Source organism: Pan paniscus, chromosome X, assembly GCF_029289425.2.
Source record: "Pan paniscus chromosome X, NHGRI_mPanPan1-v2.0_pri, whole genome shotgun sequence".
NCBI lineage: Eukaryota > Metazoa > Chordata > Mammalia > Primates > Hominidae > Pan > Pan paniscus.
The window spans coordinates 11,815,921-12,104,278 of record NC_073272.2 but is presented as its reverse complement, the minus strand read 5'-3'; the positions used below and the strand labels follow the sequence as shown (position 1 = coordinate 12,104,278).

General features: G+C 45.0%; 2 protein-coding genes across 3 annotated transcripts; both read right to left on the bottom strand.

Annotated features, from left to right (window-relative positions):
* Positions 1 to 64,466: 64,466 nt before the first annotated feature.
* On the bottom strand, positions 64,467 to 146,027 carry CLCN4 (chloride voltage-gated channel 4). Its single transcript, XM_003811944.5, has 13 exons — positions 144,954 to 146,027; positions 143,503 to 143,765; positions 116,816 to 116,970; positions 114,377 to 114,476; positions 106,906 to 107,093; positions 103,929 to 104,051; positions 95,477 to 95,683; positions 95,265 to 95,345; positions 93,460 to 94,005; positions 89,418 to 89,604; positions 88,004 to 88,402; positions 81,210 to 81,426; positions 64,467 to 68,624 (listed from the first exon to the last, which is right to left on the bottom strand). The coding sequence occupies exons 3-13, from the start codon at positions 116,957 to 116,959 to the stop codon at positions 68,534 to 68,536; spliced, it is 2,283 nt and encodes a 760-aa protein (XP_003811992.1). The 5' UTR covers positions 116,960 to 116,970; positions 143,503 to 143,765; positions 144,954 to 146,027; the 3' UTR covers positions 64,467 to 68,533.
* Positions 146,028 to 157,533: 11,506 nt separating this feature from the next.
* Positions 157,534 to 287,266, bottom strand: WWC3 (WWC family member 3). 2 transcript variants are annotated; one of them, XM_034950643.4, is made up of 23 exons: positions 286,560 to 287,266; positions 238,611 to 238,720; positions 234,675 to 234,878; positions 223,271 to 223,347; positions 222,342 to 222,421; positions 211,113 to 211,242; positions 207,740 to 207,889; positions 203,445 to 203,518; positions 191,961 to 192,203; positions 185,536 to 185,625; positions 184,286 to 184,851; positions 179,196 to 179,316; positions 177,585 to 177,659; positions 176,814 to 176,900; positions 175,618 to 175,810; positions 173,771 to 173,944; positions 173,224 to 173,375; positions 171,808 to 171,973; positions 167,394 to 167,558; positions 165,267 to 165,359; positions 163,076 to 163,303; positions 162,481 to 162,608; positions 157,534 to 160,586 (listed from the first exon to the last, which is right to left on the bottom strand). In XM_034950643.4, exons 1-23 carry the CDS (start codon positions 286,838 to 286,840, stop codon positions 160,520 to 160,522), a joined length of 3,654 nt encoding a protein of 1,217 aa, XP_034806534.1. In that variant the 5' UTR covers positions 286,841 to 287,266; the 3' UTR covers positions 157,534 to 160,519. The 2 variants fall into 2 exon arrangements, with proteins under 2 accessions (XP_034806534.1, XP_063457944.1); XM_063601874.1 differs by lacking the exon at positions 157,534 to 160,586 and having other exon boundaries at positions 161,910 to 162,608; positions 286,560 to 286,857.
* Positions 287,267 to 288,358: the final 1,092 nt, after the last annotated feature.

The following is a 288,358-nucleotide window of genomic DNA, read 5'->3' as shown; positions in this document are numbered from 1 at the left end:
AATGGATACAGTATACATTATTTGGATGATGGTTACACTAAAAGCCCAGACTTCACCACCACAAGATATATTCAAGTAACAAAGTTGTACTTGTACCCCTTAAATGTATACAAATACTAATTAAAAAGCTTTAAAACTCTCTTAATGTCAATTACAAATGCATAAGGAAATGAAAAATACTAAAGCTAATATTTAGTACACTGTAATTTAAAACATAGAAAATTAAAGTGTTTTATTTATTTGTAAAACACCATTATGTAACCTACAATATAAAGTACCTTGCCTGGGAAAATTGTCATATCCTTTTCTAACTTTGAATCCACTTTTAACATTTTATCCTTTGTATCTTCAACATAATGAATTGTCTCTGTGAATTCCTTCAGGGTGAAGTTTTTTTGTTTTGTTGGCATTTCTTCCTCTGCGGCATCTTCATTCTTCTTGTCTCAACCACATTCCTCATTTACATCCATAAGTTTCCCTTCACTAAATTCCTCTAGTTGCAGGTCTACAGGCTCTCTAATGGTAGAAGCATTGGTGTTCCCACAGTCAGCTATTTCTGTTGTTAACTCCTTTTATGTTTGATTCCAATTTCATTTCCAATGTCATCATGTTTCATTTCTTTGCCACACTTTCATTTTCATTGGCCAATTCTCTCTTCCAATTATCTATTCTGTATAATATCCTGTCAATTTACTACTGGGAGACAAGGAGGCAACACAACTACATGTTTTACTGTCTATACATAAATTGAAGAACAGATGCATAGTGACCACGCATGAATAGAATTTGAAAGAAGTCATGTCCAATTAGCCAAATACACCATACACCAGATGACCAGTTTGTTTAAAGCCAATTAACTGAAGGATCAATTTGCAAAATTTTTAATTTGCCAAATGACCAACTGATTGAATTTGCCAAAATTACTCATTGGCTGAAATCTCCCTTTAAGGAATAGTTTTCTTTAATATGGTCAATGAAAATAAATGCTGTATTCTTGGAATTATAGTCTTCTTAACCATAGTAAGTAAAAATATTGAATAATTATGCGTTAGAATATATTCAAGAATATAATAGATTCAAAATATAAAATCCTTATAATTATTAATATATTTAATAAATAACTTCATTAACATGGTTTTCACAAATAGCAACATTAATGAAAAATATCTTCATGAAGTTGAAACTGCCCAAAAACTCAGAACTTTTAGCAAGTTATTGTGTCTATGGAAAATACATCAGTTGACTAAGATTCAAGGAGAATTTTCTAGGAGACAAGAAAATGCCACCCCAAAATATACAAGATTGTTGAGTGAAGGCAAGCAAGAAGAAGCAGATGCAGGAAAGTTATTTTATTTGCCTAAAAGAAAGACACAGATTTATAAAGACAAAGGTATCTTGTCCCCTTTCTACCAGGAAGAACAAGTGTTAACCACTAAAGACAACTCTAGACCCTTATCAGCCTGAAGATGGTACCAGAGGAATCTACACCAACAAACTTTCCTAAGTAGACTTTATCTGCCAGTTATTTGCCTAGCCACAAGTTGCTGTCCCTAGAGACTCAAAGTTCTTTTCCTTTGTCTTGTCACTTCTCTGAAAATTTTTGTTCTTTGTTGAAGATGCAACATAAGCTGAAACTCAAAGCCTCTTTGAGAACTACACATTCTCTGAATGTCTTCCATGTATATACGAAATATGAATGTTAAACTTCTGTTTTTCTCTTGTTATTCTGTCTTATGTTACAAGGGTCCATTCCCACTAAGAATTTATGAGGGTTGAAAACAGAAAGTTATTTTTCTTTCCCTAAAATATTCTTAAGTTAAGTGTTTAGTAAACTTATAAACTTTGATAAATTGGCCACTAGGCAATTTGGCCATCGGCAAGAGCTCTAAGCAAGGTAGCTCTTGACCAACTGTTTTTCAGCAAACTATATCAGACCCCACCTTTCTGCCCCTCCTCCTCCCACCATCTCTCCTCTAGGCTGGTTTTGATGTCCTTGCTGTGTGCCCCCCAATATCATGTACTCCTCTATCACGGTAATTATTGCACTTTTAGCCTTACTTGAATGTCTGCCTTCCCCCATCCACTGCAAGCTCCACCAGGTCAGAGACCAAGTCTGCTGTGTTTATTTTTGTGTTCTAGCACCTAACACAAAATAAATACCATATCGATAAGTAACACTATTGAGTACTTCCTCCAAGCCAGGGGCCATAGCTGGTCCTCTGCATGCATCATTTTCTTTACCTTTTCATACAATCCTATAAGGTGGGTGAAATTATTGTTCCTCATTTTACAAATGAGGAAGCCAAAATCGAAGTCAAAGAGTGCATAATGATAAAATGGATTCCAGAACCAGCTAAGCAGCCTCTCAGCATTAGGAGTCCCATAAACATATGTTGAATTAGTTAAGCATTTACTAACATTTGTATGTAGAGCAACTGCCTAGGAAACTACTGTGTGCTGGTAACTTCTGCTTACATTGTGTCCATGGAGCACAAGCAGGGTCCTTGTACCTAAAGAGCAGGCTTTGGGGCCAGGCACGGTGGCTCATGCCTGTAATCCTAGCACTTTGGGAGGCCGAGGTGGGTGGATCATTTGAGGCCAGGAGTTGGAAACCAACCTGGCTAACATGGCGAAACCTCATCTCTACTAAAAATATAAAAAATTAGCCGGGCATGGTGGTAGGTGCCTGTAATCCCAGCTACTCAGGAGGCTGAGGCAGGAGAATTGCTTGAACCTGGGAGACAGAGGTTGCAGTGAACCGAGATCATGCCACTGCACTCCAACCTGGGCAACAGAAGGAGACTCTGTCTCAAAAAAAAAAAAAAAAAAAAAAAAAAAGCAGGAGCCATCTCTGGGATGCACTGCAGAGCTAGTCCAGTGGCACACTGCCTCTTCTTTCTTAATCAGGAAGATGGAGATCAAGAAGTCACCTCTGGAACTGTTGGCCCCAGGGGCTGCAGCATTCATGCTACGTCTGAACCAAAATGAAAAGAAAACAAAACAAAAGGAATGTCTTGTGCCCTGCCTGTCAACCTGCATGCTGGGATCTTCAGTAATTCAGAAACAGAAAACATCAACGTGTCCACAACTAGTTTTGCCAACTATGGCAAAGAGCAGAAGCCAGCATTACCTCATTCCTGCCTTCTAAATTTCTCATGAGTGCATCTGATTAGTGGAACATAAGGCAGACCTGGACTGTAGCTGCAAGAGAGTCTGGAATTGTAGCTCTTGGCAGTACCACATAGAAGGAGGATGCGATAGAGTATACATGCCTTTACCACCTTTACCATCCACAGTGAACTAATCCTGTGTTGTCACAATGCTGCACCCTCTGCATGGGAATATGGTGCTAGCATGTCTGGTTTATTTGTGCAGCAGATGGAAAGATTGTCCCTGATTCATCCACACTCTCCCACCTAACCTATTGTTATCTAAAAAACAAACAAAACAAAACAAAAAACACATAATTGGCATTGGGAAGGCCAAAGTTTGGAAAAGAACAAGTAGAACAGAGTAGAACAATCTGGCTGATGCGGGTTCTAAACCTACAATCTTACTTTTATTAGCACACTGTCCTGATGAGCCCGCCTTCCTAGACTAGACAGTAACAGTCATTATAATCATCTTGCCAGTCAGCCCCGTCTCCTTGTCATCATATAACCATGTGTTTGCGCCAACAGAATGAGCATTCCCAGTCAAATCCTCGGAAAGACATTCAAAAGATGACATACGGAGTAAAGGGCGACCCTAACAGAGATAAAGGAGCCCATTTACACTGAGACAAGCTGCCCAAGGAGCCACAAATACATAAATATCTGCAGCCAAAAGGACTGAAAGTAATTTAAGATGAAGAATCAATTCAAGATGGAATAATTCAATTGTTTGATGATAAGGAGGAGGACCACAAAAAGCAGTATTTCCTGGCACATTATTCAGGGACTCATGGGGAAGGTAGGGAGTGATCCTTAGATTTGCACCACGCATGGCAAGAGTGAAGCATGAGGAGAGGACCCTGGTTGATTTGACACCAGAACAATACCTCCCACTACAACTACCAGGACGAGTCCAACCTGAGCTGATCCCCTTGAGCCAAAGAAACTCATCAAGCTTTCTGGCTGTAAAATGGAGGATCTAATATTTGCACCCAAACTTACCTCTTATGTGGCCCATCCCATGAGCTTTTTAAGTTTAGATGTTTTTAAGGTCTAAAATTTTGTGTTGCACATCATGTTTATATTGATATTCTCCCTTAAAATTTCATTTTTTGGGGGGAACAAGTAAATACATTTTTACTGTACCTTACACAGGGATATATTTCTTTAATATCTTTATTTTACAGGCCAAATGTCCCTAATTCTCTTCCTTCCAACATTTTTATAAAATTTAAAAGCAGAGGAAATACAACAGTGAAAAGCTATTATCTTAACATAATGATTTAAAACATTTACTGCCTGCCTTCTCCTTTGCAGGCATTGAATTCTATGTTTTGCATAAATTCACTCATTTAATACTCTCACCAGCACTATAAAAAAAGGTCTACTACCATCTTCATTTTAGAGTTATAGAAACCAAGACAAGGACAAGTTAAGTAACACACCCGAGGTCACACAGATAGGAGTGCTGGAACCAGGCAGTTTCCCTGAGTCTGATCTCCAAACTTAATCACTATCCTTTCTTTCATCATTCAGTCTTTGTTCAAAAAACATCTAAGGAATACCTTCTAAAGTGATACCCTCCTCTGAGAGCAAAGGGGGGCAAAGAGAAGAACCAGACACTAGACACTAGTTTTACAATGTGTACCCTCCAGTTGGGGGATTGTAACATATAAACAGGTCATCTGGTCCCAGGTCCCCATTCTTGACTACTATGTATCCTGCCATTAAAGATAATTCATTTGTTTTTACTTCTTTGGTTACTACAAAGCTGCACTTTTCCATAGCAATGAGTAATATTTCCAGTTTACTTCTGAAACTTTTTAGTTTTTCTTCCCCTGCTGGGAAATGGTTCCCCAGGAAGATTCCAAGTGTTTCAAAGGCCTAATTTATACACAGACCTTAAGAGTGCACATCAGCTAGTGGCTTGTGGTTCTTTCTGTTTTGCTTTGCTTTTCAAAAGATGGAAGGAGGCCAAGTAGGCATTTCAAAATAGCTGAAGTCCAAGGAAATAGAAATCAATTCAAATTAACACAAGCATTTACTGGGGTGATTTTTAAATCTTACAAATGTTGAAATGTCTAAGGAAGGAAAATGAATTATTGTGACAGTATATTTGTTAATAGCTTTTGGTTGCATGCAGCAAGGTCCCATGCAGCAAAAATCAACTGAGCTGGTTTAGGCAGAAGGGGTATTTGCAGGGTGTCTCATAGAACCAAGGGGAGAAATTAAGTTGGACCTCAGGGAGGGAATGGGAAAAAGAACCAGAAAGGAGGTAAAACAAAATTTTAAAAGGCTGTGTGCGTGTGTATGCATGTGTGCAAGCATGCACATTTGCATGTGTGCATACAGTGCATACCCACTGATGGCTTTTTCTGCTTCTTCATGTGGCATCTAACCTTAAAGATCATCCACTTAAATGTTATCATTTCAAGAACACTCAGACTCCAACTAACTGTCTTTCAGTGCCAATTTAAGTTCTCAGAAGAGAATCTCATTGGCTCAGTTTGGGTCATGTGTACAATCCTGATCTAATCCATTTTAGCCACAGTGGGCATGGTAACATGTCATAATCAAGGCTTTCTAGAGGATCATCCACAGATCCAATCTTTCAACAAATACACATTAAGTGTCTACTGGACTGGATGCTGGGGACACAGCAGTGATGGATGTTTGCATTCTCCTGGACAGTTCTTAAAGGGAGAGTATAGTTTATGACCTACACAAACTCCCAAAAGATTTCTACTACACAGTCTCTAAGTTTTTAAAAATTATTTTACATCATGAAAACTCATTACCTCATACAGTTTCTCTAAAATCCTAATCCCTAATCTCAGTCTTTAGCCTGTATGCATTCACTCCTGTCCATTCTCACACTGCTATAAAGACATACCTGAGACTGGGTAATTTATAAAGAAAAGAGGTTTGATAGACTCATGGTTCTTCAGGCTGCACAGGCATCTGCTTCTGGGGAGGCCTCAGGAAATTTACAATTTACAATCATGGCAGAAGGCAAAGGGGAAACAAGCATGTCTTACATAGTGAGAGAACGAGGAAGAAAGAGATCGAAGGGGGAAGTGCTACCCACTTTCAAACAACCAGATCTCATGAGAACTCACTCACTATCATGAGAAAAGAAAAGGGAAAATCCATCCCCATGATCCAATCACCTCCCACCAGGTCTCTCCCCCAACATTGGGGATTACAATTCAACATGAGATTTGGGTGGGGACACAGAGCCAAACCTAATCAACTCTTTTCTTTCAACAACATTTATTGAAGCCTTTTAGTGTGTTAGATGCAAACCTGGATGCTGACAGACTAGAATTTCCTAGTCTTGAAGGGTTTAAGTCTCTCAAGAGTGATTCAGATTTATGAACAAAATTTGGCCATTTACTAAGGTGCAAAGACAAACATATATGTGAAACACTGGGAGACTACAGGACAAGGAGATACATTGAACCCTGGGGCCAGGAAGGGCTGATAAGGTGATTTCATGTTAGTTTAACTTTATATAGAAGGTACTAGAGAGAATATAATGAAAGCCTAAGTACATAGTGTACCTTAGCCGTGTTGGAAACCCTGGTGTCTTGAGTTTCATGTTAACAATATACCATGTTCTAACGTTACTCAGAAATGCCCTCTAATCGTTATCATCCTTCTGGTGGGTCAAGGCTGAGAGTGTGGTTGGTGCTCCTTAATTCTTCGTAATTATTCTTAAGACCTCAACCATTCAGTACTTTGGACTAGGATCTGGGACTGGCCCCACCAAAAAACTAAACCATTTGCAACTCTCCTTTAGAAGGGGGGCATACATCACAACTGCACCCAAGTAATAGTACCTGAAAATCACCCTTCAACTGCCTTAGCAAGGCCTAAAATCTTTTTAGATTAACCACCATAATATTTAATTATTCCTACACTTAAACACTACTTTCCTCTTCAGTAAAAACATCTAAGTTTTGTTCTGGATCTTCTTTGCACTCTGGATTAAAGATTCTTCTGAATCACTCTAGGATCAGAATTGTAAGATTTTTCCTACAACATGGTATCATTTTATCATGTTCGGTTCTGACATACCATTTCAAAGATTAATGGTTTTTCAGTTATTTTGGGTTTTCTCTGTCTACCAACTCTCATTCTGCAAGCTTGGTGCAGATGTCTTTTTAATCTCACCATAAGGCATCAGAAGAAAAAACTTAGATCGCTATAGATTTCCTACTCTTTTCTTAGATAACTGATTATCAAACTTCAGCATGCACCAGAAACACTTGGCAGACTTGTTAAAACACAGATTTCTGGGCCCCATCCCCAGAGTTTCTGATTTAGAAGGTCTGGGATGGACCTCAAGAATTTGTGTTTCTAGGTCAGGCACGGTGGCTCATGCCTGTAATCCCAGCACTTTGGGAGGCCAAGGCGGGCAGATCACTTGAGGTCAGGAGTTTGAGATCAGCCTGACCAACATTGTGAAACCTCGTCTCTACTAAAAATACAAAAATTAGCCAGCCATCGTGGCGCATGCCTGTAATCCCAGCTACTCGGGAGGCTGACAAGAATTGCTTGAACCCAGGAGGTGGAGGTTGCAGTGGGCCAAGATCGTGCCATTGCACTCCAGCCTGGGTGACAGAGTAAGACTCTGTCTCGAACAAACAAACACAAAACAACGCTGTTTCTAGCAAGTTCCCAAGTGATGCTGATGCTGATGCTGTGGTCTAGGGCTACACTTGAGAACCACTTTCCTTAGGTCTTCTCTAAATGGTTTGTTGAAACATCAAGGGCTAAATAAAGGTGACCAGCTGTGCCATCAAGAATAATGACTGTGTCATAGCACATTCTGCTAAATTTATTTTCAGCTGATCAGATAAATTAATTTTCTGTGGAACCCACTAAAAATTTTTTGGCTAGTTGTACCAACTAGAGATCTCCAGTATGAATATCCAATAAAAATTTTACCAATCTTCCATCAATGTAAAAATCCTGCATTCACTTTTCACACAAGTATAATTATATGATTGCAAAGGAAAGTACATGCATTCTTATGTAACTTGTGTTTTAAAATGATATAGGTGGCAGAAATATAATAAATAGCATCCGAGCAATGCACTTCATTCCCAAACTGGTGCTTTTGAACTTAACATTTTTAATAGCTTTAGGATTGGCAGCATAACTTTAAAAATTATTTTCAATTGTGGTAAAATACACATAACATAGAATTTCTCATCTTAATCATTTTTAAGTGTAGAGTTCAGTAGCACTTAGTACATTTACATTGTTGTGCAACTATCACCATCATCCATCTCCAGAACTCCTTTCATTTTATAAAACTGAAACTCTATAACCATTAAACAACGAATCCCCATTCTGCCTGTCCCAAAGCCAGGCAACCACCATTCTCCTTTCTGTCTCTCTGAATTTGCTACAATTTCTTAAAGTGCTTAAGTGGATAAATGCAAACCAATTGACACTTTAAACTAGCCTAGCATAAAAATATACCTATAAACCATTTGCAGGAGAATAGAAAAGATGGGCAATCCAGTATGAGATTTATCAAAGCTAGTAGCACATGGTGGTGAAAGTTTCCTACTATATTATATTGTTGCTAAGTAATCTGCCGTAACACCCTCTCACCCTCTTCCCACACTGCATGTCTCATTTCTCACCAGGTGCTAAATGGTTTTTGTAGCATTCATCTCCTTGGACTTAAGAACTCTAATGATCCAGTAACAGCAGCAGAATACCAAAACACCATGAAGGCCACCGTTTTTTTCTTTTCCCCTCATCTTTGAGACCCTGACATTACTGAAGAGTCTGAGCAGAATCATGTCATCATCATCAGGTGTAGAAAAAAACCTGCAACAGGCCAGAGCTGGCTGATAACACAGGCCAGGTTTGTGGGGTCGCAGCACAGAAGTGAGGCAGCATTCCTCTGGATGCCTGGATGCAGAGTTCAAAGGAAACATCCAGCACATTCTAACTTTAGTAAATCCCCAGGCCAAAGGTAGACTTTTCAGTAAATTAATAATCCCTGAGTGACATCTGATGAGTTCTTTCAAAGACATTTTCCTTCACCCTGCGCCGACCCCTGACCTACTTTTCATTCCTTGCCAAATGAACGGAGCCCATGGTAGTGACTTTTCCATTAAGATTTGGCCTCTCTCACTAAGCAGAGACCTTGAGAACACCAGATAATCAATTTACATTTAGGCTTTTCTGCAAAAGTGGAATGTTTTGATGCCTTGAATTTTATATTATTGACTTTAGCAAAGTTTGCCTTAACAAAAATGCTAAAAATAAAGATTCAGCTGAAAGCAAAAGTGTTTCATAAACACATTGTGTGTTTATTCAAATAAGGAGCTCCCAAATTATATCCTTAATGCCATACTTTTCTTTCCCTAATAATATAGAAGACAAATATTATTAAGTCAAAAGTAAAAATTTATTGGTAACTATAAATGTACAGTTGGAAGTCTAGTTGTGGGGTTAAGCTGTATGTTGCATTGTAATAAAAGAGGAAATACTAAGTTGGATGAAGGAAAAGAACTGATATTTACTGAGCCTTTATCATGTTCTGGGAATTCTACTAGATCTTGTGCTTAATTTCACCTAGTACAACTACAACTACTATCCCCCAATTTTGCAGATGAGTAACTTGTTCAAGGTCACATAGTTGATAAATGACCAAATCCGAATTCAAATCATGCTTTTGTATTCATTTGTTCATTCAAAATTAGTTATTGGGCACCTATGAAGGGCCAAGTGCAGAGGGTCCCATCATTACTCTTCATGAAAGTCCTAATATGAGGAAAGCACTCCTTTATGTGAACTATAAAGAGTATTCATGCCAACCTAAATGCTCAAGTGACATTACTGTCTTTATATTGACTATAGAAGTTAAAGAAGATGAATAAGGGGTCCAAAGTCACAGGCTAGGAAGTGAACAAGCTAAGTTTTGAATCTAGGTCTGTTTGTTTCAAAAAGCAATGCTTTTAATTATTGTGTTTTAATCAATATCTGTTATGGATTGAATGTTTTTGTCCCCCCACCCCCCACTGCAAAATTCATATGTTGAAGCCCAAGCCCCCACTGTAATGGTATTAGGAGGTAGGGCCTTTGGGAGGTGATTATGACTAGATGAGGTCATGAGGGTGGAGCCCCCATGAATGGGATTAGTGCCCTGTTAGAGTCCCCAGAGAGCTTGCTTCCACTCAGTGCTCTCTGCCATGTGAGGACACAACCAGAAGGCAATCATCTACAATCCAGGAAGTGAGCCCTCACCAGGCACCAGATCTGTCGGCACTTTGATCTTGAACTTTTCAGCCTCCAGAACTTTGAGAAATACATTCCTATTGTTTAATCCACCCAGTCTATGGTATTCTGTTGCAGCAGCCTGAACTGACTGAGACACTCTCTGAGCCTCAGCCTCTTTGCCTACAAAATAGGGCTCATAGCAGCTCTATTCACAATAGCCAAAAGGTGGAAACAACTCCAATGTCCATCAAGGGATGAATGCGTAAACAAAATGTGGTCTATCCATATGTTAGAATATTATTTAGACATTAAAAGAAATAAAGTACCCAACACAGGCTACAACATACATGAACCACAAAAACATTATGCTAAGTGAAAGAAGCCAGACACAAAAGACTATATATCATGTAATTCCATTTATACATATGTCTAGAATTATAGAGACAAAAAGTAGATCCGTGGCTGCCAGGGGCTGGGGGAGTGACTGCTAATGGATATGGAGGTTTTTGGATGGAGGGTGATAAAAGTATTCTAGAATTAGGTAGTGGTGATGGTTGGACAATCTTGTGAATATACTAAAAAACACTGAATTGTACAGTTTAAAATGGTGATTTTTTTATAGAATGTGAATTATATCTCAAAAATAAATAAATTAGCAAATATAGGACTAATATGAGTACCTAACTCCTAGGATTGTTGTGAAAATTAAATGGAGCAGTTCCAGGGAAGTACTTGGCACAGAATCCAGGCTCATTAAGGCCCTCACCAAATGTTGACCTTTAAAAAGTAGGGAAAGAGCTGGGTGGTGTGGTTGGTCACAGCGCTGTGGCAAATAGATCACTCCCTGCCCGTTGATCCTTCCTCCATTCTTCTGTCCATGGAGCCTCAGAGCCCCTGCCTCATTGCTGGTTCCCCAACCTGGTCACTATCCCCTGCTACCTGCTGTTCTGCTGACACTCCCCTTCCCCTGCCTCCCCAACCCCACCTCACCACCCACCTTCCTCCCAGTGAGAGCAAAGGAGGATCAGTCTCTGTGTGTTCTTCATGTGGGGATATGATTCCCTTGTTGCAACTTCACCTGGTGCTGCCAACTGGACATTAGAACTCACAACCTGGAACAAGGGGATAAAAAATGCCAGGACATGCAAGGTTCTTAACAAATGACTAGAGGAGAAAAGAAAGGAAGGAACTTCTCTCTTGAGGAAATGTGAAAATAAATGTGAATATGTAAGCTATATTTGAGGAATTGCAAAGAAGTCAAATAGCTCACCAGATCCCTATGGAGAGAATAAAGGAAAGACAAGTGTGCAGGAGATGATGAGGGGTCTCCTTGGCCCTGCTGTGATGTTTGAACATCATGGGACTCTCCTGAGGAATTTAACTAAGGCAACACACCATGATCAGAATTCTACTTTTGAAAAAATATTCTTGTAGCATGAAACAAATAACAAGGCCATCAGCAAAGAAAGACGTTCAAGGGGAAAGAGTGGGCAATGCTGAGTCCAGTTTGGGTCATTTTGAGTTGGATGTGTATATGGGACTGGAGATGGAGCTTTCTGGAAGAGACTGGGTGGCTCAGTTTGGAGTATCAGAGGGAGTCCTAGGAGAGAGAATGCAAACAACCCAGGTGGTAGAGGAAGCAGGAGTATGGTTGAGATCTCCAAGACGGGGAGCAGAGCAAGACACAAAATGGGCTGTGGAAGGAATTCCAGCAACCTCTGACATTGAAGGGTGGTGAGAAGAGAGCAGGGTCTCTGCACAGAGCACGTTAACAGCCCTTGTTGCCAGAGTCTGGTGTTCAAATCCTAGCTCTTCTAATTCCCAGCAATAGAATTTTTTTTTTTGAAGAGTTTTATGCTTTTTTTTTCACATCTGTATTTCACCCCCGGAGTACTGAGACCATCATCAATTTTCAAGAGTTTTCGAATTTTCAATTTTCAAAATTCTTCACTGCATGCATTTCAATATGAACACATGTTGGGATGGGCAGGTATACCTATGGCTGGCATGCAGATATCACCTGACTATAGCACCATCAGTTTAGTCCACCAATGTGTTCATAGATTGTGTTTATTTTTGTTTTTCATTTTGAAATTTTCATCTGGTTTTACACTGTTGCAGAGCAAATTAGACAAGAAACGTATGTTGTGCAATTTGTGTGGCTACTGCACATAATTGTGATTGTCCCATCTCAATCTTAAGGACAAAATGTTTTCACCCCTGTGAAGCTGAAGGCACAACATAAGCAACTTGTGCAAGAACCCATCAATTGCATTCAGAAAACTAGTCACCTCTCTCCCTGCTTCCTTCTTGCTGACTTAGCCCACTCTTTTTTTATTCAGCAAATAATTGTCTAGCAGCCTAAACAATAAGGAAGCAAGAGCCGAAGAGTGGCCATATTTTGAACTGTCTTTCCAAGAAATTATTTGCTTTTTCTGAAACGTGTATTTTTTAAAAAAATAACTAGTTTAAAATATTGCTTGTCTCCACGTATTCAACTTGAGCAGATGTAAAGGAATACATTAAATCAGTTTTTTAAAGATATGCCCATTAAAGACACATTCAGACGTGATTGAGCACTTAAACTCTTTATCGTAAATGGGAGCCTTCCTTAAATACCTCTGATTATCACTTCGGGTAGCCTGTCAGTTTCATCAGAACCAAATATAGCCCCAGATTCCCTCTTCCCTTCTGCCTGAGAATCCTGAACTAAGAAACACACAGCCATCTGGTTTGCCTTTGGAATTGCTGTGTATTATAATATACAATCACATATGATAAAAGAAAATGTAGGAAACATATGGTGCAAGAGTCCGAAGGTATTTGAATGATTACAGCAAGAGCCACTTTTAGCTCATTTTATACATGGACAGAATTTAAAAAATTCTGCAAAGTCATTTGCAACAGTATATTTGTTTGTCCAGCATGATTGCATTCATAATACATTCTTTTGATGTTAAATCAGAAAGTAACAGTGGAGCGGGCTGACCATAAATCAACAGGTTACAACTGGGTCTCTCTGGCACTCTCCACCACTCAGAATGTCATGTCAACCGGCACATATTGAGGCAATTCTATAAATTGGGTTATCTTGGGAAGGGGAGAAAGGAGCAAGAAGAAAAAGGATGGAAAAAGAGCATAGCAAGCTCAAAGAAGCTCTGCATTCCTGATAAGGATCAAGACTCCTCAGTCTCTGTGATTTACTAGGTCCATAGTTTCGTCTACCCTGGTAGACACCTTGGCTCCAGATTTTTCAGGATGCATGTTTTTAGTTCAGTGACACTCAATAACAGCATGGTAGGACTGATTTACCTTGACTGCAGAAGAAAATCATGTATTTTCCCCTATAAACTTTTATTTGCTTTCCAAAGCAGAATCTTCATATGTTCTCTCAACCCAAGACTTCTAAACATTACCTTATTTTTTATTTAACAAATTACTAATATAGTGTTTACCACATGCCAGGCATTGTTCCAGGGGCTTGCACATATATTAATCCTTGTAATAGAAGTCATTTAATACTCAAAACAACCATATGACATAGGTAAAATTATTCTCATTTGCAGATAGGAAAATTGAACCACAGAAGTAACCTACCACAAATCAGGAGATGGCAGATGTGGTACTGCGAAATTCATTTGTTGAATCATTTTGTCTGAAATAAAGAAAAGAAACATACTTGGTTATCTCAAGTAAAAAGGGGTATAATACACATGGGCTGATTGGAATTAACCCTGGAATCTGAAAGCCTCCAGTCAGTTTTAGGGACTAGAACTCTCTCTCTGCCTCTCTCACATGCATCATGATCTATCTCCCAGAATCTCCCCCTTTCCCTGCATGTCTGTGGCCCCATGCCTCCATCTTGCTTGTGGCTTCTCTTGGCTCCTACTCTCCCTCACAAATCCTCTCTTTTTCAGCTTTGTTCTATTTCTTTCTCCCTTTCTCTCTCTCTCTGGTTTTGACTCAAAATTCTCCAGAAAATGGCAGGTAGCTCTGTGAAGCCAGGCCACACTGCAGTTCCCTGGACAGTCTGGTGTTACCCTCTGTTGAGTCAAGCCCACACCTGCTAACTGGACTAATTAGATGCATGGGCTAACTAGTCTCCAGAGAGGGCTCCCAATGGTTCTTCCCACCCCAGATGTGCCTGCCACACCTCCCAGTGAGAGATGAGTCTATTTCCCCTTCCCTCGAATCTGGGCTGGATTTGTGCTTTGTTTTGGCATGTGGTGGAAGACACGTTGTGGGACTTCTGAGCCCAGGACTTAATACCGACAGTTTTCATTTCCACCTTTCTCCTGAAAATAAGCCACCATGTTAGAAGTCTCACTGCCCAGATTAGAAAGAGCCAAACCCCTTACACCATGTTTCAAGGAAAACCAAACTACCTATATGGAGACAAAGAAATTAAAGGAGAAAGAGAGAGAGATGGAGAGAGAGAGAGAGACTAATTGACCTAGTGGAGGAAGACTGTGGCCCCCAAAATATAAGCAAACCTTTCTTGGATGTTCTGGCCCAGGCCACCGCCAGGTGATACAACCAAATAAATGACCCTAGCTGATACACATGGAACAGAAGAGCCATCCATCTGAGCCCTGCCCAAATTCCTGACCCATGAAATGGTGAGAAATAATAAATTGTTACTGTTTCAAGGTTCTAAGCTTTGGGCTAGTGTGTTACACAGCAAGAGATTACTGAAACAGTGGGCTAGTCCATTTTTAATAACATTTTTATAAAAAGAAACAAACATGGAAAGCATAATAGCCAGATGGCCAGGTGGATGTCTAGAAGATGCCTATCAACAGGGCCACAAATGAAGCCTAGGAGAAGCAAGGACCCCTGGCTACAACAGGACCTGCCTTTCTCTCCTTAGTCATTCCTGCCTCACACCAACTCCGTGAGCTAGTTAGGTTTTCCCAGTGTAAGACTGCTAATGCAACTTCCATAAAGTCACTTATCTAAGATCAAAATTGGCTTCCATACCCCTGCTCTTTTCTATATATCATTCTGCCTCCCTTTCACTGACAAGACATTTGTCCCCAAAGCCACATGTCCCAGCTTCCCAGCCACCAGAGGCAAGCCAGGCTGGACACATGGGCATGACTGATTGTAATCTCCTACATCTCACATTGCCAGGCAGCAGCCCTGCCTAAAACTGCTCCACCAGAACGAAATTAGGACCCACTCTTATATCCCTGAAGGGCTAAGCGGGAAACCTCCTGTACAGTTGAACTGCTGCCACCATCTCCAACATCGGCTGCAAACATTTATTGACCCTAACTATATATCGAGTTCTGTGCTAGTAGACCAGGATACAAAGAGATTAAAACTCCAAGGCTGACATCACGGAGGTTAATGGAGGAGGCAGATAAACACATAAACCATAAGAAGTAACACAAGGTAGCATATGCAAAAAGCTGAAAGAATTTTGTAGTAAAATAAGAGTTTGGGAACTTGGGTAAGACATTGGGATCAGTACAGGGATCCCTCTTAGAATGCAGAAGAATGAGCTAGAGTCTAAGGAGTAGAACTTGGAGTTCTCCAGTGAGAAAGGAGTGATTCAGAACTCTAAGGACTGAACTTGTTTTAAAAATATATAATTATTTAAATTATTTGAAGTTACTCAGGGTTAAAAACAGATCTGGATTAATTTAATTACATAGATAAAATTCATTCAAATAAGTATAAGCCTTCAAAGTAAGTTGCATGGTTTCCGTAGTGTAGTGGTTATCACGTTCACCTGACAATGTAAGTTGTATGAACAACTCTAGAAAGCAGGAGAGTCAGTTAACTGTGTAAGCAAAAAGAGAACCTCTTGAGAGATCCTGGGCTGGCTGTCCAAGAATGTGGAAATCAGGACCAGTTACCTTCACACAAAGCAAAGGAGTTGACTTGTCAGATAGTGAGAGCTCTTGCCATCCAAGGACATTGGATACATTTCCTCAGCCCTGATCTGACTTTTGTGACTTGGTGGTGGCCAGCTCCCAGGCATACTGCTGGGCTCTCATCTCAGCCTCACACTAGGTCTCTCCATTTGGTTTGCTCCAAGTTTTCTCTGCAAAACCAGGAGGTCACTGTGCGGGCACTGCCTAGAAGTGCCAAAGGTCAATGTGCTTGGGACAACCTTTAACTAAGAAGGGATGGGAGTTAGTAAGTACATGCCTCCCCCTCCCATGCTCCAGAGCAGCAATTCTGAAACATGTTCTATACGGTTCCTTCTGAGTCCCTGGTGGAACCAAGCCCCAGTTTTGCACAGCTGTAACCCCCTAATTAATGTACTCTCTATTAGTTTATCCACCCTCATTTCCTCCCTCTCCCTCCTCTCTCACTCCTGCTTCCTGCAGTCACCTCTCAAAAAACCTGCACCTAAGTCCTTATCACGGATTCTAATCTCAGGGGCTAAGAGATAGCAAGATAGCAGGAAACCAAGGGTAAGAAAAGGTGAAGTGCTGAAGGGAGACTATACACTTTGGGTGAAAAGTGAAAGGTTGACCAAAACCAGAAAGTTTTTACAAAGACAAGCCTCCTAGATTCCATGTTGCCCCATAGCTGACCTTGCATAAACAGGACTCTACCCATTCATTACATGTTGAAGAAATGAGCAACAATTGGCTGAAATCAGAACACTGCAGTTAGGGCACTCTTCAAGAAAGTCTCTTTTAATAAAGGATGAAAAATGTAACAAACTATTGATGCACACAACTTGGATAGATCTCAAGGGTATGCTGAGTGTAAAAGCTAATCACAAAAGGTCACATACATGATTCCACTTATATAACCACCTTGAAGTTGTTATATATAAAATTATAGTGAGGGAGAACAGATCGGCAGTGGCAAAAAGTTAGAGTTGCAAGGAGAGTGTGACTATTAAAGGGTAACATGAAGGAATTTCCTTGTGGTGATGGAACAATTCTGTTCCAACAATTCTGTTGTGTATTCTGATTGTGATGGTCACTCGAATCTACACGGGATGAAATTTCATAGAAATACACACACACACACACACACACACACGAATGCATTATTAGTACCAGTGTTAATTTCCTGGTCTTGTCAATGCACTATCTTTATGTAAGATATTATAATTGTGGAAAGTTGAGTGAAGGGTACACAGGAACTCTCTGCACTATTTTTGCAACTTCGTGTAAGTTTTAAACTATTCCAAAATGAAAAGCTATAAAACTGAAAATTATTTTAAAAAATGGAATGCCAAAAGCCAAGAAAAGAGAGAGTAGGAGGAGGAATACAGCCAGTTTTTCCTTTTTTTCTCCCTCACAGGGCTATGTCAAGGGAGGGCTTGCCCCAGGATGTCCAGAATAAACATTATCAGTTATTATGATGTTTGTGATTATTATTGAGAAACACAATGCAAATTGTTACTCCAGGCACTTAATAAGCTAAGAATTTAGTGAAGGCATTTATTCTACTGCTTAAGGTATAGGAGTTGAAGAATTACCTGAGCATTTTCTTTATTCTGATTACCCTTGGCCCCAACTGCTAAAGAGAATTCTAACTTGGCTGAACGTGATTTCATTAAAATGGAGAGGCTGATATCAGTGACCAGGAAACCAGGGCATCATCCAGTGAACTTTATGCAACAATGGCATTGAACCTGATCCTGATGAAAAGGATATCTGCCTGCCATATGCATGGCTTCTGAACAGAAGGCTATGAGTCTGAAATGTAGGTGCACACGCGTATGTCTGAGAGTGCCAGGACATAAGCAAGTATTTGACTAGAAGCCATATGAAGAGACGGACAGTTGGAGCCAGGTGGTGAAGAAAAGGCTAGCAGACCCGTGATGAGAGACTAAGTCACTGGGAGCAGATGTTAGAAACGAAAAGTAAGTTATTGGAAGGAAGGCAGAATTTGCAAAGAGCCTGTTAAGTTTAAATCTTTTTACACAAGTAATTAGGCACATCATAAATGGGAAACGTTTAACAATGTATTAAAATTTTTAATGTTCTAAATGTTAGTGAAACCACAAACATTCAAGTCATTAGATTTTAACTTAAAAATTCTCAAAGGTGTACATTCCATGGCCACATGTCTTTTTGCTAAACACTGTATATTTATTACTGCATGAACATTCTCATAATCTTATGCATATATAACCATTTCATTAATTCATTCAACAAAATATTTACTGAATGCCTTCTCTATCTGGTGCTGGGTTTCAGCAGAGACTAAGTTAGACCAATTAGCTGTCCTCATGAGCCAGTAGACTCAGTTTTAAAGAAAACGAGTGTGAGATGCATTCTGCATTGCAGAATGTTTAGAGAAGTGTTCAGTGCTCCAGAGACAACCTGAAGCAGTAAATGAAGAGCCACTCCTATAGAGGAATTATCACAGATACAGGAGAATCAGGAGAAACGAAAGGAGAAATTTTAGGAAGGAGAAGATAGTTGACATTGTGGGACACTTTGGAAATCTGAGGAAATATCCTAAAGTTGGGTGACAAGGAGGTTGGTGAGAATTCTGCTCAGTGCACAATGAATAAGAGTATTATCTAGCAGTGTGGCTGGTAAGGAAGGAAAAACAGTCAAACATTAGCTCTTTCAAGATTTTGGAAATTAAAGGAAGGAGGAGGACAAGAAAGCAAATCAGGGAACATCCTGCAGAGGCAACTGGTATTTGGGGATATCTCTACCATAGTAAAGTCAAAAGAACACAAGAAACTGAAGCAGAAGAAAGAAGAGAATTACCCTGGCATTTCTCCCACCCTCCAGTGTCTAACCTGGTTTCCCATTGGTTGAAACTAACTGGAAGCCAGTGGGCAGGGGAGCCTGGGAAATGTAGTCTGTAGGGGTCAGAGCAGAGCAAGGAAGGTTGGGGAATGGGTCTGATATGGTTTGGATGTTTGTCCCATCCAAATCTCATGTTGAAATTTGATCCTCAACGTTAGAGGTGGGGCCTGGTGGAAGTTATTGGGGGTCATGGGAGCGGATCCCTCATGAATGGCTTGGTGCTGTCCTCATGGTGATGAGTGAGTTCTTGCTCTATTAGTTCCTCCAAGATCTGGTTGCTAAAAGGAGCCTGGCACCTACCTCCCCCCTCACTCTTTCCTCCTGTCTCACCATGTGATGCCTGCTCCCCTTCCTCTTCTGCCATGAATGGAAGCTTCCTGAGGTCCTTACCAGAAGCTGATGCTGTCGCCACTTCTTGCAGAACTGCCTGCAGATCTGTGAGCCAAATAAACCTCTTTATAAATTACCCAGCCTCGGGTATTCCTTTATAGCCATGCAAAACAGACTAAGACAAGGTCTGAGCTTTAGTAGAAAGTCATTCCTTCTTTAGGACTGGAGGATCAAAGGAGGTGGTACAGCCAGAGCCCAGGAACTGGGGCAGCCTGGAGGGAGCTGGAACCATGACAAGGACTTGCCCAGAAGAAGTACATCCATGGAGGGAGGTGCTTTCTGCTGGGATAGAATCTAGGAGGCAATGCAGCCACATGTAGGCCTTTTGGAAGATGATTTCTGAGAATTAGGAAAATTCATGGCTTTATGTTTGGCAAATTCACATTAAAAAAAACATTACGGCAGGACTCGGCCAGTATTTTACCTTGGAAATAATATATGCATTTCTTAATGATTTCTCTAGTCCCTGAGAAACTATAAGGGCTCAGCTGGCCCCTTAATCTATATGACATTTTTATGACAATGAAACTATCACCCCAAGGAGAGTCTTTTGTTCAATTGTCAGATTTTATTGGGCTAGCATAAGCTAACAAAGCAAAATAAAATTATACAGCTAGTATTATATTTAAAACATCAATTTATTACATTTAAAGCTATACCCAAATAAATAAATACACTGGCCTTTGGTGTCAACCAAACAAAATCAATCACACAGATGTTTAATATCTGATTATAATTTTTCCCTACAAGTAAGCTTCTTTGTCTGGACCACAGATAAGAAGATTCATCCTCTCAAACATAATAAGAATTTTAATGGCAACTCAAACTAATTTTATGTCCTTTTGTCAGTCCCTTGCAGAAGTTTTGTGTAAATAAATCTAACTCCTTCCAAAGCAAAATTGTATATCTTTTGGGAGGGGAGCAACTTCTTTCTTTTTCCCTTGGACTTTGAACTGTGGAGTTATACACACTTGGGGTCAAACCATCATTCCAACACTTGTCACTGTGACTTTGGCAAGTTGTAGAAGCTTTGTAAGTATCGGTTTCCTTATTTGCTAGAAATAAGTAAACAAACAAGTAAATAAATGCTGAGGATTAATCTCTGTAAAGCACTTAGAACAGTAACTGACCCATAATAAGTATTCAAGAATTGCTAGCTACTTTCTTTTCTCTGGAATCACTAACTTTTCTCCAAAAACTCACTGCCTTCTTGATCCAGTTTAACTGCCAATCAATGATATTTGGCCAAAAATATTTAGCTTTGTCCCAGGGGATCACATGTCCTTGTGTAGTCTAGTATGTATTAAATCTAGCTAAACTACAGAACCACCAGGGAGCTTTAAAAATACAATTTCCCAAGCCCAATCCCAGGCCCACTGAGTTGTAACCCTCAAGGACAGAGACCTAGATCTACATTTTTAACAAGCCCCACCCCCCACTTAGAAAGCTATTAAACAGGTGACTCGGATGATATATACAGCTTGCCTTTTTGCCACTCATGAGGCAGGGTTATTAATCAACTTGACTATTTCCTTCACCTGAAATCCATAAGTGCTTAGCACACCTCTATACAATATCTAAACTTCATCTTTTCAGAAGACAATCTCAAGAAAACACAAGAAATGCATCCCCTCCCCCATTTTTTTTAATGAACTGCTTTCAATTTTATAACCTTCAGGTTAATGTCACATTTTCTTGCCATTGGCATTTTCAGATGTAGGGTGGACTTTAAAAGTCAATATAAGCTGGAAGAAAAAAGATCAAACAGCAGAGCCTCCTCAAATGTCACTGCTATTGAGAATGGCGGCCACTGATATTACAGGGTCCAACGGTCCTATTCATATTATTTCTCTTTAATACCAAACCTTTTTCTAGCTAATCTGTCAGAAAAAACGCCATTTCTGGGTGGTGATTTTTCAAGCAATGGGAGTTTTCATTTTGCTTTTCATAAAGTCACATAGTACCAAGCAGACAGACTGGCGACAGAAATCATATTCCAAACACAGATCGAACAGGGTGTGTCACTAAAAGCCTGTGTGCACATTCAAAGCAGATGCCAAGCAGCCATCTGTGTGGGGCCAGTTGGAGCTCACAAACACCAGGCCTGAAATTGCTAGAAAGGGCCTGGCAGTGCTAGTACCTCTTCATGCCAGGCCATCTTGGTACTTCCAGGGGGTCAAGTATAATGACAAAATAAAGCCACACTTACCCCCTTATAGTCACTTTTACTCTTTACTCTGTCTTCTCAATGTTTAAGGGGAGGTCTTGGTTAGATTTTGCCTGAGGCAAAAAACAACAGCATCTTTTACTAAGAATTTTACATTGTTCCCTAACAACCACCCTAAAAAATAATATTACTATCCCATTCTAACCAGTACAGAAAGAGGTGAGTAAAGATTCAAAGACAAAGAGCTGTGGGTGGAGGGATAAGTACTCTTTCAGGATGTCAGATTCTTAGCCCAGCTCATCCCCTGCCACTTGGTCATGTTACAAAAGGGTAAAGTTGACAACACTGACTTTGCCTGACTTTTCATTGCCCCAGCTTGAAGAGTTAACTATTCTAAAATATTTGCACTGATTTGGGATGGCTGGACTGAAGACTTTTAAGGGCACTCACTGAATGTTTATGAAAAGGAAGGAGGGAAGGAGGGAGGGAGGGAGAAAAGACAAGAGAAGGAAGGAAAGAAGGGAAGAAAAAAGATGAGGAAAAGAGAGAAAGGAGGAGGAGGAGAAAAGGAAGGAGGGAAGTGAGGGGAATAAAGGAAGGAAAAGAAGGAAGGAATACCCTGTTGAGGGCCCAAATTGAACAAAAAGGTGGAGAAAGGGCAAATTCTTTCACTCTCATCTTGAACTGGGTACTATGTGATGGATGAGAGTTCATGATGGAACTCTGGTCCATTTTCTCCTGCCCTTGGACATTAGAGCTCCTGGTTCTCAGACCTTTGGACTTGGGCCGAGTTACACCACCAGCTTTCCTGGTTCTCCAACTTGCAGATAGCACATCATGGGACTTCTCAATCTCCATAATTTCATGAGCCAATATAATACATATACATATATAATATATAAATCTTCATATACACACACACACACACACACACACTCTCTCTCTCTCTCTCTCTCTACTAATTCTGTTTCCCTAGAAACCCCTGACTAATACAGATGGCAAATGGGATTACAGATGTGACTTACTTAAGGATCTTGAGATGTGGAAATTATCCTTATTATCTGGGTGACCCAATATAATCACAAGGGTCCTTATACCAGGAAAGCAGAGCAGGAGAGTAAGAAGAGATGTGATGATGGAGAGTTTGGAGCAATGCCTTTTCTGGCTAGAAGAGGGCCATGAGCCAAGGAAGCTGGAAAAGACAATAAAGAGATTGTCCTCTACAGCCTCCAGAAGGAACCAGGTCTGCCGACGCCTTGCTTTTAGTCCTGTTTAGTCCCATTTTCAGACTTCTGACCTCCAAAACTATAAGATAATGGATTTGTGTTGTTTCATGCCACTAAGTTTGTGGTGATCTGTTACAGCAGTGGTAGGAAACCAATACACCAGAAATAATAGCAGCCTTCTTATCTCAGTCAAGAGTCCCCAGACCACAGGGGCCAAAACCAGCCCCTGATAGAGTCCCGTGTTAGAAACTTGTATCTCATTGAGATGTGCTACATGCTGCAGGTTACATGCAGACCACAGTCCACTGGGCCTGAAGATGTTCTCCCTCAGAGAACACCCACCAAAGGGAAGGGTACCTTTCTCCCCCGCCACCCACAACTATTTCTTTTATTTCTATAACAACACTGCCACATTCAAAAGTGGCCATGCTTACCAATTTGTCTGAATATTTAAGATATTTTAAGGAAAACGGAATATTATTTTGCCACAGAACCTTTTTGTGATAGATTTACAGGATGTACCCCACCAGGGAATTAATCAATTTTAATCCGTTGTTGCAACAATTGGTTCATCTGTGAAATCAGAAGAACTAATGTTTCTGTCTATGTATGTACAATTATGCATCGAATTCAATGACATAATGATACTCTATCAATATCCTACAAGCTTCCCCTTTTCTCTCTTTTGAGACAGGGTCTCACTCTGTCACCCAGGCCTGAGTACAGTGGCACAGTCATGGCTCAGTGCAACTTCGACCTCCCAGACTCAAGCGATCCTCCCACTTCAGTCTCATGAGTAGCTGAGGCTGAGGACTACAGTAGCTCCCAAGTAGCTGAAGTGGGACTACAGGCACGTGCCACCACGCCAAGCTAATTTTTTTTTTTGAGCCGGGGTTTTGCCATGCTGCCCAGGCTGTTCTTGAACTCCTGAGCTCAAGCGATTCACCCAACTCTGCCTCCCAAAGTGCTAAGATTACAGGCATGAGCCACTGCACCCAGTCAGTATCCTACAGTTTTCTAAGTGTTCCATCCAGTTTGACGATCTTTGTTAAAGGCTTGCTATACCTTTGGTGTATGAGTAACCACAGTTAGGCTTTCACCAAAAGAAAAAGATTTCATTTTGAACGTCCCAATGGTCCTGTCAACCACTATGTCATTTTTACAACAATCAATTCTCCAGCACTAACTGGGTTTCCCACCATTTAATTCAATGGAGACACTAACTATCCGGAGTTAGCATAGACCCCACAGATAAAGAGCTCAGTCCCACATGACTGCTCTCACTTCAGATGCTAGCCACAAATGGGGTCACCAGGCTCCCTGCACTTCTGCCCAGCCAATTACAAATTCAGGAGTTCCCATGACTCGCTCCCCATGTGGGTTTGACAATTCGCTAAGATGACTCACACAACTCAGGAAAGTGCTATAGTTACAACAGTTTATTATAAAAGGTACAAACAGCCAGGTAAAGAGGTATATAGAGCGAGGTCTGGAAGGACCCTGAGCACAGAAGCCTCTGTTCCCAGAAAGATGAGGCATGCCACCCTCCCAGTACATTGATATATTCACCGACCAGGAAGTTCCCCCAAACCTCATTGTCCAGTTTTTACTGAGGTTTCATGTAAGCACTATTGACACACTCATTGGCTATTGGTGATTGAATTGAATCTCCAGATCCTCTTCCCCAACCAGGGGTTGGGGATGCAGCAGAGAGTTCTAACTCTCTAGTCATGTGGTTAGCTTTTCTGTCAACTAGCCTCATCCCAAAGCTGTTTAGCCCTCCTGCCCTATACGTCATCTCATTAGTATAAACTCAGGTATGATTGAAAGAAGCTTGTTATGGATAACAAAAGACAAGGTATGGAAGGCAATGGTTATACAGGAGTTAGCTAGTCTTGCTAAGCTGTGTTGTTATCATACATGTATTTTTGTCTTCACATAATTTTAGCTCTTTTGGGAGTTAGTCAAGTCTTTCTGAATTGCAATTCTGGTTTTTCTCTTATTTCTTTATTACAATTAAATATATTCAAAGTAAAGCCTTTCTCATCTCTGTCAATCAGAACCAAGGAAGGGACGGATGTCCACAGTGAGCTAGCATTTTTTTTTCCACGGAAAGCAGGATGGTAGTGGGTATAGAAATCAGGTAAGAAAAACCCAGAGGGAAGAAGCAACTCGGTCAGGGTGAACAGATTCAGGGTGTGTCATCCACCAGCCTATTCCTCTAGAGATCTTTTTGCTGGGGCTAAAATCACAGAAGCTCAGGGCTTTGTGGAAGAAGAAAGACTGGTTCCTTCCCATGTGTAAATGGCATTACCACTAAGAGTCATGGACCAGAGAGAAACTTTTTGGAGGCAGCATCTAGCACGGCCAACAGGGTCAATGCAGAGGTCCGTTTTCAATTATAACCCTTAGAGAATAGGGTCTGTGCCTTTTGACATTGCTTTGTATGACATTTAGTACTAAGCTCCCACAGGTGGGGGCTTTATAAATGCCACCAAAAGACAATGGAAACAGTCATTGTATTCTTTTTACGTTTCACCCAGGAGATGGGTTGTCAGCAAAAGTTCATTTTAGAGAACTCTGAGTAGATAGACATCATCCCAGGGGTGGTTTGGGTTCCTGCTACAACAATGTAAAATACTATTCATATCACCCAACTTTGTAAAGGTGGAAGCATTGGATTTTTTAAGGATTTTAAAAATTTCAATAGGTTTTTGGGGGAACAGGTGGTGTTTGGTTACATGAATAAGTTCTTTACTCGTGATTTCTGAGATTTTGGTGCACCCATCACCCAAGCAGTGTTTACTGTGTCCAATGTGTAGTCTTTTATCCCTCACCCTTTCCCACCCTTTCCTCTGAGTCTCCAAAGTCCATTGTATCATTCTTATGCCTTTGCGTCCTCATAGCTTAGCTCCCACTGATAAGTGAGAATATATGATGTTTAGTTTTCCATTCCTGAGTTACTTCACTTAGAATAATGGTCAAAGGTAGTGGCATTGGATTTGAATCATCAGATGAAACCTCAACTCTCTATGCAGCTTCGATCGTAGGTATGTGTGGGGCTTCTGTAAAAGTCTGATCCAGGGTTACACAATATATTCAAAAAGTACATGGGTATTCTCATGAAGAGCTCTCGGAGTAGGGGGTAAGACCTAAATACCTGACAAGGAAAATAATCATTGAAGAGATAAATGAGAATGTAATATTAAGGAAAGCAGCAGATGTTTGGGATATTTTTCCTTCAGTGGCCAGCATTTGAACCCCTTCTGGATGCTGAGCCAAAAATGACTTCTAGGTAACCAGAGTGTTTCTGTTGCCCATTAGTCAGAGGTGGGGCTTAATGGGGATAAGAAGTTAAACAGAATTTGATCCGTGCCAACATAATGGCAAGCTCAGTGGAACCCCAAGCCCACCCTGAGCTTAATTATCCCAAATCCTGAGTGTATGCTCGGCAACAGGCAAAATGCCAACTTTGCTCCCAACCTATGGTAGGAAGGGAAGTGGAAGATTCCAGAGTCCTCCCTCCATAGCAAGAAAGGCAATTATGACCAACACCACAAGCCCAGGGCAATCGTACTGATTGGAAGCACCATTGGAGACTTAAAGATGCAGGATGGGAATTCCTATCCATCTCCACTAAACTCTGCATTGTGATGGGTAAAAGACAGACATGGAAAATTGGATGGCGACTCTAGTTTAGGTTGCATTTAGGTTGCTGTTCTAGATATGGTCTCTGGGAAAAATCAACATTGTAGAAAAGCACCTCAATATAGCTGCTGACTGCCTTACACAACATCATAGTGTCCCAGACATTGCTCCCTGTGCCACATTCTAGCCCTATATCTGTCTAAAAGAAATAGCTGCAACATCAGCTAACACACTGGGAACTGATCTTCATTCTTTCTTAAAGATCCAAGTTGTAATCTAGTGTCATTTCCCTTCAGTGTAAAGAACTCCTATTATCATTTCTTGTAGTTTAGGCCAGCTATCAATGAATTCTCACAGTTCATCTGAAAATATTTCTATTTCTCCTTAATTTTTGAAGGACAGTGTTGCTGAAATGGTTTCTGGATTTGCATTAACAAGTGATCACCCAGACTAGAGGGTCTACTTGTCTGAGCCTTTGCAGCAATAATTCTGGGTTACTGCCCCTGGGTAATTGTTAGGTTTTTTTTTCCCCACTATAGTTATTTCTGCTACCATAAATACTAACCCATGTATCCCTTTATTGTAATGAAATGATTCAATATTAAGCTTTAAAAAATGAGTCAATTAGAAGAAAAGTATTTAGAAAATAAAAATAGAGATGGGATAGAGATTTGGCACAAATCTGAAGTTCATTAGGAATGACTAATTTTGTGAAATAAATATGAGGCAGCAACAAGCCTGATGCGGTGGCTCACATTTGTAATCTCAACACCTTGGGAGGCCAAGGCAGGAGGATTCCTTAAGCCCAAAACTTTGAGGCCAGCCTGGGGAACATGGCAAAACCCCGTTTCTATTTTTTAAAAATACAAAAAATTAGCTGGGCATAGTGGTGTATGCCTATAGTCCCAGCTACTTGAGAGGATGAGGTGGGAAGATCACCCGAGCCCAGGAAGTTGAGGATGCAGTGAGCCATGATCACACCACTGCACTCCAGCCTGGGCAACAGAGTGAGACCCTGTCTCAAAAGACAAAACAAAACAAACAAACAAAAACAGAGGCGGTAACCATGAGTCACAACTGCAAAGTTCCAGAGAATTAGACCCTCTAGTTTAGGTGACTATAGATAAGTGCAGGTCTAGAGACCAGAATCATAGAACTGATGGGCTCACTGGGAACACTGAGCCAATCCTTTTCTTTTATGGAGGAAGAAGTAGAGGCTAGATAGTTTTAAGTCAATTGTCCAAGGTCACAAATTTAGCAATTACTAGAGTAAGAATTAGAACTCTGGTCTCCTGCCAGTTCGCTCCTATCCATCACCTCTCTAGATTTCACACTTAAAGTCCTGTCCAGCCTTCTAGATAAAGACTTTCCAGGTCTATGTTTGTCTAAAAGACATAGCTAGCATACCAATTCCCACACCAGGTTAGTATAATGAAACCAATTTTTTTTCTCATCAATGTTATAACTAAACAACATTGAAGAAAACGACGTTAGTCAAGGACCTGCTGTTGTATGTCATTTCAGGTAAAGTTGCACTTTCCAAGAACCTATCGACAATGTTAAGTGAGGATTTACTGTAATGGAAGTTCCAGGCTGGAGATGAAACTTGGAGCTAGCATGTCCAATATCTGTATGGGGATGTCAATATACAGGAAACAGGAAGTAGGGGAAATGCACATGGTTCATGAGCTGAAAACATTAATCAACACAGAGTGACTGAAAGAATGAGCTTGTAGGTTATATAGGCACAAAGAAAGTTACTTATAACAAGTATTAGCTAAGAATCTATGTACATAGGTTTCTTTTTTTAAGGCGCATGAATTTTATGATATCACATTTGTCTGTTTGATCATTCATTTCCTATGGAAAATATAGGCAAAGAAAGTTCGTATGACAAACTTTCATGTATTCTAAGGGCCGAAATAAACTCCTTGGATGAGTTTATGGACCCAACACCACTAAGTATTTTCATCTCTGAAGCTGAGGCCTCAAACAGTGACCTGGGACATGGTTCATATCCTACAGAGAGAATGGAGAGAGAAAAAGACCTACCTTTCTAATTGTGAAAGGCTGTGCCTAGCTCAGCTTTGGGATACCCAGGCTGTGATGACCTTTTCTATTTTGAGAAGGTCAGGCAGTCTGTTATCAGGCTACTGGCGGCTTATCATGAACAAATTTTGCCAAAAAAGAGAATGTATTTAGAGCCCATTCCTCCCTTGAAAAAGAAGACATCAACCTCCACAGCTGTTGGTATAAGGTGTTACTATTCCTTCCATTTGGAGGCAGCATCAAAATAAGCAGAACTCATTCATTAGACGTGGTCAAAGACCAGCAGATGCCAACATCTAAGGTGGCAGCTGCACATACTAGGAACTGGGTAGTGCTATTTCCCATAAGCAAAAGAATGGGTCATTCGTCCCTGACAAGTGAAAACCTATTACTTGGAATTTATGAATTGATAATTCTATTTATCACAAGTATATGACTCATTATTTTCCCACCCAGAAAGCAAGCAGGTTTTTTCTTTCTTGTGGTTTCCACTGAACACGTTTTTGATTGCCTGGTCAGCAAAGAGAGTCTGTTTCCCTTTTTATTGTCTACAGGTGTGTCTCACTTTATGCAATAAGTAGAGTCCAGAAAAATTAGAAGTGAATTAATTTTTTGAATATGGAGGCACATTTTAAATGCACAATGAGAACATACAACTGGAATAAAGCTTGTGGTGGATGATTCTCTATTGCTAAGTCCTTGTTCTTTCACACTGGTCATCATAATGTCTCAGAGATAGTTCCGATTTCTTGCAGGCTGCCTCAACACTTTTGTGAGGTAGAAGAATGAAAAATTGAATATGTGCATTTATTAATTTTCGATCTTATATGGAAATTAAGACTTTAGCACAAGTCATAATCTATTTTTTAATTTTGCAAGCTTTTAAAATTTTATTTCCTACAGTAAATGCTCTGTTATTTTGGCAAGTAAAAGGACAAAGGTTGATAAAGCCTTCCGGTCGAATGTGCATTAAAATTCCTTGTTTGTGTTCATGAAGAACTAGTACTATCTCCAGAGGGATTAGGGGCCTGGGGCAAGTCACATGGGATAACGAAGTCCTCCATTGCTGAAATATATTTCCTCAGGCGAAATCTGGTTAAAATGAACTTCAAAGCCCCCTCAGATCAAGAGACACCAGAGCTTAAATGTCAGGATCAGACAGAGGTAAAATTGTGATTAAAATAAAATAAGATAGGAAAAGTCACAAAGGGCAATATTCAACTACTTGTTTGCAAAGGATTATTGTGCCTCTCCTAACACTCAACACTGTGTCAGAGAATGGGGATTCAACTATGAAATAGACACTGCCATATATTTCAAGAAACTCACAGAATAGCAATGGAAATGTACATGCAAATGTGGAAACTGTACTACGTGAACAAGTCTAATTAAGTGCCAAGGGTCATGGAGAGCTTCATAGGGGTGATGACAGTTGACCTGGTCTATAAGAACTCCATCTGGTTTTCCTAAGCAAAGAAAACAGAAAAATCATTCTGCACCAAGGTAACAGACCCATGAGACTGAAGCTCCCAGGTTTGGTGGTGAGGACTGTGGGATTTTTAAAACGAAAATGATACAGACAAGCTCTGTGGTAACTTGACCTTTTTCATCAATGTAATAATTTTAAACGATGAAAAGTCAAATAGTGAGAAGGACTTATGAAATGAAAAGCAGTGTCTTTAGCCCTGCTGCTACCTGCCCCCGCCTCAGTCTTGCCCCTGGAAGCAATCTCTTGTTTTTAGTTGTTCTGTGATTTCTCACCAAAACTCTAAATAATAGCTCATTGAAAAATGTCAGAAAGGTGACATTCCAAATGAGAACAGCACTAAGCTCCTGGGCTAGGGTTCCGGTGGGGGTTTAAGGGCTGGAGGGAAATGAGGACAAGCTCATCCTCTGTTGTCTTATCAACTAGACGGGATAGATATTGACACCCTACTCTGGAAGATGAACATTTTGCCCAATTACACTCTCCGCTGCCTGCTGGACCCCACTTGTGATGCCCCTTGTAATGATCATGGCATGAACACCCGCTGGATGAGCCATAGATACTGTGAGATGGTGAGCTCACTTTCTTTAGAGAATTTTCATTGTTGCACCCGGATGTAAGTACTAACCAGGCTGCTTCGGCCAAGTGAAGGTGAGAGGTTCTGCTTCAGTGAGTCCCCTTTATTTGAACCTCACTTCTTGCTCCCACTCTTTTACCTGCATGTTTGAGCCCAAAAGTCGCTTCAGATTTGTGAGACACAATTTGACTCCCACCTCCATTGCAACTTTCACAGGAGAGTCTGGGATGTAGCACCTCTGTTCTCTTTCGTCTGCCAACTGGCTTTGCATGTTCTGCTTTAGAGCTCCCAGATATTTGTTGAAATAGTTCCTCCTTTGATAAGCACCCCCCAACCTCCCAATCCTTCTCTGTTTATCCCCTTTTGTTGAGATGAGTAGGTGTATTAGCTTTCTATTGCTGCTGTAACAAATAGCCACAAATTTAGTGGCTTATAATTCCAAGTATTTATTAGCTTATAGTTCTGCATGTCAGAAGCTTTGGCACAATGTAGCCCAACAGGTCTTCAGCTTAGGGTCTCACAAGACCAAAGCCAAGGTGTGGCAGGGCTGCATTCCTTTCTGAAGGCTCTGAGGATGAATCTGCTTCTGAGCTTATTCAGGTTGTTGGCCAAGTTAAGGTCCTTATGGGTGTAGGACAAAGGTCCTCATTTCCTTGTGGGCTGTTGGCTCGGGGTCCTGTTTTAACTGTTGCCCACATTCCTTCTAGTGCTTTCCTTCTCCTACAACCCTGAGTTAAGTCCCTCTTAAGCTTTGAATCTCTCCAATTTCTTCTTCTGCCACATCTCCCCACCTCTATCTAGCCTAGGAAAGTTGTCTGCTTTTAAGGACTCATGATTAGATTGGACCCACCTGGATAATACAGAATACTCTCCCTAGTTTAAGGTCCATAACATTAATTATGTCTGCAAAGTTCCTTTTGGCATGTAATGTAACATACTCACAGGTTTCAGGGATTAAGGCATAGGTATGGGGGAAGGGAGACATTCTGCCTAACACAGTGGGCACAAATACTTTTGCTCAGGCCACAATCTTCAGCTCTGATGTTTTAGAAAGATTCTTAGAAGGATTAGCTCCAATGCAGAGTGTGGCCTGAAGAAAGAAGCAGGAAGCAGAGTGCCCAGTTAGGAAACTATTTGGAAAGGAAGGGCAAACAGTAGTGAAGTTCATCAGAAAGAGTGGAAACTAGAAATAAGGAGGAAGATTTGAGATGCATTTCAGGTGTAAATCAAATCTTTTTGACACAATAGAATATGAAGTTATATGGAAGTATTAATAGTTCAGGATGGTTCCAAGGACAGAGACGTGGTCAGGAGATGGGTAGTACTGGCACTAAATGAAATGGGAGGCTGCCTCCCCAAATCCATCCCCAATTATTTTTCCACCCTGCGACAACCTTAGCTTGAGTCTTTATCATTATTGCCTTGGTTTCCACTATGAGATTCCACACATAATCCAGTTTCCTCTCAATCTTTTCATTTCTAAGATATCAGATATCCTGGCCTTTCTTAAAGGCCATGAAGCCTCCTAAATGTTGGCCATGAAATGGCTAAAGGAAAGCAACCTGTCACCTATCTTGCTCAGGAAAGGATACTGAAGGATGCCAGAGGATATGTCATGACACCCAATAGTTAAAATCCATTTCTAACACAGAATTCAGCCCACTCTCTCCAATGAAAGGAACTTTACATACATCTCCTATCCCTACTGCACATTAAATACCAATTGCAGCAAAGAAGCCAGCAGACAGAGGCTAGCAGAGCACTCAAATTAAGACAAAGAGTAATAGGATCATAAAAACCATCCCTGATGTGCCCAATATATTGAATGAGCTGCATTTGGTAGGGTCCAAGCTGAGAAACAACTTTATGTGTTTCCACCAGTGAATCTGCAGATCCAGGAGCCCAGTATAGCCTAAAAGCAAAACTATCCTCCTCTAATTCCACTTTATTCTTCTACTCCTAGTCCCCTACTCATTATGCTGCCTCTGGCTACTCCAAAGTGGCTAGGAGCAGAGCTGAAGGGGGAAAAGGCCTTACTTGACTCTGTGCTTGTAATCTGGTGGTGTCACAGATGCATAAAAGCTGACTCTCTCTTGCAGAATGCTTTGTTGTGTTTTTCAGTGACCCATTGTCTTAGTTCATTCAGGCTGCTATAACAAAATACCTGAGACTGGATCATTGGTAAAGAACAGAAATGTATTTCTTACAGTTCTGGAGACTGAAAAGTCCAAAATCAAGGTGCCAGCAGGTTTGGTGTTCGGTGAGGGTCTGGTCTCTGCTTGCCAGATGGCACCTTAAACGTTGCTTCCTACAGACGGGATGAATCTTGTCGTCATGTGGCCAAAGGGACAGAAGGAACAGACTGATCCCCTCAAACTCTTTTATAAGGTGCTAATCTCATCTGTGAGGTCTTCACCCTCATAACTTAATCACCTCCTAAAGTTCCCACCTCTTAATACTATTGCATTGGTGACTAAGTTTCAACATATAAATTGTGGGGGACACATTCAGACCATAACACCCACCCTCCTTTGGGAACTTCCCACTTCTCTCTCCTCTGCTTCAAGAATGCAGTCTCCAGAGGCCACTTGTCACCTGTACTCCTGGTTATTGCCCCTTGCAGGTTCCTTCTACCTGGACCATCTCTCCCAGGCAAGCAGTAAGCAGTATTTTTTTTTTTTTAAGATGGAGTCTCACTCGGTTGCCCAGGCTGGAGTGCAGTGGTGCAGTCTCGGCTCACTGCAACCTCTGCCTCCTGGGTTCAAGTGATTCTCCTGCCTCAGCCTCCTGAGTAGTAGCTGGGACTACAGAGGCGTGCCCCACCATGCCCAGCTAATTTTTGTATTTTTAGTGGAGACGGGGTTTCACCATATTGGCCAGGCTGGTCTCAAACTCCTGACCTCCAGTGATCCGCCCGCCTCGGCCTCCCAAAGTGCTAGGGTTACAGGCATGAGCCACCGCACCGGGCCGCAAGCAGTATTCTTGAGAGGGGTCCCTCCTTGAGTACCCAGTATACCCCTTGGAAGTCGGCCTCTTTGCCAGGATGAACGTTCAAACCTCAAGCCGCCCCTATGGCAACCCTCTCTCTCTCCTCTTTGTCCTCACAGAAGTTGCCAACCTCCAGACTTTAGGCATGTCCAGGCAGGTGTCAGACAGTAGTCTCTGTGTCCTCCAAACTCTGAGGGTCATTTGGCCAGATTTTCTATGGACTTTCACTCTAAGCTCTCCTCTGGTCCCATGGCTATAACTGGATAATGTGTTTCTACCGACACTTCCCATACAGCCTCGAGTTTCTTCAATCAACCCTCAGCTGACCTCACACACCTTTGAGGTGAGTGATAGGCTAAAGGCCCCTGGACAAATATAATCTCTTACCTTATCCTACATACATGATCTACCCCTGATATGTTTTAGATGCTTGTTTCCTCCGAATCTCTAATGTTCGAGGTGGGGCTTGGTGGGAGGTGTTTGGGTCATGGGGTTGGGTCCCTCATGAATAGCTTAGTGCCATCCCCTTGGTTATGAGTGAGTTCTCGCTGAGTTAGTTCACATGAGAGTTGGTTGTTTAAGGGAGGCTGGCTCCTCCTCCTCTCTTTCTTGTTTCCTCAAATGCCACGTAACTCATGATGAGTAAAAGTACCCTGAGGCCTCATCAGAAGCCCAGCAGATGCCGGTGTCATGCTTTCTGTACAGCCTACAGAACCATGAGCCAATTAAATCTCTTTTCTTTATAAATTACCCAGTCTCAGGTATTTCTTTACAACAGCACAGATGGCCTAACCCCAACCCCTCTCCCTAGAACGTGGAGACTTGCGACGTATTCTCAAGTGTTGAGGCCTCAGTTGAAATGGGAAACAAGAAATGTCTCGTTTAACATCAGGTTACATCAAATTAAGGAGCGAAACAAGCTTCCAGTATTTGAGCATATCAGAGGTATCAAACACCCTTAACAACACAGTGTTAAAGGTTTTATGTTTCAAGCAAACTTTGGTCAATTGTAAAAGCAAAACAAACAAACAAAAAACCAATAGGATTCTACAAATGATAGACTGGGTCTTCAAACAAGAAAGTTTCCATGCTTGGTATGAAATGGAATGGGTCAAAAACAGTTTGGAGTTCAGTCAGAAGAGTAGCAAAGTGATGTTACAGTGGGCTCCCACATGAAAACCATTTGTCACACTCTGTATTACCAGCTTGTTAATATCACCAATGGCACAGCACACACAGCACCAGGAAAATAGCAAATGTTCATATAAATGGACAAATGGATAAACAGATAGACAGGAGATGAGTGAATGGCTGGATGGATGATAAGCAAATCCTGAATTCAACACCCTGGGTCCCTTGGTCAAACAAACTAAAAATTCTTATCAGCTACTTAAAAAGGAGTAACTGGAAGTTATAACAGAACCCTGCAGTATATTCTTTAAAGTTTGTGGTAAAGATTTATTCAACTTAATATTTAAATGGATATAGTTCTCTTTCCAAAGCATGATTCATCTCTTGTCAGCTGATCCTTTTATTTTCACAAAGTTCCAAGTTAAAGAACTCCTCTGGCTATGTCATAAATTGATACATGAATTACCTCTACCTGGCTAATGAAATCAAAATAGCTATACCCAGAATGTGGGCCAAAACAGATAAGTAACAGCCCTTGCATATTTTGTCTCCACTGGGTTTATTTCTGTCCAGGTACGCTCCATTTCACATTTGCTTTTCCTAGTACAGAGCCATCTCTGCTATTTGTTCTCAGGGGTTATCATGTTGTCAATACTGAGTGCTAAATCATTCCTCAAGAAAAGAACACTTTCTAAGAGCAACACAAAGAGTGTTTCAAATGCAATTTGATTGATCTTTATCCTCAGATAATGGTTTCTGGTCTAATGATAAGGAATTTCTTTCTCTTTCTATTGAGTGGCAACTGAATTCCCTTTTGCATTGCATAGTGGTATATTTATTGATTTACTGCAACTCTTGAGGTGCACCAAAGCTTTCTTCATCTAGCCACTTCCTTTAGGTGAGACATTTAGGTGACCTTTAGGTGAGACATTTGGGGTAAGCTGAGGGCTCCTCATGACTTACTCATTCCCTCAAAGGATGAGGTCTCCCCCACCATACCCAGCATTAACTTAGTCAATAAACCTTTAAAGCCTGCTCCCTTATTGAGGCACTGTTCTGTGCCCAGGCAACATACGATCATTCCCCTACTAAGATAGAAAATGAGAGGTAAATGAATAATCACTTTCACTCAAAAAACTTTTGTTGGATCAGCCTGGCCAACATGGCGAAATGCCATCTCTACTAAAAATACAAAAATTAGCTGGGCGTGGTGGCATGTGCCTGTAGTCCCAGCTACTCAGGAGGCTGAGGCAGGAGAATTGCTTGAACCTGGGAGACAGAGGTTGCAGTGAGCTGAGATTGTGCCATTGCACTCTAGCCTGGGCAACAGAGCAAGACACCATCTAAAAATAATAATAATAATAATAAAACTTTTGTTGAACAAATATTCACCCAGGCCAAGCATAAGCATGGGAAGGTGGCCACTGCAGTCATCCAAGCACAATGGCCTTTCTCAGACCTCTTTGAAAGCCACGTTTCTGCCTTCATGACTTAAAAGACAACAATGAATAATCCCAAGGGAAACTAAAATTATTTTCCTAATCAATCAAAACCTCACACCTAGAATCCCTCCTGTTTCAGTTATCTGTTGCTGTATAACCACTCCAAAATGTAGTGGCTTAAACTAGCAACAATTTATTTTTCTCATGATTCTGTAAGTTGACTCAGCTGGATGGTTCTTTTGATCTATTTTGCCTTGACTAGAGCCACCCACTCAGCTGTATTCAGCTGGTGTCTGGGCTGGGTGAGAAGGTTCAAAAAAGCTTCACTCATGGCTGCTCGTTTCATTCAGGTGGCTCATGCCTGTAATCCCAGCACTTTGGGAGGCCAAAGTGGGTGGATCATTTGAGGTCAGGAGTTTGGAGACCAGCCTGGCCAACATGGTGAAACCCTGTCTCTACTAAAAATACAAAAATTAGCTGGGCATGGTAGCACACGCCTGTAATCCCAGCTACTCAGGAGGCTGAGGCCAGAGAATTGCTTAAACGCGGGAGATGGAGGTTACAGTGAGCCAAGATTACACCACTGCACTCCAGCCTGGGCAATGGAGCGAGACTCTGTCTCAAAAAAAAAAAAAAGGGAAGACTGTACTCACATCTGGTGTCTAAGTGCTTCCCCACGTGGGCACTCCACATGGTTGGTTGGTTTGGGCTTTCTCACAATGTGGTAGTCTCAGGATAGTCAGAATTCTTAAATGTCAGCTGTCTTGTAGAGGGATGCTGTCAAAGCAGCCACTCCACTTAAGGCTTGTGCTCAGAAGTCCCAGAATGTCATATTCTCCATATTCTGTTGGTCAAAGCAAGTCATTAGGCCAGTCTAGATTCCAGGGGAGAGGAAATAGACTCTGTTCCTTGGTTGGTGGAGCCACATGCACATACATGGAAGACAGGAATTGGTGGCGGCCACCTTTGGAGACCACTTCCTAGTATGAAATAAATCCCCCTTTTTGCATAATGGTGTTGTCAAGTTACACCATTAACAATAATTTAAATATTGTGTGACAGGTTACATAAGAGAGGTAAAAATTTGTTACCATGTTGTCAGGAAAGAGGAATAATCAATACCACTTTTGGAAGGACGCATCTGAAAATACTCCACAGATAACCCTCTGTAGTAACCCTCAAACCCTGGAGCTTTAGCAGAGGTGTTTAGGGCACCTAAAAAACTGCTTCATACAGTGCACATTTCTTAGGAAAGAATAAACTATGATTAGCTAAGAGGTCTGTATTAGTCAGGGTAGCTTAACCACTGCAGCAAACAACTCCCAACTCTCAGTAGCTTTTTTCTCATACATATCAGTTTAATGCAGGCTATCAGGTAGACTCTGGTCCACACAATCATTCAAAGACCCAGGCTCCCTCCCATCTACATGGCTCTAAATCCCTGGGGCCTCCTCCACTAGATGCTCTGCATTAGGTCATCCCTCAAGGAAAGAGAAAGATATAGAGAATCACATGGAGACTATTGATGGACCAGGCCTGGAGATGGTGTACAACGCAGTCTCTACTTAACTGTAAGGAATTCTGGGAAATGTAGTCAAGTTGTATGTCCCAGAAAAAAAGAAAATCAGTTTGGTAATCAACTAGTTAGACTCTGCCGCAAACTCTTACCAACCCATCCCTACCTTTCTAAAATGTAAACACCCTCTGTTATTTCTAAACAATGCTTAATTTGTATTTAATGCTTATTATCAGCCATTTGAGAAGAATTGGATAGAAGATACAACTCTGAAGAAATATCTGAGCAGGCTCCTATGAAGAGCTTTAGAGCCCTTAAGCTCTGAAAGATATTACAGAAATTTCATCCACATCTAACCCCCTTTCTTAATGTCAGCCTAAATAAAACTAATACTGAGCCCTATCCCCAAAATATAAGGAAGTCCAACAAAGTCCTGATTTTTCTCATGACTGTTTGTTTTTTCAAAATATTTAATTTCCCCCAGAATGATTTGTGTGTGTGTGTGTGTGTGTGTGTGTGTGTGTGTGTGTGTGCATAGTCTGCCTATCAGATAATCAAGTCTAGCCCATTACCTATAGAACGAATGCCAGAAGGTAAAGGACAGGAATATAGAAAACTGTGGAGAATGCACAATTTTCCATACAGCCCTCCATCCCTACCCCACCAAGGACACTCTTTAACACCTTCAGGCCAACTCTGACCCATCTTGTAAATAAACTTAACATTCCTGAAGAGATAGTGCAATAGTGTTCTTCAGTTCTGCATTGACAAACCACATAATTTCTAGGATCCTGAGTAGTTTGGAAGAGGAGATTATTTGAGCAGAAAACTTGGGTTTGTATTTGCTTTTGTTTTTGCTTACTTGTTTAGTTTGAGTCCTAAAGGAAGCTGGCCAGAATGTTTCTCCACCTAGCCTATTCTGATACTTTAGATATTTGAGTCTGAGATCTCCAAATCTTTTATATCTGTAATCAGTTCATAGAGAAGACTGTATTTTTATAGGAATGTGGAAATAAGGTTCAGTTAGCATAAGATTGTCTATGCTGCAGTAACAAAAATCTCAAAGGCTTAGCACAACAGAAGTTTATTTCTTACTTACATGAACTCCAATGCAAGTTGGCCAGAGCTTGCCTCCATCTGGTGACTCAGGGATCCAAACCTCCTCCATCTGGTGAAACTGCCATCTCAATATGTGAATTCCCAGGTTGCCATGGTTGAAAAAGAAAGATGGAAGAGGCACACTAGTTCTACACTTCTTTGGCCCATACATAACATATGCCATTTCTTCACAGAATTCATTCAGTAGAAATTGTCAGATGACCTCCTCTTAACTTCAAAGGAAGCTGGGAAATTTAGGGGAACATATTGTAAACTTGACGAATATTAACCACTTTTGCCTTATAAAGGAAATAAGACTACTTTCAGAAAATTAAACAGGCAGCATTCACATATCATGAATGAAACTAGGAAGTCAGGAGTGTGTGTGTGTGTGTGTGTGTGTGTAAATGGGTGACAAAAGAGTCTGGGAGATATCCAGAACTCCATGAACAATGTATTGCTCTGGAAAATCATTGGCTAATCTAGAGATTAACAGGCATGGGGCTCTAGGTCAGGTCACTGACAGTATGTCCATTTTTCCTTGTTCTGGGAAAGAAAGGATTCCTAAACTGACACTTTTGTCATTATCACAAGGTGCTACAAGACTCTTGTTTCAACCCAAAATATAATTAAGACATGCTGCAGAAAGGAAAAAAACTGGAAATAGAAGTATAAAATTACTGAGATAAAACTTCCCCTGTTCCAAAATTATAATTTGCTATGTTAATGATGTTATTAGAGAAAAGAGAGAGAAAGCCTGTCCTTCAGTGCTTCCCATGATGAGAGTTATGTACAACAGATATCACCAATTGCCATCATTTCTGCCCCAGGTGAAACAAAGCCCTGTGCCAGCCAAGCTTGGCTACTGGCACACCTCCATTTGCCTGCACCCCCATCTTGGAATGGCACCCACAGCTCCAACATTTGAAAGATAAAGAAAAATCTCACCAATAGAGGACTTAAAACCCAATTTCATTCATATGTGATTATTACTTGATACTATCTCATAGGAAAAATGGAATAAATTATTAAAAAACTCCTCTTGTGTTTGCCTATCTCTTGGTATTTTGAAATGCCCATCCCAAAACTTTCAAAAACCAATGAGATAGTCAGGACTATCAAGGAGAGGAAGTTATCCCTGATCTTGGTAAAATCCAGAATTACACCAGCATTATCCTAGAGAGGTAGGTCTGGAAAGTAATTATAAACTATTCCATGGTGTTACTTATTTCTTTTTTAAAAAGGCTATTTTTAATATGTGGGATATACTAATCTATCTGAAGATCGGGAAAATGTCTATCCAGGAAAGAGGCAGGTGCTGAATCTGACTAATATGAAAACTCTTATTCCTTAGAGATAAATACTATTGAGAGAGTTGTATGATTTACCAGAGTCACCATGACCTGAACCGAGAAATCCTTGGGACCATCCACCAGCCTCAATTCTAATTTCTTGCTACCCACCCAGTCTTCTCATTTCTAAGCCCATTCCCTGGATGCCTGGACACCAGGACAGAAAGCTTCAGAGTGGTTGGCACAAATACCCCAGCCACATACAGGTAGTGCTTGCATTTGTGTCCCGTGTTATCCCTTAGTCTTTTAGGTGTTTGACTAGCTTGAGTCGATTCCCAACAGCCCAATATGTCTGATGAGATCATTCAACTTGGATTTCTGTTCTTGAATACCCAAAATCTAGCAACACCTCCTCCACTGCCTGAACAGTCAGTTCACTGCCTCATCTCAACTCCCATCTCTCTGACTGCACCAGTAAAGACTTCTTCCCTGAATGCACCTGCACTCTCTCACAGCCAAGGGGAAATTCTACTTCTAAAGAAATAAATACATTTATGATTTGGTTCTCTGCTTGCCTGTTGTTGGTGTATAGAAATGCTTGTGACTTCTGCACATTGATTTTGTATCCTGAGACTTTGCTGAAGTTGCTTATGAGTTTAACAAGCTTTTGGGCTGATACAATGGGGGTTTCTAGATATAGCATCATGTCGTCTGCAAAGAGAGAAAATTTGACTTCCTCTCTTTCTATTTGAATACATTTCTTTCTCTTGCCTGATTGCCCTGGGCAGAAATTCCAATACTGTGTTGAATAGGAGTGGTGAGAGAGGGCATCCTTGTCTTGTGCCGGTTTTCAAGGGGAATGCTTCCAGCTTTTGTCCATTCAGCATGTTATTGGCTGTGGGTTTGTCATTAATGGCTCTTATTATTTTGAGGTATTTTCCTTCAATACCTAGTCTATTGAGAGTTTTTAACATGAAGGGATGTTGACTTATAAGTGGGGGCTGAACAATGAGAACACATGGACACAGGGAGGGGAACAACACACACTGGGGCCGGTTGCAGGGTGGGGTAGTGAGGAGGGAGAGCATTAGGAAAAATAGCTAATACATGGTGGGCTTAATACCTAGGTGATGGGTTGATAGGTGCAGCAAACCACCATGGCACACATTTACCTATGTAACAAACCTGTACATCCCACACATGTACCCCAGAATGAAAAATAAATTTTTTAAAAAATCACCTTGCTTAAGAATGTAACATAATTGAACAGTTGATAATCACTTTCCAGACCTGCCTCTCTAAGATGATGCTGGTATAATGCTGGATCTTACCAAGATCAATACAACTTACATAAACTAAAGTCATTCACCTTTGTTGTCATTTGTGATTTAACAGGAATGGGCACAGAAAGAACCCAATTCCTTCAACTACAAAGTAGCAATTGCATAACCCTTTGCTTGTTAAATCTGTCCAGCTACAAAAATGATCCTAATAGCATTTGCCTTAAAATTCTCCCTTAGGACCACAAGAAAAATTTTATGACACAGCCAGTGATGCATACTCTGAAGGTACCACAGAAAACCATTATTTGTATTCACATCAAATCTCAGAGATTAGAAGTCAGATTGGTGAACTAGAACTTCTGTTTTGCTCCCTTGCATGTAGGGAACAAGAAGCCACCATGGGAATGCATTCTGATTCCTGTACACTCAGAATAATAAGAATTTTGTGCATTTTTGTTTTCCTGCCAGTGAAAATAACAGAATTTCAGCTCAGTTTCTTCATACCATATGACTTGGAATTTAAGCCTTTTACTTGGATGACTTACTATGGCCATTTATAGACCTATAATTTTATGTGCCACCTTCCTATAAAACTCACTCCAATTTGTAAACCCAAGGCCAATGATGCACAAACCAGGTGTTTGGAGACACATTAGACAGAGTAGTCTCAGAGAAATGAGAACATTTGAGTCTAGGTTAACATGTTTCTTGACTCTTCCTCAGACCTTGAATTTCAGCAACTTAGCAGGGCCAACCTACACACAAAGGAGCTCCATTCTCTTCCCTCATGTGCCTGTTGGCAGAAGGCAACTCGTATGGAAAGTGGTTTTTGGAATCTATGTGATTCTACATGAGGTTCTATGCAGAGTCAATGCCTCTGCAAGGAGAAGCAGGCTTGCCCACACATGGTTTGCCCTGAGAGCATGTACTGTCTGTATTTATCTCCCTGTCTATATGCAGCCCACTGTCTTACAACAGTGCAGTGCAAGCCCTGCAGCTGGTATGATATCAAAACCTGAAGGCCTAGATTTCAAGTGCCAGGTCTGCCTTTTACTTCCAGGGCCATTTTCAGTGCTGTACATAGGCCATTTTTGGAAGTGGTTCTGAGGAGAAGTGCCAAAGAAGAGGGTATTGGAAGCCTTTTGCTGTACCCACTCAAAACTTGGGATTTTCTCATTCCTCCTCCCTTCATCTTCCAAGTTATCTTATCCCTTGAGAGGACATTGGTTATTTCTTCATCTGCCCGTGTGTCAGCTGGGTTCTCCAAGAAGCACGCACAGAGATGGAGTTAGAAATGCAACATGTATGTTGGAGAGTAACACCTGAGGAAGAATTGGGCAGAGGAAGCTTCCAGACTGTGATGTTGACCTGGCAACTTCTCCATCAACCCAACAGGGAGCTGTAGAGTAAAGATTACCCTTAGAGGAGTCTCACATTGGGCAGAAATGGCTAGAGCCTTTATTGTCTTGTTCAGTCCTTGGCCAGCGACTGCTCTAAGAAGTGCATGTCCTTGGCTCTAAAGCTAATAGAGTGAATGAAATACACTCCTCAAAGCTTAGCAGCAAGATTTTTTCTTGAAGCTTGAGAAAGGACCTAAGCATCATATCTTCACATCTGCCGTGACCAGCCACCCTTCCATTGGGAAGTAGCTCCACTCTCAAATTCATGTAATTCTAACAGGGCAAGGAGTTAAGACCCCCTTGCTTTCCCACAGACTGAGCACATACCCCAGGATAGGTCAATCCAAATCAATTTTGAACATTAGGCATGGGATGGCCAAGGTCTCTTTCTCTGCAGTAACTCTAAGGACCATATAACTTGGAGCTTCTTGGGGATGTCTTGTCACCATGTGGATATACCTTTCTAAGAATCAGGCTGAGGCAAGCAGAATCAAGAGATGGAACAAGAGACAAGAAAATAGAGACCTGCTGGTTACGGATAAGACACCTATGGGCCACTTCAAATCCTCTTGGCCTCTGCCCTGACTCCACCAACTGCTACTGACACCAGTTCCATGTAGGCTTTGACCAGCCTCATGCAGGTGCAACCTGACAGTGTTTTCCACCCTGAGACTCCTCTGAGACTGCAATGAGTTCATTTTCTACTCTGTAGCTTCTCTCTCATAAGACACCTGTGGAACTGGCTCAGCACTCACCTGTGCAACCCATCCATATGAGGGGTATCAATACCCAGGGGGCCACACTTGATGAATGAGGGACAGAGCTGATGAATAAATGCTTCCCCCTTTGTCTCCAAGAAGGGCAGTCCTGAGATGGGTTCTATAAGGCTCTCCTGAAGATCCCATATGGCGTTGAGCTCCAGTTTCCCATGGTGCCAGCCAACTCATTTTTGCATCCTTCTCTTAGGTCTCTTGCATTCCCTTTCCCATGCTGCTCCCAAATAAACCACCCTCACACGAGCCTTTGTCTCAGCCTCCTTGATGGGGGAACCCAGTCTATGACAGCACTGTTTGAATACCTGGATCCAGCTGTTCTTCAAACTACTTCTTTGAACTTCCCAGTTCCTTGAGCCAACAAAGTTATAAAGTTTTTTTTTTCCTTTGGTGTGTGTGTGGGGGGAGAGGTGGTTTGGAGTGTGTGTGTGTGTGTTTAAGCTAATTTAAGTCTTTGTGATTTGCAACCAAAAAAGAACTTATCAACACAACTCCATTTTCCTCTTCTAAGTCACCATCATACCTCCATGACGGTCCACCACCACTTCTACCTTTCCAACATCCCTCTACCCTCCCAGTTAGCTCTAGTAAGATGAAGTATCATAATTGACTCCTCCTCATCCATCTCATCCCACAGGTATGGGGATGCCAAATCTCCTTGGAGATGCCAAATCGCCTCCAGATATGAAATCTTTCAACCTTTCAGTGGCTTTGAATCTAAAATGTGTCTCTTGTAAATGGCACACTGAGTTTGAAGTGCCTGAGGGATCTTCAGCTGCATCCAAACAGGAAGTTAAAGAAGCCAATCTGGAGTTCTGGAGATAGACCAAGGTCAGAGACTGGGGAGGGATGGTCAAAACCAAGACCCTGGCTAAGGTAGCAGACAGAGCTTGTACAGATGAGAAGGCCAAGGCTGGAGCCCTGAAAGCCCATATTTATGGGTAGGAGAAGGGCAATGCTCATTGTCACTTACCTCAAAATTACGGGCATGTCATATAGGCCCAGAAGAAACCTCAGCAGCAAAATAGCAGGTGCCACAGAAGGTGGAAAAGGATTCAGGAGGTAGCAGGACCCACACTGAGTGCTCCTTTCCTCACACAGGGACCCCCATCTATCTGGGCATTGGCAAGAATCTGGATCTGGAGGTACAAGTGAGCCATTTCAGCATCTTCAGCCACAAGATAGGCATGAATCTTCCCTCTGAGATAGCTCTTTTGTCAGTGCCAATCAGATCACTAAAGGCTATTTTTGACTGAGGCAGGAACATGGTTTCGGAGCCTAAAACTCATTTTCTGCCCTCTCCTAGACTCAAATCTCTCATTTGTTATCCTAGATTTTCCATTTCTTCATTAAAAATATCCGTTTTTGGTGGCTACTGATTACTTCCATGGCAGAGCGACAGACCTGAAATCTATTTCATTTGGAATTTGCACACAATGAAGGACTCTGGAAATGTCTTCAGCTCAAATTGCATCAGGAGGGATTTCCAAAGGGAGAGGGCAAGAGCTGACGTCCCACAAACCTGGTCTAACTTGGCTTCAAGAGGATTAGTAAGTGTGCATCCCAAGGAGGATACAGTGTGAGGTTAGCTGAATAGAAAGGGAGGTGACAGCTGATTTTTGAGAAGGCATTTTGATGAAGTTTCTAAGCAAGGAAAAAATACTTGCTGACAGAGAGCAGTCAATACTGTGATAGCAGACAATTTTCTGGGGCTTTGACTAGGAAAGCATTTTGTCTTAAGCAAAGCATCCATATTGCAAATGCCAGACAGTTAGCATAGGCAGCACACAGTCACGACATTTGAAACTTTGGATGTTGGAGTTCACTGCTCTTCTAATTCTTTCTAAACATACTGCTTCTAATATTTGTCTTTGAAGATTATATCATAAAAGACAAGACAAATTCATTGGTCACTGTTCCCAAAACATTAGTTTGCCAAAACTGAACTATGTATCACAAGAATAAATAGAATCGGATCCCTGGTGCTTGCATTTTGCAGGATTGTGTACTCCAGTAAGATGGTTGGGGGTGTGGAGGAGTAGAGGAGCTAAACTTCAAGATGCAAAGGGCAAAAACATTCGTTTCAGCTCCCTGATCCTGGATATCTCTTTGGCCTGCATGTTAATTTGCAAAGAGAAGCTTGGCAGTGCCCATTTTTCTAAGCCTTGACGTATTAATCAGTAAATTAAAAAAAAAAAAAACCTATGGACTAGCTTAGCACAGAGGTGTCAAATGGTTCTTACTGCTTTCAACATCATTTCAACTCATTTGCAACATTTGCAAATGAGTTATACACAGTTTCTCAAGCTGAAAAGGACTAATTGAGTATCTGCCATACAATCAAACCAGAGGCTGGCAAATTATGGCCCGTGGGCCAAATCCATCCCACCACCTGGGTTTGTGTGGCCCACAGACCTTGCTGGAGCAAGCTGCCACTGTAAGTGGGGAGACCAGCCAGAGCATCACCCTCTGCCCCCTATTTCCCCCTCTGTTCCCACAACCTGCCTCCCAGGCCAGTGGCATTGATCAGGGCCCACACTGGACACCACCTACACAGTGAGGTCTCTGCTGTGGGCAACTGCTGGGCTTCAAGCAGTCCAGGACCCTTCAGTCAGCTGCCCAAGTTCAGATGGCCCAGTTCTCCAAAAGGAGAGAAGGGTGCACCAGAATGTCACCAGGGCAGAGAGCGAAACAGATCATGGTAGCGATCCTTCCCCAGCTCCAGGCCCTCCCCCTTCCTCCCAGAGCCTTTGGTTCAGATTCAAAGGGCGGTCACTTTTCCCCTAGAGAAAGTCTGCAGTAGATGGCACCTGGGCAGAAAGCTGCCTGCCATCCAGGACCAGCCACCCTAATCAAATGGGGCAGGGAGCCACAGGACTTCTCTGTCTTGTTATCTCAGAATTCACATGGTATTCTCAGTTTTGCCTTTTGGCCTGCAAAACCCGAAATATTTACTATCTGGCTCTTTGCAGGAAAAGTTCAGGACCCCTGGTATAAATTCCCATAAAACACTGGATCCAAATAGAGTAATCATTAAGGTGAGGAGGAGGCTGGAGAAGGAGAAAGCCCTGAGGGCCTATGTTGGGAAATCAGAGGTTCGTAACATGCATTTAAGAGAAAGATGCAAACTATAGATTTACATAACTGAATCCACAAACTTCTGCAAGTTGCATTCATTTCTTACCTGTTGTGTCATCTGCACACCAGGCTTGGTTATGTGGGGTATTTGAATGCCACCTACTGGGCACAAATGGCCTCCACTCATTGGAAATGATTGTTCACACTTGAAAAAAAAGGAGGTAATAGCTGGCATCTGACTGCATTGCCTGCACTGGGTCACACTGCACACCACAGCTGGCTGAAGGGCTTGAAGTACAGGGAAAGGTATTCTCTGTGGCAATCAAATTTCTCACTCGAGCAGAGTTTCTCAGCCTCTTTGTGAGAGGGCTGTCCTGTGCTGTCAGATGTATCTCAGCCTCCCTGGCCTCTACTCATGTAGCAGACTGAATAGCGTCCTCTGAAAAGATACGTCCAAGACCTAAACCCCAGTACCTGTGAATGTAACCTTATTTGGAAATAGCATGTCTTTGCAGACGTCATCAAGTTAAGGACCTCAGGATGAGATTATGCTGGATTTAGGGTGGGTCCTAAATCCAATGACAGGTGTCCATGTGAGAGAAATGAGAGGATGATTTGAGATGCAAAGACACAGAGGGGAAGGCCGTGTGGAGACAGAGACTGGAGTGCTGCTGCTATAAACCATGGAATGTCAATGACCGCGAGTGACCAGCCAGACCTAGGAGAGAGGCACAGAAAGGATTCTGCCTCAGAGTCTCCAGAAGGGACCAACCCTGCTGATATCTTCTTTTCAGATTTCTGGCCTCCAGAATTGTGAGATAATAAATTTCTGTTATTTTAAGCCACCAAGTTTGTGGTAGTTTGATACATACAACAACATCAGGAAACGAATACAACCTACTAGATACCAGTCGTGTCCTACCCCAGTTGTGACAATCAAAAATGTCTCCAGATATTGCCAAATGTCCCCCGAGGAACAAAATCACTCCTGATTGAGAACCACTGTGTGAGCACTATGCCCTCCAATCTGAAAGGAAGGAATTCTGGAGCTCTGTGAAGGCTGCCCAGCCATCCTACAAATTGAACAGTAGGTGAATACCATTGACGTGTGAGGCAAATGGGAAATGCAACCAAACTGAGGGAGCTGAAATGCAGAAACGACTAGGAACTTTCTTTTTTGTTGATTCAGACATTTTGTTGACACAGACATTCTCTGTAAACCACCACTAGACACAGCAGGAACCCTTTTTAATCCATTTTGATCACAAAACATTAAGAGAATGATTGTCTTCACTTTTTTGTGAGGTAGGAGGTGAGACCAATGTCCTAGAAATAGAAACTAGTGACCATCACACGCACTGGGAGTCCCTCCTGTCACACAAGCATGTGTCACGGAGAAAGTGCAACAAAGGCATTGCTTCTGCCTCCTGACTCTTGGCCTCTTCCACTACCAGTTAAAGCAAGATGTTAACTTTACCTCTGTTTCTGGAAGTGAACTTGGGCCACTGCCAAAAAGAGTGTAGCAGTGCTGTTGCTGGGTAGAAGTGTGAGCTTGAGAATCAGGCTGCCTGGCTTCAGAGCAGAGCTCTGCCTTGCACTAGCTGTGTGAGCATGCTCAAGCCACAAAACCTTTCCAGCCCTCATGTTCTCATCTGTAAAATGGGGGTAGCCATGGTGTGCTCAGCTTAGAGTGAGTATTCAAAATGTAATGAACATCAAACAGGCTCAGCCTAGAGTTTGACTGGCATAGTAAAGTGTTCAGGAAATATTTGCTCTTATTATCCAGAATGAAGAACATTCATGAATTAGCCAACCAATCTAGTGAGAACATTAAAGATTTATGCTTTGAAAGCACTACCAGAGGAGCAGAGCTACAAAACCTTTGGATTCCAAGTGCCCCAAAATGGAGCATGTTTGGGCATTGAATTTTTGATTATTTGGATAAAGGATTATCCACACAAAAAAACAGTGTGGGTAATCAAAAGCAGAAGTTAATCCAGAAATAAATGAACTACAGTCAGCAAATGCCATCAACACAGATCTCACTCCCAGCAATAGATAACCTACCTACATGCGAGGTCAGGGTCTCTGCCCTGAGAGGCCGCCAGCAGATTCATGACAGAAAGCCTCAGAGAGTAGCCAACTCTGACCTTGATTTGGTTACAGTAGTCCACAAAGCTGATTTCTGAAAGCAAAAAGGACAGCTAAACATCACAATGACATTGGATCTCCAAAACACAAGTCAAAAATATGTAATTTTTAAAAATGTGAATAGTGGTTGTATTAGTTTCGTATCACTGCTGTAACAAATTACCACAAATTTAGCGGCTTAAAACATCAAAGATTTATTATCTCATAGTTCCAGAAGGCAGAAGTCTGAATGGATCTTATGAGTTAAAAACCAAGGTGTTTTTGAAAAGATCTACAAAACTGATAGACCACTAGCAAGACTAATAAAGAAGAAAAGAGAGAAGAATCAAATAGACACAATTAAAAATGATAAAGGGGATATCACCACTGATCCCACAGAAATACAAACTACCATCAGAGAATACTATAAACACCTCTATGCAAATAAACTAGAAAACCTAGAAGAAATGGATAAATTCCTTGACACATACATCCTCCCAAGACTAAACCAGGAAGAAGTTGAATCTCTGAATAGACCAATAACAGGCTCTGAAATTGAGGCAATAATTAATAGCTTACCAACCAAAAGAAGTCCAGGACCAGATGGATTCACAGCCGAATTCTACCAGAGATACAAAGAGGAGCTGGTACCATTCCCTCTGAAACTATTCCAATCAATAGAAAAAGAGGGAATCCTCCCTAACTCATTTTATGAGGCCAGCATCATCCTGATACCAAAGCCTGGCAGAGACACAACAAAAAAAAGAGAATTTTAGACCAATATCCTTGATGAACATCGATGCAAAAATCCTCAATAAAATACTGGCAAACCGAATCCAGCAGCACATCAAAAAGCTTATCCACTATGATCAAGTGGGCTTCATCCCTGGGATGCAAGGCTGGTTCAACAAACGCAAATCAATAAATGTAATCCAGCATATAAACAGAACCAATGACAAAAACGACATGATTATCTCAATAGATGCAGAAAAGGCCTTTGACAAAACTCAACAACCCTTCATGCTAAAAACTCTCAATAAATTAGGTATTGATGGGACGTATCTCAAAGTAATAAGAGCTATCTATGACAAACCCACAGCCAATATCATACTGAATGGGCAAAAACTGGAAGCATTCCCTTTGAAAACTGGCACAAGACAGGGATGCCCTCTCTCACCACTCCTATTCAACATAGTGTTGGAAGTTCTGGCCAGGGCAGTCAGGCAGGAGAAGGAAATAGAGGGTATTCAATTAGGAAAAGAGAAGTCAAATTGTCCCTGTTTGCAGATGACATGATTGTATATCTAGAAAACCCCATTGTCTCAGCCCAAAATCTCCTCAAGCTGATAAGCAACTTCAGCAAAGTCTCAGGATACAAAATCAACATACAAAAATCACAAGCATTCTTATACACCAATAACAGACAAACAGAGAGCCAAATCATGAGTGAACTCCCATTCACAATTGCTTCAAAGAAAATAAAATACCTAGGAATCCAACTTACAAGGGACGTGAAGGACCTCTTCAAGGAGAACTACAAACCACTGCTCAATGAAATAAGAGAGGATACAAACAAATGGAAGAACATTCCATGCTCGTGGATAGGAAGAATCAATATCATGAAAATGGCCATACTGCCCAAGGTAATTTGTAGATTCAATGCCATCCCCATCAAGCTACCAATGACTTTCTTCACAGAATTGGAAACAACTACTTTAAAGTTCATATGGAACCAAAAAAGAGCCCGCATGGCCAAGTCAATCCTAAGCCAAAAGAACAAAGCTGGAGGCATCACACTACCTGACTTCAAACTATACTACAAGGCTACAGTAACCAAAACAGCATGATACTGGTACCAAAACAGAGATATAGACCAATGGAACAGAACAGAGCCCTCAGAAATAATGCCACATATCTACAACTATCTGATCTTTGACAAACCTGACAAAAACAAGCAATGGGGAAAGGATTCCCTATTTAATAAATAGTGCTGGGAAAACTGGCTAGCCATATGGAGAAAGCTGAAACTGGATCCCTTCCTTACACCTTATGCAAAAATTAATTCAAGATGGATTAAAGACTTAAATGTTAGACCTAAAACCATAAAAACCCTAGAAGAAAACCTAGGCAATACTATTCAGGACATAGGCATGGGCAACGACTTCATGTCTAAAACACCAAAAGCAATGGCAACAAAAGCCAAAATTGACAAATGGAATCTAATTAAACTAAAGAGCTTCTGCACAGCAAAAGAAACTACCATCAGAGTGAACAGGCAACCTACAAAATGGGAGAAAATTTTCACAACCTACTCATCTGACAAAGGGCTAATATCCAGAATCTACAATGAACTCAAACAAATTTACAAGAAAAAAACAAACAACCCCATCAAAAAGTGGGAGAAGGACATGAACAGACACTTCTCAAAAGAAGACATTTATGCAGCCAAAACACACATGAAAAAATGCTCATCATCACTAGCCATCAGAGAAATGCAAATCAAAACCACTATGAGATACCATCTCACACCAGTTAGAATGGCAATCATTCAAAAGTCAGGAAACAACAGGTGCTGGAGAGGATGTGGAGAAATAGGAACACTTTTACACTGTTGGTGGGACTGTAAACTAGTTCAACCATTGTGGAAGTCAGTGTGGCGATTCCTCAGGGATCTAGAACTAGAAATACCATTTGACCCAGCCATCCCATTACTGGGTATATACCCAAATGACTATAAATCATGCTGCTGTAAAGACACATGCACACATATGTTTATTGCGGCATTATTCACAATAGCAAAGACTTGGAACCAACTAAAATGTCCAACAATGATAGACTGGATTAAGAAAATGTGGCACATATACACCATGGAATACTATGCAGCCATAAAAAATGATGAGTTCCTGTCCTTTGTAGGGACATGGATGAAATTGGAAATCATTATTCTCAGTAAACTATCACAAGAACAAAAAACCAAACACCGCATATTCTCACTCATAGGTGGGAATTGAACAATGAGATCACATGGACACAGGAAGGGGAATATCACACTCTGGGGACTGTGGTGGGGTGGGGGGAGGGGGGAGTGATAGCATTGGGAGATATACCAAATGCTAGATGACGAGTTAGTGGGTGCAGCACACCAGCATGGCACATGTATACATATGTAACTAACCTGCACAATGTGCACATGTACCCTAAAACTTAAAGTATAATAAAAAAAAAGAATAAAAAAAAAGAAAATGTGGCACATATACACCATGGAATACTATGCAGCCATAAAAAATGATGAGTTCATGTCCTTTGTAGGGACATGGATGAAACTGGAAACCATCATTCTCAGCAAACTATCGCAAGGACAAAAAACCAAACACTGCATGTTCTCACTCATAGGTGGGAATTGAACAATGAGAACACATGGACACAGGAAGGGGAACATCACACACCGGGGACTGTTGTGGGGTGGGGGGAGGGGGAGGGATAGCATTAGGAGATATACCTAATGCTAAATGACGAGTTAATGGGTGCAGCACACCAACATGGCACACGTATACATATGTAACAAACCTGCACGTTGTGCACATGTACCCTAAAAGTATAATAATAATAAAATTTTTTAAAAAATTTTTCAAAAAAAAAAAACCAAGGTGTTGGTACAACTGCATTCTCTCTTGGGACTTTAGAGGAGAAATCTGTTCCTCGCTCTTTCTAGCTTTTAGAAGCTTCCCACATTTCTTGGCTCATGGCTCCACATCACTCTAGTCTATTTCCATTGTTACATCTCCTCCTCTGAATTGGACCCTCCTGCCTCTTTCTTCTAAGGATCCTCATGATCACATTGGCCCATTTGTTCCACCCAGGATCACCTCCCAGTCTCAAGCTCCTTAACTTCATCACATCTGCAAAGTCCTTTTGCCATGTAGGGTAACATATTCACAGGTTCCAGGGATTAGGATGTAAACATCCTTGGGGGTGATTTTTGTGTCTACCACAGTGCAGAAATCCTGGTGAAATGTATATCTAATCCAGGATGGTCAGAATCATGTTGGATCATAAGAGAAGAACCCTCCAGTTATGTCATTTTTGAGATTGTGATTCAAAGCATTCTTCTTATCCATGAATGCACTGAAGAGCACTGAAGGCACACAGAGGTCAGGGTGAATATATTATGAGAGTCAGGGCCAAGGGCAGCTAACAGAATACACGTGACATCCATACTGAGAGGTCTGAATAAAGGAGTCAGCTCACCTCTGGTGAAGCAAGGAAGTCTTGGTGGAGTAAGGAGATTCTCAGGGGCTAGGTAATGAAAGAACAGAGACAGTCTGGTTGTCTGGACAGGTTATGAGCATCTTAGGCAGATGGCGCCACATTGACTCAAGAGAGCTAATAAATACCTTAGTACCCTTCTTCCTTTCTGCAGTGATAACTCTGAGACACATGTTCTAAACTATCTCCAGCAGCCAACAGCAGCAGCAATTTGCTGAAGAAACACGCTTTGTTGGTTGCCTTTCCTTCTCTGTTTCACCTCTTCCCCACTCTGCCATGCTGTTTCCTGGCATCACCTTCCAAATAAATGACTTGCACTTGAATACCCCGAGACAGGGGATTCTGCTGTTAGGGGAACCCAGACTGAGACAGCCCCCTCTGTACTGGCTGCAGCCTCCCTTAGAGGAACATGAAGGGGATAAAACACTTTCTCCAGTGCCTGTCATTATGGAGTGCTTGGGAGTGAGGGGAGAATCACTGTACTTTGGAAGACATCCACTTGCTGATGGAGCAGTGACAACCAGTCCAGACAGGGGAGATGAAAGAGGTTAAAGGCCTGAATCACAAAGAGACCCAACACACTAAAATGTATCCTTAGCCCCAGATATTCCTATTTCAGAAAGGCGAAGATTAGACTGTTCTTCCCGCTTCACCATATGCCCTGTCTAACCCTAAGTATTAGCTTTCGTCCTTTCACAATGTCTCCTCTTTCAATTTATTCAAGCCTGGTCTTGAGTCGTAGCCACACTTTGTGAGTTATTCAAATATGTAATGCACTAGGTTATGACGCTTTGGGATAAGGCAAAGAGGAAAAAGATATATTCTTAGTCAGTAGTGTGCTAGTAAATGCTCCAGTGAGGGAGAGGAGGAAAGACTGGTTTACAGTATTTGCCAATTTCTGTGGTGTAAACATTTCCACCATGGCTGATTTCAAGGTAGGAATGTGACATCAACTGGCCCATAAAACGCCTGCAAATGTAACCATCAGCTCTTGAGAGCTGGTACAAGCTAGCTTCATCACGCCACTACCCAGCATTCTAGGAATTTATAGTGGTAATAACTGCATAGTCTGGGTACACTATCTGCTTTATCAGACTGACCCCAAAGTGGAAAATGGCTCAATACCACAGAGCTTTGTTTCTTATTCACATGACAGTACTGGGCAGGTAAAGAAGTCACTGGGAAGTCCTCTTCCACAGTTATTAAGAGGCCCAGGATGACAGCAGAGCTGCCATCTTCAACACATGGCTTCCAAGGTCATGCTGGATCATCTCCATTCCAGACCAGCAGAGAGGAAGACTGCAGGGGATTGCTCATGGGCTCTCCCGGCTTCACTCTTGCTTACATTCCATTGGCTAGAACCAGTATTGACCACACCTAACTGCACGGGGAGCTGGGAAATACAGTCCAGCTATGGACCCACGAAGAAAAGGAGAACACAGATTTGGTGAGCATCAGCTATCTCTGCTACAATCACATTTTTGGGCATTCATGCTCTGCCATCTGCTGTGCCCAACAAGTTTGTATGGGTAGACGAATTACCATATTTTATAGATGAGAAAATCAAAGCTTAGAGAGGTTAAACGATTTGCCCAGGGTTACACAGCTAGGAAGTAACAGAGCCTGGATTCAAAACCATGTCCATCTTATGCCAAAGTTAAAGCCCTTCAATAGATCATTTTCACCTGGCTTCACCTCTATAAAAAATGGTGGCCAGAGGTGTTATGATCCTAAATCAGATACCAGCTAAAGAAATGTTCCTTTGGCAAGACACAGTTTTCGACCTGCCCCTCCCAGCTCTCTTGCCCCAAATGAGTGATGCTGAAGTTTTAATGAATGGCCCCATCAACACAACTCATAAGAAGTGATGGGTTTTAGCAAACAGGGACTGATTTAACTTGTAGTTGCTTCCCTCTGAAGAATGTGAGAATCCAAGGTGACTGGGGACACTTTGGCTGGCACAGACTGGAGGGAAATGGCATTTTCTATCTCAAGCATAGAAGGAGTGGTGGAATGGAGCCAGGCCCTCAGAAGGGAGGAGAGAGAAAATAAGAGAGCTTGAGCCTCTGGCCCAGAGCAGCTAGGGTCCCTGCTGGGCCTGATGATTAAATTGCAATAAGACAGCTCAACAGGAGAAAAGCATACAGATTCATTTAATGCCAAGTTTTACATAGCACAGGAGCCCTCATAAGCTTATGAAGGCCCAAAGAAGCAGTTACGAGTCAGTCACTTACATACTGAATCAGACAGGGAATAGTTAAGTTGTGAAAAAAGCAACTACATTATGTGGGGAGGCTAAAAAGATAAGAGTTATTGTAACAAGGTCTGCATGGAATTCTGTTTCAACTTCCCATCCTTGATAAGATTGTTATTTCTTTTTGTGTAAGAAGGATGTCTTTCACATGAGAATTTAATCTGCTTTTAAGAAACAAAATGATCAGAGTGAACTTCTTGCACCTGTTTTTTCTGTTGTTAAGTTCCTTTAATTAAAAATAGTCAATATGCCAGAGCAGCGTATTTTGGGGTGGCATATTCTTAGCTCCCTCAGAGTCAAGTTGCAGATAGTGTCCTGGGATGTGCCTACAAAGCCAGGGTCTACCCGTCACAGTGTCTGGACATCATCTTGGATGTCACAGCTCAAAAAATTTTTTGAACTACTTCTCTAAAGATTACGATACTCTCTCTTATCTATAGTTTTATATTTTCATTCCCCTTAGACCTCGTTATTAGATGTGCCCTTTGGATATTTTTCTACTAAGTCAACAGAATCACTTAAAGTTCTTATATTTGGAAGAGAGAGAGAATCTATTAACCAAATCCAGAAATACTGAAATTTTATCTCATTTCTATTCTCTCTCAACATTGAATACCAAAAGAACTTTCCAGTCAGTGGGGCACTTTTCCCCTTTGATGTGACATGTTCAGTAAAGTCACCGGCATGGGTTTCCTGAGCGGTTAGTCACCACAGCTTTTAGAGCCTGCCACACTTCTTCGCAGGTTCAGTTTGATCAAAGATACACCAGGGCACACAGTGTCTTCAGATTACACTTTTATATTCATTCTTTGGAAGCTCAGGGCTTCTGAACTAAGCAGCTTCTCTCAGGCCATGAAACACCAAGCCGATTACTGTTTTGACACCTAGTATTTTATGTGACATTTCACACAATGGCAGATAGGTCTCTTTTGGGGAAATGCTCCATGTCTCCAGAAAACTCTGCCAGGGTTATTTTCCTGATTTATTCTAAAAGGTCACAGCTAAAGAACAGGCTTTCAGCATTTATCCATTGTTCAAAAGCATACATTATATTGTTTATCATCAATATACGACATATGAGAACTGACACCGAAGAAAGATAATGGAGACACAGCTCTCCGGCCTTGAAAAACTCATAGGTTTGACCCCAAAAAAAAGTCAACCCTAGTTTTTCCCTTTTCAGAATTCCCACATTAGAAATCAATATTCTATATTGGCTCCAGGATAAAGAAATAAAATAGAATCACAAGTTACCCCATCTGCTTCCAGGGACTGAGCTTTGGAACTTCAAATGAAGCTACTATGTAAAGCAGGGCCTGCTCTTGTTAACTCCTGGAGTGAAACTTGAATGTCAAAGTGCAGATTTGAAGCCGTCATGAGCTCACACGGTCCCACCCATTTTGGAAACAGCATGTGCTTTGCAGTTACATTCTCTGAGTCCAGTAATTATAAAAGCAAAACCCAAATCAGATGCTGTGATTTCCCCCAATAGCAGCTCCTTTTCGGAGCCTGTAATCATCGTTTGTACTTTCCCATGTCTGTCTGCGGGAGCCCCCTCTGCCCGTCTTCCCCCATTGGCAGCTGGTGCTGTGAACGTTTGCTTGAAACAAACATTCTTTCCCGGGCATACATGTCTGTCCCCTCACTCTGGGCGATCAGTGCACAGCCTTGAATTATGTATATGTTGGTGTGGTTTTCAGATTGGGAATGGCAATGCTGTGGAGGGGGAGGCTCTGAGAGGGACTGAGGGTGAGGCTGAATTCCGTCACCCGCATGCCACACAGAGGTATCCCTTCCCCTTGATGAGTTTTGACTGATGATGCCTCTCTGTGTTCATCTCAGAGACGATTTAGAGCTCACATTACAATGTGACTTCTGGGGACTTTGAAGTCCCAGCTGCAGTGGTAACAGCACTGTAGTGATTAGGGGGCCAGCCCTCTCCGGGAAGGGGGTGGCTGCACAGTGGAATACAAAATGCAATTAAAAAGGAGCACCTGGGATAAAACCGAAGCAAGGAATGTGGCTTTGGCTCCAAGCAGAAGGGGGCTCATTTAATCACACAAGAATGTTCATCTCAACCAAGTGCTTGATTCAGAAAAACCCAAAACTTTGAAAACAAAAAATGAAATGAAACAGTAACAAAAAAACCCTCTGACCTGCCAGCACAGCAAAGGGATGCAGAAACTCTTAACACCTTCATGGCTGCCTAAGAGGAAGATGAAGTCCGCAGAGGCTCAACTCGGGGCTGGTGAGATCCTTTTGCTTTTTCTGCCATCCGGGTAACTTCATATTTCCCCAGATGTGCACAGATTTTCACTTTTCTTATAACTTCTTGTGTTCATTCTGCCCCTCCCCAGCCAGAGCCAATTTCCCAGAGGCAAGGCCTGGTTTTCTGTGTTTTTTTTTCCAGTTTTAGCCCCTTACTTCCATTAAAATTTATCTATCCTCTTTCCCAGCACATTAAACCAGTGGTTCTCAAACCGGAGCTGCCTCTAAACCGGCTAGAGGGTTTGGTAAAACACAGAGGAGTAGGCCCCATCCCCAGACTTTCAGATTTACCAGGTCCAGAGTAGGACAGATAACTTGCATTTCTAATAGATTGCTGGGTGATCCTCATGCTTCTGGTACAAGGACCATACTTTGAGAACCACTGGGTTAGACCCTGAGCCAAGATGGGTTGTTATATTGCAGGAAAATGTTCCTAGACTTGAAGTCACGAAGATCAAGTTTGAGCTTCCTCCAACAAGACCACCTCCTAGGTATATTAACTTGAGCAAATCCCTGGAGCCCAGAGGTTCTCAATCTCACATTAGAATCACCCGGTGACCTTTTATAACGTTGATGGAAGACCCCACCCAAGATGGACTTAATCAGAATCTCAGGGCATGGCTCCGGTGCATCAGTATGTTGCAAAATCTCCACAGGTGATTCTTCTGAACCTCAGGTTTGTCTTCTAAATAATAGGTATAATTTTTCCCACACAGGACCATTGAGACAAACACAAATAAATATTAAAATCCCTTCATAAATGACACAGTGCTATTCAAATGTTAAGTGTCATTTTCTGTTACAGAAAACATATTTAAATTCTGACAGAGGCCATAAACATCTCAGTTAATATCTAAGTCAGGACAGATATTTCTGGCACAAGTTAAGCTGTTGGAGAAACTTGAAGGATGGAAAATCATTTAAACAAATCCATCTTATTCCACTGACACACGCATCTCTCCTTGATTCTGTAAAGCATTTTTTTATATTTTACATATAGTCTAAGAAAGTTAAATTACTCTTGGTGACTATCCAATGGTTTGGTGACCCCAATTTACTCTAAGCCAGGAGCCAGCAAACTTTTTCTGTCAAGGACCTGATAGTAAATATTTTGGGCTTTGTAGGCCAGATGGTCTCTGTTGCAATTATTTAACTCCACCATTGTATCACAAAAACAGTTATAGACTAAAACAAACAAACATAAAAAGCAGCCGTAGACAATATGTAAACGGCTGCACATGGCTGTGTGCCAATCAACTTTAGCTGCAAAAACAGGTGGCAGGCTGCATTTGGCCACGTGCTATAGTTGGCCAACCACTCCTCTAAGTTTCAAAGAAAGACACAAAAATGTTCAAGTTGACTCAAAAAAGCAACTAGGAATCTTTCTAATGAGATGTACCCAGCAAAGAGCGATTTCATCGACATGCTTGCGTGCATGGTCTGAGTGTGGGAGGCAACTGAGAAGGACGACAGGGTGGTCACACAGACAGTTGAAAGTAAGCCAATCGCTTTGAAATTACCAATTGGTGTGAGACTTATGTCCAGGTAAGATAACTGCATTCTTCCTGGGCTCACCATTAGGTTCTCAGAAAGAAGGAAATGCACCCTCTCCCCCTAAATTGCTGTTTTCTGCTTAAAGGCTGAGGGAACTCTTCCCCAGCCATGGGGACTCGTCAAAGCAGGATGGGAGTCCCCATCAGTCTTTGCCTTACACTAGCAATTTTCATCCAGCGTTAGGAAAAAACCAGCAAAATGACACCAAAGGGTGATCCCTTTTCCCATGCTTTGTAAATCACAGTGCTCCCTTCTATACAATTTGGGGGGGGATGGGGGAGATTTGCATACCTCCCCCCACCCAGGACACTTGGCAATGTCTGGAGACATTTTTGGAGTCATAACTAGGTGAGGGGTGCTATGGCATCTAGTGGGGAGAGGCCAGGAATGCTGCTCGCCATTGTATAGTGCACAGGACAGCCCCAAATGTCACTAGTGCTGAGGCTGAGAATCTCTGAGATGGGGCATCACGTAGGAGGATAGCTGTAACTGGGAAAGTCTGGGGACTGAGAAATAGGGCTTAGAGCTCTTATGCCAAGCTTCTCCCTACCTTGTTTCTCTGGACAGGCTCCTTCAGTGGCCCAATCACTGCAGTCATCACTCGTTTTTCCTTTGGAAGTAAGATAATCTTAGAGAAAGTTGGGTCTTAGCGCTAGAAGTAAACTCAGATCACCTGGTCACGTAAGGCAGCACGTCTCAAATTGTACTCTGCACACAAATCACCTGGGGTTAATTCTGCCTGACTCAGCAGACCTGGATGGGGCTTGCAATTCTGCATTGCTAAGTGGCACTTACTCCAGTAATACAGGCACAGGTAGTCCCTAGATCACACTCTGATTAGCAAGTCACTGCTTTCAGATGATGTGGCTGCAGTGCGTTAAAGTTAAGTCGGTTCTTCCAGTCACTCAACTAGAAATTCTCAAAAGAAACTTAAAAAAGACTTCATGGACTCTTACGCTCTAGCCACCAACTTAGTTAACCACAGATCCACCCTTCCTCTGGCACCTGGCAGCATCCTGCAAACACTGTACCCTGGAGGCACTTTGGGAAATCATGTCCACTGAATGCAGTCCTGCTCTTTCTCCCCAGCATTTTTTTTTTTTCTGAGACAGAGTCTCGCTCTGTCGCCCAGGCTGGAGTGCAGTGGTGCAATCATAGCTCGCTGCAGCCTCAAACTCCTGGGCTCAAGCGATCCTTTCACCTCAGCCTCTCAAGTAGCTAGGACTACCAGTGCTCACCACCACACCTGGCTAATTTTTTAAAATTTTTTTGTAGAGTTGGGGGTCTGTGTTGCCCAGGCTGGTCTTGAACTCCTAGCCTCAAGCAATCCTCAACCACCACAGCCTACCAAAGCACTGAGATTACAGGCATGAGCCACCACACCTGGCCTCTCCCTAGCTCTTTAATAACCAGTGGAGACTCCTGCCCCATGGAGCAACTTGGCTTGGCCACTCCCTGGAGAAAGTTCCTTGCTGATCATATAAACCACTTAGCAGCCATTCCTAGAAAAGTCTTTCCGGGGAGAGGCTGAAGTTTGAGAAATGTCAGAAAAGGAAACCTGTTCATCAGAAGGGAGCTAGCCCGCCCCAATTTCCGCTTGGGTTCGTATCAGCTGGAAACAGGTGGAAGCCCTGAGAGAGTGAGTGTGTGTGAAATGAACATGGAGTCCTGCAGAAGGAAGGAATGTTCTACCAGCGAGCATCCCCTGGATCCAACCTGTTAGGAGCCTGTGGGACGAGAATTTATAGATGTGTTTTCAATTTCTCTGAGAGAGTCTGTTTGGATTGAGGAAGGCTGTTTCATCTTTGAAATATGTGTTCCATAACAAGCGCTGGAATCACACATCAATTGCTCCCTTCGTTCTGTGAGCCAAGCCCTGACTAAAGGGGTTTGGAAATCCCCACAAGGTGCTCTCTGCTTATTGCTCATTCAGAAAGAAAAAACATGTCTTTAATGAAATGCAATGTTGAGGAACAGCCAGAAATAGATGCTCCCTATCTGCCTTCACATATGGTAGCTTCTTTCTGGCCAATTGACCACCAACGAACTGGGGAAGAGCTTTAACAATGGGCAGTCCAGGCACCCCGTGCTCAGCTGAAGCACACTGGTCCTGATGGAAATTGATGGAGATGGACGTTTCTAGTCCTTTCTCAACCCACGAAAGCCCAGGAAACCCATGCATGACCTAGACTTTTATTTGCAAGGCCATCCTGGTTAGCTCTAGCTAAGCCTCCAGAATTAAAACTGATGGGCTGTCACTTTTCAGACAAATTCTATTTGTTCATTCTCCCCCTCTGGCTTTTAACAACATCATGGTGACCAGAAATGTCCAAGGCCCACAAAACGCTGTTCTTTCATGAGTTTTACTAACAGACTCATTTCTACATTAACACCATGCTGGAGAGATTTTTCTTTGTCTGGAAGTGCAGAGGGTATTGAGTTTTAGGTTGCCTGAAAATAAGCAAGCTATACACTTTCTTGTGTTCCATGAATTCTTGCTCCAAATTTCAAAGTAATCAATACATAGTTCAGTATCCATGCATACTGATGCTTTTCTGCTCTTCAAGCCAATATAAAGGTACAGAGAAATGGAATTTTCTACCAAGTAGCTTCCTTTCTATAATTTCCCATTAATTTGGAGACAGATTTTTTTTTCTAAATATATCCCTTGAGAGATCTGAGTTGTTGCTTTGTTTTGTTTTGTTTTGTTTTTTGGAAAAATGACTGCAGGGACTGGGAAAAAAGCATTTGGCTAGTCTGATCTGTGTTTACTTTCTGTGGCCTTATAATTAAACTAAAGTGTTATATGTCCTTTAACAACACATAATTAATTGAAGTATTTCCAACTAAAGCTACTGAGCTTTAGATGATAATGTCTACCATTTGCCTGGTCATATTCCATGCCAAGTACTCTACAGCAATTACCTCATTTAATTCTCACAGCCATGCTGCTGTGGCAAGAGCAGTAGCTCACTCTACAGAGATGAGGAAACCCAGGCTCAGAGAAGTTCAGTCCCTTTGACAATGGCACACGGAGCCAGGACTCAATGGAGCCGGAACTCAAGTGCAGTCCTGTCGGCCTGTGACATTGGTGTGACTCCCCGAAAACTCAATATTGAAATTCTGTTGGAAGAATATTCTGGCTGGGTGTGGTGACTCATGCCTGTAATCCCAGCCCTTTGGGAGGCCGAGGCGGGTGAATCACTTGAGGTCAGAAATTCGAGACCAGCCTGGCCAACATGGTGAAACCCTGTCTCTACCAAAAATATGGAAAATTAGCCGGGCGTGATGGTGTGCAGCTGTAATCCTAGTTACTAAAGAGGATGAGACAGGAGAATCGCTTGAACCCAGGAGGCGGAGACTACAGTGAGCCAAGATCATGCCACCACACTCCAGCCTGGGCGACAGGGTGAGACTCCGTCTCAAAAAAAAAAAAAAAAAAAAAGGATTATCCTGTTTGCTTTTAGGATATCATGAGACCACAAAAGTTTCCAGGCATGGCTTTAAATGCCACCGATATGCCAATGGCTTGATTTATATCTCAAACCTTAATGATTCCACTGAGCTCCAAACTTGAATGTCTAAGAGACATCTCTCATGTAGCATTTCCGAAAGGGAGCTCCTCACCTAGTCTAGCCCATCTCAGTAAATGGCAACTTGGTTGTACCATTTTATATCCAGTCCATCAGCAAATCTGTTGGCTCTACCTTGGAAATACAGTTTGCCCTCTGTATCCATGGATTCTGCATCTGTGGATTCAACTGTGGATTGAAAATATTCAGGAAAAAATAATGGATGGTTGCATCTGTACTGAACATGTACAGACTTTTTTCTTGTCACTATTCCATAGACAATGCAGTGTAACAACTATTTACATAGCATTACATTGAACTAGGTATTCTAAGTAATCTAGAGAACGTTTAAAGCAGACAGGAGGATGTGCGTGGGCCATATGCAAATAATACAACATTTTATATAAGGGGCTTAAGCGTCATGGATTTTGGAATCTATGGGGGGTCCTGAAAGCAATCCCCCACAGATACTGAGGGGCAACTGTATAACTGGAATTCAAGAATTTTTCTGGGGCAAGCCCCCATCATCACTCACCTATTTGCAATGGACCCTTTTTTTTTTTTTGAAATGGAGTCTCGCTCTGTTGCCCAGGCTGGAGTGCAGTGGCACGCTCAGCTCACTGTAACCTCTGCCTCCCAGGTTCAAGCGATTCTTCTGCCTCAGCCTCCCGAGTAGCTGGGATTACAGGCGCCTGCCACCACGCCTGGCTTGTTTTTGTATTTTTTTAGTAGAGACAGGGTTTCGCCATGTTGGCCAGGCTCGTCGTCTCAAACTCCTGACCTCAAGTGATCTGCCTGCCTTGGCCTCCGAAAGTGCTGGGATTACAGGCATGAGCCACTGCACCTGGCGTATCTGCAATAGACTCCTAACCGGAGCCCTGGCTTCCAGTCTTGCTGTCCAACAGCCAGAATGGTTTGTGGACAACACAAGTCAAATCATGTCACTCCTCTGAATTCCAGGACTTTACCTGGTGCTTCAAGACCCTGAAGCATCTGCTGTGTCTACCCTCCTCCCAAAGGGAAAACAAACCCAACTTCAAATACCCCCACTCCCATCCCAAGGCTGCAGCCATCCACCCCTGGTGGGCCCCCAGCAGGCTAGGCCCATTTCCACCTCAGGACATTTGCACTTGCTGTCCCCTCTGCTGAGGATACCCTTTCCCCAGCTGTACCCCCAGCTGGTCCCCTCCCCTAACCAGCGGGGACTCCTCTAACCACCCATATTAAATAGCACCTCTTCTAGGTCAAGGATCTGTGGGCATCCTTTGTTCCTTTTTCTTTCTTTTAAATTTTCTGTAAAGTAGAAAGTTTTCACACACACACACACAAAATACTTGTGGGAAAAGATATAATTCAACCCTTGTGGTTCCCAAAGTAATAAAGAGAAAATTTGCTCCTGAAAGAAAGGATGAAAGAATGAATGAATGTTAGACCATTACCCAAGCCGTACTCCCCAGCCTTCACACAGGGCAAACACAGATAGCCTGAGGACAGTGTTCCTACCCAATCCTTGGAAACTGATAGCCTCAGTCTGAATTTTCATTTGGTCACCGCCCACCCAGCCAAGAACAAGGAATTTTAAAGCTGACTAAATGGACTTCACAATCTGTGTGCCCGTCTTAAGATGGGTCTTTAACTTTACTGGATAGTTCTACCAAGTCATGGGGACCAGGTTTCCAGAGGTTCTACTGCGTAGAAACACACTGTGAAATCATTATCTCTTCCATTTACATGTTTGTTGCAGACTCTGTGCTTGTTTTATTTTTAAAAATAGAGTTCAAACATTTAATATTTAATAAGGTGTCAACGTTTACACAGAGTGTTACAATAAAAAAAAAAACCAACACGTTGCTATGTGGTCGTTCCAACACCAAATGTGAATATATCTCATCAAAGTCGCATGTAGGCTCATTCCCAGCACCTCTAGGATAGCAAATAAATAGTTATTATGGCGCCGGTGAAAATAGGGTCTGCTTAATGTTTCCCAAGTCAGATATACAGGCTCTCTCCTCATGTAAATCATTTCAAAGGCTAGAAGCTTAGTCTGATAGAACACTGCCCATACAAAATTAAAGCATAATATTACAATTATGTGGTGATTCAATAGTTCTCCTTGGGTTTCTCATCTTTTCCAGCTCAGCATCTAATAATGAATACCAAGTAGAATTTGCACACGTTGGTAATTTAAAGTAATCAGTTCTCACCTAAGTGAAACAAACTGCTCTAAAATTTTCCATTTCTGTGACCTATTAGGCTCAAAATCTATCAATTTACACATCTCCTTTGTAAGGTCTTTGGGAAGGACTGAATAAAGAACTGAGATTACCTGGTTCAAAGTAACAGTAAGCACTGAATATTGAATGACTTCGACTTCTAGCACATTCTGCCTTTCCCTAAAAGCCACATGAGCATCTGCAATCCCAGGGGATGCACTAAAAACCACTTAGAAGAAACACACATGTCACTTCCAGGGTGCCCTTATTTGGTGCTTTTGTACAACACATTTCCTCAGTGAGAGCAAGAAACATGTGATGTATATCATGAAAGAGCCTCTTTCCCATGATGTGTTGATGGTTTTTTATGTTAAAACCTGATTCAGAAGGAATCCAGAAAGTTCTACAAATGTCTAAAGCCTTTGGTTCTGGAAGAGGAAAAAAAAAACCCCTTATTCTGAAAGATGCTTATTTCACCTCCACGTCCCCATGCTGTTCATCAGATCACCAGATAAAGTGGATGGAAGTTCTGCATTTGGAGAGAGCAAATACCCTTGGGATCCCTACCCAACTACGTTTACAAGAAAGACAGAGCATGGCAGCATGTTCCCCATGGGGTTTGTCTGAGCCCCCAGGCCCCTGGGTGAGTGGACCACATGGCTGAGTTAGGACTCCATGGAAGGAAGGCAGTTTGCTGTGGTAGTCCCCACTGCAGACTACTCATCCTTGACCTTAGTCCACCTGTCCAACTCTGGCCTTCTATTGAGGAGAGCCTGAACCCCACAATAAATCAGAGGTTCAACTTATGAAAGAAAGTAAGATTGGGTTGTTTCAGTCAAGTAACTCTTCCAACTGTTTGCCATGAATTTGCAGGTATCTCTACTCTAAGCACTGGGGAGGACACAAATCCCAAGGTCCCCCTCGGTGACCTTGGCCCGGAAGCATATTTTCCCCTCATTCCCCCCCATGGCCTCAGCCAGATTAGAAAGAAATGCTGTGGTTTCACTGACCTTTGGCTATCTTTTCACTGTTTCATGTTCCCTTTTGAAGCCACTTGTTTCAGCTAAAAGGACCTCCTGGATTCTATAAAGTCAGGCTATGACTAATACTCTTTCCCAGCACACGCTGGCTCTGAGGAGACCACAAGGGAATAAGAGGGGAACTACATGAAGTGGTCATTAAGACTTTTTGGATTTAAAGCCCAGGAGAATCCAACTTCACTTATAAACGTTCCGCAGAAACCACAACACCAACACTAACATTAAGACCTGTTACTCAAGGTTTACGTGCTATAAATACGACAATGAATTTTATTCTTTTATAGGACCAAGGATTAAATTCTCTACTATTGACTGGATATTGTCACACTGAGGTGGCTACTTGATGTTATTTTGGAAGGAAGAGGTCAATGAATTACACAAACAAATTTTCTTATTGTGTCAGCATGATCTGACTTAAAATTTCTTAACCCGGAGAAAATATATATTTTGCACATTAATTAGAAGTTTCATAGAAACCCATTTGTAGCTAGGTTTTTGTCCAACATGAAAATTCTTATTAGAGCTAAGAAATTATGGATTTGGGCTGGGAATTCTAGGTCAAATCTGAGAAAAGGGGTGGGGAACAGGAAGGTTAGAAGAACATTCACAGGGGTTTAGCAAGAATGAAAACCGGAAGGGCAATGACAAGGACACGATGATGGCATCCAATACAACAAACTTCCCCTCCTGAAGACCAACCCTCTTCCTTAATAAGATAATATGAATTTCGTTCAGAGAGTAATGTGCCTAGCTCAATATTTTCCTTCCCGCACTAGTGTGTGGCTAGGGGGAGCCACGTGACAGACTTCCAGTCAATGGATACAAGCTGAGCATCTCTGGGGAAGCTTTGCTTTCCTGATAGGCATTGTACCTAGTTGCTTGCCTCTGCCTTCCTCTTCCCACTTAGAAAGCAGACATGATACCTGACAGTTCAGGAACCATCTTGCAACTCTGAGGCAATAAGCCAGAGGACAAAAGGTAAAAATGGTGAAAAAGAAATAGCAACGGGATGGGGATCCCAATGATGTTATGGAGACAGTCCTGGAGTACCCCCTCTCAGGGTTCTTATCCAGCCCTTCAGTGTTTGCTGGGTTTTCTGTTATTTGCAGCCAAATGCACACCTAAGTGATGCAGCACTATCCAGTGACAATGAAATTGAAAAGGATGAGGGGCACTTAGTGAAAAGGAAGGGACAAAGACTAAAGAGAAAGGGCAAGTGGGATAATCTTACTTACACAGATCATATGGTGGACCTAATACATAGCTTAATTCCTTCCCGCAGAAAAGACCGAAATCCTGACTAAAAGAGTAAATGTGTCGTTAAGTTCAAATACAAAGATGCCCAGTGCCCAAATTGGCTATATAAAATTTAATGCTGTCCTCCTGTGCTGTGATTGCTAGTATGAAGTGCATGCTTATACATTAAAACTGGATGTTTTGCATCCTACAGAGAAGATAATGGAACAGATTTAGAATCAATTTAGTATTTCTCTTGCAATCCATTTGGAGGGATTCCAACTGACAACGCATATGCCTCATCCTCTCCACAGCCGTATCTGATAAGACCTGAGAGGAAAAATAAGTAGTAACATTGGGTAGCCTGTTTGGACTCTTGCATATGCTACTTGAAAATGAAAGCACGCTTATGGCAGGCTGGGGGCATACCGGCTATGGCCCATGGAAGTGCTGAGCTGATCAATATTGAATGCATGGGCAAAAGCAATAAATAAATGAAGCAAATGCCATGGGGATGCAAATCAATGGTCGGGTGAGTATACCCTCAAAATAAGGATGTGTCCCTTTGTATGGGAGGAGACACACCGCAGTACTATATGCTCCAATAGTTCATCGTGCAGTCCCAGGATGCCAGTCTTGCATAGAGAAATGATTTCTTCACACTCATCATGGCAGGTGCCCCGATGTTGGTTCAGAAACTGATGGATAAGCCAGATAACAGGCTGAGAACAGGAGCAAGAAACAGGACGGTCATGAGCGGACCCACTGGCATACTTGCAGCTTTCACTGTGTTCAAATTTAATTTCTTTTTCTTTTTCAACAAAGTAAGTGCAAATGTCTTTAGTATGATTCAGTAACATAGCAGCAAAACTTCAAGAACCAATAAATAAGGACGCTGACATGCCGATACCCCTTTGTCTTTTGGACTCAACACTTCACGTGTGTTCATAAGTTACAAACATCAGCCTTGAGCAGAAGGAGTAAAAGTTTCTTGAGTCAGCATTCATGCTCCACATACTTGTACAGATCACATCATTTACATCATTTACCCACCCACATGCCCCCACAGCAGTAGCAAACTCATTAGGAAACACAGCTTGAAACTCATACGGGGTTAAAGCTATAAAATGCCTACTCATTGATGTTTTTGTTTTTGTTTTCAAAGGTTTCATCCTTCTTCCCCGCCTTTCCAACAAAGCTTTTGTTTCTGCTGTCCCCAGTGCATGATCTTTCATTGGGATAATAACATATCATTTATTTCTTTTTAAATGACACAGTCAGTGTTTTTCTGAAAATAATTGCCACCTTGTTGCTAATTAAACATGATGGATTCGGGGTCCTGGTTTGCCATCTGGGCCATATGTCTCAGAACATCCTTTTTTGTGATGATGCCAAGAAGTCTCCTGGAGAAGAAACAAAATAGAGAAAAGAGGTCAGCCTTGAAACAACGACTCATCCCTCTCCCTAAACCCCAGTGCCTTTTCCATGTGGACACAGAGACAGACAACATTTCCCAGCCTCCCTTGTGGTTAGGCAGAGCCAATGGAGGGAGCACTGGCCAATGCCTGTGGGTGGAAGTGACAGATGCTGCTCCCAGGTCTCCTGTGCATTTCCCCCCACTCTCTCTTCTCATCTGGCAGCCAGAGGCACAGGAGCCAGTGAAGGGCTCTGAGGATTGACTTAGGAGCCACCAGATTCAAACACCTAGGTCCAGAGCCCACCTGCAAGCCACACTGGATGTAACATGTGAGAAAAATAAACCTTTATTGCATTAGGCCACAGAGATTGCAAGCTTGTTTATTACGGCAGTAAACCTATGATGACTACTATATCCTCTTAAATTTCAAGACTATAATCAATTTTAAAAGGGTTTATGAAAGGCATTGTGAAAACTTGACCACACCACAGGAATGCCAAGTGTAAGGTATTTTAAGTATAAGAAATTTTAAGTACAAGATAAAAAGTGATTCTATTTGTAATTCTTACTGGGAGGATAAAGTTGACATTTATCTCTGACTATATATGTAAATTGCCTTCTCTTCCAAAATTCCATTGCTTTCAACTTACAAAAAGAATGCCACTTCCCAGAGTCCATTGTATGGGACCACCAAGACTGTATATCACACAGTGCCAAGGAGCACTGCTCACAAACACTGCAGTAGAAATTGTGCCCTCTGGATTATACAGTGCACATTTGCACAACCATTCATAGCAAGCCTTGTTTCATTATTTTACTAAATGACCACCTGCAGGAACACATCATGTCCCTTGGGTAAAATGAAAGGTCTGAGAGAAGGAGAAGTGAACAACTTCTTTGGAAAAAAAGAAGCTCCATTCCCACATAAGTTTGCAAAACACTACTCACTGTATCTCCACTGTACCCCCCAAAGAAGGGGTATGCAGAAGCAAACTCTGGTAGTCTTGCATTAAAATACTTTATAGCTATTAAAATAATGGGTTTCTACTCTGTGTAATATGATAATATACAAAAGAAATCAGAAAACCTAATTGTAATATACTGTCATTTATTAAGGCAAAATTAGTCAAATTTATCTCTTAGTGAATATGAAGAGGGGATGTAAGTATTCTAAGCAGTATTCAAATCAGTTACACCTGGTGGAATAGACACTGATTATTCAAACTGTCAGGCCAGAATTCTGACTTTTTTGGCTCTGACAACACTGGACCTTAAACAGTCTTGGAAAAGGTATCCGTTTCTTGTGTTGGTTTCCCTATCTATCACACTGACAGAGACAGCAAATAAGACCCCTTCCCCTCCATCTCATGGCAACATCTTTAGGAGAGAGGAAAATAGTGAAAGAGCATGCTAAGCAAACAGAATAATGACAATATGAATTACAAAAACATTAAAAGAATATATCATGACCCTACAGTGATTGTTTTTCTTAAATGGGGAGGAATACTTGATAAACGTAGGAAGCAGGACAGAATTTGATAATTAATACTTTGCAACCCCCAATGTAATAATTAGCTTAGGCAATAATTGTCAATGGATACCAAAATCATTGGGCGAATGGTTGCTGGAAAACAGAAAATTCACATGGTCTCAAAGTACTTTCCTACAGATTATGAACAAAGAGAAAAATGTCACTTTACAATGGAGGGTTCTGGCCATCACCACCTCATCCGAGCAATGGAGCTTATCATCAACAAAGTCAGAAAAGCAGACTCTATAGCGTTACCTATGTTGGAATGCTGCCAAAAACGACTTATGCCAAACTGAATCATGAGGAAGTAATCAGACCCAGAATGTGAGACTACTGGTCTGGACTCTTCAAAGGAAATCTTTGCAAGTAACAAACCTGCACATGTATCTCTTGTATCTAAAATAAAATTTGGAATTATGTTTAAAAATCTCTGTCATTAAAAAAACAACAACAAGGCAGGAAACTGTTCTAGACAAGAGACTAAAAAGGCAAAAGAATGCAATGCACAAACCTTGATGGAATTCTGAGTTGATATTTGAATGAATATCAACTGGATATTGAATGATATATTGAGTTACTATTAATTTTACATCATCATGGTTTGGTAGTTATGTAAAGAAAATGTCTTAGAAGACGTCTGCTTCATTCATAATTGCCAAAACCTAGAAGCAACCAACATTTTCTTTAGTAGGTGACTGGATAAACTGAACCATGGCATATCCAGACAATGGATATTCTTCAGCAATAAAAACAAAAGTGCTATCAAGTCATGAAAAGACGTGGAGAAAAATCAAAATGTGTATTGCTGAGTGAAAGAAGCCAGTCTGAAAAGGCTACATACTGAATGATTCCAACTACATAATATGCAACATTCTGGAAAAGGCTAAACTATGGAGACAGTAAAAAGATCAGTGGTTGTCAGGGTTTGGTGGGTGGAAGAGAGGGATAAATAGGCAGAGCACAGGGGATTTTTAGGGCAGTGAAACTACTCTGTATCATCCTGTAATGGTGGATACATGATATTATATATTTGTCAAAATCCACAGAAATATATGACACAGAGTACACTCTAAAGTAAACTATGGATGTTAGTTAATAATAATGTATTGATATTGGTTCATCAATTACAACAAATACAACAGTAATGCAAGATATTGACAATAGGGGAAACTGAGGGGGGTGAAGGGGATATATGAGAACTCTGCATATTTTGCTCAATTGTTCTGTAAACCTAAATATTGTTATAATCCTGAAACAAGACCTACCTAAAGGAAACAAATGTTAGCACTCTTCTTTGCGGTGAGATGCTGAGTTCTCCTGGGAAAACCCATCTGTGAGTATGAACACAGTTGACAGATTCAAGGCCCAACAAGGGCTCGGGTCTCCTCACACAGGAAGGTTGCTGGGTCCAGCTGGCAGAGCCTGAAACCATTTCTTTCCATCCTGATTTGTTTTAGTTGCTTCGGGCTCAACTGTCATAATGAGGGCCCATTGCAATCAATCAACCAGAGATACACATTTTCTCAAGGGCACTGTTACCCAATACTTCGCCAAATCACCCTGCTTCAACGGTTGCAAAAGCTTTAGTGGGCCCCGGTCTCATTAGAGTTTCCCTTTTGCTTTGGCAGCCATGTATTGCTGCTGAGAAGAGCAGTCCAGGCCTCCAGACTTGAGGCATGTCAGAGCCAGAGGCCCACATAAGAAATAAAGATTTCCCAATCAACAAAGTGAAGAGACAACCCACAGAATGGGAGAAAACACTAGCAAACTACCCATCTGACAAGGGATTAATAAGCAGAATATATAAGGAGCTCAAACAACTCTACAGGGAAAAATCTAATAATCTGATCCAAAAAACGGGCAAAATATTTGGATAGACATTTCTCAAAAGAAGACATACAAATAGCAAACAGGTGTATGAAAAGAGTACAGCTGGATAGTTTGTAACACAAAGGGTAAATGCTTGAGGGGATGGATGCCCCATTCTCTATGATGTGATTATTATGCATTGCATGCCAGTATCAAAACATCTCATGTGTTCCATACCCAAAGGAATATAAATCATGCTGCTATAAAGACACATGCACATGTATGTTTATTGCGGCACTATTCACAATAGCAAAGACTTGGAACCAACCCATATGTCCAACAATGATAGACTGGATTAAGAAAATGTGGCACATATACACCATGGAATACTATGCAGCCATAAAAAAGGATGAGTTCATGTCCTTTGTAGGGACATGGATGAAGCTGGAAACCATCATTCTCAGCAAACTGTCACAAGGACAAAAAACCAAACACCGCATGTTCTCACTCATAGGTGGGAATTGAACAATGAGAACGCATGGACACAGGAAGGGGAACATCACACACCGGGGCCTGTAGTGGGGTGGGGGTATGGGGGAGGGATAGCATTAGGAGATATACCTAATGTAAATGATGAGTTAATGGGTGCAGCACACCAATATGGCACATGTATACATATGTCACAAACCTGCACGTTGTGCACATGTACCCTAGAACTTAAAGTATAATAAAAATATATATATTTTTTAAAAATCTCATGTGTTCCATAAATATATACATCTACTATGTACCCACAAAAATTTAAATAAATGTTTTTAAACAAGGTTTCCTCCCAGAGTCAGGAAATTTTGTTCTAGCTCTGATAATTCTAATTAATTTCAAGAAAGCAGTGACAGCTAGGAAAGGCAGCTTTGTTACTGGGAAGGGCCTCTATTTACAGGCAGATAGGAATTCCCGGTGAGGCCCCCTCCCATGCGGTAGCAGCAAAATGCAAGCTGGGCCAATAGGACTCCTTCCACCCATCCAGCCCTCCACCTGGGAAGGCTTTACGCAGGGCTTCTCCACCTTGGCACTAGTGACATTTAGGTTGGCTAATTATTTGTTGCAGATAGGCCATTCTGTGCACTGTAGAACATACAGCAGCATCCTGGGCCTCTACCCACTAGATGCAGAAGCATCCCCATCCCCCATTATGGCAACCAAAATGTCTCCAGACAATGCCAAATCCTGTGGAGGGGGGACAAGATAGCCCCTGGTTGAGAACCACCATCCAGATTAAAAAGTACTAAAATAGTTCTACACCAGTTGGTTTATAGCCACCGAGCTAGACACCCTGGGATGTCCCCTGCCAACCTCATACCTTGTAGAACTGCAGTGAACTCCCCACAATTCATAACAAATCAGTTCATTATCTGGCACCAGCTCTTAAACACTTTCACTATTACTCCCAGCCAGAAGCTTTCAGACACAAATAGACCTCTGTGGGTGAATCTATAATACACCGTCAGCATGGGACACAGGAATCCCGTTACCTGGCCCCAAATCCTCTGTATTTTACTGAACAGGTATCCCAAAATGCAGCCATTCCAGGAATCTGGATACTTAAGGATGCTGCCACATATCTTCCCATCACGCCCAGGTCTACTCCCCACTGTCGTTGGTCCCAGAGGGTGCTGTACGGAGGGGATTGATGTCCTCAAGGGTCAGGGTCGGCTGGCAGGGTTCTCCATCAAAGGTCCTCCCGGTACCTGGCAGCTGATTGTGCCTCAAGAGATAGGAGACCTGGAAGAATCCAGATGGGACTGGCTCTGCAACCAATTCCCTTTAACCTTGAGCAGTGTTTTGCTTCTTAGAGTCTCACCTCCTCATTTGAAAACTAAGGGGAATGGGGGAGGGGGGAGGAGGGGATGGAGGATGGTTAATGGGTACAAAAAATAGTTTAAAAGAATGAATACGATCTAGTATTTGATAGTGCAACAGGGTGACTACAATCAATAATTTAACTGTACATTTAAAAATAACTAAAAGAATTGGAATGTTTGTAACCCAAAGGATAAATGCTTGAGGTGCTGGGAGACCCCATTTACCCTGATATGATTATTATGCATTACATGCCTGTATCAAAATATACCATATACCCATAAATATATACTCCTATGTACCCACAAAAATTAAAAATAATTTAAAAAAAAGAAAAAAAGGGAAACCAAATGTCCATCAACTAATGAATTGATCAGCAAAATGTGGTCTATCCACACGATGCAAGATGATTCAGCCCTAACAAGGAAAGAAGTACGGACACATCTTCAGTGTGGACGAACCTTGAAAACATGATGCTCAGTGAAAGAAGCCAAATACAAAAGGCCACATAGTGCATGACTGTATTGACATGAAATGTCCAGAATAGGCAAGTCCACAGAGACAGAAAATAGAGTAGTGGTTGCCAAGGACTGTGGTATAGGAGGTAACAGATAAGGGGTGTGGGGTTTCTTTTTGGGGTGATGAAAATGATCTAAAATTGTGGTGATTAATGCACAACCCATTTTCTACTAAAAACCACTGAATCATGCATTTTAAATGGGTGAATTGTACAATATGTTAAATAGGAATGGTGAGAGAGAGCATCTTTGTTTTGTGCTGGTTTTCAAGGGGAATGCTTCCAGGTTTTGCCCACTCAGTATGATATTGGCTGTGGGTTTGTCATAAATGGCTCTTATTATTTTGAGGTATGTTCCATCAATACCTAGTTTATTGAGAGTTTTTAACATGAAGGGATGTTATTTTTATCGAAGGCCTTTTCTGCATCTATTGAGATAATCATGTGGTTTTTGTCTTTCATTCTGCTTGTGTGATGAATTACGTTTATTGATTTGTGTATGTTGAATCAGCCTTGCACCCCAGGGATGAAGCTGACTTGATCGTGGTGAATAAGCCTTTTGATATGCTGCTGGGTTCAGTTTGCCATTATTTTTTTTATTGAGGATTTTTGCATCAATGTTCATTAGGGATATTGGCCTGAAGTTTTCTTTTTTTGTTGTATCTCTGCCAGGTTTTGGTATGATGATGATGCTGGCCTCATAAAATGAGTTAGGGAGGAGTCCCTCCTTTTCAATTGTTTGGAATAGTTTCTGAAGAAATGGTACCAGTTCCTCTTTGTACCTCTGGCACAAAGAATTCAGCTGTAAATCTGTCTGGTCCTGGGATTTTTTTGGTTGGTAGGCTATTTATTACTGCCTCAATTTCAGAACTTGGTCTATTCAGGGGTTCAACTTCTTCCTGGTTCAGTCTTGGGAGGGTGTATGCATCCAGGAATTTATCTATTTCTTCTAGATTTTCTAGTTTATTTACATAGAGGTGATACAGTATTCTCTGACGGTTGTTTGTATTCCTGTGGGGTCAGTGATGATATCCCCTGTATCATTTTTTGTTGTGTCTATTCGATTCTTCTCTCTTTTCTTCTTTATTACTCTAGCTAGCCGTCTATTTTATTAATTTTTTCAAAAAAACAACTCCTGGATTTGTTGGGTTTGTTGATTTTTCGAAGAGTTTTTTGTATCTCTATCTCCTTCAGTTCTGCTCTGATCTTGCTTATTTCTTGTCTTCTGCTAGCTTTGGGGTTGTCTGCTCTTGGTTCTCTAGTTCTTTTAGTTATGATGTTAGGGTGTTGACTTGAGATCTTTCTAGCTTTTTGATATGGGCATTTAGTGCTATAAATTTCCCTCTTAACACTGTTGTAGCTGTGTCCAAGAGATTCTGGTATGTTGTCTCTTTGTTCTCATTGGTTTCAAAGAATTTCTTGAGTTCTGCCTTAATTTTATTATTTACCCAGGAGTCATTCAGGAGCAGGTTGTTCAATTTCCATGTAGTTGTGTGGTTTTGAGTGAGTTTCTTAATCTTGAGTTCTAATCTGATTGCACTGTGGTCTGAGAGACCGCTTGTTATGATTTCAGTTGTTTTGCATTTGCTGAGGAGTGTTTCACTTCCAATTATGTGATTGATTTTAGAGTAAGTGTCATGTGGCGCCAAGAAGAATGTATATTCTGTTGTTTTGAGGTGGAGAGTCCATATAGCCTAGAAAATCCTAAGCAAAAAGAACAAAGCTGGAGGCATCATGCTACCCAACTTCAAACTATACTACATGGCCACAGTATCCAAAACAGTACAGTACTGGTACATAGACCAATGGAACAGAATAGAGATCTCAAAAATAAGACCACATATCTACAACCACCTGATCTTTGACAAAGCTAACAATCAATGGGGAAAGGACTCCCTATTTAATAAATGATGCTGGGAGAATTGGTTAGCTATATGCAGAAAATTGAAACTGAACCCCTTCCTTATACCTTACACAAAAATTAACTCAAGATAGATTAAAGATTTAAATGTAAAGCCCAAAACGATAAAAAGCCTAGAAAAAAAAATCTAGGCAATACCATTCAGGACATAGTCATGGGCAAAGATTTCATAACGAAAACCTCAAAAGCAATTGCAACAAAAGCAAAAGTTGACAAATGGGATCTAATTAAACTAAAGAGCTTCTGCACAGCAAAAGAAACTATCATCAGAGTGAACGGACAACCTACAGAATGGGAGAAATTTTGCAATCTATCCATCTGACAGAGGTCTAATATGCAGAATCTACAAGGAACTTAAACAAATTTACAAGAAAAAAACAACCCCATCAAAAAGTGGGCAAAGGACATGAACAGACACTTCTCAAAAGAAGACATTTATATAGCCAACAAACATATGAGAAAAAGCTCCACATCACTGATCATTAGGGAAATGCAAATCAAACCCACAATGAGATGCCATCTCACATCAGTCAGAATGGCAATTATTAAAGTCAACAAACAACAGATGCTGGTGTGGAGCAAGAGTGTGGAGAAACAGGAACGCTTTTACACTGTTGGTGGGAATGTAAATTAGTTCAACCATTATGGAGGACAGTGTGGCAATTCCCCAAAGACCTAGAACCAGAAATACCATTTGACCCAGCAATCCCATTACTGAGTATATACCCAAAGGAATATAAATCATTCTATTATAAAGATACATGCACACATATGTTCGCTGCAGCACCATTCACAATAGCAAAGACATGGAACCAACCCAAATGCTCATCAGTGATAGACTGGATAAAGAAAATGTGGCACATATATACCATGGAATACGATGCAGCCATAAAAAGGAATGAGATCATGTCCCTTGCAGGGACATGGATGGAGCTGGAAGCCATTATCCTCAGCAAAATAACACAGGAACAGAAAACCAAACACTGTATGTTCTCACTTATAAGTGGGAGCTGAACAATGAGAACACATGGACACAGGGAGAGGAACAGCACATACTGGGGCCTGTCGTGGATGTGGGGAGGGAGAGCATCAGGATAAATAGCTAATGCATATGGGGCTACCTACCTAGGTGATGGGTTGGTAGGTGCAGGAAACCACCATGGCACACGTTTACCTATGCAGCGAGACTGCACTTCCTGCACATGTATCCCGGAACTTTAAATTAAATTAAATTAAAAAAAAAACAGAACAGTCCCCCCGGAACGCCTGCCTTGGGTAGCACCACTTAAACTGGATTATGTCCATGTTCTTTAGTAGATAACAAGCTCCTTGGCTTTTTTTTTTTTAAACACTTTTTGTGCCCCCTACAGTTCCCAGCTAAAATAGATGCTCAATATAATGTTGATTAAACCAATGTTGCTTTGAAAAAAATAAGACTTGTTAGTGTTTGCAAAGTGATGATAACTATAACACACACACACTCACACACACACACACACACACACACACACACACACGGAACCCTCCCATATCTACAAATCCTGGTTTTTGTTTCCTTGTCTTCACCCTGGAGACAGTATCAAAAGATCAAGCATTTGCAGTTCTGAAAACCTCCTTTTAAAGCTCTGTGACTGTAATGTCTAAAAGTTAAGTTGATTATAACAGCACTAGGGAAATATGAATTCAGGAGCTGCCTTGGGTTTGTGCATAAATTGTGCCCTGGCCCGCGATGGTAATTATCACAAAAGAAGAAAGCTGAACATCAACCCAGAAGGAGGTAACATCAAATCCAGCAGGCTTCGTTAGTGGCATGAAATGTCCTATTTGATTTAAATCAAGTGTTTGAACTTCCAGCCCCTTTGAGTAGCAGTTGAAGCGAATTCAGCGAATTATAAATGGCCAGATCTATGACCAAGGACATAATTCAAATTCGAGCAGCTGGGCTCTTCTGCGAAAGCTATCCTGTCCAGGCCCCTGTGGACCACCTAGCAGGGCTTGGGGAAAATCTGACACCATCTCCCTTACTCACTTTTCCTTTCTAGAACTTTCATAGGGAAAATCTCACCCAAATTCACTCTTAGCAACTGGAGGCTTCCTAGATTGCGGCATTCTGATTCCTGGTCCAGTTTTATGATGCCCCTTGAACCCCAGGCCTGAGAAATGCTGCAGGTGATCCAGGCCAGCGGTGGAGCTCAGGCTCGTGGCCATCCCGAGCAGGGAAGGTACAGGGTGGACGAGCACATCAAACATGAGAGCTGGCCAGAGACGTGCCTGCCCTGGCAAGAAGCCCAAGGAGATGAAAGGCCCCGCAGACAAGCATCCCTTGCCAGCACTAACGCAGCAGCATCTGTGTTTGTGTAAAAGATGTAGAGCGAGAGAGAGTGCGATTTTGCTTTCTTGAAGCACATTCAGAGCCAATTTCAGCACCCAGATCTTCACAGGAAGACCTCATGGGGCTCTATGAGGTGTGAGCGGGCATTAAGGGCAGAGTTTCCTGCCTGAGCTGAAATTCCAACGATAATTGACATCGGATTATTGTTTTAAAGGAAAGGAGAAACTGCTACACACTTGAGACAGCATGGGCAATCACAGTGGTGTTTATACCAAGAGTACTGGAAACTCAAGTGCATAAATCGACTTCAGTGGTTCTCAAGGTGGGGTCCCCAGACCGGCAGTTGCAGCATCACCTGGGAGCTTGTTAGGAAAGAATATTCTTGGGCCTCACCCTAGACTTCCAGGGATCAGTACCTCTGTGGCAGGGCCCAGAAATCTGGATTTAACCTGGAGGTTTAATCCTCCAGGGTATTTTGATTCACACTCAAGTTTGAAAAACCACTTGAGCTCCTTTAAAATTCATCAGCAGAAATGATCCCTAGCCTTGTCAAACACAAGGACTCATTTATTTTTCCCTATTGATTGCACCTCCCACATGCAAGACACTGCTCTGTCTGTAGTCAGAGCTAAGGAGGATGCTCACTCTGCTGGCCAGGAGTTCTCTGGGTAAATTTGCAAATTGCAAAGCCTGTCCCCCTGTGTGCTTGCTACCAGGACAGCAGGAAGAAAGTGGAATGAATAGGATTGCTCATTTGGCTATACAGGGACATCCAGTCCAAGGTCACTCAACTGCACGACTAGTGACATTTTGGGCCAGATGTTTTGTTGTGGAGCTGTCCTGTTCACTGTAGGATGTTTAGCAGCGCCCCTGACCTCTACTCACTAGATGCCAATAGCATCCCTCCCTCCAGTCATGACACCCCAAATTGTCTCCAGACATTGCCCAATGTCTCTGGGAGGTAAAATCATCCCAGTTGAGAACTGCTGTGTTAAACTAGAGTGTGCTGTCTCTGGAAATATAAGCTATATTAGATAGTTGAGCCTCTGGAGTCTATAAAGGCCTAAACTTTATTAGGTACCAATGTCTCCAGAACCCATTCCCCGCCTCCTACTCCCAGCCCATAGAGGAATAAAATGGGCAGATAACCCTAGGTTCCAGGCTACCCTGACCAAGCCGACCCCTTCCCTTACACAAGCTTCTGACACCATGGAACTTGTGACACTCAGAGGCCAAGGAATGACCTTTAAGGAACTGCTTCTCTGGTGCTACTACAGTGGACCCTCGATCTTTGCATTGTTGGTTTCCTGATTTGTGACAACACAAAACAAAAGTGGCAGCAGGGACAATGCCATGGGGCCATCAAATCTCTCCATTCTCCAATCATGTTTGTTTCGAAAACAAAGTTGTTTCAAACAAATTGATATATCAGGAACAATCTGAGCATAATATGAATTTTACCTTTGCTTATGTGTGATTTCATCCATGAGAAGCTCTAGGCAAATGCAGGAAACTGTACCCAGCTGAACCCAGTGGGATCGGCATACACAAAATGCACATGCCCGGCCCCCAAACATCCACAAGTGACCTCAGTTCATGCATGCGTGAAGAGCCATGCCCATCCACACCTGCTGTGACCACTTCCCCTTGAGTTCAGGTTCCCCTCCTTCCACCCCTTCCCGGTAATTCATAAGTGGCAGAGCTTGTGAAACCCACCCCACAGCCAACTTCAGGCCTTTTTAAGATGAAGTGACATATTTCTGTTGTATCCCTGTATTTCTTAACCATTTAACTAATGTGTAACATGGTACTACCACTATTCTTTTTACAAGACAGGGTCTCATTCTGCTGCCAAGGCTGGAGTGCAGTGGTGCAATCCTGGGCCACTGCAGCCTTGGAAGCCTGGGCTCAAGTGATGCTCCTGTCTCAGCCTCCCAAGTAGCTGGGACTATGGGCACACTTGGCTGATTTTATAAAAATTCATCTGTAGAGATAGGGTCTTGCGACCCAGGCTGGTCTCGAACTCCTGGGCTCAAGTGATCCTACACCTCAGCCTCCCAAAGTGCTGAGATTACAGGCACGAGCCACTCACTGCACCTGGCTCGGTACTACCATTCTTATTAGGCTTCCACCTCTTTTATGTCATATATCACTGATGAAGTTTTTGACTGTTGTGTACCTAACCCCATTTTTCCCACAAGTCCTGTGGTTTGCATGGATCACTTTTTGCGTAGTGCTGTGATTTTGAGGACTGCATACATCACGTTATAGCAGAACCTCCTCCCTAAGCCAAGTGTCACATGGGGTGGTAGAAAAGCAACACCAAGCCCTTCTCCTGTGGCTCCACCCCTTTTTACTCAACCTCCCTCAGCCCAGGCAGCAGTCCAGCCTGGACCACCCCCTTCTCTGGCTGCACGGCTGCCCAGCCCTCAGTCCCAAGCTCCCTGTACATTTCCTCCTCAACACATTCACCACAGCTTACTGCCATTCTCTGTCAAGGACTATTCCACCCCATGGCCCTCCACATTCTTCAGGGCTGAGACCATGTCTCACTCATCTTTTTCTCCCTAGGTCATTCTGGCCACATGTCCGGCTACTCACCCGCTCCGCGTCACCAGGCACTGCCGAAGCCCCAGTTTCCGGAAGATATCCACCACCGTTTCCATCGGAGTGTGGTCTGTCACTGTAAACGGGCTGAGGTTCAGGATGCGCCGCAGCTTCAGGGGATGTGGGCTGTTGGCCGGCAGCTCGGGGGGTTCCTCCGTGAAGTACATGATGGAATTGCTCACAATGCCCTCCTGCCTCTGTCTGGCGTTCTCTAGAATGGGGTGAGCAGGAACAATGAGCCACACAAAAACCCCTTGCTGAGCAATTCCCCACCCCACACTCACACACACCATCTAGAATCCCACAGAAAAGGGGTTTGGAGGATGAACCACACATTCTTAATAAGGGGCTTTAGCCAAACATCTGTGGAATTGGCATCTCTCTGCAGCTAATGCTGTGTGAGGGTCCCCTGCTGTGACCGGATCATTTGTTGCCAAAGTCTGGCAAGATGGGCCTGACCCAGATGGCCCCTTTGGGGACATTCACTGCTTCACCCCAGACTCCGGGCACCCCAAACAGCCCAGGGCCCTCCACTCTGGCTTTCCTTACGCTCCTTCACCTCATCATGGGCTGGAGTTTGAGGTGACAAGAAACTTACTTAGCTGCCCGATGACCTTAATACATTGTTTTTCTTTTTACGAACTAACTTATAACTGGCCCAAATGGCATTATGAATCCTGGGAGGAACAAGAAACCAATACGGCCAGCCCAGGCTCACAGCCCAGAAATGCAGCTCAATCCCAAATGCGACCCTTGGGTCCAAAGAAACAACCCCAGAAAAGCTGCATCCCCCCTCAACCCTTCGGATCTCCTGTCTTAAAAATGGGCCATTTTGTGGATCTCTCAAAGAAAGATAGTAAAACTGTTATGGTAGCAATTAGCCTATTTCTGTCTATAGAAAAAGCCATGTGAAAGAAAGCTGAAGAAAAGTAGGGTAACAGGAACTCATTAGAAATACAGCTTAACGCGGTGCTAGAAACCCAGGCTATTTTAAGTCACACATGAAATAAATCCATCGGTCTCAAGATATTTCTCCAAGGCGATTTTCCTTCTGTTGGAATTTTAATCTTTCTTTTGGTTCATGGGAAAAGGTTAGGGAAAATGTACAGCAAGGCTTGCTTTAAAATGGATCCTGGTTCCCATAATACACTTCTTACCTTCTCAAAGACTACTATTCACCTATATTGTTCTTCCAAAAATAAAATTCTAACTGCCTCCTCTAAGGCCATTTAGTGCAATAGAGTACTCTAATGGAAAACTGGCAGCATTTGGGGTCAGGCTGAGTCTGAAAAAGGGTCTCTGTTTAAAAGAGGAACAGAGGGCCTGCTGGGCAAATGCCTTCACATTACATGGGTCAGGTTAAATCAAGTTACATCAAATGGGGTATGATTCTGCCACAAATACCAGACGACTCTGAGGCACAACGTGTTTTCAAATGTAGACTGTTCGATATATACTACGTACTTCTCTCCTAAACCAAGATGATTCTGTCCTTACCCACCAAGGCAGGGAGGCAACTGGCAACACACACTTATTTGCTCATTTCCATAGACCAGCCGATTCTCTTAAAGTCCCACTAACAGGATTTCCATCAATTTCAACCACTGAGTGAATGTCAGGATTGGATCAAGTTGCAAACCCCAATCAAGAGTTGATGACATGGATTTGCTGAACCCCTTCTAAAACCAAATACAATTTAATAAATGGTCGATCCACTTGCTACAATAAAATAAATAACATGCTTATATCTCCTTTGAACCTACTGATTGGATTAGAAGCCCTGATTCTAACAGCCACTAGCTCAATGAACTCTTGCTCACCAGTGCACCCCCAGTGCCCGGACAATGCCTAACACACAGTAGACACAAAACAGATATTTGCCAAATGCACATATGAATGAACAGATGAGTAGGTCTACTAAATGTCAGTGTATCTGGTTCTGCCTGCCACATAAAACTGAACCTATCTCACATAGGAGGCATCAGGAAGGAAAGCACACAAGGTATTTACTGCCAAGCAAAAATATAGGCATCAGCTAGGGTCAGAGCCAGAAGCCTGAGCTATGCACCTTGCTATTCCCACAGTGGCAACTGCTACTCTCCTCAGAAAGGTTCTGCTAGGCCACTTTGGAACTCTATTACAGACTTACAGGAGGTTTCAAACTTTGTGGGTAGAGGTGCTAGGAACAGGCAAAAGCCTGTGAATGGAAGAAGAACCAGCAAGAAAGCTCTTTGCAATTCTCTACTAGGGTGAAACATCTGCTCTCAGTTTGGACCAGAAATCATCAGACACCAAAATGCCTGCATGTAAGTTCACAGAGGGCAGAGGCAGTGTGCTGTCATCCCTGGACTCTGAGCTTCTAGGATGGTATCAGCACATGGTGGACACTTAAGAAATATTTCCTGTGTGAAAGGATAAACCAACTAACTCCTCACCCAGGGGATGAGCCAGTGCTACAAGAAAAGAGACCCACAGACCCTAGGAACACTTGGGAGTCTGTGTTGAAAAAGAAACCAAAACAATACAACCGAAAATGCATCTTTTTAAAAGACCTAAAAGACAAAAAGGAAATGCACTAAATATCAATCATGTCTTCTTTGGTGATAAGAATGTAGGTGGCTTTTTAAATGTTTCCTTTTTCTTCTGATTTCCCCAATATTTGGAGTGTGTATTACTTTCATTTTGAAAAAATGTAATAAACTTCATTTTTAAATGTTTTAAAAATAGTTAAACTGTTTTTAAAACTGTCTTTAATGTAGGAGGTTTGTCATATATTCTACTAGAATGAGTCTCAGTGGCCACAGCTCTTAAAAAAGAATGTACATTTTAGGCCAGGCACAGTGGCTCATGCCTGTAATCCCAGCACTTTGGGAGGCTGAGGTGGGCGGATCACTTAAGATCAGGAGTTCGAGACCAGCCTGACCAACATGGTGAAGCTCCGTCCCTACTAAAAATACAAAAATTAGCCATGCCTGGTGGCATGCGCCTGTAGTCCCATCTACTCAGGAGGCTGAGGCAGGAGAATTGCTTGAATCTGGGAGGTGGAGGCTGAGGTGAGCCGAGATGTCGCCACTGCACTCCAGCCTGGGAAACAGAGCAAGACTTAGTCAAAAAAAAAAAAGGAATGTATATTTTATGAGCACCTGCTAAGGTTACTCAACATTCCATTTCCTAGAAGCAATATGTTCATATGCCAGATGTAGAGATGGTAAATAATAAAGTATGGGTAAGAGAAATTTCACAAACTATGTGATAGGCCAAGAAATTTTTCAAAATTGGAAATAATCACATATTCATTAGGCTATTGAGTGGCTTTAGAGCAATGGTTCTCAACTGGGAGCAATTCTGCCTCCACCCTCAGGGGACATTTGGCAATGTCTAAAGACATTTTTGGTTATCACAATAGGAGAGGGCAAGTGCTGCTGACATCCAGTGGGTGGAGCCCTGGGATGCTGCTCAACACCCAAGAGTGCACAAGACAGCCCCAGCACAGAGAATCATCAAGCCCCAAATGTCAGCAGTGCTGAGGAGGAGTACTCCCACTTGAACTGTGTTTTTAGGGAGGTAATAGTCTATCATCCTGTTAATTAAAAATGCTTAGCCAGGCATGGTGGTGCAAGCCTGTAGTCCTAGCTTCTCCGGAGGCTGAAGCAGGAAGACTGCTTGAGCCCAGTGGGTGGAGGCTGCAGTGAGCTATGATCGCGTCACTGCACTCCAGCCTGGGTGAAACAGCGAGACCCTGTCTCAAAAAAATTTTTTTAAATGCATCCATAAGACAGATATAATTAATGAGATAGGTTAAAATGGAAAATTGAAAGCAACCACAGAAGTAGTACAAAGATGATATGATAAAAAAGTAAAGATTATACAGAAGAAAAAGCAGATTGTTTTACAAGTTATTGTCTGTCTACTAAAGCATGGAGAAGTCCCTCTATGTGTGTATGTGTGTATATATATATATATATATATATATATATACACACACACATCCCCAACAGAAAGGTGTAGATGACACGACTATTCTCCATGACCTAGTCCAGTAACTAACAGCCCTCCCGGGCAGAAACCTCTTTCTCCCTTGTCTGACAGACCTGACACTTAGCTTCTTGTTCAGTGCTGGATGTAGACCCCTTTCTGCAACTAAGCGTCTTCCACATGCTGGAGAATCATTAGGTTGGTGCAAAAGTAATTGCGGTTCTTGCCATTGAAAGTAACGGCAAAAACCGCAACTACTTTTGTACCAGCCTAATAAATCATCCACCAGACCAAAAAAACCTGAGAGTTTCCTTAACTCTTCCCTGAAACTCTAACTTTCCACCCTTTAATCATCTCTGTGACTCCCCACTGAGTCCTCTTTGAACCTCTACTTAACTGCAGAACTCAAGACAAGAAGCACCTGAGCCCTGCTAAGTACAGGCGAGTCCTCATATTTGCAGAGCAATGAGAGGTAAAGGCCCATTTGCCAGGAACTTGAGCAAGAGTCGCATACAGCCCCGTGTGCTAGTATATGATGGTGAAGAGAGTCACGTTGCCTAGGTGGTGCTAACGACGTGCTCTCTAACAAAGATAACGCCATGCTTTGGCATTCCAAAACATAACAAAACATTTTCAGCTTCATGTGAGCAGTTGCTACAATTTTTTAACATGATATGTAAGAAAAATCCTTATTTACCTCACTTACCTTTCTTTTCTGATCCATACTATCTTGGATCTGTCTATAATCTTTGCTCCCAATTCCTCTAGGAAGTGAAATTGGCATGGGATAGTGTCTAGCTAAATGCTGTCATATTTCTATACTCATAAAATGGCACAAGATTCCTCAAATACAGGTCATGCACCTGTATTTCTCCACCAGAGTACAGGGACTCTTCTATTTCCACAGGCCAGAAAAACAGCTTTTCTGATTCCTCAGAGCAAAACACTCCTTCCCTCTGCACAAACCATGTAAATAGCACCTTCTATATTATTATCGGTCTGATTGAAAGCATATAGGTAGTATTTACACCGTGTGGTGCCTCTTCAGACATTCCAAACATAGCTTCGAGAAGAGTACTTGGTTGGTAAGCTTAAATTTCTTCTCTAACTGGTTGATGACAATTACTGCTTCCCACTTGATTACAGTAATGGGTTTCAGCAAAATTAGTAAGCTGCCTCTTAGCAGGTGTGCCTGGAGCTATACAATAGATAATAGATTCTGTGACATTTATTACCTTAGTTTTTAAATTTCAACCTTTGCTTAAAAGATCCTAGGGAATGAAAAAATGTTTAAAGGCTGCTGATTACAGTATTTTTAAACAAACCCAATCCTACTTAACCTTAAAAAAACCTCATTATTTATAAGGCAATATTTACACAAAGGCACCTACCTACCCATTAAGCAACAGGACCTATAATAAGGAGAAGTATCGCCGAACACTTAAGCACAAACTTGCTACGGTGTCTAAAATACAAAATCAATTTTTACTTTGGGGGAGGTAAAAACGTTTGAGTGTCAAGCTAAAATGGGAGAGGATAGCTTATCTCAACTTATTGTTATAAAGCCTTTGATGAAGATGCCTTAAAGATATTTTAAAGCTATGTAACACTGGGAAGAGGTTTAAGGGAGGTGCCTTGGAAACAGGAAACAAAGGACAGGGAGAGAAGTAAGCAGTTGCCTGGTGGAAATGTATTAACAGTGGGCCATTCCAACATCAGACCAGGGAAAGTCCCACTGACAAGCTTCAAGAATACTCTAGAAGATATATAGTAAAACTGTCGTGTGCACATGGGAGCCACGCCATGGGCCCTGGTCTATCATGAGATGCTGGAATGTTGTACAGATCACAGAGCAAGGATGGTGAGCGTGCCCGTGGATGTGCTATGCTGGTCCTTGCCCCTGCCACCTTGAGGCCCAGCAGGACTCTACCCCTCCAAGGCTCACAGCTTCTCCTTGCCTGGGGTCCCAGCAACTCACAACCAGACCTCTGGCCCTCAGCCCGCAGCCCTAGGCCCCTCTGTCTTAGGAATTCTCCTACCTCCTGTTTACCCTTCTGTTGGAGCCATCCCTCGGCTGATGGGGCCCATGGGCTTGCTTCTCTGATCCACCTGTCGTTGGGACACCCTGACCTGGGCATCATCCCATACTCCCCTCCCCCAACTCAACAGCCTGCCCCTCAGTGCAGCTGATTGTCATTCAAACACAAGAGGAAAATAATCTCACGCAATTGGTTTCAGCGATGTCTGCACATTTACCCACAAGGGCCTCTAACTGTGGAATCTGACATCATATCACAAAGTGAAGCAAAAGACTTGTGTGGTGGCAAGGGGTGTCTGGGGCAGAGAACTCGTGATCTCAGCCGGATGGTTGGTACACCTGAAAGTCTCTGAGACAGCTCAGCCCGGGCCACTCCAGGCTGTCGCCTCTCTTCCTTCTCAGCTTTAGCCAACAATTGCTGAAAGGCAGCAGCGGAGCAGGGCCAGGGGGCTGCTTGCAAACATGCAGTCACTTTGCAACCAAGAATGTCTACCCAAGACTTGGGTTTAAAGCCTTTTTCCTTACAGTGTGACGTGGGGACCAGCAATATCGGCGTTAATGGGGAACTTGTGAGGGATGTAGTATCGGATCCCACCCAAGACCTGCTCAATCAGAATCTGCTTTTGAGCCAGACCCCTGGGTGACCCAGAGACATGTGAAAGCTTGAGAGCCCCTGGCTTAATGCACATCACCTCAAAAATCTTGGATAATGTTAGGGGTACAAAGGATGCCATTCGGCTCTTGGTAAAATGTGAGCTTCCCTCTCTTTACTCACTTATTGCAAGAATCAGTTCCCTCCTCTGGGCAAATCCAATGAGGCGCTCGGAGTCTCTGGAGACCACCACAGGGAAGCCGTTGTAGTCGGTCTCCTTGATGAGCGTCTCCACGTCCTCGACAGTCATGCTGTCCTGGGTGAGCACCGACAGTGGCGGCTCTCCCCGCCGGGGCCGCATGACGTCGGTGGCCAGTGTGCGGTGAGTAAACTCGTCCTTCACGTCAAGGAAAGGGTACCCATTTAAGTGGATGTGGGCCTCGTAGATGCCTTCTTTCCCAAATGCATCAGCTACCCACTTGCTGGTCACAGCCGCTGCCATCAGGGGCACGATGTACTCCAGACCCCCCGTTAATTCAAACATGATGACCACCAATGACACCGTCATCCTGGTAACTCCACCTGCAACAGAGGGGAGGAGTAAGATTCCAAAGTGCAAGCCGGGCAGCTCACGGAAGCATGATTTGGGGAAAATGACAGACAGGCTGTAAATTCCCCTCACACCTGTTCCAAGCAGACTCTCCTACATGCTTCCTACACTGGGCCTCTGGAACCCAGGCCAGGCCCTGTCAAATGTGGCTTTGCATTGGGGAGCCTGAAGTTGCATCTCACTGGGGCCTCTGCTCCAATGACGGATCCTGGGTTGTCTATTCACTGTGGCCCACACAAGCTTTTTGGTGAGTGGATCCTACATGGGCTCTGCAAGCTTCTGACTAAGCAAGCATGGTGCTCTTCAAGGACCCCATAAACAGAATATCACAGAAATTCTTAAGGACTATAGACAGGGGACAGACCCACCTTTGTGCCCCTGAATGATTAGGTGGAGAAGCGCCTTCTGCTAAACCAAGATTTTTATTTACAGACAGTCCCTGACTTACGATGGTTTAACTTACAATTTTGCAACTTTCCGTGGTACAAAAGCAACAGGCATTCAGTAGAAACCATGCCTCAAGTACACAGGCAACCATCTGTTTCTCACTTCCAGTACAATATTCAATAAATTACAAGAGATATTCAACTTCATTATAAAATAGGCTTTGTGTTAGATGATTGTGCCCAGATGTAGGCAAATGTAAGTGTTCTGAACATGTTTAAGGTAGGCTAAGCTAAGCTACAATGTTTGGTAGGTTAGGTGTATTCAATGCATTTTCAACTTATAATATTTTCAGTTTATGATGCATTTATCAGGATGTTAACCCCATCATAAGTTGAGGGCATCTGTTTGTGTGTGTGCATAGTGAGCGAGACATAGCCTTGGTGCGTTAAGCCATTGTGATTTAGGGGTTTACTTGTTATAGCCACACAACCCAGCCTATCCTGAGTAAAGAAAATGTTCAAGTCCATGTCTTCCTTCTTGGCAGTCCTCTAAGGCAGATTAGTTCCCCGGTCCCCCTCCCTGCCCCACCCATGGTCGTACCGAGGCAGGCCGCAGCTCCCACCATTGCGTACAGCCCTGGCGTGACACAGTCTGCACCGGGTCTGCACCAGTTCCTGAAGATGATCCAGTCATGGTGATGGTAGGCCAGCTGCTCCACGCCAATTCCCACCATCCTGCCTGCTATCGCGCCCACAGCCATGCTGGGGATGAAGAGGCCCGACGGGATCTTGAGGAGACACAGAGAAAAGCAACATGAGGGAAAAAGACCAAGTCCCCGCTTCACAACCCCCAAGAAACACATTCCCCCTCGACGGGCTTGCATTTAGCTTCAGTCTTCAGAGGAGGTGCAACTCTGCAAAATAGGTCAGCTGGGGAAAGGTGGGACAAATAATTTGACCTGCCTAGTCAGTCATATCTACTGCAACTTAGAGAGAACGCAATTTTATACTTTGATTCCCTCTCCTTCAAAAGCTGGCTGGGTTTGCCTGCTGTGGATTAAAGAATGATAAGCCCCACTGCAAATAACATTCAAAGTGAGCATCTGTCACTTGAGACATCACTTTCTCTCTCCCCTTGCCATGTCATTCAGAATGGCTTTTAAAATTAAATGTCAAGCCACAGCATGAAAATGGAAAAGAAGGGCCTGCGACTGCTCCCAGGTAAAATAAAGAAGCTAAGTCCATCATTGCAGCCACCCTGGATCTTCCAGAAAGCACTTCAATGGCTCCCTGCCCTCTCTAGTAGGTGGTGGCTGAATACCAGTCAGAGAGAGACGAGGGAGGCAATTCCCTCTTCCTAATGAAGTACATTTTCTAATAAGTATTCTGAATATTTTCAAGCCAGGATAGGGGCAGCAAACAAATAGAATGTAAACTAAAAGATCTTGGTACCAGCGTGTTCTCTACCCTGCTGGATGAAGATACATTTTAGTTTATCTAATGACCACACATGTACTATAGAACAAGCCTGACTCCCTGTGTTTGCTGAAATGACACGTGACCGCTGACCATGGGCAGCAGCTGCAATGATGCCAGCCAGCCCCAGGTGGTTACCCATCTGAGGATGGAAGCAGAACTTTAACCTAATTCAAGTGAAGTTTGGATCCTTGGGTGTGATTTCTAGAGTCAGAATACTCCTTAGGAAATCGTTCCTTTCTGAGCTTCCCCTTATTCTACATCATTTATATCCCTGTAACATCAAAGGAGACTTTTCTCAGCAAGCATCATAAAATGTTACCAGCATCTTCCTGAGACATGAAAGCAAATCCCTTTGCTAGGAGATGACAGATCAGAGACAGCCAGCTGTTTAATAAGGCCTACTCATCCTTGTTCTTAAGGCCCAAATTCAGGTTTGTATTTGACCACTATGACACACTCAAGTAAACAACTTCTTAGAATTTTTTTCTTTTTTTTTTTTTTTTGAGACGGAATCTCGCTCTGTCGCCCAGGCCCGTGTGCAGTGGCATGATCTCGGCTCACTGCAGCCTCTGCCTCCTGCGTTCAAGTGATTCTTATGCCTCAGCCTCCCGAGTAGCTGGGACCACAGGCGTGTGTCACCACGCCCAGCTAATTTTTGTATTTTTAGAAGAAATGGGGTTTCACTATATTAGCCAGGCTGGTCTTGAACTCCTGACCTCAAGTGATCCACCCACCTTGGCCTCCCAAAGTGCTTGGATTACAGGCATGAGCCACCATGCCCGACCATTAAATTTTTTTTAAAAAAAAAAAGACAATTCAGGCTGGGTGTGATGGCTCACGCCTGTAATTCTAACACTTTGGGAGGCCAAGGCAGGCGGATCACTTGAGCCCAGGAGTTCCAGACCAGCCTGGTCAACATGGCAAGACACCATCTCTACAAAAAATACAAAAGTCAGCTGGGCATGGTGGCACGTGTCTGTAGTCCCAGTGGGCTGAGGCAGGAGGATCACTTGAGCCCAGAAGGTCGAGGCTGCAGTGACCCATGATTGTGCCACTGCACTCCAGCCTGGACAACAGAGTGAGACCCTGTCTCAAAAAAAAAAAAAAAAAAAAGACAATTCAGGCAGGGCACAATGGCGCATGTGTGTAATCCTAGCACTTTGGGAGGCCAAAGCAGGAGGATCACTGGAGCTCAGGGGTTTAAGACCAGCCTGGGAAACATAGGGAGCTTGGTCTCTATTTTATATTTTAAATAAAAATAAATAAAATTAAAAGACAATTCATAGAAATGCCACACAGAAAGCAATAGTAATGGAACACAAAAGGGGGCTCTGGGAGGTGGGTAATGTTCTGCTTCTGGTCCTGGGTGCTGGTTACACAGGTGTGTCTGTGTGTTTTATGAAACTCCATCAAGCTGTACACTTCTCTATATGAACGATATACTCTAATAAAAGTTTCTTTAAGTAAGTAATGAGAGCATTATTCATAATAGCCAAAAGGTGGAAACAACACAAATGTCCATCAAAGGATGAGTGGATAAACAAAATGTGGGATCTCCATAGAATGGAATACTATTCAGCCATAAAAATGAAGTAGTGACACATGCTACAATGTGAATGAACCTTGAAAACATTGCACTAAACGAAAAAAGCCAGTCACCAAAGGCCACATATTATATGAAGTGTCCAAAATAGGCAAATCTAGAGACAGATTAGTGGTTGCCGGGGCTGCAGGAGGGAAAAATGGGGAGTGACTGTTAATGGAGATGGGATTTCCGTTTGGGGGATGAAAATGTTCTAAAACTAAATACAGGTGTTAATTGCACAATATTGTGAATGTATGTAATGCCACTGAATTGTATACTTTAAAATGATCATTTATGTTTTATGGGTTTTACCTCATTTCAAAAAAAAAAAAAAGCTATAATAACAAAATCCCAGGTTCCATAAAAGAAAGTTCTTTAGGAGGGGCTTTTAAAGTATTTTAACATAATGATTTTAACAAATGATTTTAACACAATGAAAGAGGAAACCAGCTGTCTCTTCTCTGGCTTTAGGAACAAGAGTAATGAAGGCATGTGCTGTTGGGTGTGGTGTGGTGGCTCATGCCTATGATCCCAGCACTTTGGGAGGCTGAGGCAGGAGGATCACTGGAGCCTGGGAGTTTGGGACCAGCCAGGGCAACACAGCAAGAGCCTCATCTGTACAAAAATTTTTTAAAAATCACCAAGTGTGGTGGTTCACGCCTATGATCCCAGCTACTTGGGAGGCTGAGATGGGAGGATCATTTGAGCCCAGGAGGTTGAGGCTGCAGTGAGCTGTGATCATGCCACTGTATTCCAGCCTGGGAACAAGACGAAAGGAAGGGAACGGAAGGGGGAAAGGAAGGGAAGGGAAGGGGGAAAGGGGAAAGGGGGAAGGGGAAAGGGAAAAGGGAAAAGGGAAGGGAAGGGGAGGGAAGAGAAGGGAAGGGAGGGAGGGAGGGAGGAGGAAAAGAAAGCATGTGCTGTCATCCACAGCTCTGTTCTTCAAAGAGGATGTGTGCAAAGAGCCCCTGTCATGCCCAGCCCTACCCAGACGGGGGACACACTCACTCTGTGCTCCCGTCATACCAGCGTGGTGCTCATCACAATGTCAGAACTCCAGGTCTGCATCTCTTTCTCCCAGAGCTGTGTGCTCTGCAAGGGCAGCTTTCTGTTTGGGTTCTGTATCCCTCAGACTTAGCACGATGCCTAAGATACAGCTGATACTCAATGCATGTTTACTGAGCCAAACTGAGCCAAACCTGGGCTTTTTCCACCACCTGGCATCACCTGGCCAGCGGCAGGAAACCTGTGGTCACCACCACCTGTTCTGGGAATGTGTGAAGTGGGTTTGATGCCTAGCTCTGTCTCCCATAAGCTGTGGGTCTGATCAAGCCACTTAAGATCTCAGAGCCTTAGTTTCCTCAGTTGTAAAATGGGATTAAAATCTCTATTTCATAAGCTTATTGTTTATTAGAAGTTATTTCCTATTGATTAAAGGAATGTCAAGTGCCTGGCACATGAGAACATTCAAGAAAGGCCAGTTCCCCTTTTTTTCCCACCGCAATTTTATTTTAGAGAGTAGGGTGCTGTCCCCAGAAGGACATGGGTCCCCACCCCATCTTCCTTCCCTTTCACTTACCTTCATGCCAAAGGTAAATATGGTAACGACGATTTTGAAGATCAGTGCCAGGGCCAGCTGCCACATGGCCGTGTAAACACCGACACCAGCCGGCCGGTCTGGAATGTCATCCACAGGCCGAGTCATGTTGGGGTCATTGATGTAGTCACAGAGCTGGGAAGACTCAAGGGCTCCACAGTCATTGAACAGCTCAGAAATGAGCTCGCTGGTGCTCTGGCGTGTGTAGGGATTGGGGTAGGCAATGATGGCAGTGATGGCAGTCACCACAATGACCTCCAGCACCGGGTACTTCCCCAGCCTGGTGGTCTTGCGCCTCCTGCACCAGGCGATGTTGCAGCGGATGAAGAGCGTTCCCCACAAGCCCCCGAAGACCCCAAGCAGGATGAAGGGGAAGAGTTCAGCCATGTACCAGGGCGTGTGGTATTCCACATAAAAGAGAACAAGACGGCTATTCCCAAAGGGATTGATGGATCTCAGCGTAAAGGCCGCCACCAGGGCTGCGAAAAATGACCTCCACAAGGTCTTCAGGGGAAAGTAGTAACTGACCTGAGATGAAAAAGTGGAAAATTAAAGACTGGCCGGAGAAAGAGCTGCTCAGAGCCAAGCCCTCTGGTTGGCAGGAAAGTCACACTCTAAGTCCAAGAGTGGACACACTCATTCCATGAGCCTGGACTTAATGTGACCAAAACGCATCAGCAAAGATACCTGGAGGAATCTAACTATGTCTAGAAGTGGAATGGACACTAATCAAGGTGGGTTTGGGCTATATTTTTAAGAGAAAAGTATTTAATCATAATTCTGTTCATGGCACAGAGACTCCCCTAGAAGCAAGTAAACCTCTGGATTGGATTCTACAGAAAACAGAGTAGATCAGGGTTTGGAAAACTCTGGGCTGCAAGTCACGTGCAGCCCAGTGAATGCATTTGTATGGCACATGAGTTAAGAATGGTTTTTACATTTTTAATTGATTGAAAAAGGCGAAAAAATCTTTTGATTTGAAATATTCAAAAGAAGAACAATATTTTGTGACATGTGAAAACCATAAAATTCAAATTTCAGTGCCCATAAGGAAACATCTATGGAAATGCAGACATGCCCATTTGTGTACGTATTGTTCACAGCTGCTTTCATGCTCTGACAGCAGAGCTGAACAGCTACAACAGAAATTGTATGGCCCACAAAACCAAAAACATTTACTACCTGGCCTTTTACAGAAACGTTTGCCAACCCCTGGAATAACCCATTTGGGTTACCAAAATCAAAAATGCTTAATTAAGTTGGTTATGAGAGGGAGAATACTGTAAATCTTTTTAAAAAATCACCTTGGCAATTTTTGAAACAATACTTGAAAACAGGAATTTATCGGTGGTGGCCGGGTATTGTGGCTCACGCCTGTAATCCCAGTACTTTGGGAGGCCGAGGCAGGTGGATCACCTGAGGTCAGGAGTTCAAGACCAGCCTGACCAATATGGTGAAACCCCCATCTCTACTAAAAACACAAAAATGAGCCAGGCGTGGTGGCGTGCACCTATAGTCCCAGCTACTCAGGAGGCTGGGACAGGAGAATTGCTTCAACCCGGGAAGCGGAGGTTGTAGTGAGCCAAGATTGCGCCATTGCACTGCAGCCTGGGTGACAGAGTGAGACTCAGTCTCAAAAAAAACAAAAACAAAAACAAAAACAAAAAACAGTGGAAATTGTGGCTCCTTAATTAACTGCCGGAATCTTATCCAATACTTCTTTGATTCTAACCCTCAACGGGCCTTGCTGCTCAAAATCACGAATTCCCTCAGCTGCCCATTCTCACCTCTTCTAGACTGAAAAGCACGCCTCCAATTGGTGCACCAAAGGCAACAGAGACTCCAGCAGCCGCTGCAGCTGAAAGCACCTACAAAACAAATAGTTCTACATAAGCTTCAAGGCCTTCCATGAAAACAAACGTGCAAACCTGCAAGTCAGACAGCAGGAGGGGGCTTTGAGAAGAAAGTTTCGCTGCAGATGGAAGCTGAGCTGGCTCACCTCCCGCCTCTTGCCCTCATTCTTGCTGTACTTGGAGAAAAGGCTGCTGAAGAAGTTGCCACAGCAACAAGCCACGTGCACTAGCGGCCCTTCCTTCCCAAGGCTCAGACCGGAGGACACTACCAGCACCAGCGTGACTGTCTTGATTAGCAGGGTCCACTTCCCCAAGTAGCCCCTGATGATAAAGCCGCTCAAAATGGTCTTTATCTGAAACAGAGGATGGAGAACAAGAGGGAATGAACTCCTTCAATCCATGGCTAGGAAAAGAGCTATAATTCCTCTGAGAGCCACGTTCAAAGTTTAGATTCACTCAATAGCATGGAACAGAAACCATTTTCATTTTTGATTTAACTATAATTTTATATTAACTGAAATATTAAAAACTCAATGCATGGTAAATCGTAAGGAGTCCTAGAGTACCAAAAGATCCTAAAGAGGACTGAATAAATCATTAACAAGGTCTCACTTGATTTATGGCATTTTATCCTGTTCACATTACCTTTTGTTATGTTGAGAAGAGACATGTACCTATTGATGTTAACTGTTAACTTTTGACTCTGAAATATATCCTAGATTAAGAGATGGAGAGCTGGTTGACTATGTGACAAGGCAAGGAGAGTGAAGTAGTTAAGAATATGCTGCCCCAGGCTGGGCACAGTGGCTCACACCTGTAATCCCAGCACTTTGGGAGGCCAAGGTGGGAGGATCGCTTGAGCCCAGGAGTTCAAAACCAGCCTGGGCAACATAGAGAGACCCCATCTCTGCAAAGAAAAAAAAAAGAAATTAAAATTAGCTTGGCATGATGGCATGCACCTGTGGTCCTAGCTACTTGGGAGGCTGAGGTAGGAGAATCACTTGAGCCCGGAAGGTCAAGGCTGCAGTGAGCCGTGATCGTGCCACTACACTGTAGCCTGGGTGACAGAGCAAGATCCTGTTTCAAAAAAAAAAAAAAAAAGGAATATGCCACCCCAAAATATGCCACTCTGGCAAACTGACTATTTTGGGTTAAAGGCTCTTGAAAAACAGCAGGTGCAAGAACATCACCTGACCATTCTGTTTCTTTTTCTTTTTTTTTTTTTTTTTGAGATGGAGTCTTGCACTGTTGCCCAGGCTGGAGTGCAGTGGTGTGGTCTCGGCTCACTGCAAGCTCTGCCTCCTGGGTTCACGCCATTCTCCTGCCTCAGCCTCCTGAGTAGCTGGGACTACAGTCACCCGCCATCATGCCCGGCTAATTTTTTGTACTTTTAGTAGAGATGGGGTTTCACCGTGTTAGCCAGGATGGTCTCGATCTCCTGACCTTGTGATCCGCCCGCCTTGGCCTCCCAAAGTGCTGGGATTACAGGCATGAGCCACCGCAACTGGCCCATTTTGTTTCTTAAAAGCTGGAGATGAAATTCCCATGTGAAAGATGCCCTTCCGATACTAGAAGGAAGCATCATTCTTATCATCAAAGACAGGAAGTTGAGGCTGAGGGAAATCTGCACGAACCAACCTTGTTAGACTAACCCTCATCCTCCTGGCCACTTCACCCAGCTAACCCCCCAGCCCAGGCTCCTCTGCCTCGTCACACTTTCATAGATTACTACTCGTCCAATTCAGCACATAAGTATTCAACCCTAACTTCATCTTTGGGTCTTCACTCCTTATGAAGGCTCCCATGTCATGTAAAATTCATTAAATAAACATGTATGCTTTTCTCCTGTTGATCTGTCTTATATGTCAATTTAATTCGCAGGCCCAGCCGCAAACCCCTAAAAAGGTGTTTGCCCCTACAAGAGCAAAATGACAGTTGAACTTTAGGTCAGGGGTTGACAAACTACAGACTGTGGTCCAAATCTGGCCCACTACCTATTTTTGTATGACCCACGAGCTGAGTGTAGTTTTAACATTTTTAAAAGTAGTATGTAAAAAAAAAAAAAAAAAAAAAGACTACTAGCTTTCTGGTGAGAATAGTTGCTCCATCTTGCCCATTGGCCTCCAAGGCCTAATATATTGACTCTCTTTCTTTTATAGGAAAAGTTTGCCAACCCCTGCTGGAGGCAATGAATTAATGAATTTTTACTGTCCAATTCTTTCAACTTTTCTGTATGTTTGAAAATATGCTTAATACAACAGTAGAAAATGAAGAAGACGCTCAACATTCCAATGATATATGTTTGGGGGATGTAAAGATGTTTGAATCCATCATGACCCCTTCTCTTCTATCAAATCCTACCCTCTTTTATTGTAAAGGACTTTGACTATAGGGAGTGTTATCTTGCTCCATTTCCAGACCTGCTGCATTTTATAAACACCAAATAATGGCTTTCTTCCTAAACGTTCACTTGAGTCTTTGCCTAATGCTTTTAGAATTCAACTGGGTGCCTATCACAGTGATTAACTTCATACACCAAGGGCCTCTCCCCTGCCAAAATGGTATTCTCTTAGATATAGAAGCATCATCAATGATCAAACAACTTTTCTACCTCCAACCCGTCCCCTAATTGGCTGAAATGGACTGAATGTTTACTGCTGGGTTAGCAACTTACAAGCCTGTAATCACAGATTAATTAGACACCAAGTGAATCAGTCAATGAAATCTGTGGTCAATTTCTGGTTTTCCCATTATGTAATACATAATGGGACAAGGTTATCTCTTGTCAGTGTTATTTATATAACTTCAAAACACCTCCTTGTGGGCATTGCTCTGCCAAGTAATCAGTTTCTCAAATAGCTATTACAGTCGTTCGCAACCGTGGCACTCATCAGAGTCACCTGGGGAATTAGAAAACACTGCTGACTGGCTCTCACCCCAGAGATTTGATATAATTGGTCTGAGGTGCATCCAGGGTATGAGGATTTTTACAGCCTCCGTAGGTGATTCTAAAATGCAGCCCAGGTGGAGAGCACTGCTTGATTCCTGAAAAGAGCAGCACAGAGATTCCTTATTTCTCAATACAGTATTTAAGGGAGAGCCGTGAAACACTCTTTGTTCTTTCACCAGGTCCTTCTACTGAGCATCATGTCACCTTGGGCGATTTGGGGAGGGTCATGAAGTGAGCTCATCCAAGAGTGTGTATGTTCCTGAAGGACTCAGTGAGCTCCTTCCTACAGAACATGTGCAAGGTCTCCTAGCTATACAGTCAGATGGTGTTTCCTGAACTTGCCTTGAACTCGTGGCAGACAAACTAGTGGTGGTTAGACCCGTCCTTAACTAGTGGTAGTTAGCTTAATTGAGCCCGTGCTCTGGGATCTCAGATCCCTTTATTTAAGGGATGTTTTATTACGCCTGCCACAATTCTGCCCTTTTGTGTTGCCTCAAATAAAATTATCTATAATTTTTTGTCAGTTAGTTAATGTGGATTTGGACCCAAGGGTATAGTTTAAAAGTGTAATACCATTTAGAAAATTACAAGCATCTAAATTACCTGAGCCTTTGCCAGCCATGACATGTGGTGAATTGAACAATGTAATAGGTATTTTGTAATTCTCTAACATGATTTTATAAAATTCTCATGATCAAATTAGGGACTAAAGAAGACAAATTCATTCCCAGTAGATGGCAAAATCCAATCACTTGCTTTAATTTGAATTCATAGAGACTGAAGTGAGCAGGGCTTTAACGAGATGTACTGCAGCGGATTTGTGACTTGCTGGTGTTAACCTGAAAACCAGAACTCTTTCCGATAAATAAATATTTGTAAGAGTGTTTATGTTTTATGTTTTTTAATAAACTGAAACATCAACACAGAGTAAGTTCTGAGAGGGTATGATTTCTCATATAGTTGACACGACAGTGGTCCTACTGACAAAAGGAAGCAAGTAGAAAGAGGACACCCTTACCCAGTTCTCTCTCAAGTCCCACGTGCAACAAAAGCTGAGTATTCACTCTTTTTTTTTTTTTTTTTGAGGCAGGGTCTGGCTCTGTCACCCAGGCTGGAGTACAGTGGCACAATCACAGCTCACTGCAGTCTCAATTTCCTGGGCTCAAGTGATCCTCTCACCTCAGTCCCCAGAGTAGCTGGGACTACAGGAGTGCACCACCAAACCTGGCTATTTTTATTTTTTTTTTTATGAGACAGAATCTTGCTCTGTCACCCAGACTGGAGTGCAGTGGTGTGATCTCAGCTCACTGCAACCTCTATCTCCCAGGTTCAAGTGATTCTCGTGCCTCAACCTCCCAAGTAGCTGGGATTACTGGCACGTGTCACCACGCCGGCTAATTTTTGTATTTTTAGTAGAGACGGGGTTTTGCCATGTTGGCCAGGCTGGTCTCAAATTTCTGGCCTCAAGTGATCCACCCAGCTCAGCCTCCCAAAGTGCTGGGATTACAGGTGTGAGCCACCACACTCTGCTGCTTATTTTCATTTTTTTGTAGAGATGAGGTCTCACTACATTGCCCAGGCTGGTCTTGAACTCCTGGGCTCAAGCAATCTTCCCACCTTGGCCTCTGAAAGTGCTGGGATTACAGGCAAGTATTCACCTTTAAATGTGCTTTATAGAACTTTTATAGAGAGCATTTATTACATAAAAAAAAACCTTCTTTAAATTTGCTTCTTTTTTCTGTTTTAGAAACAAGGTCTTGCTCTGTTGTCCGGGCTGGAGTGCAGTGGTGCAATCATAGCTTACTGCAGCCTCAAACTCCTGGCCTCAAGCAATCCTCCCACCTCAGCCTCCTAAGTAGCTGGGATTACAGGCATGAGCCCCCATACCTGACCTAAATTTGCATTTTAAAAAATGTTTCCAAAGGAATTTTTCACTCTAAGTAATCAAAATGTTTTAGAAACAAATGCTAGGGAGGATGAGCAATTTTTAAAATATACATAAGTGCATCACATTCAAAGTTCATTCTTACACAGTGTGCCATATAGCAGCTTATAGCAGATCACCTCAGACAATGATAAACATGTTTTCCAAATAGTTCAGTCAATATCTTTGCTAGAATGAATGAAGAACAGCTTCATGTCTCAACTGAAGTCAGTTTCCATATTTAGTTGGGTGCTGACTGGGAGGAGATTCTTTTTACCCATGATTTATTTATTTACATTTACTTTTTACTCTGACCCTCTCCTCCAAGAACTGGGAAAAATACTGTATCCTTATGTTAAGAATTTCCAGCTCTACTATAGTAACATGAAGACTTTGCTACTGCTGGGTCAAACCTCCATTTGGTTCCTGAAAGTTCTTTAAAAGATTGTTATGAACTATTTAGGAAATAGAGAAATGAATCCATCACGCACTTATATAGAGTTAAAAGAATACTAATAAAAGCGAGTACCCATGTGCCCACTACCAAGTTTAAGAAACAGAAGAGTGGCTACCTCGTGTTTGCCTCCCCAGTGGAACCTTCCTCCTTCCCCTCACCACTTCCTACCATTTCTTCCCCTTTCTCTATAGTTTTAGCACATACGTTTTTTTCATTTTAGCTGTTTATAGACGTTCTATCAATCATACTTTATCCTTGTAAAACTTGCTTTTTCACTTAACATCACATTTTTTAATTTCATCCATGTCTATGTATCCCTTGCACTTTTGTCACATAAGAAACAAATGCTCAGCTAGGTACAGTGGCTCACACCTGTAATCCCAGCACTTTGCGAGGCCAAGGCAGGCGAATCACTTAAGCCCAGGAGTTAGAGACCAGTCTGGGCAACATGGCGAAACCCCACCTTTACAAAAAGTACAAAAATTAGCCAGGTATGATGATGCACACCTATAGTCTCAGCTACTCGGGAGGCTGAGGCAGGAGGACTGCCTGAAACTGGGAGTTCAAAGCTGCAGTGAGCTGTGATCATGCCACTGCACTCCAGCCTGGGCAACAGAGTGAGACCTTGTCAAAAAAAAGAAAAGAAAAGAAACAAATCCTCAACTCAGTATTTTACTCCTTCTGAGTTCAGCTATCACCAATAAAATGCCCAATTTAGATGATGACAAAGTCCAGCCAGCCCTTCAAAGATAGAACTCATATTCGAACTCCCTGTCTATAAGGACACCAGCTGAGCCACACATCTACAGTTCTTGGAAGGGAGAGATGGGACTACCCAGTGTGCCTCTTACTGCTTCTATTTTCCACCAATTCCCCATCGGCCATCTCTTTATTTGCAAAATGCTTGAGTCAAAAATGCCTACTGTTGGGCAGTGGGATCACAAACTGAGATGTTTTAGACATCAAATAAAATACAGTCAGCTCTGCTACGACACTTGGTTGGAAAATGCAAATTTGCCTCAAGCACTGTGGCTCACTCCTGTAATCCTAGCACTTTGGGAGGCCAAGGCGGGAGGATTGCTTGAGCCCAGGATTTCAAGACCAGCCTGGGCAACATGGCAAAAACCTACAAAAAAATACAAAAATTAGTTGGGCATGGTGGCACGTGCCTGCAGTCCCAGCTCCACAGGAGGCTGAGGCGGGAGGATCACTTGAGCCCAGGAATTTGAGACCAGCCCGGGCAATAGAGTGAGACCTCGTCTCTATATAAAACAATAATAAAACAAGAAGGCCAGGCGTGGCGGCTCACGCCTGTAATCCCAACGCTTTAGGAGGCCGAGGCGGATGGATCACATGAGGCTAGGCCAACATGGTGAAACCCCGTCTCTACTTAAAAATAAAACCAAAAAAAAAATTAGCCAGGCATGGTGGTGCACATCCGCAACCCCAGCTACTTGGGGGGCTGAGGCATGAGAATCGCTTGAACCTGGGAAACGGAGGTTGCACTGAGCCGAGATTGTGCCACTGCACTCCAGCCTGGGCAACAGAGCGAGACTCTGTCTCAAAAAAGAAAAAAAAGAAAAAAAGGAAAAAGAAAAAAAGAAAATGCAAATTTGTTCCAATGCCACTCATGTTAGGGAGGAATTTGAGCATAACTCAAATTTTATGTCTATTTATGCACATTTCCTCCAGGAGAAATACCAGGTAAATGCAGAAAATTGCACCCAGTCATGTAGGAAAACACAAAATACACGAGTCAAACATCTACCGGTTCACACATATGCCAGGGTGCCACACCCATCTACGCCTGCTGTCTCAACTTCCCCTACAACTTCAGATAACCTTCCTTATGCCCTTCACAGCAACGCGTAAGTTGCAGCCCTTGCGACACCCACTTCCACAAGCAAACTTCAAGTTCTTTGCAGGAAGTGACATATTTATTGTGGTATTTACATATTTCTTAGCCACTTAATGTGTACAACTGTGCTCCTGTTTTTACTAGGTTCCTCTTTTTGTCATATGTGTCAGTGATGAAGTTTTGTGTATTGTGCCCCTAATTCATGTTCCCCATAAAGCCCTGTGGTTTCTGTTGTGTGATTTTGCATGGCATGGTGATTTTTAGGAATGCATATGTTGCATTATAGCAGAACTGGCTGCGCTGAGAAAATAGGTTGGTAATACAGCTTATTTTTCAGGTTCCTGAAGCAATATGTTAACATCAACCATCAAAAATTCAGCATGACATATTAAGACTTCTTTTTTCTATCTTTCCTGAAAAAAGACCATGTTGAATTTTGCCTCTGATTGTCTTTTCATGACTTCAGCCCTTTCTGCAAACTGCCTGGACCACCATCAGGGCTGCAGGGTCCTCCCAAAGGGTGTGGATTTACTGCCATACTCAGCCCACAACTACATCTTCAAACTCTCTAGCCCACTGCCTGTGTGCATCGCCAAGGCATCAACCCAAAGGAGAACTGAACTGCATGGATTACAGTGATAATACCAGAACTTTTAAAATTACTTCTGGCTAAAACTTCCACCATCTGGGCTTTTCGGGAATCAGCTCAATGATCATGATTCTGCCCAGTAGGTCCTCATAGGTTTCAAGTTTGGTCTCAGGCACTCCTCTTAATCGGTGAGGTCACTTCCCTCATACTTCGGTTACATGAAAGTGCTGAAAACTATTTATAAGAACTCGAAATTCACGGGGGTACGTTCACAGTACATGTATTAAAGGCAGAATTCAGGTTTTTAAAAGATTGCTATTAGCTTGCCACCAGAAGAGCAAAACATGGCAAGAGAGATTTCATCATCAGTGAACTTTCACAGCAACAAACCTCCACTATCGTCTCTCACATTACATCACAGATGCACTGATGAGTTATTACAGCGTGTTTATGTGTGTGGTTAATGAACTCTGATTCCACAGGCTTTAAGAGTTATGCCTGGTTTACAAAGACAAGGCTTTTATCATCTGAGAAGCAATAGCACAGAAATCTTGAAGACAGTGTGTAAATCCTGAAGTCAGAACACTGGGTTCAACTCACAGCTTACCAGCTTGGTTACCTGGGGCAAGTTACTTAACCTCTCTGTGCTTTAGTTTCGTCAACTATCAAATGCAGAATAATAGTACCTACGTCATAGTCTTATTGAGAAGCTTAATGAGTTAGTAGAAGTAAAACGCTTGGAACTGTGCTTGGCACGACAGTGCTACAGAAGAATTTGCTATTCTTATTATTGGTACCAAAAAAATCAGCCAGAACTCACCTCTGGTATGCCAGAGCCACAGGCATATGGTGCAAATACACGCACCAGGGAGACAGCCAAAAATGCAAACAGCAGCGCCCATAGGATGTACATTAAGTAATTCAGAATGTAAGCACTGGCACCCTAGACAACAGACACAAAACAAAAAAGGAAACATTAGCCACAGCTGACCTGAGCAACACTCAACCCCTCCCCGTCTGTCTTGACAACAAAAGCTTTGACAGGATTGGGCAGGTTTGGTCCCAGTCCTGTATAAACCAAAAGGCCAGCGTAGGTTTATCAGCTGTTGCTATTGCTACAGTCAGTACACACAAACAGAGCAGCGGGTGTTTCTCTGGGAGCTGTTTACACGCGCCTTCTACACAGGGAAGGCTCAGCAGTAATGGAAACCGTGGATGATGCTTGGTTTTAATCACCACTTGCATAGAGTTAATCAAAGGTGTGATGCAGAAAATCCTGCCTCCGAGACCCTGGCAGATTAGTTTTGTCTTGTCTGTGGTGGCTTGGTCTCTCTTAGCTTTCATTAAGGCCACGCCCAACCACAGCAAGCACCCGCACTGCCAATGAATACGGGTCGGGCCTGTATTTTAGAATACTGCTGCTCAGGGTGGGGTCCATGGTCCAGCCACATCAGCGGCTTATGAGATATGCAGACTCTCAGGCCTCACCCGAGAACTGCTGAACCAGACACCAGACACTCCCGGCTGGGGCCCAGGTAAATGTGTTTTAACAAGCCCTCCAGGAGGTTCTATGCGCACTAACATTTGAGAGGCACTGTCAGAGAAGAAAAACGTGATCACTTTCAGAATAATTCATTGAACCATTTATTCCAAATTATCTGATGTATGGAGAAGGTTTTCTGAACCAAACACACAGTCTGGGGTCCTATGCGTGAAAGGCCTGGTCTGCTGGGTACAGACCACACTCTCTAGACCTCAGCTTCTTGCCACCATCTGGATTACTTAAGTAAAGGGGGCAGAAAAGAGAGGTCACCTACAAGTCAGGCCACGGACAGCCACATGTGTGCCTATTAAATGCAAAAACACATTCCAGGAGACCGCTCTGGCCTTTACAAGCACATATATTCACACCCTATGCGGTGAGAAATCGGACTAAGAAATACCTTTCACCCACTTAAATATGTACTTTTTTGGAGGCTAAAAATAACTCTCACTCTTACTAAAGGTAATTCTTCGAATCAAAGTATAAATCTTAAAAACAGCTGAAAAGATGGATGGCTGTATTTCCCCAAAACACACATTGCAAGTAGGAGAGAAGAATAAAAATATGGCGCACAGCCAATTCTGTCTGCCTGCTCCCATCAACCCAAGTAGAGAATTTCTTTTTGGAAGTAATGGAGAGCACTGAGAACGTGTGAGATTTCAAGATCCCTGTCTACTTCTGAGATTTGAAGGAATTAATTTTCAATTCCACTGAGAAAGAGGTTTAGCAAAAATGGCAAAGTGCATTCCAAATGTCTTCAGCTGTGGTAAGTCAGTCAGGCAAAAAAAAAAAAAAAAAAAAAAAAAAAAAAAAAAATTGGGGAAGGGAGGAGATGTATAAATAGATTACATATATCTTGCAAGATTAGTTCTAGCTTGAGAGATCCTCACATTACCCCTAATGTGAAGCTTGACAACCTGGTTCCTCCTCACGTGGCTTTCTGATCCTTTAATAACTCATAGTCATGGTGGTTACCACTGAAATGGGTTAGAAGTTAACTCTTTCCTGAACTAAGATTTTAATAAAGATCTGAAGCTCTAAATGCTATGGGTCTGTGGTTCACCACTATTATCTCCTGTGCCTAGGGCATTCTCTTTATAGAAGGCCCAGAACATCCTCTATAATGTGGTCATAAAATGCAATGGAAGATGACTGAAAGCACAATGAGATGCCACTTCATAACCACTAGGATGGCTATAATCAAAAACAGATAATAATAAGTGCTGACAGGAAGGTGGACAAATTGGAAGTCTCATACACTGCTGGAGGGAATGTAAAATGGTACAGCCACTTTGGAAAACAGTCTGGCAGCTGCTCAAAAGGTTAAACATAGAGTAACCATCTGACCCAGCAACTCCATTCCCAGATATATACTTGAGAGAAATGAAACATATGTCTTCACAAAAACCTGTATAGAAATGTTCATAGCAACATCATTCATCATAGCCAAAAAGCAAAAGCAACCAACAAATGGATAAATAAAATGTGGTCCATTCATACAATAGAATATTATTCGGCCATAAAAAAAATGAAGTAATGGTTCATGCTACAATAGGAAGAAATCTGGAAACATGATGCTAGGTGGAAGAAGCCAGACACAAAGTCCACACATTGTATGATTTCATTTACATGAAACATCCAGAAGAGGCAAATCTAGAGAGACAAAAGGTAGATTAGTAGTTGCTCAGAGCTGGCAGGTTGGGGGACATGGGAGTGACTGCTAATGGAGACAGAGTTTTGGAAAGGATGACGAAAATGTTCTAAAATTAGATTGTGGTAACGGCTGCAAAACTGAATATACTACAAGCATTAAATCGTACACTTTAAACGGGTGAACAATGTGAACTGTGAATTTATCTCACTAAAGCTGTTTTTTTTAAAGGGTAACTTAAAAAGTTATGTTCTTCTCAATTAGAAGATATCAAAGTCAACCTTATTTCTTCAGCATGATCAGCAAACCACCTTCGCTAAGAAAAAATAAAGCCAAATATAACAAGATAAAGCCAAATATGAGGCTTAAAGTGTATATATATATATGCATTGTGCACATTTCACAGTGGGGAAGGGTTTTGCAAGTGAAGTTTGAGTGATAGCATTAGAGCTGGAAAAAGCCCGTCATCCTAGTGTTAAGCCACGAACTTCAGAGCAGGCACTTGAAGGTGAAATCACAGACATTCACAAATCTCCCAGCAGCATTCCCAAGCATGCATGGAACGGCAGGGGTCCCCAGCCAGCACCCTGCCCAAATACCCACCTCTGACTGATTCACCAGCAGCTCCGACCATTTCTGCCACAGGGGACACTTGTCTCTGTCCTCAAAAGTGGTCTCGTTAGAAGTCCAGCAACACTGCTCATGGCTATACCAGAAGGCAGACAGGCAGACCCCCTCCTTCAGGTCCGTCATCCAGTCCACGGCGAGATCGATGACCCCAGCCAAGGTGCCTGGAAGAAGTAACACGAGTCACTAAGAGGAATCGCCCCATGATGCAACAAGAATGAGACCAACACGGCGGCCAGGCAGGGGCACATCAGCAATGATGGCCCAGATTCCAGAGCAGGCAATAAACTTGCAATGGGGCTGTCACTTACGTAGGAAGCTTCTTTCATTAAACTTGCAGCACTTGAACATTTATGTTATGGGCAAGGCAGCACAAGCCCAATGAGAAATACAAAGGGTTCAGTAGCTTGAATTGGGTAGGAGAGACAAGCAACTTTTGCAATTTTTCCATTTCCAAGTTTTTGACATTGGGTATTTATAGTGTAAAAGACAGAACTCTCTCAGCGGCTTCTGGGGCAGGATCCTAGAATCACACACATTAATATTTCTCAGGGAAACATGATAATTCAGACAAAATGGACTCATAACAACTACGACGGCCTCACATCATAAATGAGTAAGGTTTTGCCACCAAATGAGAACCAAACTCGGGAAAATTCTGTTTATTAAAACTCTCTGCATTATTTAAATTATAAAGAATTATGGGTCTATAAAACTAAATAAGTATTTTAAAAGCCAATAGAAATGGGAGAAAACGGAATGTGCAGTTGAATGGATCACAAAAGGCGGCCTTGGGTCTCTTTCCAGAATAATGCATTCTCATCTCTCACAAAGGCAGAGAATGCTTTCAAGCATCTTCATTTTTCAGCCTTTTCACTGCATCATTATTACAGGATCGGTTCTGCATCCACATCCTCACCGAAAGCATCCACACCTGGCATCAGCACTCACCCCTCCCTTCTCTTCTCCTGGTGTTGCATCGGACACCGCCCACCTCAGCTCTACATCTCCTTCCTCCATGGGGCCTCGTTCTTCCCATTCCCCTTTCCTTCTCCTGTATCTTCAACCTCTTCCTCTCCTTGCCATCAGCATTTAAACATTAAAAAAAAAAACCCTCCCTGTTTCCACTTTCCCTCTAGTCACCATCCAATCTCTTTCCTTCCCTTGGCCCAGTCCATCCCCTCAATCTACCAGGAGATTCCCATGCAGCTAAGGCAATGGCCTTAGCTCATTCCTCTAGAACAGGATCCACAAACTACAGCCCATGGGCCAAATCTGGCCCACAGCCTGTTTTTGTAAATAAAGTTTTATTGGAGCACAGCTACACCATTCAATTACATGCACTCTGTGGCTGCCTTCATGCTACAGTGGCAGAACTGAAGAGCTGAGACAGAAACCACATGGGCCACAAACCTGAAAATATTTACTCTCTGGCCTCTTGCAGAAAAAGTTTGCTGACCCCAGTTCCAGAGCTCTCAGCATCATCTGACTCTGTTGACCACTCCACCCTTCTAGAAACACCTCTTCCCGTGGCTTCCACATCATGCTCTCCTGCTTTCCTCCTCACTCTCTGGTTTGCTCTGACTCCTCTGATCTTTCTGACTCCTCCACCCAACTTCTAAAGGCCATTTCCTCAAAGCTTGACCCTAAACCCTTTTCTCTTTTTATACTATGCTCTCAACCCTGGCAACCTTATTCATATCCTACTATTTACCATTAGGTATAAATGTACATCTCAAGCTATGCTTTTCCAAGCACATAGAGCCCACTGGCTATTACAGAGCCAATCACTACATAGCCCAGCCGTCAGCTTCCAATGCCCACAGCAGACATCACCAATCAATAATAGCACACTCTATTGGATTCCCCTTCACAATTCTTTTGACATACCCATGACAGACATCACTAATCAATCATGACACACACTTGTGGACCTACCCTCCCAAATCTTTGTAGCAAAGCCCCAGGCAGTCAAAGCCAATGAATGGGCATTGTCAAAGAACACAAGTCTATTTGCCTTCTTGGGTCTACTAGATATCTCCACTTCAGTCCACCACCATCCAACACCGAACTAAAGCATCCTCCTCCCAGCCTCAGCTTTGTCCCAACTGGGAGAGGAACCCACCATCCAGGCACACTACTGTGCAAACTAGAAATCTGGGAAAGCAACCCCCTTCCAGGCAATCCCCATATCCCAGCAGCTCCACCTCTGAAATCTCTCTTGAATCACTGCAGTTACCCCCATCCCCACTCGGGCTGTCTTTCAGATCACCGTGTTGAAGTCATTGCTGGCTGGACTGCTGCAGGAGCTTCCTCTCTGGTCTCCAGCCTCAGTCCTGCCCCATTCATGGCCTCTCCACACTGTGGTCAAATAGGCTTTCCAAATGCCAGACTGACCTGTGCCACTCCCCTGTGGAAAGCCCTGCCATGGTTACCCATTATTCTTGGGAGAACACCCAAATCCTCAACAGGTCACCCACCCTGACAGCTGGCCCCTCAGATCTCTCCAGCTTCATCTCTTTCCCTCACTAACTTCCCACACCCTGCCCACTCCATGTTCCTGGAATGTGCCACGCTCTCCTACCTGCACCATCTCAGCAAGCACTGCCCTCCCCTCCCATCAGACTCCTACTTATCATCCAGATTCCAGCATTTATATCACCTCCTCTGGGAAGTCTTTCCTGATTTCCTAAGTCTGGGTTAGGTGTACTTCCCTGGCATTCCTGTGGCTGCCTGTCCTTCCCCATCACCACACCTCTCACATCCTGATATCACAATTAGCTCTCTTTCTCTTTTTCTCCGTGTGTGTGTGTGTGTGTGTGTGTGTGTGTGTGTGTGTACTTCCACTAGTCTATAAGTGGTGGGTAAAAAAGGTTTCATTGTTTGGTTTTCATACCACAGTGGGGGGTCAGGCCTGGCATCCAGACCCTGTGTCCACTCTAAGTGGGCAAGGACCCTATCTGTCTTGTCCATTGTTATATCCATGTCAGGTGCATAGTTGGCACTATATATCCATGTTGAATAAAATATTGCAATAAATAAATGAATGAAAAAATCAGAAAACTCAGGTCCATTCATTCATTCAAGGGATAGTTATTGAACATGTACCTACTACATGCCAGTTACTCGTCCATGTCTTGGGAATACAGCAGTGAAAAGAGTAGACCCAAGCCCCTGCCTTTGTGTAACTGTACCTGGGACAGGAGAAAATAAGTATATTAAAGGCTCTGTTAAAAAGTATAAGGGCCAGGCGCAGTGGCTTATGCCAGTAGTCCCAGCACTTTGGAAGGCCGAGGTGGACAAATCATTTGAGGCCAGGAGTTCAGGACCAGCCTGAACAGCATGACAAGATCCTGTCTCTACAAAAAAAAAAAAAAAAATTAACCAGATATGGTGGCACGCGCCTATAGTCCCAGCTACTCAGGAGGCTGAGGCAGGCAGATTGCTCAAGCCCGGTCTGTAACGAACCATGATCGCGCCAGAACCAGACCCTGTCTCAAAAAAACCAATTCTATTCCTAGGCATATACCCAAGAGAAATGAAAACATCCATGCACACAAACACTTGAACAAAAATGTTCATAGCAGCATTCTTCAAAATAGTCACAAAGTAGAAAGAACTCAAATATCCATCAATGGATAAGTGGATAAACAACGTGTGGTCTATACATACAATGGAATTGTACTTGGTAGTGAAAAGGAATGAAGTACTGACACGTGCTACAGCATGAACAAACTTTGAACATATTATGCTGAGTAGAATAAGTTAATCACAAAGACCACATATTGTATGATTCCATTTATATGAAATGCCCAGAATAGGCAAATCCATAGAGACAGAAAGCAGGTTAACAGTGGCCTAGGGCTGGAAGGGGGATGGTTGGGGAGCAGGGGCTTGATAGCTAAAGGGTATAATGATTCTTTTGGGCATGATAAAATTATTCTAAAATCGACCATGGTGATGGTTGTACAACTCTGTGATACATTAAAAACCACTGAATTGTATACTTTAAATGGGTGAATTATATGGAATGTGAGTTATATTTCAATAAAGCTTTACATACATACATATATACATCCATAGAGCAGGTGAGGGAGGTGAGGCTTACAGAGAGAGGGATGTAATTTTATTGTTTTTTAAATTTTAAATATCAGACAGGTTTGAAATTTTTAAACATGCAATTCAATAATGAAAGACTTGATTCCAAATATACAAATATATATAATTAGTCTAATTAAGTTAGAGATATCATTAGCTATTTCCTGATTTATTCTTTCATTTTAAAATGGACACATAAGATTGTATGTTGTAATCATATACAACATGATGTTTTGAAGTACATATACCTTGTGGAATGGTGAAAACTATTTCCTGATTTAAAGTTGGAAACTGAAACCCAGTGAAAAGAAATCCTACATGCTCAAAGTATTTTCTCTAGATCATGAAATCCTGGATGCAAGCTTGGTTCCGCTTAATGCTAGTTTGCAGAGTCAGCTAAGTAAACACTGCCCCCTAGCAACAGCACGCAAGAACCATAATATTTAGTATTTCATGAGGTCTTTCCACAGGGTCCGGTAATGTCAAATTTAGAACTATCCATAGTTCTTTGTTTTTCCACAGGAAAAACAAAGGCAAAGAGCTCATTATCTTGATTTTTTAACTTTTTAAAACTGACACATAATAATTGTGTATATCAATGTCATGTTTTGATCTATGTATACATTATAGAAAGACTTGATCGAGCTAATTAAAGATCCGATCATGCCGTTATTTTAATGGCAAAAACCACAATTACCTTCGCACCAACCGAATCACCTCCCCAGTTTATTTTTGTGGTGAGATTATTAAAGTCTACTCTTTTAGCAATTTTGAAATATACAATACATGATCATTAATTGTGGTCACCATGCAGTGCGACCGCTCACTAAAGCTTATTCCTCCAGTCTAACTGAAACTTACACCCTCTGATCAACATCTCTTTCCCCATCCTGTCCCCACCCCTCCCTCTAGCAGCCACCTTTCTACTCTGTTTCTATGACACTGGTTTTATTTTTTTAGACTCCACATATAAGTGACATCGTGCAGTATTTGAAGAAGAAGGTGAAGAAGATGGGAGGGTCCTGCAGATATCCAGGGGCAAACAGGATGATCACCCCAAGTTTCATCATTATTCATTCATTCACAACCCCCCTACTGCACACCCAATCTTCCTTGTTGATTCTGGTTCTGACTGCGCTTCAGCAGGCCTCAGCTTTCTTTCGTGGTCCAACAGTGACACCCAGCGGTGACTTCTGATAAGCACCTGCGGAGATGCTGTGGGCCTACCCATGAGGGGAGTCCGAAGACAACAGCCACTGAGGGGACAGCCGGCCAGGCAGTGAGACCCCAGGTCCTCTCCACTGTTAGTCCAGCGAGGAAGGGGGAAGTGAGTGGGACGTGGCTCTCTGGCTGTCCCTTCAAAGTGCATCCAAATCAAAAGAACACTGTAGTCCCTTCATTTTCAGCATCACCCCATTCTCACCCTCCCATGTATTCCCCTGCTGACGTGCGCATGGGCTCTCCTTTGGCCAGTGGTGCTCACCCCTGGCTGCACATTACAATCACAGAGGGGAGGGGCAGGCTGTATTCAAGCTTGAGGTCCTCTCCAGAGATACTGTTTAAGTGAAGCCAGGGCAGCAGCATATTGTTTTTAATTCCCCCTCGTGAAAGAGCTGATGGAAATCAAGTGGATAATAAAGCCAGCTGGTCAAAATCAGATTAAAGTCAGCCCAGTTGGGCTCCTAGGTCAGTCAATAAATCTAAGCTGTGCCGTTATCAGAACATCTATTCCTGTTCTGAGTTTCTTCATTTACCCTATTTATTTCTCCTTCCTACGAGCCAAGAAAAATGACACACTATAAGGTTTTATCAATCTACTCTAAATAAAGACATCAAAATTCATAGCAAACTCCCACCTGGCCCACCTTCAAAGGCCTTCATAGAAGCAGTCAAGCAAAATTGGTCGTCCAATCCCTTGTGACAATGAAGTCTAATTTCCTGCCCTGGCTGCTGCCAGTACGTGACGGGAAATGCCACTGGTAAAGGAAGGACAGGCTTGGAGAAACGGACAGACAGTATCTGTGACTAGTAGGAAAGAACTCCCCCTCTGAGCATTCCTCTTAGCTCTTTATGGAATACTGAGGCAGGTGAGGGAGGTAGAGCCCTTCCCTGGCAACCAAGCCCCTCCTCCGATGAGCTAGGGAATAAATCAAGATCACCTGGAAACTGAAAGCCCCTGGAATCACAAAACTCTATCTGTGCCCCATTTGTGTTCTGTCCTTCTTAGACCACTTACTACATATATTCTGCCTGTGTTCTAGTCAATTCCCTGATCTGTTCTCTAACCATAACTATTATGTTGTTATATGCAGGGGATTTTTATTAAGGAAACCTCTTCGTCATGCCAAATTTTTTATTCTTAGACATTAACCTTCACAATCTCCTAAAAGGACATAAGTTTCAGGAAACTATTTCCAGGAAGGGCTGGTGCGTTTGATATTAAAAAGACGTGTTTCCCCTCCAGATAGCATCCATTTACTCTGGAAACATCTACTGCTCGCAAACATGGTGTTGGGATTCTAAAAAGGAAAGATGCAGAGTTCCTGAGGGTCAGGATGATGGAGGCCCCTGGGCCTGCCTCAGCTCCCGTGGGTGTCTAGCATGGTGCTGACTGTTGCAGGATGTTTCCAGTTCATCCCAGAGCCTACCAGTAGTAGCAAAAGGCAATCTCATATGACATTTTGTTATTGAAGATAAAACAGTCCCTGATTTTGTTGTCATCTACATAAGAATAACCGAATATAAAATGTGTGCTTGGCTGGGCTCAGTGGCTCACACCTGTAATCCCAACACTTTGGCTGAGGCAGGAGGATGGCTTGAGCCCAGGAGTTTGAGACCAGCCTGAGCAACACAGTGAGACCCCATCTCTATGAAAAAATAACAAAAATTAGCTGAGCATGGTGGCGCATGCCTGTGGTCCTGGCTACTCAGGAGGCTGAGGTGGGAGGATTGTTCAACCCCGGGAGGTGGAGGCTGCAGTGAACTGGCATCATTCCACTGCCCTCCAGCCTGGGCAATGGAACAAGACCGTTTCCAAAAAAAACGTGTGTTTTCAGTCAAATCCGGTATAGTAAGAAAACTCTGCTCTGTGTGGAAAGGCTACCAGCTCTATCGTCACAGCTCTTCAGAAGCCTGTGCCTGAGCTCATGCCTTGGGCATGCCTTATTGATGATGGATTTTAGGTTAAATATACAGCCATGCATTTTGCCCTTAGATATTTCAAGTAATAAATCCCTCCCACAGGGGTAAAAGCGACACGCGCTATATTCCAAATCTCCCAGAGGGTTCGTGTTTTGAGGTTTCGGCCTCTGCAGCTTCCCACGGGAGTGCTGCATGCCCATCCACGTACCCGCCAGCAGGCCGATGAGCAGCATCACCACCCATCCCGACCAGGCATCCAGCAGGCTCTTGATGAACTCCCATATGGACTCCTTGCTCTTGCTGGTGATCTAGAACAAAGCAGATACAGCAACTGATCTGAATGCATTTTCTAATTCATGCTTTTTTCCTTGAAACTGTTTCCTCGGGAAACAGGGTAATTAAGAAAATAAAATGAATGTCATCAAGCAGCTAAATTCCCACTGACGTGATTCTTTCAGTTATGTGCCGCAACGGTACGATGAGCTTTCTAGTTCACAGAGCTATAAAGATGCCACAAAAGTCTCCAAAGAATTCGAGCACACACTCAAATAATTCACTTAATTAAAAAAACATACTAAATGTGATTTGATCTTTGATGATTTAAAAGCTATGCTGAAGGGGGACATTGGTTCGGTGTCTCCATTCTGAATATGAGTTACTATCTAAACTTACATTGCTAAGTTTCATTAAAAAGCCTCTTCACACAGACTTCATCTCCTCCTTTTGTTTTCAAGGTTAAATTTTAGCAGCATGAACTTAGAATTAGCTGGCACAGATCACGTCTCCCACAGCAGATGGACTACCTATACACACCTCCCTGTGCTAACAGAATCCTATGCTCCTCTGAGATCATCATTCCCTCACGGCCTTTTAGAGCAGTGGTGGGCAAATGTTTTCTGTAAAGGACCAGAGAGTAAATATTTTGGGCTTTGCGGGCCGGATGGTCTCCGTTGCAACTCCTCAACCCTGCCACTGTAGCACAAAAGGAGTCATAAAAATATGGAAATGGATGGGCATGGCTGAGTTCCAATAAAACTTTATTTCTAAAACAAGGTGCCAGCTGGCTTTGGCCCGCAGGATGCAGTCTGCTGAGCTGTGCTCTAGAGGGAACGCTGCCTCGACCCCACATTCCTGCACTCCAGAGCCAAGAGGCTGCAACATCTTCATGACTGAGCCTGGCTCCCTACACATTCCCCTCCTCCTTTCGTGCCAGCCCTCGTGAGGCGATGTGACATGGTCACACTGTCCATGTCACTCCTCACCCTCGTCTGAAGCAGCTCTCCCCTCACCGCCAGCCCCCATGCCGCTGGCTCGCCTCCTACCTGACCTCTCCATAGAGGGTGACCTTGTGAGCAGGCCCCTACACAACACCCTTTCCATTCACAGGGGACTGCTCTTGGCAGGGTCCCCTCTTGTCACAGGCTCCCCATCTGCCTCCCCTGGACCTGGTAACTCTGGGCACTGCCTGGGGATTTGACTACCTCTTCCCTTCTGTCTCTGCACACCCACGCCACCGTGGCTGTTTCTAAAGCTTCAGCCTCCACTTGCACACAGGGACCTCATTCTCCCCCCGGCCCTTCCCTCACCCTTGAACCACAGAGTTCTCACCACCTGTGATCACCCGTCCGCAGCGCAGCTCAAACCAACGCATCTACACAGAACTCAATGGCCTCCTCCGCAGTCTGCCAGTCCCCGCTTGCTTCCTCTAGGCATCAAAGGCATCATCCTCATCAGGCCACAGCCTGGTGTTCTGTGACCCCATTCCTCTCCTGGCCCCGGCACCTCACCTGAATCCCGTCCGTGGCGCCTCAAAATACCTCTCCATCCTGATCCCCTCTCTCCACCTACACATCACTGCCTTCAGTCTCCTGGACTCATTTCCAAGCTTCCTGTTTCTCCCTTTGCAGCGCATCTTTATTGTCTTCTGTGGCTTTCAGCATGAAATACAAACTCCTCTCCACCGCCAGCATGGCCGTTCCCCACGTGGCCCTGCTGCCTCCATTTCCACACTCATCCCTATCCCTCCCCCTGCAGGAATCCTCCACCAGATCCTCGGAGCTCCCTGAATTGCCCAGATACATCAGATTCTTTCATGCCTCTGTGACTTAAAAAAGGGGGGCATTCCTGATGTTTAGAATCCTCACCGTTCCTCTGCCTAGCAAAATCTTAGTCATCTTTCAAGACCCAACTGAAATGTTACCCTTGCTGAAAAACCCTTCCCTAACTGAACCTAAATGATCCCACAGCACTTGACAGATAACCATTGTGGTCCATTAAAATATATACTGATTGCCAACTAGACACCAGGCACTGTCATATGTGCTTTCATATACACATAATCTCATTTCCTTTTCAGGCATAATCACTTCCATCCTCATGGATGAGAAAACAGGTTCCAGAAATGGCACCTGCAAAGTCCCCTCCCTCTCCTCCACACCACAATCCCTCCATATGACACAACGTCCTGCCCAAAGCTCCTGCTAGTACAATGATCTGCCAATATATCTGCTCCTCCCACTGGCTCTTTTCTTCTTCAGACCCTAACCCAGCACATGACACGTACGTGGACCTAAGCCCCAGCTCAGTAACTTTTGAATGAAAACATGGCTTAGCCATTTGCAGTGTGTCCTTTCGGAATGCCACCTACCTTCCTGTGTCTGTCGGTGTCCCGTGACTTTTCCCTTAGCCAGTCGATGGTGTGGAAGTCCTCATACGTCCCCACATCAGGGAACGGCTCATCGAGGAAATCCATCAGGTTTCCAGAGCCACTCATCGCTCCCGCATTGACCATGCTAATTACACCTGGGCAAGAAAACCGGTCGTTAAAGACATGAGCAGGACATGCCATGGCCATGCAAGAAGAATAGTCCATGTGCCCTATTTTCTTATATAAGAAAAATTATTTCAGCATAGGCATCTGTGCTGTAATGAAATATATACACAGTCAGTTATCATTATTTGTGGAGGTTATGCTCTATAAAGTCACCTCAAACACTGAATTACTGAATACTGAACTACTGTTCCCAAGGGAATACAGGGTTAAGTTCCTGCAAAATCTTTGGTCACATTTTCATCAAACAATCAAGATGTACCTTGTTTATATACTTCTGTTTAAAGACACTCTAATAGATATTGTTGAGTTATTAACATTGACCTCACAGCCAGCAGCACTATCACTCATGCCTGAACAAGGCTTCTCCATAAAACATGTCACAGCCCTCTTACACTCAGGAACACCAGACAGCTTCCCAGCACTGCATTGCAGGGCCATTTTAAACAGCAAAATTACCAACAAAAAAAGCACAAAACTGTGAAAAACATGGCACTAAATAGAACACGAAAAGGACCCTTGTTGACAGGAGGAGAGTGGAAGCAGGAAGGCAGAGCATCGCCTTCTCAGACCTCAGCAAGGAACGGGCACTGCTGGCACTTTTTGTCGCTCTACACACACACGTATCTATGAACAACCTCGAAAGCTCCACGAGTATTGATCTGGGGGCTACACATAACATTTTAGCCAGTAGGCAAATTTGCAAATATGGAATCTGCAAATGAGGATTAATTAATTATATACATTCCTGGAAAACCTCACGTTCTGCAAAAGCAAGGTGTCCAAATGACAGGGCTGGAGGGGCAAATAGGGTTTAAATGAAAATAATGGTAATCAAACCAATAATTGGTTCCTATGGGAGACAAAGTGGACCACTCAGGCAGGCAGCCTATGTGATTGTCATCATGGATATTCAAAATGTACTCCAATGGCACAGTGAAAATGCTGGCAAGACTTTAATGAGTTGGTGGGAGCCCAGGCAATCTGCAGATGGCAGGAGCCCTCTATGTGAGTGGGGCCACCCTGGAGCTGGACAAGGGAGGTGGGACAACCTGCCGCGAGCCAAGAGCCATGAGAAGCTGGTGGCACGCTGCCCTGGGCAAGGAGCTCCAGGACAGATGCTCATTTTTAATGTCTTAAAATGCAGTCAAAAGGGCTCCTGCTGCCAGGGCAGTAGCACAGTTGAATGTGTCTTCCTTTCCTATCCAAGATAATAATTCCACTCCCACTATTCCAGCTCTCCTCACCTGGAAAACAATCGCGAGTGAACCAACACCATCTCCCATATTCTCCCACCATCAGAGCCTGATTTACAGATTGCACAGGAGCTCATTTCAGCTGTAGAAAATGCTTTGCAGTGGGACCAAGGCTCACCACCAGTTAGCAGAAAAAAGAATACACTCTTACAGAGACAAGAGGTTGGAATATGCATAAATAAGAATTACTTTGGCAAAGAGCATGGAAATTTGAATTATAGGATGAGGACCACAAAAGTGCTGGCATAGATGGTTAAAAATCTGAAGGGTGGTTATAAAAACATTTGAGTGCAGCCTTCTCTCATGTATTTATATATCTAGAGGACTCAACCACGACCCAATGAAACTGCATTTTAATCAAATTGAAGAGTCACTATGGGCAAAGTAGGGTAATCACCTTACAAGCAAAAAGTGGTCACAGTGATTGATTTATTGATCATCAGTGCAACTCGGCTGCTTTAAAACTTTAAAAGTTTGAGGTTTGAGCCATGCCAAGTTGAAAACAATACCCCCTGATGAGTGCCCAGGGAAGAATCACATCGCAGAAGTCAGTAGCAACCAATGATATGAGGAAGAGAGTAAAATTAGAAAGCAAAGATTTCATTCTCATGTATACAAAAACAACATGAAAATAACCTCTTAATATATGTGGGAAAGAAAATCTCTGATGGGAAAAACAAGACGACAGGCTGTTGACCCTCCAAGAGAGCCCTTGTCAGAAAAACCCAACCAGCAGATAGAATCACAGAGACTTGGACAGTCTATTCAAAAGGAGTTGATACCACCTAAAATTTAACTACATCTCTAGTCAAACAACTACTTCAGGCAATAATGCTTGAAACAAAAAATCACTGTAGAGAACAATCATATCTTTAAACTTTGACGGAACATGCAGTGGTCCTGAGGAAAATAAACAGGCTCTGATCTGCAGAGCCTCAGAGGACTTCCCTGGGGACCCAGAAGGAGGTGGTGGTGTCTATTGTGAGGTTGGGGTTAAAAGATCATCTAGGGGCCAGGCCCGATGGCTCACGCCTGTAATCCCAGCACTTTGGGAGGCCGAGGCGGGTGGATCACCTGAGGTCAGGAGTTCAAGACCAGCTTGGCCAACATGGTGAAACCCCGTCTCCACTAAAAATACAAAAATTAGCCAGGTGTGGTGGCAGGCACCTGTAGTCCCAGCTACTCAGGAGGCTGAGGCAGGAGAATCACTTGAACCTGGGAGGTGGAAGTTGCAGTGAGCCAAGATTGCGCCACCGCACTCCAGCATGGGTGACAGAGCGAGACTCCATCTCAAAGGGGGAAAAATCATCTAGGTCCAGCCGACCACAGATTTATGTGTGAGTCCAGCCAAGATCAGCCAACTTTGGCCCCATCCAACCATGCAGCCAACCTGTAGACTTGTGAAAATAATGAATGGTTGTTGTTTTAAGCCACTGAGTCCTTTGAAGGAGTTGTTATTCAGCAGCATGATAATTATGGGTTAATAGGTAGAATGAACTTGAGTTCTGAAGGAAGGAAGACAGGTCAAGTTAGCTGGAGCAATGCAGACCAACTCTGGGGAGGACTGGAGCAGCCATACATGACAGTACCAATAGTGAGAGGGTGGAGTGGAATTTGCCACAGTTCAGGCTGGAAGTATCCTGCCTGACAAGAGAACATCTCTCCTACACAACCATTATTTGCCTCCAAAGGAACTGTGGAAGGAATGCAGGACACCTATATCTTGCAACCAACGCCTCAAGGCAAAAAAGTATCAGTAGGTTTGGTCTCCAAGCATGAAGACCCCAAGGAATCAGGCTCAAGTTCTTCAACAGCAGATCCTGTCCAGTAAAACTCACTTCACCCAGGACCCAACGAAGACAAGCATGTATTAATACAATAGTATTAATGATGTCATTTACAGCTCTGATGTTAAAAGTGACTCTGAATGGGTCAGCTCGCTCCCAGAACAGGGATCTGTAACACTCGAAGGAAACCTGGACTTTTTATGGTTGGGTATTAGCAATAACATAACAGGTTCTAGAAGATGAAAGAAAGCAGGAAATCACCTAGATCAAGATCTAGAAGGACAGATTCTAAGTAGAATCAAGGCTTGGCTGAATATAAAAATGCTACCCTAGGTGAATCATGGTTATCCATGTTTGACCAAAAATGTCAGGTAGAAACCCGTATCTTTGAATGTGCTTTTCTCTTCTACCTTGAACCTTCTCCTCTGCCTTGAAAGCTCCTATTGACACTGCAGAACCTTGTTCTGTTTCACCCTATCTGTGGAACTTGCATTAATTTCCCCAGACACAGTTGGGGCATCCTCTTTAGCCATTCCAAAGGATTCTTTCTTTTTCTTTCTTTTCTTTCTTTTTTTTTTCAGGGTCTCACTCTGTCACCCACGCTAGAGTGCAGTGGCACAATCACAGCTCAACACAGCCTCAACCTCCCAGACTCAAGCGATCCTCCTGCCTCAGCCTCTTGAGAAGATGGGACCACAGATGCATGCCACCACACTAATTTTTTTTATTATCTGTAGAGATGGGGTTTCACTATGTTGCCCAGGCTGGTCTCAAACTCCTGGGCTCAAACAATCCTCCTACCTCAGCCTCCCAAAATGCTGGGATTACAGGTGTGAGCCACTGCACGCAGCCCATCATATCTTTATCTATCCTGGTACTGGGGTCTCATTGGACTCAGCAAGACCATCCTCACCCAGGGTCTTTCACAAGGTCTTGGTCAGGCAGGGGCTGGAGCTGGCATCATCCGAAGGCTTGTTCATTCACACATCTGGTGCCTGGGCCAAGAGACTCAACAGCTGGAGACTAGAACAGCTGGGGTTCCCAGGCCTCTCTCTCTTTCCATGTGGCATCCCCATGTGGTCTCTTCAGCATGTGACTTTGGGTGGCAGTATTTCTTTTCTTTTCTTTCTTTCTTTTTTTTTTTTTTTTTTTTTGAGATGGAGTTTCACTCTTGTTGCCCAGGCTGGAGTGCATTGGCGCAATATCAGCTCACCGCAACCTCCGCCTCCTGGGTTCAAGCTATTCTCCTGCCTCAGCCTCCCAAGTAGCTGGGATTACAGGCATGCGCCACCACGCCCAGCTAATTTTGTATTTTTAGTAGAGATGGTGTTTCTCCATGTTGGTCAGGCTGGTTTCAAACTCCCGACCTCAGGTAATCCGCCCACCTCGGCATCCCAAAGTGCTGGGATTACAGGCGTGAGCCACTGCGCCCGGCCGGGTGGCAGTATATCCTACCCAGAGGCTCTGGGCCCCAAAGCAAGTGTGTTAAGAGAGAGAGACCCGGCAGAAGCTGTATCACCTTGCGTGGCTCAGCCTCAGAAGTCAGATACCGTCCCTTTTGCCACTTGCTGTTCATTGAGGCAGTCACAAAATCCCACCCAGGTTCAAGGAGAGAGAAAGTAGACTCTACCTCTTGATGAGGAAATGGCAAAGTTCTAGATGAGCATTCCGAAGTCAGAGATATTATTGTGGCTATTTTTTTAAAACACACAACCAACCACCCAACTTACAAAACTTCTTGACAAATACAGAAAACTATCAAGAAAAAAAATAAGGATTACCCATCATCATGCCCTTGATAACTCCCATAACCTGTTGGTATGTTTTCTTTGTAGATGTATTTTAAAACAAATTGGCAGTATGAGATATTTGGATCTTCAATATTGTACTTTGTCCCTCTATATTCTGATGTTCATCACAAGAGAGGCAGCATCACACGCATACTGGTTAAAACACAGACTCCAGAACAGCACTGCATGAGTTCAGATCTCAGCTCTGCCACTTACCACCCGTGTGACCTTAAGCAAGTTGTTGGACCTTTCTTACTGTGCCTCAGTCTCCCCCATCTATGAAGTAGGAATTGCAGCACTACCTGCCTCAGGGTGCTGTGAAGAAGACGGAATGAGCTGACATTTGTAAAGCAATTTGTGCCTGGCATGTGGTTAGCGCTTCATAAATGTTTGTTAAAATGAAAATCACGCTTCATGAAAACACCCCTTCCTTATCCCCCTGCATGTCGCCTTGTTTCTGAGGTTGATCTGCTCACTCCTCTGCTTTCTGTAGCTGATAGAGGGGACCTGATGGACTCCAGTTCTGCTCAGGGAGATTGTGGTGGTCCAACTGAGCTTCTGGGGGACCTTCTGGGGGATTCCACTTACCAAGAATCAGTGAGGCCATTAAAACATGAATCTATGCCTGACATTCGAAATAGCTTTTCCTAAAAACTCCTCAAAGCATTTACTTTGAGGAGACTGTTTAGACTGTTTTCTTTCAAATCTGAAATACCTCTATTCAAAGTGGCAAGACCACTAACCAAGAGACTTGTACGACTCCCAAGTATGGGTGTGTGACCACAGCTGACCCTCTCTGCCCCTCTCTCAAAAGCCAGGACCCTGGGATGCTCCCTCCCCTGCCCCTTCAGCCCAGTACGTGGCACAGGGAACGAAACAGCACCAGCCCCTTTCACCCTCGCAGGGACAAGCAAACCTTTTGTCATTAATTAAAACTGTTTGTCTCTGCCACAGATAATGTTTAGGCCTGGGACTTTACAGAAAGTTCAGTGCTATCTTCACTGCCAGCTGTGATTATCTGTCATTACAGAGCAGAAAATCCTAAGAAATACACTCTTCAGTGTCAGCGAAATGAAAACCTTCAGATCCTCTGGGTAGTCATCTCGCACCCTCAAAAGGGATCCTCTCAAAAGTTATCACAATATTTGCAACCATTATGGCCCTTAACATCTAGAAGTGGGGACCAAGAAGTTTAATTCAGAAGAGATTGAGAACTATATATAAAAAGCAACCTACAGGTAAGCAGTGAAGTCTTTTTTAATGTTTTTGTTTTGTTTTTTGTTCTGTTTTTGTTGTTTTTTGTTTGTTTTTTTACTGCTCCATTTCATTGGCTGTGAAGCAATGAAGTCTTGGAGGAACCAGCAAGGAGCCGACAGCCCAGGCTCAGCTATGGAAATGGGCCCCAGTGGCTACTACATAGATTCCCATTCCTCTCCAATCAGACCAAAGGAAAACAGACATCAGGAAAATGGGGGCGAAGTCAGGCATAATCACAGGAAAAGTCCAGGAAGCAAGTTATCTAGGATCTTTTAGTTTATCCTGTTTTTCTGAGAACTGCAGTTTTAGTAAACAAAAGTAGCAAAATTAACATGCCCATGTTAGCTACATTCTAGAAACTGCTCTGTGCTACTCAACTGGCTTGGATCTAGAGGAAGAGTCTGGATTACCTGGGGGAAGTCAGGCATTCCCCCTGCCTGTCAACTTTCAAGATATCTGCATTTGGAGGGGTAGCAGGAAGAATGGATGAGGTGGCTGTCACCTTGAGACCTTTTCCTTCTGACTTGTACAGATACACACAGGTCTGTAGCAGCAATCTCTTACAGCATTTCTAAAGAGGTAATTCACATACCATAAGATGTACTCTTTTAAAGTGTACAATTCAGTGGTTTACAGGAAATTCACAAGGCTGTCCAATCATCACCACTATCCAATTCCAGAACATTTTTACCCCCCTAAAAATGACCCCCTACCCATTAGCAATCACTTCCTTCTCCCGGCCTAGGCATCCACTAATGTACTTTCCATCCTATGCGTTTGCCTATTCTGGACATTTCATATAAGTGGAATCATGCAGTAAGTGGAATCATGCAGTATGTGGCCTCTTGCATCTGGCTTCTTCCACCTAGCATAATGCTTTCAAGGGTCATCCAGGCTGTGGTGCGTATCAGTGCTTCACCCCTTTTTATTTATTGCTGAATAAGATTGCATTGTGTGGCTGTATCACATTTTGTTTATCCACTCATCAGCTGACGGCCATTTGGGTTGTTTCTACTTTTGGGCTATTATGAATAAGGCTGTTAGGAACATCTGTGTACAAGTCTTTGCATGGACATATGTTTTCATTTCTCTTGGGTATATGCCCAGGAGTGGATTGCTGGGTCAGATGGGAACTCTGTTTAACCTTCTGAGGAGCTGCCAGACTGAAATCACTTTTCTTGAGTAAGCTTTTTATTGAAGTAAACATGTATTCGTAAAATGCAAAAATCATAGATGAACAGCTCCACACATTTTCACAAAGGGAACTCACCCATGTATGGAGTGCTCAGATCATGGGACGAAACATGACCAGCCCCTAGACACCACTTCAAGCCCCCGCTAGTCCCTGACCCACCCCAAAGGGTAACCACTATCCCAACCCTCACACTATAGATTACTGTTGCCTGCTTCTGAACTTTAAAGAAATGAAATCTTGTTTCCAGCTTCTTTCATTCTATATTATGTTGCAAGATCTACCCATGTTGTTCAGTGTAACTATCTGTTCATTCTCTTTGCCCTGTAACAGGGGCCACCAAACTTTTTCTGTGAAGGGCCAGAGAGTAAATATTTGAAGATTTCTGGGCCATGCAGTCTCTGTCTAGACGACTCAGCTCCACCGCTGTCATTGCAAAGCAGCCAGAGACCATAGACACATCAATGCCTGGTGCTGTGTTTCAATAAAACTTTATTCACGGACACTGAAATATGAATTCCATATCATCTTCATGTGTGGCAAAATATTATTCTTTTGGTGTTTTCTCAACCATATAAAAATGCAAAAACCATTCTTAGCTCATAAGCTGTACGAAAGCAGGCAGTGAGCTGGAGTTGGCCCACAGGATCACGAACTTGGCCGACTCCTGTTTCACAGTATTTGACTGAGGAATCAGCCCCAATGTAGTTATCCATTCTACTGCGGGTGACACTTGGGTGATTTCCCATCTGGAGCCATTACACTTCGTGCTGCCATCAGTATTTACACCGTCCATAAAACGCTGTGGTTGAAGCCCTTCCACCTGTTCCCTCTGTCCTCTGCCCAGCAGTGGCCAGGTGCCACAGTACCTGCCAATATTTATGCCAGTATTCCCCTCCCAAATCAGACCATGTCAGATTATTTGCCAACTTGCTCTATTAGCTAATCCCCAGATGACTTGGACAGATGGAACGGAAAGTCATAACTCAGATTAAAAGATTAAGAGTCTCCAACAAGCAAGGAAGGCCACCCTAGAGGCAAGTCCTGGCAGGGTCCCCTGCCAGCGTGGGCAGGGTAGAAACTGCTACTAAAACCACCTCCGGCTCTCATGAGCCTCTCCCACAAGCTGTTCCTGCCCCTTGCTCCTTCCTGTTTCCTCGTAGTAACTTAACTGATAGGAGTTTGCAAATGTTTCTGAGAAAGGTCCAGGTGGGAAATCTTTTCAGCTTCGCGGGCCATATGCCATATAGTCTCCATTGCGATTACTGGACTGTGCCATTGTACAGCAGAGCAGCCACGGACAATATGGAAATGAAGGGATGTGGCTGCCTGCTGACAACACTTTATTTACAAAAACAGGAACGGGCTGGATCTGGCCTGCAGGCTGTGCTTTGCCGGCCCCTGCTTTACACCATGGGTGTTTATTGGGCATCTGCTACCTGCCAGGCCACTGTCCAAGGCACCAGAGCTACCAGCACATTTGCGGCCCTCACCTCCCAACAAAACCCAGCAAACAAATAATCGTGACCCACGGGGACAAGTATAATATAAAGACAAGTGGCCACAGTCATTCCCCTTAGGATTATTTAAGGGAAGGAATGAGTTTCCAGAAACCCAACAATGCAACTAAAGGATGTCACCATCAACATTTCAACCTTAAAGCTTTGGGAAAATAAAGATGAGTTCCTATTACACACATACACAGAGAGAGAGAGAGAGAGGGAGAGGGAGGGAGGGGGAGAGAGAGAGAGAGGGAGGGAGAGAGAGAGAGAAAGAGAGAGAGAGGGAGGGAGAGAGAGAGAGAGGTTTCTGTGAGATCCTACAATCAGAAAAGTTTCTCCAAGTAATTAGTGATCCAAATGCTTCAAGATTCCAGGTGCCTCGGCTCATGAATAAAAATATGATCATACCATAGCGCTAACAAAGTGTTCAAGATCATCACAGTTACCTGTAGTGTTCACATGACACCATGAAAAGCATAGGACACAACAGAAATTCTAGAACACACAGCCAGAGGAGAGGGCCCAAGAACATCAAGTTCAGAGACAGGCCATGGTCAGACGGCAGCTAAAAATAAACATCTCAAAAGCTTCATTTCTTACAGATTTTCCAGGAGCCCCAGTGACTCATCACAAGCAGCCTTTACCGAGCTGCTTTTCTTCCAACCTTGTGGATTACGAGAGGTGCTGGCCTCAGTGGCTGCTGGCTGCTGGCTGCCAGTTCCTTGGTGCTGGGAGCCCCTAGTCTCAGAGGGGGTTTCACTGCAACCCAAGACGACTGCTGGTTCAGCTCCTGCTGGTCCAACAAGCCTGTATGAGGAATGCTTCCCCCTTTTTCCATCTCCTCCAACCTGTAACTCCTACCTCGTCAGAAAGAGAAGGCAGGACAACCCTCCCAAGCCTACCAGGCCTCACCTGCCATCCTCCCCACGGCCTTCAGACCCTAAGCTGGAGCTCCTACCCAGGTCACCGCAACCTCCTAACTGCGTAGCCCACCACTCCAGCTCTGCCCAAGTAATGCCAAGGTAATTCCCTCTCTGACCCACGGCCATTCCTCTGTCACCTTCAGTGGCTTCTCATCTACCCACCCTTTGACTCAAGCACTTCCCAAAGTATGCTTGCAATGAGTAAACACAGAATACAGAGCAAAAGAATCCGGATGCATCCAAACACTCTGTGTGATCCCGTTTACATCATGTTAAAAAACGGGCAGAAGTAAATTAACAAAGCTCAGGAACCAGAATTCTTTGGTAAATCTACAATGAAAAGTAGAGATGTAAACACAATAGAAGTCAGGAGAGTATTCTGAGGGGCAGGGAGGTGAGGGGACTGGGGAGGGGACAAAAGATGACAGCAGCAACAGTCTTTCCTGACTTGAGCAGAGGCATGATGACACAGTGTTCCTTTTACAATTCGTCCAGCTATATGGCAGTGTAGGGCAGCCTGGAGGGGAGGAAGAGCTCAAGGGGGTGACAGAAAGGTAGGGCTGACAGCAGGGCACAGGGTGGGGGGAATTAGGGAGCAACTGGGCTCCGCAGGTTGCCATGGGTGTCACCAGCCCTGCTGAGCTGCAGTCTGCTCACCTGCAATATGGGCTAACAAGACCACCTCCTAGGATGGTCCTGAAGACTGTTTATAAAATGCCCACCCTGGAACAGGGCCCAGCTGTTCGTTGCCACATAACAGATATTTGCTAAATGAGCTTGTTATTGGGTGAAGGGTCAGCGGAGGACTTGGGTCCGTAAAGGGCTGCTAGAGTGGTCCAAAATAGCCATTTGTGCCTCCCTCAGAACTCTCCCAGTCTCCTTCAATTGCTAACAAAGCTGGCCCCTGGCCCCGGATGTGGCACAGAACCCAATCTGGCCAATGACAGTGCCCCGACCACCAGGCACAATGACCGGCTATGGGGATGAGCATGGGACCCATGCAGGGCCGCACACATGGACGAGGAGGAGAAAGGAAGTCTCTCTTTCCACGGTAGTGGCTAACTTGGAACCACCAACCCTACCAAGGGTGTATGGCGGGAGGAAATGAGGCCACAGGCAGACACCAAAGTGTCCCCTAGAGACCATTCTGCCCCCAGGGAATGCTTGACAATGCCTGGAGACATTCTTGGTTATCACCTCTGGGGAGGGGGATTGCTATGGCATGAAGTGGGTAAAAGCCAGAGATGCTGCCCAGCGTCCTAAATGCACAGGACGACCCGCACAGAGAAGAATGATCTAGCCCCAAATGACCACAGTGGCAAGTTGAGACAGCTAGAAAACAAACAAGCCAGAGACCCAGACAGACGCCTTCCAGTTCCTGAGCCCAGGCTCCCTACATTCCAGCAGATTCCCTGGGTTTCTTTCCCAGCTTATGTCACCTAGACCAGCGCTTCTCATATGACAATGCACATGCGCATCCCCTGGGCTTCTGGTTAAACTGCAGGTGCTGATTCAGCAGGTCTGGGGCATGGCTGAGGCTCGAATTTCTCACAAGCTCCCGCCCCCGCAGAGGCACTTTGGAGAATGGCCAGGAGGTAACAAAGAAAGAAAAGAGACCGGGCTGCCTTCAGAAATCGGGGAGCCAGGAGCAGAGGACAGAGAAAGAGCCACAGAGGGAGGAGATTAAGCAGTCACGTGCCTGGGAGGCTGGGGAAGGAGAATTCCAGAAGGATACTGCCAGGGAACCCCACGGTTCCCAGCCCAGGGTGCGCAGCCGAACCACGTGGGAGCATTCAGAAAGCCCAAGGAGCAGGCCCCGCCCAGAGTCATTAAACCGGGGTCCCTGAGGCAGCGCCCAGGCATCAGCATTTTTAAAAGCTCCCCAGGTGCTGCCAATGTGCGGCCTCGGGTGAGATCTGACTCCGACTTGGATGAGCCATGCATCCCTTAGGGTCTTATTAAACGGCAGATTCTGATCCTGGAGAGCTGGGGTGTGGCCCAAGACTGCATTTGAGACGCCGAATTTCTAAGGCACTCCCAAGCGATGCCTGAGACCACCACACGAGGCTCTAGGAAGATTGGTTTCATCTGGCGGTTGGCAGGGTCTTGGAGATGTCTGAGAGGGGAGGGGGAAGAGGGCAGTCTTGCAGTTAGTTGCCTTTGAAGAATGTCGCCAGGCTGCAAGGCCTGCATTACCGTGATCGTCATCAGACTGTGTCATTTCACTCCTTCCTGCTCCAGCTTCAAAGCTTCCCCACAAGCGCCTCCTCCAGGGTCTCCTGCTCCTCGAATAACATAACATGCTTAAGAAATGCAATCCAACACAAATTAATAGCCATCTTCAAATTATACAACAGACCACTGTTCTCTTAATTTACTTGTGTGGAAGGAGGGAAAAAAATGTTCTGGCATGAATGTTTGAGGCTATAGCAAACATTTGTTTATCTGCCTATTCACGCTGCTCAGAACTGAAAGATTAGAATTGGAAGTTTAAAATACAGCAAATGTACCAGGATTTTCTGCCCCCACAATGCTCACACACACACACACACGCATGCCCTCTCTCTCTCTCTCACATACACACACACACACAAACACACACACTTTCCCATTCCTCCAATGAGCAGACACAGGAAGGAAGCATCTACCTAAGGAGGTTAGAGCGAAGCCTTGACCTCGGTCTCTTCATTCACAGTTACAATACTGCCACACGACCCCAGGCATGCAAACTACCCTATACACATGGCTCTGTTGTCCCCATCCAATTTCTAGAATAACTACTGTATCTGATGCTGCCAGCGCCCCACTCATATCACTCAAAACCTTCCAGTAAGCTCTAGCTAATTTCCAACCATATCGCTTAGTCTAAGGTCACTGTCATTGTTTTGAGACCCACAGAAGGTGGCTCTGCTTACATGGCATGCCTGAAGTGCATTATTGGGAATAGGTATTAATCGATGACTCTCAAGAACTGACTCCCGAGGGAAAAGGCTTGCGGGGCAAAGTCTGGAGAAAACCAGACATCTTCAAATGTCCTACTCCCTTGTCCCTTGAATGAGATTATTTCAAGGCATGTGCTTTGTACCTGTGCAGAAAACACGTAATATAGCAGACCTGAGACTGCTCTCCTTAGAAAGGCCTGTTTGCAAGGTTGGCCCTTGGCTGGCATCTGGGAATTTGTATTTTGGGAGGGTTCCCACCATTCCCAGAGCTGGTAAGAGTGGCTCACTGTGCCTAAACTCTTTGTCCAAATACTGTGATCTATGCTGAATGCCTGCTTTCTCTCTGGGAGTCTGGAATTTTGATGTGTGCTAGGCAGAGGGTGCCTATGTGAGCAGCCCCCAGTACAAATCCCAGGCGCTGAGTCTCTAAGGACCTTCCCTGGTGGACATTTCACACATGTTGTCTCAACTCACCATGGGCAGGAGTAGGCATGTTCTGTGTGACCCCACTGGGAGAGGACTCTTGGAAGCACGTGCCTGCTTTTCTCCAGACTTCACCCCATAAGCCTTTTCCCTTTGTTGATTTTTCTCTGTGTCCTCTTGCTTTACTAAATCATAGCCACGCATATGCCATGTGTCAAGTTTTATGAGCCCTCCTAGGAAATCACCAGACCCAGAGGTGATCTTGGGGGCCCATGACACAGCGAGCACCATTTCCTAGAGTTTCCAAAGTGTGGAATTAAGCTCCAGTCGCCCATTGCGTGACATTAACAGCCCGGCCCTAATGGCTGCCTTCCTTTCCTAGTCTCACTTCCCCACTCCCCTCCCAAATCAACTTGCACCAGAAACCTAATTTCAAGTTCCACTTCTGCAAGGACCCAAACGAAGGCAGTATCACATGGCATTTTATATTTCTTCAGCCAGTTATGCCCTTGCCTGTGTAAACCCATGTGAGTGATCTTTACCTCTCATACACAAATGAGCAAAACCTAGGGCTAGGCAAACAGTTATTAGAAATGACATCAAAAACACAATCCATAAAAGAAATAAAGTAGTAAGCTGTACTAGTTGGGCAAAGTAAAACTTTCCCTTCATTTAAGAATTCAGAGCCGGACGCGGTGGCTCACACCTGTAACCCCAGCACTTTGAGAGGCCGAGGTGGGTGGATCACCTGAGGTCAGGAGCTCGAGACCAGCCTGACCAACATGGTAAAACTCCGTCTCTACTAAAAATACAAAAATTAGCCAAGCATGGTGGTGGGCACCTGTAATCCCAGCAGCTACTCTGGAGGCTGACGCAAGAGAATCTCATGAACCCGGGAGGCGGAGGTTGCAGTGAGCGGAGATCGCGCCACTGCACTCCAGCCTGGGTGACACAGCGAGACTCTGTCTCAAAAAAAATTCAGAAAAACTCCCTAATATACTTTATTGATTGCCGACATACATCAGTCCCCTAACAAAAGGGTCCAAGCTGTGCTGAGGCTTCTGGCAATTAGGGGACAACGTGGGCACTAAAATGGCCTGTCCTAGGCTTCCCGACAGAACCCTGGTGGCTTATCACTGTCTAAACCAGTGGTTCTTCAGCTTGAACGTGCATCAGCATTACCAGGAGGGCTGGGGAAACCCAGACTGTCAGGTCCCACCCTCAGAGTTTCAGATCCGGCAAGGCTTGGATGGGGCCGGGGAATCTGCATTTCTAACAAGCTTCCAAGGGAGGCTGCTGATCCAAGGGCTGCACGTTAAGAGCCACTGGCCTAGTATAACCTTTTGTTCCCTTCCTATTTTCCACTCATTTCATGACCTGCATCCTTGCCATTGTGTTTCAATCACTAAAATTTTAATATTGTTTATATTAATATTTTTAACATCAATCTTATTTAGAAACTGCATTTTGTTCAAGTGATTATTTACAAACATGCTTCCTCCCATATTTGGCTGTGAGCTCCTTGAGGGCAAAGGCCTATGTTACTCATCTCAAGTGATTATTTACAAACAAACATGCTTCCTCCCATATTTCGATGTGAGCTCCTTGAGGGCAAAGGCCTATGTTACTCATCTCAAGTGATTATTTACAAACATGCTTCCTCCCATATTTGGCTGTGAGCTCCTCGAGGGCAAAGGCCTATGTTACTCATCTCTATTTACTATCCGGACCTGCATAAAATGAAGTGTTTGCTGAATGTTGCTATATAGAAATAGTGTCCACTAAGCCACAAAAAGCTTAGCCAGGCACACATACTACCTCTATTCTACAGGGAGTGTTATTAATACTATATCCATCAATAGATATAAAACCCTATCAAGTAGTCAGCTATTGAATGCTTTGGACATCACTGCATAGACATGCTCAAGAATCAAGATAAGAGGGCGGGTGTGGTGGCTCATGCCTGTAATCCCAGCACTTTGGGAGGCCGAGGCAGGTGGACCACCTGAGGTCAGGAGTTCAAGACCAGCCTGGCCAGCATGGTGAAACCCCATCTCTACTAAAAATACAAAACTAGCCAGGCATGGTGGTGCATCCACCTAAGTAATCCCAGCTACTTAGGAGGCTGAGGCAGGAGAATCGCTTGAATCCAGGAGGCGGAGCTTGCAGTAAGCCAAGATAACACCACTGCACTCCAGCCTGGACAACAGAGCGAGACTCTATCTCAAAAAAAAAAAAAAAAGAATCAAGAAAGATTTTTATCTGTACATGTACAGAGAACAAAAGGCTATGTAGGCCAGCCTGAAGTCACTGCCATGTCACACGTGAGTGGTTTTGAAACGTCCACCATCACCCACCAGTTTTATAATTTGTAGCAAAATTAAAAAATTTTAAAAAGAAAAACAGAAAATATTTTTTTAAAGACATGATAATAATTTGCAGCAATGCCTGTCTGAGGGGCATACCTTGCCTTTCCTTACTGGTTTTTTTTGTTTGTTTGTTTGTTTTTCTGAATTCATCTTGTTTCCCTTGTTACTTTTCACTCATGAAAAGAGTTGGGCTGACAAAAACAGGTGTCCTCCTGATATCCAGCCACAGGCATTCGACACAGAATCAATGGAGCCTGAGGGAGTGGACTCTGGACCCATAACAGAGGCTAAAAGCACCACAAGCTGACGGTTTCTTATCAGCCCAACAAGACAAATCCTTCACTGTTTTTATCCAAGTGGAGGAGGTGACAGCTTGAGAGGGAAACTGCCTTAAAAATCCCTTTAAGCTCTCTCAAGAAGTTTCTCGGAAATAAATGTAGATACACTGACCAGAACATTCAATATAGGAAATCTTGTTTACACAAAGATTTAAACTATTAGACTATATAATCCCATAGATAGAAGAAGCTCAACAAACCCCAAGCACACACAAAAAAATGAAGAAAACTACACCAAGGCATAGCATAATCGAACTGTTAAACAAGTGAAAAAGAAGATCTCTTAAAAGCAGTGACAGAAAAGAGACACTTTACATACAAAGAAAGCTATTAGGCTATACAGGGCTATGAGGAGAAAAGAGGTACCACTCCATCCCATAATAAGAATGAAGCTCACAAGCCTAATGTCAAGTAAAAGAAAGACACAAAGAAAAGCAGACACAAAGGGATCCGAGATTCCATCCCTATAAAGTTCCAAACAAGCAGAAGGAACCAGTGGTGTTATTCAGGATAGCAGTTACCCTTGGAAGGGGACATGAGGGTGGCTTCTGGGAACTGGTCATGTTCCATTTCTGGATCTGGGCACTGTTACCCAGGTGTGTTCACCTTGTGACAATTCATCAAGCTGCACGCTTACCCTTTGTGCACTTTTCTGCACATGGATTTCAATTAAAAGTTGACCAAAGGCAACCCAAACAAGCCATCAGCTGGAATTAAATCTCACTGCTTCACTTTACAAAAGTGAGGTTTTTCATTGGCATGCTTGCAACACTTCTTTGAAGTGCCCGTGAAATACTTTCTCTTTTCAAACACCCATTGCATCCTCTCTTGCAAAAATGACCTCCCACTGAAATAATTGAGGTCAGAAGTCTGAAAGCCCTGACAAAGCAAAGGCGCTGGAGTTGGCAAATCCCCTGTGCAGCGGGCAGAGGACACGGGCTCCACATTGCATTACAGGCTGCGGCGTGTTTCCCTGGTGCTGGAGGAAAAGGGGGCTGCTCGCATCAAAAATGACATCCTGCATCTGCAAACGCCGAATGCCCAAAGTAACGCCCAGACAGCCAAACCCCACTGGCATTTGGGGAATATTTTACTGAAGCCTCCAGGCTATAAAGAGATACACAGGATATACATTTTCATCGAATACAGACCGTTGCCCATTTACTAAAAATCTATATATCCAAACTCATCCTCAATATGCCCTAATTTATCATCAATAGACCTAAACTTTGCATGAAGCTCCTCTCCTCTCCAACCCAGGAAGGAAAGAGAGAGAAAATACCATGAACAAATATGGAACGATCAGAGAAAAGTGGAGCTTCGGAAGGGGCAAAACGAAGGCAGCTATGGCCAGAGCCTGGGGAGCTGACCCAAGGAGAGACCAGCACTGGGCCTCCCCTCCAAGAAAGCTTTGGACCATTACTAGTCATTTCAGTTATCTGAAGCTGCATCACTAATTACCATTTACACTGACCATTCACACGGTTTCTATGTGTCAGGAAGTGGGGAGCAGTGTGGCTGGGTCTTTCTGGCTCAGCGTCTCTCAGGAGGTTGTGGTCAGGATGTCAGCCAGGGCTGCTCTCATCTGAAAGTTGGACGGGGGCTCCCTCACATAGCAACCAACTTGCTCGCTGGCATCCCCACAGGATGCCTTGAATGTCCCCACGACATGGCAGTTGGCTTTCTCTAGAGGGGGTGGTCCAAGAGAACCAGGAGGGTCTCTAATGACCTAGCTTTGGAAGTCACACACTGTCACTTCACGGTATCCTATTGGTGACACAGGTCAGCCCTGAATGGTTCCATATGGGAGGGGACCACACATGAGCATGAACACCTGGAGGTAGGATGGTCGAGGCCCATCTTGGAGGCTGGCTCCAATACAAAAGCTTTTCACTGCCTTATTCCACCTTGCCTGAAACCCCAGGAATTTCAATTTCATTTGTAATCATTTTGAGTCTTGCTTTTAAAATGTGGACACCTTTAGGATGATGAGGTGGCCAGGACTCATTCCACCCCTTCTAGCTAACCCTCCAAACACCAGAGGGGAGAAGACAGGAAGGCACTGACAGTGACGGGAGCCAGGTGGTGGCCCCCAGTGAGGGGTGGAGGGCCACACGACCAAGGAGTTTCAAACAGGGGGAAGCTCAGAGCAAAAGGATGTTCAGAAAGAAACTGTGCCTGTTTCAAAATTCTGCCTCGAACCAGCGGAGACACTTCCTTTTTCCTCCTCCCACTTCCTCCCCGGCCCCGGCCCTGCCCCCAGCACTCCCTGTGTTCCTTCAATCACAGTCTGGCTTCCATAGGACTAGGCAGCTGTTGTGTGACCATGGCAGGCTTCCTATGGTCCCAGGGCCATGCAGCCATTCGTTCCACGTTGAAACCCAGCCCACGTGTTGGAAACAGGATGAGGCCAACCACATGTGGCCTCGGGTGACACAATGGCCTCAGTGTTCTCACACCCCCATCCCAGGGACAGGAGGGCTGGGCTGTGAGGTGTTTGTGTTGCTGGTGCCAAGAGCCAAGGGTTTGGAATTTCCCCAGAGACTTCTTCCCATAATAACAGTCACAACGCCTTTGTACAGGGCTCCGTGTACCTGGCTTCATTCTAAGCACTTCCCCCGTGTATGAAGTACCGCCTCCCTCAGGCCCACGTTACAGATAAGTTACAGATAAGCAAACTGCGGCACAGAGGTTAAGTCTCACACACAGTGAGGGGGCAGCTGGATCCAGCCCAGGTCCCAGGGGCCTTTCTCCACAACAGCAGGCAGGCCTCTGCCACCTCAGGACCCAGAGCCATGTGCCTCCATGGAGAGGGCACTGGGGGCCACGTTTCTGCTACACCGTGTGAGAATAGCTTAATTAAAGGCCCCTGGGTCGCGCTCTCATGCATCCACAAAAAAATGCTGCTGCACGTGCTTGCTAGGGCTGCCGTAACCAAGCACCACGGACTGGGTGGCTCAGATAACAGAAGAGGGTTTTCTCCCAGTTCCGGAGGCCAGAAGTCTGAGATGAAGGGACGCGCGCTGCTGATGCCTTCGTTTCACCATGATGACCTCTGTCAAGGCCCTATCTCCAAATAAGGTCACGTCTTGAAGTACTGAAGGTTAGGACTTGAATCTATGAATTTGTTGGGGACACAGTTCAAGCCATCACAGCTGCTGAAGACAGTGCAGGTGGGAAATCCCTCGCTCTTCTGGCACTTCCACAGCCTGGCCTTCCCTTCACCATTTTCTGACAGGTTTTCTCCACAACAACCTATTTTCTGCTTATCCAAGGTTCACACCCCCTCATGGATAAAAAGAAAATTTCAGGAGCCACTCGTGACTGGCAAGTGTGTAAAGCCTAAATGCTGGAAGGCACCCAAAACTGCGTTCATGTGCCGTTCCTGGTGGCCCGGGACGCCACGGTGAAGAGAGGCAGGCCACTCTGACCAACACACGGGCTGACATTTGAGCCAATTCCATGTTTGGGGTAAAAGGTGAGCTGGTGTGAGGCGTGACTAAGCTAAGAGGAACAATCTCCCGGCTATCTGCTAACCACAGAGGCCTTTTCACCCAACCAGCACCTCCAAGGGTTAGAGTGGAGGGCGAAAAATAACTTTCATATTTAGCCAAATCAACCCAGAAGGGAAGTGAAGAGCCAAGAGATAGGAGGACACAGTCAGCCCATCGGGAAGCATCGCGAAATTGCGGGCAAGGCTCAGGGGAGCGGCAGCCACAGAGAGGAGCCGCAGGCCCAGCACCCAGGACCAGGAGCAGCCTCCCCCATAAGGAAACACAGCGTTGGGGTAGCTCTCACATCAGCAAACCCCAAACCCATCCTGGGCACCCCAACTGCCTCAGATGGAAAGAGGGGAACACCACCCTCAGGGGGAGCGCCCACCCACAGCCTCTCCTTCATGACCCTGCTATTCCCATGTGTCGTCCCCAGGGCAGGTCAAGGGCCTGACCCCAGCCTTCCAGGACTCTCCTCTTCTGCAGCTTCAAGAGGGGTTCAAGTCCCCTCTGTGAGGAAGGCTCCGGTCTCACATCTACTTTCAACCCAGCCAACAGCAGGCTCTCTGTTGAATACGAGGGGGCTGAGTGCTCAGGGCTGAGGGAATAGCCAGTGCAAAGGCCCTGGGGCAGGGCAGGACCACGTCAAGAACAGTGTGAAGATGGCAAGCCAGCAGGCAGGGGCTTCCATGAACCCCCGATTGCAGGCCACTGCATCCCGCAGAAGCGCACGTGACAGGCGGTGCAGGGCGACCAGGGCCACTTGGAGAAGGCAACAAGGGAACAAGTGTGGGGGTTGACCCTCCAGCCACAGAGAACAGCCAATTCAGAGACTCAGTGGCAGGAACAAATGTGCTGGGCCCGAGGACAGCAAGCAAGCTGTGTAGCCAGAATCACCGGAGCCACCGGCAGCCTGACAGCTTGGGAGACTTCAGCCACGACAAGAAGCGGGAAAGAGAGCTTTTCAGGTGTCATGTGGGAATGTGCATGGCCATTTCCTCTGCTGTCCCTGGGAGCCACCGCCCATCAAAGGTGATGCTGCGACTGAGCCGGATGCATGAGGACACGTCTGCAGCCTCCATGTCCTGCCCTGTAGTTCACACTACCCTCCCACGCCAGGCTTCTTTGATCACCAAGGGCCCACTCTGGCACCTAGGACAACATTGCTGCTAAAGAGGTTAGCTCCTCAGTCCAACTCACCTGGTCACCCTGGCCACTCCCCATCTGGCCTCCAGCCTCGCCTCCTAGCCTCCTTGCTGGCCGCCCTGCTTTCTTTCTCACCCACCTCTGACTCTGCTCCTGACAGCAGCCAGTCCTTTTAACCCAGTCTCAACATGTCACTCCCCGACACAGGAGCATCCAGTGGCTTTCCATCACACTGAGGACAATCCAGGGTTGACACCACGACTGCCAGTTCCAGGATGGCCTGCCCCCTGCGCCTCTCTGAGCACCTGTCCCCACCCCTACTCTCTGGGTAGCTCTACTTTGCACATGCCGATCTCCCTGCTTTCCGCAAACGCTTCCTGTCCTGCCCTGCCTCAGGGCCTTTGCACTGGCTGTTCCCTCAGCCCTGAGCACTCAGCCCACCGTGCTCAAGTGGCTCTCTCTCCATTCGGATCTCTGCTCAAGTGCGACCCCTCAGAGAGGCCTTCTTGCCCTCCCTGACCAGCGTTTGGAGTCCAGTGCTGTACATCCTTTGCTGTCCATCCTTTCACTCAACACACAGCCTATCCAACAGCTACTTCCTCTTCCCTCAGCTCAAATCAGTCCTGTGAGGGCAGGAACCTTGTCCATTTGGTCCTACCATGTATCCCACTGCCTAGACTTGTAGGACTCAACCAACTGGGGGCAATACTGACCCCCAGGGGACATTTGGCCATGTCTAGAGACATTTTTTGTTATTACAACTGGGAGATGGGGTGCCACTGGCATCTAGTGGATGGTGGCCAGGGATGCGGCTCAATACCCTACATTGCCCAGAACAGCGCCCCATAAAAATGAATCATCCGGACCCTAACGTCCACAGTGTCAAGGTTGAGAAACCCTGGCCTAGACGCACAGACCCAAGGAATATTTGCTGAATGAAGAAGTAATTAAGGGGCCGGGAGCAGTGGCTCAAGCCTATAATCCCAGCACTTTGGGAGGCCGAGGCGGGCACATCACCTGAGGTCAGGAGTTCGAGACCAGCCTGGATAACATGGTGAAACTCGTCTCTACTAAAAATACAAAAATTAGCCAGGCGTGGTGGTGCGTGCCTGTAATCCCAGCTACAAGGAGGCTGAGGCAGGAGAATCGCTTGAACCTGGGAGATGAAGGTTGCAGTGAGCCGAGATCAAGCCACTGCACTCCAGCCTGGGCAACAAAGAGAGATTCCATCTCAAAAAAAAAAAAGAAAAGAAATGAAAGTCATTTAAAAAAATACTTATCACACACACAAAAAAATTCCTGCACATAAAAAAGCCACCCACTGAAAATGTGGTTAAACAAAGGTCTTGTTACCAAGGGAAAGTGTGTATGGGGGAAGGGATAGGAGGGGGGACTGTCCCCACACACCTCTTCCCCCAGGTTGGTAGAAGAGATGCGTCATCACACTAAACCCCTTTGGTCTGCTACTGCAAGGCTGACAGGTGGAGAGGAGGCAGGTAAGGCGAGGACCTCTGGGGCCTCTGGCCCATGTGATGGGGGCACCTGGAGCACAGGTTAAGCCCTGGGCTTCACCCCCAGACCTATTCAGTCAGAATCCCCAGTGTGTCTAAGGGTTTACATTTCTTTTCTTTTTTTCTTAATTTTTTATTATGAACATTTCCAATTACACAGAACATCATCCAGAAGAATCCAGTGAATAACACCAATCAGACTGAACAGTTGTTCACATTTGGCTCTATCTGCTTTATCTCTTTCTCTCTCTTCATTTAACTGAACCATTTAAAAGTAAATTATTGATCTTGAAGCCTGATCTTCAAAGTGTCATCTGGGGACTCCTTGGGCTCCCCAAGACCCTTTAAGGGAGTCCATGATGTCAAAAACATTTCACAATATTCTGACATTGTTATTTGCCTTTTTCTAAGTTCATTCTCTCACGAGCATAAAATGGAATTTTCCAGAGGCTACATGACATGCGATATTGAAACAGATTGAATGTAGAACCAAGTATGAGAATTCATCTGTCTCCTATTAAGTCATACATTAAAGAGATCTCAACAAAACATCAAAAAAAGAAAAAAAGTAAATGACTGCTACCATGACACTTCATCTCTAAACACTTTAGTATACATCTCTAAACAAGAAGACTTTTCTACATAAACACATGTATTAGCTATCTATTGCTGCCTAACAAATTACCCCAAAGCATAGCAGCAGGACACAAACATGTATCATGTCACTGTTTCTGTGTCAGGAACCCTGGAGTGGCTTAGCTGGTGCCTCAGCTCAAGGTGTCTCACAGGGCTGCAAGCATCTCAAGACTCAACTGCGGCCGGGCGTGGTGGCTCATGCCTGTAATCCCAGCACTTTGGGAGGCCAAGGTGGGCGGATCACCTGAGGTCAGGAGTTCGAGACCAGCCTGTCCAACATGGCAAAATCCCATCTCTACTAAAAATACAAAAATTAGCCAGCCGTGGTGGCGTGTCCCTGTATTCCTAGCTACTAGGGAGGCTGAAGCATGACAATCGCTTGAACCCAGGAGGCGGAGGTTGCAGTGAGCTGAGATCGCTACCACTGCACTGCAGCCTGGGTGACAGACCGAGACTCTGTCTCAAAAAAAAAAAAAAAAAAAAAAAAAAGACTCAACTGGGCCTGAAGGGTCTGCCTCCGAGCCCGCTCACACCCTCACACCGTCAGCAGGTCTCAGTTCTTCTCAGGCTGTTGGAATGGACCTCGGGTCCTCACCACGGCAGATGGACCCTTTTGTAGGGCTGATCACGACATGGCAGCTTCAGTGTAAGCAACCCAAGAGAGAAAACACACCCCAGGCAGAAGCCCCTTTACACCCTCATGGTGGAAGTGCCACTCCCCCACCCCTTGCTAGACGTATTCATTGGAAGTTCATTACTTGGTCCAGACCAAACCCCAGGGGAGAGGGTGATGCCAAGTTGCAGCTGCCAGGGGTGGGGATCACTGCATCTGTCCGAGGGGCTGCCGAACACATCACAGACTGTCACATCTAATCAAAGCAGCAGCAGTCTCCTAGTGTCACCTAATAGCCAGTCACATCAAAGCATCTCTAGGCATCCCCAAAATGCCTGTTACACGTTTGTTTGGGCCGAATCCAATCGAGGGCCACAAGTGATATTTGGCTATTCCGTCTCTTAAGTCTCGTTTGATGGAGAATACCCCACCTCCCTTTTTAAAAATTTCTTTCATGATATTACCTTGTTGAAGAGACAAGGCCAGATGGCTCATACAGAGCACCAAGCCCACTGGAGGCACACAGGAGCGTGCCAGGCCTGCCCTGGGATGTCCGTGGACTGAAGCCTGTGAGGACAGTGGCGTGGGGAGTGGATGGAGCCAGCTGCTCTCACCCTAGCCCTCTGCACAGTGGGTCTTCCTCACCGAAGGCCAACCTCCCCCACCAGGGCTTTCCTATCTCCCCCAGGAGACCATTTTCATGGTGCCAGGAAAGATGAGACAGACAGACAGAGAGAGAGAGAGAGAGAGCCAGCTGATGGCAACGGAAAGGGAACCCAGGGGAGGGACACATCAAAGTCCAAAGCCTGGGGCACAAGGAAATGTTTTCTGGCCATTCTAAGCACCCCACCACCACCACATACACACACATAGTAAACATGTCCCCCCCTTGCTATGCTGCTGCCACCCCCGCTTCCTGTCTCTTGGGAGTTTCCCAGCCTGCAGACCCTCTCACTTCCATCCGTCCCTCCCCAACAGCCAAGGAAGCAGAGTCAGCAAGTACAGTTGGCCCCACTTTACAGATCCGACAGCAGCTCTGCGGGGTGAAGTGATGCAGCCACAGTCACCCTCCTAGGTGTCAAAGCCAGATCTTTAGTCCTGGACTGAAGCTTAAAGCATGCGACCATGTCTGCCCAAGCGAGTGTCCGTGTCGCTGGTGGTGCGGGCCGTTTGTGTTTGCCTCCTCCTAGCTGCATAGACATTACCACCCTCTCGTCCTCACCACGTCCCCCACCAGCACCAGATGTCGTGTCGTTTCATCCTCACAACACCTCCGAGTGGACACTGTTATTCTCATTTTTGCAGACAAGGAAATGGACTCTCAGCTGTTAGGTCTAACCCAGGGTTAGACTATGTCCAGGGACGTGCTCCAGGTCTGCTGAGCACGAAGCCCCGGCAGGTTTCAACACACGTTCATCTAGTGCTCTGTTTTTTTCCTCTTTCCCTAACACTCTCCTTTCTGCCAAGCTAGCCTCCCAGCTACAAATGGCATACAAACAGCTCCTCCCCTTTTCACAGAAGCTATTTCTGGAAATTCACAGCATAAAAACGCCTTCACATTGTGTTTTCCAATATATGTGATATTAAGAAAGGGAATCAGATTTCTGATCAAGGGCTTGGCATCAAACCAATCATAAGAAAATGAATTCTTGGAGCCCGAAGAAGAATATTTCGAGATCATCTCAATCAGTGGTTCTCAACAGGGGGCAAGGGAGCCCTCGGGGGACATTTGGCAATGTCTGGCAACATTTTTGATTGTCACAACTGGGGGCTGGGAGGGGGAAGTGCTACTAGCATATAGTAGGTGGAGGTCAGAGATTCTGCTAAACATCCTACAATGCACAGGACAGCCTCACCACAAGGAGTTATCTGGCCCCAAATGCCAGTAGTGCCAAGGTTGAGACACCCTGACCTAAATCCCTTTGTTACTTTGAGGACGAGATAGTCGAGGCCCAAAGACACTAAATGACATGTCCAAGGCTGCACAGTCACAAAGCCAAAAGTGGAATCTAGGTCTGTATTAGATCCACCTCTATCATCTGCTTTGCTCTATCTAGGGTTGGGCTGGAGGAGAAGGGAGGGCGGGGACCCGGGGATCTTAATTTGTGTAACCAAACTGAACCAAAGGAAGAAAATCGCAATAAACAAGTTACTAAATTACTGCAGCAACACATCTGGGTGTCCCAAATTCTGAAAGAAATGCCTCCTTCAATTATTGATGGAAATAGCATTGCTTTACAGGCCCCCCAACGTTGCTGGTTGGTCAAATTATTCATGATGTGAGTTCCAATACAGTTTAGTGACAACAAAGCTTCCAGAAGGGTCAGGTTTTAGAGGGGAAAAAAATGCCACATTCTCCCCCTAAGGGTGCCCCCACACGTCCTGGCTGTAGTTTCTTCCTGACCCCGAGAAAGGCATGTAAACGCTCTAGAAACAGTCCATTAAAATCCCCCACCCACTGTCATGCTAGAACTGAAGTCACCTGACCCCCTCCATCTGGCGCTGAGTCATCAAGCCCCTCCATTCAGCAAGCGAATTATCAGCGAGAGAATTAAAAAGAACTCTGGGAATTCTTAGGTTTTGGTGTTATCTCCACCCCCACTCTCTGCTAAAGATCATTTGGTTCTTAGAGATGTAGCTGTCTCTTACGCTCACATGTTATCTTTGGAAGCTGCAATTTATTTTTATTGTATTGGATACCGTTCTTTTTTAATCTACTTAAAACACCTGGAAGGAAAAAAAAATACCTTTCTGACGTATGCCCTGTAAATGCTGGAACCTTGCAAAATAATGCAAAGCAATTTAGATTGCACATCTGGCTCTTAAATTGCTAACCAAGAAGTTTCCACTCCCCAGCCCGCTTTTGCTTTGAAAGAAATGAGGCTAATTACTGAGGACAAAGGCCTGTAATTAGTAAACATGTCATTATTTAAGAAGCAGAATGACACTAGGAAAACACTTGATAGTTACCTCTTAAAAGCCCCTCTGTCTACTTAGAATGCATGCAGTGTGGTCACTTAAGATTTTGTTCCCCCGCCGGAGCGGTTTTTTCCCTCCCCCGTCTTTCTGTCTGGCCCCTGCCCGCTTTCTCGGGGCGGGCACGCCAAGACCCAAGTCACGCGTGGGCCTGCCACGGGCCATCCCCGGCCGGGTGCATGCAGCTGCAGCAGGCAGCTGTGGGCAGCAGGCGCCGCAGCAGCCAGAGGCCCCACTTTGGGTTTCTGGGGGCGCAGCCGGGCTGCAGGCCCGCGGGCCGGGCTCCACCTGCAGCGTCCGCGCTGCCGGGGGCGCCGGGGAGGGCATCCAGGCGCCGCGCGCCCCTTACCTGCAGTGCCGCATCGCGCCCGCGGCTGCCCACCTGGACAGCATCCTCGAGCATCCTTTCTTCAGCGCGACGGCTGCGAGCGCCGTGACATCACCAGGAGGCGGGCCCCACGCTGCCACGTGACGCCTTCGGGGCGAGGCAGGGAGGTGTGCGCGGGGTGGGGGGAAGACCCTGGAAGTCCCGGGAGGTGAGGGTCGATGGCCAGAAACCCTCGCGCTGGCCGCCCCTCAGGCGTTTCGCTTGATGTGTGCAGCTTGCCTGGCCTTTCGCGAAGAATTATGAAAAACAACACACAGGAGGAGAAATCCAAATTATTACAGGCTCCAAGCGAGTAATAGGATTTCAAAAGAATTAGCAATAAGGGGATTACAGTGAAAGGAAATACAATTTCATGTTTTATTTTAAAACTAGTATTTATCAAATGCAGTGGAGAAATAAACATTTTGTGCAAATCAAAATGACACAAAATATAGCATGGACATACTTTGCCTAGAGTTTCTATGTTTCACGCCATATATCGACTATTATACCAAACACTTTAGTTCAAAGCAATTCATTATGGAACATTATACCAATTGCACGGATGAATAATGCTTTAATTACTCTGAATAGCTGCATTCCAATATTAATTAGTATTTGCCAAAGGAAAAAATGGTGACACCACGTATTTCTACTACTTACTTAAATATGTGATGATTTAAAATAAAGCACTGCTACGTGACCATGGTTGTATTTGTGTCTCTGTTTTCTTACATCTTCTGGCAAGGCATTTAATCTCTGAGACATGACTTAATTCACAATAACTCATTATTTCACATTTTCTAATCTTTATCACATTCTGAAGAAGTGAGTCATTTTACTATCACAGAAAATATGTACAATGTCAACATTTCTCATTCACAACTGAAACAGCCTTGCCTAGAAAGACTTTAGAAAATTACAACTGTGATAATTTTGTAAATTTGAAATAGCGTATTTCAAACTTAAGCAGTGCACATATAAACTTTTCTTTTGCCAAAATACACAAGCGTTTTTGAAATGTAAAAGGACAAAAGCAAAGACTGCTTTTATTTGTATTCCAATTGCAAATAGATTCATTTACTTTCACTTGAGTTAAAAATCACAATTTTAACATTCCCTTTGCTCACAGCCCTGAAAGAGACATGAAATAGATTGTTTTACAAGCAGGTTAGAGTTAAGTTTACTTGCAGTTTATTCCATCAGCTTTCGTGTCCTTCTATATTTAACCCTGGCCCTTATACCATGATTCCCTCCAAATTAACCAAATTTCTGTTCAGAAGGTTAATCTCTAATTTGGGGATAAATACAGCCCTTGACTCTCACAGCGATCAATTATTTTCAACACCAGATTTTAAAAATCAACAAAGTCGCAGTGTACTTTACTAGGTCACTCCTCTCAAATTTGTTTTTCTGAGTGATAAGCAGCTTACCTTCCGCTTTCAGATTCTGAGATAAAGTTAAAACGCTACCGAAATCTCCTGCTCCTTTGGGTTGAGGGTCTAATGGAGGCAGAAACTGACAAGCTCATTTTCCTGCCAGAGGCAAATGTCGATTTCAGCCCGGAGGGCCCCGGAGGCCGGCTGGGAGCATCACGTGCTCGGCCCAGCCACTCAGCCCTGCCCAGCCAGCCTGGTCACCTCTTGGCTCCGGAGCCCCGCCGTGCCAGTGTCATTCGCCTCCTACCCCCGGAGCATTCGTGTCCAGAGAAAACCCGGCGTCCCGGAGACAGGACGCCCCACCCTCAGGGGCTGGGCTGCACGGAATTCTGTGACCGGATTTTCCAGCATCAATGGGAGGTGGTGGGTATATAAAATGCCCTGCAGCCTGAAGAGGATGGTAGCATGGTGCAGACAGCCTTGCTCCGTGTTCCGGCTTGGCTGAAATGACGAAATACAGGCAACCTTCTTCATCCTGGAGCAGTTTTTTTGCAGTAGGTTAGTTTCACCTTCTCTTTTTTCTAGGTGATTGCTCAATTGTAAAAAACATTGCAGCAAACCGGCAATTCAGACAAGGCCCAGAACTGGGCCAAGCAATTCTCAACAGAATGAGAGAGCTGTCTGAACACCCTCCACCCTCGCCTTTCAAATTGTCATTTTAGCCAAGATTAAAAAACAAAACCAAAAAAAGCAAAAACCAATACCACCCATGGGAATGTAAGTTGAGCAATCTTTCTGGTGGTCTGTTTAGCATTTTTCCTACCAAATGCCTTACAAATAGTTTCGCCAATTACTCCGGGCCCTACAGCTGTTGGTATCATGTGCTCCAGCAACTTGATGTCCAAGAATTTGTCCTGGGGTGTGGGGAGTCGGGGTGGGGGGAAGAACGGTGTGCAAACCCCTGACTAGGGAAAGTTTGCTGCAATATTACTTATGATCTCAAAGCACTGGAAACAAGTTAAATCTCCAAAAACGGGATGTTTTAAATTATAAGACATCCGTGCAGTGGAAGAATTAAAACTAATATGGTGGTACACACGGATGTAAAAAGACATTTGCAGTGGATTAAATGGAAAAAAAAAAGAAGCTTCAAAGCATTATGTGCTGAGTGATCCGTCGTTTCTATGTAGGTGTAATATATTTATATCTACACAGATACCTTTGCGAACACAGAAAACTATTAGGAAATGAATTCACTAAAGTATCAAACATGGTATCTCACTGGTTAGTGGGATTAAGGGTGTTTTAAATTTTTCTTCTTTTAAGCTTAGAGATACTGTCTACTTTTTCCACAGTGAATATGTATTGCTTTTATAGCAACAAAAAAATTGTTTTCTTAAAAGCACCATATAGACATGATTATGGAATAAACAGTTTTGGCTAATTTTTTAATGCAGATTTCATTACTTGAAGATCCTGAATTCTTAACCACAAAGTCCCGAGGGAACAATCCCTAGCCATCCTAGATTATTCTGCTCATGAAGATCTTTAGGAAAGAAAGTGCCATTCAGGGGCCGTTGTTAATATTTAACCATCTCTATGTCCAGTTTTAATTTCTCTTCCATTTAAACCTACTTCTTTTTACTTTGCTCTGTGTGGAGATAGAAAGCTGGTTATTACCATCCTTCATGAAAAGATTCTTTCAATAGTTACGGAATAATAACCTTTGAGTTTTTTGTTCATTCGAGACAGGGTCTCACCCTGTCTCCCAGGCTGGAGTGCAGTGGCACGATCATGGCTCACTGCAACCTCAAATTCCTGGGCTCAAGCAATCCTCCTGCCTCAGCCTCCCAAGGAACTGGGACTACAGGCTCTTTCCATTGGCTTCACAGATTTCTCTTTCCTATCCCTTTGAATCTTCTACATTTTTTCTCTTATCTGCCAGTTTTCTACAGATGTCATACAAGGTTTAGAACAGCGGTTCTTAATGGGGTGATGTTGCTCCCTTTCCCCCAGGGGACATTTTTGGCAGCCACAACTGAAGTGGGAGGAGCCGTGTGCTCCTGGCATTGAGTGGGTAGAGGCCAGGGCTGCTGCTGAACATCCTACAGTGCACAGGACAGCTCCCTCCCCACTCCTACCTCCCGGGACAATGAACATTTCGGCCCAAAATATCAGTACAATAGTGCTGAAGTCGAGAAACCCTGGTTTGAATTACTGATGGAGTATAATTTGATGCCCAAGATGTTCCATTTCCCAGCCATTTTCAAGAGTTCCCCATTGTATGATGTGCTGGAAGCTCTCTTCATTATAAATCCCTTAAAGGTAGTACTCCCAGCATGTGGGACGTGGCATTGCCCACCTGTGTGTGCACTACAAACCACCTCTGAAAAGAGACATCGGGAACTGCTAAGGATGTTATCTCTAGGGAGGAAAACTGTGTGGCTGGGCACAGAGGTGGATGGGAAATTTTCATAGATTTGGATGCACTGTATATTTTTAAAACAGACATTTTCCCACCACTAAATTGTTAAAACTCACTATTCAATTATTCTATAAATGGTGGGTTTTACAAAACCTAGAGGTGAGGACCCTATTGCCTCTTTGTATCCAAGCCCCCATATATATATGTGTGTGTTTGTATATATATTATATATTATACATATATATTTTATATATATATATATATATATTTTTTTTTTTTGAGACAGTCTCGCTCTGTCACCCAGGCTACAGTGGCGCAATCTCAACTCACTACAACCTCCGCCTCCCGGGTTCAAGCGTTTCTTGTGCCTCAGTCTCCTGAGTAGGTGGGATTACAGGCGCCCACCACCACACCTGGCTAATTTTTGTATTTTTAGTAGAGATGGGGTTTCACTATGTTACCCAGGATGGTCTCGAACTCCTGATCTCAACTGATCCGCCCACCTCAGCACATGCACCCTGTAGAGAGTGCCTTCCTCTGCAGCATGTCATCTGATTCTCGCAGCAGCTGGTTAGCAGGAGTAGGGCAGATCTGCTGTGCACCCATTTTGCAGACAGGCTCAGAGACAGCCCTGACATCAGCCTCCTGTTCTGATGGAGGCTGGAGCACCCTGGGGTCAGGCTAGGTCTTCTCTGGCCGGGACCCCAGCTTCTTCCCCAGGCGCCTCTGACCATCCCCTCCACCCTTCTTGGAGCCACAGCTTCCTGGGACCCTCTGGACAGCACTCACCAGCTTAGACCCAAATTATTTACTCGCATTAACCCCTGAGCTCCTGGAAGGACAGAGGGGAGCTGCATTTACCTGTTCTTTGAAAGCCCAGCATATAGCACTGTCTCTGGGATACAGTTTGTTACACCAGAACTAAAATTTTCCCAAATGTTCTCAGCCAACAGCTTTAATCATACACCATCTTGAAGTATTACATGGCTGTATTGCAGTATTACTGCCTGTGCTATTTTGCCAAGCTTCTGCAAGCCCCACTTTTCCCTTCTGTAAAACAAGGAGAAGGAGGAAGAGTAATAGTATCCACCATTTGTTGCTGAGTGAGACTTAAGTGAGAGATCTGGAAAGAGCACAAGCAGTGCCTTATTGTTAGAATTTGAGACACAAGAAAAGTTGTGCGCCCCTAAATACAGTGATCAAGATACCCTCTTGTATTTTGAACCAAGTGAAAAAAGTCAGTAAAGACCCTACAACCGAAACACATACGCACAGAAACTATGTATAATGCTCCCCGTGGCCCAATTTATTTGCACCCACATAAACCTCCCCTTCAGATACCTCCTGGCCAAGTAACCCCTCGCTGATTGGAATTGACTGTGATCCCTTGCCCAACACTGAAGGGGAGTGAAACAAACCACAACAGCCTGTCTTTATTTAAAATGTTCATATCTTGTACATTGTAATTTTCTGCACTAATTTTGATTTTATAAATTATATATGTACATATATATGTGTGTGTGTGTGTGTGTATATATATATATATATATATATATATATATATATTTTTTTTTTTTTTGAGATGGAGTTTTGCTCTTGTCGCCCAGGCTGGAGTGCAGTGGCATGATCTTGCCTCACTGCAACCTCCATCTCCCAGGTTCAAACAATTCTCCTGCCTCAGCCTCCTGAGTAGCTGGGATTACAGGTGCCTACCACCACACCTGGCTAATTTTTGTATTTTTAGTAGAGACGGGGTTTTGCCATGTTGGCCAGGCTGGTCTCAAACTCCTGACCTCAGGTGATCCACCCACCTCAGCCTCCCAAAGTGGTGGGATTACAGGCGTGAGTCACCGTGCCTGGCCAGTATATTATCTTGATTACTGATTTTTGTGGTGCCCTCTTACATTTTGCACCCAAGGTAAGTGCCTCCCTCACCTCCTCCAAATTCCAGCCCTGAGTATCTGGTAAATTATTCTATAAATGGGGGATCTTATAAAACCTGGAGGTGAAGACCCTCTTTCATCTATCTTTGTATCCTGAACTCCTTTACACCTGAATACACCGTCTCCAATGAATGAATGAATGAATGAGTTGCTTCCATACCTAGCTGGGGGCTATGCACATGGCCAGCATCCTAAAAGATTTGGGGAATAAGTAAGTGACATGGAATATAAGAATATGCAATCCAGCCTTTTCTAGGCATTCTGGGCTGTGTTCACAGATCTCAGCAGACATCCAAAAGCTGCAAACTCAGACCCCATTGCCCTGACATCGATCCAAAGTGACGGCCTTGACTGACGTGACAAACAACAGCTTTGAAATCCTCTGCTTTTGCAGTGGAGTGGAGTTGTTGTCAAGGACATTGTCTGTGCTGGGAAGCCTGAGAAAAGAGCCCGTGTAGCTCTAAGGGCTAAGAGAAGTGTTGCCATCCCTTAAAAAACCATATGGTGCTTTTCCTCTCTGACGATAAGAACTGTGGAGCTGCCACTGTCTCCTTTTTCTCTGTGAGTGCCAGGAGACTCAGATGTTGCCAAGGCAATTCAGTAGGCCTGTCTCCTCCAGTAGGCATATGCACAGTGGCATGTCAGTCATTGTTAAATAACCCAGCTCTCCAAGGGTGGGGCATGGGGAGGGAGGCTTGATTTGTAGCTTGTGCTGATTCTCATGGTGTAAATTCTCCTGCCATGGCTTGCTTCGAACTACTGAATGGGGAGCTGGAAACTGATGCACGACAGCCATCATTGGACAGCATCTCCACCACGCACAGACAGAAGTCAGTTATCTTATTGCACCTGGACAGTGAACAGCTTTTCTCACCCAGGACCTGGCCTCTGAGAAAAGCTGCTCCTTGTCCAGGTGCCTTGGGTTGGAAATGGGATTTTTCTAGAATTGCACTGCTCTATGGTAGCCACTAGACATGGTTACTATTTACATGAAAATGAATTTAACTTAAAAGTTCAAATTCAGTCCCTCAGTCACACTAGCCACATGTCAGATGCTCAAGAGCTACATGTGGCTTGTCACTACGGTATTTTAGCGCAGATATAAAACAATTCCATCATTGCAGATAATTCTATTGGATGATGCAGTAAAGTATTTCTTTTAAACAAATTCCATTGCAATAAAACAATTTGTGTTTATTACTCATGGGATTCTGCCTGTAATTGCAGGGTAGAAACAGCAATCTGGCCAGAGCGTCTGTTAGTGGGAACGATGGAAAGGCACAGATTCCAGAAGGCCGTGTGCCTCTAGCCACAGGTCTCAGACAAGATGCTTCCAAATGCCACTGAATGTGCAGCCTCTGCCTTTGGACTTCACCAGGAGCCTGGGAATCTTCTAAGAGGGGAGCGTCTGATCACTTGTTCCAAAGCAAAACTTGAGATGCATGCCAGAGTACATACATACTGAATACAGGAACCGGCCCTTCAAAGCTCAGTGCTTCTAGGGTGGGCTGGAGAATGACCTCCCCAAAGATGTTCACCCCCTTATTCCCAGGACCTGTGAAGATGTTGCTTTATGTGACAAAAGAGATTTTGCAGATGTGATTAGATTAGGGATCCTAAGATCGTGGGGAGATGATCCTGGGTGGCCCCAGTGGGCCCAGTGTCGTCACAAGGGTCATTATAAAAGGGAGGCAGGAGGGTCAGAGTCAGAGAAGATTGGCAATGGAAGCAGAGATCAGAGAGGGAGATTTGAAGCTGCTACACTGCTGGCCTTGAAGATGGAGGATAGGGCCATAAGCGAACAAATGCAAGTGGCCTCTAGAAGCTGGAAGAGGCCAGGAAACAGAATCTCTCCACTAGCCTGTGGAAGGAACACAGCCCTGCTGGCACTTGATTTTAGCCCATTCACACCCAGTTTAGACTTCTACCCTCCAGAAAAGGAAAAGGATGAATATGTGTTGTTTTAAGCCACTAAGTACAGCAGCCATTGGAAACGAACAGAGCCTTGGCTCATTGATTCATCCGATTCCTATTTACGGAGCCCTCCGTCTGCACCAGGCAGAATGCAAGGCCCGAGGGTCAGCCATGCTCGGGAGTGACTGTGTCCCTCTGCTGAGTCCCTCTTACAGTCCATGGGGAAGACAGTCATGAAACAGGTCTTCCCAATCAACAGTGGGGAATCCCTAATGAGAGAAGTGTTGAGTGATGTGGAAAAATACCGCTAGGGGTTGAATTATGTACTCCCAAATTCATATGTTGAAGTCTCAACTCCCCAGTACCTCAGAATGTGACTATATTTGGAGATAAGTTCTTTAAAGAAGTGGTTATGTTTTAACATCAGGCCGCTAGGGTGGGGCCCTAGTCCCATCTGACTGGTGTGCCTATAAAAAAAAAAAAAGGAGACCCCAGGGTCATGCATGCAGAGTGATGACCACGTGAGGAGGCAGCAAGCTGAGGGGAGAGGCCTCGGGAAACCAGCCTGCCAGTGCCTTCATCTTGAACTTCCAGCCTCCAGTGAGAAAATCAATGTCTGTTGTCGAAGCCACCCAGTCTGTGGGACTTGGTTACGGCAGGCCTAGCGAACTCATACACGTACATAAAGCAGAGGGGCCAAATTTCTTCAGGGATGGAGACCACTTCCGGCCTCCTTGAGAAAGTCATGGTTAAGCTATCCAAGGACAAGTGGGAGTTAGCTCAAGTTGGGAACTGTAGAAGAGTGGACCAGAGAGAAGACAGGGAGTGCCCATAGGTAGCGAGGAGGGAAAGGCCTTCTTTCTGCTACAGCAACTGCAACAAGTAAAATTTGGCCACAGTAGCATTGCTCAAAGTTATTTTTGACTTTTGTTTGTTTGTTTGTTTTTGAGACAGAGTTTCACTCTGTTGCCCAAGCTGCAGTGCAGTGGCATGATTTCAGCTCACTGCAACCTCCATCTCCAGGGTTCAAGTGATTCTCCTGCCTCAGCCTCCCAGGTGGCTGGGATTACAGGCACCCGCCACCACGCCCGGCTACATTTTTGTATTTTAATAGAGACAGGGTTTCACCATGTTGGTCAGGCTGGTCTCAAACTCCCGATCTCAGGTGATCCACCTGCCTTGGCCTCCCAAACTGCTGGGATTACAGGTGTTAGCCACCATTCCCAGGCTAAAAGGTTTTTTGTTTGTTTGTTTTGAGACATCCAGAGTAATGAGTGTCTTTTGTATGCGAAAGAGATGATGGTAGCTGAGGGCCCTAGGTAGCCTCAGGATAGGGGCTGGTCACCAGTCACCAGAAAGACCAAGGCAAGATAACAGATTTGGGACTTTTAACCCCACCTCCTTGACCTCCGGGGAGGGGAGAGGGGCTGAAGCTTGAGTTTATCACCAGTGGTCAATGATGTAATCAATCATGCCTATGCGATGGAACCTCCATAAAAACCAAACACCGCATGTTCTCACTCATAGGTGGGAATTGAACAATGAGAACACATGGACACAGGAAGGGGAACATCACACACCAGGGACTGTTGTGGGGTGGGGGGAGGGGGGGAGGGATAGCATTAGGAGATATACCTAATGTAAATGACGAGTTAATGGGTGCAGCACACCAACATGGCACACGTATACATATGTAACAAACCTGCACATTGTGCACATGTACCCTAGAACTTAAAGTATAATAAAAACAAAAATTCAGTAACAAACAAACAAACAAAAACCCACAAAAGGACAGGGTTTTCCGTGGGCTTCCAGATAGCTGAATACACAGAGGTTCCTGGAGGGTGGTGCCTAGGGAAGGGCATGGAAGCTCCGTGCCTTGCCTTCCATACCTTCCACATTGCTTCCATCAGGCTGTACATCTGTATCTTTGGTAATATCCTTTATAACGAATGGCTAAACATGTTTCCCTGAGTTGTGGGACCACTCTAGCATGTCAGTGAACTTGAGGAGGGGGTCATGGGAACCCCCATTGTATAGCCAGTCGGTCAGAACCACAAGCCACAACCTGTGTTTTTTATTTTTGTTTTTTGAGACAGATTCTCACTGTGTCACCCAGGCTGGAGTACAGTGGTGCAGTCTCGGCTCACTGCAACCTCCGCCTACCGGGTTCAAGTGATTCTTCTGCCTCAGCCTCCTGAGTAGCTGGGACTGCAGGCGTATGCCACCATGCCCAGCTAATTTTTGTATTTTTAGTAGAGATGGGGTTTCACTGTGTTGGCCAGGCTGGTCTCGAACTCCTGACCTCGTGATCTGCCCACCTTGGCCTCCCAAAGTGCTGGGATTACAGGCGTGAGCCACCGCCCCGGCCACTTTTTTTCTTCAAGACAGGGTCTCACTCTGTCACCCAGGCTGGAGTGCAATGGCATGAACACGGCTCACTGCAGCCTTGACCTCTGGGGCTCAAGCAATTCTCCCACCTCAGCCTCCTGTGTAGCTGGGACCACAGGCACATGCCACCATGCCCAGCTAACTTTTTGTATTTTTTTTTGTAGAAACGGGGTCTCGCTATGTTGCCCATGCTGGTCTTGAACTCCTGGGCTCAAGCGGTCCTCCCACCTCAGCTTCTCAAAATGCTGGGATACAGGCATGAGACACCACACTCGGCCTCAACATCTTATTTAATGGGGAAACACTAGTTTTTCCACCAAAGTCTGAAAAAAGGTAAATAGCCTTGCATGTATGTGTATTTATCTTATTGTTATTTTCTGTCTTTATGCAGACAAAGACAGAAAACAAAATAGACAAAAACTCATGAAGAAATATCCAAAATACATACGAGTAAAACTATAAAGCATTCCTGAAAGGCACAAAATTAGTCTTGGACAAATGGAAATACACTCTTGGATAAGAGGATTCAACATCATAAAGACTGCGGTTCTCCCAAATTTGTACGTTTAATGCAATTCCAGTAGATTCATAATTGTTTTTCCCTGGAGCTAGACAAGATAATTATAAAATTCATTTGAAAGAATAAGCAAGAATATCCAGGGAAGCCCTGAGAAAGAAGAAAGGAAGGAGGGCTAGCCCTAACTGATATTAAAACTTACCAACAAGCCTCTATAATTGAAGCAGCTTTGCTCATAAGCACAAATTTTGATTGTGCTGAGATGTTTTCTCACCTCTGCAACTGGCAAAGACTCACAAATGTGACACCATTCTATTGCTGAGGTTGTGAGGGAACTGTCTCATACATTGCTGGTGAGAATACAAAATGGCAAAGTCCCCGTGAGAAAAATGCAGCAACACCCAGCAACATGCCACATGCATTACTGTTGACCCAGAGATCCCACTTCTTGGGATGTATCTCACAAAAACCCTGGCAAAGGCCGGGCAGGGTGGCTCACACCTGAAATCCCAACACTTTGGGAGATCGAGGCAGGAGGATAGCTTGAGACCAGGAGTTGGAGACCAGCATGGGCAACATGGCAATACCGTTTCTATCAATAAAATAAAAAAAGAAACCCTGGCAAAAATGTGAAAAGATGTCTGCAGAAGACTTTCATTGTTGAATTATTATTTTTTGAGACGGAGTCTCGCTCTGTCGCCCAGGCTGGAGTGCAATGGCACGATCTCGGCTCACTGCCACCTCTGCCTCCCAGGTTCAAGCGATTCTACTGCCTCAGCCTCCTGAGTAGCTGGGATTACAGGTGCACGCCACCATGCCCAGCTAATTTTTGTATTTTTAGTAGAGATGGGGTTTTACCATGTTGGTCAGGCTGGTCTCAAACTCCTGATCTCATGATCTGCCCGCCTGGGCCTCCCAAAGTGCTGGGATTACAGGCATGAGCCACCGCGCCCGGCCTGTTGAATTATTTTTAATAGTATGACTAGAAACAACCAGAAGATGGTTGAATAAACAATGGTACATCCACTAATGTTGTGTGCAAAGGTAAAATGAAAAGAACACTTATACATACCTTTGGGGGATATGGGGATGGGGTGAATGTATTTTGCTTGTGGGTTGGATGTGAATTTGGAGGGGGGGGATGCAGAGGACAGATCATAGTGGATTGAATGGTGGGCCTAAAGATATGTCTACCTGGAACTTGGGAACGTGACCTTATTTGCAAAGAGTCTTTGCGGAGGTAATTAAAGACCTGGACATGAGATCATCCTGGATTAACCGGGTAGGCCCTAAATCCAATGGCAGATGTTCTTGTAATAGAGAGAAGACAGGGAGAAACGCAGAGAGAACGGTGATGTCACGATGGGGCCAAGACTGGAGTCATGTTTCTTGCACAAGCCAAGGATTGTCAGCAGCAGCAAGAGCCGGAAGAGGCGGGAAGGATCCTCCCCTAGGGCCTTTGAAGAGAGTGTAGCCCTGGTGACACTTTGATTTAGCACTTTTGGCCTTGAGAACCGTGAAATAAATTTTTGTTAAGCTACCAAGCTTGTGGTAAATTGTTATAGCAGCCAATACAGACTTTGGTGGTCTCTGGGATATATCTATTTTTCTTTTTTTAAAGAAATGCAGTCTCACTACATCGTCCAGGCTACTCTTGAACTGCTGGTGTCAAAGGATCCTCCCACCTCAGCCTCCCAAGTAGCTGGGACTACAGGTGTGCACCACCACCACTGGCTGGGATATACTTTTAAGTGAAAAAAGCCAGGTGAAGAAAAGTATGTTTTTATGCTACCATTTGCCCAAGGAGAGAAAAATACAAATATAGATGTGTTCATATTTGTGTAGTCATGTGTATATGTGTATATGCACACATGTATATATTTGTATGTACACACTTACATATTTATATACCTGCTTATATTTTAAAATAACAATGCAAGGAAAAACAGTAATCTCTTTTCAATGGTTACCTGTAAGGAGAGGGGAAAAAATAGGGTAGAGGCAAGAATAAAAATCTGACTCTGTGGGGCGTGGTGGCTCACGCCTGTAATCCCAGCACTTTGGGAGGCCAAGGCAGGCAGATCACTTGAGGTCAGGAGTTCGAGACCAGCCTGGCCAACATGGTAAAACTCTGTCTCTACCAAAAACACAAAAATTAGCTGAGCATGGTGGCACACACCTGTAATCCCATCTACTCCAGAGGCTGAGGCAGGAGAATCACTTGAACCCGGGAGGCGGAGGCTGCAGTGAGTCGAGACCGCGCCACTGCACTGCAGGCTAGACAACAGAGCAAGACTCCATCTCAAAAAAAAGCCAGACATAACTACAATGAAATACCACTTGGCATCCACTAAGATAGCTATAAGCAAAAGGACATAACAAGTGTTGGCCAGGATGTGGAGCAACTGCCGGTAGGAATGGGAAATGGCACAGCTGCTTTGGAAACAGTCTGGCAAGTCCTCAAAGAGTTAAATATGGAGTTACCATGTAACCCAGTGATTCCACTTTTAGGTATAGACCTAAGAGAAATGAAAACATAGATCCACAGAAAAGCTTAAATGTGAAAGTCCATAGCAGCATTATCCATAATGGCCAAAAAGTGGAAGCAAAGTGTCCATCAACTGATAAATGAAGAAAATGTGGCCTGTCCATGCAATGGAAGATGATTCAGCCATAAAAAAGAATGAAGTCTCAACACACACTACAACACGGATGAATCTTGAAAGCATTATGCTAAGTGAATGAACCCAGACACAAAGGCCACATGTTATGTCATTGATATGAAATGTTCAGAATGGGCAAATGTGTAGAGACAGAGAGATCAGTGGTAGCTGGGGTCTCAGAGGATGGGGGAGCAACTGCTAATGAGTCTGAAGGCTTTTTTGGGGGGTGATGAAAACGTTCTAAAAATTGTGATATTTGCACGACTCTGAAGATACTAAAACCACTGAATTATACATATTAAATGGGTGAATTGTATGGCATGTGAATTATGTATCAAGAAAAGCTATTACCAAAAAAGAAAAACACAGACAAAAAAAATCCCAATAAGTGAATCATGTTTAGATTCTGTTCAAAGAGTTAAAGAATGACACAAGATAAATGAAAGAGAAAACCTTGGCTATTTAGTAACAGTAAGGAATTATTAAATGCTAAAATGTGATAAGGTTATTATGTTTTTCTCTTTTAGCAATACATATTGAAATATTTAAAGATGAAATGATAAGCTATATGGGCTTTGCTTCAAATTCTAAGAGGAGGAGGTGGGCTGGAGGGTAAAGGAGAGGGCAGCCGTGAATGATCGTGTTGAAGCTGGGTGAGCGCTGCGTTCAGCTATTTTCTCTGATTTTATACCTCTATTTTTATGCTTAAAAAACATACATTTTTATATATTTAAGCTTCCATAATTAAACATTCTTTTTCCATAAAGCCACACATTTCCACTCTGTTCTTAAGGCAGGTTAGTTTAATTTTATAGAAGAAATATTTTTCAAACAGTACAAATGACACAATTAGAGAGAAAAGAGTGACAAAAAAACAAAGAGATGAATACTGATTATAACTTATTCCCACAACAGGCTACTTATTTCTACAATTATCAATCAAAGCCTGACAATTCAGTGATTAGATGAAGTGAAAGCCAAATTCCCTTTTACATGTGGTACTATTTCAAAAGAACCCTGGTGGCAGGATCCTGATGGTTTTGAGACCAGAACTGCTTCTAAAACCTGGCAGCGTTTTTTTGTTTTGTTTTTATCGCGAGGCCTGGTAGATGGACAGATTGAAACATAGATGGAAACACCTAGGACTTCACTTTTCTGGCATGTGGGGTATTTTCTGGGCTTGGCGTGGCGGTCTGAACTAGTCAGAAGCTCCAAGACCACGTCATGAATGACAAGCAACATAGGGCGCTTGGTGTCCTTCTGCCTGCTCAGGCCACCTCCACTGCCTGCATCTGCACCTGCAGAGAACTGCCCGGCTCTCTGGCCTTCCTTTGTCTTTTCTTTCCTTGTCATGGCTGCACTGAGCTGCAAAAGCGGACACAGGCAGGGAGGCAGGGGGAGGTTCAAAGGAAAGGTGGCAAACACGAGGGTTCCTTGGACTGATACGGAAGCAGGCGCTGCATCTGTTTCTTGCGGGCTATCAGTGAGATTCTATTTTTAAAAAACCCAGCCAGGCATGGTGGCTCGCAAGTCCAAGATCAGCCTGGGCAACAGAGCAAGACCTTGACTCTAAGAAAAAAATCAAAATAGGCTAGGCACAATGGCTCATGCCTATCATCTCAGAACTTTGGGAGGCTGAGGCAGGAGGGTCACTTGAGCCCAGGAGGTTGAGGCTGCAGTGAGCTATGACCACGTCACTGCACTCCAGCCTGGGCAACAAAGCAAGACCCTGTCTCAAAAACAAAACAAAACAAAACAAAACAAAAAAACCCCTTTGGGTGTCAGGGTGGATGGGAAGTACTTCAAATGGAAATCTGTGCAGGCTGGGCAGTGAAATTTATTTGAAAACATTTGTCTAGGGCTTCCTGCACTGACACAGTGGGTTTCCCCACATTACTACTTAATAGGGCTTGGCAGAAAAGTAGCCTCAATCCCTCCCATTTAGAGAGATCCTTGTGGGGCACAGGCTGGGTGTCCTGGGGCCGAGGTGGAAATGAGCTGCCTCCCTGAACAGCCTAGGGTCCGGCAGTGTGGATGGTTGTTTGTTGCCCTTCAAAGTTTCAACAGCTGGGGCCTGGAGACGGGGCCTGCCCAGCAGCGCTGGGAAGGACCCAGGGTGCTCCGTGTCTCCCCACCTCTGTTGTGGACACATATAAAAAGGAATTGGCCAAAAAGAAAAAAAAAAAAAAGGCAAAACATGCAAGGCTAGAGGCAGAAATACATAGCAAGAGACAAGAAGTGTGAAAAGCATCAGGATTTCAGTCTTACCACCACTGACGAATTCCATTGTCTGTGATAGGTCGCGTGTCAATGAAATGCTTTTACAAAATCCACTTTTAATAAATGTAAAAAGGAAAGCAGGTTATACAAGGGGGGAAGCTACAGACTGATGAGAAGAGAGAGGCCTGATTCAAAGGGATATCTCCAAGGGAAGGGAAGAAAGGTCCAGGAGGAAGAGTTCTGAGTTCTGGTTCCTCTGACATTTCCTGTGGCCCACCCCATTGATTCAAATCGAGGCCTCATCGAGAAGAGTGCATTTCATCTACAATAAATATGTATTAGGCAAAATATTTATATCATTTGGCATTTCAAAGAATAATGGCATATTTTTATTACATTAAAAAATGTTTTTCCTCACAAGCTGGTTCTAAGATTTCTTGAGGAATAGTGGGACGACTCCAGTACAGGGAGCCTCCTGACTCAAACCTGATCCTCTCCTCTGGACGACTCGCTGGGTAGTTCTAGTTACCCGTATGTCCCTCCCTCCCCCAAACAAGCACTTTCAAAGGTGATGGTGTGTATGTCCTAACTGCTGTATTCACCCACGGAGTCAACGAGCATGGGCATTCCTACTTCCTCGTTCCCTTTCACTTTCCTTCATGACACAGTGGCGTGGCAGGAGTTCCTCCGCCACCCTCCTGGTCTGTTACAGTCGGACAGGGCGGGGTGGGGGGAGGCGGGCAGCATGGACAGCCACCACGGACAGTCAGGCTGAAGCCCCACAGACAGCCACCACAAGCAAGCAGGCTGAAGCCCCGTACACCAGAGGCCCTGGCGCCTGCTTCAGACTCACGCTGAGCACAGAAAGATGCTTCCGAAGGCAACACAGAAATGAGCGGTTGGCGTGCGGCCCACGCCAGAGACTGACCTCTGCAACACACACATGCTTCCGAGTCACGATTGAACCACTGCAGGGGACATTTTAACATGACATCAAGGGAGTGAATGTGTACAATATACATGGTAAATGCACATATGATACGGTGACAAATTTAGCACATAGTGTTCGCATTTCAGGTGTCAAAAACAAAACCAGCCCCAAGTTCCGTTCTACTGCATGAAAAGTACTAAAGAACAAAATTTCAGTCTTAAAATACATCTTAAAGTCAGTATTTTCCTTCAAGGAAAAAAAAGTACTATAAATAAATTACAATACAGTGAATTTGCCTGAACTCACTTCGTTTCTGTCTTCCAGCCTTTAAGTCAAATAAAACAGCATAAAAACTGTACATTCTTAACATGATAGTTGATCTTTTATAAAATAACCTGTCTTCAGAGATGTCGATTTCACAACAAGGAAAAACCAAGCCCTGTTGCCGTCACTATTATAAAATATATATGTATAGATATACGTGTTTTTTTTTTTTTTTACAAAATGTGTATATTAATAGCTTTGCACAAATATTTTAAAGACAAATTCAGCTAGTCTAAGAACTTCATGAAAATAAAACAGGTGGATAAATACTTCATGTGCACAATGCACTCCATCAGACGTCGTCGGCTGGGAGAGGAGGTATGTTGATCCTTGGCCTTGTGAAGAATGCTATCTTCTCCCTGGGACCGGAGACAATTACAGGTCAGAAGTTGATATGAAGACACGGAAAGCTGGTGGCTCTCATATCAATCATGGCTTTTCTTATTCATACAACAAACTGAATTTAAGTCCCCAACAACACATGTGCTTGTATAGAGTCTCCAAATGTTAATTATGAAGAACCGTAAGGGCAGGGGTTTCTTCATCTCCAGTACCTAGAACAGTGCCTGGTGTATATTAGGTGCTCAGGAAATACGGGTCATATTAACAAATGAATGAAAAAGTGAAAACTATGTGAATATTAAATGTATACAAAAATTAAGGCTAAAAGACACATTTTATTCGCCCTTAACAAGGAAGGACACACTGACACATAGGCTACAACATGGATGAACCTCGAAAACCCTCAGCTGCGGGAAAGAAGCCAGATGCAAAAGTCCATGTAAGATATGATCCCATTCCTATGAAACAGGCAGAAACGCACATCCCTAGAGACAGAGCTAGAGGAGGGAGAACGGGGAGTGACTGCTTAATGGGTATAGGGTTTACTTTTGGGGTGGTAAAAATGTTCTGGAACTAGACAGAGGGGTGGTTGTGCAACATTGTGAATGCGCCAAAGGCTGAACTGTTCACTTTAAAATGGGTCATTTTATGTTATGTGAATTTCAACTTAATTTTTTTTACAGACACAAAAGAATACTGATACATCTGTAAAAATCCCCTCAGCAAAAACAAAAACAGACAAAACCAATCTATACTATTAGAATTCAAGGTGGTGGTTACTCTAGTGTGGGATCTGGGGGCACTGATAATGATCGATTCTTAGGACGAGTTTGTAACAATTCACTGGACCATGTGTGTATGATACGCAGCTTTCCTGCAGATACATTTTGCCTTAATCAAAAGTTAATTGAAAAAGCAAAGGTGGTCGGGTGCAGCGACTCATGCCTGTAATCCCAGAACTTTGGGCAGCTGAGGCAGGTGGATCGCTTGAGCTCAGGAGTTCGACATCAGCCTGGGCAACACAGTGAGACCCCATCTCTACAAAAATGAGCAGGGCATGGTGGCATGTGCCTACAGTCCCAGCTACCTGGGAGGGTGAGGTGGGAGGATCACTTGACCCTGGGAGGTCAAGGCTGTAATGAGCCATGACTGAGCCACCACACTCCAGCCTGGCTGACAGAGTGAGACCCTGTCTGGGGGTGGGGGGACATATATGTATGTGTATGTATATCACTGTTGTTTACAATAGCAAACATTTGAAGACGAGCAGCATGTTATAAAATATAGTGGTTGAGTAAACTATTAGATGAGACATTACAGTCAAACAAGATAGCACATTATACAGCAATATGGAATATTTTAATTTAAAAAATGCTAAATGCAAAACTGAACCCGCATTATGATTAGAAGTGGCATGAAAAAAACTGTAGGAAAAAAAGATCAGGATAAAAACATGAAAATACACTACTGGCTGCAGTGGATTCCTGTTTTGTTCTCAACTTCCCATGGGTTTTACAGACTCACAGGGCCAGACGCAGGGGCTCACGCCTGTAATCTCAGCACTTTGGGAGGCTGAGGCAGGTGGATCATTTGAGGTCAGGAGTTTGAGATCAGCCTGGGCAACATGGCAAAACCCAGTCTACTAACATTTAAAAATTAGCCGGGTATAGTAGTGCGCACCTGTAATCCCAGCTACTCGGGAGGTTGAGGCATGAGACTTGCTTGAGCCCAGGGGGCAGAGGGTGCAGTGAGACAAGATCGCACCACTGCACTCCAGCCTGGGTGACAGAGTGAGACGCTGTCTCAGAAGAAAAACAAAAACAGACTCACTGTACTTTTTGCCATGCCAAAGGCACGACAGTAAGGAGGAAGCAGGGCCGAGGGGCCGGCCTTGCCACGCCTCCGCCATACCTAAAGGTCTGCACTTGGATGGGCTCTTTGTGGCTCTGCCCACGCAGCTGGTAGATCTCCTTGGAGGCCTTCTTCAGCATCTTCTCAGCCGCCTGCTCATGACGGTAGTCAAGTTTGGTCTGTCTTGTCTGGAACAGCAACATTGGACCAACAAGACGATTTTATTGATTTTTTTTTTTTTTTTTTTTAAGGAAGAATGTTCACTGCCAGCCCTGGAGCCCAGAAGAACCAACCACAGTCAGTGAGTGGTGACAGGAGGGAGTAAGGCCCACCTCACCCACACTCCCCCCAAGGAATTCCTCCCAGGAGACAGAGGCCAGGGGGTGGCTGGAGTCAGGCCTAGCGACTGGGGACCCAGAATGTTCCCCCGACAAGGTGGGGAGGGCCCGTGACCCCTCCTCCAGCACCCGCAGCCTCCAGATGCACGCAGAAGCCACACAGACGCCACCCTCGCAGCCCACAGAGGGAGAAGGGGCTCCAAGAGCACAGTGGTGGGGCACTTCAGGGACCACCTCCGTGTCTGGGAGGCTCCCTTCAGAGCCTGGAGCAGGGAGCAGTGAGGTGCAGGCGGGAGCTGGCCACAGGGGACCCCCACCTGCCGCTCGGCCTCCCGCAGCAGGCCACGGAGCCGCTCGTCCCGAAGCACCCAGGGTGGGAGGTCAGTCTGGCCACGGAGCTGGGCGTCCTCCAACCGCTGCCGCAGCTCACGGAGGGCGCAGAGCTCCTCATTCAGCTGCCTCTGCCGTGTTCTCGACGCCTGGAGATCCAGCTCCAAGTCCAGGGAGGTGCGGGCCATGAGCTCAGCCAGGGAAGACCTGCATGACTGCAAGAGACGCCAGCTGTGAGCCCTCACTCAGGCCTTCTAGAAGGTTCTTCCACAATTAATAGGAGACAGGTCAGGCACACGTATTTCTCTAAGCACGCCCAAGGTTAAAAAACACAGATGTGGGCAAGAGGAATGTAAATCTCTAGTTCAGTATCAAGGTTAGTAACAGCAAATTGTTTTTCTTTAATGATGACCTATGTATTGGCAGAAGTGTGCAGCAACAGATGCTCTTATATGGGGCTGGCGGGATCAAAAATGGAGCAATCTTTCTGAAGGGCCATTTGAGAATATATATATGTCTACAGCAAACTTGCATCTGAAAGGCATAACTGCTGACATGCAAAAGTGGTCCAATTAAGGTTTATGACAGAAAAAAAAAAGTAAGTCTATAACAGCAGGAAACGTTAAATAAATTACAAGGCCAGTATAAAATGTAGCCATTGTAACAAGTTGAAAAAAATATATGGACATGGAAAAATCTTAATGATCCACTGTACAAGGGGAAAGAAAGTACGTTATAAACCACGAGTGCTTGTTGTTTAAAAAATAGTATACACACTCCCAACACAAACACGCAGACACACACATGCAAACTGTCCAAAGCTTCCCTCCCCATATAAGCCTCAAGTAAGCAAACATACCTATGCTCAGGAAAGCCCTGACAGGGAAAAGACTCTTGTCTGCGGAACTGAGAGCAGTACTTCCCATCCAATGGGAAACAGAACCCTGAGACAGCAGTCACCGCAGCAAAACCACAAATCCATTCGCCAATCACCATGGGTCAGTGGCCTGAGTCACGGTATGCTTTTTACACACACAACGCTATTTTGCACATACACAGAATTTAAATGCAAATATGGGTTGTAACTTAACAAATATAAATTCTTTAAAAGCACTGCTGAATTCTCAGCAGAGCTTCATGGTTCTCAACCAGGAGAATCTGGCCCCCGGGAGGACAGCTGGCAATGTCTGTGGACATTTTGAGTGTCACAACTGCTGTGTATGTGATGGGGTGTTAGTGGCATCTGGTGGATGGAGCCCAGGGACACTGCTCAACATCCTAAAGTGCACGGGGCAGCCCCCACAGCAAAGAATGAGCCTGTCTGAAATGCCAGCAGTGGTGCTGCTGAGAGACACTTCTGAAGCCAAATTACGCACTTTTTTTTTTTTTTGAGACGGAGTCTTGCTCTGTCTCCCAGGCTGGAGTGCAGTGGCGTGATCTAAGCTCACTGCAACCTCTGCCTCCCGGGTTCATGCAATTCTCCTGCCTCAGCCTTCTGAGTAGCTGAGATTACAGGCACGTGCTGCCATGTCTGGCTAATTTTCATAATTTTAGTAGAGACGGGGTTTCACCATTTTGGACAGGCTGGTCTTGAACTCCTGACCTCAGGTGATCCGCCCACCTCACCCTCCCAAAGTGTTGGGATTATAGGCGTGAGCCACCGCGCCCGGCCCAAATTATAAACTTTCTTATTCTTCCCAGTCAGCAGCCACTCTTGTATGTGGTAGAGCACAACTGCCACGTGGAAATTGGGGGTTTTTTGTGTGTCTGTCTCTCTTCCTCTCTACACACACACACACACACACACAAATATATATATATATATATATATATATATATATATATATATATTCAAACGATCCCTGCCCAGAAAAGCAATATGTTGAAAAACTCAACTTTTCTAAACTATATATACTCTCCTGTCAAAAAAAGAGAAAACAGCCTATTATATAAAAATGGTTATTTATTATACTGAAGAATGTAAAGATCACAGATTATCTGAAATCATGATACTATCTTAAGAAATATTAGCAACATTATGACATTACATCTGTTAAGTAAACAGGAAATAGAAATACCACCTTTTCATTTACATGACCTTAAATATTACCTTTTTAAGGCTTGTAAAATCACTCGCAGGGCAAGCACAGATTCCATATTTGTTTACAGGGCACATACCTGCTTATAGCGAAGGGTTCGTCTTTCCAAAGTATTTCGGACAAAGGGGGACTTCCGGGGCAGCGTTGAACTGTCGCTGTCACTACGGTAAAGCTGCACAAAAAAGAATGATGTTCAGAAACAATTTCTTAGCAATGCACAGTTCATTGTGTGTGTGTACTCAGAGTCTCAGAATGGATTATTTTCATCCTCTTCACAGGCCCTCGAGTGCACTTATGATTATTGGTGCTTGTAGCAGGTCTTTGGGTTTCAATTTAAACAAGAGTTTCTGCTAAAATGAAAAAAACAAAACAAAACAAAACAAAAACAAAGCAAACGAAACCCTCCCCCAGTTTCCAGGCTAACTGAGCCAACAAAATCTCTGTGTGATCGATACCAACGCCATTTTGTGCCCTGTACAGCCCCCATGAAGGCTAGCGCTGCCCTCAGCACGGTTCACTTTTCCTCAGTCTTTCTCATGTGCTGTATTTGTGGCTTTGGCAATAGCTGGGGAAAGTGACTTCCAAAAAAGAGACTCACTTCTGGTAGTAGGACAAGCCAACATTGCCAACTGCAGCTGTGCCCATCAAAGGCAGGGTGTGCTTTTAAACAGGAAAGTAAAGAATGTCATCTTTATGGGAGCCAAGTCATTACAGCCTTCATTTTGGTGGCAGGGTCTCACCTCAGGATCAGTGTCAATCTGTGTGAAATCCAACATCCCTGCCTTCGTGGCCTTATTTTCCACGCCAGTAAACCTATTCAGGAAGTGCAGCGGCCTGGCAGCATACCTGCACGGCGTTCATAAACATACAGAACAGCGAAGCATCCAGAAGCATCGCCAGTAAGTGCAGCTGTTACGCAGGCACACAGAGCATTTCCTCTGAGTAAGCAAAACACTACCTGCTTGCACCCTCCCCGCCTCAATAAGCAGCCCCGCCAGCCGACACGTTGGTGGCTCGGCAGGAGCCTGGAACAAGGAGGGCGGTGAACGTGGCCTTCCATCTAGAACGTCCAGCCAAGCGCTTGAGCATCAGCCTCCACGGGGCTGAAGTGTGACAGGTGGGAGGGCCTGGACCGGACGCGGCGCCACCTGGGGCAGCTGCCAGCAGGGACACTTCAGACCAATGGGACAACAGCAGCGGGTCTCATCAACACGGCTGAGAGGCTGTTTTGGCCACCTAGGCCCCCTCCCACAGTGTTTGCCACATCTCCTTTGAGGGTCTGAGGCCCTTCCCTCTCCGAAGATCTGCCTTGGCTCTGCCCTCATGGAGCGAGCACCTCCGGGGCAGATGCCTTCTTCAACAGCCCCAATTCAGAGGTGCAGGAAGGGTCATGGTTCTCAACCAAATGGCCCCTCCAGGTCACTGTGTCATGAGCCATCATCCTTAAAAGCCCTTTCTGTACAAGTCCATGCTGGCACTATCACTCTGTCCTACCTTCATTGACCACACTGGCTCGCGTCTTCCCTCTACCCACCTTGGGGTTCTCAGCCTTGTGTGACATGCTAGAACCATCTGGGTGCTTCCGGAAGTTCTGATGCCCAGGCCTTACCTGTGACCAATGGCAAATCTCTGGGGTGCTATGTGGGTACCAGGATCTGTTGAATCCCCCGACATGATTTGACTGCAAGGCACAGCCATGGCTGAGAACCGCTGAGCACCTCCCACTCATCCACAGGTTGGGAATTTACATGTGGGTGAGTGAGAACCCACTGCCCCTTTGCCAGGACCATCCACCCTCTGGCCCAGAAACCTGGCTGCCCCACAGGGCTCCAAGCCACTCAGGTTCCCGGCTCCTCCAGCTCAACCCATTCAAGAGGGCCCCTGCTTCCACTTGTTCCTTAGGCTGAGGTAGAAATGATTTGCCCTGCTTCCTGCCCCACAGGTCAATACATACACAACACTAAAAACTGGGGGAAGGGATGAATTTGAATCCTGAACAAATCCAGAATCAGATAAGCATGGTAGGACGTGCGGGGAGATCACAACACCAATGTCATCACCGCATACCTATAAAGTTCATAGTTCATGGATTGGTATTATTGGTGCAAATACATATGCCTTTCAGTATGAACAGCAGAAAAAAAAAATCACAAAGGGGATGGAAGACAAAACATTCCAGACAGGTGACAAAGGAATTCCAACTTACTCTGCAAACATACTGGCTTCGTGCTCCAGGCGAGAAGGTCTGGGAACGGACAATCGTGCCACTCCGAACAAAAGGCGACCCTCGGGCCCGGCGGCTGGGCCGCTCCTTCAGGAGGCTGGCTGCTTCTTCCAGAAAGAGATCTTCCGTGTTGGTTTCCTTATCAACCTAGGGAGTGGTTCACTCATGACTATGGCTTCTTTCATAATGTGAGCAATAAACTTATGGGAACAACCATGTCTTTCACTTCTCCACTTGGGGTTTAGCTGGCATTTCACATGTGGCACGTCCACAATGGAAAGGCTGATATCTCCGCAACCCCACCCTGGCCCCTCCTCTCACAGGGATCTCAACTTTCCATTTGTTCATGCAAAGAACGTTAGGGCCATCCCGGACTTCCGATCTCTTTTGCACACCCCATATCTGGTCCAAGAGTGATCCCTGCTGGCTCTGTGTTCAAGATCAAGGGGGTTTTGAGTACTTGTCAGCAACCTTTCAACTGAGTCGCCATTATCTCATGCCTGGATGAGTGCAGTAAGTGCCTCACCAGTCTTCCCAATTCCACACCTCTCTGCCCTTCGATCTATTCTCAACACAGCAACCAGGGACATCCCAGGAAAACTGGCCAAAGGTGGAAACACCCCAAATATCCATTGACAGATCAATGGATCAACAAAATGTGGTCTTATCCACACAAGGGAATAGCATTCAGCCATAAAAACCAATGGAGTGTTTATACACGCTAAAATGTAAATAAACCTTGAAAATATCGTGCTGAGTGAAAGAAGCCATGCGGCAAAGGCCACATAGTATATGATTCCACTTCTGGAAACATCCGGAAGAGGTAAATCCACACAGCTAGAAAGATTTTGGTGGCTGCAGGTGGCTAGGGGGAGGGGAATGGGAGTGACTGCTCAATGGGGACGGGTTTTACTCTGGGGTGATTGAAACATCATGAAACTAGATAGAGGTGGCAGGTGAGCAACACTGTGGACCAAATGCCACTGATGCATACACTTTAAAATGCTTCCCTTTATGTGAACTTCAACTCAATAAATTTTAGAAAGCACTAACAAAAAAGCTACAGTCAGATCATGTTGCCACTGGGCTCAAAACCCACCAGCTTCTCATGCCCTCAGAGAAAAGGAAGGGTCCTGAGTGGGACCCACAACACACTCCCTTCGTCCTCAGCACCGCCCCACAACACACACTGGCTGCTCCCACACCTGCCCATGCTTCTGCACAAAGCTCTGAGCTCCCTTCCTTGACGATCTCTACTCAAACACTGCCTTCTCAGTGAGGCCCTTCAGGGCCCTGTTTTTTAAAATATTGTGGGAAAAAAACACGCAACAAAATTTACCATATTAACCATTTGTACAGGCACAGTTCAGTGGCGTCCATTCACATTGATGGGCAACAGATCTCCAGAACTTCTTTACCTTGTAAATCTGAGACTCTGTCCTCTCCACTAAACAACTCCCCATTCCCACTCCTGAGATAGAGCAGAGACCCCATTTTAGGGGCCTGCAGACCTCCCGAGCATGGAAATAAAGGAAAATCAATTTCTTTCAAGGGAAATTCCAGGTACCTCGCTATCCCTGAGATGTAAGTAAGTAACCTGATAAGCAAGAAGGTAATAGTCGCCTAAAACAATAGCCAAGGAAGTTAGAGTCTGGAGATGTTTGGTTGCCTAGAGAAACTAAAGACATCTTGGTCAGGTGCGGTGGCTCACGCCCGTAATCCCAGCACTTTGGGAGGCCAAGGCAGGTGGATCATTTGAGGCCAGGAGTTGGAGACCAGCCTGGCCAACGTGATGAAACCCCGTCTCTACTTAAAAAAAAAAATTCATCTGGGCATGGTGGTGGGCGCCTGTAATCCCAGCTACTTGGGAGGCTGAGCCATGAGAATTGCTTGAACCCGAGAGGCAGAGGTTGCAGTGAGCTGAGATCACGCCACTGCACTGCGGCCTGGGTGACAGAGCGAGACTCCATCTCAAAAAAAAAAAGAAAAGAAAAAAAGAAACCAAAGACATCTTAACATATGTCCCCGACTGTCTTTCAGAAACCCAGACCCCCACCAAAGGGACCCGCTAGCACAGATCTCAGATAAGGGGGAGCTGAGGACTGCACTCTGACCCTTGCTCTTTATTCTGAATCTCTTCCTGAGGGGTCTGGAGGGAGTCACACCTACAAGTCAGAGCTAACTATCTTTTCTGCTGACCCCAAATTTTTAGACAAAGCTTTGCCTCCTGAATCAATTGCAATCAGAAAATCTTTGAATCCATCTACGTCCTGTAAGCCCCCACATTAAGATATCCTATCCTTCTAGGCCAAAAGCAACATGTAACCTCCATGGATTGGTTTAGGATTTTGCCTGTGACTTCCGCTTTCCTGAAATTTACCTCTGCCTTTAAAAACCCTTCCCTGCAAGGCATGGGGAGGCTGAGTCTTAAATGTGAGCTGCCCAAATCTCCTTGCTTGGCACCTGCAAATAAATGCCCTCTTTCTACCGGTGCAAAACACCTTCGTGCAGACACCTGGTTTTACTGCACCGGGCGAATGGACCCCAGTTCCGTTCTGTAACACATCCCCGCACCCCATCCAAGCTCCTGGCAGCCACCATTCTATTTTCTGCCCCTGTGAATTCGACTACTCCAGGAACCTCACGACGGTATTTGTCTTTTTGTGCTTTTCTATTCTCTTAGCCAGCCACCAGTAACTCATTAGCATATAAAAAGATTTTTTTCAGGCTGAGGCAGGAGAATGGCATGAACCCAGGAGGCGGAGCTTGCAGTGAGCCGAGATCGCGCCACTGCACTCCAGCCTGGGCGACAGATTTTCAGATTCTAAGGATTTTAGGAGTTGCATGCCAGGTAACATGCAACTCAAAGAGTTGAAGACCAAATAAATATTCACACTGGCTTATTCACTCAGCATGAGTCCTCAAAGCTCATCCATGTTGCAGCGTGACAGAATTTCCTTCCATTTTAAGGTTGAATAATATTCTATTGCATGGATAGGCCACGTTTTCTTTATCCACTCATCCATGATGGACACTTTAGTTGCTTCCACCTTTTGGCTACTGTGAATAATGCTGCTGCTATGAACATGGGTGTGCACATATTTCTTCAAGATCCTTTCAATCCTTCTGGATATACACCCAGATATACCCAGAAGCGGGACTGCGGGATCCTGCGGTGGTTCTATTTTTAATGCTTTGAAGAACCACCATAATGTTTTCCATAGCAGTTGCACCCTTTTATCATCCTGATGTTTGTAAAATGTAAATATAAATTTACATTTCTAAATGTGAACGCTTTCTAAAACTGCAAACCTCTCTACAAGTGTTTGCCCGCTTCCCTGCCATTGCATTCTCCTGAAGCTGCCTTGCTCTCTGTGACATGAACGTATGATAGCAATGTCTCCTTTGGCGCCTCCCTCTCGAGGGTGGGAGTTTGTGTTCTTTTTTTTTTTTTTTTCCTACTCACCCGCTATACTAACTTTGTTGTATCTGTGATGCCCACACAGAAAGGGAGAATGCAAATGTGCTGAAGAACTAACAACTGTGGGATCCAGGTGAGGTGTACAGGTATTTGTTGCATTATTCTAGCAACTTTACTGCAGATTTCACTTTTTCAAAACTAAAAGTTGAGGGAAGGGGAAACACCAAAAAACCCTCCCACGGCCACTCGCCCTGGCTTGGGCTGCTGCTTTTTGAGATCTCAGAAAGTTGGACAAGGGCCATGACCAGCAGCCTGGGCAGATTTCACTTTGTGCTTCTGGGTGAGGGCAGGGGCGTGAGGGTGATAAAATACTTTTGTGAGCTGAACAGTGGGCAAACAAAGTTTCAAAACAGCATTGACAGTGCCTTCCCTGACCTCACAGGCACTATAAACATGAGACCTCTCCCCTAAAGACAGGGTGACAGTACAGCTAGGAGCAGATGAGCAGAAGGGGCAAAAGGACAGCACTATTCTACATTTCACAAAAGGGGAAGAGGAACTACAAATGTCCAAAACCTATGGGACTCACAAACCCTCCAGAGCCTCTTTGTCCCTGAAGGTGGGAATGGATCAGCAGTGCCTATTCAAGCCCTTTACACATCTCAGGCCATTGACTTCTTTTCCTCGGCTCACAGTAAACCCAGCCTTAGCTGTGGCCCCCAAATCCAACAGCAGTGCCCATTTTACACCACAACACCCGGGCCACTGCGTGTGTGTGTGCAGGTCAGCCACGTGGCTCTCCTCCCCGGGAGCCCCGGCTCTGCTTGCCTTTGGTGCATCTTCCCCCATCCCCTCACACTTCTCACGAAGAATTTAGGGGCACACAGCCTCTCCTTCCAGGGCAGTATACCTGGTACGCATGGCAAAATATTTGGGGTGAGGGGCTCCGGAAAATCTCCTATGTTTTCTACTTACCTTAAGAGGTGAGGGCTGAAATTTCTCGGGGCTGTAAGGCCCTGCCTGAGCAGCAAATGGGTGGCCCAGGATGGAGTCGATACCCATGCAACAGGGCTCTGGGTACGGAGGGCTGGTCTGGGTGCAGTTGCTACAGCCGCTATCCACCGAGTCCGCTTGCCAACTCCTGAAGGCGGACATTGCAGAAGCCCAAATGGTCACCAAACGGGATGTATTTCATGCTACTCTTAGAGCACAGTAGTAGAGGTAATGCAATACAACCTATTTCTTTCCAATGATTGAAGACTGTTGCATCTCTCATAAAGTAAAAGGGCGCTTCTGTTTTCCAGGGAAGATGGCTCTTGAAGGACTGTACTTAAGAGGGGCTTTCTCTGTCACCAATGGCAGCCACTGAAGATCCCAGAAAACTGCACCACTCAGCCCCAAACCCCTCCCAACTCCCGTCCATCCCTGAACACAACACCTTCCCCTCTGCATGCACTATCGCTCCCCAAAATAAATTGCTCTGTAAACTAAACTCAGGGAAAGCCACTGGGAAGCAGCAGGAAGCCCTGGAAAGATGGCGCACTTTATGGAAAAATGCGGAAGTACAGCAATATGTACAGCACCTCCAGAGACGATGAATGCAAGCCAGGGCACCAGGGGCGCCCATTCACCGGAATCATTCATCTATTGCATGCAGGTCTCCACGGGGCCAAGGAGTCACCAATAGGCTGCTTCAGGTGAAGCAGAAAGGGACGCCGCATGACCCCATTTGTAGGAAGTGTCCAGACCGGCAAGTCCATAGACACAGAGGGCAGATTTGTAGTTGCAGGGAATCAGAGGAGAACCTGGGGGCGCATTTGGCTAGGGACAGGCAGAGAGTGTGTGATGAAAATAAAATGTTGTAAAATTGACTGTGCCCATTCAGTCCTAAAAACCACCTAACTGTGCACTTTAAACGGGTGAACTGCATGGGAGGTAGATTATATCTCAATACAGGTGTTAAAAAAGAAAAAAAATCCAACAACTTCAAGGGACCTTACTGTATCCAATCCTGGGAGAGGGCAGTGCTTCAACAGCCCCGCTCTCGACAAAAAACTCCAGGACAGACAGAAGGAAAAGGTGAAAAGCACATGTGAGAGTCAGGAGAGAGAGTTCGGGGAGCTGCCCTTGTCCACACCAGCACTCAATTTCCACCAGAATCGACTTCTGGGCAGTGGTGCCTAAGGATTGCCCAGCACCTTCTATGGAGGCATGGCTGAGGAAAGCAAGTGCACCTCAGAGACAGCCACGCTGCCTGGCACACTGGCTGTCTCCCCAGAGAAAATGTGCTCCCCACCCTGACAGTTTTCACGAGCCTTCTGACCACAGGGCACCCATGCTCCTTTCCAGGGAGGGCATGAGCCGGAGCCTGCCCGCTGAGCTAGCCCTTACCGCTCGGATATGGCCTCGGCCTGCTCCTCCTTGCGCTCCATCTCCAGGACCTCCTCCTCCGTGTACTCCAGCTTGGCCCGCTCCTCGGCCAGTTCCCTCTCCACCGCCTGCAGCTGTGCCGTGGTTCTGGCCAGGAGCACCGTCACCGCATCCTGCAGGAAGAGGGGGTGCGTGAGGACAGCTCAGGCCAGCAGACCCTGCGCACACGGCAGGTGTCCACATGGCACAGGTAGGAGGCCACTCTGCTGCCCTTCCGTGAGAAGAAACTCACCCTACCTAGGTCTGTGGTGGAGGCATTCATGTGGCCTTCTCCCGCAGCTCTGAGGGCTCATATTCAAAAGTAGCCAGTGTACCACCCATGACCATGAACACATTTGCATTAAAAAAACATTCGCATGCAATGGCCATATGGAAACTCTACTCCTTTACCCCACTATACTGACTTACATCTACAAAGACACTTCTAAGAAATGACTTCCCCAAGACAAAGCCAGTCTCAGGGTCACGAAGGCAGCAGTGATCAGCTCCTTAGAGCAGGGCCAAGTACCGTCTTGCCGGAGATGGAGATGGTGTGTGCAGGGTCCCGGGCGGAGCTCTCTCCTGCACACCCAGCCTCCCGCGTCCTTGATGGTTCAGAGCTGGTGAACACCTGCACGGAATGCCAGCGCAGCTGCATCTCACTCAAACTGTCATAGTCAGCCAGGTTAATCTGAGCAATGCCCTGCAGGGGTATTAAAGAAATGCCAGAACAGGCACTGAATGATTTCGCCGTGATGACTAGAGTCCTTTAAAATATCCAGTTCAGGCAGGGCAGGTGGCTCATGCCTGTAATCCCAGGATTTTGGGAGGCTGAGGTGGGAGGATTGCTTGAGCCCAGGAGTTCGAGACCAGCCTGGTCAACAGAGCAAGACTCTGCCTCTACAAAAAATTTAAAAATCAGCCGGGCATGATGATGTACAACTGTGGTCCCAGCTACTCAGAAGGCTGTGGTGAGCCAAAATCATACCACTGCATTCCAGCCTGGGCAACAGAGTGAGACCCTGTCTCAAAAAAATCCAGTTCACCCTTCAATCTTTGTGTGTGTGCGTGCGTGTGTGCGTGTGTGTGTGATGGAGTGTTGCTCCGTTGCCCAGGCTGGAGTGCAGTGGTGCGATCTCAGCTCACTGCAACCTCCACCTCCCTCCCTAGTTCGAGAGATTCCCTCGCCTCAGCCTCCCGAGTAGCTGGGATTACAAGTGTGCGCCACCACACCCGGCTAATTTTTGTATTTTTAGTAGAGATGGGGTTTCGCTATGTTGGCCAGGCTGGTCTCAAACTCCTGAGCTCAGGTGATCCACCCGCCTTGGCCTCCCAAAGTGCTAGGATTACAGGCATGAGCCACTGTGCCCAGGCTACCCTTCAATCTTAACCAAACAAGACATAAAAAATTTCATTCCTACTTAAAGGACTGCAGCACAATGAAAGCAACTGCAGAGGAGTCTAATGGGTGGCTCCCTGGTCGCCTGTTCCGCCCAATCAGAAAGTGCTGGGAAGGGATCAGAAAGGGCAAAAGAATGGGCAACCTGGAGTACTGGGCCAGGCTCACAGCTCTACTGCCGTGATGAGGCAGATTCGCTCAGGAATTTCTGAAATAAGAAACGACTGCTGAACTCTACATGCCCTAATTGTGCCGCTGAGGGGACAGAACCAAGACAGAACACTCTGGCCATGGAAGGAATCCACCCTGGCTTCCAACCCTGGCATGGACCTTGGATGGCTGGGATACTGAGGACAAACTGCGGATTCTCCTGAGGCCTCGCCCCGGGGTTGCCAGGTAACGTGCAGGGCGCCCAGGTGAATCTGCACTTCAAATAAACGACAGAGGGTTTCCCTGTGAGTCTTAAACACCGCATGGGAAATACTTACAATTTAAAGAGCATCCATAATTTATTTGAAATTCGAATTTAGCTGACTGTCTTGTATTTCTATTTGCTAAATCTGTCAACCCTACTTTGTTCCCTGGACTGAAGATGGGGCTGACGCAAACGCATCCCACAGGGTTGTGAGTACTAGTTGAGAGGACACATTTAGAGGACAAGGTGCTTGACAACATCACTGGTTGGATCATCCCTGTTTGTATTTCCAGCCACAGAAACAATGAAGAAGATCACAACTTCCAAGCAACCCACCACAGGAGAAAGGGAGGATGGCAGAGGGGAAAGGAGGGAGGGAACCAGAGATGGAGGCAGAAGAGAGAGAGGGAGGCCAAAAGGCAAAGACATACAAAACCTAAGAAAGCATCACAAAAGAGTACAAGAGAAAGAAGGGAAAGAAAGATACACACAAAAAAAAGACCGGCTGACTGAAACACAAAGGAAGGAAGGAGGATGGGGCGGGCGGAGCCTGGCGCCATACCAGCAGTTCTTCCTGCAGCTGCGGAGTCACTGAACACACGTATAACTGAAGTGACTTCAGTGTCAACGCGCTGGAATGCACGGGGATTCTGAACACTTCGTTAAACACCAGCGGCACTTGGAACTCCAGAGCCTTGGAGCAGTAAGTGTTGGGCGTGCCCGAGTCCAGTGGGGGCAAATAGACTCGGATGTGGCTGCAAACAGAATGGGGGAGGGAAGAGCGCGTGCAGGCGGCGCTCACAGATGGCACAGTCCCAGAGCAGGCGTGACCTACACAATGCGCACAGACCCCCCACGTGCAGCCCCCTTTGGGCGGCTGTGGCTACAGTCTCAGAGTACTTTGCAAAAAGTTCCTTTCTCAACTAAGCATAGACCGATGTACCCCAGGGATGGGGGAAGTCACTCACAAGGAGGATGACTTCCAAGCCAGGACTGAAGCAGCGGATGCTTCCAGGCCCTGCTGTTCCCCATCTTTTTGGGAATCGCCCCTCTGGTTTTTCTGCATGGCTCCCCCACTGCTTTCTCTGCCCATCACCCATGGGGTAGCCCGTATTTCCCACCCTCCCTGCCCCAAGTCTGGCACATGGGAGGGGCTGAGCCATCTGTGAGCACTGCAGAGGTCATTGGGGTGGCCGAACCCCAGCCGAGCCCCCAGCTGCTCACACTCAGGGATCCTCAGGCCTTCAGAAGACTCACCAAAGGGGCCCCACCCTGCGACTTGAACGGACCATTACAGGCATGGTCACCTGCTTGGGTAAGTGGGACCCTCCATCAGGCCCCCATCTGGGGCCACGGAGCTCAGAGAGGCAGCGCTCCCACGATCCAGGCCAAAGTCACCAGCTGCTCCCAATGCCTATTTCCTCCTCCCCGCTCAGTCAAGGACGCCCTGGTCCCAGCCAGAGGTCTCTCAAGATCACAGAGCAGAGCACGACGACATCAGCAACCCCATCCCCAGGCCAGGAGGATGCAGTCCTGTACGGCACAGGCAAGTGCTTCCTCCACGCCAACACGGCACACACTAGCTTGCCACCAGCACCGGCACCTTCACCGGCCTCAAATCATTCACTAGACTCTTTTGAAGACTTTACACTTCAGACACACACTCCCTGGTGCTTTCCTGGAAATTCAGGCTCCCAAACTGTCTTTTCCCTCCTCAGCCATGTGGCTGGCTGGCCACTGCCCTGGGGCCTGGCTTACACTTTGCAGTCTTCCTTCACCGCCAGCCCCGCCGGGTTCTTCAGCTGCAGCACGTGCACGAGGAGACACTCGCTGCCGCTGTCGCGCCTAGGAAACCAGACACGAGTCATGGACGGCAGGTGCTCCCCAAGTAAAACCATCCTTCTGACTCAACTGCAGCAGTGGCCATCCACTGCCTGGGATTCTGCCCCACCCTATCTGCAGGAGACATCTGCACCTAGTGGGTAAAGCCCAGGTACAGCACAGTCCCCGTAACAAAGAATGACCAAATGCCAACCGTGCCGGGTGGAGGAGCCCTGGACTGAAGTGACAAGAGTGAGCAAAGGAAATGGCTGGGACCCAAACACCCTGTTTTCCTCAGGGGCACCTCACAGTCACTGCCTTTATTGACACTGTAATTAGAAACCAAAAATTGTTGTCCTGCCAACCAGCGGATTACTTCCTTGACAGTGAGGGAGGGAGCCCGCTACCTGTGCTGCAGTGAGCAGAACCAACTCCTGGCAGACACGGGCGCAACTGTCCCCGAGAGCCACACTTTGCCTGCCGGAGCCCCCAGCTCCAGGAAGTGGCGGCTCTCAGCTGTGAATCTCCGTGTTGGAAGACAACAGTGGAGCCACTTTTCCCTGTCACTCCTTCCTGCCACCTCTGTCCCCTCACCTGAGACCTCGGGTAACAAGGGTCCCTCCAGCCCTGTGTGTGCAGGTGGGAGCCACGGGTTGGGCCCAGTCTCCAGCCCAGCCCCAGGGGAAACAGGGTAGGGTCTGTACTCACAGGAGTCCCACGTGGATCTGGGGATCTCCGTTACTGGCCGTGTCTCCGTAGGCAGGCTCCTCGGCATCTTCGTTCCTGAACACAGGGGTAAATGCAACCAACTTCATTCCTGAGGGAACCGGTCGCTACAGATTCTGCAGGAGCTCCCTCGTGCTGAGAGAGGGCTTTGTTAAGTTGTGACGTTAAGTCAATGAGGTCATCATGTGTCTGAAGGAACAGGGCGGGCCCCCAGAATCCATGAGGCATCTTACTGGGTACCTGCCTACAAACTGCTGGGTATTTCTGTTGTTGTTTTATTTTGTTTTGTTTCTGAGATAGAGTCTGGCTCTGTTGCCCAGGCTGGAGTGCACTGGTGCAATCTCGGCTCACTGCAACCTCCACCTCCTGGGCTCAAGCGATTCTCCTGCCTCAGCTTCCCCAGTAGCTGGGATTACAGGCACCCACCACAACGCCCAGCTAATGTTTGTACTTTTAGTAGAGACAGGGTTTCACCATGTTGGCCAGGCTGGTCTCGAACTCCTAACCTCAGGTGATCAGCCCACCTCAGCCTCCCAAAGTGCTGGGATTACAGGCGTGAGCCGCCGCGCCCAGCCTATTTCTTATGTTGTTCCTGTTTTAGGAAAATAGACTTTGTGGCTGGGCACGATGGCTCATGCCTGTAATCCCAGCACTTTGGGAGGCTGAGGTGGGTGGATCACTTGAAGCCAGGAGTTTGAGACCAGTCTGGCCAACATGGTGAAACCCCATCTCTATTAAAAATACAAACAAAATTAGCCAAGTATGGTGGAGTAGATCTATAATCCCAACACTTTGGGAGGCAGAGGCGGGCCGATCGCTTAAGCCCAGGAGTTCAAGACCAGCCTGGGCAACATGATGAAACCCCATCTCTACTAAAAATACAAAAATTAGCCAGGCATGGTGGTGTGTGCTATAATCCCAGATATCTGTGGGGCTGAGGTGGGAGAACTGCTTGAGCCCAGGAGTTTGAGGCTGCAGTGAGCTATGATTGCACCACTGCACTCCAGCCTGGGTGACAGCGAGAGCCTGTCTCAAACAAACAAACAAACAAAAAATAAATAAATAAATAAAAGAAGAAAGTAACCTTGCACGCCTTTCAAAACCACATGTAATACTTGAGGAAATGTTCAAAAATTAACTTTAAGTGAACTGTCTTCTAGATACCGGAGACTTAAATTGTACAAAGAAATAATGACATCAAAGATGCCCAATCAAAATAAAGCATGGAATTCCAAAACGCGCTGTGTCATTGTGAAACCATTCCTATAGCTACGAAAACAAGGAAGAGAGGGAGGGAAGAAATTCATTTCTAATGAATGAATGTCCTTTCCAGAAAAGCAGGGCTCTCCCATACATTGATTCTCCTTTTTGAGCTCCATCAGACTCAAGCCTTAGGCCCCCAGGGCCAGGGAGAAAGACTTCTTTCTAAAACCCAATCACCCAAAGGTGAAAGAAGCTAGAAAAATATCCTACCCCTGGAAAAATAAACAAAGTGTCAATGTATGAAAGTTTCAGTACGGAATCTTTTTGTGATTGCCAGTAACACAGGTGATTCTGCATAGGGAGAAGGAAATAGTAAGACTAGCTTCAGACCTTTTGGTTAGAGGTTCAAACACCCCACTGTCGCTGGCTAGCGAATAATCCGACAGACATGCGGAGATGCGGCGTGCCCTCCTCTCCAACCTCTTGGCACTGTCTTCTCGAAGAGTCACTGCTGTAAGTAAGGGACACACACAGGGTCAGGAAATAACAGCACTGGGGACCGGGGTCCTTGCCGCTGGAGCACACACTTCGTCAATGAGTGTTCCAGAGACTCGCTGGGACACACACACACGGAGACATGCTGTGCTCTAGTTGTTTTTCATATGGGAAAATTGAAGAAATGAACTTCTGCTACCTCTTGGATTCATAAATCTATTTCCACCCCCTTAATGAACACACAGAACATAAGATGACGATGAGAAGCCCCTCAAATGGCACTTTCTGAAAGCCGTGCACACCCACAAGACAGGAAAGCAGCATTAGCCCGATGGGAACAGCAGCGGCGCTCGCCAAGAGGTCATGGTTTTCACTGCCTTCTTTATGCTGTCGGGTATTTCCCATGTTTTATACAACAAATACTGCTTTTATACTCAGGAAAAAAACATTTTAATTATCCAAATAAACCCTAGAAAAATTAGCAACCTTCAAAGCAGAGGACACAGTTGAACCCACACTCATTCTCTGAAAACACCACCTGGGAGGCCTGCGGCCCCGGGGGAGGAAGCTGGGGCTCAAGCGTGGCTGTCTCAGTGACTGCAGGCAGGAGCCTTCCAGCCGCCCTTCTGGGTTAGCACGCTGCTATTCCTGCTACGCTTATTTTTATCTTTCACATCTATTTTATTCAAGAGCCAAAAATAGCCATTGAAATGTTTCCTTTTAACATTTCATCAGCCGTTTCTACCCATTTCCTCATAGCAATAAGTTCCTTTTAACAAAACCAATACAAACGTGTATATCATCTTCCTGCGCTAAATGCAACTGTGAGCCCAGGAGTCTGTTTTGTGGAGGGGCACACTCGGCCGGAACACGGAATCAAACTGGAAGCCCCAGCTGGGCACTCCACCGTCACTCAAAGCCAGCTCCCGCTTCCATCTCCGCACTTTTCTTTGGCTAAGTTCTAGAAACGGAAAGGGTTGACCTTTGTGCCTTCCTAAACTGAGTCCACTGGTGACCATCTCTCCTTTCAACCAAATTATCATCCACGCCAATGAAATACAAACATGTTCAACAGCACGCAGAACACATGGGGCTGTGGCCTTTGGCCTCACAAGGTTAAGTGGAGGCCGAGTGAATCTTCCAAAGGTCTGCCATACCACATCTGGAGAATTCGCTGCTTCTCCCCCATCAGCCAGGGCTGGAAGCTGGCCTCCATCCTAGGGTGGCTGGAGGCACTGCCTCTCAGACAGATCATGACTCCAGACGCCAGCTCTCCTCTTTATCCCTGCCACATGGAAGGACCCAAACACCTGGCCCTCAACTGCAAATGGAAGCCCCCCCAACCACTGCATCAACCCCCAGCAAAGGAAACCACCACTACCATTTGCATTCCCAGCCTTGACACGCGTGGTCCCCAGACTCAGCTGTAGATGCCTGCAGGGAAACAGCACCAGGTAACGAGCCTAAGCACCTGCAACCACCCCAGCCCAAGGCGCAAGTCTGGCCACGTTTCTCTCTCATCATTGCCATAGAAGTCAATGCAGAGAGGAAAGAAATGAAGGAGCTAATCCTCGAAGCCCAGGCTGAGTCACTGGACCCACAGGGTGGGCGGAAGTAGGAACTGCCAGGAGGAAGTCCTGTTGGCAACTGCCCCGGCTGAGAAAAAGCACAGACTCCACGCTCCACACCCTGGACACCTGCCCTGGGGCTTCAAGGCACAGAGGTGGACCCTCAGGAGCAGTGCCAGGGAGACGGGTCAAATCTTCCCCATGTTCATGTGAAAATCTCTTTACTCCCTTTTCATCATTCAAGACAGACAGACACTAAGAGCCAAGGACGTGAACACTGCTTGGTAAAAAGGAATAAAATACAGTCAAAACCACAGCATAGCAAAGCTGCCAGGTGGCATATGACAGCAATGAACGCCATTACATTCCAGAAACAAACACACACAGGGAATGAACAGTGAAAGCTTCTAGGAAAGTTCTTAAACAGCTTGAATATTAACAATGAGATAACAATAAGGCCAATTGCTAACTTGTGTTGAAGCACAGCTATAAGATAACCGTCGTTGGCCACACCCCAGCCATCCTGAACACATCCATCCACAGCACAAACGTATGCCTGGGGCTTGAGCAACAACACTGAGCAAGGGGACTCCCAAGGCCACTTACAGTGAGCACTTCTGTCGAGCCGCATGAGAAGAGATTAAAAAAAAAAAAGCACAAAGTGAAAACACTGCAGAATTTAAGCCAACAACATTAAACGGAATATCAATACCATAAAAACATCAATATGAGCAAAGTCAAGATTTTTACGGGTTTTGATTAGCAAATACTAATGGGTAGATGAAAATAGCTAAGTATTTCATAATCATAACACATTTGACTTTTAAAATCCAGGGAAGACAAAACTGTAACAAAAACGTAAATAGTATGAAAGATCACAGTGTATTGCCCCACTCCTCCGACCTGCCTTCTGTTTCCTCCGATTGATTGAAAACACAAGGAAAAAATCATTCAGAGGCTGGTTTGCAAGTTTGGACAACTTTGATTTTTATCTTACAAAAATTTTGTCTTACTAAGACTTGCTGGGGGCCAAACTTAGACTGCAGTGTTCCCAGCACAGCTGATACATGATGGGGCAGGGGAGGCGAGGAGCCCCCCTGTGTCCATGCCTGAAGCTGGCTACCCAACCCGGCCCTCTGGGGACACCCAGCAGGGTCAACTATTTCAAGTTTCTAAGGATACAAATAAACGTGTCCTTAGAACAACATAATACATATGTGTCCTTGAAACAATGTAATATATGTAACATATAAAACCACCACCAGATGGCAGTATCATAAAAAGCTACCGCTAGGCGGCAGTGTCACGCAAGAATCCACCACCGATGTCATATAAGAATCTACCACCAGATGGCAGTGTCAGTCAGGAATTTATCGGCGGTGTTATATAAGAATCCGCCACCAGATGGCAGTGCCATACAAGAATTCATCACCAATGTCATATACAAATCCGCCACAAGATGGCAGTATAATACAAGAAATAATCACGAATGACATATGACTCCACCACGAGATGGCAGTGTCTACACACGTAAGCAAATACTTCCCAGTCCAAGAAGTTTCAACCATTATAGCATCTGCCACGGAAAGCAAAGGAAAAAATAAAGAAATCAGGATGTGAAATTAAGTCAGCGCTTCTCCCTCCCACTCTGTCTCTCCTCTGACCCAAAGTGGCCCTTGGGCCTTGTGCAGATTTTATGCCTAACTAGACTGACATTCTGGAATCTCAATCCCTTAAGGAGAAGGTGGTGGGAGAGAGGAGGGAGACTAAGAAAGAAGTCCTAATTGGATATTTCTTTTCTGACTGAACGGAATAAACATGGAGCACTCAACCTGTGGTTATAAAGAGGAACAAAGCTAATGAAGGATACCTGCATATATGGACTTCAGAAACAATGCATCTGGGGATACCAAAGTGTGTTTGCAAACACAGGGGCAGACACCAAAATAGAGATGCCAAAAAGCCCTGGGGCAGTCTCAGAACATGATGGCCTCTGGTTACGCACGTAAGTGCCAACAGACTACTATTTTATAGAGTGATCAACCTATCTATTGATCTACCAATCCATCTATCTCTTGGGTAACAGAATGGTGGCGAATGGAAGGGGTCACAAAGATCACTGCATTCAAGGGTGGAAAAGGTGAGACTCAGTCCAGGTATGTGTTCAAGGTCACACAGCTAGAAGTGGACAGGGCAGGGAACAAAAGCCTGGTCTCCCAGCTGCTAGTTTGAAGCTGTTTCCACTACACCACACTGGTTCTGCTCTCTAGTTTTATTTCTACCCCTTGCCGCATAAATACTCCATAGTACGTGACTAGGGTTTCTCAGCCTCAGCCCTCTTGACATTTGGGGCTGGACCATTCTTGAGGGGGAGGGGGTGCTGCCCTGTGCATGGTAGGGTGCTTAGCAGCATCCCTGGCCTACACTCGCCAGATGCCAGGAGCATCTCCCATCCCCTAGTTGTGACAACCAAAAATGTTTCCAGACATTGCCAAGTGTTCCCCAGGGGCAGGACGCAAAAACACCCCTGGCTGAGATCCACTATGCTGTACAAATTATCTAGTGTTTGCCTAAATGGAACATTTAAAACATTTTTGCTGTGCAAATAAAAGTCAATTAAATGGGCTGAACTTCAGGAACGGGAGACCTTGTTCTTGATCCTCTTTAAAACCAAAGGAAGATAAAGTTGCCATGGGTGGCTGAGAAAAGCACATGGGGTCAATATTCCCTTCAATAGCAGTTTGGTCTTCCACGCAGGCTACAAGCTGAAAGACCCCAGCTCCGAGGAGGAGCTGAACCAACACCAACTGAATGGATGAGGCTCCACGGAGCTCCGTGTTTTTCCATTTGAAGAATCACCAGAGAAACCAAATCAGTAGAAATGACCGATACTTACAGGCATGTCTTTTGAAATTACACAATTATTTTCACTTCCACATTTGATAGACCTATGTTCTTGAAAACTATGAAAACTATAAAAGATAAAGAGATGTCAAAGCAACAAAAGAAGTCGAGATTTCCACTAGCTACAACCAGACACCTGTTGGCATAATGGTCTCAGGCGGGCACACACTGACGGTTCCATCTCGGCACGCACGCTGCAAAGGTCATGAAGGCCCTAATCCATCTCCAGCAGCCTCTGAATGTGGAAGCCTGTGTAGTTCTTACCCTAGTTTTCAACAATTAAGTATTTTTTGAAAACAAGCCAAATACCTAGGAAAGACAACTTTGTCAATTTCAATGATCTTTCCCCAACACAGATCAGAAAGAGCAGGTGTATGCTCTTCCCGATCACATCAATATTCCTAAACGTAAAGCTCACCATGGACCTGGAAAGCCAGCCGTCCTTACTCCGGACCCCACAGTTTCTGCCCTGCAGGTAACCCTCGCCCCGCAGGAGGCCGCATCCGCACTTACTTCCACCCACGGGAGCGCTGGCTGGTGGGGGTCCTCGCTCGTGCAGCCCTTCCCCGTCCCCGGGGACCCCGTGTGGCTGAAGGGCCGCCATGCCTGGTAAGTCTTCGTCCCCCAAAGCCGAGGCGTGTGCCCGCAGTCTGTCCAGGGCGCCCAGGCCTGGCCCCTCACAGCTGTCTGCCAGCTGCGCCAGCGGCGAGTCCCGCGAGGCAGGGAGGAAGGGCGTGTCCAGGGGCGAGCTTGGGGGCGACAGCGAGGACAGCGAGGAGCGGGAGGACAGCGACGCCAGGGACTGGGGCGTGTCCAGGGACCGCCTCTGCTTGTGGAAGCCCGAGGGGCCTGGGGGCTCTGAAAAGGGAGCATCTCGCCCCAGAGAGTCGAAGGGAATGAGGTCGAAGCGTAGAAGCTGGCTGCCCTCAGCGTCGGGCTTCTCATACTGCGGGAGGCCGTAGATGTCCGTGAAGCTGACCGAGCTCAGGGAGCCCCGGCTGGAGGCCAGAGACCCGCGGCTGGAGGCTAGAGACCCGCGGCTGCTCCCCGAGGACACCGTCAGGGTGCTGGCACACAGGCTGAAATGAGACAGCATGGCCATCTGAGATGGCAGGGCAGCCACCCCTGCTCACCCTGTGAGCACGGAAAGGGTGGCAGAGAGCAGTGGGCAACAGCAGAGACCCGTGCCCAAGTCCCAGTCCCAGTCCTGGCTGGAACACATACTAGCCAGGTACACTTGGTCAAGCCATTCACCCCGTCTGGGCTCCCACGGGCTCACTGGGGCTGGGGTGAGAACAGTTGCCACCTCGGGCATTGTTAGGAGGAGTATCTGAGAAAATGACACATCTGAGGCCCTTGACATTGCACTCTACCATATGGTAAGGGCTGAAGAATGTGCGCAGGGCCATTCTTGAGCAGCCAAATCTTACTAGCTTAAAAAATTCATATGCTTTTAAAAAAAACCCAAAATAAAAATGCGCATGTGTATAGATGTACACTTCTGAAACTGTTAATTAGGTTACAAAATCCTTGAATACATCTGACTTCAGGCCTCTTATTTACCCTGAAGCCAAATGTGGTTCTCTCCATATTCCTTGAGTCATACAGTAGTAGCATGTTAAAAATATAATGTATCCATTCTGTGTTAACAACATTTCAGGTCAAGCTCCAGTAGGAGAAAAATAAGCTACAAGAAACGAGTTCATGTACCAGTCATTGGAACATGATGAACAAGTACAGTTTTCTCTTTGAAAGTAACCTACCTTTTTAACTGGGACTGGAGGTAGGATGTTAAGCGGGTGGCTTCTTCCAGCTGCAGAAGTAGACAATTCCTTTTTTCCTGAAGCAGAATCCTGTAGGTAAGAAGACAGTCGATTAGTACATTTCAAAGACAGGGAGAATATTTTCAGAACAAGACATTCCACTATCAATTCCCTCCAGCTGAATTAGGTTGCAATCACCACCCATTCTAAAAGCACCCAGGTCACAAGGGCCAAGATCACAGAGACTGCTTTTGTCCCGTTTGAAAAATACATCCCTGGCACCCTGAGCAGTGCCTGCTACTCTGTGGATGCGCCACACACAGTGCACGGGGGAGGGGATGCGTGAGAAGAGGAGTGGGCACAGGGATGGGTCAATGTGTGGGTGGGTGGCTGGATGGGTGGGTGGCTGGATGGGTGGGTGGGTGGCTGGATGGGTGGCTGGGTTGGTGGATGGCTGGCTGGGTAGGTGGCTGGGTGGGTGGCTGGATGGGTGGCTGGATGGGTGGCTGGGTGGGTGGCTAGATGGCTGGCTGGGTGGGTGGCTGGGGATGGCTGCTTGGATGGATGGGAGGAGTGGTAAGTGAGCAGAAGGACAGATAACTAGCAGATGAGCTCAAACGCAGAGCACGCAGTCATCTGTTGAAATTCCTTGGAACAAATCAGATTCCCTCATACTAGCCCATCTTCTAGACAAGAACAAATATAATTCTAAGATCTATACAGTTAAAACATTAGAAGCAAATGAAACAAAACAGCAGCCGTTGCCATCTCCAGGCCATGGGGTTGGAGGTATTTTTGTTTTCCTTCCTTCTACTTTTTTCTACTTAGTAATTCTGTAGAATAAAATTTATTCCTACTGCAGTAAGCCCACCGCCTAGAATCGAGCCTATCGTGGATAGGCACTCAATACACAGTTGTTGGACAACTCCATGAATAAATATGTTTGCCTCTAGAAGGAAACACTCCTGGTTTACAAATGGAAATGACACTGTGACGTGTGGCCACAGTAGGCCCCTTTAATACCTTCCTCTTTCCACCAACAGGGAAGGGGACATGCCGAAGGGGTTTAAAGAGCTTGGCTAGGTGGGAGTGAGAGGAAACCAGACACAGTGTCTGACAGCAGCCTGGGATTCAGAGAATCCCACCTGGCCAGTCACTCACAAGCTGTGTGGCCTTAGGCAAATGTCTCACCCTCTCTGAGCCCTTAGTTTCATTACCTGTAAAAATGGAGTCCACAATCTCCAGCTCGGGGAACTGATGCTGCATAGATAAAATAATGTACGGCAGATGACACGTGATTGACAAAGAGCTGCTATCACCCATAAAGGAAACAGATGCGCCACCAACTTAGGATAAGGAAGACAAACCAGTCTGAGTTTGTTTACAAGTTTCAACCACATGCCATAAATTCTGATGAGCCTTTGTTTCTCTTGATGCAAACAAAATTCCAAATGGTGCCATGCAGAGGTCAGCTGGCAAGAGAGTAACAAGCATCATCCTAAATGGAGCCACGACACAACCCACTTTCAAGTTCAATATCATATATTGAAACCAATGGTTTCCAAAGCATGATCCAAAGACCCCTGGCGGATCCCCAAAACTCCTTCAGGGGTCCTATGAGGTCCCCTCTTTCCCAATGGCATATCGGTAAGCAGCTAGATGGTCTTCACGTGTTCACTCAAAATGACCCTATCTCAACAGGCCGAATGCACCAATGGCCAAAGCAGCTGCCTTCTAGCAAGCCAGATGCTAAAGAGATGGATGGCAAGGGCAAATAATACCACTCTTCTCACTATAGTTTTTTGTTTCAAAAAAGTTATCAGTCATAAAAATGTTACTAATATTAACACATAATAGGGTTTTTATTGTCTTTTTTTATTTATTGAGATGAGGCCTTGCTCTGTTGTGCAGGCTGGAGTGCAGTGGTGCAATCAGAGCTCACTGCAACCTCCACCTCCCGGGCTCAAGCCATCCTCCCACCTTAGGCTCCCAAGTAGCTGGGACCACAGGCATGTGCCACCACACCCAGCTAACTTCTGTATTTTTTGTAAAGATGAGGTTTTGTCATGTTGCCTAGGCTGGTCTCGAACTCCTGAACTAAAGTAATCCTCCTGCCTTGGCCTCCCAAAGTTCTGGGATTACAGGCATGAGCCACTGTGCCCTGCCTATTGTTATCTTTAATAAATAAATATTTAAAAAATTTCCCAGCGCTAACTTCTAAATTAGCAAATACTGACAGATAAAAATCCACATAAACACTGATAGGTCCCTGGGTGGGGAAAAATGAAAAACAAAACAAAACAGTTAGAAAAAAGAACTTTAAAAAAACCAACACAAACAAAAGCTCTTTGGGAGCCTCAGCATTTTAACATTGGAAGGAGGTTCTGAGACCAAAATGTTTGAGAACAGCTGTAATAAACTCTTGAGTAGAATGTTCTAAGATTCCAGTTACCTATGATATTTTAATTTTTAAGGAAAATGTTCTGATAGCTTGTACAAATGAAAGTAACGTTTAAAAAGCAATTCTGGGGCCAGGCGTGGTGGCTCACGCCTGTAATCCCAGCACGTTGGGAGGCCGAGGCGGGCAGATCACGAGGTCAGGAGATCGAGACCATCCTGGCTAACACGGTGAAACCCCGTCTCTACTAAAAATACAAAAAATTAGCCGGGCGTGGTGGCGGGCACCTGTAGTCCCAGCTACTCGGGAGGCTGAGGCAGGAGAATGGCATGAACCCGGGAGTCGGAGCTTGCAGTGAGCCGAGATCGCGCCACTGCACTCCAGCCTGGGCGACAGAGCGAGACTTCATCTCAAAAAAAAAAGTTCCACTGAGGGGCTTATAGAAAGGCACACTGCTTTGTATGCACTGCCTCATTCCTTACTGGTCTTTGGATTCTATCCCTGCTTTACAGATGAAGAAACTCATATAAAGTAGCTTGCCTCTGCTACGCAAGCTCAAAGTTCGGTCAGGCTGGATTGACCCTAAAGCCAAGGCACATTACCAACAAACAGGCATTTCTTTTACTACTGAAAAACATTTCCCCAATTTTCTGTGATACTCACATCCTATCTGACGCTTATCCAGGGCGATATCCTCAAAAACCCCATCTTTTTCAGAAGATGGAGAGCCGAGAGTTTTCAAAGGGAGTTTAAAAGTGAGTTCAAAATACATCCCTCATTGGGCTTTGGAGCTGTAACTTGGAACCCACTCTCACAAGCACCGGGACACTATTAAGTCACAGAGGACTCCAGGGGCAGAGACGACACCAGCAGAGCGTATCCAGTGGCAAACAGTGACCAGCTCCAGGAAGCAATTTGTTGTAGGGAATTTACCCAAGCCCGGTCCAAGGCTACTAACTTTTTTCTTAATGCTTTTCAGAAATTCTAACCCAACCTGAATTCTATTAGCTCAAATCCCAAATTAATAGAATCTAAATTGAGTTCCTACTGAAAACTGGCTCCACTCTTGAGTGACCAGGGTAGAATTTCCAACCCATCGCTAAATCCGTCGGCACATTCCAGCTCTGTTTTCACACATATGACATATAGATACATTCATATGTACGGCTCGGTTTTAGACTGTCTTTAGTCATGACTTATTTTCAGATTGTTTTATCTGTAGTGAAAAAAGTTTTAGATCAAATTCCCCCCTTCTATCCAATACAACACATTTGTCATTATACAAACAGGTGCATTTCGGAGCACGCAAGAGACAGCGCATCTGGATACAAGATCACACACAAGTGCCCATGACTGCCCACATTTGCAGTCTAATTTTATGCTGGTTATTCTGAAAGTTGCAGATGACTAAAAATGTAACTTTCTTACCAAACAGGGGCCACGCTGGCAATAACTGAGACATCTAAAAACTGGCTGGAACATAAACTGCTAAAATAAGAGTCTTAGACATTTGCCTGACTTCTGTACTTATTTTTTCAACAACAAAAAAAGGGGATACAGTTTCCTGGCATAAAACTGGCCAGGGCCCAACTCCTAAAGCACATAGCCTTGTGTCTCCAATTCAAAGGAAACGAACTTCAAAGAATATTTACCACTGCTATGAAAAGGAGTAGAAAAGTAAGCTAACAGATTAAGAAAATATAAAGTCTAATTTACTGTCTTTATTTACTTTACATAAAGTACTTTATTGTAAAGATGTCATTAAATTATGACAAAGGAAAACATGACTTCAGGTTCAGCAGAACCAAATTTTTGCTTTTTGATAGACCTTTCATTTTATAATCACCCCTATAATAAAAGCAGTCATCCTTGGAAAGAGAATTTCTCAGGATGGCAGGCATCTTGTAATCGAGCCGTGGGGTTCTCTGTTGAACATCAGCATCTTGTATAAATGCCTGCCACACACTAACATGAGCAAGCTAAAATAGCAAAGGATGTCGCAAGCGTTGACATGAGCCATCCGAGAGATTATCTAGGGTATGTGTCCTTCACCTCAAGCCTGCTCCCTCAGCCCAGGAGACGTGCACCAGCTCCCTCCAGAGATGCTGGCTCTGAGCAGCTGGGAGGCTGCCGCACGTATCATCTGCCGGGGCGGGAGGCCTGAAGGAGGTGCGCATCTCTCTCTTTCTCCCCCGGATGACACCCCCAGCCCGGCAAACGCCTCCCATTTGCTGCTGATGACACTGCAGGTGAGACAGGCAGACTGGGCCCAGCTCTACAGCTGGCACGGCTCAGCCTTAAGGCACCAACCTCACTCTCTCTCTGCACCTGGCCCACGCCGGGTCTCCTAATGCTGCCAGCCTGTGCTGGGGGAAGCCTCCTACCATGTGGCCTCATACTTGCAAACTGCAAACACCCCTCCAATGAAGGGAGGTTGCATGGAGAAATGGGCCCTGCGTGTACCGGCACAGAAAGCCCAGAGCTACAAGAGCCCCACCCCCATGCGATGTGCGTGCAAGTGCTTAGCACATGTGGATGTGCTTTTCCGGCCAAGGTCATTTAGCAGCAGATTCAGGAAACACGCTTGGGGCGATTAGGTCCTGGTCGAGGGCTCTGAGTCCCAGGACTCAGCACCTGGGCTGGTCTCACGAGAGACCCCCATGTGAGTCAAAGCTGGTCCGGCTTTGCTGTCCCCGCCCTTGAACCCAGGCATCGGGGCTAACACTGGCTCCATGGAGGGCTGCAGACTTGTACTCAGGGGCCACAGCACTGGTGACAGCAGCCACAGTCAAAGGAGCGTGGGTGTGGGGCCCTGAGATGCAGGCGACATTTATGGGGCCAAGTCCTCCCCCCTTCACAGAGAAGCAACAGGAACTCCCAGGCCCTCCTATGCAGAACACACATACAAGAATACCAGGGGTGGAACAGAAGGAAATGTTTAGCTGAAAACAAACGCAGCCGTGCAAGAGCTCTTTCACATTCAGATTCTCCTCGCAGTTGATTCCGGGTGAGGTGACAGGGCATGCCACCATCTCAGGCAAAATGAAATTCACCTGCCTAGGACTCTGAGCTCAACTCTCCAAACACCACCGCTTCCCTGAGGCTGCTGTGAGCCCCTCGTGCCAAGCCACAGACTTGTCTCCTATGAAGATGACCCATGAACATCCAAGCATAAAGGACGCCCAACAATACAACCATCATGAAACAGTAGGAGTAAGAGCATCTGAACAGATCGAATCATGCAAGCATCTATTAGAGTCTCTGTGGAGCTGCTCATGTGAGCTCAAGGGGGCAAGACTTTAACACGTGGGGGAGGGGCTGCTCTCCAAAAGCCCAGCTGATAGCCACAGAGAAACTGCCGTTAAGTGTGGAAGGCAGGCCCAGCCTTTGACACAATCTGCAGTCTCACACAGCAAATGGAAACCAGGACACACGGCACACGAGGAAAGGCTGAACGACTCAGTGCCACCGAATACCAAAGCCACTATTCTGGCTTTGCATGTCCTGCGTGGTGAAGGAGCCTCAGGACAGACGCACGACAGGTGGCCAGCTTCCCAATGCCAGAGAAGAGCAGGCTCTCCTGGCTAGAAATCAAAGTCGGAGAGGAAAGCAGTAGGTGGATACCCACCATGCTCACCACGTCAGGAACAGGGAATTCTTCCCCCATGCAACAGAGCTGCCCGGGCCGGAGCGGGACCACAGCCTGCTCAGGGCACTGTCCCACAAAGGCAGGTGAAAGCACCAAGCACCAACTTCGGGAAGGGTGGGGCGTGGGCGGAGGTGGAGGTCACCCATCTTCCCTCACTCCTTCCCCCTTGTCAATCACTTCCTGCTTCGGAGCAGAGGCTCCAGAGACCCAGGGAGCAGAAGGCAGTGCCCCCCACCGCATGCCCCTCCTAGGCCAGGGAACATCCAGGCAGGAGAGGCTCTGAGCGATCATCAGGAACACCCTCCAGCCACACACAAGCCACCCCGTGGAGTTTTTCCAGCAGGCTTTCCACTGGAGGTTGTGTCCCCGCTGACCCACCTCTCCGTGGCGCCCTGTGCGGAGGTGGCCCGTGCACGCCGCAGCTCCTCCTCCAGGCGCTCCCGCTCCTCCTCCAGCCGGGCCACATCTCCCGCGGAGCGGCGCTGTGCAATGATGAGCTGAAGCTCCTGCAGCAGGGCCTCCTTCTCCTTGATGAGCTGCAGCCGGTCCCTGTCAGCCTCGGCCGTGCTTGGCCAGGACTCATTGTCAAGCCGGGCCAGCTGCTGCTGGATGTTGGCGACTCTGCAAGAGAGACGGGGGGGAAACAAGGACATCGGCGGACTGAAAACGCCGTCTTCACACCTTCTCCACGTCTCACACTGATTCTGTAAACTCCTTTTGCCAAATAAGTAGTGAAATGATTGCACCAAGTGACCCTTACACTTAAAAGGATATGGAAACAATGTCCTAAAAAATGGTGCAGAAGTCTTTTCCTGAAGCTCCCTTAGCCTGAGATTCGAGATGAAAATAACCCCATCGTACCTGTTCCGAAGAACTGACAAAAAGGCCAGCAGCCCTCAACATGCCCATACTCGGCGGCTCAGACTCCTGGTTTCCTACATGAAACTGTCCTAGAGCAGGAGGGAGTCTGCTTGTTTCTTCTGCCCACCCTCATCAGTAGCTAAACAGCAATGCTGGACCCCCAGAAGTGCTGCCGGCCTCCCGCCTCCTCAGCTGTGTCTAACCACTGTCAGCCGCTTTAGCAAAATAACAAAGGAGAAATGCACTCATCATCTGGCGTCCTGAAGGAAAGACCTTCGAAGCCCCATGCTCCGCGTCTTCTGGTTCTGTGTGCTCCTTCCTGCACCAGAGCCCCTGGCCATACATGAATTCAAAACACCTTGCAGAGAGCAAGTGGGCACTCGACAAAAGCTGAGTGCATTGAACAGTGAACAAACACGCCTGCAAATATGTGAGAGGAAGAGAGGCAGCCCTGTGAGCATGGATGCTGGTGACAGATGATCTGGGTGGATGCAAAGCGCAACAATCCTCAAGGTGGAAAAACAGAGGCTCCTATCAGTTTCCATGCCTCGAAATTTCCAAGTGCTTGCTTGGCAAACAGACTGCATTACTTTTTGTGTCATGAGGTGCTGTTGAATGCAGATTAAGTGAAACAGATGTGGCCTGTATTTTTAAAGCATCCTTTAAAAGTAAGAGTAGAATGTTTTAAGCCCTTTAGGGTTAAAGATCAGGGATATGTTTCTAGGGAGAAACTAGGAATGGCAAACTCAACCTGAACCCCATGCTGTGGAGGACATAGTTGGCATACTCGCCCAAAAACAAAATCCAAAGGCTTCTCTGAGATCACAAAGAGCTGTGAGAACAGGGAAGTGGCAGGCACACGTGGCCCTATATCCTCCGAGGGAGATGCAGGGCAGAGGTGCTCCTGAGACTGCCTCCTCCTGTGCCCGCGGTCCACGGCACTAACCAAGGCTGGCTTCCCACCTGCTGGGTCTAGACCTCAGAAAACTTCTCTACACTATGAGCCATGTGGATATCCCCAATTGACTAGCATTGCCACACATGTTAAAACCTGCCACCCAGCCTTGTGCCAAGTCAGGCTCCACCTAAACTAGACACGAGCACATGGACTCATGAGGATCGGGCATGACTCCCTCTCTAGCCACCAAATGAATCTGAAAGCCCACAGTTAAGGAAAGAAACGGGTATACAAGTTACAGTTTAAATGTATGCATTTTACTCAAGTCCACTTCAACAAGGTAAAGACACTAGTTGAATGTCAGTAGCTTTATTAGACAAGTTATTTTCTAACTTAAAACTAATGTCTGGAAAACGTGTTGGAAGATGGTGCCAAACCATGTCACCAGAAAAACTAATGACAGAGGCAGCTGAACAGGGCTAGGACTCCAACTGGGCTTAAGCATCCACCTATGTCTAATTAGTGTAATTAAAATTTATGGCAGTCATATATCCAAAGCCCAAGGAAAATACACTCCAAGCAAACCCACAAATAAGTCAGTGCTAAATCAGACATTATACCCAATGACATTTCTGGAACATCCTACAGTAGACCAAGACAAGTTAAGAAATAAATATAAAAGATGAAGAACAATCAGCAAATCTGTGTCCTCATACTTTTTTTCATTTCCATTTATCTGATCCACAGGAAAGTCTGAGCCCAGCTGAATTTTGCCCGACCATTTTATACTCATACTAATTATCATACATATAATATAAACAGAAGTATTTTACAGAACACTCCTTTTGAGTTTTCTGAGCCTTAAATATGAAGAGATCAAGATTCCATTTGAGTCTGCCAGCTCTAGGTTAGCTGCTAGCCTACAAGGATTCAAGCTGTTGAAGGTGGCGGAAGATCCAATTCCAGATAATCACAACCTTTCCAGGAAAATCTCAAGTAATATGCACTGTCAGAAAAAAAAGAATGAGGAAAAAAATGAATTACAGGAGGGAGGAGAGGCAAAGGGTGAGTTTCAAAAGACCTGTCTGCTGCAGGCATAAAGAAACAGAACAGCAGCCCAAATTAAACCATGTCCTGTCACTTCCCACAGCTGGCAGGAAAAATATGCAAGGACAAACGGCAAGGGACGACCTCTCCAGCAGAAACAAAATCTGGATGAGGTTGACTTCTTGCAACCCATCTGGAAATGTTTGGGCTGTGCTGAATGCTAGGCAAACATTTCTGTGCCTTCCAATTGTGGGGTTTAATAATAAAATTTCAAAACAATGCAACAATGCAAACAATCTCATCTTCATTTCAGAGCTATATATGAATCTAGAAGAAACTGGAACATATTGGAAAGTTCAATTTCTTTCTTTGTCCCCATGTTCTAGGTGTGAACATTTGGGGCCTGCTTCAGCAAGGTCGAGAGAGGCACATCTGTCTGTCTGTCTGTACTGGAAGCCAAAAGCACTAGGATTCCTTCAACAATCGATTGTTCTTATGTCCCCATGAGACAGACAAGACGGCTTTGCCTTTAAAACCGTATGACTTGTCTACCTTGCCGTGGGCCGGAAACGAGCCATCTGCAGGGAGTATCTTTAGTACGTTAGGTTTACTTGAAGAAACAGACTTCCTGCCTAAGGCTAAACACAGATGTACTGAGTTTCAATGCACCTTCTTCTACATCCACGCCAAGCAGCTGATCCACTGGTTGGAGCCTCGCTCCTGTGAGTGCTGTTGTTCCAATTTTGGGTATTAAAGGAAAAACAATTTCCAGAAAGGCTTTTCTTTGAAATATCATTTCAGTGAAATTAAATACATGGAAGTAAAGCAAGGTCATGGTTAAAGTTTGCAAAACAAAATAACTTTCCCGAGTTTTTTGTAAAGAGAACTAATAGCAGCTTAAAATTAGAGAGGATTTTTTTTTTCTGTGAGCCAACTATATTCTTCAGTGATTTTTATTTTTGAGGGGTAATGCATTTTATGGCCTATATAAAATCTCTCCCAAATGCCTTTAAAAGCCTTAAAATATATGTCCCCGTGTCCTGATAGTGAAGAAAGCAAATGTTCAATCAAGCATGCAGGTTTCTTATTTATTATGTGTTTCCCAAATTCTATTCCCTGAGCAGGTCTAATGTAGACAGACATAAAATATGAATCATTTTTCCCTTATGATTTTTGCCCAAACACTTTTCTGTTACAACCCAGGCACCATTAAACCATGCATTTATGCCGCAGAAACTATTTAGACTCTCACAATTCACATGAAAATCTTAAATACGATTTGCATTTTTATAGGAAAACAGTGCACTTTCAATAATAAAAAGTTCTGAGGCATATCAAGAATAATCCCTAATTATTTGAATTTATACCAAAAATCTGCAGTCTACAATATCATTTCTCATGTTCCTAAAATCCTGTTGCTTTCTGGAATAGCAAGCAGAACTCTGGACAGCCCACGGTCCTATCCCATGGTGATGAGTCGTGAGGGATCCCAATGGCACATTCCAGGACGCGGGGTCAGCTTAGAGCCTCATACCTTCAGATTGCAATTACGGCTACAGGTTCGATACTCCCTACATTTTCTCTTAGTTTTCTTGTTGTAAATACCCATTTAAATAAAAAGCAAAGGTTAAAGAAAACAGCTGAGATGTAAGTCAGATGGACAATGAAATCACTTCAGCTGATTGAACTAAACCAGCGTCCATTCTACTCAACTCTTTATGTCAGAAGTTTGAGAAGTCTGAATCTAGAATATGTGGGATAAGAAAGGTCTACTAATACACCAATATCTCACCCCGTCCTCAGCTTCCCAGCCCTGACATCTTCTCCCTTTGCAACAGACAGATCTTCAGAGAGCAACTTCATCAAATAAAAAGCAGTGAGTCTACAGGCTTCTTCGTGTTGACCAGAATAGGGAAGACAGAGCCACAGTGGCAAAGATGCTTTTCCTTATTTCTCACAACTGTGCCCCACCCCTAAAACCCAGATAGGAAGTCATTTGAGAAATGAAAAAATCCAAGTGATTGATCAAATTCAACTGGAATCATAACACTACACTGATCCTCGACAACTGATGAACAGCAGGACTGATCCTGGCAACAAAAACTAAGAGGCAGAGAAACTGGATGGACCGAATGTTTTGTTCCTATCTGGACTGAGAGTGTTTCTATGGTAACAGCTACAGTTTGTGCACAGTTCTGGAACAAGCGCCCTTAAGTTAAAAATAAGGAGCCATCTGCGTCATTGGGATTGCTTCAAGAAGACTTGCTCTTTCAACTTCACTTTTAAAATTTCTGAAATGTTAAAATCAATAGTGTGAATATTCCTATCATTAGGTCTGCCTTGGGAATCCGAAGAGGCGCTCCTGAGGCAAGGTGCAAGCAGTCCTTTTGGTACGCTTCACAGGACCCACAGTTAAAAACACAAAACTAGTCATCATGATAGTGGTCGTTTGGCCAGAGAATTCTCTAGAAATCACACCACCACTCAGAATTATGAGTTCCACTTCCACAAACTTCCTTTAAATCTGAATATATATGAAATCCAGCTGAGTGGGGTGGCTCACACCTGTAATCCCAGTACTTTGGAAGGCTGAGGTGGGTGGATCACTTGAGGTCAGGAGTTCGAGACCAGCCTTGGCCAACATGGTGAAACCCCGTCTCTACTAAAAATACAAAAATTAGCCAGGCATGGTGGCACGTGCCTGTAATCCCAGCTACTCAGGAGGCTGAGACACAAGAATCGCTTAAACCCAGGAGGCGGAGGTTGTAGTGAGTCAAGATCACGCCACTGTACTCCAGCACTCCAGCACTCCAGCCTGGGTGACAGAGCGAGACCCTGTCTTCAAAAAAAAAAAAAAAAAAAAAGGAAAGAAAAAAAATCTGAATGTATATATATATATATATATGAAATCCCTCATTGTCCAGAATTCGGCATTTTTGACAATTTCCCACATCTTAAAAATAATCTCAAATATATATGTGCAAGGAAAGACCTCCAAAATGCCTAAGGCATAAAATCCTCCACTGTTCAGAAGTGGCAAAGCACAGGAGGTTCTGCAGAGGATATACATGATGGTTTACTTTGTGTGTCAAGTTGCCTGGGCTAAAGCTTGCCCAGATAGCTGGTAAAAACATTATCTCTGAGTGTGTCTGGGAAGGAATTTCTGGAAGAGATAAGCATTTGAATCAGTGGACTGAGCAAAGAAGATCTACCCTCACCAATGTGGGTGGGCACCATCCAATTCATTGAGGGACTGAATAGAGCAAAAGGGTGGAGGAAGGGTGAATTCTGTCTGTCTTCTTGAGCTGGGACATCCACCTTCTGCCCTCAGACCCCAAAGCTCCTGGTTCTCAGGCCTTCAGACTCTGGGACTTACACTATGACCACCCACCCACCCCACTCCACACCCCACCCCACCCCCAGTTCTCAGGCCTTCAGACTTGGACTGAATGAGACCACTGGCTTTCCTGGGTCTCCGGCTTGCAGATGGTGGGACTTCCTGGCCTCCATAATTGCGTGAGCCAATTCCTATAATAAAATAATCTCTCTCCCTTCTCTTCCCTACCCCTACTCTTGTTGGTTCTGTTTCTCTGCAGAACCTAATACAGTAGGGAAGGTAAGCTTGCAGGGTGAAATGATTTCAGGAATGAGAGCTGGGAGATTAATGTCCAAGGGCGAAGTAGCAGAATGAAAAGACGACACTGAATTGTGGCACTAATCTAATAGAAGTTCACCTGGGCAAGAGGAAAGGGCACATGATGTCCCTTAGGCTTGGAATGAGGGAGCAGGGAAGAACGCATTATTCTTTGCTAACACTGCCACTAAGAGCAACGTGTTCTTTTTCATGCTTTGGTGGGTTGATGGGGGGTACATGATGCCTTCCTGCTCATGGCACACCACTTCTCCAGGGACGCTCACAGGGATATCAGAGACATTATCTCCCAGCCTGATCAAGGGGGCCGAGGAAGAGACCATGGACGGGACCTCAAAGCCACCATGCTTTGCCTGTGGTACTCAGCACCTGGCTCCTGGAATGTTAATGTTGAGTTCTTGCCAGAGAACCACTGGCCACTGCTCTCTCCCCAAGTCTATATCGTTCTACTCTCGTGCCTCACTTAGAGGCAGTCCATCAGAACACTCGGAAAACACCATTGTAATGAAATCGCTCATCTGGTGCTGGGGAGACCTGATAACATCAACCCTTCCTAGCCTTCTGTCTGTCTACAGGGATGGGGCAGAGGGGAGCCAAGACTATCCTGACAACGCTACAAGGTATGTAAAGTCTAGGGCCTTGCCCAGGCTGCTAAGGGTTATGTGACCTACAACTGAGTAGTTCACATGGCAGGCATGCACTTACTGGTCAAGCCTTAGCTACAGTAACCAATGTGGAATGACTGGAGGCAGAAACAATCACACCAAGGGGACTGGAGACGTGCACCGCCGCATCTGGGAACCAGAGCCCGGAGGGAGCTGCAATCAATGACTCAGCAAACTGCAATCTCCACTGCGGACTCCACCGACAAGAACACTTCATGGATGTTTCTAAGCAGCTTCAAGTCCACTGAAAACACCAAACTCATGGTCAAAACCAAGATCTGCCTTTCAAATGACCCTCCACTTTACTGTGAGCCTCTGGAAACCCTGTTTAGGGTCATCCTCCTCCTTTAATTCCAGGGAGAGCACCATCTCTGTCACACTTCCCCCAGGCCAGTCCAATTTAAGAAAGGGGATGTGCTGACGGCAACAATTTAGGACTGCCAGCTTGTTATTTTGCCAAGTAAAGACTTTTGGAAAAAACCAATTCACATCAATGATCATCATTAGTTAATTAAGAGAAAGATGTTTTAACAGAAAAAAATATATATGAAAAAATGTATATTAAACACATATTATAAATATAATATATAAAAATATATAATATGTATTAAATATATATAAAACATATATTAATTATATATATTTATATGTATGTATGTATGTACGTATGTATGTATCACTGAGAATGAGAGGCTTCTTTGACTGGAAAGCAGCGAGTTGGCTTTAGGAACACCTGCCGCTGGCCCTCCTTTTTCCCATGCACTGTGGACTAAGGACACCTCAGGCTGGGCTTGGGAAGCAGAGGCCTGCCTGTCGGCCAATGGTACCACTCCCTTTTCGTTCCTTCACAGCCACTGGGCCCGTGGACATAAGTGTCTTCTCAGGTGTACTTCCTCTTCTTGTTTCCTCCAGCCCCAGCCATCCCCTCTCGGACCTTTTACTACACCCCTCTGGCCAGTCTCGTCCTCGCCAGGCCTTTGATTGGACTTCCTCAGGCTCAGTCCTGGCATCTCCTCTTTTCTCCCTGTGTTCCATCTCCCAAGGTGAGCCCAGCTGCTCGGTGACTTCATCTCTATGCCATCTGGGTTCCTCAAATGGCCCTCCTCCACATACCACCATCTGAATGGCTCACACTTAATCTTTCCAACTCAAATGTCCCAGCATGCCCAGCAATTCTGACCCCTCTTCAGGGCATCGTGGCCCCCATGCCGTGGCCTGCCTCCCTGCTCATGCATCCTCCATTCCAGCCTGGCTGGCCTTTGCTCTGCAATTCCAGGCCAGTCCAGCTGCTGCAGAGTGACACCTTACCCCCACTCCTGACCCCCACTCTTACCTGAGAAAGCCCATCCCCAATGGACAGCGATTGGAATCCCAGCACTCCTTCAGGACCCAACTCCAATGCCATTTTCTCCAACCCCCAAGGAGAGGATTAATTATGGAGTTCAAAGGCTAGTAGCCCTTTTGAATGTCCATGAAGGTCCAGAACTGTTAGTCTAGCTCAGTGTGTTGACGTATCACACCTTGAACATAGTCCTTGAAAGGGAGAGACAGTTCCTTGCCTACCTCAGATCCCTAAAGGCACCCATGTCTTGAAGCCCTTTCCCTTCTCAAGTCAAGGTGAGAGACCCCAAGGCTCACACCTGGATGGAGGTTTGAGGAAGGGACCCAGGAGCAGAGCAGTTGGCCTGGAGCTGACCTGGCCCCGGGACTGCCCTGGCTTGCCCCGTCCCAGGGGCAAAGGCCAAATAGCAAATGCAACCACACGGGACCCTCATTTACTCATTCAATAAATATTCACCAAGTATGTAGCTGCTGGGCTTACAGCAATGACCTACAATCCCTGCACTCATGAGGGTTATTTACGTTTTCACAGGGAGAGACAGGCAGTAAGAAAAGTAAACACTGGTTAGGTAATAACATTTGCTCAGCCAATCAGGGGGACCGGGGTGAGGACAGGGTGGTGAGGTTTTATTCAGGATGGTCAAGGAAACCTCTCTTAACAAGGTGATCAAAAGGAGAGGTCATGTGACAATTTGGAGAAAAGCCACCCCATTCCGGACAGAGAAGACAGAACAGGCCAAGGGCACTGTATGAGTTTGCTATTTTCTGCCCCAAATTACCACAAGCTTAATGGCTTAAAGCAACACCTATTATTCCCTTACATTTCTAGAGGGCAGAAGTCGAAAATGGGTCTACAGGGCTGCGTTCTTTCTGGAGGTTCCAGGGGAAAATCTGTTTCTTTGCACCTTCCAGCTTCTAGGGGCTGCCCGTGCTCCTTGGCTCCTGGCCCCACACTATTCTGATCTCTGATTCCAACCTCACATCTCCTTCTCTACTGCTGACCGTCCTGTCTCTCTCTTATGAGGACCCTTGTGATGACACTGAGCCCACCTGGATCACATAGGCTCATTTCCCCATCATCTCAGGATCCCTAATTTAATTACATCCGCGAAGTCCCTTTTGCCATGGAAAGCCACATCTTCACAGGCTGTGGAGATCAGGATGCAGACACCTTGACGGACCATCATTCTGCCAGCTGCAGATGCTAGGTCAGGAGTTGGCTCGGTGGGACTGAGGCCCGGTGGGAGGCCCGAGGGGCTGCTCAGTGCAGGCGTGCTTGCACATCTGAGGAACATCGAGGGGCCGATTGGCTGGAGCAGGGTGAGTGGGGAGCAGGCTGATGCCTGTGAGTCAGCAGGCGACCTGCTCATGTAGGCCCCTTGTCCATGCATCGTGAAGATTCAGGAGCAAGACAGGAAGAAGCCCCAGGGGGAGGTTTCTGGACCTTGGCACCGCGGCCATGCTGAGCCGGGTAAGTCTTTGCTGCGGGGGCCATCCTGTGCACAACAGGATGTCAAGCAGCCTCCCTGGCCCCTGCCCTAGAGTTGGGACACCTAAACATGTCTGCAGACACTGCTGGAGGTCTCCTGGAGGGTGAAGGCCTTGCTCCCTGTGTGGAGCCCCACTATGCTAGTGGGAAAAGGACAGGCAGCACCTGTGCAGGCCCACCCAGGTGGAGTTTAAAAGAAATCTCTGATTTTTAAATGCTCCAACACAGCCCACAGAGGCACTTCTGACATGCCGCTACTGTCAGTGGAAGGTGGACCTTCCTCTGTAGCTGTGGTGCGTTTCCTAACAAGGTTCTGGCCATCTTGAAATAATATGGTATTTTATTCAAAAGAACTGATGAAGAAGTACCATGCCTGCCCCTTGAATAATTTTCTTAAATACTCGACTTTTCACCCAAATGTATTATCCCAACATTTAGAAGGTTACTCACCATATACTGGTACCATCTCTAGAAAACAAAGAAATCACTTGCAATGTTTGGTAAATGTCACAACCAAACACGTAACAATCATGTTCCTAAGTGTAGCAACAATCTATTTGCTGCGTTTAATCCAGCACAGCAAATTCCAGCACCCACACTCCGCGGTTTCACCAGAAACAGGCAAGAGCAGACGAATACTCAGAAGAGACAATCGCTCCTCACAAACTGTGGCAGGCTACAGAGAAGGAATATGCATGATAATGAAGAATCACCACACAAACAACTGGTATTGCCAAATGAACTTGGCACTGTTCTGTGGGGAAATTTAAAGCCCACCACGAGTCCATCCTAAAAAGCCAAGAGGCACTGGTTAGAAAACCTCCTAGAAAACAGAAGGCCCATGTCCGTTTAAGTTGGCCCTGGAGCACTGAATCATATGATGTGCTTTTGTTGCTATTTTTACATTTTTTAAAAAGCCAACAAAGTAGCTTTCCAGACATCCATGAATGGTACAGTGTGCTGAGCAGGCCTAACTGTTTAGCTTCCAGAAAGAACTCCCTCACCCCACCCGACATTCTGCTATTCTGCTCTCCCCGCCCCCCATGATAATATTTCATTTGTGACTCAAGTAACTTTTTAAAAAAGATATGCTTGATACTCTTCTGAAGCACTTATTTGGAAATAATTTGGCTTTAAGACTCTTTCCAGAAGGCACAAACTAGAGAAAGTCTCTAAAAAGAGAATACAAAAGTCAGAGAGGAGAAGAATATTGAAAACGGGAGCCCTGCGCAGGTGAGGAGACACGTGGCGCCCTAAAATACTATGCCATGCGAGGGTCCGGAAGCCTCTCAGCTTTGTCCGTGTCAGAGGATGAAGACTGGAAGGGAGGGAGGGAAGTGAGGAAAGAGAAACACAAGTGCACAAAGTGGGTCAAGCTGCAATTTGCAGGAGGCCAATGGTTTATGACACAGGACAACATAAATGGAATGAAATCAATTAGGTACTGCTCACCTATTGACCTAATGCTTATTGAATGTCTTATAACCAAGATACATGGCTTTGCCCATTAGCTTATGGAGTTAGAAGCCACACATATAAAAGATCAAGTGGTTTCACTTATGATACCCTCTGGAACTGATGCTCGTCTATTGGAAGGAGGGAAGGGAAGGAGGGGTAGAGGTTCTGAACTACCGGGGATGACGAAGCCAAAAAAGTTTCTATTCTTATGGAATCACGTCTGTATAACTGTTTGTAATATTGCAAATTTCACATTTTAAATGCACTTGAAATGTTGTCATATGTATGTATTAAGCTACACGTAAATGAAGATCCTTGACTTGGTATTCTATCAAACGCTGTTCTCCGATGAGACGTGACCAATCACACACAGGAACTATGCCACGCTTCCTTCCACAGGAGAAAGTAAGTAAGCAAGCAGAAGGCGAGGTTGGAAAAAAGTGCTTCTTACCTCTTTCTGGCTTCTTCATATTGCCAATTAAGTCTGACTCGGTCTACAAGTCTTGTTTTATCATCAAAGACAAACTTTCCGGAACAGAAGAGAGAAAAAAAGAAAGGAAACGCATATTAAAAACATATTTCCAAAATAGCAACTTCACTTAAACTTTCGGCAGCAATGAGAAATATTCTTCATCTCTTTCACTTTCAATCTGTGCAAGGTCTGGAAGGAAACACTGAACAACCCTTTGTGGCCACCCCTGGCTGGGGAGGGGGGAGGGGGAAGGGAAGACTCTTGCTTGCCTAAACTGGTAGGGTTTTTTGTTTTTTTTACAGCAGCAGCATATCTATCTATTCTGTAATTCCAAACAACAACCACAAATTAGGTTTTAAAAGAAGTAGGAAATGACTTAGTAAAAGTTGATACAAAGGCAAAAACCAGTCACCCCATTTTGTGCAGTACATTCTCTAATTCCTCAGTAAACGTAAAATAATGATGTTCTACTCAGAAGCCCCACGGTCTGAGGAAGCTGGACTAGCTGTGTGACGGATGGGCTGGTGGACGCCTTCTGATGCCACGAGGTGTGTTAAAGAACCAAGGGCAAGCCGGGCACGGTGGCTCACGCCTGTAATCCCAGCACTTTGGGAGTCTGAGGCGGGCGGATTACGAGGTCAGGAGATCGAGACCATCCTGGCTAACACAGTGAAACCCCGCCTCTACTAAAAATACAAAAAATTAGCCGGGCGTAGTGGCAGGCGCCTGTAGTCGCAGCTACTCGGGAGGCTGAGGCAGGAGAATGGCATGAACCCAGGAGGCGGAGCTTGCAGTGAGCCGAGACTGAGCCACTGCACTTCAGCCTGGGCGACAGAGCAAGACTCCGTCTCAAAAAAAAAAAAAAAAAAAAAGAACCAAGGGCAAAAGGAAAGCAAGCAAGGTCTCAAAAAGCCAGAGCTCGGGGAGTACCAATATAGAGTTAGCCTAAATGCGGTGCTCTGTGACGAGTAGATGTACTTAAATATTTTTGTACCAGTTACATTGATGACAATAAAATCCTACACAAAACAAAAAAAGACATGTACAGGAAGTAACTGTAGTACATTTTGGTTAGTTCCTCATTCCTGCAAATATTCACACAACTCCAGTTTCAATAAATCAGCTCCATCTGTTGATCTGACCTTACTAGATCACATATTATGGCCACCAAGTCTTTACATTTTTGAAATAACTTCCCATCAACAAGTATCTGAAAATATTCAACTTGAATGATTAGCAGTGAATTTATCGACACGAGTTTTGATCTATGTTGATGAAAAATGTCTTTGCAAATTTATTGCCTTGAATGGCAAGATGAAAAAGTGCCTTACAAGGGACTGAGCATTCTCCAACCAGAATGACAATTGTTCATGGTTTCTTTTTTTGAGACAGGGTCTCGCACTATTGCTCAGACTAGAGTGCAGTGGCACAATCACAGCTCACTGCAGCCTCAACCCCTTGGGCTCAAGCGATCCTCCTGCCTCAGCCTCCCAAGTAGCTGGGACTACAGGCATGAGCCACCACGCCCAGGTGGTTGCCCAGCCATGTTGCCCAGACTGGTCTTCAACTCATGGGCTCAAGCAATCTGGCCACCTCTGGCCACCTCAGCCTCCCAAAGTGCTAGGATTACAAGCATGAGCCACTGTGCCTGGCCACAATTATACATGTTTAAACGGCCTCATCCAATGCTCCTCTCCAGCTTCCTCAGTATAAATATATTTAAGTGGCAGTGCCACAGCTCCAAAAGCTGTCCACAGTGGAGATGAGCTACTTGCCATTTCAGTCCCCTCTTTATTAGTGACCCTGCAATCAACTCATCAAGATCAGTAAACATCATCTCTCAAACCTCTTCTCAAAGCCGTATGCACCTCTCTCTAAGCTTTGTTTCTGTACTCTTCTTTGAGAATTAAATGGACATTTTAGTGAAAAGAAAAGACAGCCAAATGGATCCAAGAGACTCCTGCTTCAGAGTTCCTATGCAGCACTACAGCGTGTGCAACCCTGTGGCTGCAAATCTCCAGTCTCAAAAAGCACATCTGACATACAGCAATATCCACCCCACAAAACAGACTCAACACAAGCACAAAGTGAGGTAGGCAGACTTCTAAGAAGGCCCCTAATGACCAACACCTCCTGGGATTCTCCCCGTGTGAAATTCCCTCCCCCTGAGAATAAACTGGGTCTATAACTTGACTCTAACCAATAGAACAGAACAAAGGTGATGGGAAGTCATTTCTGTGAATAGGTTACAAAAGACTGTGACTTCCATCTTGCTAGCAGACTCTCTCAGCTGGTACACTTTGACGAAGCAGGCTGCCGTGCTGGAGCGGCCCATGTGGCAAGGAACTGAAGCCCTCAGTCCAGCAACCTGTGAGGAACTGAATCCTGCCAACAATCACATGAGCTTAAGAGTGGCTCCTCTCCCAGGTGAGCTTTTGGATGAGACCACAGCCCTGGCTGACACCTTGACTGCAGGTTCCTGAGAGACCCTGGAGCAGAAGACCCAGCCCAGTCTCCTGGACCACATCAAGCATGAGATAATAAAGGAGTGTTGTTGTAAGAGGCTAGGTTTTAGGGAAATCTGTTATGCAGCAATGGTTAGCTAATACAGTCATAGCCTTTTGATCTATTTTTCTATAACATGATGTGGTTTCTTAGAAAGTACAGGGGTTTAGGGATGAGAAGTGTTTCAAAACCAGACCTGCCTCTCCTCAGCTACAAGACCTTAGGTAACCTGGCATCTCAGTCTCCTGCACATCACACAGGATGGGAACAACTACTTAAACTGAGATAACAGCTATGAGATTGCTGACCTAGGGTCAGCCCCGGTAAACTTCAGGAGCTTATCAACAATGAGCAGTGACTGCTCAAGTAGCATAACCAGCCACCACTCCTCACCTGACATTTTGAGAAGGGTTGACCTAAATCACTGGAGAACCTTCTATCTTAACTGTTTCTCTCAAACTAAATTCTAATTCTAACCTTACAATAAGCAGCAATGAATTATTCACGAATTCAATGAGTCTTACACTTGTTTCCTTCTCTCGCTCCAAAATCTTTACGCAAAAATGCCAAACATTTTTCAATTACAGATTCTCCTCTGTGTGTTACAGATGGCGACCATATTCTTTCATCCAAAGAAGATGCCTAGTCAAAAACGGCCAAGTGTACGTTTGGAACAACGCGGGCAAATTTGAAAATAGGACTGTTCCAGGACACCCAAGACATAAAGGGCCGTGATTTCCTACATTATACTCCACTCGAAGAGGCGCTAGTTGCTAAGATTTCAAAATATTAATTAGCTAATTATTTAAAACCCAGAGTTTTCCATCAATTGTTTTTTCCTCCTTTTGTTGCTTTCCTTTTATTTATTTAATTTCGGGGGAGGGGTGGCACTGTGCATTCCATTGATACCTCATCTTTGCTTAATAATCCTTAAAAAAAAAAAGAAGCTCTTTAAACTGTTTTTCCATTTGGTAACAAATTAATGTCAAGCTTCACTCAATGATATTACAATACTAGCGTCTTTGAATATCCACCATCCTGCTTCAAATGGTGATTTTCCCAACTTTGTTTTTGTGGCTAACTCAAGGCTTCGCTAATTAACAAAGGAGGCATTATGACATTCTTCCAAGTCTCAAACAAAAATGACTTTTAGTTCAATTCAATTTCCTGACATTCTTTTAGACGAGTAAGAAACAGCAATAAAGTAACACCCAAGGTGGCACAGCTATAAAGCCTTTGGAAATCAGTGGTCTAAGGCAGGAATCAGTAACTATGGCCCTGGGGCCAAATCCAGCCCACTGGCTGTTCCGTAAGTGAACGTTTGAGCAGCTCGAGGCCCCAACCTTACATGCTTGCAAGGCATCTCTGTTATGGCTGCATGTACACTACAATGACAGGGTGGGGCAGTTCCAGCAGAACTACCTGCAAAGCCTAAAATAGTGACTATATTTACTATCTGGCCCTTCACAGAAAAAGCGTGGGGACTCATGCTCTAAAAAGTGATATGTCTGTCAAAAGAACAGTGAAACTCAACTCTCACAAGGAGTATGTCATTTATAAGAGTCCAAATCATAAGGGCAGCAGTAATAAGCAATTCAATTGTATCACACAGCTGGACGTGAGACACAATACTTTTTCTTCAAACTTAATGGCACAAAAGTGAAGGCATTTCTTAAGTGAACATGGAAAATTACACCAAACCAGTGATGGCAACACTGAAGCAGCCCTCCCCTCTCCCGGTGCATTTCTCCCCCGGGGCGCGCATATACCTCCCCGATGATATCAGTCTGGGAGCCAGCATCGCAGAACTGCTGGGGTACACCAGCATCGCCAGGCACGCCTGCATGGTGAGGGAAGTCCACTAGAGAGTCGGTAACGGAGCAGCTGTTCTTGAAGCTATCGGTCAGCTTGGCCAGGCTCTGGAACAGAATGAGACAAGCTCTTTGAACGGAGATGGTGATGTGTCTCTTCCCTCCAGAAGTGGTTCTCTCATTTGTTTTAGGTCTGCTGCTTTATTTATTACTGAACAGTTGCCCCACCTCACCCCCATGCTCGTTAGATTTCACATAAATGCCCTTCATCACAGGCACCTCTAATAAAATTCTTAGTCATTTAAATCACATCGCAACTAAGTCCCCCTGGCAGCATGTGAATAAAATAGAGGACAATTATGGTACCATTTTTACTGGTTCTTAAACCTTCATGTTTCCTAAAGAAAAAAATAAGTATTTCTATCGAAAATGTAAATGAGCCTGACAGAGATGAATGCCGCCTTGAGACTGTTACAGAGGAAAAACAGGGAAGGGGAAAACAGCTCCCAGACAATGCTTACGTATTTCTTTTTCAGTTCTTTGAGTTGCTGTTTTAGCTTACGTATTTTTATAAACCTCATTTCTCAGTCATAATTCTACATGGTCAAAAGTAATCTCATATGTATGTTGGTTTGCCAAAAATTAGAGTTAGTATGCATTCTGGCACATGAAATCTCTCTGTGTGGCAGTTTTAAGCAGAAATCAGAATTCTGATTTTTTTTTTTTTTTTTTTTTTTTTTTTTGAGAGAGGGTCTCACTCTATCACTCAGGCTGGAGTGCAGTGGCACAATCATAGCTCACCGTAGCCTCGACCTCTTGGCTCAGGTGATCCTCCGCCCTCAACTTCCTGAGTACTTGGGACTACAGGTACGCCACCACACCCAGCTAAACTTTTGTTTGTTTGTTTGTTTTTGTAGAGACCAGGTCTCACTATGTTGCCTGGGCTTTTCTCAAAGTTCTGGGCTCAAGCTGTCCTCCTGCCTCAGCCCCCCAAAGTGCAGAGATTATAAGCATCAGCCACTGCACCCAGCCAGAAATCAGATTTTTGACCATTTCTTTTAGACTTCTGAATATATTCACTTTCAGCAAATTTTACTACAGACACCAGAACCAAAAATGCCCAAGTGCAGTAGAACTCACAAAACTGGTTGAGATTGAGATAAGGCCTTCTTGGGAGGGGCCAATATTGTTAAGTTCACATAAGAAAGGCAAAACAACTTATTTAACCTGGATAGAAGAGGACTCTGCCTGTGCCTCTTCCTGGAGCTTCTCAGAGTTTGAGAGGCTATGGAGACGTCAAAGAAGGTGCTCGGGCCTGAAGCTTCTTCCAGAAATTCTATCTGTTGCCTCCACGGTGGGAATTCAAGCAAGGCAAATGAGTGGCTGGCCCTGGTGCTGCACACGGTGGCCTCAGAGAGGCCGGGGCAGGCAGCCCTGCTTGGCCTCATGGCGTAAAGCCTCTGTGTCTCCACCATGGAACACCACATGGTTCAGCCTGCGGTGTTGGTGATGGGTAACAAACATGGGGCATCTTGTTCGATGTCAGCTGAGCAGAGACCTCAATAAATGGTAGCTTTTCTCAGTGCTACCTGTGTGCCAAAAAAAAAAAAAAAATCTAACAATTAACCATTTACTTATCACAACCTATCTGAAAATAGATTCCTAGGCCCTACCTCCAGAGATTCTAATTCAGTGAGTCTAGGGTGGGGCCTGGTAATCTGCATCTTAACAAGCACCATGAGGACTCTCCGCAAGTCCCTCATGGCCTTGACCTTAGAAGGCACTACCCAGGCAGGGTAGTTTTTTTGTGCATCTGTCTCATTTTGCGTATGAGTTTGAGCTTTGCTTGTTCTGTCCTGTGGGTCTTATACTCTACAGAATCTAGACACATGCCAGCAGGCAGTAGGTGCTCACTTAGGGGAGCAGATGAAAAATAAAAGCTGTAACCAAAAGCACTGAATGCATTCCAGCACTTTACGTCATGAGGTCAAGCAGAGCTCCCCTGCCTTGGCCTCTCTGAGGCCACCATGTGCAGCACTAGGGCCAGCCACTCAGATGTCTTGTTTGAGTTTCCCACCATGGAGGCAGCTTTTTGCATTTGCAAAAGTTCAACTTTTTCTAAAAATAACAGAAACTACAAAAGCTCAAGGGGAAAAAAACGTAAAGCAGTATAAAGCTACAATGATCCCAGCTATATATAATACAAATACACCCACATAGTAAAATACTATGCAACCATCTCAAGGAAAGAAGCAGCTCTTTGTGTACAGATATGGGGAAAGGTAGGGGATATTGCTGTTAAGTGAGGAAGCTAGTGCGGAACAGTATCACAGTCCTGGCTTTGCGTGAGGGCGGCTAAACATGTATTCTCTTTTTGTGTGCCCACATGAATGCTGGAAGGGTAGGCAAGAAGGTAATAAAGGTAGTCAGGGGCAGTAGGAGGATGGGGCGATAGCGAGACTTCTTATCATAGACCTTTGGAATTATCTTGATTATTGAACAATATAAATGTATCACCCATTGCTGTGGGTTGAATTATGTTCCCCCAGGAGATATGTTGAAGTCCTAACCCCAGGAACCTGTGAGTGTGACCTTATTTGGAAATAGTCTTTACAGATGTAATCTAGTTAAGGTGAGGTCATACTGGATTAGGGTGGGTCGTTATCCAATGGCTGGTGTCCTTACAGGAACAGGAAATTCAGACAAAGAGACAGTCATGTGACCATGGAGGCAGCAATCAGAGTGGCTCATGCCTGTAATCCCAGCACTTTGGGAGGCCGAGACAGGAGGATTGCTCGAGGCCAGGAGTTTGAGACCAGCATGGCCAACACGGTGAGACCCTGTCTCTACTAAAAATATAAAAATTAGCCAGGCATGATGGTGCGCACCTGTGGTCCCAGCTACTCTAGAAGCTGAGGTGAGAGGACGGCTTGAGCCTGGGAGGTCAAGGCTACAGTGAGCCATTTTTGTGCTATTGTACTCAAGCCTAGGTGACAGAGATCCTGTCTCCAAAAAAAAAAAGAAAAGTATACAGGAGGATTGTGCAGGTTATATGCAAATACTACACCATTTTATATAAGGGACTTGACCATCCAATGATTCTGGTATCCTGAGGGATGGGGGTGTGTCTTGGAACCAATCCCCCAAGGATACAGAGGGATGACTATATACGTACTTAAATACAGTGGGGGGTGCGTATGTATGTATGCATGTGTGTGCGTGTGTATTATATACACATATATGTTATATATACAATAACTATATAACATGTAATACATAAGTATATTAAAAACATCTTAAAATAAAACACATGAGCAGGCAGGCAGCTTACATGCATCAGGTCCCGCCTCTCCTTCTCGCCTGTGCAAATGGCCTTCTTGATGGTCCGGAGCTCACTCATGATAGCCTGCGCCTCATCCAGTTTGTAGCTGGTGTGAGTACTTGACATCTTCCGATCAATCCTAGTTAAAACAGAAAAATCAATGTCATGTCACATGAGATCCTAGCATTCCATTAAACATACAACTACGAAAACCCAAAAGCTTCATAGAAAGGTGGAAACAGTTAAAGTAACGTTTTGGCTAAGAAAAAGAAAGACCCCACGGAAGCGTCCCTCCTTCTGGTCGATACAACACCCTTTGCTCAGGAGCACCCTGGGCAGGTGAAGACGTCCGAGACAGGATGCCCACGTCCTCCGCTAATGATTGCGCAACAAGATTGCTTGCTTGAGTAATTTCCCGAGACTGTAAATTCCTCTGTCTGAAAAGAGGACATGTTTTGTTTATCTCCAGGTTAGTGGTCAAAATCTTTGTTAAATAAACATATGAATGAGATCTGTGTACAGGGAGAATATATGGGACACAGCAAGAAGTAGTGAGCTTTCGATAATGGTGCTTTGTACAAAAGCTGGAAACCTTTTCTGTCTCCTATAACTCTGATTTCATTCTGGTTCTAATTTATTACTCACTCTTTCTCCTACCAAGTCCTCAATTCTTTCCTTCAATCCAAACACTCATCCAGGGAAAATGGCAACGTCCCTCCCTCCCTCCTTCCTCCCCTTCCTCCCACCTTTCCTCCAAGCTTCCATCCTCCCAGCCAGCTCCTGTGCACACCAGGCCCGGGTCTGGGGCTGGACGCAGAGCACAGAACAAAACAAGACTTGGTTCTGCCTTCAAAGGGAGGTGGCCTCTGGAGCACGTCCTTTGTCACATCCCCTACACCTGAGGCTCCAGCATGGGAAGCCCTAAGGCTAAGGAACTTGAGAAATTTTGGTCCAGAGTGGAATGAATTCCTTCTCTGGAAAGCAACTGGCTTCTTTCAGGTTCCGAGTCTCCCAGTTCACAGGTTCTGGTTCTAACATTTCCCTCCATGTTATCCTGAAAACCTGGATCATTAACTGCCAGCCCCAACTCCCTTGCTTACCGCTCACAGGAACCTCTGGCATGCTGGTGGGTGCAAGTGGCACCCAGCTCTGCCACTCACTGGCTGTGGGACCTGGGTGAGTCACTTCCCCTCTTTCCACCTGCTTCTTCCTGTCTCAAATGGGGACACTAAAAATATTTCTCCCACGGGATGGGCATGAGATTTAATGAGAAAATGCAAGGTAAGAGCTTGCTTGGCAGGAGGCCTGGCATATGGTGTTTGCGGTGACTGTTATTATCAGGATAACACAGAATCTCCTTACTCATGGGAGAAAAAGTAAATAACTTGCCAACTCTGGTATTTTATTATCATTAACAAATTCCTTGCCAAATATGTCACAACTCAAGCAAAACTCGGCACCAGAGTCAACCTGAGCTATCAGCATCCATGGCCTAGGAAGAGGGCAAACAACACAAGCAGGAAGCCACTGACTCCCTTTGAATAGGGCTCTGGGGCTCAGCAGCATTGCCGTGATTGCCATCAGCTACAAATAAAATATTTATAAACACTAGTCCTGAGTTCTGCCCCGAGGAGAGCAGATAGAGGCACACCGTGCATGGTGAATAATGACACTCCTAAATGCCAACGTGTCCTGACCCTGCAGGCACTTCCATAATGGCTGTTACAGACTTGTAGGTTTCTCAAATACACATTGCCTTGTCTGTTCCTACAAAGCAGAAGTCTTTATTTATACAGCTTTATTAAAAGGTACATATATCTTTAACTATAGAGTGTTCCATGCCAAAAGTTAAAATAAGTGAGCATGAACTAAAGTTTGAGCTGTGGGCATATTTTTTCTTTTTATTCTACTCTCATTAAATCCCTTCTTTCACAAAACAGTTCATCCAAATGATCAAGGTGGTAAACTTTAACAGTCTACATCACCTGAGGGTCCTCGGGAGGTTTGGCAATAAAATAGAAAAAGTTCCCAGCACAGTACCAGCAGGCCAGTTGGTGGCTACTAAAATGTGGGAGCCAATAGCAAGAATGGTGACAGTAGGCATATAAACCCATTGTACATTTTCAAAACTCTTTTGTTTGTCCCTCAAAACCAGCCCCACTTCCATCAAAATGGCTGGCCTTCTCACTCGCTGCTCGTAACTCACTGGGATATTCATGGAAGGGCTAACTTATACTTTCTTAGCTGTCATAGCTTCACAACACCTCCATTTTTTTCAATTGTGATCCATTTTCATCCAACAAAAACTTCAAAGGACAGTAAATGTCTTCTTTTACTTCTGCAAAATTCATTTATTTGAGAGCACACTCTCTCTCTCTAAAACTTCCCTAAAAAACTTTGGTCCAATGTAGATGATGTGCTCAATGATTTGGTATTTTTTAAAAATATTGATGTATTCCAGTTCATTTAAAAAATCATAAGATCTGTGACTGCCAAAGAACTGCCTTATTCTGGTCTTAATTTTTTTTTTAATTATACTTTAAGTTTTAGGGTACATGTGCACATTGTGCAGGTTAGTTACATATGTATACGTGTGCCATGCTGGTGTGCTGCTGGTCTTAATTTTAATTAAGAGTGCAAGACAGTGCCTTTACCATACATCACAAATAAAATGATAGAAAAGTGGTAACTGCTCAAGGAGACTAAACAAGGACATAAGTTATTATGCAGTATGAAATCAAAATTCAGTGCACAGACTCACAGTCTTTACTTTTGCACCCTCTACATTTTGCATTCAGCTTCAGGGACGTTAAGTGATTTGCTGAGGGTCACACAGCCAGTAACAGGCAAAGTGAAGTTCACAGCCAAGGCCCCCCACACCAGGACTTGTCTGCTCCATCACCAGGTTCGCAATATATTCAAAGTCAAGGCTTCTAAATGCCCATTGTGTCAAACCTGAAGGCCACCCATATAACCAGTCAAATGTCATCCCAAAGTAAACTGGTGCTCTTTATGGTGTGCTTTTGAAAGAAATGAGTTGGAGAGAAAAGAAGAAGATACAGCTTCAGATGAGGAACCTAGTACAATGGAAAAGGCATTTTAGAGAAGTTTATTGTCAACCTCTACCTCCTGCCACCCTAAAATTTCCATATTGGTTGTTCAATTTAAGATGTCAAGAGAACTGCACTAGTAAAAATAAGAGTAAAACCACATAACTTCTTAACCCCACATCTTGAAGGAAAGAGCTGCCAGCCCTCTAAAGATATTCTGTGTTAATACCACAGATTACAACCCAGAAGAATGGAAAGGTTTGTTACAACTTCTACATTTTCTATCAGCAGCTCTGGCAGACGGCCTTGGGTGAACCTCAGAAAGCTTCCGGCGGCTTTCTATCAACAGCAAGACCTGTGTGGAACACCAGACCTGTCCCACAACCAGGAACAATCCTCTTTTTGTTTCCAGCCCATTTCTGTACGTTTCGCTGTTATCTGAGCATTGCCGAGGTTTTCGCGTGGGCTGTTCCTTAGGTGCTACGCTAATGGGAGACTGTTACTTTAAGCCTGTTCTACTGAACAATCCCACTCTTTCTTGAAACTACTAAATCCCTTCAGACAGAAAATGCTAATTCTAATATGCAGTAATGCTTCATTCTGGTATTGCATGCTTAGAAGGATGTAGTGGCTCATATTTAAGGAGACAAATGGGTTTCACCCCATTTGGGAAGTTAATCAAGAAATCAAAAGTCTTGAAGCAGAGGCTCACCTAGTGGCTAAGAATGTACCTCATGGAAACTAGTTAGTGGAACATCTGGTGAGCATCCCTTTCTGTGATTTGAATAGCAGTGATAATAGGACTTCTTAAAACCCAGGCCAAAACAATATCACACAAAATGCAGAAGAGAATGCTGTGCTAGAGGACAGTTGGCAAGAAGGTGACTGGACAATGTCTAGAGGCCTCCCTGAGTTCCTCCAGCCCAGGGACAAAAGTTTTGGCCAAGGAAACATCTGCCCTCACTCAGAGTGTCCCAGTGTCCAAGAAGGAAGTGGACCCTGTGATGGCTACTAGCGGGCAGGAACAGCAACCTCAGCCACTCCCCCCAGCACCCGGGCAATCTGCATTCACTCCCAAGCCCCACCCTGTGCTGAGAACTGGCTGGGTCCTCAGGATGAAGCGGCGAACAAAGCCAAGTCCTTGTCTTCGTGCAGCACGATTCGAGCCAAGGAGACAGACAATGAAAAGTACATCCTTAGGTCAGGCAGTCACAAATGTTTTCAAAAAAAAATGAAGCAGAGTTTGGGGATAGAGTGTGACAGAGTACATTTTTAGATGGATGGTTAAGCCAGGATCTCTCGAGATGTCACTAAGCAAAGGCCCACGGAAGTGGGGGAGCAGGCATGTGAGAATCTGGGGGAAAGAGCATTCCAGGCAGAGGGAGCTCCAAGTACCCACGGTAAAGGCAGGACATCCCTTTCAAAGGTGAAACTAGAGGTAAATGAGGCAGGGCCGGGGGCCAGCCTATGTAGAGACTGGCTTGTGTTGTAGGTGAGAGAGAGCCACAGAAGGACCACAAGGAGAGCACTAGCTGTGGAAGAACCCCATGGCTACTGTGTGAGGATGGAGACTCACATTAGTGCTTGGCCCAGAGCCGTGGTGGTGGAAGCTGTGAGAAGGATCAGAGGCCGGGTGTAGAAACAGCACACCATGGACAAGGTGGCCAGGCAGTGTTCCCCAAAAGCATCTTCTGCCATCAAGCCAGTGCTCAGGGACATTATAGGTATCATGGCAGGAAAAGGCTCCAATAACACAAGCAGGAAACTCAGGGAAGGGCAATGTTAAATGAGCTTCCCAGCTGCAGGACCACTCAGAATCTAACATAAGGGGCCGGGTGCAGTGGCTCACGCCTGTAATCCCAGCACTGTGGGAGGCCGAGACGGGCAGATGGCTTGAGTCCAGAAGTTCGAGACCAGCCTGGGCAACATGGTGAAACCCTGTCTCTACTAAAAAAATATAAAAATTAGCTGGGCATGGTGGTGTGCACCTGTAGTCCTAGCTACTCAGGAGGCTGAGGCATGAGAATCGCTTGAACCCGGGAGGCGGAGGTTGCAGTGAGCCAAGATTGTGCCACTGCACTCCAGCCTGGGCCACAGAGTGAGACTCCATCTCAAAAAAAAAAAAAAAAAAAAATCTAACACAAGGTACATTCTAGAGCTCCAGGCAGGAGCTGGAGAGGGGAATTTGCCCACATCTGTTGGTGCACTTGGTCCGTTCACGCACATCACCCAGTTGGGAAACATTGCACGTGTCCTGGTCCTGAGTCTTCCCTTTGCCTCTGGACACTAGTAGTAAGTTACAGTAAGGTAATTTTTCCAAAACGTTTCAGAAACTTTAGGGCAACAGAGTCCAGGGGATCTTTCACTGGAAAAGCTCAATTTTTCTGTAAACTTTAATTAGTCATTGTAAATGGTGCTCCTATTTTCTGAAGACTTTTATAAAAGGCCTCAAGAAAAATGCAAATTGAAACTACACTGAGATACTATCTCTCACCTATGAGACTGGCAAAAATGCAAATGCTTATCAACACATCCTGTTGGCAAAGTCACAGGAAACGAGAACACTCATATGTTAGTGGTAGGAAGGCAAAATGGTGCAACCCCTCAGCAAAGGAATTTGGCCATATCTAATATAAGCTGAGTATCCCTAATCTGAAAATCTGAAATCCAAAGTGCTTCAAAATCTGAAACTTTTTAAGCATTGACATGACACTCAAAGAAAATGACCAGTGAAGCATTTCAGGTTTCAGATTTTTGGATGAGGGATATTGAACCAGTAAGTATAATGCAAATATTCCAAAACAAAACAAAACAAAAAAAACTGAAATTCAAAACACTTCTGGTCCTAAGCATTTCAGATAAGAAATACAACCTATAATACAACAAATACATTCACCCTTTAACCTACCAAGCCCGCTTTCAGGAACTTATCCTGGAAGATACACATCCATAACTTAGGTAAAAAGCTGACAAGAAATGTTATTAATATAAATCAAAGCATTGGGCTAACAAGGCCAGAACCTACTGATCATCTTCACACCACAAAAAGAAACAAGCACAGAGTGGTGCCTCCTGATGGAAGTAACACCACCACCTAAAAACATTCTTACTAAAAAAAGAAAAGAAATCCAACTTGAATCAGATCAAGCCTCTCAAACTATTACGCCCATTTGCATAAATAACAAGGGACAGAGGAACACGTTCAATGACATCATGTGAATTTCAGCAGCAAAACCCAACATTAGGGAAATTCTATAGGACAACCAAATTACTTTCTCCAACAAATAAGCTGTCAGGGGGAAAAAAGGAGGGAGAGGAGAAAAGAAAAGACGTAAGAGACACATCAACCAAAGGCACTCTGTGGCCCAAACTGGACCCAAACACCTGAAGAAATGCAAGAGCTCACTGGACACAAGATGCCTAGTAAATGGGGTACAGGGATTAGAGTTATTTTCAAAAGGAGTCCATAACTTTAGGAGACATATTTATGGATTAAATGGGATTCTGGCATTTGCTTCAATAAGGCCATGAGAGCTTAGCAGATGGGGTGGGGTCACCACCGAAACAAGATTGGCAATTGTGCAGGTTAAATGGGGTGAGGGGTACAGGAGGATTTCAGTATACTATTCTCTCTGCTTTTGTGTTTGATATTTTCCATCATTAAAAGCTTACATGTGTACACTTCACATAGATACATATAAAACACACATCTGTGTACATATTTTATCATTAACCCAGCGAACATATCTGTGGCCAATTCCTCTCTACAACAATCAACAACATATATAGATTTAAAGTAAAATACAAAAGGTTCTTTTTTCCTTACTTGGACCCAAGTGTAATGATGAATTTCCTTGCTAGCCAGGAAATTCACCAAGATAAACAAGGCAAGCTTAAAATGTTATAAGCAGCCAAACTCCTAGTGAGGTGCTCTGGAAAAGAATACACTGGATATTCTGGGAAGCAAGAACAGCAGGAAATTTTCTGGAGGAAAATCTCAGGCCACTGCCTTAAGCAATGTTGGTGATAAAATCAGAGATGCTTCATGTTTAGGTATAACAGCTCACCTGCTATCTGTACGTATAGTCAGGATTTCCCAGTAGAGATGGGGTAATCACATTTTCAATGCTTGAAAAGGCCTTCTAAAATTTCTCAATTAAAAAAATATACATTTGCATGATTCAATCCAAACATAAACACCCAATGTTCAATACCAGAAAAATAATGAGGCTGTTTTCATCTCATAAGCTGTGGAACTCAGAGAAAGGCTACCAGATTATCTTCCACTTACAAAAATATTTTAAGAGTGGCACGGGTGCCTGTGTTTTCTCTTCTTCCTGTGAGGCTGTGTCTGTCCCAGAATAAAGTAAACATGCACAGTAACAACGCAGCGTCAGACAGAGCCAAGGCAACGTGCCCATTAAACAACAGCTCTGGGCAGCTCCCTCCTGAAAGCTGACTTGCCCCTGGTCAGGCATGAGGTGGGGTGGGCCCCTCAGGACCAAGGCCAGGTCCAGAGCCTTCCCCAGGCCACTCCTTGGCCTCCAGGGGGAGGGCGGGTATTCTCATGAGCTCTGGCAAGCAGAAGGAGCCTCCCCTTGGCTCAGGCAGGCAGGAGGAGCCTCCCCTTGGCAAGTGGCAAGTTTACAATTGCTGTTCCCAAGCGTGGGATCTTGATAATGAAAGCAGAAAGACAATCCAAACAGCACTGGCCCGCCTCTCTTCCAGGAGCACAACTTGCGCTCCGTTTTGGCCGCAGGTGTAAAGTTAAAATTCTCGTTATTCTGGCTCCTGCTTCTCTGTCTAATGCCCCTAGGGAAACAGAGGCTGCCTTTTCCTATTCTTGAAACCACTGCAACTACAAAAGATGAATTCACATCCTAGCCATGCTAAGGAGAAGGGGGTTTTCTCAGTCAGCAGTACGTTTTAGTTTCTAAATCAGTCCGTCTACAGCTGACACTGCTATATGGCCTTTGTCTTCAAATAAGGAAATGGAGTTCGCCAGAACGATGGAGCCAAGGCAAAGCAACAGGCGCTGAGCCCAGCAACCCACTACAGAAACCATGGCCATGAGGGAAGTGCCAGACATGGCTCCCTGCTGATGCTCAGGGATCCTGAGCAAACTCAGACTCTTCCTGAACCCCAGTCACCTTCCTCAAAGCTGCAAATGAGAATGACATTAACTGCAACCTCCGGCACACACAATGACTAACATTAAAACCACATACTGGGCCGGGCGTGGTGGCTCATGCCTGTAATCCCAGCACTTTGGGAGGCTGAGGCAGGCGGATCACCTGAGGTCAGGAGTTCGAGACCAGCCTGACCAACATGGTGAAACCCGGTCTCTACTAAAAATATAAAAATTAGCTGGGCATGGTGGCGTGTGCCTGTAATCCCCAGCTACTTGGGAGGCTAAGACAGGAGAACTGCTTGAACCCAGGAAATGGAGGTTACGGCGAGCCAAGATTGCACCACTGCACTCCAGCCTGGGTGACAAAGACTCCCCATCTCAAAAAAAAAAAACAAAAAAAACAAACAACTACATATTGTCCAGAGACACTGTATCGCAATGAGAGACAGCTACAGTGTGGCCTAATGAAGGTAGAAAATTCACCTCAAATCCAACCAGGTAGTCCTAATAACTTTTGGTGACCTGTCACAAATCAAATGATTTGTTTCTGCTTATTCTTTATCCACCACCTTAGCCAAAGTGACACAGGATGACACTGCCACAGCACACACAGTCGCATCTGAGGAGGTGTTGGAGTATCTGGAGGCTGGCTGGAGTGGGGGGCTAAAAGGACAAAACACACGTCGGTGCATTTGGAAAGCACTCTGGCCTATGCACCGCATGAATGACAAAACCAGCAGCCGGTTAGTTGGAAAAGAAGCTTGATTTGCTTAAGACAAAACTAAAGAAGAGGCCGGGCACGGTGGCTCATGCCTGTAATCCCAGCACTCTGGGAGGCCGAGGCGGGCAGATCGCCCGAGGTCAGGAGTTGGAAACCAGCCTGGCAAATGTGGCAAAACCCCATCTCTACTAAAATACAAAAATTAGCCAGGCGTGGTGGCGGGCACCTGTAATCCCAGTTACTGGGGAGACTGAGGCACGAGAATCACTTGAACCTGGGAGGGGGAGGTTGCAGTGAGCCAAGATCACACCGCTGCACTCCAGCCTGGGCGACGAGAGCAAGACTCTGTCTTAAAAAAAAAAAAAAAAAAAAAAAAAAACTAAAGAAGAAGCTGTACTAATACTAACTAGGGTTAATAAAAGGAAGCTCTGACTGTAGATCCAAAATGCACAGAAACACATAGCTGGGTAATGGTAGATAATTACATCTGTACCTCACATTCCTTTATTACCTTCCCATAAAGAGCAGTGCTGCAGTCACGTGTGTCACCTCATGCATCTGCATGCAGGATGAAAGACGGCAACATGGTGCCCACCTGCGTCAGTAACAGTAACCACACAGAGTTGGGCTAATTGTTTCGGGCTGGGCATGTACCAGGTGCTGGTGCTGTCCTCAGTATAACTGAGCACAGTGATTGCTGTTATGGACTGTGTGTTTGTGTGTCCTCCAAATTCTTATGTTGCAGCCTTATCCTCTAATGTGATGGCATTTGAAGGTGGGGCCTTTGGGAGGTGATTAGGGTTAGATGAGGTCACAGGGTGGGACCCCATGATGGGATTAGGAAAAGGAAGAGAGAACAGAGTTTTTGCTCTCTTAGCCATGAGAGGAAACTGCGACAAGATGGTCATCTGCATATCAGGAATCGGGCCCTCACCAGGAACCAAATATTGGACCTCCAGCCTCCAGAACTGTGAGAAACAAATATCTGCTGTTCAAGTCACCCAGTCTATGGTATTTGTCATAGCAGCCCGAGCTGCCTAAAACAATCACCATTTGCAGATGAGAAAAGTAGGTGCAGAAGGCGTGCGGCACATGTGCAAGTTCAGCAAGGAAAGCCAGTGAATGCAGAGAACGGCTCAGCAAACCTTCAGACCCACACCAGCGCCATTTCTCAAACACCACCTTTAGTTCATGAAACCTGCAGACTCGATACAGCTCACTAATTGTAAACAATTCATCCCCAATCTCTTAGTAGGGATAAAGTTCTTATTGTAAAAATGAGAACAGGAGGAAGACCTACAGACTGGAATGTCCAAAGGAGCTTTCCGTGATGATGGAAATCTGTCACCTATGGTGTTCAATACAGTAGCCACCAGCACGGTGGTTCTCAACTGGGAGCAAATGTGTACTTTAGGGGACACTTGGCAATGTCTAGAAACATTATTGGTTGTCACAATACAGGTGGAAGGTGCTACTGGCATCTAGCGGGTAAAGAGTAAAGACAACATTCTTTGTGTTTTTGTTTGTTTGTTTGTTTGTTTGTTTGTTTTTGAGAGACAGTCTCGCTCTGTTGCCCAAGCTGGAGTGCAATAGCGCAATCTCGGCTCACTGCAACTTCGGCCTCCCAGGTTCAAGCGATTCTCCCTGCCTCAGCCTCCCGAATAGCTGGGTTGACAGGTGCCCGCCAAGCGATTCTTGTGCCTCAGCCTCCCGAGTAGCTGGGATTACAGGCTTGCACCACCACGCCTGGCTAATGTTTGTATTTTTAGTAGAGATGGGGTTTCACCATGTTGGCCAGGCTGGTCTTGAACTCCTGACCTCAGGTGATCTGCCCGCCTTGGCCTCCCAAAGTGTTGGGATTACAGGCGTGAGCCACCAGGCCTGGCCAAGACAAGACAATTCTACAGTGCATAGGACAGTCCCCCCAAGACAAGAATGATCCAGCCCCAAATCCCACTAGTGCTAAGTGGTGGACAAAACCTGCACTAGCCACATGTCACTACTGAGTACTTCTGATGTGACTACTGAGACTGGGAAACTAAACTTTTAATTTTCTTTTACTTTAAATGTCAATTTTAGAACAAAAAATTTAAAAGACTAAAACTAAGAAAAAGTCGAATTTAAATGTAACTAGCCATGAGTGTCTTGCACAGCTATAGTAAACGTGCATAAACATAAAAATAAAGGTCTTGTTTCCCAAGTATTTCCATTTAAAGCAACGAAATATCTTCAAGGAAAAGAGAGATTCTGAAGTTAGCATTGGAAAATCATGAGCATAAATAAAGGCATGAAAGTGAAGGGCATGAAGCTTTGGGACAAGTGTCCAGGCAACTCACTCTTGCAGGGTCTCCACCCCCTTTTCTTTGTACTGCAGTTCCTGCTTCATCTGGGTCAGCTCTCGTTTTAATCTGGAAAGCTAAAGACAAATCACATTTTTTTTCCCAAAAACCAGCTGTGAAGAATGATTTCTACAGTTGTTATTAGCACTGTCATCTGAGTTTCTACTCAGCTTGCAGTTCATAAGATCATCTATTCTCACTATAAACTTCCATTCACATGCATAAGAAGCAGCCTTTCTAGAAGACCTGCTGTGCTTAGATACAAAAATTCCAGATTGTTGACAGACTCTTATGCAAGTGGAGAACCAGCAACTATTTGCATTTTCAAGGTTTCCACATTACAACTGGCAACTTTTGTAACACATTCTTCATCTTTCCTTCTACCCACTCCTCTCAGACCCCGCACATGAAACTTTGTGTCCAGAAGCGAGCTCTCTGACTACCTGAAACTCAATGGCTCCTGGAGTGCTTCTTTAAACAGATTCTGGGACCCGCTCCAGGCCCACGTCAAAACTCAGGGGCTAGGCCTGGAAGCTCGCACTTTGAACAAGCTCCCAGGTATTTTTCTTAGCTGTGCTAAAATTTGAGAACCACCGCACTAAAAGATACACCCTGATTCAGGGAATGACACACCAAGAGAGGAGCAGGCTTCATTGCCAAGATGTTTCTTGTGCTTTGTCCCAAATGCAACAAAAGTGTTTCCCTTCCCAGACAACCAAGACAAGGGTCTGAAGAGACGAAACATGGTAGCACATAGATAATTCAGGGGTCACCAGGGAAGAGCATCAGAACCCTCAGAACTCTTCCAGTCTAACACTGCTAGCGATCCCTCCAGGAGGAGTCAACCAGAGTAGAACACCAGCGGCCTAGGCTATAAGGCCCCAGGCTTCCATCCACCTGGTTGTAAAAACAGCGGTTTTACTCACCCTATCCCGACGACTTGCTATTTCTGCTTTAATTTGGTGTGGGTCATACTTTGTATTTGTTGAATATCCAGAGAATGCTAAATAGAAAGAAAATATTTTATTTTATAATGGATCCTTCAAAATACATACACACAAGGAACTTCTGATTTACTGCATTAAAGGACTCTAAATCTCTGATTTACAAGTGGTCACTGGCTCCTAAAGAATTGACATTTAACATCCTCAAATCTTCCTGATGTTTGATATTTGCATCAGGACTTTCTATAGGATCCCATATAATAAAATACATGGCTGTAGGTCAATCAAAACTCTGTTTAGTTCTACTATAAAACTACTACAGTTAAACACCATACAGACACAGCGGGGGGACGGGGTGAGGGGGAAGAGGTGTGATTATGACATAGGAAACTGTACTTAATACGTGAATAGTACTTGCAGTATGAACCTACTTCTACTTTCTTTTAAAACACACACACACAGACGTCACTGGAAAGATAGAACCAAAAAGTTAACTGCAGTTATTCTCAATGGCTGCATTAAAAATGATTTTATTTTTATTTTCTTCACACTTATATTCTCCAGATGAACAATTTTTGACACAAGAAAGGAAAAAAACATTAGAAATTTGTAAAATAAAAAAGATTTCTAGTAATACGTCAGGATCTGGCAGGCTTGAGAAAAAAGATGGGCCCCCAAGTTGTTTGTCCCAGAAACTGAAGTGAGGCACTCATGCTTTTACTCTAATAATTTGTTTTGATGAATGTTTAGCTAAAAGACATCACATACCTCAATGCTTTCCTAAACAGTGCAGTGTATATGATTTAAAGTCTTTTTACAGACATGGCATCATTATCGTGAGTAACCAATACCTAGGGATGAGTAAGAGCCACAGAGCTGTTTACACACTAGGCACAGTCAGCAAATTTCTGTGCACACAGAGAGCTGCAAGCTTTTTCCAGTGTTACGGAAGCTGGAGCGGCGAGTGGCTATTCCTAATTTCTACCACCCCATCCACCGCTCTGCGGTGCTTTTTCTTGATGCTTCTGCCTCCTTTCTTTAGGTTTCTGAAGGCATGGGCTCTATACCACTGCTGCATGGCTTCCCTTCTTCTGCTTAGCTAGTGGAATGCTGGTCTGTCTTCATCTGTGAACCACCCCACTCTGGTGCCCTCTGCCTCCCAGTTATTGTCATTAACATCACCTGCTCAGAAGACACATCTGCAGGGACGGAGTCCTTTCTTTAACGCCTTTGATCTGAGAATCGAAGGCTGGCTGTCATTCAGATAACTCAGGTGCCAACAATGAGAAACCAATTCAAAATCATTTGTGGACTATGTACTGCAAAGGATGGCTCAACACCATTGAGTAGCTTCAACAGCACAATTACTTCAAACCTCAATTAGAACCACATCCAAAGTTCACTTGAGCAGTTGGATCTCCTATTTTAATAACAGTTCTATGGAAAATCTACTATTTAAGTCCCATTCAGTCAGAATTTCAAACAACAGAATCTACTGGAAATAAACAACTGGAAGAGCTAAATGTTTGCCAACTTTATCTCCAATTTTCTTATACTTAGACTCATGATCTCTCAAAGACATGGAGTAAAATATTTTACAAACAATTCTTTCTTAGACAAGACTGCCTGTTTCCAAATCCTACATCTTCCATCTTGCCTGACTCTTTGGTTTCATTTAAAATCAGTAATGAAAGCAACATCTCCAACAATGTCCTTAAAACGCAGAAATAACTTATAGAAAACATCTCCATATTAAACTCCTGGGACTTTAAGTTTCCCAGATCTGAGCTTAAAGGCCTTCTTTCACTTGGGATAGAGATAATATGCAAATGAGGCTATGAGGTTAGGGCTTGCTGAATCCTGGCTTACAACACTACAACACATGTGTCAACTTGTCAACTTGCAGTGGGAGGAACACAAGCCCAAGAGTTATCACCTGGGATCTTTCCCATTAAGGGTAGAAAGTAAGCCTACCACCAAAGTTCAACAAAGTTCACTGCAATGCTAAACATTAGTACCGGTCAGGCGCCATGGCTCACGCCTCTAATTCCAGCACTTTGGGAGGCCGAGCCGGGCGGATTACGAGGTCAAGAGATCGAGACCATCCTGGCCAAAATGGTGAAACCCCATCTCTACTAAAATTACAAAAATTAGCTGGGTGTGGTGGCAGGTGCCTGTAATCCCAGCTACTCAAGGAGGCTGAGGCAGGAGGATTGCTTGAACCCAGGAGGCGGAGGTTGCAGTGAGCCGAGATCACGCCACTGCACTCCAACCTGGCGACAGAGCAAGACTCTGTCTCAAAAAAAAAAAAAAAATCTGTACCAATCTTCCTCTGTCTATGCAGTTTCATAAGGAAAATTAGCAAAGAGACTTGAAATACGCAGGGGAGGTGTCTTGGATACTGTTGGACATCTACACAGCAACCTTCCCCCATTTCTCCTTCCTAAGTACCAGAACCCCGGAAGTGTTGGGTAGCTACCTCTCCCCAAGAGACTCAGCATGTATCCACTCCTAGAGGGGGAAACTGACAAACCAATGACTCCACTGAGTCACTGAATCCACCTATGGGGAATCCCACCCCACCTCCAGAGGACTCCGCTATGTGACAATGAATTTTCTTATTGTCTAGGCCCATGAGAATTATTCTTCTCTGCTGCAGCTGAAACCATCATAAGTGACAGAATACCTTTTAATTATATGGATCCCATTCATGTTACTTTTGCTATGGTCTCTATAAAATTATAAAATTCCAGGACCGGGATAAGGGAAAAGTCTACTCAAGTAACTAACACAGTGAATACATTTTATCTTCAAATACTAAGGATGGTTGTGAACACTGGCATAACTTTCAATAATGTAATTCAATTTATAAATAAAATTCTCAGTTCCTCAGATCTGCCAATAAGACTACTAGAACCATTTACAGAGTCCAAGAACAGATCAGGACTCCAGACCTCATAACAGCGTGTACTACACAACACTTCTTTTCTTTTGCAGACAGGGTCTCACTCTGTCACCCAAGCCAGAGCACAGTGGTGTGATCTCAGCTCACTGCAGCCTCCACCTCCTGGGTTCAAGCGATTCTCCTGCCTCAGCCTCCCAAGTAGCTGGGATTACAGGCGCCGCCACCACACCCGGCTAATTTTTTGTATTTTTAGTAGAGATGGGGTTTTGCCACGTTGGCCAGACTGGTCTGGAACTCCAGACCTCAAGTGATCCACCCGCCTCAGCCTCCCAAAGTGCTGGGATTACAGGAGTGAGCCACCGTGCCTGGCCTTCCACAACATTTATAAACGGAGTATCTTCCTCTATTAAGACATGTCTCCAATCTCGAGGTTTATGCTAAAGACCAGACTTTCACCTCTGAAGCTTTCTTCTCTCTTGAAGAGTTAAGTGGGCAGAGCTATTAAATAGCATATGGAGTCTGCTCAGGCATACAACATTGCCTCAGATAATATAATAACAAGGTTATAGCCTAGCTGGACCACAGCAATGTAAATTATTATACCTTGCTATTACAGGGTGCCTTTCACATTTATTTAATCTATTCTCATAAAATCTTTGTGAAGGTGAAATGATACTTATGTGTCCTTGCCCATTTTATAGATTAAAAGACTGAGTTTGTAGTGACTTGATCTATAATACATTATGCCATCATTCATAGAGGGCTTCATGTCTAGAATCTGGGCTCCAGTGGGTCAGCTGCCAAAGATCCTTTAATTGGGCTAGCTTTCCCAGAAGAAGAAACGGTCCTCCAGCTCCCCAGTGCCCACCACCCAACAGGTGAACTTGACCTGTGTATTTAGGACTCAAAATGCTGCAAACCCCAGTACTTAACTCTGGATTTCAGTTTGACAGATTACTGAAAGGGGAAATGTGTGTGTCCATGAGTCTGTTTGTCTTTGTCTCTCTTATGTACAGGCGTCTTCTGAGCTATGGGTACCTAAGGTCACCCCAGAGACAAGACATGCTTTAAAAGACCAGCAGTCTTTCTTCAAAGACATCCTCTGGAGCAGGTTGCTCCTTAGGACCAGGTGTAGGCCTCCAGGGATCAGCACTGCCAGGAGTTGCTCAAGGGAGCCAAGAATGACTCTGGGCAAAAGGCCGACAAGCCCTGACAGGTTCCAGGTTGACAGGTACTATCTACCAGAGAGGCACATGGAGAAATACGCAAGGCCAACAAAGCGGGCAGGATGGGTTTTTTTTAAGGCAATATAAGCAAAAGACCAAAAACAATCAAGTAAGGCCACCTGGGGGTGATCTACAGAAGTAACCCAAGAAGCCACCAAATCCTAACCAGGAATTCTCCCTCCAGGACAGACTAGGGGATTATTTCTCAGGAAACACATGTGCTTTGCTGCAACCTTCAAAATCTGGCTTGCTGACTAATACATGGGAAAAATGCTCCATGATCCTTTTTTCTCCTGCCTGCTCCAACATGCGTGTGTGAAGGAAAACAAAAGGTTGAATTGGAATGGATTGCCTGTAGCCCTGTTCCTAACCAAGACAGCAAATGAGAAATCCTTCAACAGCGAGAGCCCCAATGAGGCCGGGTGCGGTGGCTCACATCTGTAATCCCAGCACTTTGGGAGGTAGAGGCGGGCAGATCTCTTGAGTCCAGGAGTCTGAGACCAGCCTGGGCAACATGGCAAAACCCCATCTCTACAAAAAGTACCAAAATTAGCTAGGTATGGTGGCGCACATCTGGAGTTTCAGCTACTCAAGAGGCTGAGGTAGGAGAATCGCCTGAGCCCGGGAGGTTGAGGCTGCAGTGAGCCAAGATCACACTACCACACTCCAGCCTGGGCAACAGAGCAAGATCCTGTCTCAACAACAACAACAACAACAAAAACAGAGCACCAATGGAAGAGTCATTGTGAGACAGGCTTGGAGCCTCAGAAGGAATGCTGGCAAGGCTGATGGCTGATAAGGTCAAGCTTCACCACCACCTAATCCAAGAACTCAGGGTGGATCAGCACTTTCTCACCAGAGATAACGCTGCCTCTTTCCTAGCCACCCAGAAAGACTTTCAATGTAGACTTTGAGTAACTCCTAGGAACTAGGATAATAAACAAAGTCATATTCCTGCTGCTACAAGGGCCATTCACACTCTGTCTAGCCCAGTGGATTTCAACCCTGGGGATCACCTGGGAAGCTTAAAAAAAAAAGCCTGGTCCCACCCAAGGCCAGTTCTATCAAAATCTCTTGGAGTGAGGTCCAAGCAGCAAGTTTTTAAAGATTCTAGCTTGCAGCCAGGTCTGAGAACTATGGGTATAGACCAGGAATTAGCAAACTTTTTCTCTAATGGGCCAGACCCTAAATATTTTTGACTTTGTGGGCCATACAATCTGTCTCAAATACTCAATTCTGCCACTGTAGCTGCTACAGACAATAGGTTACTAAATGGACATGGCTGTGTTCCAATAAAACTTTATTTACAAACACCCACAGTGGATAGGATCCAGCCCACAGGCTTGACATAGTTTGCAGACCTGAGGTTTAGACTATTATCCTACCCCATGCAAGAATTTCTTCCAAAAGATCCTGCAAATGGTCATATATAGTTCATCTGAATGTGCCTGGGGCTAGAGTTTCTCAGGAAGAATAAAGGAATAACTCCAGGAAAAAATGTGTCTGAGATAATGAATGTATTCAGTGTTAAAAGGCAGGCAAATAGAAGAACATGTTGCAATAAAGAAAGTAGAAGAAAACTCTACAAAATGGAGCTGTAGAAAAAGTAGCAGGTGTGTCTCAGAGAGAATGAGTCCATTGTTGAGCAGTTTCACCCCAGTGTTCTACGAAGCATAAATGAGGCCTGGGCATCACCAGGCAGCTAGCTCAGAAGCTCATTGAAATCAAGCAGGGTTGGGTTCCTACTCTCATGCAGACAAGTGTGCAAAGCATCCAGCCAAATATCTGAATTTGCTTTCAGGTCAAGGCACGGATGTTCTTAGATACCAGATGGCCCAATACTGACACAAAATCTTTCCTCTCCAATGCATGAAGTTTTCTTCTGGTGATTTCCATAGCTCGAGGGAAATGTGTGAGGGGTATAGGTGAGATGCACTTCTCCTCCCTACCTTCTGCTCCCACATTAGAAATGGCTGTTCCAGTTAATTCCTCTGTTCACACATTATTGCCTCATCTTTCCCAACAAGCAACCATTAGGAATAAAACGTGTTCCCGGCTGGGCGCAGTGGCTCACGCCTGTAATCCCAGCACTTTGGGAGGCTGAGGCAGGCAGATCACGAGGTCAAGAGATAGGGACCATCCTGGCCAACATGGTGAAACCCTGTTACTAAAAATACAAAAATTAGCTGGGCATGGTGGCATGCGCCAGTAGTCCCAGCTGCTCAGGAGGCTGAGGCAGGAGAATCGCTTTAACCCGGGACACAGAGGCTGCAGTGAGCCAAGATCGCGCCACTGCACTCCAGCTTGGGGACAGAGCGAGACTCCGTCTCGAAAAACAAAACAAAACAAAACAAACAAACAACATAAAAAACATGTTCCCGCCATTTAGTATATATCAACAGCAGGTGCTAACAGCTGTCGAAAAATAAATGAACAGTTTAGTGATCTTACATGGGCCATGGAAAAGTCAAGATCTAGAAAGTGCTCTGCCTTCCACTTGCCCCCTTTATTGCTGCAAAATTTCCGGACAACTTGTCAATTTATAACTAGTCTTTATTTTCAGATAACCTGAAAGTTGGATGGGGGAGGGGTTCCACAAACACCATCAGCTGTTCTGAGTGGCCTCTTCCATGTCTAGGAAACTGTACAGAGCACTGAAGGCCACCAACACAAACAGATCTGGGCTTAAATCCAACTTCTACCATCTGCTGGGTATGTAATCCTGAAGAAATAATTTAGCCTCCCTGATATTCAGTTTCTCATGTGAACAATAAAGAAAACAGCACGTGCTTGACAACACTGTGATCACAACAATGCACAGAAAACACCAGCTCATTGGATATCGGTTCCTTTCACTTCAAGTCATTACCCATGAAGAAAGAAGTGGGAATTAAGTCCAGATGTTATTCTGTTCACAGTATCAGAAAAAGGAGACGCCTCCTGCTTTAGATGACTGGCGCTGAGGGAGATCTGGGCAGTGAGACCCGTGTGGCTACACAGCCAACGTGTGCTATGGAAACTGCCACCAGCAGCTCCCAACATGGGCCCAGGCCCTCTGGCATGGCTGTAGAAGTCATCTGTTAGATCATGGTCAAGCCAACAAAATCACTGCATTGGACTTTATCCTGTGGCCAGAAAGAATTCATCTGAGTCCATTCTAGCAGGGTTTTCCTTGTTGTACCTGGTAGTTCGGGTTAAATGGCAGATTGAGAGAGCTTGGTGGGAGCCCTAGGGACAGCAGCAAGCTGATAAAACACTTGGATCAACTCCTAGATTCCGTTCAGAGTTGGCTTTTTCCCTGATGAGCTGACAGGCCCCAGGAAGACCCACTGGCATCTCCAGCCCTTTCACAAAAACAGGCAGGCCCACTTTTGGCCTCGAAGGCAACCTACACAAGTGGAGGAAGAGATCGTATCCACACAGAGACATCCAGCAGGTCAGGAAATGGAATCTGGTGAGCACCTTAGAACCTCAAGTCAACAACACAGTCATCAGCTTCCTCTACTGAAGGAACAGATACCACTTCAAAAAGAGCCTCTTGAGTGTATCTTTTTAAACGAGCATTAATAAAATCCCATAGGGCACAAAAAGAAATGTAATTGAGTAGAATTCCCTATTTGCCCAAACATCAAAGAAGTGAAAAGCCCATGGAAATACAAAACCTGATCCTGCAGGATCCTCAGCAACTCAGGATGCTGAAGTACTGAATACTCTTAACCTACAGCTTGGCACTGCATTGGGATTCCCCGTTCACTGCCCCTCAGAGTGGGTGTGGAATCAGACAGGATGTTCTAATGTCTGCATCATTGAGGGCATCCAGTCCAGGGTCCCCACAGTCACTGCAGCTGACATCCTGGCTGCACTGGTAGTAGCCAGTACATAATACACACTTTCTCTAGACTCAGTTTTTCTTTCTTTCTTTTTTAATAGAGACAGGGTCCTGCTAGGTTGCCCAGGCTGGTTTTGAATTCCCGGTCTCAAGTGATCCTCCTGCCTCGGCCTCCCAAAGTATTGGGATTACAGGTGTAAGCCACTGTACCTGGTCTCAATTTTTCTTTTCAATCACTGGCAAGAAACATCCTGCCAAGTTTTTCTGATGTGTATTTCTTCCATTTCATTCTTTGAAAGACTGATTTGAGAGCCTCTTTGGAGACCTAACCAAACGCAAGCATGTAAAAGATAAGGTACCCAAAGACTGCTGGAAAGAAACACACTATTAGGTTGGATTATAAGAATAGCCAATATTCAGCCCTTTTCTAGATACAAAAACGGCAATTTTATACCATTCAACCCAACTTCTACCAAGCAGCTTTCTGAAATGTTTAGAATTGCTAACTATATAATCTCAGAACAGGTTATAGGCCAATGCTTCAGCTAGGGAGACATCAAGGCACCAAGCCCATGGGCTTCTGGTCATCAAAAAGACTGGCCAGGCACGGTGGCTCACACCTATAATCCCAGCACTTTGGGAGGCCGAGGCAGGTGGATCACCTGAGGTCAGGAGTTCCACACCAGCCTGGCCAACATGGCAAAATCCCGTGTCTACTAAATATACAAAAATTATCTGGGCATGGTGGTGGACACCTATAGTTCCAGCTCCTCAGGAGGCTTAGGCAGGAGAATCGCTTGAACCCGGGAGGTGGAGGTTGCAGTGAGCCAGTGAGCCAAGATCGTGCCACTGCACTCCAGCCTGGGCGACAGAGCAAGACTCCATCTCAAAAAAAAAAAAAAAAAAAAAAAAAAAAAAAACCAGTATTCTAGGCCATAAAAGTAATCTCAATAGATTTCAAAAGACTGAAATGTTACATAGTCTCTGACCACAATGGAACTAAGTTAGAAATCAACAACAACATGACATCTTTAAAAAGTCCTGCTGACTTACTTCTAAACAACCCATGGGTCAAAAACCACCAAAAAAAAGGAGAAATTATTTTGAACTGAAAGAAAATACAGCATATCAAAATTTATGAGATGCAGTTAAAGTAGTACTTAGAGGAGAATCCTTACCTTTAATGGCTATATGAGGAAGTAAGAAAGATCTAAAACCAGTGATCTAAATTTCCACTTTAGGAAGCTAGAAAAGGAAGAACAAATTAAAGCCAAACTAAGTAGAAGGAAAGAAATAATAAAGAAGAAAAACCAGTAAGATAGAAACAGACAAGAAATGGGAGAACAGGGCAAAAGCCAGTGTATTGTAAAGATAGATAAAAATCAATAAAAGTTTAGCTATACTGATTAAGAAGACACAAATTATTAATATCAGCAATTAAAGAGAGGACATCACTTCAAAGCCTACAGACATTAAAAGGCTAATAAGGGAATTCTACAAACAACTTCATAGACTTGACAGCTTAGATCACTGGGCAGCAAACTCCCTGTGGGCCAAATCTAGGTTGCTACCTGTTTTGATACTTCTACTGGAACATAGCTAGGCACATCTGTCTACATGTTGTTTCTGAATGCTTTTGCAATATAACCACAGGGTAGAATCGTTGGCACTGAGATCACATGGTCGACAAAGTCTAAAATGTTTACTATCTGACTCTTCATAGAAAAGTTTGCCGACTTTTAGATTAGATGAAATAAGACAATTCTCTGAAACACACAAATACCAAAACTGATTCAAGAAGAAACAAAAAATCTGGATACCTCTCTATTAAAAGTATTGGATTTGTAGTTAAAAACATTCCACAAAGAACTCCAGGTCCAGGTGGCTCTTTTGGTGAATTCTATGAAATAGTTAAGAAAGCACTAATACCAATCCTACACAAACTCTTTGAGAAAACAGAAGAGGAAGGAACATTTCCCAATTCATTCTATGAGGCCAGTATATTACCCTCATACCAAAATCAGAGAAAGACATTCCAAGAAAAGATGACTGTGAAGATAAGAAACCAGCCTCTAAAACTCCACACATAGCTGACCTATCACAATCTGATGGGAAGTTAAAAACAAAACAAAGCCCTCAAAAAAACCAACCAGGTATGTGCCACTATCTGCAGAGATGGAGATAAGATGGCTTGGAAGCAACACATCAGTAAAACTGAGTTCCCTGTTTCCCTCAAGACACACGGTAATAGAAATATCTTCAATTCTTATTGCAGAGGGAATACCCCACTCCTGGCCATAGCTTCTAAGGCTTCTGCCCCGTCAACAGTTGCTGCAATAAAACAGAGCACAAAACGTGTGGCCCCTTAGCCTTACCTCCATTCTGACTTGCAACACAGAATAAAGCTATAGCTGTGTCTTTAATATCTGCCATGGCAACATGGCACTAATATCACAGGAAAGGCCCCAAGTCTCAAACAGACAGGTTTTTATAAAATTCAACCCAGTGGTACCAACTTTCATCCATTCTTTCCAAGCTCACGAGTGCCCAGGCCAGTCACAGTCATGCACATCTGTTGGGGTCTGTTGAGGGTGACAGTCTGCTGGGAAGGAACTGGCTCATGTGGTGACTGACCGTGTCCACAGCAAAATGCTTTGGGTTCTGAGAGTGGACCTGGTTTCTTCAACACCAAGCACTTGCTGAGTACTAATGAAATGAAGCCCCCCACTCTGGCAGCCTCCAAGCCCCCCACTCTGGCAGCCTCCAAAACTAGAGAGAGGTCCCTTTAGAGAACAGCAAGCTGTACATGGTCATCTCACCTGAGGGGCAGAAGGAGAGTCCTCTGATTCTCTGGGTTCTATGGTGTTCCTCCTCCTTCCCTGTACTGCCTACTAAAGCCTACAGCCCAAGAGGAGAACGCTACAAAGAGACAGGGGGCTTGACATGGCTGAGGTCTCCTGAGTCTTCCCACTCAGAATGAATGAAGCCACTGTGTGGATTTCCCAAGAGATCATCCCAGACAAGCAGTGTTAACTGCAGAGATTTCTGAGGGAAGCCCTCTTCAAAACTGACATGCATGAGACAGGCAGCTGGTACACATCCCTACCTGAAATTTTGTTTTCTTGTTTATTTTTTACCTTCCCCACCTGAATGTGAGCTCAAGGGCAGAGACCTTTCCTTTCTTAGTCACCACCAACCATAACCCAGTGTCTGGGCACAAAGTAAGCATTTGATAAATCCTTGCTACAGGAGTGGCTGCCAGGTGCCCACCTGATTTCAGTGCCAAATACTGATGACCTAACAGTATGCGATTAGAACCTTTATGAAGCTATCTTGCCCAGGGAAGGTTCAGTGTTTGCAGATAACCTAGCAGAGAGATGGCTTTTAAAGTCACAATGGCTTTTAACAGGAGATAAGTCAACTCACAGCTGGCGTACGAGCGGCTGTCATCCTCACACATTTTGTGCAGCTGCTGGTATTCCTCCTGGGCCAGCTCGAACCGCTGCTGCTTAATCTGGTAGATTTCTTTCTTGGCATTGAGAGCCTCCTGAGCTACAATTAAATATTCCTTCAACATGCGCTCTTGCTCTCGCCTCCACTGTTCTCTTGGATCCTCAATCTGGGTAAGTTCTGAAATTTAAAAAGGTAAAAACATAAGTGACTTAAAAGTAAAATCCTTAGGTTGACCAAGAGTCATGCAGTGATGTCACTCATCAATGTGAAAATTAATTAGTTACCAGGATGCATATTATGGAAGATTTTATATCACGAACCTTTCCAAAATGTGGAACAGTTTCCATTTTTATATCCACAGTGCAGATGAGAAGGAAACTCTACAGATATGAAACAGTCCATTGGAGGAGGGAAGACAATACAAGACAATGTTTTTACCAACAAAGACCACACTTTAAATAAGCATGGGAGGAGATGAACCCACATGAGCTCAGAACTGTGACACTAATTGCTATTTATGACCTTCTCCTCATTGACTCCTTCTGTGTGAGATGATGGAAACTCTTCTGTGCCCCTGGCCTGGCTAGCCCCCTTCTCCTTTCATTTTCCAGACCAGACCGTGTAGTCTTTTCCCATTCCTCGCCGACTTCCTTGTCTCCTCCCACCATAGCTTCCCTCATGTGCACTCCTGCTTCCTCCCTGTCCAGCTCTCCAAGGGCCTGTGCCTAACTCCAGCTCCAGCCTCTCTCCCCAGCTCCAAACTTTCATTCCCCCCTGCCTCCTGGATGCACCTCCACATGGATGGACCCAAAGTCATTCCCAGCCATTCATCCAAAGCAGCCCTCATTCTCCACACCACCTTTCACCACCAAGAGCAAAACCAGACGAAACATCACACAGCACACGCCTGCTTCTCCTGTCTTCCGCAATCTCCTGTCTTCCCCTTGTGGGGAGCCGCATCATCTGGATCTAACTGCGGAGCCAGCCTGGGAGTGCAACCTGGGACTCATCCTCAAAGAATCCCACTCCTCTTCCTCCCGAAACATTCGGTGGGTTATGAAGAACTGGAGGTTCCTGCCCCTGGATATGATCATCACTGGCGACACGCCCTTGTCTCTGTCTCTCCTTACTTCAGTCAGACTCTCTGGGCCTTCTGGTCTCATCCCACCAAAACCCATCCTCAGGGCACTCTCCAAAGTGACCTTCTTAACTGGGATGCAATGCTTTCACACAGAAACCTCTTTGAAAGCACAAAGTCCAATCTCCTTAGCCTGATACAGGAGTCCCAAAACTCACTTATCAGCTTCATCTCTATTTTCCGTCCTTTTCCCCAAAAACATTCTCTACACAGACTGAACTTCTGCGAAGTCCCCAAATATGCTTGGCTGGCCCCCCGGTGCCTTTGCCATGCTGACTCAGACCTCTTCTGTCACAGGAAGGCCTGCCGTCTTCCCAGGCACGCTGCAAAGGCACCTTTTCTTCTGAAGCCTTCTCTGATCCTCTAGGCACATGCGTCTCTCCCCTGCTTACGCGGGCTGCCCTTCTTCCCCCTTAACACTGAGCACATGAGTGTTTTTATATCTTTTCTGTTTCCCATCTAAACTATGGCCTCTAGATGGCAGGGGCACAGCCTCAGTCACCTTTATACTCTCGGGACCTTTCACTTAGTGCATACAACAGAGTGCTTTGTATAAACCATATACAAAGGAATAAAATTCCATAAAAAGGAATAAAGTTCTGATGCTCGCTATGACATGGAAGAAACTCAAAAAACAGCTAAGTGAAAGATGCCGGGCACAAAAGGCCACATAGCATCTGATTCCATGTCTATGAAATACCCAGAACAGGAGACTCCACAGAGACCGAAAGCAGACTAGGGGTCACCAGGGCATAGGGGAAGGGGAATGGGGAATGACTGCTTAATGGAGATGAGATTTCCCTTTGGGGTGAGGAAAATGTTCTGGAACAAGACAGAGGTGATGGCTGTGCAAGACTGCAAATGCACCAAATGCTACCAAACTATTCACTTTAAAAATGGTTCGTTTTACGTTCTGTGAAGTACACCTCAAAATGGTTAAAATGGTAAATTTTACATTATGTCTGTTTTGCCACACACACACACACACACACACACACACACACGGTGTGCTTGCTAGAATGTTTCCAGGTAAGTTCTCCTTGGAAATGCCTTCCCTGTCTGCTCTCCTGTCAATATCCTTTGCTCACCCCTTTTCACACCATCCTAGAAAGCCCCTCCTAGAAAGCCTCTCCAAGCCATAAAAGCTCACAGGAGGAGATTTACAAACCAAAACAAATGCAAAATCAGAGTCCTGCTCTTGTCTCAGAGATGAGATTCAGTGGGCGTGGGGCATCCGTACCACCAAGCCCTGGGAAGGACGAAGCGTGTTAACGAAGCCACGGGCATGTGCCCAGGTCCACAGCATGGTGGCCCTGTGAAGTGAGCAGCTCTTACGTGTTACCAGCTGCCGCTTAGACTATCAGCTGGGAAGCCTAGCTCAATAGGCCACATTTACCCAAACACACACAGCCGTGAAGTGCCAGGCTGGCAGAGAGCCACTGGGGCCTCTCAGCTTCTCTTCTGCCAGGTACTTTCCCTGTCCAAAAAGCAGTGGGTCCACCTAGAAGTCCTCCTGCCACCCGGACCTGCCTGGGAGGGCAGCAGGGCCATAACGGTAGGTATCCCCTGTCTCCAATCACCACTGCTCAATCTCTGGATAAGAGCTGCAATCGTGCCCAAGGACGAGTGCCAGGCACCAAAAACCCCACTGCCCCGAGATCTGAGATGGGGCACTCAGATCTTGGGTGCCAGCAACTGACAATGTAGGAATCAGCCCTGAAGACACCAATCTGGGTTGACTGCACAGTGGGGACATGAGGAGTCATGGGACTGGACTAGAAAAGTGCCTCAAAATCACTCAGGTGGGGGGCACCATGCACCTTCAGACCCTGCAGCCGCCCCGCACTTCACCAACCAAAGGACAGAAAGTAAGCCAAGGGGAAGCCATGCTTCATATCCTGGTAGTAAAATGACAATGACAGAGCCACTGAGGGAAGCCAGAATGAAAATGAGAGAGAGTGAAAAATGGATTCCCAGCTGGGACCCCATCGAAGAAAGCTGACGAAGAGACAGCCAAGATTAAGGGGCAAAGAACAGATCTAGAACAGGGTTCCTATAGCCTGGCACCATTGACATTTGGGGTCGCCTCATTATCTGGTGAGGGGGGGCTGTCCTGTGCATTGTAGGGTGTTTAGCAGCATCCCTGGTCTACACCCACTGAATGCCAGCAGCACCTCTCCCAGGCACAGCCACTGAAAATGCTTCCAGACAATGCCAAGTGTCCCTGAGGGATAAAATCACCCAGGATGAGAAGCACTGCTCTAGACAGTTCTACAAAGGAGGCTGGCATGGTCAAAGACCCATTGTTTTTGCTATGGTCTCTATACCATTACACACACACACACACACACACACACACACACACACCCCAAAAAGGTTTGGTGTATGAAAGCTAAAGTTAAATGTATAAGACGAAATGAAGTGAACATAATCACTTGGGCACTTATTCCAATAACTTGTCAGTTCCACTCTGCAACAAATAATTTTTTCATTATGAGAGGTATCTCTATTTCCAGACTGCCTGGGAAATTTATTCCTTGTAATAGTTATTAAAACCCTCCATTAAACATATTATATGCAGTCCCTAGCAAGACACAAGCAAGGTACAGCTACAGAACTGCTTCACTTTGTGAAGAACTGAGCTAATGGAAACTTCGGATTACATTTATAAAACCCAATTTAATGCTGCATTGGAAGGTAACGATTGTTACACTCTACAAAAAGTTTTTGGCATCTTTGATATAATGCCACAGATTTTGCACACTACTTACTATTTATGTGGTCCATGTAATAAACTCCAATTTGTTTATCATATACGGTTTCCCATCCTAAAGGAAGTTCGTCCCCAACACAATCGGCAAAGGTCAATGGCTTTGTTATCCTGCAAAATAAAATTATGAAAACAAATTTGAAAGTCAGGTCAGTTTTGTATAAGTTTGCTTTATCTTATCTAATTGACTGCTTTTGCTCCAAATATTTGGTTGGAAAATTAATTCACCAGCTTTGCCTAAATAACTGTATTAGTACACTTGCAATCAGAAGCATTACTATCTCAAAGTGCAACTTTAAATATGAGCAAAAAGAGATATTCGGTTACTAACAAAACAGGTAAAGCAAGCATCTTCTTCCAAGCAGTATGTTTAATGAGGTGACGACAATGGAATGTAGCTCTTCCAGAAAAATCAGAGAGCACCTATGCTCTGTTCTCATTCCCTGAGAAATGTTCCCCTCACAACTTTCAGTTTCCATACATTACACATGAACATTGGCTTAAATCTATATAAAATGCATTTGCAATATTTTCATCTACCACTGGTCATGAGTTTAATAAACATCAACCGTTGGCCAAATGCAAAGAGCCAAGCAAGGTAACAATACAATGATACCCACGCCCTCCCCCCTACTAAATGCTTCCTGTATTTCTTACACAGTAGGAACCAGAAATTTCAGAGTCCTTTTTTATTTTTCTGGAGAAAAACAATAAAAGCACTTTGTCTACAGGCATCTCTCCCTGAAGAAAATCTGATTGAGGAAATTTGGGCTTGACAAGAGAGATAAAGTAAAGAATTTTCAGATGGATTTTTAAAAGTAGACCTCCCCCCTCCCCGATCCCCCATGATCACACTGATTGACAAGACAGTGTTAGGACTGCAGCTGTCATATAAAACGAGACACACCTATAATTGTCTGAGTCTGGGCAGCTATCTCTTGGGCTGTCTCTATAAATGCACACTGACTGCTATGCATGGGAATCCGATCACCTACATTTCACTAAGTCAGTCCTCCCACTTCTTCTGTCCCTAGACCTGAGAAAGTGACACAACCACAGCCAAGCCCCATGAGACCAGTATGAATTTTGAACACGTGATTTCCCCAAACTGGTTTGACAACAAGGCTGTCTCTCCCCAGGGGCATTCAGAAATTGATAAACACCATCAGAACAACACTAGTTTTAATCTTCATTCTAAACACATGGTTTTAAGAAGTTAGAAACAATATAAAAACAGAAATATACAGAAGGTGAAATATGCCATATATATCCTCCCAAACACGACTCACTCAAAAAATCACATCACAAGATGAGCCTACTGTATGTAGTTTGTCCCATCCTGGAACTGATGTCTGCAGCACAATGCCTTTACCAGTCAGGAACGTAATGCCGTATCGAGGGTCCCAGTCAAGCAGGTAACAGCAGACTGTTGTGTATGATTTGCATCCTGAATGGGACCCAACCACAGCAAAAAAGAAAATCCTACTTTAACACAAACTGAGTTCTGAGCAAATTGCTGCTAGTCTAATGTAATGATATTCACAAATAAGCCTCTAGAGAAAAATGCCCATGTACAGGTACATTCTAAGCACATTTACATACACGATCTCATTTAATCAACAAATACTGGCCAGGTGCAGTGGCTCACACCTGTAATCCCGGCACTTGGGAGGCCAAGGTGGGAGGACTGCTTGAGCCCAGGAGTTCAAGACCAGCCTGAGTAACACAGTGAGACTCCATCTCTACCAAAAATAAAAAAAAATTAGCTAGGCCCATGCCTTAGTCCCAGATACTCAGGAGGCTGAGGTGGGAGGATTGCTTGAGCCCAGAAGTTCGAGGCTGCAGTGAGCCATGACTGCACCACTTGCACTCTAGCCTAGGTGACAAGACAAGATCCTATTTCCAAAAATAGACAAAGTAAACAAATATAGTTGAGAAACCCATCCTTATAGCACTGCAGAGCCAAATTCTGGCACGATTTTCAATAACAGCATTGAGAATGTCTAGATGTATTTTCCTAATTATCATTCCAAAATATTTATGGGCTAGGGATTTCATAGTTTTCTCTTGTATAGCATATCCTATCTATCATGAATACTCTAAACTTTACCAATATCAAATGATGCTTTTCTCCCAAGAAAGTTGTTGGTGAGTAACATTACTTCAGTCATAAATAAATCACTTCAGAGGAGTTATTCAGTTCCAGAATCTATTTGATCACATCTTTTTTAAAAAAGGCTGGTCAAGTGAAGCAGTGGGAGAGGAGAAGAAACAAAGAAATCTGTAATTGGTTGTGATCAATTAGTTGTAAACACCACTGCACTTAGATCAGCCAAAGGAGAGCCGAATAAATCTTGGCTCCTCTTTCATCGTCAGAGGGGAAGTATCTGGAGGTGTGGAAAACTAGTGTTTTTTGGTGGTAACTTTTCAGCAAGGAGTGTTTTCTGGCTCTTGCTGGCTAAAAAGCATGGTTCCTGCATGTCAGGATGAGGCCGAGGCCACCCAGGAGTAATCTCAGCCTCATCTGGGGACAATCAGCACCCTCAGCGAGGTGGTCGGCTTCATCCTGGACAATCCCATGATCCCTCATCCTGCCAATGATCATCCTCCCACTTGGGTGGAGACACTGATGTACAAAGACTCTTCTCCAAGCACAGTGGCTCTCCATGCAGAAATGCACAGCATTGAGCTGGGCGTGGTGGCTCACACCTGTAAACCCAGCACTTCGGGAGGCCAAGGCGGGCAGATCACCTGAGGTCAGGAGTTGAAGACCAGCCTGGCCAACATGGCAAAACCCAGTCTCTACTAAAAATACAAAAATTAGCTGGGTGTGGTGGCGTGCACCTGCAGTCCCAGCTACTCAAGAGGCTGAGACATAAGAATCGCTTGAACCCGAGAGGCAAAGGTTGCAGTGAGGCGAGGTTGTGCCACTGCACTCCAGCCTGGGTGACAGAGCAAGACTCCATCCTCAAAAAAAGAAAAAAAGAAGAAATTCACAGCATTGAGTTTGCCAGAGCAAACCTCCTGGGCTGGTGTGAAAAGTCCTCCCCAAGCCAAGCCCATACAAAGCTTCTGGCTCTTTCTGCTTCAACTCCCTACCACCGCCCCTCTGCACCCCCCACCCCCTCCCCAACACACACACAATCTCTTTTCCAGGCAAATGAGTTTGTTTGCCCGCCTTCCAAAACATCACACTCATTCCAGTCTAAGCAATCTGTTCTCGGTCTTTCCTGAACCTGTGGAGAGGCTTCCTCTTCCCCTCTCGTACCCCAATCCCATCAGCCCTGCAAAGGCCAGCTTGACCCTATACAAATCATCACCGCCAAACACCGACGGTCTCCACTGCCTGGAAGCCACATCCATTCTCAGTCACTGGACGCAAAACACCGCTCGTCATGTTTCTGACATTTGTACACATCCTCCACATAAATGAAGGTTAGCTGTTTAGTCTCCTCACTCAACCAGACTCCAGCAGGGATCTTGGAGGGAAAAGAAGCTTTTGAAGCTGAGAATGATCCTAAAGCACATCGGCTTTACTCCTAAGAGAGTCCTTCATGTCCTCTCTCAGAAGCCAAGGCCATGGTGACTCCACATATCCGTACCTGCAATTTCCAACACACCCTTAAACTGACCCTCAATGCCAGATTCACACTTCTCAGTATTTGCCAAGGAATCCAGAATCCAGACCTTTGCATGGGAAAAAGTTCAGTTCGCAGAGCATCTTCACGTCTGTCCACATCACATGGGCAATTTTTACATTTTATTGCACGGTTTACAGTCATTGATAGAGACACAGAACTATCTCACGGTAGAGCCAAGGTGGGCCAGGGACGGAGGAACCAGCTTTGTGGGCCTCAAAGCAGCCAGGCTTACATCTGGTTTAATGCATTTTGTTTGTACTATTTTATCAAAATAAAAGGATAGAAAAAATGAAAATGCTAGTGCTGGCATAGGCGCTGTATGAACTGTATACAGTTAAGAGGAGAGTAGAAATTGCTGGGTATGTGGAAAGGCTAAACCCTTAGATAGCCACAGGACTAAGTTGAATCCAAAAAGAAATTTAATGCAGGCGAAAAAGAGTCAGAAATATGTCAAGGACTACGTGTAAAATATAAAGCAGAATTGGAGATGTTCAAATATTTTCGGTTCTTCAGGAAAGGAGCCCTGGGCTATCCCCTTCCCCAAATGCACTAAAGTCTTTCAGCTTTCCCATGCTCATTCACATGTATGCGAAAGCAGGGGAATGGCAATACTGCAGTTTACTCCCCTCACAAAAAAACAGAAGAGAAAAATTAAAAGTGGAAAGCGGCACACTATCACAAGGAGGAGCATAGAGAAATCAGTGGTCTATTACCAAGTGGAAGGAGACAGGAAATCTACAAACAAAACAGGAGAGCTCAAACCACCCAATTGAGGCCATTTAGCTTCAAATGAAAAAGAACCTGACGCCTCAACATCTCCCAGATTCTCCTCTATTACAGCATCATCCAATGACTTAAACTCTCAAAGACATCAGGAATTTATTTATGCCTAATTTTAATTCTCCAAGCTATTTTCACACCTACCAAAGATGTAGGGCTTCTAATCTTGTGGTTAAAGTGTCACCAGGGGGAATATTTTCTATTTTTGTAAATGTCATTTTGTTTTCCCCAGAGACAGGGTCTCACTCTGTCGCCCAAGCTGGAGTGCAGTGGCACAATCACAGCTCATTGCAGCCTCAACCTCCCAGGCTCAAGTGATCCTCCCACCTCAGCCTCCTGAGTAGCCGGGACCACAAGCAAGTGCCACCACACCCAGCTATTTTTCTTTCTTTTTTTTTTTTTTTTTTTTTTTTTTTTTTTTTGGTAGAGACAGAGTCTCACTATGTTGCTCAGGCTAGTCTCACACTCCTGGGCTCAAGTGATCCTCCCACCTTGACCTCCCAAACTGCTGGGATTACAGGCATGAGCCACCACGCCCCAACTGATTTTCATCATATTTGATTTTACTAGTTAAAATGCTGAGAAGACAATTGAAAATAAAGGTAGAGCTAAAAAGAAAAAGCACTTTGTTCTAAGATCCCTGTTTCTCTGAGTATGGTACTCCCCCACCCCCAGTTCTAGTCAGTTTCAACTGTGATGGGGTTCCCAACATTGACAGCAGTCCCAAAGTAGAGTATTCTGAAATAGTCAGGGCCAGTAGATCAGCTGGCTAGGGCAGCTTCTCATTTCTGACCTTAGAATCCTTTTTAATACATGGAAATAATATTAGATAATAGAATTTGAGCAAATAGATTAGCAATTCGATTGTGTCTTCTTAAAAACATCACTAAGCCTTTTAATAACTTTAAAGACCAATTTTTTTTTTCTGAGAATCGTAAAAAGCGTCCTTATTAACTACCCAGTGGGGTATTACTGGTGTCCAAGTAGGGCCACAGATGGGCAGGGGATATCAAAAGGAGAGAGGTGGCTGAGAAAGGGAGGAAGATGGGGTGCAGGATAGCAGCGCGCACACACTAGTATTTCCTCTGAGGTTCTGTCTTCACCCACAGGGATGCCATCTCAGGTTCTGGAGTTCTCATCTCCCCAAAAACTTGATGCTAGATTCTCCCCCACCCAATCCTTCCCAGTCTCCACAGACAGACTGGGGGAATTTTTGTTTCCATCACAAAAAATTTAGGAGACACTTAAATGGGAGAGAAATGTCCATTGACACCACCACACAAAGGCAACCACTATTCCTATATTAGTATGTTTTTCTCCACCTTTTTTTGATGAGTTGTTTTTATCTGGTATTTTCTGATGTACTCATGATCACACAGTATGTGCAATTATCTATCCTACCTTTTCCACTTAACTTTGTAACATGTTTACTTAATTCGTACCTTGAGGCTCTCCAAAACTTACTTGAGCTAGCCTACCCCTATAGCGTAAGAATTCTGTCCCCCTTGTCATAAATTATTTGTAAACATCACATGGAATAGCTGAATAGCTCAAGCTCCTTGAGAACAATTACCCCATCTCAATCACCTTTGATTTGGTCCAAGACAGGGCATGAAGCTGGTGTTCAATAATTCCTGCTGAATAAATAACTTGCATTTGTACAAATCCTTCACTAAAGGGATTAATGGAATTTACCTAAGCACTCTCCTACTATTGACATCTACATTATTTCCAAATTTTCACTAATATAAATATGCATGAGAGCCACTCATGCTTGGGAAATAGTTCAGCAATTTCCCAAACACTTAAACATAGAGTTATAACCATACGATGCAGCAATTCTACTTCTAAGTATATACACAAGATAAATGAAAACATACGTTCACACAAAAACTTGTACATGAATGTTCATAGCAGCACTATTCATAATAGCCAAAAGGTGGAAACAGCTAACAGCCATCAACTGCTGAATGGATAAATAAAACATGGTCTAGCCATACGATGGAACAGTATTCAGACATAAAAAGGAATGCAGGAATAGACGCAAGTGTTGGGGCACTGACCCCCACGAACTTTCAAAATCCATGTATAACTTTTCACTCTCCAAAAACTTAATTACTAACAGCCTACTACTGACCAGAAATCTTACTGATTACATAAACAGTTGATTAACACATATTTTGACATTATACACCATATTCTTACAATAAAATAAGATAAAGAAAATTTATTAAGAAAATCGCAAGGAAGAGAAAATATATTTACTATTCATTAAGTGGAAGTAGATCATCATAAAGGTCTTCATCTTAGTCTTCATACTGAGTAGGCCGGCATGGACGTGGAATGGTTGGTCTTGCCGATTCAGGGGGGACAGAGGCAGGAGAATAAGTGGACCATGCAGTTCAAACCCATGTTGTTTAAGGGTCAACTGTATTGATACATGCTACAACACAGATGAACCCTGAAGTCAATGTGCTGGGTGAAAGAGGCCAGACACAGAGGCCACACATTGTGAGGTTCCATCTAAAGGAAATGTCCAGAATAGGCAAACCCAGAGAGACAGAAAGTGGATCGGTGGTGACCAGGGGCTGGGGGAAAGAGGGAATGGGAGTGACTGTTAACGAGCACAGGGTTTCCTTTTAGTGGGAAGAAAATGTTCTGGAATTAGATAGGGTGATGGTTGTACAATCTTGGGAATATACTAAAAACCACTGAACTGTACACTTTGAAATGGTGACTATTATGGCACATGTGAAATATATCTCAATTTTATATTAATGATAGAAAGAATATCTGTGTCTATAAAGCTCATAAGCCGTACTTATAATTATTCTTTGAAAAAATTCTCAGAATTAAATTTCAAGGTCAAAGGATATGCAGTTTTACCCCTATATCTTAAATTTGATGCAAAAATTCAGACCATAATGTCTACATGGAATATAACCACTCAAGATCCAGAAGCCTTGGATTCACATTTTAGCTTCTTTTTCTCTCTTCTTTGTCCTACATTTTTTCCATAGCTCATATCATACTAGATACAATGTCATAAACTTATTGCATTTCAGTTGGGTATTGCCTCTCGTCTTTTAGCTCTGTCGGCGTCACTTATTTACCAGGCACCCTGGGTCATCCACTTAGGTACGTCCCAGCTTTCTGCTCTTTACTGTCAGTAAGAGAGAGGAGCTGACAGTAAATATTTGAGAGATGTTGCCAAAGCGCTCTCCCATCGCCTCACACTCTCACCTGCAAAGAAAGAAGTGGTCTTTTTCACCACCCTCTGGGGATAAGTTTAATGCATTCAGCCCCAGGCTCCAGATGAATCCACATGGCCTAAGCGGGCTGACCTTCAGGGAACAAGCTGGTAGGGAGACAGCGGAGGTTTGACAGCGCTTTTGGAAGGTGGGGGACTTCCTGGGCCAGCTGCCACTGTCTCTTCATCCCACCCCCGCAACAGCATCAACCCCAGAGTCACTCACTTTCTCTGCCCTCAGCCACCACCCAGAGAGCTGCCAGATGCAGATCCTGCCCTTCACAAACCACATTTCTTGGTTCAGCAGAGCACACGAATACACACTGCTGGTCATTCCAGGGCCAGAGAGGGGAGAGAAGAAAGAAGGCACAGCCCAGCTTTTGTTCCCTTTTCGCCTACTGTATCCTGCTGGGTCCCTTGAGAGATGGCACCTGGGCCATGTAGCTTTAAACAACACAAATGGATTCCCTTACAGTTCTCAACATTAGAAGTCTAAAATGGGTCCAGGGGCCTGCGTTCCTTCTGGAGGTTCTGGGGAGAATCTGTTCCTGTACCCTTTCCACCTCCTACAGGCCTCCTGTAGTCCTTGGCTAGTAGCCCCTTCCTTCCTCCAATCTCAAAGGCAGCATGGCCAGATGAGTCTTTCTCAGGATGCCATCTTTCTGGTTCTCTCTATTCTGTCTCCTTCTTCCACTTATAAGGACCCTTGTGATGACACTGGGCCTGCCCAGATCATCCAGGATCATCTTCCCTGGGCAGGATCCTCAAAGTCATCACAGCTACAAAGTCCCTTTTGCCACGCATGTCAACATATTCACAGGTTCCAGGGCTTAGAGACGTGCACATCTTGGAAGCCATTATTCTGCTGACCACAAGACAGCAGCTGGGGAGACTGCAGGGCCAGAGAGGGCGAGCAAGGCAGTCGGTGGCAGACCCATGCCCCGAAGCCCACACCTTCCCTGGACCAAACTGTAGGAAACTACAGGTGGGTAGCAGAAGGTGGAACAGTGAGAAGGGATGAGCGCTGCTGATCCCTCACACATTCTCTCCATCAAAAGGAGGCCAGGGCAATGCTCTGGCGCTTGTGCTACACCTTCCAGTCTCAGGGAACAAGAAGATCTTTATATTTCCAATTCACGTTTGTTAAAATGCTCTTCAGAGAGGACACTATTAATCTCGGTTTCAGTTCCAACCCAGTCCTCAGGAAATCCTAATGACTTCCTCCACCTTTTCTAAGCTACCTGGCTCACAGTGAGTTTCAAAGCCCGCCGGAACTTGGACACCAGCCCGCTTGTGGTTACTTAGGTGGTGAATTTGACCCTGTTTGCTGTGCTAGTTGCTTCTCCAAGCTTTTGGTGGCAAGCATTTACACTCAGAGCCACGGCTCTCCCGTAGCAGAGAACGGGTCCCTGAGCTCCCTGAAATTAGAAAGAAAAATTGATAAGCACAGTACATGGCATTCATCAGATTCCCAGGGATGTTGATCACCCCAAAAAAACGAAGCTCAGAAGTTCTTTTAGAGAGACTCCTCGTTCCTCTGTCAAAGTTTAAAATAGTAGTGAATGTGCCACAAACCTGTCACACTAATCCTGAAAAGCCATTTGGAATAATCATTTAAAATCTGTGTTTTTGCCCAAGGTATTTATTTAGAATATGCATAGGAATTGAACTGGCTCTTGTCTTCAAGTCCAATTCTATAAGTCTAGAATGTAGGGCAATGAGTAATTACACCTAGAACTCAATCTAAACGTTGCAACCATGTATTAATATAGTGTGAGTGTCCCGATTGTTAGTGATAGAGCCTCGGAACTAATCATTCTTAAATAACATTTGTAATTTCCTTGTGGAAATGTTAAGTCCTCTTGAGAATCAAAAAAAAAAAAATTATACATTGTCAGTCTTTTTATTGTCTCTAACACAAAACTATCATAATTAATGGACAAATTCCCAGACTAATATAAAAAGCAAACAGCTCCTCAAATGTATTTCAAGGAAAAAAGGGATGTTTAGAGGCTTTATGAATGGCAGTAAATCCGTAAGACACTTGACCATGGATGCCTGTAGGTGTTTTTTGCGGGGGAGGTGGGGAATGACCACAGAGAATCAGATGCAGGTAAACCCCTGTGCCTGAGGAGTGCAAAGCTGCATTGACAGAAGACCGCCAGCCTCAGAGTCTTCAATCTGAAACACGAAGAGCACACCACCAAGATCTGTCTCACTGCTTCAGTGGTGACAAGGTGTAGCACTGTCCTCTAGCCCTCAACCATGTCCATCTCACTGAGACTTTTCTACCTTGCCATAAGCCTCCCAGGACACAATTCCCCTCATTGGCACCTACACCTTCCTGAACATCCACCTGAAAAGCCAGGTGCCAGCATGTTCTCCAGGGCATAGCTTTTCACAGTGAAGCAATGGGCCAGCCAGCCTGAGAGAGCTGAGGGAGCCTGTTCACAGCCAACTCGCCTGAGTTTGAAGGTCAGTGTTACTGATATCCCAGCAGGGATATCACTCAGGTCATAAAACCCCAGTGAGAAATATGCCAGACGCATCTTTTAATTGTCACAATGAAACGGTACTACCCCATCAGTGAAGCCAATACTTAAAGGCTGCCTCCTATGAGTCGGTATTTGTTACCCAAAGCAATGGAGCAGCAACAGTGCTACATATCCACCAAACCCCTGCTTCCTCTTCCTCTTGGGCCCACAGAGAGATCACACTTCACAGTCTCTCTCCCTTGCAGCTGGGTGGCACCATGTGACTGGGCTCTAGACAACGGAATGTGGGCAGAAGCCATGTACACCCCTTCCAAGGCTTGTCCCAGAAGCTTCTGGCAGGATTCCCCATGCCTTCTCTCTTCCCTTGCCTGTGCGCCCAAAGCAAAGAACCCACTGGAGGACAGCAAAGCCTCAAAAAATGGGCAAGCCACACCACAGAAGCAGCCTGGGTCCACCCTCCACGCCCCAACCAATACTAAACTGACATGAGTGAGAAACTTCTATTCTGCTAAGCAATAAGACTTTGGAGCTGTTAGTATAGTTAGCTGGCTAACCCACTTGGAGATCTGGACAAAGGAAGGAAATAATCAGAATTTGTGAAAAGTCTGAATATTTCATCTCATTTGATGACATGAGCATCTTTAGTGATTCACAAAAAAGTTGTCCAAGTATAGACATGTTTTGGAGAGAACTGGTTTGTCCTTCCCCACTATGGAGTCCTGCGGGGCAGGGGTAAGAAAGACCACTGCCCACATTTCCATTACGGACAGTGCTTCTTGCTTTATAGCATAGTCATCATTTGACAGGCTACCTCCCCTAACAGTCTGTGAGTTCCTTGGAAGAAAGGATTCACCTTTCTAAGCCAGAGCCCTCAAACACAAGAGTCCTTCATTAAAGTGCATGATAAATTAATCCGGCCAATTTCAGGAACTGATACCATAGAAAAACCAGTTTGGAGCCAATTAACACTTAAGAAAGAACTGGAAGGGGACAGAAGGGCATTTTAACTTGACTGAGATCACAAGGCCTAGATTATAAGAAATGCAGGACTCGGGAGGCCAGAGCACTACAGGGTCATTCCTCACTCGGACAGCTCTTTTTTTAGACAGATCTATCCTTGGAAGGAAGGTGACTTTCATCAGCTACCAGAGCTTGATGCAACATCCCTGAGTACCTCCCCTAGGCCTTTTGTTCTGAGTTTGCACTGACCATGCCACCTTCTGATCTACAATCTGGTTTCCTGAATGTGGGTCTGCCCACCAGAAAGGGAGTGTCCAGAGAAGATAAAGAGACAAGATCTTAGCGAGATGTTCTATCCTCCAGCAAAGAATAAACTGTTCTAAGAAAATCAGTCCAGGAGGTATTCAAGAAAACCAGCAAACCCCTGGGGCTCTGCAGCCCCAGTGATCCTACCGGTTCTCAGGCATGTTCAGGCATTGGTGCAATGGAAGTCCAAACACCTGAAAAATGCCACCCAGTAATGACTGAATACATCAAAGGTCCCTCGGTACATATTTTATTGAATCACAGACATAGATGGGAACAATTATTTAAAACTTTAAGGGAGAAAAACTTCAAACTGAGGAAACTATACTTTAAGTACTTCCTAGAGGTTGAGCATAGGCAAATGACTCAGTCTCACTGTGCCTCCATTTTCTCCGTTTTACTATAAGGTGATGAGGCAGAAGGCCTGAGACTATTATCAAGGTTTCTGGAATGTATTACATTCTCCAGTAATGCCTGTTTTCCTTCCATTTTATTTTTTCCTCTAAAGACTGGAAGAATGTCGCTATTATTCTGATTTAGCAGCATAATACTGTACGAAAGGAACATAATCTAAAAGCAAGCTGACCTGAGGCCAAAATTCGAGTCTACCACCCAAAGGAAACCAAACCCAGAGGGGCACCCGACCGCAGCCATCATCTGAGTGCCCCCCAGCAAGGGTCCCTCTGAGACAGAATAACAGAGAAAAGGAATTTCTCAACAGGCCTATCAAGAGCACACTCCTGAGCTGATGTGAAAACACTTTGTTCACCTCCATATATAAGCTCTAGGGATACAATTTACAGTAAATAAAATAGAGACAGACTTTAGCCCAGCTGGTACAAAGAATTCTCTGGGGCAGCACTGTCCAATGGAATCAGAATGAGAGCCCACATATTAATGCAAAACTTCTTAAAAGAGTAAAAAGAAACAGGCGAAATGAATTTTAAAACATGTTTTATTTAACCCACTATACTGCAAATACTATCATTTTTACACGTAATGACTACAAAAATTACAAATGGAATGCTTTTCATTCTTTATTTCAATGGAGTCTTTGAAACCCAGTGTGTTTTACAGGTTAAGCCCATTTCATTTTAGGACTGACCCGATTCAAGTGCTCATTTGCGTGTGGCTGTGGCTACTGCACTGGATATCACAACGTCACACTCTCATCTAAATTCTACAGTAATTTGAGTCTGCAAATGATCACAGGTGCACAGGTGCATCACTTAAGAAAGACCTGGCCTGAGTTGCCATCCTCCACAAGCCACTAGTGGGGATTTTGAAGGAACCACACTTCTAAGACCACAAAACCGCATACAGGGAACTCCTGGCTTCCCTCCAACCCCCTCATATCCATCCGCATTCCCAGTAACCCATGGGAACTGCTATCCCCAAACCTGGATTGTTCTTTCCCTTTGCCAAGTTTCCCCTCACCCCGCCCCTTTCCTGTTCAAATGCTAATGCTTCTTCTAAGATGTGGCCCAGATTCCTCAGGTCCAGACCCAGTCCAGCCCAGCCCAGCCAGAAGCAAGCTGGCCTTTCTTTGGCCAGCCTCAGCACTTGATCTCTTCTGTGGCAGTTCTTAAAACTCTAAGTAGAATGCGGTCATTAATAAACATTGCATCTCCCTGAGTACTAGTTCCTTCAGGGCAAGGCTGGCATCCCCTCCAATGCTGACCTGACCCCCACAGGGCTCCAGGGCTTGCCCAGGAGGTGCTCCACTGCGTATACAGGATGAGTCGGAATTACTTGATCAATGCTGAATGGAGTCTGCCACCCAAAACAGGTTGTCTGTGGCAGCTCTAGAGCTGATTGTAGATGGTACTGGTCTGGACAGGAAATGCTCATGAGTAGGTGTGCAGATTGGAAGCTGGAGAGACTGGATCAGAGGGAGAATGGGCTGCAGTGTGACAGATGCATGGCTTCCTCTTCAGGGACTGGGCAGAACAGGTGCTCGGGAGCTGTTTACCAGAGTGATCGGAAACTCGGGCTTGTCGCATTAAGAATGGCATCATGGCTGCAAAGCACTAACAGGGGGAGCCAATGCAGGCTAGAGGACCTCGTTAGGGGACTCCCAAGTCAGCTCTGAGCCTTCATTCTACAGCTGCTTACAAATCCCTAGACCCACCCCACGCACGCACAGACCAGCCCTCAGTACCCAGCCCCCTCCCGTGGACCCAAATGGGTCCTCCTCACTGGCTGCAGACCAGGCTTTCAGGCATGATGGCCCAGAAACCAGGAAGAACCCCAGGCCACTGCAGTTCCCTCGTCAAGGAGGGCAGAGAAATGATACCATCCAGGAGTCTGACTTCTGAAACATGCCTTTCCCTAAGAGAAACCAGGCAGTGGTAGTCAGGCAAGTGGGACTGGGGACAGCAGGGGACAATGGGCGTGTTCTACAACCTAATTGTGATGACAGTCACACAGCTGTATAACTGACTAAAATTCATAGGACTGTACTAAAATGGGTGCATTTTATGATATGGAAATTACACCTCACTAAAGCTGTTTTTAAAATACACACACACACACACACACACTGACGTTCTTATTGAATACTTCATTTACAGCGGGGAAAAAAGAATTTAAGGATTCCAAGTCACATGAAATACTTGGGAGAAGAAAAAAACACAAGACTTGGATGCTATCACTAGCTTCGCTGTCATCTCACTCACTTGAAGCTGTTAGATGCATCTGGAGATTTTTATGTGTAAATTCCAAGTCATGGCTGGTGGATGTTCCAGAATATCTTTCATCTGGACACATGTTGAAACATTCCCGAAACTAATTACTTCCAATCCTTTGTGTTCATTCATCCCATTACTCTCTATATCAGGGCTCTCACACTATAGTCACAACCTATCAGTGAGCAGTGAAATTGAGTGAGTAGGTCCCTGGCAGTATTTTATTTTAAAAAGAAAATATTAAAGCACGTCATACTTCCTAGGGGCAGTACAGTATGTACATGTCATTAATTTTTCTTCTGGTTGTGTATGTAATTAAAATAGGCTCCTTATTTTTGGTAACCGTCCACAGTACTTGGACAGGCAAAGCTGCAGGACATATGTATACATAGATACATCATGTAAATACTGGAGCACTGAATGTGCAGGGCCACTGCACGGGACGGTGCCAGGTGTGCAAACTAACACTGCAGCCACACAGCAAAGCCCAGCACTGTGCTCAACCAAACACTTAATCATCACGATAGTGTGAGGAGGTGGGCCCACTATCACCATCCCATGTTACCTAGGAGGAAGCTGAGCTCAGGGACACACACCTGAGAAGTGGTGAGACCAGGATGTGGGCAAGGGCAGTCAAGGACTTGGAAGCCACGCCAGAGGCAGCCAGCTCCCTGCACTTCCACACGGAACTCAGAGAACCGATTCCAAGCAAACTTCAAGGGTTCCAAGAGCTCTTTATAGGAATAAGTGTAATGTGAACCGTATTCCGCTTTTGAATACTTTCTTATCTCCTTTACCCTCTTGACAAATTTCTAACGATGATTACTCTGGTGAGAGTATAGTTAGAGAAGCAAACGATCAACCTTTTACTTTTAATATTGCCAAAATTTTAGATGGGACCCTTAACACAGTCCTTTCAAAATAAAATACAGTATTATAATATTTTGGTCCTTAATTTACTACTGAATACAACAGGAAGAGATATTTTAAAATTAAAAAGGAGAAGTTTTAAGGAAGGATTTGGGAAATAAAGAAACAAATAGTAACAATGGACGGAAGAAGTAAATTCAACCGAATTGGGCAAGGAAAACTACACTGGCCAAGGAGAGCGAAGGGGCTGAACAATAACATTCTTTAGAAATGGCATCACAGGGAAGGCGACCCAGGATGCGTCTCGGCCATCCGTTCAGACGACAAGCGGCACACAGGGGTAAAGATGTCAGTCCTTTGGGCTCTATAGTATCAATTAAAGCTTTTCCAATACTGCCAAGATCAAGTCCCCTCCCCACTCTGGTTTGTATTGGAGCCCAGCTGCAGAAAGTCCTGCACCAGGATTCTAAGAGTAAGAACAAAAGGATTTTATCACCTGCCTTTTTTGGCATTAATTAACACTCCACACCCCGAAGGAAAAAAAAAACAACAACAACAACTTTCAGCAGTCACTTAACTCGTTTTCTTTGGGGCATGAGAATTCCACTATTTATAGATGCATCGCTGCATATATCACCAACTGAATCCATGAACAAAAGCACGGGGGGAAATGCCAAGCATCTGTGACCTCCAGTCATCCAGCCTGCGCATATTAATTGTGTGCCAGGAAAGGATGCAGAAGAGAGCAGCCGCCCCAGGCAGTGGTTCTTTTTAAGTCTTGGATCTCTTTGGGAATCTGAGACAAGCCATCGATGTCCTGCCTGGAAAGATGTGCCTACATGTACACCCAAGATGCTGCCTCAAAGATACACAAAATGCTACCAGTCTGGGAACTCCAGTTTCAGGAACCCTGTTTCCAAAGCTCCAGGCACAGGGGAAGAGCCACCCAGGCAAACAAGCGCAGCTCGTGGGGATGGGTGGGTTTTAGAAGCACTGGGTTCAAGGCCCAACAGGAGCAGCAAGGCTGCTTCTAACCTGCCTGGGGAGGGGAGGAATGGGGGACGCTGGTGCCATGATGGGCAAGTCCCAGATGGACTGGGACCTGCCCTAGGTTGGGTGAGGGTGGGTGTGGTGAAAGGAAGCCTCCTGAAGAAAGCCTGGGCCACCCTGATAAGGAGATGGGTTCTGCAGATGGCAGGACGCCACTGGGAAGTGAAGCAGGGCCTGTCATCAGCAGATCTGCTTTGTCGAAAGAGGCTGCAGGGAACAGCGGGGAGGGAGGCTGAGGTGTGGGCAGAAGGGAGCCCGCCGTCTGAGCAAGGCAGGAACAAGGGGGCCTGAGCAAGCACTGGGCCAGGACAGTCCTTCTTGACTCCACAAGGAGGCCACTGACTGGGAGCTTGGCCATCATCTCCGCTCCATACCGTCGCAAGAGGGACAGCAATGCCAGAGCTCACTTTGTAACCATTTCTGCCCGTTTCCGTGACCTTGATGGTTTCCCTGTTAAGCGGCATCAGGAAAACATGGAGTGTGACGTCTTCTGCAGTGTCTCTGCATTAACGCCTGCCCATTAAAGTGGTAACTTACGATGAGTGTGAAGATTTCTACCATGCTAGGCTCCCCTTCAAGAAGGCAGGACTGGGGTCCCTGTTGCCTTTATCACAGACTCCTAGCAGGGGCCTGACACACAGGTATGTCAAATGAACAGGTGGGGAAGTCCAGGTGTTCCTGAGCTGGACTTAAGACGTCCTGAGGATATAGGAAGCCCCCTCTAAAATAACAGGCACTGGCCAGGCACAGTGGCTCACGTCCGTAATCCCAGAGGATATAGGAAGCCCCCTCTAAAATAACAGGCACTGGCCAGGCACAGTGGCTCACGTCCGTAATCCCAGCACTTTGGGAGGCTGAGGCAGGTGGATCACCCGAAGTCACGAGATCGAGACCAGCCTGGCCAACATGGTGAAACCCTGTCTCTACTAAAAATATAAAAATTAACTGGGTGTGGTGTCGGGCGTCTGTAATCCCAGCTACTCAGGAGGCTGACGCAGGAGGATCACTTGAACTTGGGAGGCAGAGGTTGCAGTGAGCCGAGATCGCACCATTGCACTGCAGCCTGGGTGACAAGAGCAAAACTCCGTCTCAAAAAAACAAATAAATATATAAATATAAAATAAAAGAACAGGCACTGATGGAGGACTCTGTCATTTTGCTCAATATTGGCTCACAAGAATCATTAACAACAACAACAACAGAATCCTCAGAGCAGGACTGTGGGCAACAACACTTGATCCAAAACACGCACAGGCCAGACCTATCAGCAACCGCCTGAGGCAGCTTAGTAGGGAGCCCCAAATTCTCCTTTAGAAGAGAAAAGAAGTAAAGTTCTTCACCTGCAGGAGCACAGGAAATACTCCACATAAAAACAATTATTCCAAACTCTATACTACATGGAACCAAGCCAGTGTATGTCACCATATGCCCCTGCCACTCTGGCAGAAATTTCTGGATCCTTGAGCATCCGGAAGGCTATTACCATTCACACTGAGCCTCTCCAGTACCACCACTGAAATGTGCCTGCGGCCTCAGGGAAGCGGTGCATTCTCGGCCTGGCTCACACACGCTGGGCCAAGTCCACCTGAGGCTGACTGTGTGTGCTGGGCAAGAGTGAGCCCCTCGGAGGACACACACTGGGCCGTCTGCAAAGGTTCCTCCAATCTTTACACCACCACTAGGAAGCCTGCAGAACCAGCCTTCAGCCACACAAACTCGGAGGCCTGTGGCTGTGCCCTGAGCTCCTTCTCTTAGCTGATGCACGTGACCATGAGGCAGGAATAGAAGCCCCACCTCGAGCCCTGGCTAGGCAGAGCTGAGCTTCGGCTGGGCAGGACAGCTGGCCAGTCAAAACAAAAGCACAACACCCAGATGTCTCCAAGACTGAAAGCAACACTGAGAACAAGTAAGCTGCCATTTTTCTGAACTACATTTGCTCTCTCAAACTTGTCCATGCACATCCCAAAAACTGAGCCAGCAGCTGAGGATTCAGCACTGTCATCCAAGAGAACTGTCAGGTAAATCAGGCCTGCTTAATTATGTTCAGAACTGCCTGGCCACCCATATCGCTGGAACATTGCTTATCAGGACTCCACAGTGAGTTCCTTTTGCTGACGCAAACTTCACATGCCCGAGGTTGGCTTTGTGATGGCAGAGGGGGCATGTCAGAAGGAAGGGGTGACTGCCAAGTCCAGAAACCAAGGGAGGCCAAAGGGCCATACTCACCTGGCTTTCACACATGATGGTCCAGAAACCCAATCTCAGAGAACAAGGCTGCAAGGGCAAAGGCCCTTTGTTTTTGCATCTTGCAAAAACTAGTCCAGTGCTCTACACTCAGAAATGACCTTAACTCAGTCTTCTCACTCCAGGCATCCACAGTCCCCTTTCCCTGGAGAGGCAGCCTCACCACAAGCCCAGGCAACCCTGATCCCAAGATGCTGCTTAGCTCTGAATTTTCACTGAAGGGCAAGTGTCTCCAGACGCCCCCACCAGACTCTGCACACCACAAAGTCAAGGATCATAGAGGTCCTGTCTCCCAGGACCTAGCTGGGATCCTGGAGCGCGCCATGCTCAGATGAATAGATGAGTGGGGGGATAGAGGGAGAAAGGAGGGAGGGAGGGATGGAAGGATGGACTAAAGGATGAATGGAAGCAGGGATGAATGGAGGCAGGGATGGCTGACTGGACAAAGGGATGGGGGGACGGAGAGAGGGAGGGATGGGTAGATGGATGCAAAAATGAGGGAGCTTGTTCTGGAGAAAACGCCAAGGGTGTGGCTGGACAGTCACTCCATAGAGAGGTTACCCGTGATGTTAATCAGCCATCTTAGCAGAAGCCAGGAAGAAAGATGGGCTTACACCAGCAGAGACACTGCCAGTTTGAACTACAAGGACAGAGAAACTGGAAGGGAATGAAACAAGGCTGTTGGATTTCTTGGATTCTATAGGATGCGACCATAGATATATTCAGATGAGAACACAGACTATTCTTCAAGAAAATCAAAGAATCACCCCGAAGGCAATTCAAAGACCATCCGGGCTGCCACTCCCACACAGGGCTAGGGGACAAGGCCGTTTCGTCCTCAGTTTCAGAGGGTGGGGGCCTCACACAGTCAAAGAAGGGCACCCAACAGAGCTGTGAGGGTGATGCTGCCACCCCAGTGGGCCTGGAAAGCGGGGCATCTAGCCAGAGGATTATTCTGGAGCCTTAAGATCTCATGGAATTTGTCTTGCTAGGTTTTGTACTGGCTTGGGACCTGCTTTCTTTCCTACTTCTCCCCTTTGGAACAGGAATGTCTGTCCTATAGCTGCCCCACCATTGTATTTTGGAAGCACACGTCTGGTTTTACAGGTTCACGGCTGGAAAGAAATTTTGCCCCAGGATGAATCATACCTCAAGTCTCACCCATACCTGATTTAGACGAGATCTGGATGAGGCTTTGGACTTCAGAGTTGACGCTGGAATGAGTTAAGACTTTTGGGGCTGTTGGGATGGAATGAATATATTTTGTATGTGAGAAGGATGTGAGTTTTGGGGGGCCAGGGGTGGAATGCTATGGACTGAACTGGGTACCCTCAAAATTCATGTTGAAACCCGAACCCCAAAGCATTTGTAGATAAGGCCTGTTAAGGGGTGATAAAGGTTAAATGAGGTCATATGAGTGGAGGGCCCTAATCCCATAGGGCTGGTGCACTTATAGAAAGCGGAGACACCCAAGTGCACTCGCTCGCTCTCTCTCTCTCTTCCCCCCCTCTCTCTCTCTCCGCGCCGCCCCCCCCTCCCTGGCCCCCATCCACTTTTGAGAGAACACAGTGAGCAGGTGGCCATCTGCAAGCCAGAAAGAGTCCACACCAGAAACCAACCAACCAAGATGGAACTGGATCTGGGACTTCCAGTCTCCAGAACCACAAGAAAACAAATGCATGTCGCTGAAGCCCCCAGCCTGTGGTACTCTTACGGCAGCCCAACCACACACAGACAGACAACCCGGCTCCAGTGTCAAGAACAGTGGGAGAACCCGGTGCCCTCAGGGGAAGGAGTGTGGCGGAAACAAAGGAGCAGGCAGAGGCAGTGGACAACCGTTCACTAGAGTATTTTCCCCAAGCGGCATATACTTTAAGTCTAAAATCTTTTAAGACTTTGGCACCCTTCACAGTCCACTAATTACACTAGCGCAGGGATTCTCAACTAGGGGCCATTTTGCCTCCGGGGGATACTTGACAATGTCTGGAGATACTTTTGTTTGTTATAACTAACTACAGAAGAGAAGAGTTCCTGGCATCGGGTGGGTGGTGGCCAGGGATGCTGCTCAATATCCTCCAATGCTCAGGGCGGCCCCTACAAAAACAATTATCCAGCCCCAAGTGCTAATAGTATCACCTATGATCATTCTCTAAAATACGTGAGGAGCTTCACATATAAAGAGGTACATCACAGTGCTACTTATAATAGCAGAAAAAAAAGGAGACAAGCCAATGTCCAATGCTCAGGATGTGATCCAACAAACTACTGCATAGCAACAATCATCGAGAGTTAGTCCTTGAATACCTGGCTACATGTGAGGCTCTCGTTAGGTGCTGTGGATGGAGGAAAAAAAAAAAAAAAACCACAAAACCAGAACTCCTGTGTTGGTGAGGTCTACCTGGGATAATTTTCAAAATATGCTAAATAAGACACTGTAATAACCTGGGAGTACTTTGGCTAAATCGTTAGGAGAAAGGGTGGCTATAAAATTATTTGAAGTCCGGGCACGGTGGCTCACGCCTGTAATCCCAACACTTTGGGAGGTCGGGGCAGGCAGATTGCTTGAGCTCTGGCATTCAAGACCAGCCTGGGCGACATGGCGAAACTTCATCTCTACAAAAATTAGCCAGGCATGGTGGCATACATCTGTGATCCCAGCTACTCAGGAGGCTAAGATGGGAGGATCACTTTCAGCCTGGGAGGCGAAGGTTGCAGTGAGCTGAAATTGCGCTACTGTACTCCAGACTGGGTGACAGAGTAAGACTCGGTCTCAAAAAAAAAAAAAAAAAAAAAAATTACTTGATATATAATCACATTTTGGTTTCTTTCTTTACAAAAAGAAAAAAGACTAGAGAAGACACCCCAATACAGCTGTAATTGTCAGTAGGGAAGTGGGTGGAATTGTGGTGTGTGTACAAAACTAAAAGCCATTTTTTAAAAGGAAGCTTTTACCCAGAATCTAACATAGCCTCCTCTTCCCATGATCCCTAAGGACAAGTGCAGCCATCACTGAATTTTTTTGAGTTCTGCTCCTCTCTGCCTTAGAGAGAGGCAAGCCAGGTGGCGAGAGCCGGAACCACATGACTCCAAGGCTGCCCAGGGCCACCTGCACTGCAGAAGTGTTCTGCCTGGTTTGCTGTGTTGGCCCTGGGGTGCTCTACCAAAACCTCAACGGGCTGCCAACATTAAAACTCAGATTTCATTTCAAAACCCAGAATGTCTAACTCCCTTGAAAATCAGAAGGGGACAGGTACAGTGGCTCCCTCCAGCACTGTGGGACGCCAAGGCAGGAGGATCACTTGAGCCCAGGAGTTCGAGACCAGTCTGGGCAACATAGGGAGACCCCATCTTCTTTAAATTGTTTTAAATTAAAAAAAGAAAATCAGAAGGGTTGGCACATAGGGATTACAGTGCCCAAAGACGGTAACTGGCTAAAGCTGACTAGAGCCATCCCTTTAGAAGGGGCTGCTCGCTAGTTCACCACAGTCCCCACCACTCCCTGTTACCCCTCTGACAGCTTGCCATCTGGTTGTAGGCCCAACCCCAGTGGGCATTTGTCTGTAATGACCATGCCAAGGCACAGAGGTGGGCAGTCTTCCTGGCAAACAGATGGTATGTACAGAGAGCTCCTGCTAGGCAAGGCATGCATGAAGCTTGGTCTAAATGATGCTCACAAGCCTCGGGCATGTAATCTTGGCTAAGGATGAGAGGGCTTGGGGACCGCACCCTAGGAAAAGCACTGTGAAAAAACTGCAAAGTGCTATTCATTTGTTTAAATATTCACTGCAGGAAAGCTATTTGAGATGCTCAGTGCCAGGAGTTAACCTCAAGGAATTCAGCTCACCGGGGGACCAAATACATAACAAATTACCACTACACAACAGATTCACTCAAAGGCAGGGACACAGCTATGGGAGCTGAGAGGAGAAAGCTACTCGACACAAATACAAATTATTTTATGGTCAGCAGAACATCAAACCTTAGCCCCAGCCTCACTACCCACGCCCCACTCCCACTCCCATTCCATAAAAATAATACAGTGGCATTTATAGCTATTCCACCTCTTTCCCCTTTACAAACCCCATTTCTAGTTTCCAAGGTCATTAAGGGGTTGAAATGATCAACAAACATTCACTGGTTATTGTGAGCAAGATGGAGTCCCATAGCCAGTGAATCTCCACCCTGGCCAGGGGCCATTTCGATGGGGACTTAACTGGTCTGTGGTGGAACACAGGCAGCAGTATTTCTGAAATGCTACATTCGAACTGGAAGCCCAGGTTTAGAACCACTTGTATGACTGATGCTCACAGGTAAATATTCATCTGTCCCCCGCGTGCCTGGCATCTAAATGGACAAGGAAGATTCCAGGTGAGCAGGGTCAGAAGTGTGATATTGTGGTAAATGAAGAAATATATTTGCTTCTGCCCCAGGGTCCTGGCACACAGCTCCTAAAACCCTTGGAATTTCCTGAGCAATAGGGGTGCTAGGTACATCTTTTGTTCTGATATTTCGTCTTTGACCCTGGAATCCTGACACAGAGCTCCTAATCCCTTGGGATTTCCTGAGTGATGGGAGGTCTTTTTTAATTAGGTGATTCTTGGTGGGCTCCTGGATGGGGGCTGGACACCAGAAAGACCAAGCCATGATTGGAGGCTTGGAGAGAGGGAGAAAGGTGGAGACTGAGTTAATAATCAATCATGCCTACGTGATGAAACCTCCACAAAAATCCCTTTAAAGTGCCGGGTTCAGAGAGCTTCCGGGTTGGCAGACGCATCCATGTGCATCCCAACTCCATAGGGACAGAAGCTCCTGTGCTCAGGAGCCTTCCAGGCCTCTGTGTGTTTCTTCATCTGGCTGTTCGTCTGTATCCTTTATCATACTTTTTACTCACGCAATAAACTGGGGAACGTGTCTCCCTGAGCTTTGTAAGCAGTCCTCACAAATTAATCAAAACCAAGGAGGGGGTTGTGGAGATCCTGATTCATAGCTGGTCAGTCAGAAGTAGGGGTGACAGTCTACTACTTGTGACTGGCATTTGAAGTGGGTGGCAGTCTTGTGGAACTTAACCTGTGGGATCTGACTCTAACTCTAGGTAGACGGTATCAGAAGTGAGTTGAATTAGAGGATGCCAGTTGGTATCCACTGGAGAATTGCTTGGTGTGTGAGGAAAATGCCCACATATCTGGTTGACTTGGGGTGAAGCCTTTATTGTTTGTTTTTTCCTATACTGTAAACAGGAACCATATATGGAGGGCACATGATGAGTAATTTTCACCAGCATCTGTTTTTCAAACTAGGAATTCCACCTTGAATGATGAAAGTGTCTTCAGAACTGTCATCAAATAATTACTCATCCACCCAGCTGTGGAAGACTGGGCACTGCCATTTGCCAAGTGCAGGAAAAGCTCTGAGAAACAGGATAACTGAGGGCAACCCCTGACAGGATAAAGTCTGGCAGAGAAGAGAGAAAAGAAAAATGCCAGCCAAATACATAAACTAAGTACATTTCACCGTGATGTGCTTCTGCATGGAGTAAACAGTAAAATGCAACAATTACACCAGACCCAGCCTCTCCTTTTTTGGAGGGAGGCGATGGTTTTGAAATAGTAATAAATCTTTAAAACTGGTATACAGAGCATGTGCTAATGTGTGACATGTATGGCTGACGAAGAGACTGAAACAGATTTTCCTTTGCCTTCTTCTCTGTAACACTGAATATGATGTACATAAGATAATCCTATAGAAAATGCACAGCAAAAAAATGTTTTGCTAAAAAATAAATAAATAAATAAATAAAAATAAAAAAGCTTTTGCCCTGACATGGAATTTAAGAAAACACATGCATTTATATGGAACTGAAGCCCTTTGAAGCACTCTTTTTTCTTCTCTTTTCCCACATATCAATATCTGGTCTCAGGAATCCCTATGTTCTTCCCAACGTTTGTACATAAGTAACTCATTTTAGACCAGCAGGAGACAAGGGTGGGGAAAGAGGGTCCAGGTTGTGGACTGGTGCAGAAGGTGACAGGAAGGAAGAGCGACTCACGTGGAATACAGTAGGCTCTCCCGCCCCTATGGACCCAGAAGCAACAAGGGAACCACCAGAGTGGATCCCAGATCCATGGATGGGGTTTCCTCATAAGAGATTCCTGTGGGGCAGAAAACCCTGGGGACCCTCTCTCTCCTGCCCCCATGCTCAGCTTCCTATCAGATGGAGAACTTCTTTCATTAGAAAGCTCCACCAACAGCCCCGGAACCATCCCACTTTCTCAGTTTTGAGCCCAGCCCTCAGCCATCCTTTGGAATTAAGGGTACTTTGGGTGGGGGCAAAGCAGGCTAAAGATACTGTTCTTCATGGTAGAAAACCTCAATATGCCACATTGCCACGATTAAAGGGACATTTCAAACAAGTACTGAGAGTGCTCTCCCGACCAGACGAGTCCCCACAGAACTAAGCATTGCACCGCTCAAGGGCTTACGCATGAATGCCAGGGTGCCCTTCAGGTGGACAAAGTGTCACCTCCTGAGAGGTCTGACAACATGACAAGTCTTGATGGCACCTCGAGGAGCTGGGCCACCCTGTCACATGAACCATCAGGACAAAGGGCAGCCTACTGCACATTTCACAAATGCTCTGCAAGGGCATTCCGGGAACGGGGAGCAGGAAGCCGATGGCAGCTGATTCTCTACAGAGCCACTCGATTCTCTTTTTTTTTTCTTTTTTCAAAATTTCCCTTTGAACATAGGATTCTCTTTTTGATGTCACCTGTTCAGTCAGGTCACCGGTTACCTTAACAACTGCTTTGCCATGTATTAGTTTTACGTTTGTTCCCTTTGGGGTGGGGATGTATTATCAGAATCACCTGAGTGGCTTGAGGGACAGGGGCTATGTTTAAGAAAGCTTCCCAGGTGTGTTGTAAGAAGCCCCAAGGAATGAATCGCTGGTCCCGTTCTTGAGCCTGGTTGCTAATGGAACCCACTGGGAGCACTTTTCAAAAAAGGATGCCACTTGAAATTCATTTATGTGCTGGGCGCGGTGGCTCACGCCTGTAATCCCACCACTTTGGGAGGCTGAGGCGGGCGGATCACGAGGTCAGGAGATCGAGACCATCCTGGCTAACATGGTGAAACCCCGTCTCTACTAAAAATACAAAAAATTAGCCAGGCGTGGTGGCGGGCACCTGTAGGCCCAGCTACTCGGGAGGCTGAGGCAGGAGAATGGCGTGAACCCGGGAGGCAGAGCTTGCAGTGAGCCCAGATCGTGCCACTGCACTCCGGCCTGGGCGACAGAGTGAGACTCCGTCTCAAAAAAAAAAAAAAAAAGAAAGAAATTCATTTATGTGATAGGTATCTAGTCATGTTCTCGTCACATTTATAACATTTATATATTCTAGTCTGAATATATAAAGAACTCTTAAAACCCAGAAACAAAAAGATAAACTAATTTTCAAATGGGCATGGGACTTGAATAGATATTTTTCAAAATAAAAAGATATACAAATGGCCAACAGCACATGAAGAGATGCCCAACTTCATCAGTCATTGGGAAATGCACATTAAAAAACCACAGTGATATGCCACTTCACACCTACGAGGTTAGCCATTTTTTAAAAAGCCAAAAAAAAAAAAAAACATGCAAAATAACAAGTGTTGGCAAGGACATGGAAAAGCTGGAACCCTCCTATACTTCTGCCAGTGGGAAAGTAAAACAGTGCAGCCACAGCCGGGCGCGGTGGCTCACACCTGTAAGTCCATCTCTTTGGGAGGCCGAGGTGGGCAGATTACGAGGTCAGGAGATCGAGACCATCCTGGCTTACACAGTGAAACCCCGTCTCTACTAAAAATACAAAAAATTAGCCGGGCGTGGTGGCAGGCGCCTGTAGTCCCAGCTACTCGAGAGGCTGAGGCAGGAGAATGGCGTGAACCTGGGAGGCAGAGCTTGCAGTGAGCCGAGATCGCACCACTGCACTCCAGCCTGGGCAACAGAGCGAGACTCCATCTCAAAAAAAAAAACAAAAAACAAAAAACAAAAACAAGAAAAGGTGCAGCCACTCTAGAAAACAGCCTGGCAGTTCCTCAGAAACTTACACATAGAATTACCATATGACCCAGCAATCCAACACCTAGGTATATACCCTAAAAAACTGAAAACAGGGACACAAATACTTCTACCTGTATTTCATAGTAGCACTTAACAATAGCCAAAAGGAGGCAAACAACCTAAATGTCCACCAAATGATGAACGGATAAACAAAATGTAAACGTAGCCTAGCCATACAATGAAATATTACTTGGCCATAAAATGGAATGAAGTTTAGCCAACAGTGGTGGCATGGAACTGTAGTCTCAGCTACTCAGGAGGCTGAGGCGAGAAGATTGCTTGAGCCTGGGAGGTCAAGGCTGCAGTGAGCTGTGATTTACACCACTGCACTCCAGCCTGGGTGACAGAGTGAGACTCTGTCTCAAGAAAAAAAAAAAAAGTAATGAAATATTTGACACGTTACAATATAACATGGATGAATCTTGAAAACATTGCGCTAAGTGAAAGAAGCCACAGAAGGGCATATATTCTATAATTCTATTAATATAAATTGTTTAATAAAACAATGTCTCGCCACCTCTGATCACTATTATTAATGCCTGATTTCTGAAATACCTGTAAGAACAGAACTGTCTACAATAAACAGAACTGGAACATCATAGGCTTGAAGCCACAGGTATCATTTCTATGTTGAGATTGATCTTGCTCCTCAGATTTCCCGCATGAATAGGCAAATCCATAAAGGCAGAAGGTAGAATAGTGAGTAACTGCCTGAGGCTGGGGATAAGGAGAAATGGGCAGCTGAGGCTGGGGATAAGGAGAAATGGGCAGCGACGGCTTAATGGGTACACAGTCTTCTTTTGGGGTGATGAAAATGTCTTGGAACTAGATAAAGGTAGTGGTTGCACAACACTGTGACAATACCAAATGCCACTGAATTGTACACTTTAAAATAGTTAGTGTTTAATGTTTAATTTCATATTCCTTTTTTTTTTTTTTTTTTTTTGGAGACAGGGTGTCTGACTCTGTCACTCAGGCTGGAGTGCAGTGGTGAGATCGTGGCTCACTACAACCTCTGCCTCCCAGGTTCAAGTGATTCTCCCACCTCAGCCTCCTGAGTAGCTGGGACTACAGGCACGTGCCACCAAGCCCGGCTAATTTTTGTGTTTAGTAGAGATGGGGTTTCACCATGTTTAATTTTATGTCATGTTAATTTTACCTTGATTTCTTTAATGGAGGAAAGACGGACGTCAGGGGACTTCCTGGGCCCTGCTGATCAGAACCTCCTAGGATGGCACAAATACAAATATATAGCTCCCAGGTTAATCTAACATGCAGCTAGGATTGAAAAGCACCAGGTTAGGATACTGTATACATGTATACACAACCTTCAATATAAAAGTGGGGGCCGGGTGGAGTGGCTCATGCCTGTAATCCCAGCACTTTGGGAGGCTGAGGTAGGCAGATCATTTGAGGCCAGGAGTTCAAGACCAGCCTGGGCAACATAGCGAAACCCCATCTCTACTAAAAATACAAAAAATTAGCTGGGCGTGGTCACGCATGCCTGTAATCCCAAGTACTCAGGAGGCTGGGGCATGAGAATCACTGGGACCTGGGAGCGGAGGTTGCAGTGAGCCAAGATCGTGCCACTGCACTCCAGCCTGGGTGACACAGCCAGACTCTGTCTCAAATATATATATCTCATATATATATGAGATATATACATAAGCACTTCTGTGGCCAACACCTCAGGGTTTCACCTGCTGCTACACTCATCATGGATAAAGTGTATAACATTTCTGCCTGCTCCCTCTTCCTAGAAAAGAAAATGTGCATTTTAAAACAATGTAAGTAGATGTGCGACATTCAGAAAATGCAGGTAATGGCTACATCACAGATATGAGGCACTCAGGAGCAACATAACCAGAACAGTGAGTGGATTCATAATCATGCCCCCAGAATGATGGACAGAGTTTAGTGTGCATAGTCTTCAAACAAACCACAGAGTGGTGGTCACAAATCAGCAGACCACTGTGTGCTCATTAAGAACACCAAATAAGGTCAAATATGAATGGGCTCTTAGGAGTACCAACAAGACCAGATGGGCAGGTAAACTTCAGTTGGAGCCATGGGCAGCTCAGCAAAAGAAAGAACAATCTAACCTGGAGCTGGCTACCATCTGTGGTTAGAGATGTTATTCAGCAGGAAGGACTCAGCCACATGACTGCAGATGGGCCAATGTTTTTTATTCGTGTGGGAAATCTAAGGAGTAAGACCGACCTCAAAATAGAAATAATGTCTGTGGCTTCAAGCCTATCATGTTCCGATTCTTTTCATTGTCGAGAGTTCTTATAGGCATTCCAGAAATCAGGTGTGAGTAACAGTGGTCAGAGATGGTAAGACATTGTTTTATTAAACACCTCCGCTGGAGTAGAGGTAGTTACTATGAAGGATCGCTGTACATACAATTCATTTGCTCATTTATAAACAAACTATGCTGCAATTGACGCCTTTTCCCAGCACCTTCTTTTTCTTGCTTCTGGAGAGTTCTTACTTTGATCCCATCTTTTGATCCCAGTAAGCATAAGACCTAATTAGTAACAGATTCATGGCCTAACAGTCATACTTCTGTTTCATCTTTACTTTCACAGCAAGTCATGGGAGGAAAAAAAGAACTGAAGAACATCAGTTTCTTTAAAACCCATTCATTAATATGAGAACTATAACTTTAATGTAGGGCTGTCTTTTTGGTGAGAAAAAAAACCCAACCACTTCTTACACCTCCCAGCTTTGCAAACATTACCGGCCAACCACTTCACAAAACCAATTCCAGTAACTCCTGTGCTTGAGGTACCATTATGTCATTGGTTTGCTTCATGGAAAATTTCCTGATTTTCATTTATTTCAGTAGTTTGGAACATGCCAAGATACTCACTTTCTTTAACTCTGGGTGGAGAGGTAAAGCAACCCAACACCAGTTAGACATAAAAAAGACTATGGAGAAGAGAGGAAAGACCCAGAGGCATGCTTGCTTTTTCTGCTACACAATCGATACTGAAGACCCTCCGAGGAATCCAAGCTGTCTGTGAACTTCCTATGGGTTTGGAGAGCGTTCTTCCACAAACTAATCGCGCGGGTCAGGGGTGAAAGAAACAGCTTAGGTTTGGCTCCCCACCACCTGGTTGGGATTAATCCACATGGTTTTATAACTCCAAAAATGAGACAAAAGTAGCATTTGTGCTTGAAGTGAAATGATAGGGTGTTATTTTCACTGATGCAGAAAAGGGATGACCACCCCAACAGATGAGAGAAGGGCTACTAACCACTCCTAAATAAATGGGAAGAAGGTGGTATGTTTCTCTACTTTATATAACAAGAGAAAAACTGGCCCACCTTAAGAAAATGCAGACTTTGGATTCCATCAAATATTTACTGAGCTGGCACTAGGTTTAGAGCTGAGACACTGACAATGACTCAGGAAAAACAAGTATTTTATCAGTCATGTGTTTACGTAAAACTTCAGTGTCATCTATCTTTTAAAAGGAGCTGAGTAGCAAATAGCACAACAAAGAGAATTATCTCTATTAGTAATTCTAAAGCATAATAAGGACATGTGTTCCTTTTTAAAAATTGAAACTAAGTCTATCTAAAGCCTTGAGGTAAAGCTGAGGGCCGGGAGTTGTTCAAACAGGAATTATTGGTTCTGGCCACTGCAGTCGCATTTTAAATGCAAGAGCTACTCTGTCCTTCGCCTGTAACTACATGTGAACGCAAGAAGCTATTCTTGGTAATCCTTGACATTTTTGTCAATATGCCACGTCCATGGTGACATTTTGGAGGTTTATGATATGCGTTCAGTGGGGTGGTTTTCAGAGCCTTGGCTTTTAATATTGAGAATAACAAGGTGACAATCTTGGGTTAACCCGGCCAGGTCAATCACAGAATGATGTATCTGGAATGCCTTTTGAATCCGTATTATCTACGGCAAACCAAACAGTGTCACAGTGCTCCTGAAGAAAACGTACAATGTTCCCCTGGGGGAAAAGTGTTAAAAGCGCTGTAGAGTTGGCCACCATGGACTTCAAGCCCTACCATTTTAGATCCATACCACCCCAGCCATTAGAAAGCAAAGGATCACCACTTCTTTTTTTTAAATAATAATAAAATATCAGTTTCTAAACTGATTAAAGCATTACACAGACATTCCAAAAGCACATATGAATATTCTTTGAGACGGAGTCTCACTCTGTCATCCAGGCTGGAGTGCAGTGGCATGATCTCGGCTCACTGCAACCTCTGCCTCCCGGGTTCAAGCGATTCTCCTGCCTCAGCCTCCCGAGTAGCTGGGATTACAGGTGTGCACCACCATATCCAGCTAATTTTTGTATTTTTAGTAGAGATGGGGTTTCACCATGTTGGCCAGTCTGGTCTCGAACTCCTGATCTCAGGTGATCTGCCTGCCTCAGCCTCCAAAAGTGCTGGGATTACAGGTGTGCACCACCATATCCAGTTAATTTTTGTATTTTTAGTAGAGATGGGGTTTCACCATGTTGGCCAGTCTGGTCTCGAACTCCTGATCTCAGGTGATCTGCCTGCCTCAGCCTCCAAAAGTGCTGGGATTACAGGCATGAGCCACCGTGCCCGGCCAAAGACGCTGTCTTTTAGGACACAGCCCCACTGCTAAAATAACAGGCACATCATGCATGCCCTGCACACTTCCTGTTCCACGGAATTCCTTATAGCCCCAGCAGCAAAACTGAGAAGCAGTCTGGGAAAAAACCCCAGCTCCTCTGCTGATCCACCCATGACAGCCTTGATATCCACTTTGGCAGAACCCTTTACTCCTCAAGCCAGCAAGGATTCTGAGGGAGGGTCTCAGGAGCTGGGGTGAAGCAGACAGAGGACCAAATCGCAGGGTCCAGGTCCTCAGGAAGCCACCCCACTGCCTCCTCCTTGGCCTGAGCCACCACTGCTCAGCCCTGGGGGCAGCTGCCATCTCCTAAACCAGTCTCCTTGCTTCAGCTCCTGCCCTCCTAGTCCCCCACAGCAGTCAGAGCGACCTCAATGAAATGTTAAGTCTCCCAACAGAGTAGCTCCCAACAGAATTGCTGAGTCACACCCGGAGTCCCTGCAGTGGCTCATGAGGTGCTGCCACCGCCGACTCACCCCATCATCCTCCTCCTGGCCCATTGCTCTCGTCTTAGCACCTGTAGCTCCTTCTCCCTGAAAGCCTCTGACCCTAGACACCTCAGGTTCCCTCCTCCCCTCCCGCAGGCACCTGAAAAATAAGGCCTCTCCAGCCGCTCTCCACAAAACGGTCACCCACCCAGCCACACAGTCCCACCAACCTCACCCTGCCAGTTTGCACCTTGTAATGTGGTGACACGCTCAGTGATTGCTATTTGCCACCACTGCAGCGGAAGCCCCACAAGGGCAAGGGCCAACGAGAACAGCTCGCTGCTGGAGGCCTGGAGCAGGTGTGAGCCAGAGCCCCAGCTCTGCTGACTCAGGGCAGCTCACTCTCTATGGGGGGGCCACCCTGCACGGCAGGTGTGGACGACACCCCTGGGCTCCACCCGCTAGGTGCCAGCAGGACACACCCCATCCCTCCCAAGTGGGGACAGCAAAAAATGTCTCCAGACAGTGCAAATGTCCCAAGGGGCACAGTCACACCTGCCTGAGAGTTACCACTATTTTAGTGGCATTTGTGAACCTAAGGATGGGAAGATCTTTTACAGCCTTGGGCACATGCTGCCAGCAATACACTGAAGCCAACTCTGTATGAACTGTTCACTGTCTTCTGCTGCCTCTTTCTAACCAGCTTCACCCACTTTCCCATCTCCCACCACTGGTCCGTGACCCCACAAAAGCAAGGACTTTCCCAGGCATCCACATGGACAAGCTGCCCATGCCACCCTTGACTCTGAGCTCTGAGAGTTTCCATCCGAGACCCAAACAGCACAGAAATTTGGGCAAACTTCATTTTGTTCCAAAAGTAAGTTCATCTGCACATTTAAATATACATCCAAAGGCTGTCGGTACACATATAACAACTGCCTCCCAGGTTTTGTACGAGGGTGCTGAGACGTGGCTGAAGATCTTGATCTTGAATCAACTTGTCCAATTCTTTTTTTTTTTTTTTTTTTTTGAGACAAGGTATTGCTCTGTCACCCAGGCTGGAGTACAATGGCGATCATAGCTCACCACAGCCTCAAACTCCTGGGTCAGTGGCAATCATAGCCCACCACAGCCTCAAACTCCTGGGTCAAGCAATCCTCCCGAGTAGCTGGGACCACAGGCATGTGCCAACGCCCAGATAGTTTTTAATATTTTGTAGAGATAGGGTCTCCCTATGTAGCCCAGGCTGGTCTCAAATTCCTGGGCTCAAGCAATCCTCCCGCCTCAGCCTCCCAAAGTGCTGGGATTACAGGCATGAGCCACGACACCCAGCCAACTTCTATTCTTAACATCTGTCCAGTATTAAGTGACTGCTAGCTATGAAACAAAGTCTAATCATATAATGTGAATTTTTTTAAGTCTCTAGCATCACTGAGTGCTACAATTTCCAAGTTCCAGAATACTATGACATCACACCTAGAAATCAGTATAATTCTATACACACTCAGAGTATTTTCAGATTTGTGGCCAAGCTAATGCAACGATAATGAAAGTGTGTGACACAAAAGCATTGGCTGTACAGTCATGCATTGCTTGATGATGAGGATATGTTCTGAGAAACGCATTGTCAGCCAATGCTGTCACTGTACAAACATCACACAGTGGGCTTACACAAACCTAGCTGGCACAGCCTACTACACATCTAGGCTATGCAGTAGAGTCTAGTGCTCCTAGGATACAAATCTGTACTGAATACTATAGGCAATACAGTAACACAATAGTATTTGTGTGTCTAAACATAGCTAAATATAAAAAAGGTACAGTAAAAATATGGCATCACAATGTTAAGGGACGACCACTGTATACGCAGTCCATCATTTTGGTGCAAGACTGTATTAGTAAACGAGAATGACATCGGCCAGGCACAGTGGCTCACGCCTGTAATTCCAGCACTTTGGGAGGCCGAGGTGGGCAAATCATGAGGTCAGGAGTTCGAGACCAGCCTGGCCAACATGGTGAAACCCCGTCTCTACTAAAGATACAAAAAATTAGCCTGGCGTGGTGGCGTGCGCCTGTAATCCCAGCTACTTGGGAGGCTGAGGCAGGAGAATCGCTTGAACCCGGGAGGCGGAGGTTGCAATGAGCCAAGATCGCACCACTGCACTCCAGCCTGGGCGACAGGGTGAGACTCAGTCTCAAAAAAAAAAAAAAAAAGAATGACAAATGACATCAATCATGGGGTGGTAAACTGCACATGGGTCAATTCCAGCCTGCCTCCTGTCTTTGTAAATAAAGTTTTATTGGAACACAGCCAGGCCTGTTTGTTTCTGTATTGTCTATGGCTGCTTCTGCACTACAGCAGCAGGGTCGGGCAGTTGCAACAGAATCTCCATGGCCTTCATTCACAAGTCCTACAGGTTTAAAAAAAAAAAAAAAATAGAAAGAGAGAGAATCCTATGGCTTTCAAAGCCTGAGATATTTACTATCTGGCCCTTGACAGAAAAATCTCAATGGCTCTCCTCTAATCTGTTATCTCTCTTTAGTAACATTTCACTTCCAGCAACTTCGCTTCCCCAGCCACAAAATCATGAGAATGCAAAGAACAGTTGCTTAGTGAGGAAAAACAGTTATCATAAACTCTGAGCCCTTGTCTTTATACTGCTGAGCCTCCAGTGCTACCCAACTACAAGGAAAATAAGGAGGCAACTCAGAAGCAGAAGTGGAATCATGGAGAGAGGGATTTTTTTTTTATTTTATTGATTTATTTATTTTTTCGAGACAGGGTGTCACTCTATTGCCCAGGCTGGAGTGCAGTGGCACGATCTTGGCTCACTGGAGCCACTACTTCCCAAACTCAAGCAATCCTCTCACCTCAGCCTCCCAAGTGGCTGGGTCTTCAGGGACATGCTCAGCTATTGTTTGTATTTTTTGTAGAGACAGGGTTTTGCCATGTTGCCCAGGCTGGTCTCAAACTCCTGGGCTCAAGTGATCCACCCGCCTCAGCCTCCCAAAGTGCTGGGATTACAGGCATGAGCCACTGCACCCAGCTAAGGGAGGGAATTTTGATAAGCAGAAGACTAAATATGCTGAGGTATCCCAAAGCTGAAGGAGTATGTGATATGACCACAAGGACAAAGAACATGTGAGTGCCTGTTCTGCAGCAGACACTCACCTAAGATCCTTACCTAGTCTTAGAGTCTTCAAAACAACCCAGAGGGCAAATGCTTTGCCCCCATTTTATGGAAGAGGAAACTGAAGCTCAGAGAGCCCAAATAACCTGACTTAGGAGACACAGCAAATAGCAGTCCCAAGTCAGACTCAAAGCTGTCCATGTCTGAAATCAGGGCTACCCACACCTAGGTAGTCCCTGCAGTTAGTGGTACAGTAAGTAGTAAGTCCTCACTAACATTTTCAATAGTTCCATGGAAACTATAACTTTAAGTGAAACAACACATAAGGAAACCAATTTGACCACAGGCTAATTGGTATTAACTAGAGTTAAATTCCTACAGCCTATTTCTGGTCACAAAAACATCACTAAACTTCTAAATAAAGACTCCTAAACACTTCTAATATTAAACATTGAAATAAACATGTGAAAGAAAAAATGTTAATATTTAAAGGCCAAGTATCAATTGGTCATTTATTCACAAAATTCACTTGACTCCAAATACTGCCAGGTAACCAGATATCACTCAACTTTATAAAACAAATAGTGGTACTAATGAGTCACCCTATTAGATAAATGCCTCAATGAAAAAGTTTGTTGCCTTAGTGAAAAACCCACTATATTTTTAATTTAGTAATGATTACCGGGTTATTACATGGTGGTATCCTCCCCTTACAGTTGGCAAGACTCCTGGGCAATGTTAACATGTGGCTTCTTGGCAAGTTTCCCTGGCAATTGTATGGACATTTCGAGAAGCCCGAAAAAGCTTTTTGCATGGTTAGAGGCTGCCAAGTCTAATCTACATAGTCTGGTTTCTCCAACTACCAAATCAAGGTAACCACCTGAATTTAAAAACAGATTTGCTTTAAAAATTGTTTGTAAACGCCCAGGTGCAATGGCTCATGTCTGTAATCCCAGCACTTTGGGAGGCTGAGGCAGGCAGATCATTTGAGGTCAGGAGTTCGAGACCAGCCTGCCCAACATGGTGAAACTCCGTCTCTACTAAAAATACAAAAATTAGCCAGGCATGGTGGCATGCGCCTGTAGTTCCAGCTACTCGGGAGGCTGAGACAGAAGAATCGCTTGAACCCAGAAGGCAGAAGCTGCAGTGAGCCAAGACCATGCCACTGCACTCCAGCCTGGGTGACAGAGTGAGACTCCATCTAAAAACAAGCAAACAAACAAAACAATGTTTGTAAACAACTTTATTGAGATATAATCTGCATATCATAAACTCTCCCATTTTACATGTAAGATTCAATGTTTTTTATAAATTTACTGACTTATGCAACACACAAACCAATTTCAGTACATTTCCATCACCCCAAAGACATCCCTTGTGCCCAACTGCAGTCACCACACTCTTCACCCCCAGCCCCAGGCAACCACTAATCCACTTTCGATCTCCATGGATTTGCCTTCTCTGGACACTCTGCAAAAATCAAATCATATAATTATGTTGTGTCCACATCTGCTTCCTTCACTTAGTGTCACATTTTTGAGGTTCATCCATAGCTCCCCTTTTCATGTGAAACCTATCTAGTACTTGTGTATCCAGTGGTTGCACACCACAGTCTAAAGCTGGGTTGGATATGAGGGAGGGGAAGAAGTGGAGAAAGCACGGAAGGTTCTCCCTGAATCACTGTTGAATTAATCCTTTATGATACACCTACGCTAGTGATGGTGAATATGTGAGCGTGCATTCATTCAACAATACAGAGTGAGTGCATGGCAGACATCTCTGGGGGTGTCTGCTCATTTCAAACCAAGCCTCCATTATTCTGGGAACCACAGCTGGGTTTCCAGAGAGCTCTAATCCTCCTGAAAGCATATGCAAGCTTCTGTGTGCTGGTACCTTTTTCTGAACGCAGAATCCCTACCTTGTGTCAGATTTCCCAGGGTCCATGATTCCAAAATCCTTTAGAATCCCTGCACTCTACCATGAAGCCTTGGAGCAAATCTAACAAGGCTGTCAACTGCACAAAACAATACTCACCAAACAAAGATGAAGGACAAACTTAGAAATATTAGGTTGAACCATACAAATATCAAGAGTTTAATAGTTCTAAAAAACCACTGGAACTGAAAAAGAACATTACTGGAAAAAATGGTAAAATTCAAATGTCTAGAGTTTGGTTAATAGTAATGTCATCAAGGCTGGCTTCTTAGGTTTGACAAAGAAACATCACCACAGAATATACTATGGTGACATTAGATGTTAACGACAGGGAAACCATCTAATCTTTGCAACTTTTCTGTAACTCTAAAATATTCCAAAATAAAAATATATTAAAACAAACAAATTAACAAAAAAATTGGGTTTTATTCATTCCATGCCTAGAACTATCTCCTAAGGCAAACATGAAAAACAAAACTACAGAGAAAATAACTGCACATAGGGACCATTATAATTTTAGTACTTATATAATCATAAATATCAGAGTGAAAAAGACAGGAATATTTAATAAGTGAGGGGACAGCAGCTCAGTGGCAGCCTAAACCTCTCATCTTATGCCAATCATGAAAACTATGGGGCGGCAAGGAACAGAAAACACATGAGTGAGAATGCCTTAGCTGGCTGCAAATAACAGAAATTCTAATTCGACTGGCTCTAAAGGATAAGATGATGCTGTTACCACGTTTCGCATAAGAAAAGGTACTGAAGGCAGACAGCTACCAAAGCTTAATTCATCCATCCACCCACCTCATCAAAGACAGACTTTCCACTCCACCACCCTCAGCTTCTCAGCCAGCTCCCTCCTAGTTTTGGGGGCATCAGTGTGGCTGCCCACCTCCAGGTTTCCATGGAGACACAGCATCAATTAGCAGAAGTTCCTTCCACGTAGGTCTATGGGGACAAGGAGCCTTATCCCCAACCATGCCTGTCTCATACCTCCCCTCACAGCTCATTGACCAGGTCTGAGTCATGTGCTCCTGCCTCAGCCAATTGCAGGCCCGGATGCTGTATGATTGGCTTAGAGCAATCTCAGGCACTATTGATATTAGGGGCTGGATCATTCATTGCTGTGGTGGGGTCGATCCTGTGCATTGTAGGATGTTCAGCACCGTCCTTGACCTCTACCCACTGGATGCCAGCAGAACCTACCCCCAGGTGTAACAATCAAAAAATCTCTCCAAATGTTTCCGAATGCTCTGGGTGTAGGGAGAAGGAAGAGGGAATCCTCAGTTGAGACCCACTGGCTTAGGGCAATCAGGACATCACCAGGAAGTACAGACAACGTCATAACTCCAGAGCCGAGAGAAGGTGTGGCCACCCCAATAAAATCGGTGCTCTGACAGCTTACAAGGAGGGACTGCTCTTGAGAACATCAGAATAGTGTACATGAGGAAAAGTCAGTGAAATACAGCAATACAAAATGATCATTATAAATCAATAAAACCTGTCTCTACATGCATAATTTCATTCAGCAAACATTTATTGAGGGCCTACTATAGGCTAAGTACTATATAGACAAAACACAATAAAATCTAAATGAGATTATTTAAATTTATTTTTCAATTATAAATAACTAGATCTCTGCTTGGTTCCTTCATTCTCAATCTCTTTTTCACTTTTTATTTTGGAATAATTACAGATTCATAGGAAGTTGCAAAGAAATATACAGGGAGGTCCCTGTGAAATGTCCCGAATAGGCAAATCTATAGGGATGAAAAGCAGATTAGCGGTTGCCAGGGGCTGGGGGTATGGGGCCTGACTGCTAATGAACACAGCGTTTCTTTATGGAGTATTCAGAACTACATAGGGGTGACGGTTGCACAATCTAGTGAATATAACAAAACCCACTAAATTGTACACTTTTATTTATTTTTATTTATTTTTTATTTTTTTGAGATGGAGTTTCACTCTGTCGCCCAGGCTGGAGTGCAGTGGTGCAATCTCAGCTCACTGCAGCCTCCACCTCCCGGGTTCAAGTGATTCTCCTGCCTCAGCCTTCCGACTAGCTGGGGTTACAGGTGCCCACCACCACGCCCAGCTAATTTTTCTTGTTTTTTTTAGTAGGGACAGGGTTTCACCACGTTGGCCAGGCTGGTTGCAAACTCCTGACCTCAAGTGATCCGCCCGCCTCAGCCTCCCAAAGTGCTAGGATTACAGGCATGAGCCACCGTGCCCAAGGTAAATTTTATAGTATCTCAATTTTTTAAAAATGGAAATAATGTTTAAGGTAAATCTAGTTGACCCCATACTCCAAGGCCTCCCCCATGCTGGGGACAGGCACCCGTCCACAGGACAGAGCTCTAAGTGGCAGAAAGAACAAGTCTCCTGCAGTGACTATGTGGTCTCCTGGCCGAGCTCCGGGCCGCCTGGAAACACCACACCCAAGCTGGTAGATGCCCTCTTTCCTGAAGCACGGAGCCTCGGGCAGAGGAGCTACTTGGGGCACCTCCGCCTGCCTCAAAGATCCACCCACTGCCACTGTGGGGCTGGTGATCCCAGGCTTGGTGCAGCCATCTCCCCCGTTCATTCTCAACATCAACATCCCTCCCTCCTCCCCATGCTCTCTCTCAGTCCCTTCAGTTTTAAAGAAATGAAAAGAGAACCCTCCAGATGAAAAATGCTGGAGATCCCACAGCTCCATAAGCGGCCTTTCGAGATGTCCTTGCTCTGTATTTGTAGAATTTCTGAGCAAAGGCAGAAGCACTCCACTCCTCTCACCCCTCCTTCCTCCGAACCAAAGGGAGAACCGAATGGCTCAGGGCACTGAATGGCTCGGAGCATCTTAGGCAGCCTGATCTCTCCCTCCACACACAAACGCGCACACACATACACACAGACACATTCAAAAGGCCAGGCCAGCTCTCCAGGTTGCTGCAGAACACCAGTGTGAACAGATGCATTTTCTTCTGTTTCACTGCATATATGTATATTCTTGACAGTCAGTAAATGCCTATCAATTGAGAGTATTCTAAGAATTGAAGAATACACTCATAGTAATATATGTTCCCAGTTTCATATACTGGTTCAGGGTTTTTCACATAAATATGTTTGAAATTTGTTCATGGAAACACAGAAATCAGGTCTCTGTTGCATAGTATCTCAGGAACTGACAACAGGCTTGAAACAAATTCAGCAGCTAAAGATGAAGCATTGTAACCAGGTGGATGGAGGTAGCTCAGACAGTTCTCAGCCAAGGGATACTGCCCACCCCGGGGGCCATTTGGTAATGTCTGGAGACATTTTCGAGACATCTGAGGGTGGGGAGTTTGCTACTAATATCTCAATCTAGTGGTAACAGACCAGGGACGCTGCTAAACGTCATATGCTACATATGACAGCCCTAACAACAAGGAATTGAGAAAACCTGGTCTAAAGTAACACGTTCAGGATTGCTTGAGCCCAGGAGCTGGAGGCTGTAGTGAGCTATAATCATGCCACTGCACTGCACAGCCTGGGCAACGGAGCAAGACCCTGTCTCCAAAAATAAAATAAAACAAAAATAACACTTTCTTGGTTTGGACACCTTTTAGGACACTGCCCATCAGCAATACAGTAACTTGAACAGCTTAACATGTTTCTCTATGTAACGGAGTTATTGAACACACAAAACCACCACCACCAATGAAAGCTTCTGAGTGGGGTTAATAGAAGGATTTTCGGTTGGCCCCAGTGAGTCCCGGCTCCTCCTTAGGTGCCAGTAAGATTCCTCAGCAGCCCTCCTGATTTCACCTGCCTTCATTCAAGCATTAGCTAAGTCCTCTACACCATGTTTCCTTCACAATGTCTCTGACACAATCCCTGCCTTTTCTAGCCCGAGTGCCCCTGATCGCTCTAGCTCAGGCCTGTGATCACCTGAGAAAACCTCCACTAGTTTCCAACTGGCCTCTTCTCTCAGAAAGCCTACCTCTCCCCAGCCCCACATTTAGCTAGCTCATCAAATATGTTTTTGGTACAGCACATCTGATGCGAGTCCCAATGTGAGTGACTCTCCATGCTTGCACAAGAAACGAGGACCCTCTGGGGGTATTGTGAGAAGCCAGGGAGAGAAAAAAGATGTAAAATGCTTCGCACAGTACCTGCCTAAGCATGTAATAAATGTCAGCTGCTGCTGTGTTTGTTATGCAGACACCAAGCTGACCAGATGCTTCCATTCTCACTGAGATAACAATGCATGTGGGGGTGTTAGTTTCCTACCGATGCTGTAACAAATTGCCACAAACCGATGCTGTAACAAATTGCCACAAACCGAGTGGCTTAAAACAACACAAATTTATTATCTTACAGTTCTGGAGGTCAGAAGTCCAAAATCAGTTTCTCTTGGCAAAAATCAAGGTGTCAGCAGGTCTGCGTTCCATCTGCAGGCTCTAGGGAACGGTCCATTTCCTTGTCTTTTCCAGCTTCTAGAGACCGCCTGCATTCCTTGGCTCATGGCCACTTGACTCCAGCCTCTGCTTCCGTTGTTACATCTCCATCTCTGACTCTGACCTCACCCTCCTCCCTCCCTCTAGTAAGGATGCCTATGATGACATCGGGCCCACCCACATAATCCAGGATCATCTCCCTATCTCAAGATCCTTAACTTAATCACATCTGCAAAGTCTCTTTTGCCATGGAAGGTTACTTATTAACAGGCTTCAGGGACTACAACGTGGACATCTTTGAGGGGCCACTATACCACAGGAAGGATTAAATATCAAACAATAATGAATGCAAGATCAAAATAACTAATGAGTATAGCAAAGTGCAAGGGGCACGCACAGTTACCTAGCCACAGTTACCTAGCCAAGGCACAGTCAAGAACAGGCAGGGGACCTGGCTCAACTCCGAAGTCGAACAGATGTTGACCTCACTGCCTATAGGAAGTGAGGCTACTAAGTCAATCTCCCCTGGCCTCAGTTTTATCACATGATCCCCTACACCTCATGCAGCCATCATGGGCTTTCGATGAAAACATTCATGCAATTCAACCTGAAAAAGCTGATACAGGAAAAAAGAAAGAAAACATCCATGCAAAAGCCTAGTGCATTCCGCATGTATCTGTCACAATCACAGAGCCAAGGGATCCCCGCAGGGAGAAACCAGCAGGCAGGAACAGCATGGTGAGGCCTCGTGGAAAAGGACACGAGCACAAGGTAAGCCCCACGGCAGCCTGTCTGGTGTTGCTCAACACTGGAGTCCCAAACCCTGGAAGAGTGCCTTAGACTCAGAAATTGTGCAACAAACAGTTGTTGAATGAATGAATAAATAAATGAATGAATGAATGAACAGAGGCAGGATGCTTAAAAATTGTGTGGATTGGGCAGCTGGGTGGCATTCTGGAAAGAGCACCCAAACGGGGGTCAGAAGACCCAGCTCAAGTCCCTTGCCCTTCTAGCAGCCGGCAGAACATACCCATTGGCTGTGGCTGTCAAGTAGAAAAAGGAATTTGAACAAGATGATCCTAGCTCTTCCAGCCCCAAAGCTGTGGGACCCTGAGCTACATGCTCTGGCCTGAGTCTTACCTCCCTTACATGACAGCTCTGGGTCAGTCGAGTTGACTCATTCCCTCATTTATTCCGAACACACCCAGCACTTCCTCAAGGCCAGCACTTTTCTCCTGTTCCCCTTATCTTGCCCAGATCTTGCTTTTTTTTCAAAAGAAGAAAGAAAAATCCCACACCAAAAAAACAAAAACCAAACTACAAAGTTAACTTATCATTTCTATGGCTGGTAGTTTCCCTGCATGAGTCTTGTGTGGTTTACATTAGTGTCACACTAATACATTAACTGAATATATTAACTCAGAGTACCTTGACCACTTTATGAAAAGGTATTTACTGGCTGGACGCGGTGGCTCACACCTATAATCCCAGCACTTTGGGAGGCTGAGGCGGGCCTCACCTCAGGCGGATCACCTGAGGTCAGGAGTTCAAAACCAGCCTGGCCAACATGGCGAAACTCTGTTTCTACTAAAAATACAAAAACTAGCCAGGTGTGGTGGTACACGCCTGTAATCCCAGCTACTTGGAAGGCTGAGGCAGGAGAATTGCCTGAACCCAAGAAGGGGAGGTTGCAGTAAGCCGAGATCGCACCACTGTACTCCAGCCTGGGCAAGAGTGAGACTCCATTTAAAAAAAAAAAAAAAAGAAAAGAAAAGAAAAGGTATTTACCATTGGGCAGAAAATATGGGAAGAACACTTTTGCCTCTTTTGTAAAGATTCACTGTCTTTAACAGTTATGTTTACGTGTGCGTCTTGCAGGGTTGTGTGGGTATTACCCTATAGATGGACTGAGTGGATCATCCTATAGATGATCTTGCTTTTCTACTGCTGGAAAAGCACTAGAACCCCTCACCCAGAAGGCTGGGCAAGGAAAAAGACAACCCCAGGCTCAAGTGAGCCCACCTTTTCTCTGAAGTGATCATTATCCGAGAAACTGAATCAATCCTGGGATGCCTTGCAACTATTGTTATCTTCATTTTATGTGTCTGTGTGCCACCTCCCAGACCAGCTTGGTTTCCACATACTGTCCCTGCACACAGAAGGCCAAGACTCTCCACAAATATTTCTTCACTTTATTAAACAGGGATAACTGAACTCAGTAGAATTTAACTTTGCTTTTATTCCATCAGATTTGTTTTATTGAATTTATGGGAAAGATAGACACCATTAGCAAAAGGATCTGGAATGGAAGTCAAGAAGCCTACCGTAGGCTCACCAGATGACCATGAACATGTTCCTGACCCATGGGCTCCTGAAGTAGAACCTAACTAGAGATGGTGATACGTGTTATTTCCACTTCCCAAATCAGAGTGAAAGGAAGGAGAAGGAAACTTGGAGATTTCCAAACATCCAGGAGCTATTTTTGGAAATGAATTACTTTTCCTTTCACTTTTCTTTAAAAAATAAATAAATGAATAAATAAATAAATAAATAGATAAATGGAAGGAAAGGAAAAGACCAAAAAATGTTAGACCAAAAAATGAGGATTGATGATCTAAATGGAAGCAAGAGCCGCTTCTTCCAGGGACTGACCCCTTACAGCCTTAAAAACAAGATGCTCCCCCATGTTCATACAAACACTATCTATAACCTTAAAAAAAGAAAAAGGGAGAAATCATTACCTGTTTATCAGAAAGCTCAACCAGGACAGTTTATATAGTCCAAAAATAGACTCTGTGGGATGAATATAGTAAACCTCCTATTAGTTAATACTGAATAACTAAATAAAGGTTCCAAGAAGGTAGCAATGATGTTATTTGGCTGTTAAATGGGGATCCAACCTAGCAAATTCCAGAGCTATGGATTGTTTTCCTCTTAAAGCAAAAGCATCTTCAGAAGACTTTTAAGATACCACAGAATTCCTCCATGAAGCACAGGTCAAATCCCATCTGGTGAACAAATGGGTCCCCAAAAGCTTATGCCATGACATGATCTTGCTCTTCCGCCATCAGCATGATTATTTATACTTTGATCTCAAATATGATATCGTCCACCATACTTAAGCTGCCCAGAGCTGGCATTTCCAGTACCGTACAACTCCACCTGAGCTACAGGAAATGGAACATGAGGTTTCAAACACTCAGTCCATCTATAGGATAATACCCAAATAACCCTGCAAGACACACACGTAAACACAACTGTCAAAGGCAGTGAATCTTTACAAAGGGGGCAAAAATGTTCTTCCCATATTTTCTGCCCAATGGTAAATACCTTTTCATAAGGTGGTCAAGGTATTCTGAGTTAATATATTCAGTTAATATATTAGTGTGCCACTAATGTAAACCACACAAGACTCATGTAAGGAAACTACCAGCCATAGAAATAAGTTAACTTTGTAGTTTGTTTTTTCGTTTCTTTTTTTTTTGGTGTGGGGTTTTGTTTCGTTTTTTGAGACAAGGTCTCACTCTGTCACCCAGGCTGGAGTGCAGTGGCACGACCACGGCTCACTGCAGCCTGGATCTCCCCAGCTCAAGCAATCCTCCCATTTCAGCCTCCTGAGTAGCTGAGACTATAGGCGCACGCTACCCGCCCACGTAATTATTTTATTTGTTTGTAGAGACAGAGTCTCCCTATGTTGCCCAGGTTTGTCTTGAACTCCTGGACTCAAGCAATCTTGCCACCTGGGCCTCCCAAAGTGCTGGGATTACAGGCATGAACCACCACGCCTGGCCTAACTTTGTAGTTTTTAACCAAGTTCTTGGGTATGATTCCCAGTAAACTAACTATGAAAATTATATGTACAGTATCAATCTATAGAAATAGTGAATTTAAACTGAAGGTAGGTTTTTTCGTTTGTTTTTTGAGACAGAGTCTCTCTCTGTCACCCAGGCTGAAGTGCAGTGGCGCGATCTCGGCTCACTGCAACCTCCACCTCCAGGGTTCAAGTGATTCTGCTGCCTCAGCCTCCCAAGTAGCTAAGACTACAGGCGCACACCACTACGTCCGGCTAATTTTTGTGTTTTTAGTAGAGACAGGGTTTCACCACGTTGGGCAGGCTGGTCTTGAACTGACCTCAAGTGATCCACCCACCTCAGCCTCCCAAAGTGCTAGGATTACAGGCATGAGCAACCACGCCCAGCCAACCGAAGGTAGGCTTATAATCAAACTAAAAAATTGTTTTTAAAATATTGAGATTGTGTATACATCTGTAGCCACATCCGTAAAGACGTCTCCTTATATCTTCTTTGTTGTAACTTTAAAAAGCAGTTACAATAATTTCACCAACATGCTCTGAGCCGGCACTATCAAATGTTAAACACAACACTGAATGGAATTACTATAAAACTCGAGAAGAGATTTTGTTTACAACCCTTGGACCATATTTTATGCTATACAGTTTTTACTAAAGTTTATATGAAATTATGTTTAAAGTCAACAACAATTTTCACTTAACCTACTACATTCATTTATTCCACCACAATTTCATTTTCTTAAAGAGAAAAAAAAAAGCTATTATGTATTTGCCTTTCTCCTGTCAGGTCTCTATGTGGAAGCTGTTTGGTGAAAGTCCTCGTACTTCTTGAATACCATTTTCCTGTGTGACTCAACTGCAACTCAAAAAGGGTTTTAACTGTCAGATGCGCATGGAGAAAACACTGCCCTCTGACATGCAGTTCTTCCCATATAATAAAAGTTAATTACAACTTTAAAGGGTAACCCGCCACCTATAAAACTCGGCCAGGTTCTGTTTTGAAAGAGGAAGAAGAATGACTATTACAGCCTTCAGCCGACTCCACTTAAATGTTTGTGGCTTGCTGAACATTCCATACATATTTCGGGCAAGGTATTATGGGAGCTGAAGTTCAAGCTGTCCCCTGCTGAATTTTCACTCACTATAAAAACAACGTCTCATAAAAGTACACACGTTTTTACTTTACAAAAAAAAAGGTAAAATATCCACTTTCGTTCACTCAATTGACAATTTTAGCATCAGAACGGAGACTTTTTAAAAACCTTTAAGTGATTGTCTGAAAAGTAACAAATCGATTTCTGGAAAAAAGGAATATAGGAAATGTGTCTGAAATACATGGAAAACAAGATTCTCCAAGCTGATTTCTGTATGGTCCATTCACGTTTGTCACAGGTTACACCATTAAAAAGAAAATCCTCACATTGATATCTTTCAGCATGAATCTCCACTCCAATATAACCACAACTGTTTTATATTACCCTTGGAAAGTGAGCCTTAGCCTTTTCTAAGCAAAACACTATTTTAATTGGTTCATTTTCCAGTTGTTTGGGTTTTTAACATACATATGGTATAAAAGGGCACTGCATTCCAAGCAGTTCTACCAATTCCAGAACCATCCAAGGGTTGATCAAACAGCTGGGGCTCTAGCCTTTGGTTAAAATTATAACATGATCTCACCTGATTTTCAAAATAACTAGGCATCTTTTTAACCCATAAAATTGTACTAGGATTGATATAGGTTTCTGAGCCCAGAGGTTTGCAATGTTCAGCGAGAATGTTAGGGAATCACGATCTTTTTGTTTTGCTTTCTTTTGTTTTCCCCTGCTTGAACTCAGAGAAATCTTCAAACAATTCAGCAGCTTCTCTCCTCAAAAGTTTATTTTCAGACGCCAGTGCCATGCAGGCCGCCTTCCCTATGCAGGTAGGAGGAAGCAGGCACAATGTCACCACACTGGGCCTTTGCAAGTCTTCAAATCACTGGGAAGCCTGTGGTGTTTCCTTTTTGGCACTCAGGCCCTGGAAGGAGAGTTGCTCTAGAGAGAACAAGACATCAGATAACCTGTGGAAACACTTGATGTCCACAGAAATCCCAATTCCACACAAAATACATCTCTGTAAAAGCAGTTGAACAATCGAAACCCGTAGACAATCGAGCAAAAAGTTAAGGAAGAGCTTCGTTACATGGAATTAATTAAATGAAATCTGGTAGTGCTTTTACAAGAATCAGTTTTTACTTGATTGGGTTTTTATACGTGAATAAGACAGCTTTGTACCCCATGCATATCTTTCACAAAAAGGAAACTTAAAATACAATTCTTGTTTTTCGTTTATTCCAAAAGCATATGGGACTAATCATATTGCATTCTGGCTGCAGTACAGAAGGCTATTTCAAACAGTTTTAACTCACGAGTTTTAAGGCGCTAAAGAGCAACTAGAGTTTGGCAACAGACTTCTCCAACTCCAAAAGGGTTGGGAATCCCTCAAGGGCCCGTCTGACATCAGGTTTTGGATGGAAACCAGCCTGAACCCGCCAGACAGGGAACCCGCACCCCAAAGCTGGGGCGCACGTTTGTGATCCAAGGTGACAGCTCATCTCGCCACCGCGGGGCTGGGGACACCTGCAGAACCAGGGCCGGGGCAGTGGGCCGCAGACGCCCGGGACCGGGATGGGCGAGGCTGCCGCAGAGAAAGGAAAAGAGGGCCATCTGTCAGCCCCAGGAGAGGAAATTCCAGGAGCCCAGTTCCCAGGCGCCGGACAGCGGGTGACGTGAGGGAACCGAATGAGAGGGTCCGCCCAGCGGCGGGGGACCTGTAGGCGGCCGGCCTCGGCGCTCAGAGGGCTCGAGGCCTGGAGAAGGGGCACCTCCATTCTTGGTCAGAGCCCTGGGAGTCGGGGTATTGGGAGGGTGGATCCTCTCCCGGACCCCCGGAACCAAAGATCTTCACCCAGCCCCGAGGGCCTCCTGGTGTCTCCGATCCTCTCCCTGGGCCCAAGGGATGGGGGCGCCTCGATCGTAGCCTGGACCGGAGCACTCCAGGGAGTCCCCTGGTTCCGGGGATGGAGGCGCTCCGAGCTCTGCCCGGGCCCGGGGGCTCTCGGCGGCCCCGCGCTGGGCGGGGCGTGTCCCCAGCGCATCCGCGGTGGCGCCGGCCGGCGGCCCGGGTCGTAGCGCCCGCGCCGGGTCTGGCGCCCCCAGCCGGCCCGCTTACCGGTCGCGGGGGTCGATCCACGACGTCTGGCGCGTGTTGTGGTCAATGTAAAAGACGCGGCCGTCGTAGTCTCGCGCCTCCTCCCAGCCGGCGGGCAGCGGCAGCTCGGCGCTCTCCCGGGCCCGCGGCGGCGGCGCGGAGGGAGCTGGGGGCGTGGGGACCGCGGCGGGGGGCGCCGGCGGCGGCGGTTCCCGCTGGGGCTGCGCGGACGGCGGCGGCTCCCGCGGGGCCTCGCGCGGCTGTCCCCGCCGTCGCCGCCGGCCGCCGCTCAGCCAAGGCATGACGGCGCGGGCCCCGCCGCCGCCCGGCCGCCCCGCGCGCGCCGCCTCCTCCGCCAGCACTAAGGCCCGGCGCCCGGGGCGCGGGGGCGGCCGCGGGGAGCCGCCCGCCGCTCCTGGCGCATCCTCCGCCCGGCGCCCGTGCACCGGCGTCCGCCCGCCCGCCCTAGCAAGTCGCTGCCCGCGCCGCCCACTCCGTTCAGGTAGCCCGGGTGGCCGCCGCGCGCGAAGTCACAGCCCGGGAGCCGCCGCCGCCGCCGCTGCCGCCGCTGCCGGCCGCCCCTCCGTTCCCGCGGCGCGCCCGGCCATCTTCGTTCCTCGGCGCGGCCCGGGCGAGCAGGGGCAGGGCGTTCGCAGGCCCCGCCTCCGGCCGTCCCGCCCCGTTCTCACCCAGGCCCCGCGGCTCCTCCCACGCCGGCTGCTCCTCCCGAATCTCCCACGGAGGCTCCCGCTCCTCCCGCCGCCTCTGCTTCTCCACCCACTCCCGCTGCTCCGCCTCCCCCGGCCCCGCGTCCTCCGCGCCTCTCCGTCGCCGGCTGCTCCGCCCCCAGTCTCCCTCGGGGTCCTCCTCGGCGCTCGGCTCCTCGACCCCACCCCCACCCCTCCGCTTGCTCCTCCCCCTCCGCCGTCCTCCCTCTCCGCGCGCTCCTCCCTCTCTCCCTCCCGCTCCGCCACCTTCCTCCGGCCTCGGGAAACCGCATGGAGGCCAGGATGGGCGCCGCCGCGTCAGTCCGCCCCCGGGCCCCCGCGTAGAGGAAGGCGGGCGGGGAGGACGACGCCCTACCCGGACTGCGGGCGCGGCCTGCCTGGGGTGACTCCTCGGGCGCAAACAATTCCCGAGAGAGCGGGCAGTGCCCTCCCTTCACCCGCTCCCGGGCTCTGGCTGTCTGGAGAGACCCTCTGCGCACTTGGCGGGAGGCTGCGCCCTCGCTCTCCCACACAACCCGTCTGGTCCCACGAAGGTGGGAAAAGCCCCTGAAGGCGGGGCCGAGGGAGCTGAGGAGCTGGGGGAGCCCGCGGCCGGTCCTCTCGGGCGGCGCAGGGAGGACGCCTCTGGAAGCGGGCAGCTGGGCAGGTGGCCACTTCGCGTCCCCGCCAGGACAGCCCTAGAAGGGCTAACCTGGGGGCCCACACCAGGCGGGAGTTCCTTGACCTTCCCTGAGCGCTTCATCCGGTTTGTGGGGTCTGATCGTTTGAGCGGAGACCCAAGTAGACCATTGCTGGGGAGGAAGCCGGGTCAACTCCTAAAACTTTCAGCCTAGACGGGAACTTCTGTTTCACTGGCTCCCAGCTGGGGAAGCTGAAGCTCCAGAGTTGGGGCTGTGTCTTGCTTTAAATCCCCCACCTACTTCGTGCCCCAGACCCACAGCCGCAACACGTTATGCCAGGAAATGCAGGACGGTATCAGGGAGATTTTTAAACAGTTACAGTGATACAAAAATATCTGGTAGAGCCTGATTGAAATCCAGATACACAGGGGAAGAGACTGGAGGAAAATGTCCTGAAATGCTCACAAGAGTT

What these genes read in the sequence shown, in the direction of transcription:
- CLCN4 (XM_003811944.5), bottom strand. Translation starts at nt 116,959, where the DNA reads ATGGTCAATGCGGGAGCGATGAGTGGCTCTGGAAACCTGATGGATTTC. An exon ending in GTGGCTCTGGCATACCAGAG is followed by an intron (nt 95,684 to 103,928) that starts GTGAGTTCTGGC and finishes CCTCTGTTTCAG; the next exon opens with ATAAAGACCATTTTGAGCGG. An exon ending in GGGAGCTGCGGCCTGCCTCG is followed by an intron (nt 88,403 to 89,417) that starts GTACGACCATGG and finishes CCTCTGTTGCAG; the next exon opens with GTGGAGTTACCAGGATGACG.
- WWC3 (XM_063601874.1), bottom strand. Translation starts at nt 286,840, where the DNA reads ATGCCTTGGCTGAGCGGCGGCCGGCGGCGACGGCGGGGACAGCCGCGC. An exon ending in CTCCAGTCCCAGTTAAAAAG is followed by an intron (nt 184,852 to 185,535) that starts GTAGGTTACTTT and finishes GTCTCATTTCAG; the next exon opens with CCTGTGTGCCAGCACCCTGA. An exon ending in AGCTGCAGGAAGAACTGCTG is followed by an intron (nt 173,945 to 175,617) that starts GTATGGCGCCAG and finishes ATACCCCTGCAG; the next exon opens with GGCATTGCTCAGATTAACCT.